General features: G+C 38.2%; 8 protein-coding genes, 3 long non-coding RNA genes and 1 pseudogene across 23 annotated transcripts; 10 read left to right on the top strand and 2 right to left on the bottom strand.

Annotated features, from left to right (window-relative positions):
• Positions 1-12,588: 12,588 nt before the first annotated feature.
• tuft1a (tuftelin 1a) lies at positions 12,589-24,509 on the top strand. The gene is made up of 12 exons (XM_046847794.1): positions 12,589-12,755; positions 18,675-18,740; positions 19,566-19,664; positions 19,847-19,933; positions 20,034-20,102; positions 20,218-20,298; positions 21,704-21,814; positions 22,405-22,628; positions 22,769-22,874; positions 23,057-23,140; positions 23,227-23,318; positions 23,408-24,509. The coding sequence occupies exons 1-12, from the start codon at positions 12,699-12,701 to the stop codon at positions 23,478-23,480; spliced, it is 1,149 nt and encodes a 382-aa protein (XP_046703750.1). The 5' UTR covers positions 12,589-12,698; the 3' UTR covers positions 23,481-24,509.
• A 6,783-nt stretch (positions 24,510-31,292) lies between these two features.
• c4h1orf43 (chromosome 4 C1orf43 homolog) lies at positions 31,293-37,321 on the bottom strand. Its single transcript, XM_046848468.1, has 7 exons — positions 37,095-37,321; positions 36,813-36,914; positions 36,617-36,725; positions 35,979-36,032; positions 32,955-33,121; positions 32,654-32,712; positions 31,293-31,920 (listed from the first exon to the last, which is right to left on the bottom strand). Exons 1-7 carry the CDS (start codon positions 37,155-37,157, stop codon positions 31,713-31,715), a joined length of 762 nt encoding a protein of 253 aa, XP_046704424.1. The 5' UTR covers positions 37,158-37,321; the 3' UTR covers positions 31,293-31,712.
• Positions 37,322-39,364: 2,043 nt separating this feature from the next.
• Positions 39,365-53,687, top strand: si:dkey-92i15.4. Of its 4 annotated transcripts, none has more exons than XM_046848229.1 (7): positions 39,365-39,465; positions 44,199-47,117; positions 48,025-48,223; positions 48,807-48,905; positions 49,070-49,304; positions 51,367-51,483; positions 51,679-53,687. In XM_046848229.1, the coding sequence occupies exons 2-7, from the start codon at positions 44,491-44,493 to the stop codon at positions 51,828-51,830; spliced, it is 3,429 nt and encodes a 1,142-aa protein (XP_046704185.1). In that variant the 5' UTR covers positions 39,365-39,465; positions 44,199-44,490; the 3' UTR covers positions 51,831-53,687. The 4 variants fall into 4 exon arrangements, with proteins under 4 accessions (XP_046704185.1, XP_046704182.1, XP_046704181.1 ...); XM_046848226.1 differs by having other exon boundaries at positions 39,390-39,465; positions 43,885-47,117; XM_046848225.1 differs by lacking the exon at positions 39,365-39,465 and adding an exon at positions 42,376-42,593 and having other exon boundaries at positions 43,885-47,117.
• A 2,643-nt stretch (positions 53,688-56,330) lies between these two features.
• aqp10a (aquaporin 10a) lies at positions 56,331-60,360 on the top strand. Its single transcript, XM_046847745.1, has 6 exons — positions 56,331-56,493; positions 58,073-58,199; positions 58,391-58,528; positions 58,629-58,747; positions 59,274-59,491; positions 59,627-60,360. Exons 1-6 carry the CDS (start codon positions 56,383-56,385, stop codon positions 59,796-59,798), a joined length of 885 nt encoding a protein of 294 aa, XP_046703701.1. The 5' UTR covers positions 56,331-56,382; the 3' UTR covers positions 59,799-60,360.
• A 7,925-nt stretch (positions 60,361-68,285) lies between these two features.
• Positions 68,286-122,384, top strand: atp8b2 (ATPase phospholipid transporting 8B2). 5 transcript variants are annotated; one of them, XM_046846356.1, is made up of 30 exons: positions 68,286-68,482; positions 73,666-73,733; positions 74,704-76,403; positions 82,126-82,184; positions 82,330-82,443; positions 84,666-84,764; positions 85,181-85,242; positions 85,339-85,411; positions 86,085-86,155; positions 86,563-86,642; positions 87,169-87,327; positions 87,413-87,501; positions 87,615-87,811; positions 88,714-88,922; positions 90,618-90,688; positions 91,622-91,790; positions 92,074-92,262; positions 93,722-93,837; positions 94,175-94,339; positions 106,191-106,302; positions 108,479-108,584; positions 108,689-108,896; positions 108,997-109,180; positions 114,595-114,818; positions 115,140-115,223; positions 115,306-115,551; positions 117,454-117,592; positions 117,803-117,933; positions 118,295-118,758; positions 119,740-122,384. In XM_046846356.1, the coding sequence occupies exons 3-29, from the start codon at positions 76,325-76,327 to the stop codon at positions 118,751-118,753; spliced, it is 3,894 nt and encodes a 1,297-aa protein (XP_046702312.1). In that variant the 5' UTR covers positions 68,286-68,482; positions 73,666-73,733; positions 74,704-76,324; the 3' UTR covers positions 118,754-118,758; positions 119,740-122,384. The 5 variants fall into 5 exon arrangements, 4 of the variants coding, with proteins under 4 accessions (XP_046702312.1, XP_046702313.1, XP_046702314.1 ...); XM_046846357.1 differs by having other exon boundaries at positions 90,618-90,652; XM_046846358.1 differs by having other exon boundaries at positions 90,618-90,652; positions 91,625-91,790.
• LOC124385348 lies at positions 108,110-108,228 on the top strand (annotated as a pseudogene).
• A 179-nt stretch (positions 122,385-122,563) lies between the features above and the next one.
• On the top strand, positions 122,564-133,125 carry LOC124383960 (interleukin-6 receptor subunit alpha-like). Its single transcript, XM_046846360.1, has 10 exons — positions 122,564-122,822; positions 124,846-125,526; positions 125,632-125,755; positions 127,151-127,323; positions 127,416-127,570; positions 127,827-127,980; positions 131,138-131,178; positions 131,368-131,419; positions 132,158-132,266; positions 132,581-133,125. The coding sequence occupies exons 1-10, from the start codon at positions 122,735-122,737 to the stop codon at positions 132,741-132,743; spliced, it is 1,740 nt and encodes a 579-aa protein (XP_046702316.1). The 5' UTR covers positions 122,564-122,734; the 3' UTR covers positions 132,744-133,125.
• Positions 133,126-142,439: 9,314 nt separating this feature from the next.
• Positions 142,440-159,840, top strand: LOC124383931 (interleukin-6 receptor subunit alpha-like). Of its 3 annotated transcripts, none has more exons than XM_046846320.1 (10): positions 142,440-142,752; positions 143,687-144,331; positions 144,429-144,552; positions 145,428-145,600; positions 145,684-145,838; positions 147,069-147,216; positions 149,795-149,835; positions 152,900-152,951; positions 153,284-153,392; positions 159,057-159,840. In XM_046846320.1, exons 1-10 carry the CDS (start codon positions 142,665-142,667, stop codon positions 159,073-159,075), a joined length of 1,554 nt encoding a protein of 517 aa, XP_046702276.1. In that variant the 5' UTR covers positions 142,440-142,664; the 3' UTR covers positions 159,076-159,840. The 3 variants fall into 3 exon arrangements, with proteins under 3 accessions (XP_046702276.1, XP_046702275.1, XP_046702274.1); XM_046846319.1 differs by lacking the exon at positions 159,057-159,840 and adding an exon at positions 154,346-155,842; XM_046846318.1 differs by lacking the exon at positions 159,057-159,840 and having other exon boundaries at positions 142,441-142,752; positions 153,284-153,795.
• Positions 143,584-149,769, bottom strand: LOC124383935. Its single transcript, XR_006925300.1, has 4 exons — positions 148,090-149,769; positions 147,072-147,192; positions 145,765-145,823; positions 143,584-143,755 (listed from the first exon to the last, which is right to left on the bottom strand). It is a non-coding gene; the product is annotated as an uncharacterized LOC124383935 (long non-coding RNA).
• Positions 159,841-167,248: 7,408 nt separating the features above from the next.
• LOC124383936 lies at positions 167,249-177,186 on the top strand. 2 transcript variants are annotated; one of them, XR_006925301.1, is made up of 7 exons: positions 167,249-167,487; positions 168,594-168,709; positions 168,806-168,904; positions 171,804-171,831; positions 171,944-171,988; positions 172,272-172,323; positions 173,693-177,186. It is a non-coding gene; the product is annotated as an uncharacterized LOC124383936 (long non-coding RNA). The 2 variants fall into 2 exon arrangements; XR_006925302.1 differs by lacking the exon at positions 167,249-167,487 and adding an exon at positions 167,888-167,922.
• A 57,516-nt stretch (positions 177,187-234,702) lies between these two features.
• LOC124383933 lies at positions 234,703-241,982 on the top strand. Of its 2 annotated transcripts, XM_046846321.1 has the most exons (7): positions 234,703-235,050; positions 235,978-236,105; positions 239,586-239,705; positions 239,943-239,961; positions 240,248-240,268; positions 240,695-240,848; positions 240,962-241,982. In XM_046846321.1, the coding sequence occupies exons 1-7, from the start codon at positions 234,963-234,965 to the stop codon at positions 241,152-241,154; spliced, it is 723 nt and encodes a 240-aa protein (XP_046702277.1). In that variant the 5' UTR covers positions 234,703-234,962; the 3' UTR covers positions 241,155-241,982. The 2 variants fall into 2 exon arrangements, with proteins under 2 accessions (XP_046702277.1, XP_046702278.1); XM_046846322.1 differs by lacking the exon at positions 239,586-239,705.
• A 25,023-nt stretch (positions 241,983-267,005) lies between these two features.
• On the top strand, positions 267,006-267,862 carry LOC124383937. Of its 2 annotated transcripts, none has more exons than XR_006925304.1 (2): positions 267,006-267,147; positions 267,221-267,862. It is a non-coding gene; the product is annotated as an uncharacterized LOC124383937 (long non-coding RNA). The 2 variants fall into 2 exon arrangements; XR_006925303.1 differs by having other exon boundaries at positions 267,038-267,147; positions 267,577-267,862.
• Positions 267,863-288,358: the final 20,496 nt, after the last annotated feature.

Raw genomic sequence — 288,358 nt, forward strand, 5'->3', positions numbered from 1 at the left:
AGGAAAGGGCTCAGAGCCGATCCTTGATGCAGTCCCACCTCCACCTTGAACCAGTCTGTCATTTCTTCTGCACACTTCACTGCTGTCACACTGTCCTCATACATGTCCTGCACCACCCTCACATACTTCCGACACACCTGACTTCCTCATACAATACCACAACTCCTGTCTTGGCGACCTGTCGTTCGATTTCTCTAAATCGACAAACACACACTGCAACTCCTTCTGACCTTCTCTATACTTCTCCATTAACATTCTCGAAGCAAATAATGTGTCTGTGGTGCTCTTTCAGGCATCAACTTCCTGATCAACTTTATTCCCCTGTAGTTACTGCAGGTCTGCACATCTCCCTTATGCTTAAAGATCGGTACCAGCACACTCCTCCATTCCTCAGGCATCCTCTCACCTTCCAAAATCCTTTTAAACAATCTTGTTAAAAACTCCACTGCCATCTCTCCTAAACATCTCCATGCTTCATCTGGTCATTCTGACTTTTCACTTTTCATCGTCTTCATCTCCTTCAGGTTGCATCTCCTGCATAGAACATAGTCCACCTGTGTGCATCTTCCTCCACTCTTATACGTCACCCTATGATCCTCCTTCTTCTTAAAAAAAAATGTATTTACCACTGCCATTTTCATCCTTTTAGCAAAATCTACCACCATTTCCCCTTTTTCTGCCACATTCCTCTCCTTAAAGCCATACCAACCCATCACCTCCTCATCACCCCTGTTCCCTTCACCTACATTACCATTAAAGTCTGCCTCAGTCACCAATCTTTCATTCCTAGGTACACCTACTGTCAGCCCGCTTGAGCACTTCAGGCATTACCGCCTCAATCACAGAGGAAACGCCCACTCCCAGCCAGCTGCACGGATATGGCGTATGATTTTCTGGCACTTATAAGGACGCCTGAATCCTCCAGTCAGTGCCAGATTGTCTTTAGGCTTGCCCTGATCACTCTCCAGCGTATTCTGTTTTGCTTATTCGTTCTTTTGTTTGTTCTTTGTCTCTGACCTGACCATTCTGTCCTCCGGCTCGGCTCGGCTCGGCTCGCGCTGAACGCGCTCCGGTTTCCGACTCGGCTCGCGCTGAACGCGCTCCGGTTTCCGGTTCGGCTCTGCTCAGCTCGCGCTGAACGCGCTCCGGTTTCTGGTTCGGCTCTGCTCTGCTCGCGCTGAACGCTCCGGTTTCCGGCTCGGCTCGGCTCGGCTCGCGCTGAACGCGCGTTTCGGTTTCGGCTCTGCTCTGCTCGCGCTGAACGCTGCGTTTCGGTTTCGGCTCTGCTCAGCTCGCGCTGAACGCGCTCCGGTTTCTGGTTCGGCTCTGCTCTGCTCGCGCTGAACGCGCTCCGGTTTCCGGCTCGGCTCTGCTCGCGCTGAACGCGCGTTTCGGTTTCCGGCTCTGCTCTGCTCGCGCTGAACGCGCGTTTCGGTTTCCGGCTCGCGCTGAACGCGCTCTGGTTTCCGGCTCGGAATCCTCACCCTCCGCGCACATCGGCTCCCTGAATCGGCTCCCTGAATCGGCTCCCGGAATCGACTCCCTGAATCGGCTTCCCGATTCAGCTCTGCACAGCTTTTCTCCCCTGCTCCTTTTGCATCTGCCTTGGATCCTATAACCTGAACTCTCTGACAGAACAATCTGGCCAACATGGATCCCGTGGATGTACCTGCCTCTAGCGCCGCTTTAACGGCCTTGTCTCGCCGACAAGCGGCGCAGGAGCAACAAATCCAGAACCTCTCTACTGGCGTGCAGGAAATCATGGGATTTTTGCGCACACGTTTTGGTGACCGGCTCACCGCAGGTGCTTCGCCACCATCATCATCTGCGGCTCCGGCCCGGCAGGCCCCTGCTCCTCCTACCGCCCCTTCAGCTATGCGTGAGCCTCAGCTCGCGCAGCCAGCCCGGTTTTCGGGCGACCCTGACTCCTGCCGATCATTTATTATGCAGTGCGACCTGATTTTTAGCATGCAACCCTCCCAATTCGGTACAGAGCGCTCCAAGGTGGCTCACGCCATTTCCTCCTGTCAGGCCGAGCCCTAAGGTGGGCCACTGCGGAGTGGGAAAGCCAATCACCCAACTGCAGATCGTTCGCCGCCTTTTCTGCTGAACTCCGGAAGGTCTTTGGCACGTCTACGCCACGCCAAGATGCCGCCCGCTCCCTGGTCTCGGCCACACAGGGGCATCGCTCTGTTGCGGAGTTCGCGGCTGAGTTCCGGACCCAGGCCACTGACAGCGGATGGGATCGCATCGCGCTTTATGACACTTTCCTCCAGGGCCTCTCCTCTGCTGTTAAGGACGAACTTGCCGCTCGTGATCCACCCCAGGATCTGGATTTACTGATCTCACTGGCTACACGCATCGATCGGCGCATAAAGGAACGCTGCCGGGAGCGTGGTTACCCCGCTCAGAGCCTAGATCCTCACAGTCCTTTAACTGCGAGTGGTTCCCCTCCTCGTGTTTCGGGTTCTGGCACCCGTTCTTTCTCTCCGCCGCAGGCCATGGAGATAGGACACCACCACCTGACCCCCGCTGAGAAGGAGAAACGTCGGTCTCTAGGTCTATGCCTCTACTGCGGAGGTAAAGGGCATATGGCCGCATCCTGCCCAGTAAAAGGCAAGGCTCGTCGGTAAAGGAGGGAGCACCCACGAGCCACGCCTTCCCCGCTCCCTCCAAACCCACTATCTTGGTCCACCTCCAGGTTGGCCCCGAAGGCACGGAGTTGGCTGCCTTCGTTGACTCCGGGGCTGATGCCGAATTCATCGATCTCAAGCTTGCCCAGCAACTGCTGGTTCCCATGGAACCCCTGCCTGAAGCTCTGCTGATCAGAGCCCTGGACGGCAGCCTTTTGGGCCGGGCCACGCACCGCACTAAGCCTCTGCTCATGTCAGTGGGGGAACGACATCGGGAGTGGCTTTCCTTCCTGGTCATCTCCTCTCCCCAAGCCCCCATTATGCTCGGGTTCCCTTGGCTTCAGAAACACAACCCACGTGTTGATTGGATGACAGGGCGTATTCTTGATTGGGGTGTGCATTGCTTCGGCCACTGCCTTGCTCTTCCTCCACCCAAACCACTGCCGGCTGTCACTCCCGAGCACTCCGATATCGCGTCGGTTCCTGAGGTCTATCATGGCCTTGCACGCGTGTTCAGTAAGGCCTTGGCTACCTCCCTGCCTCCCCACCGGCACTTCGACTGTGCCATCGAACTGCATCCCGGAGCCAGTCCCCCTAGGGGGCGCCTGTATCAGTTATCAGCCCCGGAGAGGACTGCCATGAACCAGTATATCCAGGAGTCCCTGGCAGCAGGTATCATCCGACCATCCTCCTCCCCAGCTGGTGCGGGTTTCTTCTTTGTTGAAAAGAAGGATAAGTCCCTACGCCCATGTATTGACTACCGGGGTCTTAACGCGATCACTATCCGGAACCGCTACCCTTGCCGCTTATGGCCTCGGCGTTCAAACTCCTGCATGGTGCCACGATCTTCACTAAGCTGGATCTACGCAACGCGTACCACCTGGTGCGTATCAGGGAGGGGGATGAATGGAAGACTGCCTTCAATACCCCAGCCGGTCATTACGAGTACCTCGTCATGCCGTTCGGCCTAACCAACGCTCCGGCCGTCTTTCAGGCTCTGGTCAACGAGGTCCTCCGTGACATGCTCAATACGTTTGTGTTTGTCTACCTGGATGATATCCTGATCTTCTCCCATTCCATGGACGAACACGTCCGGCAGGTGCGTCAGGTCTTGGAGAGACTTCTCAAGAACGGGCTTTATGTTAAACCTGAGAAATGTGAGTTCCACACCTCACAAACCTCGTTCCTGGGATACCTGCTTTCCGCGGTAATATCCGGATGGACCCTGCCAGGGTCCAGGCAATCCGGGACTGGCCGACCCCCACCTCCCGCCGCCATTTACAAAGGTTCCTGGGCTTCGCCAATTTTTATTGCCGCTCAGAAGGGCTATAGTTCGGTGGCGGCACCCCTCCACCTCCTGATGTCTTCCCTGAGGCTGAGGAGGCATTTCTGGAGCTTAAGCGGCGATTCACGGAGGCGCCCATCCTCATCTTTCCTGAACCGGCTCGGCAGTTCGTTGTTGAAGTTGACGCCCGGTGTGGGAGTGGGGCGGTGCTCTCCCAGGTCTGCCCTGAGGATAACCGCCTGCATCCTTGCGCTTTTTTTTCCAGGCGCCTTAGCTCCTCTGAACGTAACTACCCGGTGGGTGAGAGGGAGCTCCTGGCTGTCAAACTGGCCTTGGAGGAATGGCGCCATTGGTTGGAGGTGCGGAGGTCCCTTTCTGGTCTGGACGGATCATCGCAACCTTGAGTACCTCCAATCGGCTAAACGACTCAACCCCCGACAGGCTAGATGGGGCCTTTTCTTTGGCCGCTTCGGTTCTCTCTTCGCATCGGCCTGGGAGCCGGAATGTCAAGCCTGATGCGCTCTCTAGGGTTCATGCCCTGGAGGAGGAGGAGCCATGCCCAGAGACCATCCTTGCCAAGTCTGTGTCGGTCCACACCCTTAGTCTCGCTTTGGAGGAGCGGGTCAAGAATGCCCAAGACAGGGGCCCTGTCCCCGAGGGTTGCCCCACTGGTCTCCTGTTCATCCCCGAGGGTCTTCGCCCTGGAGTTCTTCAGTGGTGTCACAACTCCCTGTTCTTCTGTCACCCCGGTCAGCCTCGCACCTTGTCTCTGGTCAAGGCACGCCTGGTGGCCTTCCGTAGTAAAGGACACCGGGACTTTGTCGCAGCCTGCCCCGACTGTGCCCAACACAAGAACCCTCGTGGCCGCCCCCAAGGTCTTCTTCGGCCCCTTCCTATCCCGAAACGCCCGTGGTCGCACATCGCCATGGACTTCGTTACCGGGCTGCCCATTTCCAGTGGCAACACGGTTGTCATGACGGTCATTGATCGGTTTTCTAAGATGGGCCACTTCATCGCTCTACCCAAGCTGCCATCTGCCAAGGAAACCGCCAAGCTGGCCCTCCAGCACATATTCCGCCTCCATGGTTTCCCCAGAGATATCGTCTCGGACCGCGGACCCCAGTTCTCGGCGCAGTTTTGGAGGGAGTTCTGCCGCCTCCTGGGCATCTCGACCAGCCTCTCATCTGGGTTTCACCCCCAGACGAACGGACAGACCGAGAGACTCAACCAGGATCTTGAAACCGGTCTCCGCCTCCTTTGCAGTCGGGAGCCCTCCTCCTGGTCGGACAAACTTTTATGGATTGAGTATGCCCATAACACTCTTCCCACTGCTGCCACAGGACTTGCGCCCTTCCAGGTGGTCCACGGTTTTCTGCCGCCGGTTTTCTCCAACCAGGAACCCCGGTCCGCCGTTCCTTCTGCCGCCCTTTTCTTCCGACGCTGCCGTCGAGGCTGGAGAATGGCCCGAGCAGCCCTGCTCAAGAATGGCATAAGGCTTTGCCAGGGGGCCAACCGTAGGCGGTGCCTAGCCCCCCGCTACCGTGCCGGGCAACGTGTGTGGCTCTCTACCCAGGACCTTCCCCTTAAGGCCACCTGTCGGGAGCTCGCCCCGCGCTTCATCGGCCCCTTCCCCATTTCCAAGGTCATCAATCCCGTGGCCCTCCGGCTCAGGCTCCCAGGCGCCCGGGTCCACCCTACGTTTCATGTGTCTAGGGTTCGGCCCGTTCAGGCCTGCTCCCTGGTGCCCTCCGCCAGGCCCCCTCCGCCCGCCCGGGTCGTTGATGGGGGTCCTGCCTACACCGTGCGCCGCCTGCTCCGCTCCCGTCGTCGTGGTCGGGGCCTTCAGTACCTTGTGGATTGGGTGGGCTATGGTCCTGAGGATCGCTCCTGGGTCCCCTCCCACTTTATCCTGGACCCTGACCTGATTGCTGGCTTTCATCGGGCCCACCCGGGGCAGCCTGTTGGGCGTCCGGGGCCGCCCTGGGCAGGGGGTACTGTCAGCCCGCTTGAGCACTTCAGGTATTACCGCCTCAACCACAGAGGAAACGCCCACTCCCAACCAGCTGCACGGATTTGGTGTATGATTTTCTGGCACTTATAAGGACGCCTGAATCCTCCAGTCAGTGCCAGATTGTCTTTAGGCTTGCCCTGATCACTCTCCAGCGTATTCTGTTTTGCTTATTCGTTCTTTTGTTTGTTCTTTGTCTCTGACCTGAACATTCTGTCCTCCGGCTCGGCTCGGCTCGCTCGTGCTGAACGCGCCCGGTTTCTGACTCGCTCGCGCTGAACGCGCCCGGTTTCCGGTTCGGCTCTGCTCTGCTCGCGCTGAACGCGCGTTCCGGTTTCCGGCTCGGCTCTGCTCGCGCTGAACGCGCGTTCCGGTTTCCGGCTCTGCTCTGCTCGCGCTGAACGCGCGTTTCGGTTTCCGGCTCGCGCTGAACGCGCTCTGGTTTCCGGCTCAGAATCCTCACCCTCCGCGCACATCGGCTCCCTGAATCGGCTCCTTGAATCGGCTCCCGGAATCGACTCCCTGAATCGACTCCCTGAATCGGCTTCCCGATTCAGCTCTGCACAGCTTTTCTCCCCTGCTCCTTTTGCATCTGCCTTGGATCCTATAACCTGAACTCTCTGACACCTACCACTCCATCTAACTCACTTCAGAATTTTCTTTCTCCGCCATCTCACAAACCAATTGTGGAGCATAAGCACTGATGACAGTTATCATCACGACTTCCAGCTTCATGTTCATCACCCTATCAGAAACTCTCTTCACCTCCACTACACTCTTACTGTACTCTTTCTTCAGTATCACCCCTACACCATTTCTCTTTCCATCCACACCATGATAGAGCAGTTTAAACCCCCCTCCAATGTTCTCTTTCCACTTGGTCTCCTGAACACACATATCTACCATTCTCCTCCCCATCATATCATATAATTCTTTCCCTTTACCAGTCATAGTACCAACATTTAAAGTACCGACCCGAACCTCCACTCTCCTCCACTTCAACTTTCCCTGCGTTCTCTGTAGATTTCTTATTTTGAGTATCCTGCTATAGAGCTATAAACCCTATTGAACACCTTTTGGGATGATCTGAAAACACTAACTGCACTTCAGGCCTCCTCATACAACATTAATAGCTCGCCATACTAATGCCCTCGTGGCTGAATGAGCACAAATCTCTGTAGCTGCTCTAACTGTGGAATGGGAAGTTCAGAAAGCACATAGAAATCTTATGATCAGGTTTCCACAACCTATTGTCCATACAGTGTGGTGTAGTGTAGTATTTTGTCCACATTGTATGTGGTTCTTTTATAAACTGTTGGAAGCACAGTATTGGATGTCTTTTGTAACCTGTAGCTTTACAGTTTCCCTTTAGTGAAACTAGAACCTGCTCAAACCTGTTTTCACTTGACAATGCATCTTTGCACAGTGGCATACTTTTTGCTAAGGATGGAGTAAAAGAACTTGAATGATCTGCCCAGAGCAGTTCTGTGACCTCAACCACAATCATTTCTGAATTGAGAACGAATGTAAAAAGTTGACTGCACACCTTCTCAATATTTTTATATCTGAATAAACAGAAATCACAAAAGCAACACACCAAAATGTAGTGGAAAGCCTTCCCAGATGAGTGGAGGTTTTTGTCTCTGATGGTCGGGTGTCCGCATACTTCTGACCCTGCTGTGTGTAAATGTGTACGAACAAATCGTCTCGTTTCATAAAAGTTTTTTTTTTTTTTATTTGCCCAAAAAGGAAAACTTTAGGATCGAATCTATTCTGCTTTTTTGTTTGTTTGTTTGTTTGTTTTTTACTGCAATGTAGTTTCGCTAGATGTGTGTGCGCACCACGCCGCGTTATTCCCATGCTTTTACACCAGGATGACTTCATGCCTTTGACATTTTAGTAACAGATTTGAACTGTGATTTCATCCGAGCTCACACTCGCTCCGCTTTCAAGCTGTTCTCATACGATATGACTAATATCCACAAAACCTGAAATCTCAGAGAGGTATTAAAGGTCTGAGAAACCTCCAGATGTGCTTTTGTACGTATGTGCGAGTTTATACCTGCCTGGCTTGCTATCTTTTGTATGCATCTACACAGTGGGTTGCGGGTATTATTGGGAAAACGTCTGGGGGGATTTAAACAAATAACCCGACAAGATCAGCGGTAAGGTTTGTCTGTCGGTTTCCAGGAAAACGGTGAGAGTGTATATTCCAGTGTGGTCACATATATACTGTATATCTCGCAATCCGACAATAATTTGTCTGGTGCCTTTTGGGGGGAAAAATGGCACACATTTATAGTATATTTGAAATAAATGCAATATTAATTTGGAAAAACAATCAAAGCAACAGATACAGATAGTGTTTTATTTTTCCAAGACTATGGATAGTTCAGCATTCTGAGGTTTTTAAAAAACTTTTGCATATATATTTTATACTTTAGAAATCGCAGCTATTTTAACATAGTCCTTTATTTTCAGTAGCCATTTTATAGTCATTTGGCAGTTTTATATTCAGCTGTGGCCAGGTATAGCCAGGTTCTTCTAGCCATTATTTCATGACAAATTAAGAAGATAATAAATCCTTATACAGTATTTTAATTTAAGGAATGGACTGGCGAGCTCAGCAAAACTAAAAGGTCTGGGAGATCATGGAGGACAACTAAAGACAATGACTGCAGAATTCATTCTTTGGTCATGGAAATTCCTTGGTAAAAAAACAATATACAGTGACTTCACCCCAGGCCTCCTCACCTCACCTACATCAGTACCTGACTTTATTAACACCCTTGTTGCTGAATGAGCACAAATCTCCACAAGCACACTCTAAAATCTAGTAGAACATCTTCCCAAAAGAGTGGAGGTTACTATAATGGCAAATGTAGACTTTTGTTCAGGTGACCACAAACTTTTGGCCCTATAGTGTGTATAAATGTAACATTTCAACCATAAAGTAGACAAAATAAAATATGAGTCAGCGTATTTTTGTCTAGCTCATGTGCTCTTAAAAATAGGGGGGAAAAATGGGGGAAAAATCAGTGTGACACAGCTAATGTGTAGCATTGAGTGTAAAAGAAAAAAAAAATGTCAGTAGTGATCACACGCCATGCGGTCACACGCCATAGTTATTTGTGGAGTTAATTGGATTTTCTGGAGAAAAGCCAAGTGTGTGTCATGTCTTCATGTGAAAAATAAAAAAGGTGAAAAGCAGGAGTGTCCTTAAAGGTAGCTTGGAGCAAATAGCTTTCATACCAGTCCCTTTAATTAAAAAGGTGGGAGAGTGTCAAGTGTAATGATGAAAAGGAGGTGTGTGAAGGAGTGGCAGTGCGTGCCAAAAAAAAAAAAAAGCTGTTGTGCTCTTGTTTTGGTAACATTTACTAGTCAATTGTATTTTTCAGAATGCATTTAGCTGAAGAGTATGCATCATGTCCAATTAGTGATATTTTTAGATTTAGATATTTTTGAGCATTGCAGTCCACATTTAGTCTCAATTTGCTCTTATAATTCCCTCCACTCTTCTGGGAAGATGTTCCACTAGATTTTCGATTGGCTTATGGACATTTGTGTTCATCAGCCACGAGTGTATTATGAAAGGCAAATAGTAATGTAGGTGAGGAGGCCTGGGGTGCAGTCAGCTTTTTAATTCTTCCCAAAGGTGTTCAGTAGGTATGAGATCAGAGTTTAATAGCAGACCACTCAAGACCTTCCAGCCCAAAGGTTTGGGTTTTTCAAGTTTAAGTGAATGCAAAATTTTATTATAGTCCTATGCAATTGAGTGCCTTCAGCTTTGTGGTAACAGTTTGATAAAGAACCACATATAGTAGGAAATGTCAGGTGACCCAATACTTTTGGAAATGTAATGTATATTCAAAACATTGTTAATAATATGTCTCTGCCCTGAGCAGTAAAAATTTCATCTGGTTAAGAATTAATTCTGAGCTCAGTGGTTAAAAAGCTCTGGGTTACTGATCGGAAGGTCCAGGTTTGTCAAGCTGCCACCTATTGGGCCTTTGTTTGGGGCCCAGGCCCCTAAACCCTGTGTTCCAGGGACTTTGCAACATGGCTGACCCTGTGCTTGGACCCCAGCTTCCTAACATAACTGGAATATGCAAAGAAAGACTACATCTGACAAGCATAAAGGACCTTTCTTTCTTTCTTTCTTTCTTGATCTAAGAATGATCTTCTGACTCTCTGCAACTGTCTCTATGCTTCATGACTTCATGATTATTTAATTTTTTTCTAAACTAATAATTCCTGGGAGATACTGAAAGAGAGGCGGTATCGTGTGTACTGGGACATCGGTATTAAAAACCGAACTACATTCCCAGATGATAGCTGTGCAATTTGTAGTTTCGAAAGGAGCGCACATATTTGAGGTGAAGATTGCCACACTCGTATATCAGGCTTTGGAGGCTTTCATAGTTACATCAGGTGTGGCGTTTGGATGAATTGCGACTCGTGCTTTTCCTGTACATGCAATAACAAAATGTCATTGGGTAGTTGGAGAAATTTCTCAGTGATTTATGTGCACATAACAGGTTAAGTGGCTTTTTGTTGTCATTTCAATCATATACAGTGGGTCTAGTACACATTAAAATAAAACTACTTTTCTCCAGGCTTGAGGTGCACAATAAAATAACTTAAATGAATACTAGATAATATAGAACTGATGAGAACCTAGCAGACCTCCACACGGGACTACATAATGTATACCAGTATACAAAGCTTAATGTAAAATAAAGTGTGAAGGCATTGTCTAGGTTTTAATAAATACTGTATTTGTATTATACGTTATCTTGGCTAATATATGCTTTGCAACACTAGTAGCAAGATAAGTAGTAAAGTAATGGTAATTATACTGTATATTTGACTACTCTAATAAACATACGTGTATACATGTACTCTGAATCTATGCCAGACACCTAAATAAGCTTCAAATAAGTTTTGAGACCTCTGCAACCATATTTTCTCTGCTTACACACATTTCAGGAAGCACCTCTGCTCCTAAATCTTCTTCTTCTTCTTTCGGCTGTTCCCATTAGGGGTCACCACAGCGGATCATCCGTCTCCATACTACTCTGTCCTCTACATCTTCCTCTTTCAAACCAACTACCTGCATGTCTTCCCTCACCACATTAATAAACCTCCTCCTTGGCCTTCCTCTTTTCCTCCTTCCTGGTGTCTCCACATTCTCAGCATTCTTCTACTGATATATCCCCTGTCCCTTCTCTGCACATGTCCAAACTATCTCGATCGTGCCAGGTTTAGGACATTTTTTTTGCACAATGCACCTCTATATTTGGGCAGGATGTAATGTAATTTACTTAATATGTAATGATATATTAATACAATAACTATGTATTGTTGGCAAACTCACGACATTCTCTCATCAGATTTACGGGGTAACCATTTGGAATGGTTTTCAATTCACAATTGAAGTGACATTTTTTGCCTTCTTAATGTGCTTTAGACCATCAGTTGTTGGGGTGAGTTGGATCGAGAGTGAAGGAAAAGCAGTCAACAAGCACTTGATGCTTTCAATATTAATGTACAGTGTTGATAACAGTTGCATTTAGTACCTGGGCCTTCAGTGGGGACTTACTCGACTTAATCCACCTCTCAATACCACCACTATCATGTCGCAATTATAGAAACTATCGATACAATACAAAAAACGCAATATAACAATGCGTGGCATTACAGAGAGAGAGACATTTTGCATATGGAGGGTGAATACCATTTTACTAAAGCAAGCTCCAAAGCTCTACACAACAACTGCAACTGTGTACCTACATCATCTGGAGCAGTTCAGAATCAATATTTGTCTAATAACATGACAAAAACATAAAAACTTTAATAAAATACAACCCTCTCACCAGAGATGCAGACATATAATTTGTACCGCTCCTCAGAGGCTGTAAGCCAGTGGTACCGCTCGCATTTACTGGTCTGGAAGTGGAGAAAAAACCCTTTCCCAGGCTGAGACAAGCCAGCTAGCTTCGGGGTTGACCGACCTCTTCTCACGATGTCTAGCTTTTCTTGAAAATTTGAAATCTGATTTGAAATCTGATTGTTTAAAGAAACAAAAACATTGCTAATAGAGACAGATATAAAGATATAGATATAAAGATATAAAGACCAGCAGTACAGACTTTGAAGGCCCTGGGTACATAGCACATAAAGGTTGAAATCTGATTGGACAAATAAATCTAATATCCACATACACGTCCTGAAAGCAGTGCACCCAAGAGAAACCGTTTAAAATGAAGAGAATAAACTGTTGGGTATAAATTGATACAATTTCATGGAACAAATATTCAAATTTAGGTTGTAAATGTAGGTCAGTGCTTCTCATAGTGTTAAGGCCAGCAGAGAAGACTTTGCTGGCCCTGACCACCCACCACTGGTTGATAATAATACAAAGTGAAGAAAACCATTGAAGGAGAAGGTGTGAACAAACGTTTGACTGATACTGTACATGTATCTGAGAAACTGAGAATGTATATCCGCGGGGTATCTGAGATCACGAGGTCGGAATGGGGGCGTGGCCTCTGCCTCCGCACAGGTGTGGATGATAATCGGCGGATCCCATGTGCGTTTCGCTTCGAATCCGTAAGGGGGCGGTGCCAACGAGTTTATCAGCACGCCGCTGCCCCGAGCCCGGTCATACCACTCGAGAGTCGGACGGCGGAGGGTCTTCGTGTTTAGTTTGTCTACTTATTTATTTCTATTTATTTAATATTATTTGTTAAAGTTTATTTCCCACTGAAAAATGAGCAGCACCCGGAGCATGTGCACGTTTTCGGAATTCAGAGCAGGAGACCGAGCGGTGAGATAAAGTTCCTTATTTCAGAGAGCGGAAACAGACAGTTACATGTATTTTACTGTGTAATAATAATAATAATATTATTATTATTATTAAATTACTATATTATATTACTGTGTGTGTATATGCTCCAAAGCTGATATAAGACATTTTGGTATTTAGCAAATGGGACGTTCATCTTAATGCATCTCATTGATTCATACCGAAAGTTTGTTTGGTATTTTTTTGAAGAATACACATAAATACAAGTATATCATTATATAACTTTATATACACTCTTCATATAATAATAATAATAAAAATAACAGGACATTTTGTTTCAAATACACTGAAAATGTAATGAAATATTGAACATTTTTCATTGAAACAAAAATCAACCATGTCCATGTGGTTTTCAAAAATCTAGTGGTTTAAAACATTTTTATGATTATGAGGATGCTTTAACATTGTGCTCAGGATTTTTCTTTTCCTCACAATGTCTACTGCCATGAAACAAAGACGTTGGGAAATTCCAGGCATAGTTGAGCAAAGTAAGAAACAGGATGTTGAACAGCTGTACAGGGAAAAGAGCAGAGAGGTGAATTGTGTAAGAAACGGGACGTGGAGGCGACTGAATGAACTGTGTCTCAGTTTTAATATTTTGAATCATTTATGCCATCATTAATCGTTTCCAACTTTCCAAATATCTTGTTTTTTCGTTCGACTGCTCGCTTTTAAAGGATACATTCATCTTCACACTTTTTACGCTTCTTGCAAAACCTATTATTATTATAATTTATTTTTTCCCATGTTTACCATGTACGTACTACGGCAATAGAATAGGCCTTAATGACATGTCTGGATGGCAATTGCTACTGGGACACAGTCTGATCAATCCCGGCTGGGTCGCCTGGACGAGGGTGTCTGATGTTAAAAGGACGTGAAACATTCAGTGACCCCAGGATACATCCCTGATGATGTGTCCCCGTGCGTCTGCATGATGTATTTGACTGCTATGGCAAAGAATAGGTCTTGATCACATGTCTGGATCAAGTCAAGTCAAGTAGGCTTTTATTGTCATTCCAACTATATACAGGAAACAGGGAAACAAAACAATGTTCCAACGGGACTAATCAGGTCCTCCATCAGACAACATAAATAAACAAAACTAACCAGGATTAGGATTTTGACTTTCTAAATCATTTTCTAAATGCTGATTTCTTCGGACAGCTAACTTATTCTTATTCATCTCATGAGTAAGTCAGACAGTTGCACCTCATTGCACAGCCCTATAAGAAAGCTCATTTCTGCATTCTCGTTTTGTAAAAAAAAAAAAAAAAAAAAAGGTGAAAACTTTCACTTACAAGACAAACGTTTGCACTCGTAAACATTAACCCATGACCCGAGTCATTTTCACCTTGTCGATCAGATCAGCACGAGAGTGTCTTATGGCTAATAAGTAACCCGTAACCGTTCGGGTTTACTCTCGCATTCCTGTGTCACCAGGCAACATTGTGCTTTCACCAGATCTATCATACATTATAGAGAGAAGAGAGATTACATGAGTGGACAAACAGTTGCACAAAGAGAGTGTTTGTTCCATGGCTTGCACACTAGCTAGGCTAAAGGTGCTGTATGAGACATTTATTGCATGTTTTATAGCCCTGTTATGATGCACTTCTGTTCTAGAAGCCCAGATTACCCAGTTTGTTGTTTCATGTGGTACGATTTTTGCAATATGATCTATAAAAAATGAGGAAGGATGGTTAAATTCTTACTTTAGTATAATTTCTTTAACCAATTTTAATCGTTGTTCAGGGTATGAAATGTAATGCCCTTCATCCATCTGTGCCTGAGAGATTCTGTTTAGATGTTGTGGAAGAGCTTCACATGCCCATATAAGTCCACCAGGAGCCTTGTGTAGTCACAACAACAGATTAGTCATGATTTAGACCCAGATAAGCCTATAATCACTGATATTACAGTACTCGGTTAATCCACATGTTTTCCAAGGAATCATTATGGGCTGTTTGTGACACACCCAAAATAATATGTATAATATACTCAAAGCATATGCTGTCGTGAGTGACCACTCAAATGGTCTATGCTCAAATTCACATCTAAAGTGTACGTAACTATCAGACATTTAACTAAGCATATGGTCTAGGTTCAAGACCATTAGTCATTATCAGGAGAAAGAATCCAGACATATGGCTGTGCCTCATTTGCAGCCAGTATCTTCAGGTCAGGTACTGTTTAGATTAGATCATGAACGACTGAGTTAAAAAATGACCTCCTGCTGAGATCATGCTCCAGAAATTCTTCAGGCCACACACAGTCTGTTTTCAAACAATTTTTTTTTGCTCTGTTACAGCATCCATGAGGTAAAAATGTAAGAAAACGACATGCATGGCGTTAATATACATTCAGTTGTGCATAGCAGGCTTCTCACTGACTTGTTTGGCTATGTAAAACAGATGGCTGTGAAAAACACGTTTGTTCAGGTTTGTTGAACCGCTGCGTCAGTATTGTTTACTCTCCTCTTTCATCTGTCTGTTTGTACGACATCCAACTCACTCCATCTCACTTGTTTTTGTCACAGCTCCCTTTTTTTGGTATGGTGACTGAAGAAATGGTTCAAACAATTATATGACAGTCATATATATATATATATATATATATATATATATATATATATATATATATATATATATATATATATAAAATTTTACTTTATGACTTGGAACATGTGGTTCATAGCAATATGATCATAAAACATCATTGACTGTGAGGAATGTAGAGCAGTTTGTCTTGCCTCAGGTGGTGAAGATCAGATCAGGAATTGGTGGAATTTGTCAGTCCTCAAAATGTCTTTGGTTATTGTTCCCTCTGTGCTGAACATTTATATATTATCTCATGTATACATTTTTTTTGTTTTTCTTGGTCATTTGGTCCCCTCTTTTTTGCCTTGTTATTACTGTAATTACAGAGTGTACAGAGTCCTAGACTACCTAGAACATCCTAGAAGGTGTTCAGGATAATTCAATCTAATATGAATTGTTAGTTTTCTTAAAGTTAAATGCCATAAGTGCAATTTTGTTTCTGACCTCTACCCCTGATTTTGTGTGTGTGCACGCACTCTGCCTATCTGGAGCACACTGAATGCTTTATACCCAAATCTCCAGTTACGTCCGGGCATCTCATCTGACCTTTAACTGAGAACAATCAATGAATCTCAGGTGTGTGTGTCCAGAGCCTTTCGTCTGAGCTAGTATGAAGTTACGCATTCCACAGTCAGCACACATGCAGTCTCTCCCTCGCTTCTCACTTATTTGACCCGCATTTTGTCTCTCCTTCCTGCCCACGTTTTTCACTCTCCTCTACACTGGCCTTTTCCTGTAAATCAGCCTGTTTACAGCTCCTGGTATACAGAGTGAGAAGAGAGGGGGTGTATGCGAAAAGGATCAGGAGGTGCAGAGCATGAGAAAAACAAGGAAGGACGAGAAGGCTTTTGTTCATACCTGATTTGATTATTTATCCAACTATGGAAAGCAGACATGACACATGCGATCGTGCCGTCATGTGACCAGAGTTGAAATGGAAAGCCAAGTAATTCCTTTAGCTTTCGAAATCCTAATTGAAACTTTTAATACTTTTGCTTTATTAGTCAATATTTATATACACAAGTACACAAGTACACAAGCAAAAGCCACGTGAACACATCAGTGTGTAAACAGTCCCGATGACACAGTTGTTGTTGTATATCAGAATTCCCACTAATAATGTTATAAGGAGCATCATAATCACTGTGAGATAACATTCTTTGTTTGCACTCGCATATGTGTGTGCGTGTGTTTTGTATCATGCCCGGGTTAAGGTGTGGTATTGAACTTGGCAGAGACCTCATTTAAATGCTGCTTTGCCTTGTATGGAAGGCACACATATAAACAGGCGATCAGCAGTCCAGTGTCCCACTTGAAACAGGCCTTAGAGCCGTGTGGATGCAGTGAAGTCACTCAGCTACATGTAAGAGGTTTCATCTATTTAGTTTGCTATAAAATATGAGTTCTTTTGTATATGCGCTGCTTATTTATTTCTTTAGTTATTAAGGTCATAAGCCTGAAGGTGTTGCATCTGATTGTATGTTATGCTCTGTCTCTCTCCTTGTTTTGACTTCATTGTAGACATTGTGGAAATAATCTCATTGTTTTGACTGGGAAGGTGTAGGTGCGGTTTCATGTGGTCCGCCCCAGATTTTGTGTGTCGTTATGGGTATTAGTAAGAGGACACGCCGAAGCCCCGTTCATTTTAACATTACATTCTAGCCAGGTCAGTTTGATCTAACACTGTGACGTTTTTATATAAGACATAACTGTCTGTGTAGTTTGATTTATCGTTTCCATTAGACAAATTTCTGTTGCGACAGTACAGACACTATTAATGGTGTGTGACCATTTTATGTACTTCGTCGCAGAAAATTTTCCTTCCTCAAATCTGTTACAAATCGAGTTACACATCAATCACTGATAAGCCCTTGTTTGAATGTGACGCAGGCACGCTTATTATGTATTCAAGCAAATGTGGAGAGTGTGTGAAACAGTTATACATTTACAAGCTCAATAGGAGAGATAGACCACACAAAGACTGCAATGTGTTTGAGAATTCAGGAGTTCTTTCTTAAATTGTGCCTAGAGAAAATACAGTATATGGACAAAAGTTTTGGACACCTATCCATAAGATTTGTGCGTTTTGAACAGCCTATTCCCCATTTTTCCCCATTTGCTGTTAAAATAATTTTCACTCCTTCGGGAAGATGTTCCACTAGATTTGTGTGTTTGTGGAGAAGTCAGGTACTGATGTAGGCGAGACGAGGAGGTCTGGGGTGCAGTCAGCATTTCAGTTCATCCCAAAGGTGTTCAGTAGGATTGAGGTCAAAACTCAAATGCAGGCCACTCAAGAACCTCCACTTCAACCCATGTAAACCACATGTTCATGGACCTGGATTTGTGCACAGGGTCATTGTCATGCTGGAACAGGTTTTGGTCTCCTAGTTCAAGTGAATGGAATATATAATGCTACCACACATTCAAACACATCTTTTGGGGGGGTGGGTGTCGGCATTTAGATTTTTTTTTGTCATTATTTGTCGTTATTCATCAGCATGTTATTTTAGCTTCTGTTGTAAATTTATCCATCAAGAACCTATTGAATCATTTAATATACAGTGTGTGTGTGTTTGTTTATATATAGATAAGATTCCATGACCATATTTTTTGCAGCTGTTTTGTTGATCGACATTAATGTGCTTAACACATTGTTGTAACATTTTGGTGTGTGCATATCAACGTAGAATTATGATTAATGTTATAAAGTACCGTGTGTGCTTAGATTAAGAGAGTTTATAATAGCCTAATGGCGTGGATGGTACAGTGTGTATTCGCCTGGCCTCTGTGTTCCTTCTTCCTGTATTTGTTGTTTCACTGTGACCCCGTTGTCATGGGGACATTCCATGTCCCTCTGGTGCGCATTGCCCTGTTTGGAGTCTGTGGCGCAATTCGAATGCACATTCAATACGAGAGCGAAGGCACGCAGGGGGAGTTCTGGTATGTTCCAGTAGCTGAGTCCAGCAGTTCAACAGAATGTTCTGTGTACTGGAACAGGAAGATGTATTTCACTTCTTTCTTTCCCTTTCTAATAAGTAAGCACTAGCGTTCTTGTTAGACTTTTAAAGACCACTGATCTCTCTCTCTTTCTCTCTCTCTCTCTCTCTCTCTCTCTCTCTCTCTCTCTCTCTCTCTCTCACTTACTCACACACACACACACACACACACACACAAGACTATTGCTCAGTTTTTCCTCTACGTCTTCAGTCTGTCTACTCATTTCTAACAGTCCTTTTGTTTGTGGGCTTCCCCTCACATTTAGTTTCTTTTTGCCCTTCAGGATGGCTACCGGAGACTCCGTCTGACTCTGCACGACCAAGTCCAGCAGCAGCCCACCATAGGAAAGGTAAGACTCTAATAACTCCAGACTGGACTACTATTATATAAGTATTGTAAGTATTGTAAATGCACGTGTACTGGAAAAATAAATAATGAAAGAACAACTGCTGAGTCTTTCTAGCATGAATTCTGAGTGCTGTGTTTATAATGATTATCCCAGAATTGAACTTTGAGCTTGCTTATAGAATCTATAATATCTGATTTAGTGCTGTGTCATACATTGGATGAAAGCAAATGCTTCTACTGTATGTAACCTCTTGTTATAGTATGGCCAGTTCTCTTGTCAGGTTTTAAACCTTTTTTCTCTCTTAATATCAGTTATCTTTAATTCCCTGTCTTTCCTGGAAAAGCTGCTGTGAAAATGAAAATTGTGTCTGTAAGAGGGGGTTTTATGCAAGACTTTCTTCAAAGGCCTCATTTTTGCATTTACCCAAAATTACTTATCCCCTCCCTGGCTTTCTCTCCATCTAGCTGACTTTTCTCCTTCTCCTCCTCCTCCTCCTCCTCCTCCTCCTCTTCATTGTGTCTTTGCCTTATAGATATTTTTATGTTCAGGGACAGGGACATTGATCTCTTTTCATGATCTAAACCCATGCAAAAGTCTAGATTTATGCATTACTGTTTAGTGGCATTCATAAGGATTTTCTTCTTTCCAGAACGCTTCAGTATAACGTAGTTTTCACAAGCTTTCACAAGTTGAGCAGGGAAAAGAATACACCCCGGGGGTTATACAAACTTTAAAGCTTTAGATGTGACGCATTACATGATGTAGGCTGACTGCTATGAATTTAATGTTAACTCTAATGTTATCTGTCCTCTTTTAACATTCTAGCCGATTGGGAGAGCATTTGCGTTGGTGCAGCCAACTAGCGAGAGGCAGCCTCTGAAGCCCGAGCCCGTCAAAGTCGAGGAGAAGGTTGAGGTCATAAAGGTGAGCCGTGCGGACCAGGATGTTGCATGTAGTCACAAGAGTTGCGATGTACAAAAAGGGCGCGTCGGTTTAAATTCCTACAGGCTCCCTGCTGCTTTCACAACAAACTAGCCGACATAATGCGTTGCTCAAGCAGTGTGACCCAAGGCGTGGTGATGGTTAAGCTTGTGTTTGTGTTTCAGGTGTATCTGCAAGCGCAGAAAAAGGAACAGGACAAGAATCAGCAGAGTCTGAAGATGCTCTCTGATGAGGTTTCACAAATACAAGAGGTCCGTCAGATTGCCTTGTGCATTTACGAGCACTCTAGCGCACGTTCGTGCTTCATTGTGTGTCCCAAGTACTGTGAATCACAAGTACTGTCTTTTCTAGGTGCGATACTGTTTAAAGAGCCTAAGAGAGCAGATGGCAGCAAAAAACAACCACAGAACAGAGCACAAGGCAAGAGAAGCGCGTGTGTGTGTGTGTGTGAATAATTTATATATAAATAATAGTAGGATCAGAAGGGACAACTAGGAACCAGCTCTGAACCAGTTTCTGTCTTCTGTGCTATTAGGTGAAGTTAACTCAGACTGGTGTGAACAGAGGGAATTGTGCTCTGACATCTCTGTCGACACAAAAGATGGAAGACAAACAGGTAAGAGGGTTTTTTTATTTTGCCTGTCATACTTTATACTAGCGGTCTACCCGACAGAGTTTTTTTCCGACATCGATAGCTATCGTACATGCCGATAACCGATTAATCAACCGATTTTTTAAATGGATAGTGAACTGAAAAAATTGTAATAAATAAAAAAAATGGTACTAAATCATGAAAATGTGCTAAATGAAATAAATATGACTGTATTAATTATAGGAATAAATATAATGATATAAATGATCCATTATAATTAATAAATAAAATATAGCGCCTCTAGAGGCTGCTCTCATAATGACATACCTGTAAAAACAGTTTTATGACTTTTTGCCGACAGTTCCAGCAATCAACTATTGGTGCAATAAATCGGTCAACCTCCTTTTTTTACACACATACACATTCATATACACACACAACTTATGTAAGGATGAATGCAGCGGATTTTTCCAAAGCATTTTCGGGTCAGGAGCTTCTTCTTCCTGTTTTTTAAAGTTCAGGCACACCTCAAAAAAGCATTGAGGTACTGGGAACACTTCGGACAGCTCTCTGTTTGTTCCCAAACAAAGTTGTATTTGATCTTCTATTCAACAACCAAACATTGTTGGAACACGGTTGTATAAAACATTTTTGCTATAAAAAAAATATTTATATTCTTTTCACTATTTTCTTTAATACAATGAAATCAGTCAATACAAACTCTAAACCAGGAAGGATTTTGCTGTAGACGCACTCAGCATGGCTTCTGAGTACACACACCGTTTGTCTCTATTGAAACCTATTCACAAACATGTTCGTTACAAAAAAACCTCACATTATCTCCTGCAGCTCTGTGTTTAAAGATGGTGGTTCCTACAAGAACATTTCCACACTCCTCAGTGTTCTCTATTGTTCAGAAACCTTTTGCAGTAAACAGTGTGCTTAACAAAGCTTCTTTTTATCCCTGAGAAGTTTGTGAACAGGCGGGAATAAGTTCCCCCAGAGAGTGTGTGAGTGGGGGGGGGCGGAGAGCGAGAGTGTAGGGTCCAACTGCGACTGAAAAAATGAACGGAAAAAGTCCTGCCCTCACTACTCCCCAGAACTTCAGTCAGAGCCCACACCCTGATGACGTGCGCACACACACGCATATGTACACACACACTTTCCATTCCTCTTCTGGTTTCTCTCGCTGTTCCTCCTTCTCACTTAGAGTCTATAAATATCCCCTAAGGAATGTTTGTTGGTCTCTAGAGTAAGTACAGTACAGTATGGGTTTGGTGTAGTGTGTTGTATAAACAGTTCAAACAGTAGTAGTTTTATAACCAATAAGAAACGTATGTATAGAAATAGTCCAACACAAGCGCCTCCATAATTCAAATCCGGTGCACTCCAATTGCTTACTCTCTTTCTTTCCATCTCCCTCTTTCAGGAGTTTGATGACGAGCAGGAGCGCGAAAGGATGAGGGAAGTCAGCAAGCGGCTGTACGCCCAGCTTCAGGAGGCGGAGACGAGACACCAAGAGGAGAAGGAGAAATTACAGGTGATCTCTCGTGAACGCCTTCTTTCCATTAGTCATCATAGCCGTAAGCATGTACTGTATTGTAACGGATACATTCCTAAGGAACCTGTATGATCTGAAACGGGGGGGTGGATTTTGCACCTTCAACTCATGGCATAGAAAGTGGGGTAAGTCAGGGCATGTTGTTTGGACCAGTGCATCACAATAACTAAATGACGGCTCCTTTTTTTCCTAATGACGTAATGTTGTCTTCTGTGCTAAGGTTTTCTTCCCAAACCGATACTCAGGGTTATACAGGTAACGTCAAAGTGATCATACAGTAATATTATGTACCAAATTTTAGTCTGGTTTCTTCAATTTTATCTTTAAATGTATACATATTAAGTGTAATTAGGAACCTGAACTTGTTTATCCATAAACAAGTGGTGATATTGCAGCATCAAACACACAGCCAAACACAAACCCATTTATTTGTGTAATGTCTCCTGATGTGTGTCATCGCATCCTCTTTGTATTGTTGTAACCTGTTGTAACTCAATGTCGGATATGCACTTCTTCTTAGTCTGTTCAGTCTTGTCGAACCTCAAAACTTATTTCTCTGTCACCCTCAGGCTGAGGCAGGTCAGTACAAAAGGCAGCTGTCTGAGCAAAGCGATCAGCTGAAGGAAGCTCAGGTTAGCGCACAGGAGCAGGACCAGCGAATCCGAGAGCTGCAGCGTCTGATGGGTGGCATGGAGCAGGAGAGCTCGTCCCTCAGGGATGATTTAATGACCAAGGAGTCGGAGCTGCTGCAGCTGCGGGAGCTGAAAGAGGAGGGGCAAGTTGACAGAGAGAGGTGTGTAACCCACCCACTCTTCTAAGTGAAGCATTATTGAGCATTATTTATTCTTAAATGTTATTTGATTTTATTTTACTGTTGCCGATAGACATAAAACTTGTCTAAAGATGAATGAAAGACCACTGTGTCCTGTGTAGATTGGAGGAGTTGGAGAAGGAGAACGCCATCCTTAAGGAGAAGATACACCACCTTGATGATATGCTCAAGAGCCAGCAGAGGAAACTCAGACAGATGATTGAACAGGTACAAAATAACATCTGGATCAACCTTATTTTAAATATTTTGTATTATAATAAATAAAATGTTTTATATATATGTATATATATATATATATATATATATATATATATATATATATATATATATATATATATATATATATATATATAAACATTTGATATAAACTGTTTTTCCCACTCATATAGCTGCAGAACTCGCGGATGGTGATTCAGGAGAGGGACCGTGCCATCAAAGAACTAGAGGAGAAAGTTGCTTTCCTCGAAGCAGAGGTCAGCGCAGACTTTTACCCGCAGATATTTTTGTGCATAATTTCTTGTGCGTATTTAACTCACAAACCGACCACTTGTCCATACAGAACAGAGAACTGCGTGATCAGATGGATTATTTCCTGCACGAAAGGTCAAACTCGGGCCTGTTGTCCGATTCCAATGCTCAGATTGTCTACAGGTAACAGCACACACTCGCACACGCTCACAAAGGAGTTCCGCACCAATACAGTGCATACTAACAGTATTTCGTCTTCCTGTATTCCACAGTAGGCCTCTGAAGCCGTCGACACAAAGTAACAAAAATCTGCCGTTCATCAAAGTCATCGAGATCAAGTCATGAACACTGAAAAGCAGACGGATCTGTACATACTGAAGCACAACAGCCTGTAGCACGACGCCCTTGCTACTAGCGCACTGACTAAAGACTGAAGACTGCAGCTCCACACAATATGCCTTGTCCAACACGTATGGAATACATTTGTTATATATTGTAAATAGATTAGGTTGTCGGTTTCATTGTGTCTGTGAGCATGCATACAGTATACTGACCTTAACTCGGCTGAAGTATGAGTGTCGTGGTGTTGAATATCATTTAGATTTGCTTTTATCCGAAATGAAGAACCAGCGAAGAAAAATTGTGGCACTTTCACTTTCTCTCATTTTTGAATTACTTACGATCATCAAAAGTTCTAGATAGGGAACAGGGAGCTTTACCAGCTTCTTGGTTTAATGAAGGAATTGAGTATTTCAATGGTTTTGAGTCCCACATTTATAATATAAAGGCACAATAATCATCCAAATTACACTCTTGATGTACGACAATTAGAAATCTGCTAAAATATTAACCTGTTTCTAACTTTGTCCTGATCCTCAATAATACACTGAAACATTTGTTTTCACTTAAACACCTATATTTTAGAGAGACACCAATACACCTTGCAGAAACCAGACCCACTGCCCTGTCAGGACAGCCAAAATGAGAATGAAGTAAAAATCCTCATTATGTTCGAGAATTCCATGTATGTAAAACCAATTCGATGTGAAAAACACGCATTTCACTGATATTTTTTATTTTTTACTTTTACATTTACATTTGCGGCATTTAGCAGACGCCCTTATACAGAGCAACGTACAAAAGTGCTTTATGTAAATTTTTTACATAATTTTGTATTTTCTGACTCCAGCATTTTTCTTGCTTCTTGAGTAGTTCTGTACTACTGTCCATTATTTAACTGTGCACTTACCATCTGCTTTTTATTTAATAGAAAAAATATTTTTGTAGTTAAATGTGTGGTTTTTTTTTTAGATGATGTATTAAATGGCTGATATATTTATGTAAGATGAAGTTTTAATAAACTGATCCAAAAGATTTTGTTTAATGCTTCATGTTTTACATATCTGTGGATGTGAGCTTTTGGATTTTGTATGAAAAATACATTCGGATTACACAGTTTTACACAAAATGTTACACCTGATGCTGCAGTGTGTGTGTGTGTGTGTGTGTGTGTGTGTGTTTCCATTTCATTGTGTAATCAGTATGCTTCCTGCTTAGCCCCACCTCTATTTCTCTTTTCTGATTTAAATGTAAGTGTTAGATTTTTTTTTTTGCATGTTTGTCACACTTTTATGTTTTAGATCAAACGAATTAAAATATTAGTAAAAGATAACACAAGGGAACACAACATGCAGTTTTTAAATAAGGGAAAACAAAATCCAAAATTTCATGGTCCTGTGTGAAAAAGTGTTTGCCCTCTAAACCTAATAACTGGTTTGGCCGCCCTTAACAGCAACAACTGCGATCAAGCGTTTTTGATAACTTGCAGTGAGTGTTACAGCGCTATGTGGAGGAATTTTGGTCACTCATCTATGCAGAATTGTTGTAATTCAGCCACACTGGAGGGTTTTGGAGCAGGAACCGCGTTTTTACGGTCATGTCAAAGCATCTCAATAGGATTCAGGTCAGGACTTTGACAAGGCCACTCCAAAGTCTTTGTTTTGTTTTCCTTCAGCCATTCAGAGGTGGACTTGCTGGTGTGTTTTGGATTATTGTCTTGCTGAAGAACCCAAGTTCGCTTTAGCTTGAGGTCACAAACAGATGGCTGGACATTCTCCTTCAGGATTTTTTGGTAAACAGCAGAATTCATTCAAAAATTTTGTCTCGTCAGTCCACAGAGTATTTTCCCAAAAGTTTTGGGGATCATCAAGATTTTTTTCTGGCAAAACTGAGACAAGCTTTTATGTGATTTTTGCTCAGCAGCAGTATTCAACTTGGAACTCTGCCATGCAGACCCAGTCTCTATGGTGAAGTCATGAACACTGATCTTAACTAAGGCAAGTGAGGCCTGCAGTTCTTTGGATGTTGTTGTGGGGTCTTTTGTGACCTCTTGGATGAGTCGTCGCTGTCTTCTTGGGGTAATTTTGGTCGGCCGGCCACTCCTGGGAAGCTTCTCCACTGTTCCATGCTTTTGCTATTTGTGAATAATGGCTCTCACTGTGGTTCACTGGAGTCCCAAAGCTTTAAAAATGGCTTTATAACCTTTTCCAGATTGATAGATCTCAATTACTTTCTTTCTCATTTGTTTCTGAATTTCATTGGATTCCATCATGATGTCTAGCTTTTGAGGATCTTTTGGTTTTAACAGGGGGGGCAAACACTTTTTCACACAGGGACATGTAGTTTTGAATTTTGTTTTCCCTCAATAATAAAAACCTTTATTTAAAAACTGCTTGTTGTTTTCAACACCACTGAATATAATGTGTATATACACACACAACAATCAGGCATAACATTGACATTATAACTTTATGACCAGTGAGTGAATAGCTCTGATTATCTCATACTTTTATCTGTTAGTGGTTTAAATATACAGTATTAGGTAGCAAGTGAACATTTTGTCCTCAAATTTGATGTGTTGAAAGCAGGAAAAATGGGCAAGCGTAATGATTTAAGAGTTTAACAAGGGCCAAATTGTGATGCTTAGACAACTGGGTCAGAGCTTCTCCAAGAGTGCGGTCCGGTCTGCAGTGGTCAAAATCTATCAAAAGTGGTAAAAGGAAGGATCAGTAGTATTCCATAGATTTGATTATTTGTTCCATTCTGACCCAACTGTACAAACCTGATTCCAAAAAAGTTGAGACACTGTACAAATTGTGAATAAAAAGGAATGCAATCATTTACAAATATCATAAACCTATATTTTATTCACAATAGAATATAGATAAAATATCAAATGTTAAAATGAGACATTTTGAAATGTCATGCCGGATATTGGCTCATTTTGGATTTCATGAGAGCTACACATTCCAAAAAAGTTGGGACAGGTAGCAATAAGAGGCCGGAAAAGGTAAATGTACATATAAGAAACAGCTGGAGGACCAATTTGCAACTTATTAGGTCAATTGGCAACATGATTGGGTATAAAAAAAGCCTCTCAGAGTGGCAGTGTCTCTCAGAAGTCAGGGTGGGCAGAGGATCACCAATTCCCCCAATGCTGCAGTAAAACATAGTGAACTGCATCACATACAGGAATGCTACTGTAATGGAGATCACAACATGGGCTCAGGAATACTTTCAGAAAACAATGTCGCCGTGGCCAGCTAAAACTCTTTAGGTCAAAAAAGAAGCCATATCTAAACATGATCCAGAAGACTCAACCGGTTACATTTAGTTTTACTTTTTTATTTATTTTTTGATTAATAGTGCCATCATATTTCTTTAAAAAAGTGTAAGAATTACAGCAGGTACATGCAGTAAAGCTGACAAAATGCAAAGTATATTATTGTGTTGTTTTATTGTCACACCGGTGGAATAATAAATTTGGCTTGTCTGTGGAGTTCCTCATTAGTTGTCATTTGGGAAAAGGGACTTTGTAAACTTTAAGTGTTATAACATGCAATATGGTGGAGCAGTTTTTCCCAGATCAGTCAAGAAAATCATCAAATTCAGTCACACTCCTTTTTGTTGTGTTCTTGCTGTGCTTTTATACAATGATGTGACTGAGAACCCAAAGAAACCTTACAGCCACTAGCTCCCTTTACTTGATTGCATCACAGAAAAAAAGCCTGGTACACTTACTGAACTTACCCGAACAATCACTGTGTCCAGGGCCGCAATTAACAGTTTTAAGGGGGGGTATGCAAGACAGAATTTTCGGCCCCCATATATATATATATATATATATATATATATATATATATATATATATATATATATATATATATATACAATGTTATATTATTAATAATAAAATAATTTTTATTGTTAAAGAAATGTAATAATTTGCTATTGCCTAATATGTTACAGTATAAATGATATAATGAATATAAATGAATATAAATGATTTTCATTTTTTAATAAAACATTTTCAAAAAGACAGATGTATAAAGGAAAAGAAATGTAACACATCAACCGACTAAATCAACCACAACGAGCTTCTAAACACATTAACTTATGCAGTCTGTAGACAAACCTCATGCATTTAATTTTATTCATGAGTAAACACTCTCTAAATAAATAAACATTTTCATCCTATTTTCAGTTTAATTTTTATTTACATGGAATTTATTTTATTTAATCACAGTGTTATTATTTAAAATATGTGTATATCTAATTTTAAACATTTTTAAATTTTACAAATTTTAATTGATGATTGTGGAGCCCCCTAGCGTTCTCTTGGGCCCATATGCCTTGCATACTCTGCACCCGACCCCCTAACGGCGCCCCTGACTGTGTCTCAAGGAAACACTGCCCTCCAGTGGTTATACAGAATTCCTTGCTTGGCTTGTGTTGTTGAAAAGGAATGTGTTTAACTTGACAATAGATAGAACATCCAAACACACACACACACCCACACACACATGATGTGTGGCATGAGGATGAAACCTTCAAGAGTAACCAGATTCAAGAGGAAACCCTCCTATGCCACCATCTGGGTGGCACAGAATGTCCATTCCCTACAATAATGCTGTGAAATATGATTTACACCTGATTTTTGGCTGCTAATTAATATATATATATATATATATATATATATATATATATATATATATATATATATATATATATATATATATGTGCAGCTCATTTAAACCACCTGAAGGTTTCATGTGCTGAGACTTAGGTGTTTTTCCTCTGACCTCTATTTCTTTTGCGTCTCTCATGGGTGGAGCACTGGAGAGGGGGCTTGGGGGAGGAGTTAATGGAGTAGGAGGAGTCAGTGGAGGTGAAAGGAGTCAGTCGGGGTGGGAGGGGTCAGGGGCGTGGTCTGATGTCAAACACCTGTGCGGGATTACCATTAATGAGTGTTCTCTTTAAGAAGTAGCAGAGAGGATAAAAGAGATTGATTGGTGGATGGATGGACGGATGGACGGATGGAAACTTGTCGCCTTCCTCCCATTTTCTGTTCCCTTAGACAAAGCTCTAGACCAGGGGTGGCCAACCCGCGGCTCTGCAAAGAGTTTCTCCAAGTCGGGTTTAATTTATCACCTGAAATCCAAACATCCCGATTGCCATTCTAAATATGAGAAGAACGAGCATCCGAGCATGCGCACTCCGTCTGTAGAGGACGTTTTTGAAAAGGCAGGAAAGTTTTCCAGTGATGGTGCCAAGGCAAAAGGCATAACACAAAAAATTATGGATTTCATTGCCTTTTGAATTGAATTTTCATTTCGGTGCATCCCTAAAATATTTCATGTTTCATGTGTCCCTCTGACACAATTCAGGTTTCTCATGTGGCCCCTTGTAAAATTTAATTGCCCACCCCTGCGGCATATTCATCTCACGCGCATGCGCATTTGACGAAAATACCGTATTGAACTCAAGCGAAGTGAACACGCACATAAAAAAAACACACAAAGTCTGTGTTTTCTACCCTGAAACACGTGAAATCAAAGCATCGATCTGTTCTGACTGACACACACGTGAAAGAATTGCTTCGAGTGGCAACAACGGAATACGAGGCAGATTTGAAGGGGATTGTTCAAGGCAAGGATGCCAAAAGTCCCACTAAGTAACATGCATAGTAAAAGAAAAACGCTATTGTAAATTATTATATTTTTGTTTGTGGACTTGGTTAAACTAAGAGTTTGTGTGTGTGAGACAGTGCACACAATGTTTATTGTTGAAAATGACTGTCCTGTGGTCTTAGAACTGTAGGAGTCAATTTCTGTCATTATGTTGGTGTGTGACATTTTACAATAAATCTGGCTGAGCAGAGGGGTGTGTGTGTGTGTGTGTGTTAGAGGAAGGGATGGGTGATGTTCATGTGTGCCCATGTGTATGATGTGGCTCTTTGCGGTAACACAGTAAAAAATGTGGCTCTCGGTCTCTGACTGGTTGCCCCCCCCTGCTCTAGACTCAAGCTACCCACTAAAATAAAACCATTTACCCACCACCTCAAAAACTGATATCAGTTTTTCAATTCTTTTATAACTGATTCAAATGTGAACGGGTCCACGTGCACTGGCTTTTGTTTTGTTTGTTAAAATTAAATACAAATGATGAAATTACTGTTTAAAATATAAAACAAACAAAAAAAATCCCCCCCATGTCCATTTGCTTGCCTAGTTGTGTGTTTGTGGTACTGTTGAAGAACCCAAATATCTGATCCTATTCTGCGCCATGTTCCACTAGATCAGGAATAGACAAGCTTTCTTTGGCTCAAGGGCCAGACTGGGTTTTTGTGGCAGAAGGTGGGAGATGAAGAATGAACTAACGTGACGTATGAAACCCATTGGTTTATTCCATATATAAGAAACCTTTATTCCATTTCAGTGTTTTTGCTCAGGCTAATGTTTTGCTGAGTCTGTAAATTGGCTGCTAATCTCTGAGCAGTAATCACCCTTCCTTGCACTGACTGCATGCTGGGTGCAAAAGTGTTCACTTTTCTCGTCTGTGATCAGTTCATTGTTAAAGCAGGGTTCAATGCAATGCCAATTGTGACAAATGGAAGTCCTTTGGGTGCTTCCATGGAACTATCTGGCTTTATTTCTGCTGAATGAAGTATTTTTTGACACCACAAACTGGAACATTGAACTTAATTTTTCTTTTACTTATTTCTTTACTTTGTTATTAAATTTGTTTCTAATAATGATAATTTTGGGCCATATTACTCCTGAAAGAAGATTTTCTTCCTTTAAAAAAAATATAAAAAACAAAGACCAAGAAATACACACTCGCTGGCAGGTTAGAGGTCGAGATCAACATTAAAACTTAATGATTAATAATTGTACTTTTATTCATTATAAAACACCTCATTCATAGTTTCATGCCACCTTAGTTTGCGACTGAGTTGTTTGCGTTTTGTGGCGCTCTTGGGTTTTGAAGCCTGGATGTAAAATAACTTGAAGGCCAACATTCTGGCTTTAGCTTTGAGAAGTTCCCAGGGATCCTATGGCTTTTTAAAAGAAGCAAGAGAGTGACAGGAAATGTCAGTCCCACACATACGCTTTTCACACAGCATCATGCGACGCAGTCTTCGCTTATTGCAACCCCACCCTATGTTCTACTAGTTTGCCTGCCATCTCTGAAGATGCTGCTCTAGTTTCCATTATATTTATTTGTACAAATGGCTCCAAAACGAAGGCATCAAGCGTAAGTCACATTTTGCTTTTGAATTGCTAATCAAAAAAACGAATGCATGTTGCATACCCGGACCTAAAAACAACACTTACCTGATGCTTCTTTGGAGTGACGCATGAACGCATGTGGATATAAAGTGCTTATGGTTACTGAGGATTTGGGGAGTGTGTGTGTGTGTGCACATTCTGCAAACTTCACAGCTCCATCACAAAAACCACAGAGCAAAGCTGGAATACCTAAACTTCCTTCCCAGACCATTGCTTCATGCACTAATAGATCAAAAGCACACAAGGTTTTGATTGAGATGATTTACAAGTCACACATTTAGAGTCTAAATGCATAGCAGCTCTGGTCCCTTAATTTCTTACATTCCTATTGTACACACAGATAAAGTGCACTTGAAGGATTTCCCATATGTACAAGCATTCGTCCCCTACATTTCCTTTTTCTAATGTATGGATCCTAATGTATTACCAGATGCTACAGTAATGTACTGATTGTGTGCGAAAACAATTCATCAAAAAGGCTTTTGGGTTTACTCTAATCCCATTAAGATAAAAGTTATACAGTATGTCACAGTCTTGTTTTATTTGTTCAGGTTTCAAGCTACTCTTTAGCTCATACAGGCAGCTCTGAATGAAGGAATGCTGAGAAATAGCAGCAGTGACGTCTCCTCAGGACGCAACACTGACACCAGTTCAACCGATAAACTCAGACACACTTTAACACTATTTCCTCCCATTATATTCAAAACGGTGTCTCCTGAAGACGTTCGGCTTGTCGCTGTCTCGCACATGCACAGCCTGTTATCTCCTTTTTGGCACGTGGATGTTTTTGTGCCAGTTCCTCTGTATTTATTCTGAAGGGTTTGAACAACCTCTGATTCAGTCATTAAAACTCATGTTCCACTCCACACTGCAGTACGAGGTCAGCCGCGTCTTCTTCATTGCTGATGTCAGGACTAATGCATCTGACGGGAGAAAGCGCAGGTCCCTACAGCGTGCTCTCCAGAGTATTATAGTTGTCCTTGAAGTTCTTGAGCTCGAGGAAGTGTTTGGGTCTCTTGCTGCGCTGGCCTGAGGAAGGCAGGTAGGTCACCTGGATGGTGCAGGCTGAGGACGGACCGGGCGAGCTCGTCAGGTCTTTGGCTGCTGACTGGTGCTGCTGGTTCAGGCTGGTGGAGCTGGAGTGCACCTTCACACTGTAAAAGCAAATAGTGATGAGATCATGCGTGGGAGTGTGTGTGTGTGTCAAATTTAAGACTTTTTACAATCGTTAATGAAAGTTAAGACCTAAACCGCATCACAAAACACACACAAATATGTTGTTAGCAACTGGCCTTAATCAAGCCATAACATTTTTTTTTTTCTCAAGCCAAGAACTGATAAACATGCACTTCCCCACAGCTGGAAAAATCAAATGTTGCATATTGGTCTCACAAAGTTAAATACAGTGAATTATATATGGACTAATGAAAGAAAGAACTACACCACTACGGAAACTACAAAAAAACATTCTAAAGTGCTGCTTCAATGAGCGTTAGAGGTAGTGTTATATGGATTCTGAAAAATTAAGACCTTTTTAAAATGGTTTAAGACCTAGAACAGCGAATTTGAGACTTTTTAAGAACCTGCGGACCCCCACTTTAGAAGCAGGTACATTCAAGTCCCACCCGTCCTAAATCACCCCAAAAAAATTGTAATGAATTACTTAAAGTTTAAAAATGTCTAATTTATTAAAATATAACTAACATCAAATAGCATAAAGTAAAAAAAAACAAGTGAATGAACTTTATTTTTAATTTAAAAAAAAAGAAGATTAATGAAGAACACAAAATAATTATATAAATCCTGCGTTTCAATGCGCCCCACCTGTAATGTCTGTATTCCCCACTAGAGGGAACCACTGATTTAGACAGTAAGGCGTGTACTTACATGGCAGCCAGCTCAGCCAAGTCTTCTTTGTATTTGAGGAATTCAGCTTCACCAAACACCTGCCAAATTAGAAAAAACAAAAACAATTGCAATAAAATTAACTGTACAACAAAGTCTGAGAGAAGAAATATATATATATATATTTATATTAAAAAACTTCATTCAAACCATCTACGCTTGCCGACTAAAATAGCTTTATCTATCAAAATATTCTCCACTACTCGTATAGTTAGCGGTTTTCCATTACTGGTCTTTTTAAAATAATTAACCTAACAATAAAGCTTCCATCAGACCCACACACCGAAGTGCCGTGACGTGCGTTGATGTAGCCCTCCAACAGGCGGTCGATGAGGCTGCTGTGGCTGGTTTTTATCAGCGAGTGACAGTTACGCAGGTCCAGCAGCCACTTCCTGTAGCAGGGGCCAGTCAGGGCGCTGGGGCTGCGAGCCAGATCAGGAGACACAATGCCTGCATGTGAGAGGGGTGATAAGATGTCAAAGCAAATCAGACATCATTTGAAACAAAGATTGACGTGTCACAGTTTTAATGACACACAGGAAACAATAGTTTTGCATTTACTATTGAACCTATCCAGCTTTTTAAACCACACTTTGTTTATTGAGGAATGACCTAATACAAAAACAGAGAGAAAAACCAGTTCCAGCTGGATGGTTTTTTAATGTTCCTGGAGTACAGATAAAAGTTTGTGCACCCGCTGGAAAGGAATCCATTTGTGCATGAATGGCTCTAAAACGTTTCAGAGCTTTATCCTGATCCTCATCATAACAAAGGCATGTTATCTAACAAACCTGTTGCATATGTTACCTCGGGCTGTAGCTATCGATTATTTTAGTAATCGAGTATACTACAGATTATTCCAACGATTAATCGAGTAATCGATAAGAAGTACCCTTTCTTCATTAAAGAGCAATACTAAATATACAAGAGAAACGGACAGGTTTGTTTTTAAATGAACAAGCAATTTGTTTCCTTTTATAGATAAAATAACATTTGATTGCTGATCTGTGAGCAACAGTATGGTTTCATGCCGAGGAAGATCACCACAGATGCATTATTTGTTTTAAAAATGTTGATGGAGAAGTATAGAGAAGGTCAGAAGGAGTTGCATTGTGTATTTGTGGATTTAGAGAAAGCGTAATGACAGGGTGCTGAGAGAGGAGTTGTGGTATTGTATGAGGAAGTCAGGTGTGTCAGAGAAGTATGTGAGGGTGGTGCATCAAGGATCGGCTCTAAGCCCTTTGCTGATTGCAATGGTGATGGACAGGTTGATGGACGAGGTCAGGAGTCTCCATGGACTATGTGTTTGCAGATGATATTGTGATTTGTGGTGAGAGTAGTGAGCAGGTTAAGAAGAGCCTGGAGAGGTGGAGGTATGTGCTGGAGAGAAGAGGAATGAAAGTCAGTAGGAGTAAGACAGTATATGTGTTTGAATGAGAGGGAGGGCAGTGGAGTGGTGCGGTTGCAGGGAGAAGAGGTGGTGAAGGTGGAGGAGTTCAGGTACCTGGGGATCAACAGTGCAAAGTAATGGAGAGTGTGTTAGAAAAGTGAAGAAAAGAGTGCAGGCAGGGTGGAGTGGGTGGAGGAGAGTGACAGGAGTGATTTGTGATAGAAGAGTATCTGCGAGAGTGAAAGGGAAAGTTTATAGGACTGTGGTGAGACCTGCGATGTTGTATGGATTAGAGACAGTGGCATTGAGTAAAAGACAGGAGGTGGAGCTGGAGGTAGCAGAGATGAAGATGTTGAGGTTTTCATTAGGAGTGACGAGGATGGACAGGATTAGAAATGAGTTTATTAGAGGGACAGCGCATGTAGGACGTTTTGGGGACAAAGCAAGTGAGGCGAGATTGAGATGGTTTGGACATGTGCAGAGGAGGGACATGAGGTATATTGTTAGGAGAATGCTGAGGGTCACCAGAAGGGAGGAAATGTGGAAGGCCAAAGAGGAGGTTTATGGATATGGTGAGGGACGACATGCAGGTAGTTGGTGTGAAAGAGGCAGATGTAGAGGACAGAGGGGTATGGAGACGGATGATCTGCTGTGGATCCGCTTTAATTAAACATATTTACTGCATTTAATTGCTATAATTAAAATCTAAAAATGTTTGATTACTCAAACAACAAAACCTAAACGCACTGTACAGTGTTTTCTTTGTTTCAGTTTGAAATGATCGCAAACTTTGGAAACTCATCTTTTTCGTTGGCCTGAATCCTAAGGAAAGCCGTTTCAGTATAAAAAAAAAAAAAAAAAAAAAAAGCTTGCCTAATTCCAACTTTTTTCCCGCAATACCGACTTTATTTCTCGTAAACATCCGACATTTCTGGTGCATCCACCGGTAACCACGTTGTCGGCCTGAAGTTTGGAGCTGCTCCACCTGTCTTGTTCTGTCTCATTCAGATCTGATTACTACACAGAGTTTTCACCAGGGATCGGAGGCTTACTTTCATACCATGCGATTCTATTAATTGTAGCCCATTTTATTTTCAACGTTAAAGCTTTCTGGCACTACAGAGGGGGTGACGCAAGCCCGATTGCTAGTAAAAACAGGCTTCCATATGAATCTTTTCCTCGTCCCTCACTGCCTTCTCTTCGTTCCTTGTTTTTTGATTCTGCATCGTATGTGTATCTGTTCAGAGCGCTCCAGAATTTAGCACTTGGTGCGTGAGTAATAAGGTCCGTGTGGAAACAATAACAGAGAACGCGTATTCATCACGTGATGTGCGCTCATGAACCAGAGAAATATACTAAATCTAAAATTTCCAGCAACATGGACATGTGACATATCAAAATGCTTGGCACAATAGGTAATTGGATTTTTTGTGAACATCCCATTCCTTCCTTTCATCCATCTTTCTCTTATTATCTCTCTATCTAATCATACAGCTGTCACTTTGGCCCCACCCGGACAAAAAAACATTAAAAAACAGACATGTGACATGTAAAAACGTGGAAGAGAATTGCTTTGTATGCACCGACAACGAAGCACGAGCACTTACTGCTTCCACACCATCAAGCTCTACTCGGATTTCTACGTAAATTCCGTGTTTTCCTTAAAATGCCTAAACACTGTTTTTTTTTTTTTGTTTTTTTTGGGGTAATATATTCCAGAAATGATCAAGCAAGCTACTCATTGGGGGGGGGACACATGACATTTTAAGACGAACACTTTCCAAAGTCATAAACTTTCTCACATGTTCAACTTTCTGTACGTGTTTCCCACACAAGGACAAGGCTGAAGATTTACTGCAGCTCCTGAGGTGAGGATAATAAGTGTGAGAGTGTGAACCCTGGCTCAGAGGCTCTTACCGGTGTCTCTGATGGCATCTAGAGCTTGCATTCTGTACATGTAGTTATAACAGCCTGCAAAACACACACACAAAAAGTATACCATTTACAAAAGGCCATTTCACAGTTAAACAGTTTCATCTTACACTACACTGCAGTGTTTTTCTACAGTTTCAGTGGAAGAACGTTAGGAATACGAAGCACAGATTATCACTTGGAGCCAAAAAACGTTATCTCATTATTCTCTATAATTGATAATATTTATGAGATTCCATGTGAACAGCATGACAGACAGCCATTCACTTCTCACAAAACAATAACAATAATAACGTTAATATAAACAAGGGTCAGTGGTAAATAAAGAGGCAGCCGTGGCTATAAGGTGCAATAGTGGTTTTAAGAGACAACAGTGATTATAAGTGGCAGCTGTGGCGACTCTAAAGAGCAGCTGTAGCTGCAAAAAGAGGCAGTGGCTCTAAGAGGAAGATGTGACTCTAAGAGTACACAGTGGCTCAAAAGTTAAGTCTCAGAATCAAAAATGCAAACAGCCACTGCTGGGCCCTTGCCCAAGACCCTTAAACCCTCCCAGCCCCAGGGGCACTGGTATCAGTGTCCGGACCCTGAGTCATGTATATGAGGAAATCCGTGTGTTTCCTCACCGTTCTGCCCGCGATGCTTCAGTCTCTCATCATCCTGAGCCAACAGCCGCGGCTCATAGCGGATAGCATTCACTTTGGCTAGCCTCGACTCGATCTCTTCTTTTAGCTCCTGTAAACAGAGCACATAAATCCAGATCTCATTATTATTATTATATTTATGATTATGATTTCCACTCCAGGTAGAGGAAAAGCTGACCTTTGGTGCATTGTGTCCCACCGGCGCATGCGGTCCTCTGCGGGACTTCATAGCAAACCGCATGATCTGTCGCTTCACGAAGATAAACAATAACACAAACACCTGACACAAACAAAAACACACACACGATCTGATGTCTCAGGTAGACACAACACGACCCTGCACTTAAATAAAAAAAAAATCGACAGTATATTTGATATAATGTATAATTCGTGCTGTAGTAAATAATGACACACAGACACACATATGGCCTGCTAGCCACCGAGCTAGCTAGTTCCTTACCAGACTGCCGTAGGCCATAACCAGCACTACATTTACTCCCGATAACAGCGACTCTTTGTTCATTTTTGCAACTATTTTCCAGTTCACTCTACTTTCCAAAACAAAAAATACTATTTTCACTTTTCTTTGTCTGATGTCACATAAGTAACATTAACTACGCCCGCCCGCCTTCTGGTCCGGATGCTACTACATTGTTGATAAACAGCCCGAATCACGTGATCTTTTTCTTCTTCTTCGACGACCTTGACATTGTACAGCGCCACCTACTGCGCTGGAGAGTTAAACTGCAGGCAAGGGCGTGTCATTTTAAATAAACGCGGTCTATCAATTCATTGCATCAGACAATCATAAAGCAGTATGATTCCCGATAAGTTTTGGATTAACCAATCAAATTACTCACACTGACCATCAATTACAAACTGCATCCTCTAAAACCTTTTATAGCATTCATCAGCCATTGGCATTATTACTACTAAATTGCAGTAATCGGAATCACTGACTTTAAGTTTTAATCTATTTCTTTTGTCCACAAATATGAGTTAAGTTATCCTCAATAGTCTATTTTGTTCATTTGAAAGCGTTTCTCTGGATTTCGCAGATGTCTTTTTATGTTGAAGCTTCTATATAATCAGAGTTTAGCTGTCATATGACGTGTTGCCAGTTTCAAAGGAATCTGCCTGTCCTTAAGAATCAGCAGTGTAGCATAAAGTATATAAGAAAGAAACTTACTTCAACCAATCAGATTTCAAGTTGGCAGCAGCAAAGCCATCTAGCAGGCATCCAATTACATCAGCATTTTTGAGTGGATGGTCAGAGAGGGTGCTAGTCAGAGCTTGCGAACTGCATCTGTAGCAAACTGCACTTGTGCATAGTGTTTGTGTTATTGTTTCCTGTTAAATTTGCACAAAAAACACAATTTGCCCTAATTGCAAATCCCCAGGAAAACCGTTATGCACGGTAAAAAAAAAATTACAGAAATCCTGGGGTCTTATTATGAGGTTAATATTGCTGTTTCTACTAGAGATAATGTATGTGTTCATTAGGTTTCTTGCTTTACTAATGGCATTTATTTTTACTGTAAGAAACCTTTCTATGATGCAGTTCTCCATTATATTGCGTTTCTGTATAATATTGATGGTTTTTATAGCTGTGATGTCATAATAGTGGTATTAAGAGATGGATTGATTCAGGCAGGACACCACTGAAGGCCTAGGTTTATAAATGCACGACCCGCCACTGCCGGTGCCTGACTTTACTAACACCCTTGTGGCTGAATAAACACAAATCTCCACAAGCACACTCCAAAATCTTGGGAACATCTTCTCAGAGGAGTAAAAGTTAATGTAACAGCAAAAGAGGACCACAGTGGTTTTAAAAGCACATACTTATCTTATGATAAGGTGTCCACAAACATTTGTCAGTATAGTATAGTTTATCCAAATATTTGACTAGCAAGTAGAGATGCTTCCTTGTCCTTACAGTTTAGCTAGTAGTTCACCTCAATGTATACTGATTTTACGTTTGAATGATCAAAGTTCTGTTTTCTAAGAGGTTCTAGAGTGACAAATCCTAACTGTTAACCCTAAACCAGAACATTAAAAGGAAGTGGGACATCTGTATTGGGCTGTGAGTCCAGCAGTATGGTGCTTTATCTGCTCTGGCACACCTGACCTGGAAATAAACTGACACGATTAATCTTGTGTGTTAAGGGACAGTAAGCAAATTATGCTAATCTCTGGCCTACAGAACCAAAGTACTACAGTAGAAGTTACACAAAACTATTGTGTGTTAAGTTTAGCTGAGTTGAGCTAAAGGGAAATATTTTTTTTGACACAGAAATCTTCCATTTGTTTGGTTTGATTTCAATAATTAATGTCTATATATCCTCACTCTATAGTATTTTATATAGTATAATTTAAACTCCTGATTTGGCATTCTGTAAGTACTCACAAATAAACTAGTCATATTCCAGTCATGTACTGCTCTGAATGTGTCTTGCCTTTAGAGAGCTTTTGGTTTTCTCTGAAACCACAACCATGTTGCGCCAGATAGTAGTAATAAACAATAGGGTTTGTAATGCAATCACAAAGCACAATTGGCTCAAACTACAAATGTTCAGGCAACTTTTCTGGTCTTCAATTGTCTAAACTAACAAAAATAGATGAAAAGGTGTAATAATTCCATGAAAGAAATGTTTGAGTAGTTAGTTTTTGTAGTGGTATATGTAATATCTCTCTTCTTCATTGTATTTTGTCAGTGTTTTTTTCTCTTTCACTGTCTTCCGTTCTCTGCCTACTGTCTCAGAGGGTTGTGGTAACACGCTTTTGCAGCTGCAGGAAGTTGTCTTGTTTTGCGCATCAAGATGGAGACGGTAACTATCTACTCAATGATTATTATACATTATTGCACAATGATTTAGCATTTGTATCGTTTGCTAATCGAATGGTATTAGTTCAAATAAATTGTATGTCCATCGTACTTTCGAGAAAATATCTGAAGAGGTGAATTCTGTGATTCAGATTTTTTGAGAATATTTAATGGCTGTGCTGGTGCTTTATTTAAAATATGATGCAGATTGGAAATGAAATGTCCTCATGTCGTGTTTTGGAGTTTGGTAGTTACTAATGACAAAAAAACTATTGTGTTTGATGATGTTAGGTAGCTACTTTAGTTTGCAAACTTTTTACCTAAAGTCTTTGTGAGTTAGCAAACAGTGTGTGGATTAGCATGGCCTTCAGGTGGATATGACTGCATATTCTGGACTGTTGGCTTGATATGTGGTGGTTGTCTGCGTGCACATTGTCAGCGATCATAATCCTCCAGTTTACTCAAGGTGACACGCCAGTTAACTCATACAAAAAAGTTACATCAATAACATCTAAGACTTGTGAGATTTTGTGAAAACCAAGAAAACAAAAACTACCAACTGAAAACTAGCAATGAATGTGTTTTATTCAGTAGTTTGATAGACATTGAGTTTGAGAAAGAAGTTACATAAATTAAAAACTTGTATAGTAATGAATAAGAAAATAATACAAGTATGATTAGCCAATTACGTTTTTATTATCTTGATATTATTGCTAATTTTTTAAAGACTTTGCTGTTTTTTTGTGGTTTTTTTTTTACTTTACTTATTTTTATCACAGCAGAGTGTCAAATATGTGCCAGTAAAAAAATGTTGTCTCTTATTTTGGCTTATATACAGTATAATGTTAAGGCAGTATATAACACACAAAGTGCTTTGAATGTAAAATAAGCAACTGTAGTAAACCAATGCAAAATCTTCAGCTGGTATTTCTAGCCTTATGGTATGAGCAGCCACTATGGCAATAGAAATGATAAAGAAATATGGAAGTGAAGGTGTCGGAGACCATTTGGTGTACATATTATGGTTTTCATGAATAAAAGGCAGGGGTGTACTTTTGGAATTAGGATGCACATTTGCATACTAATTCACACAATAAATATTTAATTGAATTGAATTAATTAAAATTTAGTTCAAATTCATTTAATTCAATTCAAGTTGCACTTTTAACAATGATCACTGTTTCAAAGCAGCTTTATAGAATTAAATAGATTGTGAATATAAATATTAGCATCATTAATTAGTCCTTATATGTTCATCCTAATGAGTAAGACAGTCAGCAGTGGAAAGAAAAAACTCTGAGATGGTATGAGGAAGAAAAATTGAGAAGGACCAGACTTAAATGTGAATTATTGCTCATCTAGGTTACACTGAATGTTCATTCATTACAGTTCCATAATTGTTAAGGTTATCAACAATTCACTGAAAAAACTGTGGGCAATTGCAGCCCTAAGTCAATGTAACAAACTGTGGATGTGAGGTTGCGACTTTCTCACAAGATTTTAGGTACTTTCTTGCCCACGCCCACCTCGGGTTTAAGTCCCGATACAAATAAGAACATTGTGAGCACATGCCACAACATTTAACACTTAGGACTTACTTCCACACACTGAAATGTCAATACAAGTTATGTAATTTTCGGAATGCCAAAAGTCTGCTACAATGTTGGGGCATGTCTTTACGTTTATTTCCTTTATTTTGCCTGTGTAGTTTTAATCCTTAGGGAAAAAAGCAACAATAAATACACATTTCGTTTAATCACCTTATCCTTTTAATCAAATCTGTCTCTCCTGACAGGTGTGGGCTTTTTCAGGATTGTATCCACAGGGCACAATGGCTCATTGACCATTTTGATGAGAATCTTTATTAGGAAGAATGTTTTTATTAGCACTATTACAGCAACAAAGAATCTTTTAGAATCTGCTCCAAGGTGCATCCAATCTGGTTTAGTGGCTGTGGTGACCAGCTTTGTTTAGATTTGTGTTTAATGCATCACCCAGCTACATTTTACAGTTTGATCTCAGTATAGTTGTCTTCAAGCTTGGAATTTTTGTTCATCAAGTATCACCGGATGTGACTTCAGTAATGAGTCATCAAGAAAACAAGTATAAACAACAATGCTGCTATTATATGTGCATTAAATAAAATAGATGAATGCACTCTCCCAAGGCAAAATGGTAAGGCACTGCTTTTCTTAGAGTTCCATCATCCTGGGCAAATGGGCTCTCACAGAAATATGTGTGCAGACTAGTTCCCTTTCTCTTCAGTATGAAAATGAAGGAAAGGGGCAAGGAAAAAAGGTTAAAAAAAAGGGTGGGGGGAGAGAGCGAGAGGGATACAGCCAGACAGACCAAAACATTTAGACAGTAAATGGGAAATGAAGGGAAAGCTACACGCTGTCATATCTGGTATTTTGTTGTTGTTTTTTATTTACAGGGATATGAGTTTCTATAGTGCTTCTTTTGCACCGTATTGTACTTTTGCACACGAACATTTGTTTCTATTTATTGATTTCTGTTGTGTCTTGTTTGTATATACGCTTTGGCATTACAAATATTACTATTTAGAGAGAGAGAGAGAGAGAGAGAGAGAGAGAGAGAGAGAGAGAGAGACAAACAGAGAAGGAAGCGGAGAGAGAGAGAGAGAGAGAGAGAGAGAGAGAGAGAGAGAGAGAAAAGAGAGAGACATAAAGAAAAAATCAGAGAGAGAGAGAGAGAGACAGAGAGACAGAGAGACAGACAAACAGAGAAGGAAGCGGAGGGAGAGAGCGAGAGACATAGAGAGAAAAAGCAAAGACAGAGAGACAGACAAACAGACAAACAGAGAAGGAAGCAGAGAGAGAGAGAGAGAGAGAGCTAACGAAGGAAAAAGAAATAGAGACAGACAGGCAGGTGGAGACAGAAGGAGAGAAAGGTATAGAGACAGAGAACGAGGAAGAGAAAAAGAGAGACAGAGAGAGAAACTAAGGCAAAGGAAAGAAAGGTGTAACAATGAGAGGGGGTGGGTGAGGGTGAAAAGGAAAAACCTGTCAGGTGAGTTTACACTGCAGGTGAATAATAGTAAAATAGAAAAAGTATGAGTGTGAGACAGGGAAACGGAAGTCTACTGAACAGTTGCTGTGATTTTCTTCACAGGTAGGTCTGTTTTTTATTAAATCCAAGGTCTAGCCAAAGTGGTTAGATTATAGTGGTTGATTGGTCTGTCGTCGATGTGTCCAGTGCACAGTAAAAGCATATGTGTGTGTTTGTTTGTGTGTGTACAGTAGGTGTGTGTGTCTGTGGGGTTTGATGCATATGAGCAGGTGAATCTGTAATCCAACACGCACCTGTTCTCTCACCACACTGACTGTGTAAAGTCATCACTCGCTCTCTTCCTCCTGATCCTATTTGCTATATCTATTGCTTACCTAATAAGCAGTATTTGCTTTTTTTCCCCCCACATCACTCATCTCACATTATTTTGAAGTCAGTCATGCCTATGTCATCCTTCTGTGCTGGGGTGTTGTCTCGTTTGAATGGTTGCACCACAACACACCTCTGTCTGCACCTGCTGTGTTTCTGCTTAAACAATGCAAAACTCTGGCCCTGTATTTTCTCAGCTGTATTATAGGTATTTACTTTACCACAACAATTCAGCCTTAAGGATCAAATTAGAAGCAGTGGACTTTTGGTGTATGTATGTATTATGTGTTTATCGGTTGAGTTCTTTATCGTGTGCGGTTTGTCGGCATTGCTCATACATGGATTCGCTTCTGCCAGAATGTATGTAAATCAGTTCCTGTGTTTCTGCATGGCTGTCTGTTTTTGTTTTTTTTGGCTTATTCAGAGTTTTTATCTGCTTCGAATGATTGCAGGTGCTTGACTTGCTCGTGAAACACGTGAAACGTGTTTGTTTGATACAGTACATTTCTTGACTAAATCTTATCCCCTGAAGTAGATTTTAGTAGGCAGACAAACAGATCCATTATTCAGAATATTTCACCATCGATTGCATGTGTACTGTGGTGCATTTTCTCTACGAACGTACCTGTCCGGATTGCAGTCTGGTGTGTTTGACCTGTTAATGGCCTGCTGATCTGGTCGGGTTTAATGAAACATGAAAAGAGTGACGGAGAGCCGAAAGCATGTTGCTAGTGTAAACATAAACTGATACAGTCATGCGAATAGCCTCGGGTGCTGTGCAGATTTAAAAAGTATTTGGTTTAACTCTGTGAGGTGAAGTTTTTCTGCCATTGTTATGACATATTCAGGATGTTCAATTTGTCCCCTGTGGTTAAAAATGTTTTGGGTTTCTCTGCATCAGTAACCTTCACTTTCACTAAGATATCTAGATTATTCCAATTTGCTTTAGCTTTATTTTTATATAATTATTGTACAGTGATGTAATATAATTCTATGTATCTTTTTTTTTTTTTTTTTTTGCAAGATTTTGGATGCTAGGACTCTCTGAAAAAGCCAGTTGCAGAAAGACGATCAGCAAATGAAATCTACAAAACACAAGAAAACAATAAAAAGAAGTGAAGGGAAAACGTCCTCAGGCTGAAGATTAATATTAATAAACTTAATATTCCTGGGAAAGAAACAAAAAGTAGAAAAAACAATTGTGCCTTTACAAATGAATAACATATAACCCAAAGACACAAAAGGAGCTGATTTTGTGTGTGTGTAGGGCTCTGCTATTATTGTTTATGGTGGAACTTTGCTGAACATTTGATTTTGTTTTTACCTTTATATCAACAGAACATTACGGCACTGCATCAAAGCCACACCTGCTCGCTGTCAAACAAATCGATTTTTTTTTTGGTTTATGGATTACTTTGAAAGAATGCCATGCCAACCCTTGGACACCCCTGAGCACACTGTATGGGTTGAATTACATAGCTGACAATCTCCCCATGCTCGATATGGACATTTAAAACTGTATGTGTGACAAAAACTATGAAATTTGAGCATGATGTCATGCACTAAAAAGAACTCTAAACTATTCCTGACAATCACATTGTAATGCAAGCACTATTTCTCATTGTCAAAAATGGATATCTCTGTTGGATCTACTTGTGTGCCGGAAAACTCACTTACGAGAGTTGTAAATATCGAATCGCCAAACTGTTCAGAGAAACAAAATCAAAGTAAGCCGCCTGCAGCACCAACACAGTCTGCTGTTAAGTTCCAAGTCCGCTCTGCTAAAGAAAGAGAGCAGTTGCTCGCCAAACCCAGTTTAAAGCCTCAGACATTGGAAAAAGCAAGCAGAAGCAGCAAAGGGTGTAGAGAAGAGATGCCCACAGTCCACACCATTTCATCTCAATCTCCATCTCTAGATACTAATATGTTGGACAATAGGATACCTAAACTTCTGAATCAGGTTGACTTGACAAATAGAGCTGGATTGTCCACTGGCTCTGAGATGAGCAATACAACTCAGAAGAAGCCAGACAATGTCCAAAATCTTACCCCCAAAGTGAGGGGAAGAACAGATTGGAGACAAGCATATCAGTCAAACAGAAGTAAAAGCTTAGACTGGAGAGGATCAAGAAGTGGAGCACAACAAGAAATTCAGACAAACGCTATCAAAAATACTACAGAGCTCGAAGGAAGATTTGTTCAACGTTCCGAGAGTTTACAAGCAAATGATGGATCCAACAGTCCAAGCTCAAGTATACTGGCTCAGCCATTAAAGAAAGTATCGTTAACAATTCAACCACTCAGTGGAACTCGTCATAGAAAGCTGGCTGTCAGTGGACTTGCCTCCTCAGCCGAATCTGTAATTCCTCCTGTCAGAACGGTGGCTCTTGCTCAGTCTTTTCCATCCAGACTAAAAACAAATCAAAATCAGGATAAGACAGAGGAAGGAAAACTTCCCTGGATTTCTTTGCAGAGTGGTACAGATCCTGCAGACCACCATCTCAGATCTCAAACCACCCCATCAAAGGTCATTGAGAGCACTGGGAACAACAGTGTAATGGGTGGAAATAATCATACTCCATTAGAGGATAAAAGTAAAGCAAGTTCAGTTCTCTCACCTGGACTCACCACTCCTGCACCTTTTGTCAAGGTTGAGTATACTGGTTTGAATAGATCATCATTAGATAGACTAACACCCTTTGTGAATACAACTTCATATAAACCAGAAAACTGTGGTACCTTCCCAAAATCAATCTTCAAAAAGAAACAAATCAATTCAAATACCTTGCCAGACACTTCATTTGTTTCACCCATTGGAAAAGAGAACCTGGTAACAATGTCAACAAGGTCTGTAGAGAAACCCCTTAGCCAAGATTCAAGACCTTTGGTTAACAACAGTAGTATATATGAGGAGAGAAACCTAACTAGCCACATGATAGGACTAGGAACTCAATCTTTAGGCAGAACAAAATGCAGACATTTGACCTCTCCAACTTCTTACTCCGCATTTGGTCTAAATAATAACAGTAGCACCCAGAAAGAAATAGAAAAGCCAGTGGAAAATACGACTGGCATGAATACAATTCCAGGAAAACAAGCACTGGTAGGAGTAAAACCTCAATCGTCCCAAAGTGTGACAGCAGACAGTGAAAAACACCATAATCAAGAACAAAACGTTCGTCTGGAGTTGGGATCCTCAGGAGATTCAAGCAAGAAGAGCGAGACCTTGTTAGAGAATGTCCAAGAAACGTCCCTGTTTTCAGTGCGAAACAAAATTCACAAATTTGAGGCACTTGCTCTGCAAAACCAGAATTCATCCCGGATCCAGAATCCTAGAAGAGCTTTCTCAGTTACAGAAAAGCCAAAAGTGGCCACTTGTGTGAAGAAACATTCTGATAGGTCATTAAGCCTAAGTGGCAGTGACTGGAGTAAAGAATTTGTGACAGACAATCTTTTCAGTGAGAGTGGACTCTGCGATGAAGCTTCGAGTAGGCATGATTCAAGTGGACCTGTCCAGATCAAAACACAACCTGCAGGTGGATCAAGAGCGAAAACTCAAAATAGTGGAACTAAAACTCAGGAGCCCAAAGTTGCTTTGACTCTGAACCTGGATACATTTTCATTGGACCATAACAATACTAAATGCCCAGTAATAACTAAACATGTGGATGAGCCAGATTCCTCCAAGGGCAGTAATGTAAGATCTTTTCAAAAGCTTAAAAACATTCAATTGCCTGAAGAAAAAGTTAGGGATTATGTCAGTTCTTCATTTTCCCACAACCCCCAAAAGTCAAGTGGAATCACCAATGCGTCCCACATGGATAATAAGGAAATCTTTCCTATTCGAGAGAACACATTTCCAAAGTCTACAAAAGATGAATCATTTCTAACACCAGGTAGCACACCTGTGTTACCAAATTCAGATTCATCCACCATAGTAAAATCAACACTGTTAACCGGAAACAGTGATCATTCCAAATCACCATCCAATTTTCATAGCGACTTGGCAGTCGGCCCTCCTATCCAGGTCGCTTCGTCAGATTCAGGTGAACTCAGTCATCCCTACCATTCCATGCAAAATGAAAAAGCAGCTGCAAAAGTCATTAGGTGGATAATGGATAAAGGGGTTGATGAGAATGGTGAAGACTACGACGACGATGAAGACGATGAGGGAACAGAGAGAGGATATGACTCTGACTCAGGGGAATCGTCAGTCACCATTACAAGCCACATGAGCAATAGGAGTTTTTCGATGAGGTAAGTTGTAACCATTGAAGGACTGGTTTTGCTAAAATCAGGCTACAAATAAAATTTACAGTACTAAATTAAAGTTAGTCATTTAATCTCCAAGGTGGTATCAAAAGGTTTCGTGATTAGCTGTGTTTACAAGAAAGTACTTTGTTTATCTACGTTTACACACAATCACCCTCAAAACCATCCGCTTGCAAAGCAATACAGCGCTCCCAGTGTTCCTGCCACTTGTCCTGAAGGTCTTGTTTTGTGTCAAGCACCTTCCGCTACCTTCTGCGCTGGATCCTCTTTTGAACTTCATCTTTGGGAAGAGGTTGAAGTCTGCAAGAGCCAAATCTGGCGAGTAGGGTGGGTGAAGATAATGTGGATTGTTCTCTGATCATCATGCAGAAGTTGCCGAATGGTTTTGACATTTTCATGGGTTGATCTCATTGAAGGTCTCCCTGATCTCTCTTCATCTTTCAGTGTTTTTTTCTGCTCTTGAAGAAAGCCACTCTCTTCAAGATACTTAAACACTATCAAATGTATGTCATGTCAAACAACTCTGGCGGATTTGCACAGTTTCATGCAGAATTTCATGTTTGTTCTTTGTTCTAACTTGCTATCTAAGATGAAATTGCATACGTGGTAACGGACCTGGTCAGAATCTCACCAGTTATAAACATTAGTCTCGAAACCTTTTGATACCATCTAATAAGTGGAAATGATTTTGCTGAATGATTACTATAGCTGTGGTTTATGTAAGATCTCTGCCATTAATAAAATAGCAAGTATCATGACAGCTGGTGCCTCTATGCAGGAATGTGGTCAATAGTGTAAACAAAACATATATTTATAACTTATAACTTGCACTCTGTCCAATGTTTCACTGAAGATTAGTTATTTTCTCTTTGTGTTTGTGTGTCTTTGACAGCCTTGAAGAGATATGCAGTCTGGGTGGGCTGGACCTTCCCCTCTCGGATGGGTCAATGGATGACGAAAACTGGATGTCCAAGCGTACAGTGTCCCTAAGCTCTGACGTTTCTGCCCTGTCCGCTGTGACGCTGCTGAGCATGGATGAGCTGGACTGCTTATTGAATGATGTCAGGAGTTTGGAAGATGATGCCTTAGAGGTATTAGGAATCCTTTAAGGATCAAAAAGTCATATGTGGCAGACAGGGGCGGGGATTTGTGGGTGTCTTCAAAGGGTGTATGTACTGTAGGAAAAACATAAAATAATTTGTTTTGACCCAACAAAAGCTTCCAGAACAGCTAGAATGTCTGTTACAATGAACACCAAGTATATAATTGCCATATGATATATTTTATTTATAATGAATTTATAATTCATGTTGAATAGTGCAAACAATAAAAGTTTGGGAACACCTAGGCTTTTATGGTTTTTAAGAGACTGTGTTCCTTTTGTTTATATGCAGCAAACTAGGTAAAAGGCAAAAAACACACCAAAAGTAGACATTGAATGACTAGAAGAAAGTTCTGTGGACAGATGAGCAAAAATCTTTGTTTCTGATCAATTTGGCAGAGGAACTTATGAAAAATTAACAACAAGAGACAATATAGTAGACTGCTTCACACCCACAGGCAAACATGGAGGGTTATTTCCAGCAGGGAAGATTGGAGACTCATTCTGGGTGAAAGGAATACTGAACCAACATGGCTACACACATTCATATATATATTCTTTATGTGTTGCAGAACTATGATGATGTTCATGTGGTTGTCCTACATAAGGAGGCAGGAACTGGACTTGGCTTCACTGTGGCTGGAGGAGTGGATCAGAATAAACCTGTGACTGTGAGTGTTTATTGTGTGGGACTTCAAACATAAGTCAGAAAATAAGCGGATGACATTTGTATTTCAATAAAAACTCTGACATTCTGAATTGAGTTATACAGTTTAGCTATTGTGATAAAACTTTTCAGAGTTCTTATAGCTAAACCTTTTTTCACCATTCTCAGGTTCACAGGGTGCTACGTGGTGGCACAGCATCCCAGGAAGGCTCCATCCATGTGGGAGACCAGGTGTTGTCTATCAATGGCAATGCTCTACATAACTCCACCCACAAGGAGGCACTCCACACTATGAGAAAAGCAAGAGGGCGGCCCATGGCAGTGGTGGTCATCAGGCGAGGTGATGTCACTGAAACATGCTACACTGTGAAAGACAGTCCACAGAAAGCAGCTGGGAACCGAGGTGTGTTTCAATCCATAGAGTTACTAATTCTATAATAATAGGAAAAAAATCCTGCTCTTTGTCACAAGGAGGCTTGTGATACATTATATGTGATCAATGTGGAGTGATTATTGCTTTTAATATATATATATATATATATATATATATATATATATATATATATATATATATATATATATATATACAAACCTGATTCCAAAAAATTCAATAAATTTCAATATTTTATTCATAATACAACATAGATGACATATCACATGTTTAAACTGAGAAAATGTATAATTTTAAGGGAAAAATAAGTTGATTTTAAATTTCATGGCATCAACACATCTCAAAAAAGTTGGGACAAGGCCATGTTTATCACTGTGTGGCATTCCCTCTTATTTTTTTTATAACAGTCTGCAAATGTCTGGGGACTGAGGAGACAAGTTGCTTAAGTTTAGGAATAGGAATGTTGTCCCATTTTTGTCTAATACAGGCTTCTAGTTGCTCAACTGTCTTTGGTCTTCTTTGTCACATCTTCCTGTTTATGATGCGCCAAATGTTTTCTATAAGTGAAAGATCTGGACTGCAGGATGGCCATTTTCAGTACCCGGATCCTTCTTCTACGCAGCCATGGTGTTGTAATTGATGCAGTATGTGGTCTGGCATTGTCATGTTGGAAAATGCAAGGTCTTCCCTGAAAGAGATGCAACCCCATACCATCAGAAATGCAGGCTTTAGAACTGAGTGCTGATAACAACTTGGGTTGTCCTTACAAAACGCCTGTACTTCTGGATCATGTTTAGATATGGCTTCTTTTTTTACCTATAGAGTTTTAGCTGGCAACGGCGACAATGTTTTCTTTAAGTATTCCTGAGCCCATGTTGTGATCTCCATTACAGTAGCATTCCTGTATGTAATGCAGTGCCGTCTAAGGGCCCGAAGATCACGAGCATCCAGTATGGTTTTCTGGCCTTGACCCTTACGCACAGAGATTGTTCCAGATTCTCTGAATCTTTGGATGATATTATGCACTGTACATGATGATAACTTCAAACTTTTTGCAATTTTTCCTCGAGAAACTCCTTTCTGATATTGCTTCACTATTTTTCGCTGCAGCATTGGGGGAATTGGTGATCCTCTGCCCAGCTTGACTTCTGAGAGACACTGCCACTCTGAGAGGCTTTTTTTATACCCAATCATGTTGCCAATTGACCTAATAAGTTGCAAATTGGTCCTCCAGCTGTTCCTTATATGTACATTCAACTTTTCTGGCCTCTTATTGCTACCTGTCCCAACTTTTTTGGAATGTGTAGCTCTCATGAAATCCAAAATGAGCCAATATTCGGCAGGACATTTCAAAATGTCTCGCTTTCAACCTTTGATATGTTATCTATATTCCATTGTGCATAAAATATGTTTATGAGATTTGTAAATTATTGCATTCCTTTTTTAATTCAGTAATACTTTAGTGTTACTTTAATAGGCTAGATCTTTTTAATGTGCTTTTATTGTAGTAATAAAAGTCAAACCATTCATTGTAAAAGGATCATGTAATATTACGCATTTGGGATTACTTAATAACAGAGCTCCTTTCAAGCCAGCAAAAAATTGCTATACTCTATGAACTACAACATATTTTCTATATCTGCAATTCAAATCTAGTATTAACAACGGCTTAACATCTAAACTTTCTCCAAAACCACAACTGGTGTTATAGTTGTAATGAAAGCTGTTATGCAGTTAATGATCTAACATATTGACTCCAAGACATTTACATAATTTAATTGTTCTAACTAAAGTGTAATACTACCATGAGCATCTGTATACTACAGTTGTCCAATTAGCATAAATATTTGTCATGTATTGTACAGCACATTGTCTTTAATGGTTGTCTTTTTATGGGTCCCATGTTCAGGTTATTGTTAAACTTTGTTGTTTCTCATTCATGTTTTTTTGTGTTTCACTTTGTGGCACTGTAAATAAATTTTTAGCTACCGCTCTTGACAATAAGAGTTCATCTACATTTATCCTTATATCAGTGGAAGGTTCTCAGAACGAGACAAATGTGTTTCTTTCACAGGCAGCAGATTGAGAGTGACTTTGAATAAGGCCAGCTCTGACCTGGGCTTCAGTTTAGAGGGAGGAGTGGGCTCCAACTTAGGAGACAAACCCCTCACTGTACAGAGGCTATTTCAGGGTAAGAAAACACTTCCTGAAGTCCTGATCACTATAAAGTCTTAAATTCAGTTCAAGAAGAATGAAGTCGATTCTAGGTAGTGTGCCACCAAGCTATTATACAGTATGCTAGTATAACTTAAAGCAATCAGTTTAAGATAAGTCATTAAGTAGCAAAAAACCAAAAATAACTGTTAAATCTGTTGCTGTTACTCAGGTGGACCAGTTGGGAAGGTTTTCCCAGGAGATGAACTCTTAGAGGTTGAAGGGCAGAGTTTGGAAGGTTTGAGGCGGCTCGAGGTCTGGCACCTGATCAAAAGATTGCCCCCTGGCCCTGTGGATGTCTTACTGCAACGTCCTTACAAGTGATACTGACAGCGTTTTCTTTAGAATCCACTTCAAATACGGACTTAGATGCTGTATTTAGAGTTAAGTCTGCACAGTTATGCACGGTTATGCATATTAGTATTCAGATCTCAGGGTTACCTTTGGAGCTAAGTGCTACTCGGACTGTGGGTGAGCATGGCTCATGTTTCAGTTGATTCTGACTTTAAATATTAGTGATTAGTGAAGTTAAGAGCTTTATTATAACCCATGCCATAGGCTGATCAATAAATTTCATACAATGCTGATTGAGTTAATTTTAATACACAGAAAAAAGGCTGAACTGCAAGCAGTTGCAGAACAGTCTGAATAGTCAGCTAAGAGAATTAAGTCAATTAATACAATTATGATATGTAAATACTGACAAAACCATGACTTTCTGTAGTTCAAATCTCTACATACAGCCCAAAGAGAAAAAAGTGTATTAAGTGTACAAAAGCTTTTAATAAGGTCTGTAATTATTATTATTATTTTTTTATTATTATTTTTTTTTTTTATTATTATTATTAATCTTAGTACAGATTTGTTTCTGTCTTATTTTGCCATCCTATTTGTTGGATTAAATGCACTGTTCTTAAACGGATTGAAGAATAATACAATGCTTTCAGAGGATTACAAAAATGTTTTCCTGCAGTGAGCTGTGGTTTAATTGATTAATATGTTTAATGTGTGCTTTTTCTGAATTACATTTTACCTGATCAGGTTTACATGCTACTTTTTTTGTAATTTCAAAGAAAATTACAGTATATATATATACTGTGTACATCACATCTTATTTAAAATGATGTGTCCTCATTTACAGTGTGGTCTTATGCTATGCTTATGTCTTATGTTCTTTATCTAATTGCTATCATATCTGTTTTTTATGGCCATTCTGACCTCATGAAGAGAATTAATAAATAACTATATTGCACTGCAATGATCTTTGAAGCACTTCACAGCAGCTAATTGTTATTACTGGTTACTCTGTAGATCTCATTAGTTATCAGCAGTGTTGTATTAAGATTCCAATAGACATTTTTTAAATTAATGACAAGATATTTTGACTATCAAGTTCATCCCCAAATCACTTAAGGAACTGTTCTTGCACTTCTTAATTGTAGATTAGGTTAGGATTAAATTTCATGTCACATAAACAAAACTGTGCATATCAATAATCAGAGATGGGAAGTAATGAAGTACAAATAATTTTTGGGTAAGTACTTTACTTCACTATTTATTTTTCTGACAATATTTTACTTTAACTTATTACATATTTTTACACAAATTTCGGTACTTTCTACTACGTACATTTCAAAACCAGGCTCGTAAATTTAGTTTTAATCTGTTTGGTGACATATTATTTCTTCTCACTGCTGTTTTTCAGCCCATCAACCTATTTTTTTGTCATTGTGCGGCTTTTTTATTTTACCAATAGTGTGTATCATTTCCTGGCTATCACGCACCCCAAATGTAGTCTAACCTACAAAGCTAACAACAAGTAAGGCAGAAGGCAACAACAAGTACGGCTAACGTGGATGAGACAGACGAAGTCAGCGACGCAAACATGACTGAGAACAGAGACATTCCTGATCACCTGGTCATCATCATCTTTTCTCTGCTTGTGTTCTATGTGGTGGTTGTTCAGCCTGAATACATGTGATTTAAGGTCCAGTTGCCAGTGTGACAATAAAATAGGTACAAATAATAGCAACCTTTTACTTAAGTACATGTCAGAGCCTGAACTTCTTTAGTGTAACTTGAATGAAAAAGTATTCAGTACTTCATTTTTTAAAACATGAGTATCTGTTCTTTTACTTGAGTGAAGGATATTTAAGAATTTCATTGTGCAAACTGTTACTGACATCTGTACATATGACAAATAAAATTTGAAACTTAAATGTGTGTATTTATGCCATCTCTGCCAACAATGCTAATGACAATTTAGTTGAAATGAAATGAAAAATAATTTACGGTCAAGGTAAACAATATTAAACATTCTACATGGCCTGTTATAAGTTTGAAGACATGTATGGTTATTGAGACACATGCGTGTTCCTTTTGTTTTTAATGCAACAATCTAGGTCAAAGGCAAAAACACATAAGAATTAGACAGTGAATGTCTGAAAGTAAGTTCTGTGGGCAGATGAGTCCAAATTTGATATTTGTGGCTCTAACCAAAGAACCTATGTACTTATGAACTTATGACAGAGAGCAGGAGAGAAGATGTTAGCAGACTGCCTCACACCCACAGTCAAACATTAAGGTTTAATGGTTTGGGGTTGTTTTAGAACAGAGAAGGTTGGAGAATTATTCCGAGTGAAAGCAATACTGATTAACATTGCTACCATTTCATACCTTAACAACATGTAATTCCATCCGGACTGTGGTTCATTGGAACCAGTTTCACCATACAACAAGTCAATGTCCAATATCATAGCATAAGCCCAAACTCTGGAAGCATTATTTAGAAAGGAAACAGTTGCTGGAGTGTTATTTATCATGCAATGGTTTTCCCAGTTACCACATCTACATCCTATATAAATTCTAAATGAAGTTTGTTGCATATAAACAAAAGGTAAATGTATGTCACTAATTTCTAAATCAAAAGAACTGTAGATTTAATAGAACTGCAGTAAGAAGCAAGTTTTAGTTATAAGGTGAAGGCTAAGTGAGTTCAGCAGTACAGCTTACGAGAAAAAAATGTTTTTTTTGTGTGTTACACTTCTGTAGCATTTTCCTGACGTACAAAGAGTACAGACTTCTGTATCATTTTCCTGACGTACAGAGAGTCCATGATGACGATTGCAGGTGTCCTTGATATACTTCTTACTCTCATCAAGCAATGATTTTCATTGTCCTTTTTGTTGCACAGCTGTGTTCCCGTAATATGTTGGTCAGTTTGCAACACCCACTATAGTGATTTCTAGTCATTCACTGTGCAGTTGTTCTTTGAGATGCTTTTAGTGGTATAATGATAGATGTTATCGATAATCTGTGGAACATTTTGAGCTTTTTAAACTCTCTTCAAAAATTACCAGGGTTCCAGAGGTCCCAGGAAAGATTATAGGAGATGTGAACAAAGTCACTCCAAGCTAGAGACACACTCTACGTCAGTCTTATTAATTAAGATAAGGGTTTGAATGTGGTTCCTAAGTGACCTGGTAATCCACAATTAGTTTTCTTGTGGTGTTAATTTCAAGGTTGTTATTGGTACAAAATGTTAGCTGATGGTCAACCTAAATACAGGGTCTTCAAACATTTGCTTATCTCATTTTTAAGCCATTCTATTTAGATACACATTAAGGGCTGAGAAATTCTGATTCAGGGTCTTTTACAGACAGACGTACGGACGGACGGACGGACGGACGTAGCAGATTTTAGCCAAATGTAGTGTTTTATGTTAAGGCCAAAAAGATCCATTTTAGTCTATTCATACCCGATATTTTTTTTTTTTTTTTTTACGGCTGTCCTTTTATGAGCTGAGCTGTGAAACGCTCTAGAGATTTTTCTCTCTCACAGGTTTATAAAAGTATCACCTTATTAATTTTTTTTTGCCAGTTTCAGATTTTTGTATTGGCTGATAGGAGTGAAACATGATGTGGCCGCATGCTGTTGTAGGCCACCCAGTTCAAGGTTTGATGTGTTCTAAGATTTGCCCACTGTATTTGATCAGTCTTGGTATTCTGTAGAATCCCAATTTCCTTTCACAGGAACTAAGGGGAACAAACCTGTTCTTGCAATGATACCTGAGCTCCATTAAGACCTGAGCTCCATTAAGACATGAAATAATTTAAATAGTCTGCACAGAGTTTTGATCTCCAATGAACACATTTGAAATTAACTGAAATGCAGATTGTGGCCTTTTTGCTCAAAATTAGTGCTCGACTAATGCTCTTGTTTCTTTTATTGACTACTTTAAAAGCTGCACTACTGTCTGAAAGCCACACCTTAAAAATTTTCATACAGCTAATTGACCTGTGTTTTCACAAAGGTTAACTGCAATAAACATTTCTCAAATCAAGCAACATTTCTGAATCGAACCTTTCAATTGGATCTTTACATGTGTTCAATGGGATAATGATTCCTGACATTATCAATATTGGGAAATGGGCAGAAGATAAACAAAAGCAAAAAAACCTTAATATTTACTTGAAACTTGAAGGAAAAAAGAGACCCTGACGAAAATACTGAATATTTTAATAGATAATACAACTGTGTGAGGCATTTTATCTAAGTTTATATATTTATTAATTTTTTTAGGTTACAGAACTTTTTTTCTGAAGTTTGCAAATATATTTATATGTACAGTATATTAAATATTCCCAAACAATCAATTGCCCTTCTCTACATTACACCACTGGTATTCAGGGATAGTACATATTATCTTATCTCTTGTGCAGCTTCAGTATGCCAAGTTATTAATGAAGTTACATTTATCAGTGCAATGGAGTACAAAGTGTACTGGACCACATAAAAGGACAGCAAGTCAAAAATGTGACCAGCCTCACAACACCTCACTTGAGAAAGCTGAGAGGAAACGGGGACAGCCTGAGACATGCAGAGCAGCATGGTGAACCGCATCAAGAAACTGATGATGAGGAGGAAGATACACAACACCTTGGTCAGACGGTGTCTGGGAGAGATTCTTGGCACATTTGTTCTTTTGGTGAGTTTTAAAAGTTTTTTTTGTGCTAAAGGTATGTTTTAAATAATAGTTACTAGACAAAAAATATCATTGTGTTAATCTATTTATCAGTTTAGTTCTCTAGAAAGAAATGATGCACTATCAGTTTTCATTTATGGACCATTCTTAGTATAATGCACTAATTATAACGAGCTATTGAAAGACTTATCACTGTTTTCAAAACATATTAGGCAAATAAAAAGCAAAAATACAATATAACAATTTTTGGTGGCTCTTATGATGCACAATTTTTGTCAAATTATACAGATTTGCTAGCAAATTCCAAAGCAATATAAATAGAAAACTGGTTGCTATTAAATTTATATTTCATAAACAATACACATCAAGTTTGTATTAAATTACCTGACAATTCAATTGTAATTTTAACTTATTATTATTAAAATTCATGATAAACTGATGCTATATTTCTCAGTGTATCAAATGTTACTACAGTTGTTTCTAGAGTTAGTTGACTTTAGAAACTCTATACATGGCTAATGGCTAATCATTAAGTACACAGGATAAATTGTCACTTTATTGCCCATTATAAAATCATAACCACATGGCAGCTTGATAAAGATGGAAGCATGCCAATGAATTATATTATAGAGACCAGATATCCTCACCAAAATCTTAGGATAGTCCTCTATTAAGGAACAACTTTCAATTAATTTTTGATTAGATGTATTTTTTTGGTAAATGTTGTGTATACCTGTGTGTAACACCCTGCCATTAATTGTTATCTACTATATACTACACTCATTGAGAACCTTGAGAATGCAACCCAATGTGAAACTTTATAACATGCCTACAGAAATATATATATTGAACACTTCTGCTAAAGCAAAGTCATGTAAGTTGATATTATCATTCCTTTATATGCCTCAGCTTGTATACATTGGAAAAACAAGTTGTTTCCACAGAACCATGGTTAAATACCCAAAATATAAGTGTAAATACAAAACTGTATAAGATGAGAAAATAAATACACGAAACAATAAAACAGAACATTGGCTGCAAACTGTAGTAGTGTAGCATGCGCTGTACTGTATGTACTGCACTGTCCTGTAGTCTAAGTATATTGTGCATCACTTCAAATCTTTTTTATATACAAAAATATATAATCTGAATATGATGTATAAGTGTATAAGTTTTACTGTACAAATTTTCAAAATGCAACTGGGTTTGATTCTTCACTTCTGATCTGTTCTTAGTCAACCGGTGCTGCAAGTCTGCATTGTTGAGCTTTACAATGTTACACCTTTAACAACCTTTATTCCTGCTGTCATGTGCAAACAGAGTGCAACAGTGTATGCTTGGGCAAAGACTGCATACTGGTGATTGATAAAGATCTGCATTTATGTCATTTTGACAGCTCAGCTACCACCTAAGGAAGTCAAGCAGTTTGTTTTTCAAGCGGTTTTAATATGGAATGTTTCTTTTCTAACATTTTGTTTTATTTCTTTTTTTTTTTTTTTATATATACACAACCACACCTGGTTTGTTGAGATGGCTTTTCTCATTTCTCTTCAATTTGTTCTGCTTTTGTTTTCTTCCCAAGCTTTTCGGCTGTTCGGCAGCAGCTCAGGTGAAGACCGGCAATGAGATGAAAGGGCAGTTTCTGTCAGTCAACCTGAGCTTTGCCGTGGGGGTCATGTCTGCCATGTACCTCTGCATGGGGGTGTCAGGTGGGCATAAAGAAACAAGTTCTTATGCTAAGCATAAAAAGTAGTTGTAGAATTAGTTTAACAGTTTTATTATTGTTGTTGTTGTTGTTTTGCTATTAGTATTAGAATTTCTTGGTTTTCTGAACTTCAAATGTTCTTTAATGCTGGTTATCATCACATCGTATCTGCTTTTCTCTTTCCACACCCATCAGGTGCTCATCTGAACCCTGCAGTTTCTCTAAGTTTCTGTGTGTTGGGGGATCTACCTTGGCGCTTTCTTCTGCCCTACTCTCTGTCTCAGGTGTTTGGAGCCTATCTTGCCTCTGCAGTTGTCTACACCATGTACTATGGTGAGGCCACATACACACCTGCAAATACTTGTTTTCTTTTACATTTTGCCATAATTATCAAGGGCAGTGTGCATTGATTTTTGTGTATCGTTTGCTCTAGATGCTATAATGATGTATAGTGGTGGGATTTTGACTGTTTATGGTCCCAACGAAACTGCATCCATCTTTGCCACGTACCCCGCCCCAGGGATGTCCGTACAGACCAACATCTTTGACCAGGTCAGTGCAAAAGGTTGAATTGTGTGATGTATAACAGAAAATAGAACGATAGCCCTATGTTCTCATTTTGTAGTTAGTACAGCAAAGACAATTTGTTGTTGACCCACTGCACAAAAAATGTATGATTTTAAAAGAAAAACTATTTGTTTTTGACCTGGTTAATTTACTCATAATGAAAGGGATTGGTTTATATCTTATTAATTTTTGATAAAACTATTGTGTTGTGCACTTCAGGAACATGTCGTGAACTGCTTGAGAATTAGCTGTTCTGTTGAATCAGTACTTTTTTTTGAGGGAAAAACCTCCTTCTCTTTCTAACTAGCCCTGTCTATTCTATAAATATCATTCCTCAATATTTACTGTTCTTGATTTTTCCATTAACATAGTATTAGTTAGTGAAAAGGACACATGCTTGTTCTAATACAGTCTACATACAGAATAGTAGTATTGTAGCTGCAGGATTCGACAAGCTCCTTGAAATGATCTGATTAATAATATTCATCTCTCTTCATGATGTTATGGGCAGGTTGTGGGTTCCGCTACTCTGTTGCTATGTATCCTGCCCCTGAGTGATAAAAGGAACAGACCAGCTCCTGATGCCTTACTGCCACCCATTGTCGCAGCTGTTGTTCTGGGAATAGCCATGGCCATGTCCTCTAACTGTGGTGGAGCCATAAATCCAGCGAGGGATTTGGGGCCTCGACTTTTCACTCTCACAGCAGGCTGGGGGACTGAAGTCTTTACGTAAGTTTGAGCTTGTTGTAAATTTTAATCGTCACAGACTGTTCTCTATTCCATATTACCCATAAATGATGGACATATCATAAGCATACAGTATTTGATTTACTGAGATTTTATATGTCTCTCTAACTCACTTAGGTGCTATGATTATTTTTTCTTGGTGCCACTGGTGGCTCCTCTGTTTGGGGCTTTGCTCGGCTGCTTTTTTTACCAAGTCTTCATCCATTGGCATCTCCCCGACCCCGAACCAGAAACCGTCGAAAGTCAACCTCAAGACTCGGCAATTCAGTTAAAAGTGGTTGCTCTTTAATGAAAAGTATAAACAGTTGCAGCAAACATTTCTGATTTAGCTTCCTGTTTCTTGTTATCATTATCATTATGAAACAGATATTTATGTAGTCCATTGCAAAGATTTTCACACACACACACACACACACACACACACACACACACACACACACACACACACACATTCATCTCTGGCCAATTCAGAGTAATTATTTTATAGCTTCTGTAGTTATATCAAAAGATATAACTATAATGGCATTTGATGAATTGATAACATAAGACAGGCAATGTAATGAGAAGAGCTGTTTCTGCAAATTGAATCACAATGAATCAGATGGTTTTTGGTCATTTGTATATATTACCCACAATGTTCTACAGTGAATTAGAAAAGTTTGTGCGCATTGTGACTGTAGTTTTGGTTAGTAGACTGGAAGCAACTAAAGTTACTGAAGTTTTAGTACAATTTTAGAGAAGCCTCACTTTATTCCTCTTTAACCTCACTTGTGCTTTTCATGAACTGTTATACCTTGAATTATACCTTTTTTTATATTTTGAATAACAAAATAAAACAGATTCTGAGCTAATATACACTGCACTTTGCAGGAAGTCTTTTTTTTTTTAGGGTTTTTATCAAAAACACTACACAGCCACTCACACACCTAGAAGCAATTTATATATTTAGAATCCAGCCAATCCTACCAGCATGTCTTTGAGAGGGGGGAAGAACCTGGAGAAAAGCCATAGACGGAAACTTAACTTCCAAATCAAAATTTTAGAAAGTGAAAAAGGTGTAAAGAAGCAATGAAACATCCACTTACTTGGTTCCTGTTGCCCCCCTAAAAAACTCCCCAGAAGATCAAATATATTTGGTTGCCTCTTTCTGTCACTCTCTCTCTGGGCGTCAGGGCCAGCAAGGCCTTCACTGTCCTAAACACTATCAGAATCACTTACTTACATTTAAATCTTTTTTTTGCATTAAATCATTCCCAATAGTCTAGTCTGTTTATTTCATATCTTTTACCTTGGTTGGGCTGCTTCAGGAGTGTATGTTTATGTTAGAGTTTCTATCCAATCATATTTCAGCCATCACGTGTTGCCGGGGTCAAAGAACTCTGCCTTGAGGCCTTCAGAATCAACAGTCTGGGCACCTGTAGCGTAATGTGCTTGAAGCTGTTGCTTTAACCAATCAGATTTCAAATAGGCAACACTGGTCCATCTAGCAGGCATTTAATAACATCACCATTTTTAAGTATATTTTACGTCATATTTTACATCAGAAAGCACACTATTCTGAGCTCTCAAATCGCATCTGTAACAAACTGCACAAGCTCAAATGTATTCATGTTGATTTAATCGGTGCTTTTTTCATTCCACAATGGCTGACAGAGGTGAAGAAATTGATTTGGTTGCATATACAGGGAGTGCAGAATTATTAGGCAAGTTGTATTTTTGAGGATTAATTTTATTTGAGGATTAATTTGAACAACAACCATGTTCTCAATGAACACAAAAACTCATTAATATCAAAGCTGAATATTTTTGGAAGTAGTTTTTAGTTTTAGCTATTTTAGGGGGATATCTGTGTGTGCAGGTGACTATTACTGTGCATAATTATTAGGCAACTTAACAAAAAACAAATTCATACCCATTTCAATTATTTATTTTACCAGTGAAACCAATATAACATCTCAACATTCACAAATATACATTTCTGACATTCAAAACCAAACAAAACAAATCAGTGACCAATATAGCCACCTTTCTTTGCAAGGACACTCAAAAGCCTGCCATCCATGGATTCTGTCAGTGTTTTGATCTGTTCACCATCAACATTGCGTGCAGCAGCAACCACAGCCTCCCAGACACTGTTCAGAGAGGTGTACTGTTTTCCTCCTTGTAAATCGCACATTTGATGATGGACCACAGGTTCTCAATGGGGTTCAGATCAGGTGAACAAGGAGGCCATATCATTAGATTTTCTTCTTTATACCCTTTCTTGCCAGCCACGCTGTGGAGTACTTGGACGTGTGTGATGGAGCATTGTCCTGCATGAAAATCATGTTTTTCTTGAAGGATGCAGACTTCTTCCTGTACCACTGCTTGAAGAAGGTGTCTTCCAGAAACTGGCAGTAGGACTGGGAGTTCAGCTTGACTCCATCCTCAACCCGAAAAGGCCCCACAAGCTCATCTTTGATGATACCAGCCCAAACCAGTACTCCACCTCCACCTTGCTGGCGCCTGAGTCGGACTGGAGCTCTCTGCCCTTTACCAATCCAGCCACGGGCCCATCCATCTGGCCCATCAAGACTCACTCTCATTTCATCAGTCCATAAAACCTTAGAAAATCAGTCTTGAGATATTTCTTGGCCCAGTCTTGACGTTTCAGCTTGTGTGTCTTGTTCAGTGGTGGTCGACTTTCTGCCTTTCTTACCTTGGCCATGTCTCTGAGTATTGCACACCTTGTGCTTTTGGGCACCCAGTGATGTTGCAGCTCTGAAATATGGCCAAACTGGTGGCAAGTGGCATCTTGGCAGCTGCACGCTTGACTTTTCTCAGTTCACGGGCAGTTATTTTGCGCCTTGGTTTTTCCACACGCTTCTTGCGACCCTGTTGACTATTTTGAATGAAACGCTTGATTGTTCGATGATCACGCTCAGAAGCTTGGCTATTTTAAGACTGCTGCATCCTCTGCAATATATCTCACTATTTTTGGCTTTTCTGAGCCTGTCAAGTCCTTCTTTTGACCCATTTTGCCAAAGGAAAGGAAGTTGCCTAATAATTATGCACACCTGATATAGGGTGTTGATGTCATTAGACCACACCCCTTCTCATTACAGAGATGCACATCACCTAATATGCTTAATTGGTAGTAGGCTTTCCAGCCTATACAGCTTGGAGTAAGACAACATGCATAACGAGGATGATGTGGTCAAAATACTCATTTGCCTAATAATTCTGCACTCCCTGTATACTTACAAGGCCATTTTCAAAATGGACTTTTCAAGAAAAGCTGGACATTTTGAGGAAATGGCAGCTGAAACAGTTTAAAACAGTTGTTAAGTTTCTTCATGAACCATCTATGCATTTTTTTCTGTAAAATTTACATAACAATACACAATTATGCCTTAATTTCAAATTTCTAAGTAACTATAACTATATATTGCCAAAAGTATTGGCTCACCTGACCTTTCCTGCTTAATGTGGTTCTTTTCTAAACTGTTACCACAAAGCTGAAGGCACTCAATTGTACAGGATGTCTTTAGATGCGCAATAATAACATTTTTTCACTTTTTCACTTGAACTTGGAAACCCGTAACCTGTTCCAGCATGGCAATGCCCCTGTGCACAAAGTGAGCTCCTTGAAGATCTGGTTTACATGCTTTGGAGAGGAGGATCTACAGTGGTCTGCTATAGAGCCCTGATCTCATCCCTACTGAACACCTTTGGGATGAATTGGAACGCTGACTGCACCCCAGCTCTCCTCACCTACATCAGTACCTGCCTTTCATAATACACTTGTAACTGATAAACACAAATATCCATAAGCACACTACAAAATCTAGTGTAACATCTTCCCAGAAGAGTGAAGGGAATTATAAGAGCAAAGTATGGCTTAATGTGGAATGCAATGCTCATAAATCACATACTAAATGTGACCCAATTCTTTTGGCAAAATAGTGTAATTCAAATGGTGTCCATTGGAGGGCACTAAGAAACAATATTTCTGGGCGTCCATAAATAAAAAAATAAAAATAATTATAATAATATCTAGTCTTGATAAATATGTGAAATCATATTAATCCTTGTAATGTGTTAGAAATGTAATGTGTAATGTGCCAACATATTTTGTGTTAGCGTGTCAAATTTGACCCATGATTTAACTCAGTTTAAAATGCTCAAAAAACAACAGTTATCATCCAATATTGTTTTTTTTTTTTTTACCTCATAGCTAACTTGTTATGCATTGATATGTTTTATTGTTTTATTTTATTTATTTATTTTTTGTAATTTTTTTTGGCCACATGGACTATTTATATAAGAATATGCCACTTTTTTTACTTAAATTTTTTTAAATGAACTCATAATAAAACCAATGGGTATTTGTTATCTAACTATAATAGATTAATATTAGAACATACCTCCAAAATAAATGGCTTGTTTTTTTTTTACTTAATATTATTACTCATAGTGACATCTATTGTGTTATGGCTCAAAATGTACCTGCACAGTTTTATAATAGAAAAAGGTAAAAGGTACTTTTTTATATAATCAAACTTAATTTTGCTCAAAATTGCAAATTCAAATAGAACATTAAGTTTTTCTGAACATTAAAAAATGACAACATAATTTGTTTCTGTTTGTGCATGTGTGTTAAAATGATTGTTTTGAAGACTGAACATTGACAAGGTGTGTGTTCATATGCATGAATCACATTACATGATTATTTTAGTGTGCTCCTGACATACTGTATATGTTTCCCACATATATGGCAAATGCTCCACCATTTGTCCCGAACATCCCTACAAGCTTGTCATTCGCACGGCAAGCAGCTCTTGTCTCTCGAGTGTCAAACTCTTGACAACAAATGAAAGGTTTGGTAAAGTGACATGGTAACTGAAAAATACTCAGAGGTTACTCAGCTATCTGTAGCCTCATTGCAGGATTTGTATACTCCAGCAAGAACCAACAGCCCTATGTAAGCATCCAGGTGTGTTTTGTCAATCTCCAAAGCTGTTGCTTTTCCCTTCAGTGTTTGTCATCTCAAGCAGGATCTTCTAATCAGATGGTGGTATGAACAACTCAAATTCTGTGTTGATAACTTGGAAATGTGACACAGCATATCTAGTAGGCCTGGGGATCATTCTGATGATCTTCTCAGTTGGTGCTCTGTCTTGGTTGTCATAAAGGACTGATGACCATGAAATGTCACTTTTATATTTGAAGAGTTCTCTTTGAACGTCTGTGCCATTTGGGCTGTCCTCTTAATCATACGTGTCTTCATGTTCAGGATCAAACTCTACATCATAGATATACAGTATATAACATCACCAAGTCAAGTCAAGTTTATTTCTATAGCGCTTTTCAAAACAGACATTGTCTCAAAGCAGCTTTACAGAAATCAACAGTCAAGGTGAATGGTGTGCATTTATCCCTGATGAGCAAGCAGTGGCGACTGTGGCAAGGAAAAACTCCCTTAGATGTTATGAGGAAGAAACCTTGAGAGGAACCAGACTCAAAAGGGGAACCCATCCTCATTTGGGTGACATCAAGAGTTTGATCATAAATCTTTCAACAATACAGAACACTGGAGAGTGAGAACTAACATGATGACTGGAGTATAAGATTATAAGTGATGTTCTTTCTGCAGTCTTATACAGTCTATATGGTTAGTAGCTCCTAGTTTTATAAGCTCAGCATTTGTGATCATCGCAGATCCAGCATCAGCTTCTCCATGCCAGAGCCTTTAATGTGATCAGATGTTCTGGAGCACAAAGTTATGATATGTGACGTATGTTATGTGTAGGCTTTGCTAAAAAGATATGTTTTTAATCTACATTTAAACTGGGTGAGTGTGTCTGAGCCCCGAACACTGTCAGGAAGACTATTCCAGAGTTTAGGAGCTAAATGTGAAAATGCTCTACCACCTTTAGTGGACTTTGCTATTCTACGAACTACTAGAAGCCCAGAGTTTTGAGATCTTAGGGAGCGTGGCGGATTGTAGCGTGTTAAAAGACTGGATAGATACATGGGAGCCAAACCATTTAGTGCTTTATAAGTGAGAAGTAATAGTTTGTAGTCTATTCGAAACTTAACAGGAAGCCAATGTAGGGACGATAGGATTGGGGTTATATGATCATATTTTCTTGACCTTGTAAGAATTTTGGCTGCTGCATTCTGGACTAACTGAAGCTTGTTTATTAATGACGCAGGACATCCACCTAGTAATGCATTACAGTAGTCTATTCTGGAGGTCATAAACGCATGGACGAGCTTCTCTGCATCGGATATAGACAACGTTTTTCTTAACTTAGAAATATTTCTAAGGTGAAAGAAGGCTGTTTTTGTAACTTGGTTGATATGATATTTGAAAGACAAGTTGCTGTCTAAAATAACTCCCAGGTCTTTTACCGTTGAACTAGTGGTTACAGAACATCCGTCTAAATGCAGGTTGAGATGCTGGAGCTTCTGTATACTAGTTTTTGGGCCGATGAGCAAAATCTTAGTCTTATCAGAATTTAAAAGTAGAAAGTTATGGGTCATCCAATCTCTTATTTCCTTAACACACTCAGTTATCCGAGTTAATTGAGCTGTATCGCCTGGTTTAGATGAGATATATAGCTGAGTATCATCAGCATAACAATGGAAGCTAATTCCATGCCTTCTACTAATATTTCCTAACGGAAGCATGTATATTGTAAAGAGCAGGGGTCCTAGAACTGAACCTTGCAGCACGCCATAATTTACTTGCATTAGCCTGGATAGCTCTCCATTTAAATCTACGAAATGGTAACGATCGGACAGGTAGGATTTAAACCAGCTTAATGCCTGTCCCTTAATGCCGATGTAATATTGTAAGCGATCTAGGAGGAGATCATGGTCTGTAGTGTCGAATGCAGCACTAAGATCTAGTAGAACCAACAGCGAGATGAAGCCTTAGACTGAAGCTAAAAACAGGTCATTAGTGATTTTAACTAGAGCAGTTTCTGTGCTATGATGGGGCCTAAAACCTGACTGAAATTCTTTAAAGATATTGTTCTCTTGCAGGTAGGAACATGAGGGGCTTAATAACTACTAACTTGAGGGATTTAGGGACATGTCCTAACGATAGTGAAGAGTTAATAATATTCAGAAGAGGTTCACCAGTTGTATGTAACACTTCCTTCAGTAATTTAGTAGGAATTGGATCTAACTGACATGTTGTCGATTTAGCTTTGGCAATAACATTATACAGCTCTTCCTGTCCTGTACATGTAAAACAGTGGAGTTGTGGAGTTGAAGGTAACACTGTCTCAGGAGATGGTGTCAGAGGTTGAACTGCCACAATTGTTTTTCTAATGTTATCTATTTTTTCAGTGAAGAAATTCATAAAGCCCTCACTACTAAATTGTGATGGAACACAATTTTCAGAGCCCTGATTTGTAGTTAGTTTAGCTACAGTACTGAAAAGGAACCTGGGATTGTTTTTGTTGTTTTCTATGAGTTTGCTCAGGTGTTCAGCTCTAGCAGCTTTTAGCGCCTGTCTGTAGCTGAGCATACTGTCTTTATACACAATTCTAAATACCTCCAATTTAGTTTTCCTCCATTTTCTCTCCAGATTACGTGTTGTAATCCACACCAAAGATATGGTCAATAACCTCAAATACACCGAATCTATTAAATGTCTATGAGGTTATTGACCATATATTTGGTCATGAAAGTAATATTGAGGACAGATGAAGAGACAGTGAGGAAGATGTGTCTGAGGATGAGGATGATGTGGAGTATGATTCAGAAAAAGCGGACACATCTGGTGAAAAGGACAGTCCAAAGACACTAAAGCTCTTGCTTGTGTTGAAATAGGCTGATGATGCAGAATGGAACCGATAACACACATGCACTTTATTAATAGATAACAATGTTCATACAATTCTGTTCATATTGTTCACGCCACACCCCCCAAAAATGATGATTATCAATATTTCACAAGAAACATTGTGCTCCCATGGGGTTTTGCGTCCACATAAAAGACAGGGTGGGTGGGGGAGGGGGTAAGCTGTGTCTGTGATGTGAGTAGTTGAGCCAAATTTGATTTATAGAGCAACCCATAACTTTTATATGATGCATGGATGCATATAACAGTCATTATTCTGGGCGGGACAAATTTGAGCCGTAGCGCCAAAGATGTCACTTATATTTTTTAGGCCTTCTGAATTGACTAAAATGGTGACAGGTACTTTTGTTGTGTAAAAATAAAGCTGTGTTTGAGGCTGTCATGAAGCCTTGTTCCAACAGAAAAAAGGAAATAGTGTTTTTTACACACCACAAATTTGACCCTAACACAACATAAGGGTTAAATAAAATAAACAATACTTATTGTTATGGCTCATTGCCTTCAGTATAACTGCAGCACCATCTTCAATGATATTGATAATTTGTTATTTATATTTTAATATTTTAATATATTGATAATATATATGAATATATAATATATGTAATAAATATTGATCCGCTGTGGCGACCTCTAACGAGAGCAGCCGAAAGAAGTTTTGTTATAAATATAAATATAAATATAAATATAATAATAATAATAATAATAATAATAATAATAATAATAATAATAATAATACTTTATCTGATAATTAAAAACCAGCTTTATGTGTAGTGTAATAAATAAATATGATTTATTATTTACAATTATGTTTTTTTTTTTATAATTAGTGCTTATGTCAGGTTGGGGGCCGGGCTTAAGGAACTGAAACCACGCCTACTTTTTCAGCTCTCATTCAGTGTGTGGGTTTCAGTGTTCGCCTTGAAGCGATGTGTACCTGCGGCTCATGGTGGTCTCATGAGAGGAAACAACATGGCACTTTTAACATGCTCGGGTCTAAAACTCAAAAGAAAGACCTGTAAAATATCAGGATGAAGCAAAACCCGCTTTGAAATGAGGATGTTGCAGCACATGGGTGCATAGAAAACGAAGAGAAAGAGAAAGGGAACTCTGGCAAGGTAAATTATCCGTTTATCCATGATCTTTTCCAACAAATAATACCACCAGAGAAGCTGTTACAACATCTGGCAGCGTTGCAAGTTATGCATGCTTTTGGTAATAATATACAAGTTGGTTTATATAAAGAAGAAGAGTCATGCATGCTTTTTTTAATAATATACAAGTTGATTTAGATATACACAAGTAGTCATGCATGATTTTTGTTTTATATACAAGTTTATTTTGATATACAAGTAATGCATGCTTTTGTTCATTATATGTGAGTTGATTTATATATATATATATATATATATATATATATATATATATATATATATAAATGCATACACAAAGGTCATGCATGCTTTTGTTTATAATATAAAATATAAGTTGATTTTAGATATACAAGAGTCATTCAGAAGCTCAGGTAGTTGTTAGAGATCTGTGATTCTCGCCAAAGCAAATAAATAATTATTATTAATATTCATCAATTTAAATAATGTTTCTTTAGAATGCACTCCATTCATGTATTTTAATGTAGTCGGTTTGTTTATACACCTTTGTTAATCTTATTACTAAGCTGCTCTTAAGCTTATCCAACTTTGGAGGATTTTTCTAATGCGTACCCAAGACGACTGAACAGCAGGAGAAATGTGGCCCATTCAGAAACCAATAATATACATTTTTCCCCCCAACACACCACTTTCTGATCTTAAACTTTTTGTTTACTGTCTTTAATTCATATAGATGCAACTGCTCAAATGTGCACGGATAGTCTTGACACTGTGTATATATATAAAACTCTTATTCCATAGGTTCAGGCCTTTTTTATTATCTGTATTTTCACTCACACTTGTACCCCTGCTCATTCATCCAAACAGCAAAACAGATGGCAGCATGTCCATGCATAAAAAACATACAGAGGATACATGTCACCAGCAAATTCACCAAAAAGGTTTAGGGCCTCAGTAGGTGTGTTTACCTGCAACCAAATTTTCTATTAGTAATTAGAGCTTGATCAGATTGAAAACACCACATTCAAAATTTGCATTAGATTGAAAGGAGTGATGTAGTATTGTAAACTCCAATCTGGTTGAATTTTTTTAATTGAATTTAGAAAAAAAAAAATACCTTGGGCACATGCAAAGTGCGTATGTTTCTTGTTTTTTACTCTGGGGAGATAGCAACCACACAGATTTTTTGCTACAGAAGTTTTGTTTGAAATATATGTAACATACATGTAAAGTAATCTGAAAATTCAGAATCTGCAAATGGACTGAAATTGTTCAGACTGACAAAGCGAGTGCATGAAAATATATGTGACCTACATTGACTGTAGCATGTAAGGGGGGGTAGTTGGTAGTTTGATAATCTGGTCATTCTCCTTTCATTGTTCCAGTGTACAAGTTGCTTCTATATGGAGAACTCCCACTCTCTTGATATTTTATTTATTTATTTTTTTTTTGCTGACTGGTACAGACTGTTGTGTGTGAAAATTCCAGGAGATCAACAAATTCGTAAATATTCAAATCAGCCTATCGGACTAGCAGCTATGCCGAGTCAAAATCACTGATTTTGATCACTGACCTGAACGATAAATGTGCAGTAGTGAAGGTGTTCCTATTAATGTGGCCAATCCGTGTATGTGCTTGTTAAACTTTGCAGGAAAGTTATTTGTCAAGGTAATTGAGCCTTAAAGCTGGATTTTGACATTCCTTTAAGAGTGAAAGAGTTTTGACTTTCAGCCAGAAATGTGCTTTATTCAGTGTTGCTTAGAGAGCAAGAAAGTGTATGCAGTTTACATTAATGTAGGGAACAAACCGACAGTCTAAACTAATATAAGTATTAATAAATGGAAAAAGAAATAAGGACAGAAGAGCTTTTGTTTAATTAACTGTAGAAAATGTAATTATGCGGCTTCTGGTCTGATTCTTGCTTTCCTGTTTTGAAGGTTTAAAGAGAAGGATCTAGAATGATGGATGGATAAGTAGCAAGAGATACAATATATAATATATAACACCTAAATCTTTGTATAATATATTAAGAAAGTGTGTTGTTACTGAGAAAGGGAAATGTACATAGTTAGCCATGTTCGCCCTTTTCACCACCAACCACAGTTGATTTCTTAAATAAAATGCGACATACTGTTGCATGGGCTTAAATAGCTCACTTAAACACACAAATAGGGTTATACATGTCAAACCACTGGCTAAATGTCTGGTGTTCATCTAATGTTAGGCCTCATTCTAATTTTGGGTACCACTGGGTTGGGCACTGCTACAAGCAAGTTGTCAAATCCATTGCCTTTCATATTGATAAACAATAGCCTTGGATAGGTAGTGGGAAGTGGATTGTTCCTTGAACGCCCATCATGCCGAGCATTCTGCTTTTGCCATAGATTATCTCTCATGGTGTATGTAGTGATATCTTTGAGGGCATTTAGCCGGGGAATGTTGAACTTTTCAGCTGATACTTCACACACCCATCTTAATTCTCTCCCCACTAGGGTTCACCCCTCTATTTAGTATCCCTGATATGATAAATATTCTGATTGCCTTTTGACCTAAAGAAAATGTCAGTTTTTTGTTAGTCAGTGAGCCATGCTTTGTACCAGATTCTAGAATTAATCAAACAAAAATAAAAATAGCCTATTTCTAAAATATCTGTTGGAGATTTACTTCTGGGAATCTTGATTACATAGCCATTTGCGCATTGCATTGAAAATGACTGGTTTGTCCTTGCCTGTGATGTTATCACATTTCCATTTTCCTTGCAAGTTTTTACTGATGCAAGCAGTTAGGGGAAAAAAACAACACTTTTGAATGCTGAATACATTAACACATGTCCATAGAACCTTGGAGTGTTGTATAGTATGTAATGACCTTAATATGTGAACATAGATAGGTAGTATCCATTGTACAATTGTCACATTGATGGTCAATGTGTACATTCGGATGTAGTTTGTTCAATGTGAACTTAAAGTAAAGGGAAATGAGTATTCAGACACTATTGTTGTTTTTATGTATTATTAGGGGTGGGCGGAATGACTAAACTTTTGTCTCACGGTAATGAGTAATGAAGCGTTAGCATTTAGAGGAGGGGGCAAGGTTGGGTACTTGTGAGACTAGTTATGATTAGTGTTTGTCGCTTCTGCCTTATTGTGTGGTCACTGCATTCTGCTTGTACATTTGAAAACATGCACGTTGTAACTGGCACAGAAATGGAGCCCTTCTGAACAGTATAAGGCTGGTGTGTTGCTGGTGTTTTGCTGGTGTGCTGCTTGGATCTGGTCAGGTCTGCAAGTATCCCCTTTCTTCCCAAAGTGATCTGTGCTAAACATGCTAGGGCTCATCTTTATTTTTATTTATTTCTGTGGAGAAGAAGGCTAGTTTTCTTGTAGCAGGATTCTTATCCTTAATAGCTTATTCAGGGGGTTTGCTTTGGCTCTGGATGGTGTCTTGGGACTACAGTTGGTACCTCATGATATTCAAGGCCTGACCTTTGGCTAGAGCAAACATTTGTCATCATCTTTGATTTATACCACTTGCCATGGTTGCCACTCATGGACAAACTAGGCCTTATTTGTTTATTGAAAAGACATACCAGGTTGAGCTCTCATCTCACCTTCTTTAAGCTGTAAATCTGTGGAAATGCAAACGTGATCTTTGATCATGTGCATTTTATACCATAGAGCTCAGCTGACTGAGGTGATTGTTGTTCAGCCTAAGTGACCCTGGAGATCAACAAGGTATTCTGGGCCCTCATGGACATTGCCAGTACTTTGTAGCTTTTCTTAGTCATGAGATAGGAGACTGTTGGTTTAGGTACCACAATGGGGCAAATTGTCAAATCCACTGCCTTCCACTGTGGGAAATTCTAGCTGACCTTTAATGGAGAGTGGGAAGTGGATTGTTCCTTGAATGATCATCTTCCTCCAGGCAGTCCAGAAAGGCATCTGAAAGGCATCTGTACTGTCAAGCATTTTTTCCTCATAGTGAATGTTTCTTTTTGAGGTCATCTGGCGAAGGAATGTTTCAGTTTTCTGCTGATTTTTTTTTTGCAGACCTTGTAAAGGTGTCACAGTATAAATTGTCTCTGCACTTTCGTCTCATTTGGAGTCCCGACCCTGACAGAGGTTCTTCCTGACAGTTTGGTGTAGTAAATAAAGGCATGATTATAAATAAATGAGCGAAGACAAACAGTCTTTATGACAACATAATGGCTGTATCAGGGGAACATGGATAGAATTGGTGAGAAATTTGCTCACGTAATTCTATGCTAGCTTAAACATTTAGACGCCATCATGGCTTAATTTCAGACACAAAAGAAGTCCAGGTGCATAGTGATTAACAGGAGTTGTGGCCAATCAGAACAGAGAGTGTGAGACTGTGTAAGAGTCTAAACAATCCAAATTAAGCAAGAGACTGAAGGACTCGGATACACTACACTATATGGAAAAGGAGGATTTAGCCCTACTAAAATGTAACTTTTTTTGCTTAACAGGTAGGACATTTATATTATTTATTTACATCATCTTACTTGTTGTAAGGTGGGCTGAAAGCAGTGTAGCACCTTTTGTAAGCTGTTTTGATAAAAGCAAAGATTCAGAGCGTTGCAGTTCTCAGGGTCATCTTCAGAGGACACAGACAAGTAGAAGTGCTCTGATCAAATGACATAAAAGACAGGTGCGGTCGAATGTGTAATTTTTGCTATTATTAAATAAATGTCTGTTTGTTGTATTGTTTGCTTGTTGTATTGTTGTTTTCAATAATATCATGGCAAGGTAGTTTTGAGGCATTTTATTATTAATAGTTAAAGACAAGCTTTAATGGATCGAAAAAGTGAATAACTGAAATACAATAATAGAAACATTAGTCAAGCCAAACTTAAGAAGACGAAAGACGAAGACGAAGTCAAGCCAAACTTTTGCATAAAAAGGTGCACCATTTTCTCATATTAAGTCACTGTGATGAAATTGACAGTCAGTCCATTAAGCAGTGGCTTAGATTGAGACTTCGCTGACCAAACTGTGCTGTAGCTCTGGGGATTAGATATCAGTATATTCCCTTAGTGAGCAGTCATTTGTCCGCTGTTTTATCCTTGAGATCCTGTCGACAGTGTGTTTTGTTTTCTCTCTGTGTGTGTGTGTGTGTGTGTGTGTGTGTGTGTGTGTGTGTGTGTGTGTGTGTGTGTGTGTGTTTAGATTTTCCCATGGGACGAAGCGGCAGGATATCAGAGATATGCCAGTGTTCAGAAAGAGACCTCCCTCAGGTAACTATATATAAAATATGTAATACAGAAAAATGTTAAATAAAATAAATTTTTTAAATATATATATATATATATATATATATATATATATATATATATATATATATATATATATATATATATATATATAATATATAAAATAAATAAATAAACACATCATACCAAACTACAAATGCCAAACCAGAAAGTACAACAAAATAAAAGAAAACACTGTGTTCAACTTTGGCATCGAGAAAGAATAAAAAGGTGTTTAATTCTGAAAATAAGTGACAGTATTTATCTGAGAATCATTTGAGACATATACAGATCCAATTTTGGTCTTGCGTTGTCTTGTTGTTGTGGCAAAAGCGTCCTCATTGACATTTGTACTAGTTCTAAATTGTTGTAGTGTATATACTTGAATTCAGCCTTCTGACTGACTGTTCAGACTTTTTGACTGACACATAGCAACACAGATTTGCACTGTATGTGGCTCTAAGATTATTTTGTACAGATCTTGGCAATACTTATTCCCCCTAGTGCCATCAATCAAGCTGAAGATTACGTTATCATACTGACCTTTTCATCCATGTGTGAGGTTTAAAATCTCAAAAAACCCTACTTGCACCTCGTCAATCTGTTCCCCAGTAGTTACATACACATTTTTTATTTTGACGACTACTACAAACCATTTATTTCACCATTTATATCATAATTTCCTGAGTTCAGGTCTTTTCTAGTTCAGGTTTTTTCCTTTAAAACAATTTAGCTACTTTTTTACCAACTGTATCTGTGATCTGTTCTAGTTTTCATTTACATATGTAGTCATGCATGTCTCCTTTACCTCATAACGTTTTAGAGAAGAACAGGGAAGCAGAGGGAATCTGGTATTAGTCAGATGTATGCATCTCGGGTACAGGAAACACGTCGTCATTCATCATCATCATCATCTAATAATGATGTCACTGGCTTCTGTTTTTTTTTTTTACAGGCACATGGAGGTTGAGTAACTGTACATCTCATCTAATTTCATCTCATCTAATCTCATATTATTCAATGTACCACACATTTCCTGTACATAAATTAGGGTTTAATTTTAAGGTTAATTGAACTGCAGCTCTGGCTTTGTCAAACATGTGCTTTTCCAAAAAGTGTTGCTTTTTTTTAAAAACTATTTATCATTTAAATCATTATAGGTTACATACATTTGAATCGAAACGGCATCACTAAATTATCTTTATAGCTTTGTGCATTATTAAGGAAAAGTTGCTTGTAAAAGGGAGTGTAATATGCCACAAAGCACATGAGGACCAAAATTTCTTCACTCCAAAAATGGTTTTCTCATGCATGCACTAACATATACAGACAACAGAGTGGTAGACCTATGACAGTAGCTCACTACTACTGCTTTATTTTATCTGAAATCACCTTTGCTTTCTTATTCTTCTACCTTTTTTTTTTTTAATTCCCCTACCTTTTTCACAATCCTACCTTAATTATATGTATGAGGTCAAAAGAAAACATACAATTCTCTGTGTTCATTCTGTACAACTACACAGTTTCAGGCTTGTATTCTAGTTTTGTTTATAACAAGCACTAAAGAGCTTAGTACCTAAATGTATAAAACTGTGTTCAAAGGCCATTTGGCCCTGCTGAGAAGTGTTTGTGTGTGTGTTTGTGTGTGTGTGTGTGTGTGTGTGTGTGTGTGTGTGTGTGTGTGTGTGTGTGTGTGTGTGTGTGTTAACTTTCACTGTGCAACTGCAAGTGAAAAATGGAAGGAAGCCTGCCATGCCTGCAAGTTAATCTGCGAGGAAGCTGAAACAGTTAATGATATTTAGCAGACACACACTTGCAACACACACACACACACACACACACACACACACACACACAGACACACAGACCTCTATGCACATCAGGCTAAATATTCTGTATCATACCTCTGAATTCTAAAGCCTCATGTACATTGCATGACACTGCATTACACTGCATTGCATCTGGAGCAAAACAAGCCTGCGCACGTTTATGGGCTAGTTGCCCTGGCAACCTCATCAGCTAATTCCTATTGGTTAGCCTGACAGCGAATCAGAGCAAGAACTGATTATGTCATATAAAAACAGTGTGGTGCATTAAAAACAGTCCGCGGGCACCGTTCTGTGACTCGCGAGAGAGACAAGTGCGAGTGACATTTGAGCCGCCAGCAGACTTAAAATCAGGGCTTTTTTTTCTGTACAAATCAATAAATGCTGTGTAAAGGAGGATCGTCTTTACACCGAGATCAGATGATACCTTAGACAAATCATTTGATTTAGGGAAATTCAGACTGCAGTGCTAGATTGACTGCACAAACCTAATTTAGGAAATGGTGTTAACCAAGACCGTATGAATGACCTTCTCTAATGCGGCAAAACAAACATCAGTGAAGACCTCGAGAACTGTCACTCAAACAACGCTGCAGTTTCCAGGCTGTCATGCTCTGCTGTCGAATGCTCACTCAGCTTATCACGCATGTATCGATCTCTCAGCATCATTTCATCAGGTGGCTGAATTGATTCCAATAAGAAAAATGTAACCTTCGGAAAAACCTTCGGAAAACCACTCACGGCTCGAAAATGACTGTTCCTAAAGACTTACCAGGGAAGTTGTTTGCTATAGTTCCTCCACTGAAATGGACTTCGACAAAACAGACAGGTAAAAAACAAAACGCTTTTCAAGTTATTTATTTATTTTTTTGTCGCATTTCATCCATGTTCGTGCCCATCTCTATATATTGTATGTAGAATGGTAAAAAAAATTGGATTGTGCTTTTTGTTATTCATTTTATACTTCGAGTTACACAAAACAGCATCCCCCCCTGCTCTCACTCCTCTATCTCACTTGTGCCTCTTTTCCTCCTCTGACCTTGTATGTGACTCGCTTCTTCCAGCATTACATCATTGATGCATTTTTGTCAGTATTAACCGATCTTTTGAACTGTGCGCTCATGATGTCACCTCTGACTACGCCACTTATGATGACTGAGCTTTTCTTACACATTATTCAGTCATTCAGGTCAAAAATCTGATGAATCACAGATACATAAACCCTGCTGACTCAATAAGATACAAATACAGTACTATCTATAGTACATATATAAATATATATATATATACACACACACACACACAGACACACAGAGTATATACTTTATTATATTATTATATTTACATATATTATATATGATTCATATAGACTGAGCCTTAGCTACCAGAAATCATGTTGTACCAGTTTTCTAAAAATTTTCTTAAGCACATATTCCTTTGGCTTCATGCAGCTAATATAAGTCTAATTATAATAGTCTTGTAAAAAAGGTTCAGAGTCAGAGGGATATATTATAATAGATTGTCAGATTAAAACTACTGTATATGTCTGACCTCTTCACATGTGATATATCAGATCTCTTAGTGACATGCTTTTCATTTACAGTTGTGGCACCTAAGTTTGTGGATTGACTATTACTTTCTTTTTTAGTATACACGTACCTTTGCCGCTCCTCTGAAGTATGCATGAGCATTTCTGTTTGGTCCTAGTTAGTCATATTGCATCTTTACAGTACAGACAAAAAGCCCCAGAGTGAGATTACTGATGCAGTTACTTTCACAAGTAATAGCTTATCTGTCAGTGTTGTATCTGATACTAAAGACTGAACCGGAAAAAAAAAATCAGTGTTAGGGTGTTAAAGTTATACCAGCTTAGGGGAGCAACAGTGGAGGTGTTAGAAGGATGCTGAGGGAGTCGGAGATCTTTTGGAAGTGGATAAACAGAATGAGATGAGTCTGGACAATGACACACAGGCCCATTATCAACAGAGAAAGATGGATAGTATGAAAAAAGCAAGTGTTTATGCGTGTGTTTGTGTTCATGTCAGTTATGCGTGTCCAAATTCCAACTGTATTTTGAACACATTATTAATTTTTGTCTTATTTTTTTATTGATAACTGTATAAAATACTGAAAAATTTTGGTTTAACACGTTCTTCAAGCACTCGTCTGCTGAGATTTGTGGTTCATTATATATTAATGATTTGGTCCTGAAAAAAGTACTTTCTCCACAGATGTAAAAAAAAATAAACAATCTTTTGGTGGCATTTAATGACTTTTAGTTTATTTAATAATAGAGTCAAATTTGTGCATTTAATAATAGGCCTATATTTTATAAATGTATTTAAAACCCAAAATAGGAAAGCATCAGGCTGGTAGATGGTGGCACTGGACAACATGCTGCTTTTCGCTCAAGCCATGTTGTCATGTACTTTAAGTTCAAGGTTCATTTTTTTAGAAACCTTCTCCTTCTCCACTGCAATACTGAATCCTGGTCACAATTTTGGTATTAATCTCTTACCGAGTGTAATTGGAATTATGGCCCTAGTCATATAAACCCAGTAGGCATCTGATACACTGTGCTGTTCCGCTTTATGGCCATGGAGAACATTACAGAAGCTTTATATTTGTATAAGAACATTAAGAATAAAGAAAATGTGTACAGGAGAAATAAATATAAAACAATTCTCGTCCTAAACTCAATCTGGAGCTTTATGTGATGTGTGTATATTTATCTGTGTTAGCACTATAATCTATGAGAGTGTTTTGTCAGTGTAAATAGATCACAGAGTGGCCTTTTAACAGGAAACCGCAGAGGGTGTGAGTAATTTAGTGACAGCAAGGACCAGTCGAGGTGTGAGGAAAGCAGAGGCTGCTAAAAGCTGTGCATGCATGTGTTTGGCTTTTTTAAGCACCCGTGGTGCACATTTGGCCTTTTGGTCAGTAGTTTGACTTCACGTTTACATACTAAGATGTTGTTTTTTTGTGCAAATGAACTTGCTGGTATGTAGTAATTTGTTGATAGATGTACTAGAGTAAATACAACGAGAGAGTTTTTAAAGTAAAACAACAGTGGAGGTGTTAGAAGGATGCTGAGGGAGTCGGAGATCTTTTGGAAGTGGATAAACAGAATGAGATGAGTCTGGACAATGACACACAGGCCCATTATCAACAGAGAAAGATGGATAGTATGAAAAAGCAAGTGTTTATGCGTGTGTTTGTGTTCATGTCAGTTATGCGTGTCCAAATTCCAACTGTATTTTGAACACATTATTAATTTTTGTCTTATTTTTTTATTGATAACTATAAAATACTGAAAAATTTTGGTTTAACACGTTCTTCAAGCACTCGCCTGCTGAGATTTGTGGTTCATTATATATTAATGATTTGGTCCTGAAAAAAGTACTTTCTCCACAGATGTAAAAAAAAAAAAACAATCTTTTGGTGGCATTTAATGACTTTTAGTTTATTTAATAATAGAGTCAAATTTGTGCATTTAATAATAGGCCTATATTTTATAAATGTATTTAAAACCCAAAATAGGAAAGCATCAGGCTGGTAGATGGTGGCACTGGACAACATGCTGCTTTTCGCTCAAGCCATGTTGTCATGTACTTTAAGTTCAAGGTTCATTTTTTTAGAAACCTTCTCCTTCTCCACTGCAATACTGAATCCTGGTCACAATTTTGGTATTAATCTCTTACCGAGTGTAATTGGAATTATGGCCCTAGTCATATAAACCCAGTAGGCATCTGATACACTGTGCTGTTCCGCTTTATGGCCATGGAGAACATTACAGAAGCTTTATATTTGTATAAGAACATTAAGAATAAAGAAAATGTGTACAGGAGAAATAAATATAAAACAATTCTCGTCCTAAACTCAATCTGGAGCTTTATGTGATGTGTGTATATTTATCTGTGTTAGCACTATAATCTATGAGAGTGTTTTGTCAGTGTAAATAGATCACAGAGTGGCCTTTTAACAGGAAACCGCAGAGGGTGTGAGTAATTTAGTGACAGCAAGGACCAGTCGAGGTGTGAGGAAAGCAGAGGCTGCTAAAAGCTGTGCATGCATGTGTTTGGCTTTTTTAAGCACCCGTGGTGCACATTTGGCCTTTTGGTCAGTAGTTTGACTTCACGTTTACATACTAAGATGTTGTTTTTTTGTGCAAATGAACTTGCTGGTATGTAGTAATTTGTTGATAGATGTACTAGAGTAAATACAACGAGAGAGTTTTTAAAGTAAAACAAAAGAGGAAAAGGGAATGTGAAAGTTCTCACAGAAGTGAAATTAACAGGTGCCAGATTCTGTTCTCCAGACACGTCAACACGCATGTGTTAAATAATATCGTCCTCTGCCAACCACACAGTTATTTCCCGTTCGCAGGTGCATGTAGCTGTTATAACCAACCACATGTAAAGTTGACCATGTGAGATGAAGTTTCTATTTCAGTGAATCTATACCTATACCTGTAAATGTCACTATGCAATTTTAGAACATGCCTTAGATGAGTATTTTCTTTATGTAAACAGCATATGAACATTTATTAAATGAGCATTGGACTATATGCCAGTGTGTCATCTGTGTAAGCTTGCTGGAACACTGAAGTGACCAACTAAGTCGAAGCCAGCTTACTGTTTACAGCATTGGTGGTCATTATTAGCTGTGCAAAAAGATGGCTTTCCAGAGTTGTTTAATCATTCATGTCCCCTGTTAACAGGATTTCAAATATTTTTTTCTGACTACAATGACAATCTAATTGCAGTTTAATTACAACTGCATACTCATGCATACTCATAATTTGCACCGTTCCTCAGAGGCTGTAAGCCAGTGGTACCGCTCGTATTCACTGGTCTGGAAGTGGCAAACAAACCCTGAGCTGAGACAAGCTAGCTAGCTTCGGGGTTGGCCGACCTCTTCTTAAATTGATGTCTAGCTTTTCTTGAAAATGGATTTTTAAGTATGTTTGAGACCAAATCACTTTCTAGGGTTAGAGAGCTACACACGTGTTTTGCAAGTCGAACTTTGTTGTAACAGTTTCGATTGGACCAACCAATCAGAGGACGGAAAAATGCTGACGCTATTCTGGGCCAGCTAGCTGGACCTGTGAGGCAAATTTGAAATCTGATTGGTTAAAGAAACAGACCCATTGCTAATAGAGACCGAGGTAAAAAGGCCAGCAGTAAAGACTTTGAAGGCCCTGGGCAGATTAGATTGATATGGCAGCACATAGAGGCTAAAATCTGAGGACAAAAAATCTAACATCCACATACACATACTGGAAGCAGTGCAGACAAAAGAAAAGCTATTAAATAAGGAGAATAAACTGTGGGGAATAAATTAATACAATTTCATAAAATTTATATTAGAATTTATGTTGTAATTGTGGGTCAGTGCTTCTGATAGTGTTTAGGCCAGCAGAGAAGGCGTTGCTGGCCCTGACGGCCCACCACTGACCTATGCATAGGCATGTCTTCCATGTTTACATTGCACAATCTACAATTTAAACTTTATATGGACAAGGGTTGGGGTTTGTAAACACCTGACTAAGATGCATATGTGCTTTTTGAAAATTCTATATTTAGTCCCAATTTGCTGTTAAAATAACCTCTACTATTCTGGGAAATAGATTTAGTTCATCTCATAGGTGCTCAACAGGTTTGAGGTCAGAGCTTATTAGCATGATACTCAAGCTCTTCCACTCCAGCCCATGCAAGCTATTTTTTCTTGAAACAGGCTTCTTGACAGGGTCTAGTTCTTTCTTCTAATAGGTCTTTTGGTAGAAAAAACATGGATGGCTGGAAATGTCAGGTGTCCCAATATTTTTTTCCAGAAAGTGTATATGCATATATTTAATATTTTGTGTTTTCTTTATGTAAGGATTATACTGTAAGTTGGGTAACAGACTCTTTTCCTATATATATGACACTGGAATCCTGTATTTTGAATCTAGAACCTACCATCCACTTTTCAATTGCCTTATCAGAACTTTGTGAGTGCCTGAGATCACAACTGATTGACAAGTTATTTACAACGGCGTCTTCGCACAGCACATTGTTAACAACTTGTGTAGTGATGGAGCTTGATGCAAACCAAAAAAAAAAAGTGTGTCAGAGTGAAGGAGTGGATTTTCCACAGCACTTGCAAGAACGCTACGAATCATGAGCTTATTTCCAGCACTTGCAGACAGTGGCAAAACCAGGTAACATTGTGGTTTACGTATATGCAACACACCGCTGTGTCACTGCTTCGAGCTACTGTAGATTCAAATGTAAAAGTGACCCACACAGCACAGCACTGTAATATGCAAATTAGATTATAGGGGGCTTTTAAAGGTGCAGGCTATGCAGTTTCTACACCAATGTTTCTAGACCTTATAATAATCGTATAACTTCAGCTCGCTTAATAACACTTATGTATATGCAATCTCACAATACCCTCCGTAAATATTTTCACTGACCTAAAAAAAAAAAAAAAAAAAGGTCTTACTAAAAAGGTCTTACTAAGGCAGTTCTTACAAATTTTAATTGTACATATGTTTTCTCTCACAGAAGAGGAAAGGAGGGTCCGAGCCAATGACAGGGAGTACAACGAGAAATTTCGCTACGCAGTAAGAAATACCACAACATAGACACAAGCTTTGCAACTCGCATTCATTTGCTAATGATATGTTCTGTCCGCCTACTTACTCTTACAGTATTTAATAATGGCAACATGATCATGTGACCCATTATGTCTCTCATTGTCTGTCCCAGAATAATTGCATCATGACCTCAAAGTACAACATCGTTAACTTTCTGCCAGTCAACCTCTTTGAGCAGTTCCAGGAAGTCGCCAATACCTACTTCTTGTTTCTCCTCATTCTCCAGGTACCATAATATTAATTCTATTTTGAATTTGATTGCTGCGGCATTTTTTTGAAAAGTTGGGACAGTAAAAATAAAGTCTGGGAACTGTTATAAAAAATCATTTTGCAAATAATGAGGTTAATTAGGTCAGTAAGATTATTGGGTATAAATAGTGTATCTTAAAGAGGCAGAGTCTCTGAGTGGTATGAAGACGAATGATCAGCTGTGGCGACCCCTAATGGGAGCAGCCGAAAGAAGAAGAGAGAGGCAGAGTCTCTCAGAGGTAAAGCTGGGCAGAGCGTCACCAATCTATGAAGGACTGTGTATACAAATTGTGTAATTTTTCTCAACATAAAATTGCAAAACAGTTCAAAATCTAGTCATATACAGTGCATAATATCATCAAACATTTCAAGTCGAAAGTCAATATTGGATGCCTGTGATCTTCAAGCCTTCAGGCAGCACTGCATTTAAATCAGTCATGATTTTGTAATGTAAATCACTGCATGGGCCCATTAACACTTCCACAAATCATTGTCTGTGAACACAGTTTGCCATTTCATTCACAAATGCAGGTTAAATCTCTATATTGCAAAAAAGAAGGTATGCATACACATGATTCAGGCACTGTTCCATTTTCTTTGGGCCAAAGATCAATTAAAGTGTACTGAGCCAATGTGGAAAACTGTTCTGTGGTCAGACGAATTACAATTTTAATTAAAAAACAAAACAAAACAATGAACACCATGTCCTCCGGACTACAGAAGAGAGGGACTATTTGGCTTGTTATCAGCATCAGTTAAAAAAGTTACATCCCAGATAGTATTGGGTGTGCATTAGTGCTGCTGAAGTAACAGCTTGCACAATCAATTCTGAACAGTAAGTAATGGTTTTAGAGCAACAATTGCTTCTATCCATTAAACATCTTTTTCAGTGGACTTGCATATTTGAGCAAAACAATGCTAACTGCATACTTCATCTATTACAATAACATGACTTTGTATTCAACATTTAACAGTCCAGCTGCTGAACTGATTTGCCTGCAGTGTAGATATTTTACCATTTAAAAACATTTGTTGCATTATAAATTGAAAAATGCAACAAAGGACACCCTGAACTGTTGATGAGCTAGAATCCTGTATCATACACATATGGGACAACATTCCCCTCGTTAAACTTAAGCAACTGGTGTCCTCAGTTCCCAGGCTTATATGGACAGAAAACGTGCTGCTACACAATGGTAAACATGGCCCTGTTCCAAAATGTTTTAGATGTATTGCATCCATCAAATTGAAAATGACCTTATTTATTCCTTTAAATGGTAGATATTCTCAGTTTAAACATTTGATGACTTTTTTTTTGTGAATAGAATAAGTATTTATGAGGTTTGCCTCATCATTGCAAAATCATTGCATTTTGTTTTAATTTATATTTTACACAGTGTCCAAACTTGTTTGTAATTGAGATTGTTAATGTTACATTCAAAAAAGTCAACACACCGATATGACTTTCGGTAGATAAAGTTATCCATCACCTTCTGATCGAGATTCAAGAATACAACCACACTGTATTATAAAATATTTGCTGCTGTATTTTGTATGACTAAATCCTCTCACATGCCCAAGTTCATTGTCAGCTTATGTAGTGTGGTATCAGAATCGGAATCAGAAATAGCTTTATTACCAAGTATGCTTACACACAAGGAATTTAACTTGGTGTCAGTAGCTTCCAGTGCAGGAGAAGTACAGACATAATGTAACAGAATAGTAAACCAGACAGTTATATAATGCAATATATATACAGAGTAAAAATGTTGTTAAATAAATGTACAGATGTTATTTATAAGTGTTCAGTTTACAAATGGACGATTTGGATTTTATGTACAAATGTCACAGTTATGATCAAAAAATGTGTACTTATGAATATTTTGATTGTTAAAATAAAAAAGTTCTGGTGGACGGTGCTCTGTAGCGTATGTGAGTAAAGGCATTGTTAATTGGAGGAACGTATTACACACAACCTAACATTTTGTTATTTTGTGCTCATGATGAATAAAAAGGCGAAAAGCGATCGAGGAGATAAATGTGAAGTAGCGTGTAGAAATGACACTGTTGCAAATATGTGCTTCGACAAGATGCATCTATCTGATGAAAGGTATTTTTGTCCGTGCATCTCTTATGTGTTCTGTTTAATGTTTTTTCTCTCTATCTCTATATCTCTCGCTCTCTCTTTGTTTCCTTCAGTTGATTCCTCAGATTTCTTCCTTGTCCTGGTTCACCACCATAGTGCCTTTAGTACTGGTGCTGAGCATCACTGCAGTTAAAGATGCCACTGATGATTATGTGAGTTGTTCTCTCTCTCTCTCTCTCTCTCTCTCTCTCTCTCTCTCTCTCTCTCTTTTGCTCTCTTTTCTCGTTCTTAATCACACCACAAGTTGGAAATTATTGTAAACATACTGTAATGATGATCTGATAATTATGTCACATGGTTTTCTTCCAGTCTTCTGTGACCTTCTCTGTGTATCGCATAAAAAGTATATTCATCTTTACAGAACTACGATTCAGGCTTCAGTCTCGTTTACATTTAAAATTCATGTTGGAACTAAGGGCTATTTCATTCACTATTTTAATCCATGATAGAAAAAGATGCACTCCAAATGGAATAATACACAATGACCATTTTGTGTAAATCCCATAAAACTCATTAACACTGACCAAGATAAAACACTTAATGTAGACCTGTTGCTCCTCTGCTGCAGTTTCGTCACAAGAGCGATAACCAGGTGAATAATCGCCAGTCTCAGGTGCTCATCAATGGCATGTGAGTCCTAACTCCTATAGATAAATTAACATATTCATATATGCAGTATGGGTTCTTCCTATGACTTTTACTTTATTTAATCTATCTGTGTTATAGTCTTCAGAAGGAGAAGTGGATGAATGTGACAGTGGGGGACATCATTAAACTAGAGAACAACCAGTTTGTTGCAGTAAGACTTTCTTCCTGACTCTGTCTAATGATATGATCATGTGCTTACTTTGATTTAAACCATGCAATTTCCAAAAACAGTCATATGTGCAGAGTAAGAAGTATAAACAACAGTTCCCATTTCATTTATGTTGTATATTGGACAGGTGCATTAGCCATTGTGATGATTTCTTCACATTTGGAGGACTTATATTATATGTAACACCTGACATTTCCAGCCATATGTGGTTCCTTTACAAACTTTTACCACAAGGTTAGAGGCACACAAATGTATAGGATGTCTTTGGATGCGGTATCAGAAAATGTTCCCTTCCCAAAACCTGTTCCATCATGAAATTGTCCCTGGGCAAAAACGCAGCATGAACACCTTTGGGATAAACTGAAATGCTGACTGTCTCCCAGGCCTCCTCATCTCACCTACATCAGTACCTGCCTTTATTCATTCCAAGAGTGGAGCTTATTATAAAAGCAAATAGGAACTAAATGTGGAAAATGACATACAAAAAGCACATACAAATCTTATGGTCAAGTGCCAACAAATGTTTATTTATATTATGTATTTTAATTCACTTCTCTTTTGAGCTTGTTAGAGATATAATACATTTTATTTGTGCAAATGATTTGCATATTGGAATAGTGATGATGACGCATATATGTGTTTGTATGTGTTACAGGCTGACCTGCTCCTGTTGTCTAGCAGTGAACCACATGGTTTGTGTTACATTGAGACTGCAGAGCTAGATGGGTAAGATGGTGTAACTTGAGGTGTCTCATGAAACCACTACTGAAGGTATATTTGTTTAAATGTGAGGTTTTGGTACATCGAAACCACAGCAGCAGTGCAGGTCTTATATTATTTACATTTAAAATGTTAGTACATCCTTATCTAGAGCGACTTGCAAATGTGTATTGTAGATCAAAACAGCAAACTCCTGCTAGTTTACTTGTTCAAAGTCTTACATTACCAGCAAGCTATTGCCGGTTAGTACCACATAACATAGGTTTGTTTATTTATATATTTCATCTTTATATTTTATTTTTCAAACTGTTTAACCCATTTTCTCACAGCCTAGTTCATAATGTTTTTGTGTGTGTGTGTGTGTGTGTGTGTGTGTGTGTGTGTGTGTGTGTGTGTGTGTGTATGTGTTACAGCGAGACGAACATGAAAGTACGTCAGTCCCCGTCTGTTACCTCAGAGCTAGGGGACCCTACCAACCTTGCTCAGTTTGATGGTAGGGGTTGAATTTCGATGTCTGTGTGTGTGCGTCAGTGTGTTACCCAATGTGCGAAGCACGAATGTCTACTGAACCTTGACATTTCTAATGTAAAGATCATTGGGTTTTTGTTGTAAAATATGTTTGATTGTGTTGTCAATCATCTGAAACTCTGATGAGGTAACATTTTGAAAAATGAACAGCTCATTTGCTCAGCATGTGAAGGTTTTGCATGAGAAGGTATAAATATTTAAGGGTGTCACAAAACCAGCAGTGTTCTTCACCTTTGGTTTGTGCAATGCCGGGGCCCACGAGATGCTTGTTCTTTTTTTTTTTTTTTTGGGTGGTGCTCATGCAGATTTGAGACTCCAATTCCTAGGTTTCAAAACAGCAGTACCTGGTGTGTGACTGTGACCAGCTATACTTCTGTGGTTTCATTTTAGGACTACCATTTTTTGTTCTTTTGTACGAAAAAAGAATTAACTGTAAAATTGATAAAGTATAATATTATTGTATTGGTGCTGATTGTTGTTCTCCTTTGCAGGAGAGGTGGTGTGTGAGCCCCCTAATAATAAGCTGGATCGCTTCTGTGGGACATTGTACTGGAGGGACTGTAAGTATGCTCTGACCAATCAGAACATGCTGCTGAGAGGCTGTGTCCTACGCAACACTGAGAGCTGCTACGGTCTTGTCATATTTGCAGGTACATTTAGGTTTGCATGTGAACGTCCCTCATTTATACAATTATACTGTATGCTGAACTTCTCTGCATTGTTTGACTGCTATAGGTCCAGACACCAAGCTGATGCAGAACAGCGGACGCACAAAGTTCAAACGGACAAGCATAGACCGCCTGATGAACACACTGGTTCTGTGGGTACGAGAGTCTTCTCTGTCAAAACACATATTGTACCATACATAGGTTTTGCTGATACAATACTTTAGACCTGTATACTCTATCATTACCTTATCTCTTCCCATCTCCATTAGATTTTTGGTTTCCTGGTGTGTATGGGGATAATACTGGCCATTGGAAATGCTGTATGGGAGAGCAAAGTGGGTTCACTTTTTCAGAGCTATCTTCCATGGGATCCTCCTGTTGACAACTTCCTCTTCTCGGCCTTCCTCTCCTTCTGGTCATATGTCATCATTCTTAACACTGTGGTGCCCATCTCCCTGTATGTGAGGTAAGCCAAGCTAAAAAAAAAAAAAAGTCAGGGAGAGATAGAGAAACAGGTGTCAAACGTTTTCTAACATTTGGATATCCTTTAAGACGTGTTTAGACAAGATGCAGAAGAAATTCCTTCCCATAAACAGTAATATGTGCAGAGTAAGGTCCATGAACATATAGAGTAAAAAAATCCTGAGTGGCCTGCATTAGAGCTCTGACCTCAACCCTATTAAAAACCTTTGGGATAAACTGGAACGCTGACTCTCCTCACCTCACCGTACAGGTGATTATAACAGCAAATAGGGACTAAATGTGGAAATTCAGGAAAGATGCAGGGGTAATTCCATCCCACAGATCTGCTTGTCTATGCTTGTACTTTCATTGCCAGCGTCAGTCTCTTAGTCTTTCTCCAATAAGAAAAACACCAGATTACTTTCAACTCACTCTCCAGATAGGCACACCTCATCTAAAAAAATGTATTGATCTCATTGTTCCAGACTGGGCCATGAGTGTTTTTATTTTCACCATCCTAACAATCTTTATAAATCTTTATTGTTTTATGCTGAGCAAACATTTGGAAGGCACCTGATGTTACTGCTAATCTAACCTTACACAGATCTACAGTTCCAAACAACTATCAGGGAAAAATACACAATGCCATATTTGACAGCAGATGTGTTGCTTTCTATAGCATGATCTTGCTCAAAAAATAGGACACCTACTACAATACAAAGGTTTTGTCTTGTCAGGCTAAACAGATGAAAGAATAGAAACCATACGCATGTTTGCCCTGTTAGTTCATAGGCTCTTGCTGAGCATTTCATCTTCGGTTTTGTTTCATGTTTTTGCACTATATATTTTGTAAAATAAATCACAAGGTTTAAAAACTTTTAGCTTTTTTTTCTCCCTTTATGTCAGCGTGGAAGTGATTCGACTGGGCCACAGTTACTTCATTAACTGGGACCGGCGGATGTTCTGTAGCCGTAGTAACACAGCAGCAGAGGCTCGAAGCACGACGCTGAACGAAGAGCTGGGCCAGGTGGAGTATATTTTCAGCGACAAGACTGGAACCCTTACTCAGAACATCATGACCTTTAACAAGTGCTCCATCAATGGAAATACCTACGGTAAGACGCTCACGCAAAAAACACTGTTAACATTTCCTCTAGAGCAGGGGTGTCAAACTCAGGCAAACTTAGGTGATTATATTTGGCCCGCAAGATCATATCAAATGTGTATTAGAGCTGGCCCGCCAGTGTATAGCGCATACAATGCTAATACTACAAATCCCAGAATGCTTTGTTAGTGTGCGGGCGCGTCAGTCGAGACCGCTGAAAAACTTCAAGCTGAAAAACTCCGCGTACTCAGCACTGAATTTACCCGGTGATTTACCGACTTTGAAGCCCAGAAATGCAGATTTGAACTGCTCAGTAATCCGTTTGTGGGTGACGTGGAAAGTGTCCAAATTGAGCTGATTGAACTCCAGTGTAGAGACACGCTCAAGTCAAAGTACGACTCTGTGTGTGCTGCACAGTTTCCATGTTTCTCCCCGACACACTGCACAACTCCGTGCCCAAGCTGCTCAAACGCTCTCTATGTTCAGCAGCACATATCTGTGTGAGAAACTGTTCTCTTTAATGAAGATGAACAAAACACCACTCAGGAGTCTCACTGATGAACATCTTCACTCAATCCTGAGGATTTCCTCAGCTCAGAGCCTAAACCCCAGACACGATGCCAGGTATCTAAGAAGAGATGCAGGAATCTGACTTCAACCAATCAGAGTAAATCAAAATGTAGTAAATTAAGCTTGAATGAATGATGTCTTTATGCACTTTTTCTACTCCAAGGCATGGACTGTTAATGGTTGAAAGATTGTTTTTATTTTTAATTGAAAGAAAATTTTAATTATTTTTTGGTTGTTTTATTGTTGGCCTCTGAAAAAAGATTTACAATAAAAAAAAATTCGAAAGGCTAGAGAGAAAGAGAGAGAGAATAAGAAATGAATACCACTGATGTGTGTTTTATTTTCAAATTAAATTTCTCATGTGTTTATAATATTAAACTTTAGTTGTTCCAGATTTAATGTTTATGCAAAACTAAAGTTTGTTTCCATATAAAAAGGTTCAACATTACACATCTGGAGAGACGGAAAACATGCACAATTGCAGTCAATTTTGTAATAAATATTGAGTTTGGCTCGTGATTTCGTCCCAGTTTTTAATTTTGGCCCACTGTGAATTTGAGTTTGACACCCCTGCTCTAGAGGAAGATTCTAGTGTAGTTTGATATAATCATAAAACATATTGTTCTTATTCATATTTGTACATTTTCCTCTTTTTTTTTATTTTTTTATTTTTTTTTATAAAACTCTAAATATATCAGTTTAATGTATCATGACTGCTGTCTTAGTCAAATGACTGCAGCTGTAACACAGTAACTGATAGTATCAAATCTTAACTGATATAATGGTTCGTCTTAATTTCTTTTTTTCTTTTTTGGAAAAATTTTCAACAATCTCTTGATAAGGGCTTAATCAGTATTGATCATTCTCCAGTTTATTTACTGAACACAATATATAAAACGTGTACAGTATAGTACCATCAAATAAATAAAACAATTTACATAAATATATACATAAACTCTGTCTAATAATAAATAATAATTGTAAAATATTATTCAATTATTAAATCCTATGTGCATTAATCTTCTGCATTGTCTATCAAAGAACCCTGAGGACGGATTAAAGCAAAAGACTGAAAATGCCTACATGGTGTAAATTGCAAGGTCTATTGATACTGTATTTTTCTATGTACTTACAGGTGAAGTAGTGGACATTCCAGGAACTCAGCATAAAGTGAGTGCTTACAAAGGCGATAAAAGTATTGCAAAAGTGAGGAAAAATACATAAATGCAGCCACAAAAAAATACATAAATGATGCTGATGACTATATATAGATAATTGACTTTTAGATACTCGGATAAATATGTATGCAAATAGAAATTTAAAGGAATTCTGACCTGAGATATATATATATATATATATATATATATATATATATATATATATATATATATATATATATATATATATATATATATGTATATATATATTTATATATATATATATATATATATATATACTGTATGTGTAATATATATATATATATATATATATATATATATATATATATATATATATATATATATAAAGACAGATTTAAATACAGTATTTATTTTTGACAAGTTATTATGTGACAAGTTTCTATGTACAAATGAGAAACACTGGTCATTTATTACAGCATGTACTTTGTTATGTTTGCCATTGACCATGAGCTTAATGTGTGTAAAGAATATTAGAAGACTGTGCAAAAAACTTAATATCCCTTAAACTCATCATCTAAAATTGTGAGAAACAGCCAAACTCTACTACTAAGATGAGGATGTGAAATATCACAGGTCATGTCACAGGTCACAGGTCACCATGGCAAAAGACAGAGCACAGCAAAAAGACAAAAAACAAAGACACAAAGTCTCTCCCAGGCAAAGATTTCGAAGCAGACAGGTTTCCAAATGTGCTTTTCAAGCTATTTTGAAGAAGCACAGAGAAACGGGAAATGTCGAGGACAGTAGATACAGAGGTCGGCCAAAGAAACCCAACGCAGCAGATGAAAAATACATCGTGCTTTCTTTTCTTTGCCACAGAAGACTGTCCATCGGTGCCATCAGCAAGTAACCTTAGTATGCGTAACGATGAGTTTGAGGGATAATATGCTTTTTCACAGTCTTCTAATATTCATATTATAATATGATGACTCTTTGCCAGAAGGCCCAGCCTTTAGATTTCAGCACTTGGAACTCGCTGGCTGATCAGGACTTTCGGTTCTACGACTCCTCGTTGCTGGAAGCTGTGAAGGTTGGGGAGCCAGCAGTGCACGAGTTCTTCCGTCTGCTTTCTCTCTGCCACACGGTCATGAGTGAGGAGAAAAGCGAAGGTAATTCTCACCCATTTAATCCTGGTACTTGTTCCTGACTGAGATTTGGCAACCTTCCTTTCATTTCTATCGTTCTAATGAATAGAAGCCCAAGATTTTTGAGTAAGGCACGGTGTGGCTGTTATGTTCAGGTGTTGTGCAGTTTGTGATCCTGAATGACAGTTCTGTACTTTATTCAATGATAAGATTAGTGGGAAATGAGCCAGCAGAAATGCAATTATATGTAACTCATTATGTTGCCTAGTTTCTCAATATTATTTGCCCCTCCTTCTCACATCTGTAGGAGCACTTGTGTATAAGGCTCAGTCCCCTGACGAAGGCGCGTTGGTGACGGCAGCACGCAATTTTGGCTTTGTGTTCCGTTCTCGTACTCCTGGAACAATCACTACACAGGAACTGGGCAAAGCAGTCACATACACACTTCTTGCCATCCTGGACTTCAACAACATCCGCAAGAGGATGTCAGTCATAGGTATGTTTGACTACAAACATGCACACACAAGAATGCTGTATTATGCATATATGTACCGTATTTTTCAGACTATAAGCCGCTACTTTTTTCCCACGTTTTGAACCCCGTGGCTTAAACAATGAAGCGGCTAATTTATGAATTTTTCCTGGGTTTTTTTTCGGTTTCACAAACTTCAAGCCAAAAAACTAAACCCCATAACATTAGACCAATGAAATTTCCGAACGGAAAAAAAAAAAACGCACCTCACCTGTGTTCTGAGCTGCACGGCATCGGGAGAAAAAACGTTTTTTTTTAAACGCACGACGATGCCAAAAGATAAACTCCAGAGAGAAATAGTTGTGAAAGGAAGGAGAAAGACAGTGAACAATGACTTTCTTGGTAAGCTACTGTTTGGATACAAGCTGTTGTAACGCGTTGAGTCTGGGTCATGGGAGAGCTTGCCAGTTGCAACAGAAATCATGTAAACACAGACAGGTTTCCAAAACTCGTGCTTTTTTATTTTTCTTGGCAACAGCGTTATGGGTTAGTCAAAGAAACTTAAAAATTAGCATCAGAAAATAATAAGGACATATTCCTCGGTCTTGCACACATGCGGTAATAGCGGAAAAATGCGGCGGCAGGCTATTCCCAAAATACCGCTATGCTCCTAAAGGAAGCGCAACATATTTCACCCGGTACACCGTGTAACAGACACTGTCTTTCATTAAAGCCTGTGTAAAGTTCATTAGTTTCAGTGTGGACAGCTTATAGACAGGTGCGGCTTATTTATGTTCAAAACAAAAATCTTTGTCAAATTCAGTGGGTGCGGCTTGTATATTGGTACGCTTAATAGTGCGGAAATTACGGTACCCAAATACAGTACAAATGACTTGTAATTCAAGTACAGTAATTGAAGACTATAATCTATATATATATAGATTGCTAATCTATTTTATTATTTTATATATTACATTTTATTTCTCTAATCTATTTTTATTCTTCAATATTTACATTTATATACTTTCTTTTTGTTTGATTTTATGTTGGTGTAAAGAAAATGCTGTATGCTTTAAATAAAAATTGTAATTATTATTATTTTTGTTTTATCAATTTACAAAAATAAGCAGGGGCATTATAATGCTGAATTAAGTTTGTGTCTCCGTGTTCAAGTGAGAGCAAAAAAATTAATGCTCTTGCATCTGAAGGCATCCTGTACAATTGTTGGACCTCCAACATTTGGAGAAGAACCACATATGGCTGGAAAAGTTGTTTGATACATGGCAACAACTAATTTGAACTCAGTTAGTTCATTAGTTCTGTGTTAGTTGTAAATTGTGCTAATTACGTTAGTTAGTTAATTGTTCTGTTTAAGTTAGCAGTTAGTTAACTATTACTTAATAGACTAAAACGTGTGTGTGTCTGTGTGTGTCTGTGTGTGTGTGTCTGTGTGTGTGTGTGTCTGTGTGTGTGTGTGTTTTAGTAAGGACTCCTGAGGGCCATATTCGCTTATACTGTAAAGGGGCAGACACAGTGCTTTTTGAGAGACTTCATTCTTCATGTCATGAGCTGATGAACATAACCTTGGACCACCTCAATGTAAGCATACTTGTGTTTGTCTGTTTGCTGGGGTTCGTATTTTTATGTGATGAAGGCTAAATATATTCTCTTTAGCCAACAGAATATAACTTCACAGTAAAACACAGCATGGCATAATGCTTTTCACTTCCTATAATTTACTTTAATTTACAAGAACCCCACAGTATGCTGTAGTTAATAGTTAAACAGTGCCATCTAGTGGGCTAGTAGTGAGTGTCTGTTATTCCCCCAGTTGCATCTGTCCAGTGTTCTGAATGAAGAAAAAAAAAATGTTAAAGCAATGACTTGAGTATTAGGATTTGACATCAACAGATATTTGTATGGGTTTTGTTAATAGGAGTATGCTGGTGATGGGTTACGGACCCTGGTGCTGGCCTATCGGGATCTATCTGAGGAGCAGTGGAAGGAGTGGGCAGAGCATTACCGTGGTGCAGACAAAGCTACAGATTTCAGAGAAGATCGTTTGGCTGATGCTTATGAGGAGATTGAACAAAACATGATGGTACTGTGGATGGTTTGCTTTCAAATGTTTTATTTTTAAATAACATATAAGGCATTTATGTATATATTTGTTACCGTATCTCACAAAAGTGTGTGCACCCCTCACATTACAGCAACCATTGTATTATATCTTCTCAAGGGACAATACTATAGAAATAAACCTTGGATATATTTTAGAGTAGTTGATGTGCATCTTGTATAGCAGTACAGATTTACTGTCCTCTAAAAATAAATCAACATAAATCCATTATCATCCAAATAACTGGCAACATAAGTAAGTGCACTCTAAGTGAACATGTCAAAAATGTGTCCAAAGTGTTAATATTTTGTGTGAGCACCAATGTTATCTATCACAGCCTGGGCATGGAATTCACAAAAGCTGCACATGCTATTGCTGAGATCCTCTTTCACCCCTCAATAATGACATCACGGGCTACTGGAAGTTAGACATATGGCGCTTCTCCACTTTCCTTCTAGAGGATGCTTCATAGGTTCCTTAATAGGGTTCAGGTCTGGAGACATACTTTGGCCACTCCATCACCTTCAGTTTCCTCAGCAAGGCAGTTTCATCTTGGCGGTGTGTTTTGGGTTGTTATTATGTTGGAAAACTGCCGTTTAGCCCAGTTTCTGAAGGGAGGGCGTCATTTCCTGCTTCAGAATGTCACAGTACATGTTGGAATCAATGTTTTCCTCAATAAACCGCAGCTCCACAGTACCAGCAGCACTCATGCAGCCCCAGACCATGATGCTACCACCGCCATGCTTGACTGTAGGCAAGACACAATTTTCTTGGTTCTCCTCACCAGTTAATCACCACACATGCAGGACCATCTGAACCAATCAAGTTTACCTTAGTCTCATCAGACCACAGGACATTGTTCCAGTAATTCATGCTTTTGGCCAGGTTGTTTTCAGCAAACTGTTTGCAGGCTTTCTTGTGAGCCAGATTCAGAAGAGGTTTCCTTCTGGGACTATGGCCATGCAAACTGACTTGTTGCAGTGTGTGGCGTATGGTCTAAACACTAACAAGAGGACCTTCCGCTTCTGCAACCTCTAAAACAATGCTGGCAGCATTTAAGTGTTTGTTTTTTGATGCCTGCTTCTGCATCTGACGCACAGCATGAGGAATTAACTCCTTTGATGGACCCTTGCGAGGCCTGTTCAGAGTGGAAACCTCTATATGACCCTGGCCACTGTACTGTAACTCAGGTTCAGGTTGGAAGCATTGTGATATAGGTGGTTTTGCTGGAAAAGCCACTAATGCACTAATCAGAAAATCAATGAACAAGGTTTGTTTTGAAAGACTGACACAACACCTTATTTATAGGTGTTTTTTATAGATTTTATAGCCTCTGCCATTTTTGTGGAGAGCAACAATTCTGATTCTAGCACAAAATTTGCTCTAATACAAGATACAAGATACACAAACGTGTGTGGTCCTCTTAAGCAGACAAAAACATGAACATGCTGAATAGGACGTGTGGCTTTGCATGGTTAAGCGACGACAGCTGTTATCACTCAGGGTGTTCTCACTTTTGTTGTCAGTTATTTAGAAAATAATGGCTGTATGTTGTTATTTTCAGAGGACAGTACATTAGTACTGCTATACAAGCTGACTAAAATATATTCAAGTTTTGTATCCATTTCTATATTATTGTCCCTTGAGAAGATTGTTACAAAAATAGTTGCTGAAATGTGTGGGGAGTACTCACTTTTTGAGATTTATAAAAATTATTTTTAAGGTTTATAAGGTATAACATACAAACATAAAGAATTCCCTTGAAAGTGATTTAGCTGAAATGAGTATTTGGTCATAAAAGTTTACGGACATGACTGGCAAGAATTGCCACTATTTCTTCATCAAGGAAAGAAGAAGGTTCTACTCACTAACTTTATTTTCAGTTTCAATTTGGAAAGAAAATTAGAATAGAAAGGAAGCCACATTTATTTTATCTAAAAGGCCCAGTTACACTATGTCTTGTTAATTCTACAATTACAAACTATGGTTTTATCATGTACAGCATTCACAGTGGCTTGCATTAGGGTTCAGTTGAAGTGGGATAATACTTTTGACACTGAACCTTTTTGAATATTCTACAAGCTTTACAGTGCCATGAATTACTTTTGGGAAGTGAAATTGTGTATTTACGTTGTTTACATTAGACAGATCATCAGAGACAGGTTTGTTCCAGCTTAAATTCACTATACTGTAAATGTATTCTTTTGCTTAAATCTTCACATGCATAAATATCCATGTAAAACAGAAAAATTCCAAAAATTGCTTTCAAAAAGCTATGATAAGCTTCCAATTGCCAAGCTTATTTGATTTAAAGTTAAATGCTAATGTGTGTATGGCTGTATTTAAGGGTGAAGGATTTGTGGTATCAATAGCAAAATCCACCGTTAATACAGTCCTATATTACCAAGGGCTCATATCCTATATGGCTTAAAAGGCTGTCACACATGAAAGCACTGTAGCTCTTACCCCATTAACAGATTTAAAAAGCCAGTTTGTAGGTGATTACCAGTCTTTTGTAAAATTGTTCTCTGGTGTGGCTATAATAATCAGTGGTTTGTGTTGACGATAAGGGTGAGACTTTGATTAGAAGAATACTGTTGTGACTGTGAAGCATGGTGGTGGAAGCATTGTGATATGGGTGGTTTTGCTGAAAAAGCCACTGATGCACTAATCAGAAAATCAATGACCAAGAAGGTTTATTTTGAAAGACTGACGCAACACCTTAAGGACACTTCCAGAAAGTTTTTATTTACTATTCTCTCAATGAAGAATTTAAATGTTAGAATCAGTTGTTTAAATGTCTATGTCCAACTAGAATTCCAGAAAATAGACCATAATATTGACGTTGAGAGAAATGAACAAGTTTGTTGCATTCTTTAGAAATAAAATGTAAAGTTGTGATTCAATATGTATTCATTCCCAATAACTACAATGAAACATTGAAATTGGTTCCTTGGAAAGTATTTCAAACCTAATAAAAAAATAAATAAAATAAATTCTAATGTTTAAAGTGCTTTTGCCAAAATCCTGATCCTGGATTACTTACTATGCTCTCACAATGTCCATTAAGACTTTTTATGGGTCTTGATGGACCCTGAGCAAGATGGCAGCTTAAGAGTTTTGCTCCGCTTTAGAACTCCGTATTTTTTTTTATCTAGCCCTGTTTTCTGTATAATTTGTGCTATTTCAATAATGTGAAGGGAGATGGAAAGTGGTGGGGATAAGGATTTTCCTACTTTTTCATCAACAAGATCACAGAAAAGTAAAGATAAAATTATTTTGAGAGCTGCCAGGAAAACACCAGTTAACCATAGTGATGCCACGTTTTGCTTTTTCCCAGACTTATTGGCGGAGGTTGTGCGGAACCGGCGAGCAAAAAACTTCCAACGATGTAGATTTTTAAATGCACAACGATGCCAAAAGAAAAAATCTCGAGAGAAATAGTTGTGAAAGGAAGGAGGAAGACAGTGAACAATGATTTTCTTGGTAGGCTACTGTTTAGATACAAGCCTTTGTAACGCGTTGAGTCTGGGTGAAGGGAGAGCTCACTAACTCCAGTTGCAACTGCAATCATATAAGCACAGGCAGGTTTTCAAAACTCGTGCTTTTTTTTATTATTCTTGGCAACAGCGTTATGGGTTAGTCAAAGAAACTTAGAAATGAGCATCAGAAAATAATAAGGACATATTCCTCGGTCTCCACACATGCAGTAATAGCGGAAAAATGCACTGCCAGGATATTCCAAAATACCGATATGCTCTTAAAGGAAGCGCAACATATTTCACCCGTTACACCGTGTAGCAGACACTGTCTTTCATTAAAGCCTGTGTAAAGTTCATTAGTTTCAGTGTGGACAGCTTATAGACAGATGCGGCTTATTTATGTTTAAAATAAAAATATTTGTCAAATTCAGTGGGTGCGGCTTATATATGGGTGCGCTTTATAGTCCGGAAATTACGGTACATGTCCACAGTTTTTTTTTTCTCTTCTATTTCTTTATAGGTTGTATTTAAATAATATATTTTTTTATTAAGGTTATTAGGGTGGACTTTATTTGTTTATTTCTACGAGTTTTTAGGAGGTTCTTTCTGTCTGTCGTGTTTCTGGGTGGTCAATGGAGCTGTTGGTGGATGGTGTGTGTGACGAGTTGATATGTGAGCCCTATCATTTGGGGATAGGGCAGAGTGGGGAGGGTTGGTGGGGGTTATTGTTTATGTTTAGTTGGTTATATTCCAGATTTATGTCGTCTTAATCTTACTTCTGTCAGTCCACAACGTGCGAATACTTTAAACCGCACTGATGTATGTCTGATCTGACTAGGGTGGTCACATGGAACGCAAAGGGCATGGGTAACGTAGTCAAAAGAAAGAAAGTTCTAACATTCTTGAAGAAGGAAAGGGTAACTATTGCACTTCTCCAGGAGACGCATTTGTCAGACACAGAACATTTAAAGCTTAAGAGACTGGATTGGAGAGGTATATTTTAGTTCTTTCTCATCAATTAAACAGGGCATGGCCATTTTGATACATAAAAGTTTTCCTTTTATCTTAGAACCAGTTGTAAAAGATCCTGAAGGCAGATTTGTTCTGATTACTGGTCACATCTTGGGAAAACCTTTTAAATGTGTATGTCCCAAATGAGGACAGCCCTGACTTTATATCAAGATGGTCCTATTGTTTAATCATAAGTGTCATGGCAAGGGGATTATGGCTGGGGACTTTAATTGTGTCATGGATGGTAGGTTAGACAGATCATCTTTCACAAGATCATCTGCCCGTTCTTCACGAACTCTGCAAAATATGTGTCGTGCTTCAGGCTTATTGGACATATGGAGAGAGCTACACTCAGGGGTCAAGGATTTTACATTTTATTCTTCTCCTCATAATTCTTATTCCAGATTAGACTATCTATTCTTGCCTTCCAGATTTGTTAATTGTGTAAGATCCTGTGAAATTGGTCCAGTGGTTCTTTCGGACCATAGCCCAGTGTTTTTGGATTTAACAGAATTTTCAACCCCAACATCTTTTTACTAGAAATTTAACAGTTCTCTCCTTAATGACAACGCTTTCTGCCAGTTTCTTAAAGAAAAAATATCCCAGTACTGGCAGGATAATGAATTCTGTCCACTGAACAGCACCACCAAATGGGATGCAGCTAAGGCCACCTTAAGGGGCCACATTATCTCTTTTACCATGTGGTGTAAAAAACAAAAGGCAGAGAACAGGAAAACATTAGAGGAAGAGGTTAAAAAATTGGAATTGATTCATAAAATTTCACCCATGCAAAACAACTGGAATCTTCTAATTGGTGCCAGGTCTAAACTAAACTTAAACTATTCGAACATGTAAAAAGTGATGTTCAGCAGGCAAAGGTTTTATCAGTATGGGAAAAAACCCTTTTGGCATATCAACTTAAATGTGAACAAGCTGAAAGGTCCATTAGGGCCATTGAAATCGCTGAGGGAGTAGTTTCACATGATCCTGCTGAAATAAATTCCAGTTTTGAAGATTTATATGAGAATCTGCACACCTCCTCTTGCGCAACCCAAGACCCTGCCATGTTTTTGGATAGGATACCCGTACCCTCAATCTCGGACGAGGACCAGGCCTTTCTCAATACCCCTCTGACAAAAGGTAAAATCTTTGCCGCTATTCAGTCTATGCCTAGTGGGAGGGCACCAGGGTTGGATGGCTTCCTCTGAATTAAAATTTTTTTTTGCCATGTGCTGTCCCCTATTTTCATGCCAGTAGTTGATAACCTTTTGGAAGACAGTCTTACTCCAGATTCCTGGATGACTGCTTCTATTAACCTGATCCTCAAAAAAGTAAAGAACCCATTAGATGGTGCCTTATATCTGCCAATCATTTTACTTAATGTAGACTTCAAAATTGTGGCTAAAGCTTTAGCTTTGTTTATTTCTACGAGTTTTAGGAGGTTCTTTCTGTCTGTCGTGTTTCTGGGTGGTCAATGGAGCTGTTGGTGGATGGTGTGTGACGAGTTGATATGTGAGCCCTATCATTTGGGGATAGGGCAGAGTGGGAGGGTTGGTGGGGTTATTGTTTATGTTTAGTTGGTTATATTCCAGATTTATGTCGTCTTAATCTTACTTCTGTCAGTCCACAGCATTTAAATACTTTAAACCGCACTGATGTATGTCTGATCTGACTAGGGTGGTCACATGGAACGCAAAGGGCATGGGTAACGTAGTCAAAAGAAAGAAAGTTCTAACATTCTTGAAGAAGGAAAGGGTAACTATTGCACTTCTCCAGGAGACGCATTTGTCAGACACAGAACATTTAAAGCTTAAGAGACTGGATTGGAGAGGTATATTTTAGTTCTTTCTCATCAATTAAACAGGGCATGGCCATTTTGATACATAAAAGTTTTCCTTTTATCTTAGAACCAGTTGTAAAAGATCCTGAAGGCAGATTTGTTCTGATTACTGGTCACATCTTGGGAAAACCTTTTAAATGTGTATGTCCCAAATGAGGACAGCCCTAACTTTATATCGAAGATGGTCCTATTGTTTAATCATAAGTGTCATGGCAAGGGGATTATGGCTGGGGACTTTAATTGTGTCATGGATGGTGGTTAGACAGATCATCTTTCACAAGATCATCTGCCCGTTCTTCACGAACTCTGCAAAATATGTGTCGTGCTTCAGGCTTATTGGACATATGGAGAGAGCTACACTCAGGGGTCAAGGATTTTACATTTTATTCTTCTCCTCATAATTCTTATTCCAGATTAGACTATCTATTCTTGCCTTCCAGATTTGTTAATTGTGTAAGATCCTGTGAAATTGGTCCAGTGGTTCTTTCGGACCATAGCCCAGTGTTTTTGGATTTAACAGAATTTTCAACCCCAACATCTTTTTACTAGAAATTTAACAGTTCTCTCCTTAATGACAACGCTTTCTGCCAGTTTCTTAAAGAAAAAATATCCCAGTACTGGCAGGATAATGAATTCTGTCCACTGAACAGCACCACCAAATGGGATGCAGCTAAGGCCACCTTAAGGGGCCACATTATCTCTTTTACCATGTGGTGTAAAAAACAAAAGGCAGAGAACAGGAAAACATTAGAGGAAGAGGTTAAAAAATTGGAATTGATTCATAAAATTTCACCCATGCAAAACAACTGGAATCTTCTAATTGGTGCCAAATCTAAACTAAACTTAAACTATTCAAAACATGTAAAAAAGTGATGTTCAGCAGGCAAAGGTTTTATCAGTATGGGAAAAAACCCTTTTGGCATATCAACTTAAATGTGAACAAGCTGAAAGGTCCATTAGGGCCATTGAAATCGCTGAGGGAGTAGTTTCACATGATCCTGCTGAAATAAATTCCAGTTTTGAAGATTTATATGAGAATCTGCACACCTCCTCTTGCGCAACCCAAGACCCTGCCATGTTTTTGGATAGGATACCCGTACCCTCAATCTCGGACGAGGACCAGGCCTTTCTCAATACCCCTCTGACAAAAGGTAAAATCTTTGCCGCTATTCAGTCTATGCCTAGTGGGAGGGCACCAGGGTTGGATGGCTTCCCTCTGGAATTAAAATTTTTTTTTGCCATGTGCTGTCCCCTATTTTCATGCCAGTAGTTGATAACCTTTTGGAAGACAGTCTTACTTCAGATTCCTGGATGACTGCTTCTATTAACCTGATCCTCAAAAAAGTAAAGAACCCATTAGATGGTGCCTTATATCTGCCAATCATTTTACTTAATGTAGACTTCAAAATTGTGGCTAAAGCTTTAGCTTTGTGGCTAAAGCTTTAGCTTTGTGGCTAAAGCTTTAGCTTTGTGGCTAAAGCTTTAGCTTTGTGGCTAAAGCTTTTAGCTTAGATTCTACCTAAGATCATTAAACCAGGTTATGGTTTAGACAACGTTAGTCTTCTGTTGAACATAATGCAGCATCTGACTATAGATAGTGACCCGGCTGCTATAATATCTCTGGATGCAGAGAAAATGTTCAACAGGGTTGAGTGGAGGTTTTTATTTCAAGTGTTGGACATATTCAATTTGGGCTCTAACTTTATCAAACTAGTGAGACTTCTTTACTCTAGCCCATCAGCTGTGTTTAATACTAACAGTTTATTATCAATTAGACTTTCGATCCAAAGAGGCTGCCGTCAGGGCTGTCCCCTGTCACCACTCTTGTTTACCTTATATATCGAACCTTTGGCAGAAAGTATTCGCATGCATTAGGGGCATCCGGGGGGGTGATGGCAGGTGGGATGGAACACTGTCTATCATTATATGCGGACGACGTTCTTCTTTACTTAAAGCAGCCACAGTTACTGCAAGTTAGAGCAATAAAGGATGGAGATGAAGGCGGTTTATGGATGTGATGAGGGAAGACATGCAGGTATTTGGGTTGAAAGATTCAGAGTTAGAGGACGGTGGTATGGAGAGGGATGATCCGCTGTGGCGACCCCTAATGGGAGAAGCCGAAAGAAGACGAAGAAAAAAGAAGAAAAGCGTTGTCTTTTTCTACTTAATAACTTTATCACTTTTATTAATAGTTACATGAACAAGACTCAAGCAACAGAAACAGATATTGATTTTGTCTCTATAAGACAGTGTACTATTTCAGATCAGCTCATTGTCTGGATAATACAGTATATTAGGAGTATAACAATCCATTACTGCTCAGCTTAGACGTTTATGCTGCCTAAGCTATTTAGCCACTTGCTGAATAGCACTGAAAAGCACTTAAAGAGATGAATCAGGTCAAGTAAAGATCGGAAAGACTTGATGGCAGAGCTTGCATAAGGTATATTTTTGTGATTTGTTTAAATAAGTCATGTATTGTTTTACATTATTATGTTGTAGCTTCTGGGAGCCACAGCTATTGAAGATAAGCTGCAGGAGGGTGTGGCTGAGACCATCGCCTGTTGTCACTGACTAACATTAAAATCTGGGTGTTAACAGGAGACAAGCAGGGTGAGTAAAGATCACGTTATTAATAGTACACACAACAAGGCCTGGACTACAATAACTATAAGATGATGTTTCCCAAACTGAATAATCTGTACAATATATATATGTAAATATGTAAAATAACAGTTTATTTCCACTGTATAAGCATGCAGTACTTTTAATAACAGTGAATATTTGTAACATTGTGTATTAATATAACCCGGAATTAAAATAGACTTAACTGGGATTTGGAATTTTGCGGATGTGAAATGAAGGCAAATTGTTTGTTTTTGTGCAAATTCTATAGGAAAGAAAATGCAAAAATATAAATGGTTCATGAAAAAAGTTTAACAACTGTTTTGGCTGACACTCACAATGTCCAGCTTTTTTTTTTGTAATGTCCATTTTAAAAAAAATGTCCTTGTAAGTGTTCCAATTCCCAATTCCTTTTTTCTCTTCTGTCAGCCATTGTGGAATGAAAAAACAACAACTATTAAATCCACACAAATATATATTTGAGCTTGTGCAGTTTGCTACAGATGCATTTTGTGAACTCTTGACTAGTGCAATCTCTGACCAGCCAATCAAAAATGCTGACGTTATTGGACGCATTTGAAATGGCGTTAGTGACTCAGTTTGCAGTCTGATTGGTTAAAGGAACAGCCTTCAAGCAACATGGATTGCAAGCTACAGGATGCCTGCAGTGCTGGCTGTGAAGGCTCAAGGCAGATAGATACCTTTGACCCTGGCATCACATGATCTGAAGATAGCTGAATTCCGATTGAATAGAAACTCCAATGTAAACACACACTACTCTGCAACAGCACAGCACACCTAAGATAAATCCTTCCGTTTATTCATAACTTTAAGGAGGTCTGCCCAGTAGCTAGAATTTTTTTTACTATTTAACACTCTTTTGGCTTGGGACGATGCCAGGAAGTATCTCAATGTCCCCAAGAATTTGTCCATGCAGTCCCCAATTGCTCTAAACCCTGACTTCCCTGACTTGTTAGCCGGTATTGGCCTTCTGGCCTGGGCAGGAAAGGGTATATCTAATTTGGTAAATATATGTTACCTTAGTATGCCTCCATAAAATGTACCCAAATGTACCTCAGATGTGTTTTAAATGTAAATCAGAAATAGGAACGTTGATGCTTTTTTTTTTTTTTTTTTTTTTTTTGACTGTAAGAACATTAGACCTTTTTGGCATGAGGTTCAGAAAACGCTGGCTAGAAAATTTACTTTGACTCCATCTATTTTTTTTTACTAAACTGCAAAACATCATTGGATTTCTCTACTGATTCACAGTCTTTATTAAATATCATTACTTATTTGGCAAAGAAATGCATATTTATTCTATGGTCATCAGCACAGGTACCAACTTTAAAGATGTGTTTAGCACAAATGACCAATCTTCTCCCGTTGGAAAAACTTACGAAGACTTGCAGAATAAATCCGATGTATTCTGGCGGATATGGGCCCTCTTTGTGGGATTTACTTGGACAAGCAAGACCCAAACCCCGATTTATGTCCGGCTTTTTTTGTGTTTTTTGTTTATTCATTTATTCATTTGTTATTGTTTCCCTCATGTTTTGATTTGCCCTTTGCCTTTCCATGGTCACTTTCTCATATCAGCAATATATTGTTGTTATTAATAGGCTTGAGTGTATGCTGTGTGTGTTGACTGATCGGCTCTGTTGTTGTTTTGTTTTAGTGAGAAATGAATAGAAATATAATAAATAAAATAAAAGACTGCATCTTTGTAGCTTTAATTTCTCTATACTTTGTTTTAAGTGAATTAAAAGGTTTGAGCATAGTCTCCTTCTGGAGATTGGAGACTGTAAGGTGTTGGCAGGGGACAGTGTATCTAGACAGCATCGGATGATGGTCTGTAGGATGGTTTTGGAGGTGAAGAAGAAGAGGAGAAGAGTGAGGACTAAAAGAAGAATAAGATGGTGGAAACTGAAGGAGGAAGACTGTAGTGTGAGGTTCAGGGAAGAGGTCAGACAGAGGCTCGGTGGTGGTGAAGAGGTGCTGGATGATTGGGCAACTACTGCAGGAGTGATGAGGGAGAAAGCTAGAAAAGTACTTGGTGTGACATCTGGAAATAGAAAGGAAGACAAAGAGATGTGGTGGTGGAATGAGGAAGTGCAGGAGAGCATAAGGAGAAAGAGGTTGGCAAAACAGAAGTGGGATAGACAGAGTGATGAGAAAAGTAAGCAGGAGTACAAGGAGATGCGGCAGCAGGTAAAGAGGGATGTGGCGAAAGCCAAGGAAAAGGCATATGAGGAGCTGTATGAGAAGTTGGACACAAAGAAAGGAGAGAAGGATTTGTACTGATTGGCCAGGCAGAGGGACCGAGCTGGGAAGGATGTACTGCAAGTTAGAGCAATAAAGGATGGAGATGAAGGCGGTTTATGGATGTGATGAGGGAAGACATGCAGGTATTTGGGTTGAAAGATTCAGAGTTAGAGGACGGTGGTATGGAGAGGGATGATCCGCTGTGGCGACCCCTAATGGGAGAAGCCGAAAGAAGACGAAGAAAAAAGAAGAAAAGCGTTGTCTTTTTCTACTTAATAACTTTATCACTTTTATTAATAGTTACATGAACAAGACTCAAGCAACAGAAACAGATATTGATTTTGTCTCTATAAGACAGTGTACTATTTCAGATCAGCTCATTGTCTGGATAATACAGTATATTAGGAGTATAACAATCCATTACTGCTCAGCTTAGACGTTTATGCTGCCTAAGCTATTTAGCCACTTGCTGAATAGCACTGAAAAGCACTTAAAGAGATGAATCAGGTCAAGTAAAGATCGGAAAGACTTGATGGCAGAGCTTGCATAAGGTATATTTTTGTGATTTGTTTAAATAAGTCATGTATTGTTTTACATTATTATGTTGTAGCTTCTGGGAGCCACAGCTATTGAAGATAAGCTGCAGGAGGGTGTGGCTGAGACCATCGCTCTGTTGTCACTGACTAACATTAAAATCTGGGTGTTAACAGGAGACAAGCAGGGTGAGTAAAGATCACGTTATTAATAGTACACACAACAAGGCCTGGACTACAATAACTATAAGATGATGTTTCCCAAACTGAATAATCTGTACAATATATATATGTAAATATGTAAAATAACAGTTTATTTCCACTGTATAAGCATGCAGTACTTTTAATAACAGTGAATATTTGTAACATTGTGTATTAATATAACCCGAATTAAAATAGACTTAACTGGGATTTGGAATTTTGCGGATGTGAAATGAAGGCAAATTGTTTGTTTTTGTGCAAATTCTATAGGAAAGAAAATGCAAAAATATAAATGGTTCATGAAAAAAGTTTAACAACTGTTTTGGCTGACACTCACAATGTCCAGCTTTTTTTGTAATGTCCATTTTAAAAAATGTCCTTGTAAGTGTTCCAATTCCCAATTCCTTTTTTCTCTTCTGTCAGCCATTGTGGAATGAAAAAAACAACAACTATTAAATCCACACAAATATATATTTGAGCTTGTGCAGTTTGCTACAGATGCATTTTGTGAACTCTTGACTAGTGCAATCTCTGACCAGCCAATCAAAAATGCTGACGTTATTGGACGCATTTGAAATGGCGTTAGTGACTCAGTTTGCAGTCTGATTGGTTAAAGGAACAGCCTTCAAGCAACATGGATTGCAAGCTACAGGATGCCTGCAGTGCTGGCTGTGAAGGCTCAAGGCAGATAGATACCTTTGACCCTGGCATCACATGATCTGAAGATAGCTGAATTCCGATTGAATAGAAACTCCAATGTAAACACACACTACTCTGCAACAGCACAGCACACCTAAGATAAATCCTATTATATGAACAGAATAGACTATTGGGAATAGTCTACTTTATATTAATGGAAAAATATATTAAAACGTATGTCAGTGATTTTGATAGAGTTTAGGCCACCACCGATTGTACCACTACAGTGTTGTTTTGACCGTATGATAAGGATTAAACTAGGAGAACCACATTAGAGTCAGAGGCAGAAAACGATTCATCTCTATCCATCTTGATGCACCATGATGCACCATTCTTCAATGTGATGAGCAGTGTTGGGTTTCTGCCAAATGCAGAAATGCTCAGAATGACATTTTGGGTCTGCTTAGACCAGAGAACCTTAAAGCACCACCTTTAACCACCAACCCTTATTTACAGACAGACAGACAACATTGTCATTTTATAGTACAGGTACACAGCAACAAAATGCAGTTTAGCATCTATCAGAAGTGCAAATAGTAGCAATTATGCAAATGGACAAGTGCAGCATTCTGTCCACTGGCCTAGTATTGTGTTGGTCCCCTTTTTGCTGCCAAAACAGTCCTTACCCAGGGAGCATCAACAGCATTAACTTCTTCAGCCTTTTGAACTGCAGTAGCTCATCTTGGACGTTCATAACCCTGTCACCAGTTCACCACTGTTTCTTCCTTGAAGCACGTAGATACTAATCACTGAAGACTTGGAACATCCTACAAGTGCTGCAGTTTTGGAGATGCTCTGACCCAGTTGTCTAGTCATCACAATTTTGCCCTTGTCAAACTCCCTCAAACACTTACACGTGTCCATTTTTCCAGCTTGTAACACATGTAATTTGATGACAAAATGTTCACTTGCTTTAAGGTGTTGGTTCACCGATCAGCAGGTCTCCAGAAGGTCAGGGGTTCAAGCCCCGGCATCACCAAGGTGCCAGCCCTGAGCTTTTTGCAGGATTCCTTAATCCTCTGTGCTTAATTGGCACTGTAGTCTCTATTTAACTGCAATTGTGATTCAATATATGTACTTTGTACTCCACTATATTGCTTATGGCCATACCACTATGAGAACGCCTAATCTCGTCTGATCTCGGAAGCTAAGCAGGGTTTTGCCTGGTTAGTACTTAGATGGGAGACCGCCTGGGAATACCAGGTGCTATAAGCTACATCTAAGGGAGTTTTTTCTTGCCACAGTTGCCATGGCTTGCTCATCAGGGACCAATACACACCATTCACCTTAACTGTTAAATTCTGTAAAGCTGCTATGAGACAATATCTGTTGTGAAAAGCGCTATAGAAATTAACTTGACTTGACATGAAGTAACAATCAATGTATATAAAGGTATAATTAATCATTATTATTGTATAATATTTATTAACACTATTTTGTTATGACATTATGTTCTTTCTTATAGAAACAGCTGTGAATATTGGCTACTCATGTAAAATGCTGACTGACAACATGACTGAGATCTTTATTGTTAATGGGCACACTGTCCAAAGTGTTCGTGCAGACCTCAGGTATGAAAAATTGTAACCGTTCATTCAATCCCACAATCAAGGTATCAAGTGGACAGTTAGTTATTTTCTGAGCTCTGCCTCTCACATGACCTTTTTTTATGCAGGAGAGCAAGAGAGCGCATGATGGAGTCTGTCCGCACAAGAGAAGGTCTGAAGGAGACAGAGACTCAAGAACAAGGTAATGGATTTGAGATGGAAGCAGCTAAGCAGACACCTAATCAGGACAAAGGTTCCCAACCTCAGACCTTTCCTACCTCAGTGCTGGAGTCCATCAGTGGAGAGTTTGCACTTGTTATCAGTGGACACAGCCTGGTGAGTGACAGAATCTTATTTCTGGAGGATTTGTGAAAAGGCCATCTTTAGAGCCATCGTTAGAGCTTTTAAGCCTGTTTACTGTTTGTCTCTGTTGCAGGCTCATGCACTGGAGTCAGATATGGAGCAAGAATTTTTGGAGACAGCATGTGCATGTAAGGCAGTGATCTGCTGCAGGGTCACTCCTCTACAGAAAGCTTTGGTGGTTGAACTCGTCAAGCGACACAAGAAAGCCGTCACCCTTGCAATCGGAGATGGAGCCAATGACGTCAGTATGATAAAAAGTGAGTTAGAGACGTTTTGTTTGGAATGTATGATATACATTTGTTAAAGATCAACTATCATAGGTGGAAGTTTTGGCTCAATAGACACGTATAGACGCAAAAATACGGCAAAGATTTCTATTTTTTTGGTATTTTCATAACATTTTCAGTTGAGCGCAGTTCAACTGTACAAAAAAAATATAACCTTAAATCTAATCAACTCTTCTTATTCTGTTTACAATTTTAATCTGCACCAATGTCCCAATAGTACATTCAGATAAATATCTGATATAGCAAATATATTGTTCTGTTTTTTTTACTTGTGAAAAAGTGTTTGATTTCTTATTTTTTTGCATGTTTGTCACACTTTAAAGTTTCAGATCATCAAACTAATTTAAATATTAGTAAAAGATAACACAATTGAACACAACATGCAGTTTTTAAATTAAGGTTTTTATTATTGAGGGAAAACACAATCCAAAACTACATGGCCCTGTGTGAAAAAGTGTTTGCCCCCCGTTAAAACTGTGGTTTATCACACTTGAGTTCAATTTCTTTCGCCACATCGAGGCCTGATTGCTGCCACACCTGTTCACAATCAAGAAATCTCTTAAATAGTACCTGCCTGACAAAGTGAAGTAGACCAAAAGATCCTCAAAAGCTAGACATCATGCTGAGATCCAAAGGAATTCAGAAACAAATGAGAAAGTATTGGAGATCTATCAATCTGGAAAAGATTATAAAGCCATTTCTAAAGCTTTGAGACTCCAGCGAACCCCAGTGAGAGCCATTATTTACAAATAGCAAAAACATGGAACAATGGAGAACCTTCCCAGGAGTGGCCGGCCGAAGAAATTTACCCTAAGAGCACAGCGACGACTCATCCAAGAGGTCACAAAAGGTCTGACAACAACATCCAAAGAACTACAGGCCTCATTTGCCTCAGTTAAGGTCAGTGTTCATGACTCCACCATAAGAAAGAGACTGGGCAAAAATGGTCTGCATGCAGAGTTTCAAGACGAAAACTGCTGCTGAACAAAAAGAACATAAAGGCTCATCACAGTTTTGTTTTATGACCTCAAGCTTAAGTGAACTTGGGTTATGGAGAAGGACAATTATCCAAAACACACCAGCAAGTCCACCTCTGAATGGCTGAAGAAAAACAAAATGAAGACTTGGGAGTGGCCTAGTCAAAGTCCTGACCTGAATGATATTTAGATGCTGTGGCATGACCTTAAAAAGGCGGTTCATGCTCGAAAATGTGGCTGAATTACAACAATTCTGCATAGATGAGTGGACCAAAATTCCACAGCGCTGTAACAGACTCAGTGCAAGTTATTGCAAACGCTTGATTACCTCTAAACCTAATAACTGGTTGGGCCGCCCTTAGCAGCAACAACTGCAAACACTTTTTCACACAGGGCCATGTAGTTTTGGATTTAGTTTTCCCTCAATAAAAAAACCTTCATTAAAAACGGCATGTTGTGTTCGTGTGTTATCTTTTACTAATATTTAAATTAGTTTGATGATCTAAAACATTAAAGTATAACAAACATGCAAAAAAAGTAAGAAATCAGGACATCTGACACTTTTTCACACCACTGTAATTTAGATATACTGTAGATATTTCATGTCGGCATTGAGACAGTTATAACAAGATTTGCTACAGTACCATAGTTATAATACAAATACGCTGTCTTGTTAACCTGACTGCTGGTGTACATTCAATAAACTGATTTGTATGATACGTGACAGGATTTTAAGCCTGCATGATAAAAGAGCTGTAATATTTTTAGAGGCATGTTTTTTTTAAATGTTCACCCACTGCCAGTAAAGGACTTCCTTTTACATAACCATCCTTTTTTCAAACAGGAAGTTAATAAACTTTTTCCCCCTCCCTCTCTTCTTGAGAACAGAGTCATAGCTTCTACAGTATATTTGGTCCAAACAACTGAAATCTAGCAGTGTAGGCCTTAAAATAATGCCACAAGGTTAATTTTTTCAGCTTTCTATTTCTGCTAGCTATATGTGTATAAGAGCAGGAAAGAGAAAGCACAGGTCAAAGGTACTTCTTATCTCTTGAACAACTTGAGAAAGGTTCTGGAAGCCGGTCTTGTTTTAAGGGACCTGGTGATTTCCATCGCGCCACCTTTCTACAGCATTTCCCCTTCCATTAAATGCAAATGCTCACCAGTGTAAATAGAACTGACCTGCATTGTTTAGTAAGCGCAGGAGTACTGACCCCCCGCATCACAATTTGCCAGGTTTTTGTTATCAGGACCATAGCTGCTGCCTGCCTGGGTTTTTATGGGCTTGCTGTTTTAATCAGGAACACAAGAATGTTTATTGTCAGTGTAAAAGTATGGAAATTTTAACACTGACACCAAGGGCAATATCTACTTGCTCACATTCCAATTGACCTAAGAAACCCAGCCAGGAAAAACAACCCTTTCTGGTGTTTGTATGTGTGTTCATGTCTAGAAGAAAAACAAATCTCTATTGCATGTTTTGCAAGTATTTCTTTTTTAGAATATACCTTTCATAGTGACTATATAATGTAAACAAGCTTTAGCTAAAATTGCAAGTTTTTGTCAGGAAAAATAAAACCAAAAATAACAATTTGACGCTTCTTATACTAACAAACTTTTAAGTGTAAAACAAATTAAAATGATAGATGATTGATAGATGATGAAGTAAAAAATATTTTATGAGCCAGATACATAAGTCTGCACAAACTTTTTTTAAAGAAGGAGGGGTTGTTTAAAAGAAATGATCAAATACCTGCCATCCATAATTTGATTCTGATTAACCTGAAATGATGCTCAGCATTTTCTGTAGGATTTTTATCATTGTCATATATTTTTTAGGTTGTAGATATATTTGTGTGTTGTGTGTGCGTGGGTTTCCTTGTTCTTTTATTGTGTATGTTTGGGTACACAAGAAACTCTGCGACCGGACCACATCATGTCACAATTAGATTTACTAAAAGAAGAAGAAGGGTGTTGAAAGCAGTGTTGCGCATGACAAAATTTCCTGTACGCCGTCTCGTAACACTTTTCTCAACACGTTTCCCGTTTTACTGTCTCACCCACTTGTTTTGTTTTGGTTTTTTAACAAGGTGCTCCCAAGTTCTAACGTGGATGCTATTCTATGTATAAGAGCATGGCCAATCAGTGCAATGTCAAAAAAGAAAGAATTAAACCACAAAATTGAATTTGTTAACAATTCAAACATCATACACGTGGAATTGGAGACACTTTATGAACAGAGGTTTTGTGAACATCTGATTCCACATTTAGTTTTTATATTTGCTGCTATATTTACATCCACTGTTCTGGGAAAATGTTTCATAAGATTTTGGAGTGTGGAGATTTTGCTAAGTCATCTACAAAATGTTGGTACTAATGTAGTGTGAGGAGGCCTGGGGTGCAGTCAGCATTGTCCAAACCGGTGGACCATTTTAAAGTAGTCATGATTGTGCTCTTGGTTGGGCAGAAGCTGGCCTATTTATTTTTACCCAATTTCCTAGACCAGGACTATGGCAGCTGAATACTAAACATCCCTTCCTAAACAGAAATTTGATAGATAAACAATGATGAAACTGTAATGAATGGACATTCTGTGCCACCCAGATGAGGATGATCTCCCTTTTAAGTATCGTTCTTCTCAATGTTTCTTCCTCATGACATTTTCTTGTCACAGTTGTCATTGGCTCGCTCATTAGGGATGAACTTACAATTATAAGGAACAAACTTATAGGCACTAAACTTGTACGTTATTTTATAACCACTATATCTCTATAAAGCTGCTTTGAGACAAAGTCCATTGGTTAAAGTGATAAACAAATAAAAAATGAATTAAAGTGAAAAGAAATAGAAAGCAAGCATTTTTTGTAAAAAGAAAAAAAGAAAAAAAATGTATTGTACTGTCAGCTTGTCAGACTGTGTAGCCTAATAGAACCAGGTAGAATTAAATTAGCATAAAAGCAAATGTTTGTGACAGTCATAGGGCAGTGATGAAACATTTGCTTCTCAAAAGATATTACATGTTTGAAGCAATAAGTAGTCAATATCTACAATTTGCACATTTTGACATGGTCAACAGTGTAAGTGTTGCAATATAGTGTACTATGCCATTCAATATGAGAGTCATATCATAGACACATTCAGCATAATGAATAATCAAGTAGATGATTCCTGATAAATTATTGCACCTATTGCATGAAGTGTAATAAATATTTAAATGTAATCCAGGGTAAAGTGGCTAAAGGGTTTAAAAAAATGCATGCTTCTCCAAAGACCAATGTTTTTCACAAATACGTTAATCAGGTCACACAGATTATTAAAAGAACTATTTTTTGCAGCCATGTTACAGAAATTGGAAAGTTGATAACTGCAAATACAAAATTCATAATACAAATTCTAAATCAAATGCAAAACTTGATACATTTAGGAGCCCAACAGTGGCAGCTCATTGGTGCTGGGAATTAGAAATCATGACCTTCCAGATCCTTAGCCTACTGAGATACCACTTCATTATTTGTTCTAGAGCAAAAACAGGATTGCAAATAACAGAGATGCATGACTTTATCACATGATCTTCCATCTTCACACCAGCAGTTTTGCCAGGGTCATAATTCTTTATAGTTTATATTTGAATATGTGGGGAGAAAATGTTAAAGGGTTTTTTTTTCGTAAAATGGGCGCAGTTGGTTTCAGGTCTTTTGTTATATGCTTTGATGAATCTGAAAGGATGATGCACACACTGTCATCTAGTAGTGTCAGCTTTTGTACTTACATGATGTTGAATGTTATGAACAAATGAAAATTAAATCCTACGCCATATAATCAGGTTTAATTCGGCCTATATGCAAAATGTACCATAGTAAGACATTACCATATGTTATAGATTTTTTTTTTTTTTCCATATTATCAAACACATTGTAAACACGTATTGTTGGAAAAGTATTCTACAATATTCATACTGAATTCTGGTCTCGATTTAATGTCTTTTAGTTAGTTTTTTCTTTGTATGTACTGTAGCATTGTTACTTAAAAAGTCATTTCTTTACTGTCCGGCTCTGATTGTGCGCTATAATTACCAGCATGCTCATAAGTGTTATTTTACAGGACTACAATCTTCTGCCACGTAGTTTACTTACAGTTGCAGATTAATATTAAACAGACTAACTAACAAAGATCACATAATTCTGTAGGAAACTGTAGTAGTTATTTGCCTCTTTTGTCCGATTTTGTTCATATACAGGGTCAAATGTAAAAAGGCACATGAGCTATGAACTGTTACCTGAGCCAGCAATAAAAAATAAATAAATAAAAAACAGTTAATTTGCTCTAAAAAAATTCTTATTTTTGCAATAACCATTCAGCTTACAGAAACACTCATAACTCATTAATTCTGTTTTCTTTTTTATCTAGCGGCTCATATCGGAGTGGGAATCAGCGGGCAGGAGGGCATTCAGGCAGTGCTGGCATCCGACTACTCCTTCTCCCAGTTCCGCTTCTTGCAGCGCCTGCTACTTGTACACGGCCGCTGGTCCTATCTGCGCATGTGCCGCTTTCTCTGCTACTTCTTTTACAAGAACTTTGCCTTCACCATGGTGCACTTCTGGTTCGGGTTCTTCTGTGGCTTCTCTGCCCAGGTCAGAGGGTTGTGTTTGACCTGAAAATTCAAATACCTGTTTTTTTCTTTCTATTCTGTGGTATCTTAGCAGTTAAGATGTCCACTGAGGGCCCTGCTCAAATGCCTTGAGTTACAGTTATCTCAGTTATACAGCTTAGAAATTGAGGGTTAAAAGCCTTGCTCAAGGCCCCAGAAGTGGCAGCTTGATGATGCTGAGATTTGAACCTATGCTCTTCTAATCAGAAGCCCAACATACTATCCACTTGGCTACTGTGTCGTTATAGTTTACATGCATTTATATAAAGTGTAAACTAACATTTGATTTCTCCTTCCCATTCAGACCGTATATGACCAGTACTTCATCACTCTCTATAACATTGTGTACACATCATTGCCTGTTTTGGCTATGGGCATTTTTGACCAGGTATTCACACCACATAGAAATTTCTATTCAAAGTCTCTTTTAGTGATAATAAAACTCTCACACCATCCTTTCTGTACCCCAGGATGTCCCAGAGCAGCGTAGTCTGGAGTATCCAAAACTGTATGAGCCAGGTCAACTGAACCTGCTTTTTAACAAGCGGGAGTTCTTCATTTGCATTACTCAAGGTATCTACACCTCCGTGGTGCTGTTCTTTGTGCCGTACGGCATTCTTTCACGGGCTACGCAGAGCAACGGCATTCCGCTCGCTGATTATCAGACCTTCGCTGTCACCACTGCCACGGCCCTCGTCATCGTCGTTAGTGTCCAGGTCAGTCGTCTTGTTCTACAGCTGATCTGGCTCATCAAAATAGCTTTTTAAACACCAAGCTCAAAGTAAAGTCAAATATTTTTTGCCATTTGGTAACATAAATTGTCATTTCAATTCTCTCCAATTTAATTATTAGGAAGGAACAGTGGCCACATACATTGTTGGTGCACAGTGTAGATAAACAGTCAAGGATATTATGCTATCTCTTCTTCAATGTACAAATGTGTCTTCATTGTTTGCATCAGCTCTTTCTGATCGCATACATTTTTTAGTTGAATATTTTTGGTTTGTGAGCATTAAACATGGAAAAGGTTTTGTGGAAATAGTAATGTAATATTTTTTTCAAAAAAATATTTGTATATTATTTAATATAATAATAATAATAATAATAATAATAATAATAATAATCACTTTTATTTAAAGACAAACATGGTCCAACAATACAAAAAAAGAAAAAAAAAAACAATAGTAATCCAAAGTATCATGCATTTACATACAGACTAAAACCCCAGTGGTTCCACATTTTGGAGAAAAATCTGACAGAGTTTAATGCAGGATTTGTACTCTAGTAACCTACACATACATCTGTATACATCTGTCATACATTACGTAACACAGCAGAGCAGGTTGGCACACCAACGATGGCAAACTTTCAGTGCATATATATTTTTTACAAATATTTTTTACGTCAATTTATTTCCACGCATATCACTATTTGCAACGGCATGAAACAATTGCCCGACTAAGATTTTAGTGCGTCTACCATGTGCATCTCTGTTTTCATTCATGTTATGTCTCCTTCTCAGACATTTCATTAGTTTATTTTTACATGCCATCCGTTAAGAGGTGTCTTCACCTGTTATTGTGTGTGTATGTATGTGTATATATATATATATATATATATATATATATATATATATATATATATATATATATACACCCTTTTATTTCCGTCTAGTCTTCACAAAGTAACTCATTAAATTTGTTCCCGGAAATTACCGAAACTTTTTCATATTTCCTCTTTTTGATGTTCGTTGTTAACTGATTTTACTGAGCAAGCAACTCAAGAACTATGCCAGGAATTTAGACTGTAATTGATATAGACAGTGTACTACAATTGGTTAGGTCTGCAGTTTTCGTGATCAGTTCTGCATTTAAGCACCCATCATTGAATAGCACACAACGATAAAACTGTAATGAATGGACATTTGGTGGCACCCAGAAGAGGAGGTGTTTTTTTGTTTTGTTTTTGTTTTTATTCTGGTTCCTCTTCAGCTTGCTTCTTTAGAACGTCTCAGCGAGTTTTTCCCTGCCACACTCACCACAGGCTCAATTTATAAGGAGTACATTTATAGACAATAAACGTATAAATTCAAACTTCATACCCTATTTATTTCTGTAAAACTGCTTTAAAACTAAGCCCATTGTTAAAACCACTGTACAAATAAATTCGAATTCAATTTCAATTTTTGTTTCTAATTTTTGTTTGCCTAGTTCACGTTGTACAGTATGCTTATCGCCTGACATTTGCCTGCTTTACCCTCTATCTGTTTTTGGATTGTTTGCCTGTTTGGTATAATAACCTCTCTTCGTCTGCGCTCGCATCCGTTTTAGCTATTGTGGAAAAAGATTTTGTATATTCAATTTCCCTGACTATATATGACCAAATAAATAATAAATTGGCAAATTTAAATTAATAGGTGATTATTTGACCATTTAAATCACTGTGACATTTTACTCTGAGCTAGAACAATCGTTTTTATCACAAAGAAAGGCTGTCAATGATTCAAAAGACATTTTGTTTAAGCACAAAAGATAAACATTTTGACTATTTAATGAAAATAATTTTAAATACAATAATCTCCAAGCTGTAGAATGAAAACTTTTATAACTATTTTGTAGATCTCTCTGGACACAGGATACTGGACAGCCATTAACCATTTCTTTGTGTGGGGTTCTCTGGGGACATACTTCACTATCCTCTTTACCATGCACTCCAGTGTCCTGTTCAACTTCTTTCCCAAGCAGTTTCACTTCCTTGGTAAGACTGCACTAAAACCCCAAACTACCCACATTCCAGTTAAAAATATCTCAACAGAAAACTGTTGAGATGCGCATCAGTGGATTTATAGCTGTACCGTGGATTACATGATCTGTTGTTGTTTAAAGTCTTTTGAGTAGATCTAACTAGAGCTTGAAGTAAACATGTTTGTAAGATTTAATGGTGTAATATGTGTTTGTTTCTCCACAGGAAGTGCGCAGAACACATTAGCACAACCAGTGGTGTGGTTGACAATTGCTTTAGCTACAGTGATTTGCATTGTCCCAGTGGTCACCTTTCGCTTCCTCAAACTAAACCTTAAACCCCAGCTGTCAGATACAGTAAGTCAAAACATGTTTACAACCATTATGGACCAAAATGAAGAGATGAACTGTGTGAGAACTTTCGGTCATGTGGGGCCGTTCACCTGGGGACATTTAGCTAAGATAATTTGTTATTAGTTACATTTTTTTTCTGTTGAAACTGTAGCTTTTATTTAAAATAACTGTATATTATATTCTAATTATATGTAACCTGTGGTTAACGTTGTAAAGTACATAAGTTCAGACTTAGAATTCGTTACATTAAATTAATTACTTAAGGATACAAAGAAAAACTGGAGTGTTTGTGTGCTTTCCTCTGGCATATTTCTTAAAAGCTAGCACTTTCGATGATTTCACTGCTTTTCACTTTTCCTCCAAGGTGCGCTACACTCAACTCGTGCGTCAGAAGAAGTGGAAGCCCAGCGGGCGTGCTGGGTCTGGTGCTGGTGGGATGGGTGCCACCGGGGGTGGAGCTCTCGGGCGTTCATTTCATGGAGGCTCTCGTCGCTCAGGTTATGCATTTGCGCATCAAGAGGGCTTTGGAGAGCTGATCACATCGGGCAAAAATATGCGCCTAAACTCGCTCGCTATTGCATCGTTCGCTTCCCGGCACAGCACCGGTTGGATCGATACACTCCGTAAGAAAAAACAGACAGCGTCATCTACCCCTCCCAACATATTGTCCAACTCACAGACTCCACTTGGCTCCACATCTTCCTCTCTGACCGGCCCTCAGGGAGCATGTCAAGAGGGCACAGGACAAACAAATATAAACACTTTACCCAGCAACAGTGGTAGTGATGTTGCACAAGTTGAGATAGAAGCTACAGTCTTGTAGTGCAGGTAAATACACCCGTGTACTTTTGACAATAAACATTTGCTGTAAAATAAATTGAAAAATACTGTTTATACACTAAATGGACAAAGGTTTTGGGATACTTGACTATTCAAACAATATTTGTCTCTTCCCCAAACTGTTACCACATTGTTGGAAGCACGCAATCGTGTAGGATTTCTTGGAATGTGGTAGCATTCAATTTTCCCTTCACTTGAACTAGGAGACCCAAACCTGTTCTAGCATTACAATGAGCCTGTGCACAAAGCAAGCTCCATGAACATATGGTTTTCATTGGTTGGCATGGAAGATAATGAGTGGCCTGCTATAGAGCTCTGATCTCAACCTTATTCAACACATTTGGGATGACTTAGAATGTTTACTGCCCCCAGTTGCTGACTTCCTGAGCAAGAATCTCTACAGGCACACTGCAAAATCTAGTGGAACATCTTCCTAGAAGTGGAAAGTTATTATAATAACAAATGGGCAGAATAGGATCTTCAAAAAGCACATGCGAATCTTATGGTCAGATGTCCACAAACTTTTGTCCATATAGTGTACATTGTATTGTATATATTGAATGTTGTGTATGTGAATAGAAAATAATGAATCATGAATAGCTTGTACAGTGAATGTGTAATACAATGAATGTGCAATCACTATATTGTAAACATTCTTTAACACTTCCCTTGGGTCCACTAATGCAGTTTTGTTAACTAACACATGGACCTACTTGAAGGAGACTCAAAGTTGAAGCACTGTATAAACAAGTGCACTCCTTATGTGAACCAGGGTCTTTTAGGAAACTATTAAATATGTTTAGCTGCATTTAAAAGACAGGGGTGGTAATGAGGGGAAATATTCCCCATTAAAAAAAACCCCTGATGTCCTTAATTCACAAAAGAACCAAATAGCAGGATGCATCTGTTTAGGGGGCATTCCTGCCCTTTATTCAGTGGTTAAAATTACATCTACTCTCTCTTTTATAGGAAGCATTGTTTTCCCTTTGGGGATAAAGGAGCAAGACACAGTGGAGCCAACAATCATTCTCCATTACAACTACATCCACGGGCAACTTAGGGGTGACTGTGTACTGAGAGTTCACTCCTCTGTACTGTATGTCCTTGACTGTTTCCTCTGTCTTATATGTAACTGCATACCAGGACAGTGATGTCAAGAACACAGGTATTTTGCTAAAGACTGACATACAGACTATAAGTGCAGATACAGCAGATGCACTGTATATGGTACTCTTGATTCTTCAAATATACATAGTATTTTTTCTGTTTCTGTTGTGCAAACTAAAAATCAAATGTCATCATCAGAATTGCTCTTACTCACCGTTCACTGTGGTTGAATTTTTGAACGTTTCAGTTTACGCAGATGAGATTGTCAGACAGGGAAAGCTCCGTAAAAATAACACCAAGTATTTTTCTGCATCTTAATACTACATGGCTTTACTATCCCAGAGCAGGGTTGTGTCAATTTCCTTGCTCCTCTGTAGCAAATATCTAGCAGTAAAATTGTAATGTTGGCAGATACCCGATACAGATGTTTAGACTTGTAGTGTACTCCCGTCTGTGGCGAATTGCACTGTGTTATATGCTTCAAACTTACTTGCCTTAGATTTAATATTAGACAATACTACTAGACAATGTAATGACTTGTAAACCCACTATATACTGTACATAGGTCGTCGTTAGTTGCACTAAACTATCTTAGATGTCCAAGTTATGATTGGTGATCCTTATTTGGAACCTCAGATTTTTTTAATGCAAAGAGGTTATGAATGATATCCCAGATATCCTTTTTTCTTTCTTTTTTTGGTTAAGATCTTCTACATTGCCTTTATAGATACATGATACTGTGATTGTTATTTTTGTGCCTGGCAATGCCTTTCCTTTGGGGTGTATTATTTTATTTCCGAGATTTACAATCTACCTGATTATGTGTTAGAGGTGTGCAGTATGGCAACTAAATATATCGCAATACTTGAAAACAATTTGATACACAATATACACTTAACGGCCAGGTTAATAGATACACTTGTACACCTGTACAGTATATGCACACAGTTGTCAGCCAATTATGTGGCACCAGTGAAGTTAAGCTTCAGTTAATGTTCACAATCAACACCAGTATGGAAGAAAATATGATCTTAAGAAAGTTGTCCATGGCGTGTTTGTTTGTGTAACTCAAACTGCCACTCATACAATCGTGGTGAGCAGAAAAGCATCTCAGAAACACATCATGTTTAACCTCGAGAACTTTGGGCTACCAAGGGACCACTGTAGGTAATATCTAAAGTCTGTTATGTGTGATGTGAACGATAACCAAAGCTCTTGAATTTGCATAGAGTTGCATAGTTTTGATTTATTGCCCTTAATTGGCTTATACAATAATTGCATGAATGAGCAGGTGTGCATGGGATACTAATAAAAAAAAAAATAAAAAAAAAGGTTCCTGGGAAAAGGAAGTAAATTCACCACTGAAATATATTTAAGTTCTTATTACTTATTTGTTGCAATGATGGACATGGTCAGTGTTATAAAGCATACCTACTGTTTTGAATTGTAATTTATAATGCTGTTGATTTATATACTGTCAAAGGCATATTCATTTATATCGGAATATTTGGAGGATATCTGGAATCTGTGGATTATGGAATGGATCAAATCTATTTTCCAGTTGCAGCTCAAGTAAAGCCAACGGACATATGTGTGAAGCAGCTTTTGCGTTTGTGTGAACGCTACTGTTCTCCATGAGAACGCAATATGAACTCAAACGGAATAAACCTCTCGCTTGACTTACTCTTTCACATTCATCACACCATATTGGTGTTCCAAGACTCAGAACAGGACTGCTGGAGTCTAAGTAAATGAGCCATACTGTAAATCTGCTCTTTTGGATTGTACAGGAATGAAACGGAAAAGAACGTCACCCAAAAAAAAAAAAAAATGCTACCAAATGGATCTGACCTCTTGTCTACTGGACCAGTAATGGTCTCTATCTAAACGTGGCCTTAGATACATGTACTAACATGAATTGTATGCACAGGTGAATACATTGTATGTATTGTATGGCGTAACCACACAGCATTACCTGTGTGAATGGGTTTGAGATCATTCTAAGCTTTGTACCTCTTACAGGTAAAACAGTATCTTTTTAATTTGAAGTTGAAATGTAGTGATGTTGAACCCCTGTTTAATTATTTATTTATTATAAATGTTTATTTTTGCGATTTGAGACTTACTTTGTAAACCAGCATTTTCATTTGTAATATTGCATCTGTACATCACGAGGCTGTTGTGTCTGATTATGATGAGCTGAATATGATTAAAAATCGAATTTAATATTGTGTTTTTGTGTCTAGCATGCGTCACGGTAACAGTAATGATGCGATCACATCCAGAAATTCTGTCAAGACTGCTCTGTGACAAAAATGTCCAGCTGGAACGTTTAAATTAATGTATATTTTATGGCGTAAAATATATTTTTTATGTCTTCAAAACTGTTTTTTTTTATATCAGTCATGTCATATTCTGTGAATTCTAAAACACTATAGGTCTGCAACATATTGGTAGTTCCTTCCAATGACTCATCAAACTTTTCAGCTTTGTTTTCTTCCTCCGCACAGCTCATTTGTCTCATTTGTGTGCTTAAGGGGTTGACCATGCCTTATTGTTATTCAATTTATTAAACACATATTTAGCGAGAGAGAGAGAGGGAGAGGGAGAGAGAGAGGGAGGGAGGGAGAGAGTCAAAGAGGAGGGGAAGAACTTTAAGGAACCGTCCAACTATCAAACGCTAGTATTAAGAACTGTCTTCAATTAGACAGACTAGATTCTAGAACACCAGAAATGATAACATGAGGTGAACTGTAATGATGCATCCTGTAAGTTTCCCATGATGTTTGTTTTGTTCCTATTTGTGATTCGCTTAAAACTTCTCATCGACTGCAATCATTTGGTGAACTACTGAGCCATGAGCCTTCCGACTCCACTTTCTCTTCTCATACTGTTTGCAGCCACTGTCCACTGTGGTCAGGAGAGTCCTGTATGTCCTCGCAAAGGTATGTCTCCTATTGTTTTATTTTAGCTGCTATTGTTAAAGACAAATTAGGATGATGTTCAGGCTGGTTGGCTCGTTGTGTGCTCGTTGCGTGCTCACTCAATAATTGCTGATATAATATAGTCAAATAAATTTTTTTTAATTGGAGAATAAGTTTTCATTTCTCAAATTTGGGCATTTCTTAAATTGAAGCACAAGATTCCATCATTTTGTTTAATCAACCTGTATAGGCTTACAGTGAATATGATGAAATTGCTATTTAATGATATTTTTGATATTTCATGTTTTTTTTTATACAAGTATTTTCAATTCAAGGTCATTACAGATCACCTGCATTTTTTGTCTAAAAATATTAACCCCGTTTATTCCACTTAAACTGCAGTTGTAGTAACTTGATAAAAATGTTTCAAACAATACATTGCGGTTGATATTATGACAGGATTCAAATGATTAGATTGATTCTAGTTTCTGTTACTTGTCTGATATGATGATTTGCATTAAAGCAAGTTATGTTTCATGTTCTTCGCTCTGGTCCTGGTTTCACTTATTTTGCATCAAGGGTTTTCCCAGATACTGGTACTTTTAACTGTTTTGGCTGTGTTCCTCATCCATGCAGAGGAAACAGCATTATACTGATCTCTCTCAGAATTATCTGTTTAATATTGATATTCAACACTCTCTTAGTTTTAAAATGCATTTTTTTATTTAATTACTAACTAGTTCAAGAAGCAAAGGAAAGAGCATGTGAATGTAAATGTGAGAGAGAAGGAGAAAAATCGGGTCAGGGTTCCACTCTAAAGAAGGAACTGAGAGTGAGACTGTGGTGCATTGTTGTGCAATGTTGTAGTTTATCTATACAATTCAGTCAACTGCTGTACATACAAATTCAGGAAATGGGGAGACAAGCATGCGGGTTGATTGCAATACCCCTCCTAATAACGGCTTATCTCTATTCATGCTAACATACTGATTATTACAATGTAGAAAAGCCATGGAGTGATATTTCCAGCTCAGCATGATGCAATGATTAAAAAAAATGAATAATTTAATTTAATGAATGAATACCTTTGAATGGTATTGTATGAGGAAATCAGGTGTATCAGAAGTACGTGAGGGTGGTGCAGGACATTTAGGACAGTGTGACAGCAGTGAAGTGTGAATAATGGATTATGATGATTGTGGATGATATTGTTATCTGTGGTGAGAGTAGGGAGCAGGTTGAGAAGAGCCTGGAGAGGTGGAGGAACACGCTGGAGAGAAGGGGAATGAAAGTCAGTAGGAGTAAGACAGAGTACATGTGTGTAAATGAGAGGGAGGGCAGTGGAGTGGTGCAGTTGCAGGGAGAAGAGGTGGAGAAGGTGGAGGAGTTCAGGTACCTGGGGTCAACAGTGCAAAGTAATGGAGAGTGTGTTAGAAAAGTGAAGAAAAGAGTGCAGGCAGGGTGGAGTGGGTGGAGAAGAGTGATAGCAGGAGTGATTTGTGATAGAAGATTATCTGCAAGAGTGAAAGGGAAAGTTTATAGGACTGTGGTGAGACTTGTGATGTTGTATGGATTAGAGACAGTGGCATTGAGTAAAAGACAGGAGGTGGAGCTGGAGGTAGCAGAGCTGAAGATGTTGAGATTTTCATTGAAAGTGACGAGGATGGACAGGATTAGAAGCGAGTTTACTAGACGAATTGTGCATGTAGAAGGTTTTGGGGACAAATTAAAGGGGGCATGATTGAGATGGTTTGGTCATGTGCAGAGGGGGGGACATGGGTTATATCAGTAGCATAATGCTGAGGATGGAGCTGCCAGGAAGAAGGAGAAAAAGAAAGACCAAGGTGGAGGTTTGTGGATGTGGTGAGGAAAGATAAGCAGGAAGATATGCATTTGAAACTAAATATGCACACAACAACTGTTGAACAATGCGAAATAGCAAGAAAGGTGATTCAGTAAAAGTAATTGTACATTTTGGTGATTTTGAGAAGGAATGCAATCTTAATTGCAATGTTTTTCTTTATACATTTAAAATTTACCTTAGAATCCAATCCTGGAATACTGGCCTTGAAGGTGGGGTCAGAGGTCATCATGGGCTGCAGGGGCGATGTCACTGTGGATACAGTACCATTAGTGAAGAGTACAAAGCACAAAGAGAAAATTGAAAAAAGAGAAGACGTAACAAGCTATTGGACAATTCAAAAAGCCAAAGAAAGTCCTGCTACTATGGGGATACACCATCCAGAAACTCTGAACTCCGCCTCCACTGGAAATTACAGACTGGATGCTGTAACTGGAATATATGCTAAAGTCAGTGAATCTGTGAGCACTGCTAACCCGGTTAAAAGCTCATCAAAGGAGCAAATGGGAACTGGCCAAATTTTGCAGGCTGTCAATCAAACCTCTAATCTCAAAAGTTTGGGTAGAGTCACAGAAGAAGGAGGGGCTTTTAGTGTAACCATGGAAATGGGGTTGAGCACTAAGAAGAGCACGGTCACAAAATATGAGGAGGAAGATGAGGACTATGATGAGAGCATGGAGGCATTGAGAGTGACCAGGTCTATTAAGAGGCAGGCACGATGGGCTAAGAATGGTAAACCCCTGCACGATGGTGTGGAACATGGTGGGGTTTTGAGACTTCCTGCTCTTCAGTTGACGGACTCTGGAAACTACAGCTGCTACAGGAGAGGCAAACTAGTCTCATCGATTAGAATCAGCGTTGGCAGTAAGGAGATATGCACACATTGTGTATATAATTGTGTTGGTTTTTGTGTATATTTACAACCAAATGATAGATAAAAAAATCTAAACACTTTTATATTACTCTTAGTTCCTCCAGAGAGTCCTACTTTGTCATGCTACAAGAAATCGCACACCAGCAAAATCCGGTGTGAGTGGATATCTAAAAATCCCATCATTCCACACCCTCAGTGTTACCTGCTCCTAAAGAAAGGGTAAGTGTGCATGTGTGTGTGTTGAATGGTTGATTGATATCAACCATTATACACTATATATACATATACATATACATATACACTCATATATACATATACATATACATATACATATATATATATATGAGTGAGAGAGGGGGAGAGAGAGATTCAATTTTTAGCTGTTCTAATTGATGTATATAATTAGGCCTTCCTTAATATTAGACTGTTCTGGTGTCTGGTGAATAAGGAATAACAAAGGATCAACTTGAAAAAGTGTACTTGCATTTATGTCAAAAGGCACACACACACACCTAATCAAAATGTAGTTGAGTAAAATTTAAGATATTTGACTTTAAAATGTAGAGAAGTTAAAATTAAAATCTCACCAAATGCAAAAACTTCAGTAAAGTACACATACGCAAAAAAGCTACTTATGTACAGTAACTAGTTACATTTACTTTATTAATGTCCACCACTGCACCTAATGCAGGACACACTGCAAACCTACAGATGAACACTTGTACTTTGGATCACAACCTTATGATCATTTTTGTAGGTTTCTTCCTCATAACATCTAAGGGAGTTTTTCCTTGCCACAGTCGCCACGGCTTGCTCATCAGGGACAAATTCACACCATTCACCATCACTGTTGATTTGTGTAAAGCTGCTTTGAGACAATGTCTGTTGTGAAAAGCGCTATACAAATAAACTTGACTTGACTTGACTCTCTGCCCAGTCAAGAACTTGTTACTCTTATTCTCTCTCTATGAAACGGTAGCATAAGGTTTTAGGACTCAGTGGGCAGATGCACATTATTTTACATATTTATGGTTGGATCATTCTTTAAATAAAGATCTGTACAGGCAAGGAACCTCAAGGTTGCCATCAAACATTCTTCAATTAATGTAATACAGACCACAGTAGAATAAAATATATTTAAAGTACAGGTCGTGGGTTCAACCTGCCACTTTCTGGCCCTTGAACAAGTCCCTTAACCCTCTGTGCTCAAGGGCCAGTGTATCATGGCTGACCCTGCACTCTGACCCCAGCTTTCTAAAATTGCTGGGACATGAATTTCACTGTACTGTGCTGTATGCTACACAGTTTAAAAAAAAATTCCAGTCCCATTTCACGATGTACTTATTTGTTTGATCATGTACAAGGCAGCCATTTCCCAAGACTGAAGTTAAGAACTCACTGTGTGAATTCACTCACTGTGTGAATATACCAGAAATGTGAAAGTTCATTTGTATAAAGCATGCTCTGGTGATTATATAATGCGTCTGTCCATGTTTTTATATATTTTTTTGATTAAATAAACATAATATTCTTGTATGGAAAAGAAACAATGCAACTAGTGTAAAGGTATTGTGCACTTTGTAAGTTGCAATGTTTTTTCTCTCTCTTTTTTAGATTGGACAAGGACACCCATGTGAAATGTTCGTACTCTTTTAACAAATCCCGTTGCTGGTGCGCGTTTCCCAGTGAAGGGATTGACAGAAACTCCTATACAGCTAAACTATGTGTGACTAACATTGCAGGCAGTGCCATCAGCTCGCCATTCCACTACATTCCTCAAAACATCAGTGAGTGTGAATGCGTCTTTTTAAACAATTTTTGTATTGTATTGCAATTGCAATGTAGTGAATTCACTATTGGATTGTTCTCTCTCCTCTAGTTAAACCAGACCCTCCAACTCGAGTTATGGTAAATCCAGTGGTCGGTGAGCCTAGCACGCTGAAGATCTCCTGGTCTTTACCTGCCACCTGGAGGCAGAGCTTTTACTACACCCTTCAGTTTCAAATCAGATATCGTCCAATAGATGCCAAAAAGGTAGAGAGATGTGTGTGTGTGTGTGTGTGTGTGTGTGTGTGTGTGTGTGTGTGTGTGTGTGTGTGTGTGTGTGTGCTTTTATATGTGTGTTTATGTACATATACGTGAGTGTGGATATTAGAGGTACAGTCCATAGTGTATTCAGAGTATATAACCTTAAAACACTCTGTTGTAATAGTAGATAAATGTTTCAGTTTAAAAAAATCATTATGGTGTGTGTGTGTGTGTGTGTGTGTGTGTGTGTGTGTGTGTGTAGTATCAGCAGGTGGACACAGATGATACAGAGTTATTATGGCTGATTTCAGATGTTCTTTCACACAAGACATACGAGATTCAGATACGAGCAAAAGATGAGTATGATGGGCAATGGAGTGACTGGACCAGTTCTGAGTATGCACGCACATGGACAGGTAAATACACTACACACACCTGGAAAAGCTGCCTATATGGGTCCTAGTTTGTGAATTCTTATTTTTAGCTTATTAACTTACTCTCACACACATCTGGTTCAGCATTCTTAAAGAGATCAGGACAATTCGGTCTATGGGTATTTTGTTTTTTTGGAAGTGAGTCTGTAGTTCCTTCAAGCCCAATGAAACAACTATTGCAAGTGCCCTCAGAAGTCCTAAAATCCTGATAGTGCTACACATTGGTGTGACAAAAAGACAGGCATCTGCCAGTGAACTAAGCTTCACACTGATAAACTGTGTTGTCCGTTTTGCTGTTAGCGACGTGTATATCGTGAGACAGAGGGCTGTAACATGAGCAAGCAAGATGACAGGCCTGATTTAATGATTAGTGAAAACAAGGTCATTTGCATACAGTACATCCCAAATATACTCACTGTGCTACAGAGAAGCTGAGATGCACCTGTGTTTTTTTGGGTGTTGGGAACATAGAAATAGGCCTTAGCATGTTGTCGTGAAACCAAACACCACTTGTTAAATAATCACTTTACAGATGTGCAGTTGAACAGACAGTGGTGACACTTATGGACAAAGACATCATTGACGAGTCTAATTTAGACAGTAAGGAATATGTTGAGATTGCTAAGATTAATGATTCTGCTCCAATCAAAAGAAAGCGGAAATATCTTACATTTAAGAGCATGAGTGTTTGTTTGGGTGGTTCTTTATAATCTATTTTAATCTAAACATACATTTGATATTAAAACTTTTTCATTAACCGGATCTTTTATTGTACTCTGCTGTTTGTTGTATTCCACTGGAAATACATTCATTTTAGAATAATGCTATTTTTTTTTCTAGACTTTAACTTTCCTGTTTGGGTGAGTCTGTGCCTGTGCTAGCCTCAAATTCTTGTTCTTGGCTAACAGGAGTAAATCTTGACGAAATTCTGAGAAGGTTTTCTGTTCAGCAAAGTTGTAAGGAGTACTTGTTTGAGATACTTTGTTTAGACTGTATCAGTCTTACCATTCTACTATAATCTCTTATCAACAAGGTGTTTCACTCTGCAGATCCTCCAGTCTCAGGATGATTTCTTTTGTTTTTCACACAATTGAATTTTTATTTGTTAAGCATATATAGAATTCCAAAACTGCCTGCGATAAACGGAAAACTGCGATAAATGGACGCCACCCCAAAATGCTGTTTTATGTATACAGTACTGTTTTAAGATTTTCCTTCATTTTATCATCAATAATTATATTTTTATTAATACATTTAATTATTTCAACATAAAACTCGATAAATACAATTACCTATAAGTTTTTTGGTTAATCATGCTATCCGCGAGAGACCGAGAAAATCAGCCAAGCAAATGAGATATGTGGCAAATGCAATTCCGTGAGATTCCAACCGCAGTAAAGCAGGGGATTATTGTATACTTTACAGTTCAAGCAGTCCGGTTGTATCTCTCTCCAGATGTTGTTGTCCCATAGTGCACAAATGAATAATGTTGGCTATGAATCCCTTGGCAATGCACCAGCAAACAGATGGAGATAATCCTAAAGTAAAGTAATGTTTTATAAAATTTCTCTCAGTAGCATCTCCAGGGAGCCTAGAACTTGAAACAATGATATGTAGTTTTATTATTTATTATATATTTATGTAAGTTTTACTAACATAACTTTTTAAACAGATTAACAGATACAACTAATTAGGCCTGCAAAATGAAACCACTGCAAAACGAACCCATTTGCTCTAGTACTACACAGATTTAAAGATCAGCCATACTATTAAAACCACATACCTTATATTGTGTTGAGATTGATTAGTCTGTGAAAAACAGCTCAGATCCATTAAGGCATGAACTCTAAAGGTTTGCTGTGGTATATGGCAACAAGTAATCAGCAACAGATCATTTAAGTCCTGTAAATTGGAAAGTGGGGATCAGACTTCCTTGTCCAGCACATCCCAAATCCTAAATGAAAACCTACAAAACAAATTCAAAACAATTCCTGAACATATTTTGCAGTGTGGCATTGTCTTAATAAAATGGTCACTGCTATGAGGAAATACCATTGCCAGCAGAACACTGCCTAGAGCATCACAATGCCTCTACTGGCTTTCTTCTTCCCATAGTGCATAATGGTTTTATCTCTTCCTTAGGTAAGCAATGCAAGTGCAACCGACCATACACGTGATGCAAAAGTGATGGCCTGGCCACATTCTTCCATTGCTTCATGTTCCTGTTTTGATGCATCTTTCTATCAGATCCAGCTTTCATTTTTTCAGCAGTTTTTGCTAGAGTAGCTTTCTGGGACACTAAACCAGAAGAAACCTCTCCCTACATACACTAATCCCCCTAGGGCTTGACACTTGCCAGTTGTTCCAGTTTCCAATGCATAATTTTCAAGAACTGACTGTTTACTTGCTGCCTATTATATCCCAACATGCCACTGTAATGAGAACATTTTTTATTCACTTCATCCATCAGTAGTTTAAATGTTATTGATATGATCCGTGTATATACAACCAGCATTGACAAATTTTTTATATTTAATTAATATTTAATTTAAATAATTTCAGTTGTTTTCCTCAGTATCCTGAAGGTGAATTATATGATGTGTCCTCTGAACCAAATGACCTTGGCTTTTCCATGTTAATCTAAGCTGGTTGAATATTGTTAAAATGATAGTAAATGTATATGAGCTGTTTTTTTAAGGGTAAAAAGAAATTAAATATGTCATTAAACAAAATCAACCATTAAACTTCCGGTTAAAATCCGGTGCAGTCAATGACTGAAGCGTGTGGAAAAACAAAACACATCCGTCAATGAGGGTTTTGCAATCAGAAGCATCTTGATTAGAAGTCCGCCATGTAGACTCGTACAATTCATATGGCCACTCATTACAACTGTGGTGAACAGAAAAGCATCTCTGAATGCATGGCACGTTGAACCATGAGGCAGATTCACAACAATAACAGATGATCACACTGGGATTGTAAAAGAACAGGAATCTGGTGCTACACTATACACTGACTCAAAACTGGGATGAGAAAAAAACAAAAAAATGATTACATACACTAATCAGAATGGAAATAAATAATGCACAAACTAAACAAGCCTGTTTTATAATATACATTTGTGTGTCTGTCTTTATAGCTCCTAAAACCACTGCTGTTCCTGATATTAATACCAGTATGGTAAGGTCTATCTGCGCACACACACACACACACACACACACACACACACACACACACACACACACACACACACTTGGGTCATTACAGCTAATTCTATCCTTTAGTCTCAGAGATTAATTGTTGAGGATAGTATCTACAATTAGTACATCCTCTGAGTTCAAGAGCTCTCTTATCTGCTCATTGCAATAGGATCCACTATGGACATTTCCTGAAGGTTCTGGGGAGTCCGACAATGAAGTGGGTGAGTATGTGCATGAACAACATATTCAGTGCAACCTATATACTGTAGTGTAGAACAAATATTCACATATATAATATGCTACAAAATACTACTGCTAAGCTGTAAGAGCTAATAAATACCATATTCACAATATACAGTAACGATATTCTAATAATTTACAAAATTTTAACTGTATTTGGAATAATAATCACTGAAAAATATCTGAATGAACCAACTCTAAACCTTGACTTCATTTCTAATATTATTATATACAACATTTCTAACATTTGGCAGATGACCATATCCACAGTGATTTACTGAAGGTCAGAGACTCAAGAACAGGGAATATCATCATGAACAGTTTGTAAGATCCACTTTTATAGCATGCATTATAAAAAATATTATAAAAAGTGAGGCAATAGATCAACCATACAAGGTGGTATCAATTTTTTTTCGAGACTAGCGCACCACAGATCCGGGTCGCTTTCGCTGCGGACCTGCAACACCTTTTTATATTTATATTTAAAACACAAGAAAATCAAATACAAGTATTTATATATTTTCAGTATGGGTTTGTATATGTTTATTTTTTTTTGTAAATTCTCTGTGGTATTTTGTTATCTTTTGTTGCTCAAAAATGTACCACACTGAAATGAAAAATGAATAATGACATCATCATGTTTCTTGAGCTTATATCTTTTACCAATATTTTGCAATCCATATTTCATTCCCTTTATGTCTTTCTCTCTGGTGTGATAGACATTAGACCTGCTCCTGACGGTGATGCTGTAAAATGGGTATATGTGCTGTGGGTGCTTGGAGTCAGTCTCTTTATCACCATTGTTAGTTTCTCTGCCTACTCCCTCAGGTACTTCTGCCTTTCAATTCAGTTTTATTGTTTCTTCATGTTAGATCACAGGTCAGTGATAGAGTTAAGCACCAGTAGGGTTCAAAGAACCTACAAATGGCCCACTGGTAGATTTAAACTTACATTTAAGATTTCTCAATTGAACACAGAGTCTTTGTGCTTTTCTACAGTTATTATTTCCTGCTATTAAATTACATAATATAATCCTTAAAATATTCTAGGATGTCCCAAATACTTTGCATTCCTATATATATATAAACTTGGTAAGGTTCCAGTGTTCCTCATGTGTTTCTATCTGTTATTTTTTCTCTCAGACAACGAATAGCATTCATGTCAAAAAAGAGAAAGCAGAGTATCTCTTCGGACTACACTTGTTCTTCACCTGCCCCTCTCCTTCAGCAGCCCCTAAAAAGCCCTCATCAGGAAGGGGAAGGCATCCACTTGCACAATGTGGACTACTTTTTTTCCTCTATGTGAATCTTCTCGGTCTTGAGCAACAAGCTGTTACAGTGCGAAGACCTATTTCTCTGAAAACACACCCAGAACTTCTCAATCTCTCCCTCTCCCTCACTCTCTCTCTCTCTCTCTCTCTCTCTCTCTCTCTCTTTCTCTCTATTTTTCTCCCTCCAGCCAATTTCCCTCCAGCCATCTGCATTTAGCTACATTATGCTGAGATTCAGGCAACTGAACTGTTACTGTGGATAATTATAAGTTTTATGTAAATATGCAGCTGTTTTTTTTTCTTTTAATAATCAATCTTTCCCTGAATAACCCTATTTAGTGTTTGTTCATTTGTTCAAAATGTTCACTCGTGGATTTGATGTGTTGGTTTACTATTAAAGATTGCTTATTTTTGTGACATGGCAGCAAATTTGTGTTTTCAGTGTTTAATTTTGTATATACTACTATTACTACATCTTTCAGGTGTTGTTCTCAGCATTAGTGTACAGTGGACTTGGTTATTACGTAGAGGAACAATATAAATAAAATGTGAATTTTTGACCTAAGAAACACTGCTGCCTTTTAAAGATAGATATTGAATTGAGTTGAATTTTCTTTACACAGAAGTGAAAAACCTTGGATAGTGCGGTTATAAACCATTTCTCTTGTATAACTGTATAACTATAAAATAATTATTTGGATGAAATGGAACTTAATAATGAGCATAATTAGTTTTTAGACTCATTGTATCAAATCGATGTTATCAGCAATTCAATTATGTACATTGTATGACCTAAATATACTGTATGTGGAACTCTGACCTTCACATTCAAAAGTGTTCTTTATCAAAATGCTACAACAAAGTTGGAAACAGAAAATTGCATAGTTTTTACAGGATTTTTGTACCCTTTAATACTACAATTTCCTTTTACTGTAAATAAGAATTCCAAACCGGTTGAAGGATCTCTTTAAAGTCATAGTGTGCCATGATTGTGGTTGATCTCACTTCAACTGAACACATTTAGGATTAACTGCAATTCCAACTGCATGTAATGGCTTCTTGTCTGACAATACACTCAATAATGCACTTGTGGCTGATTTGGAATTTCCAACAATTATGATCTAAAATTAAGTTGAGAGCCTTCCACAAAAAGTGGAAACTGTTGGAATGGTGGTGGTGGTGGAAACAGAAGCAAGAATGGTGGTGAATAAGAAGCTCTTAGAGACCATGGGTCAGATTCCAAATAAAACTACTTAGAGAGTAGCTAAAATTTCAAGCAGTTTCTGAGGCTGTGTTATGAGACATGGACAGCAACTGATAAACAGTATACAAAATGTAAGACTGTGAAATGTTATGTTTTGCTATGTTAAAGTACAACTAAAAGATAAAATAACCCAAGTTAAAGATATTTAACAGTCATACAAACAATCACAACTATGGGCAAAAATGTGTAATGTAATTAGCATATATATATATATATATATATATATATATATATATATATATATATATATATATATATATATATACAAACTTGATTCCAAAAAAAGTTGGGCCACTGTACAAATTGTGAATAAAAACAATGCAATGATGTGGAAGTTTATCCGCATGTTTGATTTGGCACATGTTTTTACGCTGGATGCCCTTCCTAACGCAACCCTCCCTATTTATCCGGGCTTGTGACTGGCACTAAGAGTGCACGGGCTTGTGCAACCCTAATGGCTGGGTTTGGTTCCCTGACCGGAGATCGAATCCGGGCCGCAGCTTTGAGAGCGGCGCATCCTAAACACTAGACCACAACACATTTTATATTTTCTATAAAACACTGCAAAAGATTCATCAACTCAAGCCACTAAATTATAACTGCTTAGAGGTCATGCTGGAAACAAACCATTAAAAAAAGAGTTTCTGCCATAATAAAAAAAAAAATGTTTCTACCACTTTAACTACTTCTCATTCAGACACAAGGGTGTTAGTAAAGTCAGGTACTAATGTAGGTGAGGAGGCCTGGGGTGCAATCAGCATTACAGTTCATCCTAAAGGTGGTCAATAGGGTTGAGGTCAGAGCTCTATAGCAGGAGATCTTCCACTCCAACCCATGCAAAGCATATCTTCATGGAGTTTGCTTTTTTGCACAAGTGTATTGTCATGCTGAAACAAGTTTGGATCTACAAGTTCAAGAGAAGGAAAAATTTAATGCAACTGCATCCAAAGACACGCTATACGATTGTGTGCCTCCGGCTTTGCAATCACAGTTTGGGAAAGAACCACATGTGGCGGGGAAAGTCAGGTGTCCCAATACCTTTGTCCATATAGTGTATAAAGAGATGTAACATTGTCTGGAAAAAGGGCGGTAATAATTTGTTTGTCACTGGGGTGGTACACTCCTATTAATTGTTGATTTTTTGTCCAAGGGGTGTGTGTGCAGTGCCTTACAATTGACTGGTCTTCCTTCCAGGGTGCATTCCCAACTTGTTTCCAGGATATAATCCAAATCCACTGTGACCGTGACCAGGATGCAGTGCATACTGAAGATGAATAAACACACCATTCTTTGGATCCAAGCCTCTAAAGAGAAACAATGCAGTGAGGTGCTGCTATATATATATATATATATATATATATATATATATATCTCAATTCAGCATGCATTTCTGTTTCACCATTTTTATAAAAAATGTAAATACATAAATAAATAACTAAATAAAAAAAAAGCGAAATTAAAACCTTTGGCAAAAAAAAACATTTATCCACGACGTCCTTTCTTTACTTAGATATAAAATGAATAAATATTTTTAATCAGTAAACTTTTGTTTTATTTATGCCAAGTCTCAAATCAAACATCAAAATCCGCCATGATTCACACAATTAACCCTCTAGGTGGCGTTTTGTGGGGTTTTCCCTTATAATGGCAACACAAACTTAAATTACTGTCTTTATTGATCGTACCAGAGGTGGCAAAAGTACACACATACTTTACTTAAGTAGAAGTACAGATACTTATGTTTATAATACTCGGGTAAAAGTTGAAGTACTGATTATACTTTTTTACTCAAGTGAAAGTAAAGAACTCTTGGCTCTGACATGTACTTAAGTAAAAAGTAGTTATTACTTCTACCTGTTTAAGCTGTTAACTGGACCTCACATCATATTAGATAGATAGATAGATAGATAGACAGGTAGATAGATAGAAACTTCCCAGCCTGTCTTCCCTGATGGTTCAGTGGGTTAAATCAGGTGTCTTGCTATGGGTGGAGTTCAGGGTTCGAATCCTGCTTTCTGCCTGCCAGTCATGATCAGGATTCACTTCCTACATCTTTCTTTAGCGATATATTTTTGATTTTAATGGGTTGAAAAGAAAGATAGACCTGCTCTAAACAAGCTTCCTAGCTGGTCCTCACAGATGGTTCAATGGGTTAACATTGGTATCTTGCTGGTGGTGGGGATCAGGGTTTGAATCCTGCTTTCTTCCTGCCATTTACGATGTGGGTTCAACTTGTGCTACTTACATCTGTATTCGCTTCCTACATCTTTCTTTCTTTAGCGTTAAATTCTTGTGTTGATGGTTTGAGAAGAAAGATAGACCTGCTCTAATCAAGCTTCCCATCCTGTTTTTTTTTCTGATGGCTTAGTGGGTTAAGGCTGGTACTTTGCTAATGTTGGTGGTCAGGGTTTAAACCTGGCTTTCTGTCTGCTAGTTATGAGTTAGCTTAAATTCCTGATTCCTACAGCTTGATATTCTTGTTTTGTTGGGTTAAAAAGAAAGATAAACCTGCTCCAAACAAGCTTCCCAGCTTGTCCTTCCTGATGGTTCAGGTAGTTAATGCTGGTACCTCGCTAATGGCATGAATCAGGGTTTGAATTCTGCTGTATCCCTGCTAGTTACGATATGGTTTTGCTTCCTACGTCTGTCTTTGGCATTATATTCTTGGGTTGATGGTTTGAAAGAAAAGATAGACCTGCACTAAACAATTGTGGTAGCCTGTCCTTCCCGATGGTGTAGTGGGTTAAGACTGGTATTTTGGTGTTTGCGGGGTTCAGGGTTCGAATCCTGCTTTCTGTGTTTCTGTTTGGTCTAAATTTCTTGCTTTGAAGCATGGAATGAAGGATAAACCCCCAAAAAAAAGAAGGTAAGTTGTGGGACTTGATGGCTTTGTGGTAAAAGCCTTGCCTCTGAGCTCAGAGGTTGCAGGTTCGAATCTGGCTTGTCCCCACACTAGGTTAGCTGTGTGGAAAGTGGTAAACAGTGGTAAGTGGTTGACTGTGAACAAAGTCTGTGTAGACCTGCTGCTTCACAGTCTCAGAAAAAGTGAGGGTGATAGGTTTTTGCCAAAATTTTTCCCTATATATGCAAAACTAAGTTCATACTTTTTTGGACGTTTTTGCTTCATAACCACCTGTTTCAGCTTCTCAGACACCGGGGGGGCCAGATGCCCGGATATTGCCCCCCCTGCTTCAGGATACACTCAGAAACCGTCCACATCCAACCTTTCACGCAGCCATTTCTGACACCTTCCTCACGACAATCACCGGAACCTTCCACACGCTTAACTTTGAGCCCTGGCCGGGGTTTGAACCAGCAACCTCTCAACCCAGAGGCAAAGCTCTTCCAATTGAGCCACAGGATCTCCTGCAAGAACCTGATTTTTAGGACCTTTTTTAGGACCTTTTTTAGTTCTTTTTTAAAACTTTTTAAACAATTTAAAGGATAGCTAAGCGGTAGGAATCAAACCAGGTGAGTCAGATAGTAGTAACCACTTCACTAACCATTACACCAACACAGGAGAGGCAAACAAACCTTTGCTTATTGAACTCTTGGCTTTTCTATAGTTAGGAGACCACTGTTTTCTCTTAGATCATGATGGTAGAGGGTCAAAACTTCTACTTCCTGTACATTCTCTCAGTAACCGGAAGTCTATAAGAAGTGACTCAGGTACAAGAACCTCATCTCCAACACCTGCACCACTGATATTCCATGATTTACCAGCAACCAATTTTAATGACCTTTCATTGTTCTGTTTTTAAAAACTTCTTATAATGTTCAATATGAAACTAGAGGTAAAAATCAAACCAGGAAAGTCTTACATCAGAGACCAAGACATTAACCGCTACACCACCACCACCGGACAGGGAGCAACGGGTTTGCTAATTGGACTTTTGTCTTCAAGAGTCTAAAAAAAGATCCGAGGGTGCTTTTTTTTTTTCCTGTTCACGACGTTAGCATTTAGACCGCAATTAGATGTCCATTTAAGGCATTGGGCAGAGGCCCTTTTCCAGTGGGAAACCAAACAAATGAGGGCTATGGGCCTGGCACGAGTGCACTGTGGCAGATTGCTACTGTTGGGATTGGAACTTGTGACTTTTTGACCCAGAGACCAAAGCCTTAACTACCAAGCTACTACCACCACCCTACGAGAAATGACTCAACTGTACAAGAACCACAAGTCCAACACCTGCACCACTGAGGTAATTATTGTACCACAGTCAACCACAAGACTCTCTTGTCTACCCTCAGGAGCCTTGGTATCCGTGAAGCAGCATGGAAATGGTTTGCTTCCTACCTGGAAGGTCGCTCATACCAGGTAACATTAAGGGGGTCCACATCTGCTGGTCATCCAGCACCATTTTACCTCAGGGACCTCGTCACACCTTGCACTGCACCACGCTGTCGGAGATCCTCCCGCACTGCTCGACTGGTACCACCTTCTCTCAGGATGAGAGGTAAGTATACTTCAAGGCTCTTCTCTCTTCTGGCACCAGGGTGGTGGAATGAACATCCCCTAGATGTATGGACAGCAGAATCTCTGGCTTTCTTCAAGCAACAGTTGTAGACCTACCTCTTCCTGAAACACTTAAACTAACACTTTCCATGTTTGCTTTGTTCATACTCAACAGAGTTGAGCTTTTTTCTACAATAGTTTTTGCTCAGTGGGTGTAGGTACTTACCTCCCTGATGGTGCCAACTGGAGTTCACTTTGTGGTCTGTTTTCTTCCCCTGTCTATGTTTAGAGTAAAGCTTTGCTTTGCAAAAACCTAAGTCGATACTTTTTTGGAAATTTTTGCTTCATAACCCATCAAACCAAGAGTATTAAACTGTACGAATCAGGAATTTAACCTACCTCATGACTAGCAGACAGAAAGCCAGGTTTGAACCCTGACCACCAACATTAGCAAAGTACCAACCTTAACCCACTAAGCCATCAGAAAAAAAAAAACAGGATGGGAAGCTTGATTAGAGCAGGTCTATCTTTCTTTTCAAACCATCAACACAAGAATTTAACGCTAAAGAAAGATGTAGGAAGCGAATACAGATGTAAGTAGCACAAGTTGAACCCACATTGTAAATGTCAGGAAGAAAGCAGGATTCAAACCATGATCCCCACCACCAGCGAGATACCAATGTTAACCCATTGAACCATTGGTGAGGACAGGCTAGAAAGCTTTTTAAGAGCAGGTCTATCTTTCTTTTCAACTTATTAAAAACAAAAATATATTTTGCTAAAGAAAGATGTAGGAAGTAAATCCTGATCGTGACTGGCAGGCAGAAAGCAGGATTCGAACCCTGAACCCCACCAATAGCAAGACACCTGATTTAACCCGCTGAACCATCAGGGAAGACAGGCTGGGAAGTTTGTTTAGAGCAGGTCTATCTACCTTTAAACCATCAACACAAGAATAAAAAACTAAAGAAAGATTTAGGAAGCAGGAACATGACCTACATCTCAACTAGCAGGCAGAAAGCAGGATTCAAACCATGATCCTCACCATCAAGTCAAGTCAAGAGGCTTTTATTGTCATTTCTACTATACACAGTGGTACACAGTACACAGTAAAAACGAGACAACGTTCCTCCGGGAACCCTGGTGCTACACTAAACTACAACAAGCTACATAAAGTGCATCGAGTGCAACCTAATGCAAACAGTGCAGACAAAAAACAATACAGACAGACAGTGCAGACAGACAACACACGACAAGACACAAAACCTGAGAAGACTACTGTATACTCTGAATATACAGTACTGTATGAGGAGAACTGTAAAAACTATACCCGGGATTGAATATAAACAGACACAATGTAGTGCAAAAAACAGCAACAGTCAAGAGGTGCAAAAGACAGCATGTAAACAGTATAGTATAATAACATTATAGTGTAATAGGAAACAGTAAAGGTTCAAAAAACAGCATGTAAACAGTATAATAAAGTCAAAGGTGCAAAAAACAGCAGGTAAACAGTGTAGTACGGTAGAGTATAAATAATAATAAATAAATGATGGTGAAATGGGCTGAAATGAGTAATGGGTTTGTGTCGAGTGGTCCAGAAGTTTTATTTACCAACACAGCAACCAGCTCGACCAGGAATTAAACTCTCAAACTCATCCTTGTGGATCTATCTAATATGATGTGAGGTCCAGTTAACAGCTAAAACAGGTAGAAGTAATAACTACTTTTTACTTAAGTACATGTCACAGCCATGACTTCTTTACTTTTACTTGAGTAAAAAAGTATAATCAGTACTTCAACTTTTACCCGAGTATTTTAAACATAAGTATCTGTACTTCTACTTAAGTAAAGGATGTGTGTACTTTTGCCACCACTGATCCATATATCTACATATTGTCTGCTGTGACTTGATACCTGATACAGTTTTTTTTTTTTTTTTTGTCAATGCAGCCACAGGCTCAGAAAAGACTCACAGGGATCAAACACTTTATAAACAAATCCACACCTTTTACAAGCCAGGGCTTGAACTACAACAACATCTGAGAAGCTGTTAAAGATATTTAGCTGAATGAGCAAAACAGAGTGTAATTAAGGAAAATATTCCCCTTTATAAAATTCCAAAAGAGACCCTTCATTCACAAAAGATGCCTATAGGATGCATCTGCAAAGGGGCATTTCTTCCTTTTATTCAAGATAACATTTGGCTGCTGGGAAACATGAGAACAGCTCAGTGGTGCCAGCAATTTTCCACCACTGCTTACTATGGGGAAAACACCAGTGCCAAGTTTGAGATGTGACCGAGAGTTAGAGTTTAATGTTTCACTTAAATTATATTTGATTAATAAAAAAAAAGGAAAAATAATAAAAAATGTGCATTATTTGTTTTCTACATAGTGCATTATATCCGGTGTTGGCCATTTTGTAGTGGTGTACAAAATTCTGAGTGAACAGCTTCATTTACTACATTCATTCACTTATTCGTACTCAAATTCACTCTGATTTTGAATGTACATTCAATGTACACTAGTCAACAGACTTATAAATACAGCAACGGCATGTTACAAGACTCTTACAGCAGTCTTGTAAGAATTTATGATCCAGTAACTGAGATATTGATCTACTGTGAAGTTATTTTTGGTGTTGAGAAATATTTCCTTTTTGGAGCTACATTTTTCACAGAGTTTGCCACCAAACATTGTTTATCCTCTTTATCCCTGAATGGCCTCCAGGAAACATGTCCAGAGAGCCCAGGACAAACAAATGTGGACCCTGCTCCCAGCAACAGTGTTGGTGAAGTTCATTTAAGCATGACAAATATTGCATAAGTGGAGATAGAAGCTACAGTCATTTGTGCACGTAAAACACGCATGTCCTTTCAGATTTTTTTAGTTTTACTTTTAAAGGACCAGGACTATTCTTTCATATTACCATCATGCAAACTTGTACAACTGAACTACATTATATAGAGTATGCCTTGTTTATATGGAACATGTTCATAATTTGGTGTATTTTAGCAGAATAATTGCTTGTATATTACATGTGTAATCACCAATATTGGAAACATTCATAAACACTTGCCGCTAATGAACCTGATTCAGTTTTTAGGAAAATTCATGGATACACTAAAAGAAGGCTAATAACTTTTGTTTATATTTTTATATTTATAGTTTTATATTGGGAAGCTGTTAGAGATCTTATTATGGATGAGGGGTGAACTGCATGTTTTTTGCCATTTACAGCAAGTAGTTTTTTGATTCTTTGAAATGCTGACTTCAGACATATGTGTTGTCCCTTTTACACATGCAAATCCATTTCCTTCTCACAATTGGATTGGTGAAATTTGAGAAATTCCATTCAACAATGCTGCGGAGAAACATGTTGATTTTACTGCAATATGTTGCTGTTGCAATGATGGAGATGGTCAGTGTTATAGAAAATATTTGCGATAGTTTAAAATCATTGATCATAGTATGAATTATATGTTATTATATGCATAAGAATGTATATGACCCATTGGAGAATGCCTTGATTCTGTGTATAATGGAATGGATAAAGACTATTGTTCAGTTGCAGCTCAAGTAAAAATAATTTACAAACGTGTAAACCATGTTTCATGTTTGTGTGAACGTGGCCTTAGATACATGCACTAAGTATACATGGCTGTATGAATTGCATAGCATAACCATACAACACAATACATGCCTGTTTTATTGCATGTTATATTAATGTATTTAAGAATTCTATACTTTGAAATTTACCTCATTGTATAAGGATTTATTTGAGGATTCCAAGAACAACCTGTCACAAAAAAGCTTTTCCGTTATCGTTTTGATTCTGTGAACTCTGAAAACTATAAGCCTGCAGTGTATCCAGTGCCGCATCAGCCTTCCCATCCGGTTTCCTTCCTCTGCACAGCTTATTTGTCTCATTTGTGTGCTTAAAAGGGGTGACCCTGCTTCGTTGTTATGCAATTTATCAAGATAGAGAGGGGGAGAGAGGGGGAGAGAGAGAGAGAGAGAGAGCAAAGGGGAAGAACTTTAGGGAAAACAACTGCCCAGCTACCATAATAGTTTTAAGAACTGGACGCAGACTGAGCTGGATTTTAAACAGAAGTATGGACTAAAAAAATTACACCAGTGAGGACAACATGAGGTTACATTTAATAATCTATCCTTTAAGTTTCTTATGACGTTTGTCTTCATCAGCTGCATTTATTTAGTGACTTAGTGAGCCATGAGCCTCAAAACTGCACTTACTCTTCTAATACTGTTTGCGGCCAAAGTTCACTGTGGTCAGGAGAATCCTGCGTGTCCTCGCAAAGGTAGGTCACCTATAGTCCCTCATTTCACTTGCTAGTTTTAAAAACAAATAAGGAAGATTATCATCAGGCTGTTTGGTAATAGAATAAGCAAGTGCTTTCTTTAAGTTGTGTGCTCACTCAGCAAATGAATATTTAAACTTTCAGTCCTGACATTCATTTTACAAAAAGGAGCAAATGACGAGTTTATATACAATGAAATTTCGAATAAATGTTCCACTTTTAAACTTTTAAAAATCACTTTTGAGTATATTCAGGATCAATAAGTCACTCAAAACTGATCAGATGTATAAATGGAATGAATAAAATTTCCTGATCATGGGTCCCTGATACTTTTAACTGTGCTCATGGTATTAAATACATCTGTATTAAAACCTATGGGCTTCAATCTTATTTCACTTTTATTTTGTTGTAAAATACTAACAAGCCCAGGAAGCGAAAGAGAGGCTCATGAATGTGAGCTATAAGAATCAAATAACTAGCTGGCTGTTAATTGAATGAATGGCTCATCTCTATTCCTCATAGAAGCTTATGATTAAAATGTAGGAAACCTCTGGTGAGATATAGACCCTCGGTAGAATAATGGGAAAACATGTCTGAATGTTGAGAGATTTCCTTGCAATGGACTATTCTTACATATTCCAAGTTTTATTACTTAATCACATCCAAATGTTCACCATTATCTTTCAAGGGTTGCTGGAGATAAATGGGTAAATAATGCAATACATTCTTAAAATTAACTATTTCACAATTATAGATAAAAAAAAAAAAAAAAAAAAAAAGACATGGAGAGTGATTCAATCAACGCCACAGAAATAGAGCTATTGAGTCGGATGTTTTTTAGAATGAATGTTATCTTTATTGGAAGATTTCTTTCTTTAACAATGCTCTAAACAGCTCTATCAGTGTTGACTAATTTTTGTTCGTTTTCCTTTAGAATCCAATACTGGAGCGCTGGCCTTGAATGTGGGGTCGGAGGTCATCCTGGGCTGCAGGGGAGATGTAACTGTGGATAGCATGTCATTAATAATGAGAAGAAAGCACAACAAGAGACTTGAGAGAAGAGGAGATGCAACTAGTCATTGGAAAGCACAAAAAGGAAGTCCTGTTATTATGGGAATACACAATGCAGAAACTCCAAACTCTGCCTCCACTGGAAAGTACAAACTGAATACTGTAACTGGAATATATGCTAAAGGCAGTGAATCTGTGAGCACTGCTAACCCGGCTAAAAACTCAAAGGCACAAATGGGAAGTGGGCAAATTTTGCAGGCTGTCAATCAAACCATAAAACTTAACAGGGCTTTTAGTGTAATCGTGGAAATGGGGTTGAGCATTAAGAAGAATACCGGCACAGAATATGTGGAGGAGGATAAGGATTATGACGAGAGCATGAAGAAATCGAAAGTGACCAGGTCTATTAAGAGGCGAGCACAATGGACTTTGAATGGAAAACTCATGCAAGATGGTGTAGAACATGGTGGGGCTTTGAGACTCCCTGCTCTTCAGCTGACAGACTCAGGGAACTACAGCTGCTACAGGAAAAGCAAACTAGTTTCATCGATTAGAATCGAAGTTGGAAGTAAGGAGAAATACACATACTCTACACCCACACACATCTAAAACAAATACAAACATGCATCGACCCTTTGGTGTCACTCTGATAAACTCTTTCTTAGTTCCTCCAAAGAGTCCTACTTTGTCATGCTACAAGAAATCTCACATCAGCAACATCTGGTGTGAGTGGATATCTAAACAGCCCATCATTCCACAACCACAGTGTTACCTGCTTCTCAGGAAAGGGTAAGTCTGTGTGTGTGTGCTATTCTAAAAAGATGATCAGGCATGTCAGGGCTGATTTATACTTTTACTAGTGCATCACTGAACAATTGTAATGTCTCATGAATCACATCAGGAAATTACTCAGTTAAATAGTGGGGAAGAGGCAGAAAAAAATGCAAATTCCTTATTTAACTGAACGTATAATAGAATATAAGCCATGGAAAAGTGCTGGGGAAAAGAAAGAACACTAATATTTGAGCTTGTCTGCATTCATCAATATTAGTGGCTCTTGTGTTGAAGCACTTCCATTTAGCTAATGTTTAAATCTTCAATTCTGTCAATCACAGAATGACAGTGTTTTAGGTTTATATTTATATTTTACATTTATGGCATTTTGGCAGACACCCTTATCCAGTGCAACTTGCATTTGATCTCATTCATTCACCTAAGCAGCTATGGGGTTAAGGGCCTTGCTCAGGGGCCCAAAAGTGGCAGCTTGGTGTGGCTCGGATTTGAATTCATGAACTTCAGATCCAAAGATCCTAATTGACCTAACCACTAAGCTACTGCCTTGTGGGTTTTCTTTACCTACAATTAGACTCCTTTAGAAGAAAGAGAAAGTAAAATGTGCAATCCTACAAGAATAAACTATTATAATAAAATAAATATAATCTTGCAATATATATATATATAAAATATATACTTAATATAATTCTAGAAAGTATATGTAATTATACATACAATCCAATATAATTATTGTAGCTTTTCCATTATACTTTACAAACTTACTTTGCTTTATTATTTTTTTTTGTTTCTAAGATGCATTAATAAAATTTTCCACTAGGTTGTCTAGATTTAATTTTTGAAGTATTACAACAACTCATTATTTTTTCTAGATTGGAGAAGATCACTCATGTGAACTGTTCATACTCTGCCGCACGCTCCTGCTGCTGGTGTGTGTTACCCAGTATGGAAAATGATAGAAATGTGTATACAGCTAAACTATGTGTGACCAACACAGCAGGCAATGCCACCAGCTCTCCATTCAACTACATTACTCAAAATATCAGTGAGTGCGGATGGTAGGGTATTGCAGGTATGATTATAGTGTTAGTGTGATATTAGTTTAACGCTTCCTACTTTGTGTTATAGTTAAGCCTGATCCCCCAGATGAAGTTAAAGTAATGTCAGTGATGGGTGAGCATAACATGCTGAATGTCACTTGGTCTTTACCTGCGACCTGGATGTGGGAGCAATACTACACCCTTCAGTTTCAGCTTCGATATCGTCCTCTACGTGCGAGAGAGGTAAAAAAAAAAAAAATAATAAGTTGTGCGTGTGCTTTTCTTTACATTTGTATATAAGAGACTGCATATTTGACATACAGTAGGAGTTAAGTCTTTTCTTTCAACATTGAACATTAATACTGAAGAAATCCAAACTATGAAAGAACACAGAATTATATAGTAAACAAAAACTTGTTAAAACAACCCAGAATATATATTTTAGATTGTCCAAAGTAGCTACATTTAGCAAACTCATGGCATTTCTCAACAGATGATGAGGTAGTCACTTCAAATAGTTTTCAGATCACAGTGGTGAGGGTGAGTACAGAGTAGATATTAGGCACATCATGCTTTTATCTGCTGCATTAAGGGTACAGAGTCAATATCCTTATTAGTGCTCCTACAACTACTATACTAATCCATTTTATAGTATGAAACACCCAGTTGGATAAAGAGAAAAGACAGTTCATTATTACCTTAAGAAACAAAGCAGTCAATCTGAAAAATTAAGAAATTTTAATTCACTTTGAAAGTGCAGTATCCAAAACCATCAAAAGCTATGATGAAACAGGGTCTCATGAAGCATCCAAGAAAGCAAGACCAAGAGCTACCTCTGCTGCAGAGGATAGAATTTAGCATTGGAACAATAAAACAATACAAAAAAAAAAAAAAAATTTGAAATGTTTCTCAGACTTCAAGTGGCAAAAATATTTCAACATCCATTGTTCTGAGAGAACTGCGCAAGTCAGGCCTCCCTGGTCTAACTGCAGCAAAGAAACTTACTTTGAAAGAATAGAGACTTCGAGGCCAAACACCACAAGGAATGGGCATTAACAATAACCCCAAACACACCTCTAGGTTATGCAAGACCCACTTGTCCAAGAAGGTGAGTGATTCATCAGATGACCTGGCCTCCACATTTACTCATTCTAAACCCAGGAACCACATCTGTGTACTCTTTAATACTGTTGGGAAACCCATTCCATATGACTACCTAATGAGAATGACTAAGAGAATGCTAAGTGTGCAACACTCAAAAGCAATAGGTGGCTACTTTTAAGAATGAAAAATAAACATATTCTGGGTTGTCTTTTTTACTGTATAATTCCATGCATGCTCTTTCATTGCTTGGATGACTTATTAATGTACAATGTTGAAAATAAAAAAATGTACTAATCAGATGTTTGGTTCAACCTTTTTACACAAACAAATTTGAATTTACATTTACATCACTTTCTGAAAAAACTGTAGTACCAGAACGTGGAAACAGGTAGAAGAGATTGGTTGATTTTGGACGCTCTGCCATACACCAACTATGAGATTCAGATTCGAGCAAAAGACGAGTATGAAGGGCAGTGGAGCGAGTGGACCAGTCCTGTGCATGCACACACATGGACCGGTAAATACAACACACCCACATGTCACAAACCTTTAGAATTATTGCTTATGTAACCTTTCGTTAAAAGGTATTAGGAATGAAAAGGAACCAACTACACCACCTGGGTTATTTATTCGCCCAGGAAAATAGTGAACCCAAAAGAAAAATTAAACCAAAAGTTACAAAAATATGAAGAACCCTGCTGGTTCAGATGGGATTAAAGACAGACATGACTTTCCAAAAATAGTACAAATTTATTTCACAGAAAATGCTTAAAAATATTTTAAAATACTATTTACAGCTTACCAGTTATTTACCCACTTAAATCCACGTTTTAACAGAAGGGACAAACCACACAGCAAGTCAGTGCATAATTCTTAAAAGCAGTGATAAACCAAAAACAAAGCCAAAACACACAGACACGCTCCCCTTCTGTTTAAGTCCCAAAAATCACAGCTCATCAGATAATTACATGTGGAAATAGTTATATCAATAGTACATACACACGTAAAGAAAGAAAAACACAGTAAAGCAAAACACACAACTCCTGAAAAATACCAAGTCTGTTAATTTAATAAACTTGCACAAGAGTTACATATTAGTCCAAACTGTAAACCAACAGTCTAAATCTGGTTTATAAAACAGTTTGTAGAAATATCTACAAAACAGCAGCTAGCGCTCTTTGGCCGCACCTGAAAATGAACAAAACAAACAAAACATTTCAAAAAAAGTTTCCTCCGTCCCAAAAATAACCCACAATAAAGTTGCTTACCTCACAAACAGGGTTAAACTACTGTAACTATATGCCACCTGGGTTCATGCGCACATCCCTACAAACACGCATTCAGACCATGATCAGCAACTCATAAAATAAAAATAACACAACCAACTCACCAGGGTACCGCAACAGGCCCGTATAAGCAAAAAGACCTATTCTAGCCACACAGCCTACAGATAGGAAAGGAATCAAAGTGCCCCACTCAACTGTGCTTTTTATAAAGCCACGAACACGCCGAAATAAATACGTGGCACAGGTGCGCTCAATGTCAAAGCGCAACTCCACAGCAGTGGGCGTGTCTTCGGATTCAAAATTCACCCATTATTTGTCTTTATTTTAAAAACATTCAACTGGTCACACTTACAATGGTTGTACAGAATAAATATTGCACACAGTGATTTAATTGTCAAAAAGAACTGCAGAAATACTGTCTGTGAACCAGCCAGTAAACATCTGGGCATAGAACTTTAACATTCTGTCATAGAATATTATCAAACTGAATCCAAAAAGAATTTGCATGGGGAAGTGTTGATGATTTTGAGATCAGGGCTCTCTGTGTGGCCAAAACGCCACATCCAGAAATACTTGTGCTTCTCAAAACTGAAGATGGTTCTTAATGGCATTGCATTTTTGGGGTTGTTGTCCTGCTGCAGAATAAATTTGGGGCTTATCAGATGCCTGTCTAATGGTATTGCACGATGAAGTATGTCTGTATTTCTCAGCATTGAGGACACCATTAATTCCGACCAAATCTGCAACTCCATTTGCAGAAATGCAGCCCCAAACTTTCAAGAAACCTCCACCATGCTTCATAGTTGTCTGAAGATATTCATTATTGTACTGAATTCCAGCTCTTTAACAAACAAACTGCCTCCTGCTACAGTCAAATATTCCAGATTTTGACTCATCAGTCCAGAACATCTGCTGCTGTGTTTTCATGAATATATGAGTTAGCCTCAGCCTTGTTTTCATGTTGAGGGTACGGCTTTCTGGCCCTAATTCTTCCATGAAGACCACTTCTGGACAGGCTTTACTGCTAAGTAGATGTATTTACCTGGGTCCCACTGGTTTCCACCAAGTTTTCAAAATGTGCAAGCGTAAGAATTGAAAGTGTAGTCACACTAAATATTGATTTGATTTAGCTTTTTCTTCTATTTGCACACTTTCATGAAAATAAAAAAGCATTCTTACTTTACAGCATTTCTTAACACCTGCCTAAAGATTTTGCACAGTACTGTATATATAGTATGTACAGACATGGAAAAAAAAGAAGAAACCACAATTTTCTCTGAGAATGTAATTGGCATTCATCATTTTTTATTCCATGTTTCCTAAAAACCAGACCTTGCTTCAGTTTGTTGATGCAAAGGAATATTTTAAATAATAAAATGAATTTACATACAATATACTTTCCTTTCCTTAAAGTATATATAAAGTAGCAGTCCAAGTCTTACACAAGTGTGTGTTCCTTTAAGGTTTGTCTTTAAAAAAAATCAATCGCAAAATAGTACAGTATCCCTAAAAAGATGTTAGTGTATTCTATCCCTTTATATTTCTGGTGGCTAGGAGTCCCTTGGGCAAAGTGTCAAACAGATGAAGATAATCCTTACATGTAGCGATGTTATGCAAGCATGGCATCTCTCAATCACTTTTCGCATGTGCTCTATACTCGAAGCTGTGATATGTGTGGTAAAATCCGTCATATGAAATAAAAACATTTACAGAAAGAAAATATGAGAGATTAGTCTATTATTAGTCTAACATTCTTACAGGCAGACTTACTGTTAAAACACAATGTATTGATTTATTTTGTCTTTATAGCTTCCGGAACCACTGTTGCCCCTGTTATTAATACCAGTCTGGTAAGTTCTACCTTTACAAAAATACATTTAGAGAACTGCAATTGGGAAGTGATAACTCAGTGTTTAAGATGTTGGACTTCCAATTGAAAGGTCATGGGTTTAAATCCTGGCACCATTAAACTGCCATTGCTGGAATCTTGAGCAGATCCCATAATCATCAACTGCTTAGGTGTATAAATGAGATAATTGTAAGTTGCTCTGGATAAAGATGTGTTTTAAATTAATGGTAATGTAAATATACACATAGCAGGGAAAAAGGAAGATGTTCTTAAGGATCGGTTTTGATCAAAACTTATAGTGCTTCTAACAAGCTATTGACAAATGAATGCCTCTAGTATTTTAAAAGACACCAATGTACATGTAGATTTCTGGATTTTACAAAGATAATTAAGTATAGTATGATGAGATATGACCAAATATTTAAAGAAGGTGCATTACCGGCAGGTGACCAGGACCAGGAAACTATAAAAGCACATGGAGTGAAGCCATCTGCTAAGCGTCTGCTTGTTTGCAGGGAGGTCTCCTCGGAAGGCCATAGCAAATAAACAGTTGTTCCAACTTCCTTCACAGACTTGTCCTGTGGATGAATATGTCCAGTGCACCGAAAACAGACGGTTTAGCTTTTATTGGTCTGGGGCCTGAAAAGGGTAGGAAAGAAAGCCCATGGGATGACCGAGGGCACCTTAGGGATGTAGAGAGGAAGGAACACAGTCTTGACTGTGAGGAACCTCCAGGATGCCTCGGCCAGTGGCTTGAAGGGGGGCCTCCAACACAATGGTCCCATGCAGGCACTTTAGGTCGCATCAGAGGCCATTACTTGAGCTCTGTAGAAGTTCTCCCAGATCTGCTCCACCACCTAAGGGTGGAGTCATCGCCATTCCCCAGGCCTTAGCCCTTGCCTTGAAAGAGCGTCTGCTCCCTCATTTAAATGACTCGAGATATACGCTGCCCTCAAAGAGAGCAGCTTCCCTTGGGCCCACAGAAGGATTTAACTGCCAGCTTGTACAAGTGGTGCGAGTGCAAACCCCCCTGGTGGTTGATATAAGAGACCAAAGAGGTGTTGTCTGACCGGACCAACACATGGTGACCTCTAAGGTCCAGCAAGAAATGCTCCAGAGCTAGAAGCATGGCCAGCATCTCCAGGCAGTTAATGTTCCACAGCAGATGAGGCCCTCCCCAAAGACTTTAGGCAGAGTGGCCACTCATGACCATTCCCCAACCCGTGAGGGACACGTCCGTTGTTAGCTTTATGCAACGACCTGGAACTACAAACATGGGGCCCTGAGACAGGAACCCAGGATCTCTCAAAATCAAAGGCATGTAGGGCTCGCTACGTGACCTTGATAGTATGGAGTGGATTTTTCCTCTGAGAGAACCCTCATGATCAGGAAACCCTCATGATCAGGATTTCTGCCAACTGCTTCACCTGCATCAGTAAAAGGGGAGCCAGAACTGCGAGGAGCAGGGGCACCCTCCTCAAAGAGTGGAGTGGAGCATTCACATGAACATGCGAGCGCAATCCGCACAGTCGGCTCCTTTAAGAACCGACCTAGCATGCTCCGCTATCAGGCCATATGTGGTGTGCTTAGTTTTCTTGCTTGCCTGAATTTTACTTTTATAAATATACTTTTCTGACAATTATCACTTACCATATAGACATACACACCTAGAGCCCTTCAGGAACGAACAGAGCATGTGCTTTTATAGCTTGGACGGATTACACATGTGATTCAGAGTGTGGACAACGTGGAAGAGTTCCCAAAGCAGTGTTGATGCAGCTCTAGTTCCTGAAAGAGAACTGTATTCCTTGGTATATTAAATCTTGGCATTAGGAGGCACTTCTATTAATCTTCTATTAATATAAATCTAGAGGCCATGGCCCCATACAGTATTGCTTAATTTACAAATGAGTTTGCAAGATCTACTCAGATTACACACTGGCATGAAGATGTGGTGTCTTATCTGCGCTAGGAGATTCAATTTTCTGAAACCTTCTGAAAGTGCATTAGCACTATTTTAGGAAAACTCCCTCTAATGATTAACTGGGACTCTAGTCCATCAAGGGCAGCATGTAGACATTCACACACATTAGCAATTTCAAGTAGCCAGTCAACCTACTGACATGTTTTCGGGAGGTGAGAGTAAACAAAAGAACCCAGACAAAACCCAGGCATATGGGGAGAGCATGCACAGATCATGCCAACCTGCTGCATCACCGTCCTAATGTGAGCATCCATATACAGTGGATATAATGCGTTATATGGCCTTAATTGTTTTAGAAATAGTACAAATGTAAATTATTCATATGATTATGATGATCAGGTTTATAGTTTATAAGTAGACACTGGATAGTGCTAAAGGGGGTGCTTATGTTGCAAGTACAAAAATGAATCCCTGATTGATAATCAATGTCATAGAATTGAAATCAACTCAGATCATGATGATTTTATCAGTCATTATAGTAAGAGTCTATGTTACTTTATTTGAAACAGAGAATGTATTAAGATTTTTACCTTTACTAATAATTGTGTTGTCTAAAGACCATGTACATCACCTGTCAAAAGTTTGAAACTTAGTTCATTTCAAAGCAGTTAAGGTCATGGTCCTGTTGTATGGTGAAGTTTCAATTAGATGCAGTCCAGACTAAATTGCATGATGTTGAAGTATGGAATGGCAGCCTTATTGGTTCCTTTCACCTGGAATAAGTCTCCCACCTTCCCTGCTCCAAAACAATCCCAAACTATTAAGCTTTTATCTTCATGTTTGACTGTGGGTGTGAGACAGTCTGCTAACATCTTCTCTCCTGTTCTCTCATCTTACATAAGTTCTTCTGTTGTTGCCACTAATGTCAAATTTGGACTCATCTTTCCACATAACTGTCCCACTTATTCACTGTCCAATTTGTGTGTGGTTTTATCTTGTACCTAGTTTGTTAAACAAAAGGAATATTCACGTGTTTTAAATACCATAAAAGACCAGGTGTTTCCAAACTTTTTTACAGAATGTAGTTAATTGTATCTTGTAAATTTCCCTTAAGAGCTCTTTTATCTACACACTGTCTTAGGATACGATTTGGACATTTCCTGTTGGCCATGAGGAGTCAGAAAATGAAGTGGGTGAGTATGTGACAGTGTGTGTGTGTGTGTGTGTGTGTTTCCTTTTTAGAAATATGACTTCAAAAGAAAAAGAAAAATATTTCAGACATGAGTACATTCAGTAAACGAACTATTTTCACTCGTGTTACCTGAAGTGGTATATTTTGGGTTTGTACTGAAGCTCATTTTTAACTTCATTGAACCATTTTGTTGTGTGTCATTTCAGAAATTAGAGCATTGTTGGTAATAGTAATGCAGTTGTCCTTGTGAGCTTGTATCTTGACCTCTCGCTTTCTCTCTCTCTCTCTCTCTCTCTCTCTCTCTCTCTCTCTCTCTCTCTCTCTCATTAATAGACATTAGGCCTGCTGCTGATCGTGATGCTGCATTATGGGTGTATGTGCTATCGGTGGTGGGAATATGTCTCCTCATTACAATCGTCACTCTCTCTGTCTACTTTCTCAGGTACTTCTGCCCATTCTTTGTTCAGTTTTTGTTTCAGAAAACTATTCTTTAATGTTAATCACAGGCCTGTGATGGATCTAAGCAATTGTGGGCACACAAATACCCCACTCATAGACCTGAGATTTACATTTACAATCTTCTGACATACAGCTGAAAGTGCTTACATTGTCATTTAAATGGTTACAAATTGTTGGTACTCATCCACAAAAAGAAGCCCTCACCAATTTTTACTGCAGTAACTTAAATATACAAAAGTAGCTGGCATCCATCATTGTTTAATCCATATTTAAAAAATTTTAATCAGACATATTAAATAATAAAACAAATGAAAAGAGGCAAAAACAATTATGAGACTCAGAACCTTATATTTTGTTCCAAAAGCTTTAAAGGCAATCATTTCAAACAAGCAATTTCTGTAGCTCTCATTGCAACTGGTCCACTTAATTAGCAAACTATGCAGCAATGAATCTCCTAAACCCCTATTTTATTCACAATAGAGCATAGAAAACATATCAAATGTATAAACTGAGGGAAAAAATAAGACTTTTTTGAATTTGACTATTTTGAATATTTTGCAACTAATTACGTTAATTAAGAACATATGCCTTTTCCTTTGCTTTCGCTACATACCTCTTCACCTGTTGCTGCATCTCCTTGTACTCCTGCCTGCTTTTCTCATCACTCTGTCGATCCCAATTCTGTCTTGCCAACCTCTCCTACAGAGAACATAGTCCACCTGTGTGCACCTTCCTTCACTCTTACACGTCACCTTATGCTCCTCCCACTTCTTAAAATATATAAGCCATTTCCATCCTTTTAGCAAAATCTACCACCATCTGCCCTTACACATTCCTCTCCTTAAAGCCATACCTACCCATCACCTCCTCATCACCTCTGTTCCCTTCACCAACATGGCCATTAAAGTCTGCCCCAATCACCAAAATCTTTTCTAGGTACACCTTCTACCACATCATCTAACTCACTCAAGAGTATTTCCTCCTCCTCCATCTCGCAACCTATCTGCTGAAGACTATGTCTACAAATTGTGGAACAATTTCAAGGACAAAAATCAATATTGGATGTTTGTGATCTTCAGGCTCTCAGGCGGCACTGCATTTAAAACAGTCATGACTCTGTAATGGAAGTCACTGTATGGGCTCAATAACACCACCAGAAATCATTGTGTGGGAGCACAGTTTGCCATGTCACCCAAAAATGCAGGTTAAATCTCTAACATGCAAAGAAGAAGGCATGCATTGACATGATCCAGAAATGTCACCATTCTCTCTGGTCCAAAGCTCTTTTTAAATGTACTGAGGCAGGAAGTGGAAAACTGCTCTGTGGTCAGACAAATCAAAATTATAATTATTTATTTTTGGAAACCATTAACACCATTTTTCTCTAAAAAGTGGATGTTGAAATATGTCTGTCACTGCTAACTCTGATAAGTATTTATGTAAATCAGTGGTTTCTTATGCTGGTAATTCTAATAAACTTTTCTTCTGCAGCAGAGGTAGTCGAGGCACACGTTCTTTTGCACAGGTCAACAAATGGTCTAAAACACATTAAGAAAGCAAGATATGTAACATATTAACACTTGACAAAGCAAGTCCGATTTCAGGTGACTACCTCATGAATATGATGAGAGAATGCCATGAGTTTGCCAAGCTGTCATTAAAGTTAAATGTAACTATTTTGGACAATCTAAAAAATAAAACAAACTCTGTTTTGTTTAACACATTTTTGTTTACTACACAGATAAAACATTTTGACTGGTACTGTATATACTGACATGCATACATGTGTCATATCAGCAAGAAAGTTGTATATTTTTTTTCATGCACAATAAAGAAATGAATGAATAAAATGCATTGATTTAAATGATCAGACGATTGTCAGTTCAAATCTCAGTGGTGTCTCAGTGGTACCCTTATCCTTGTTCGTTGTATCTTGTTGTCTTGAAAGAACAGCAAAAGCCACATTTATGAATTTAGAGACATCCTAGATGTCCTTCGGTGTGGGGCAGGAATACACCCTGGATGATCCGCAAGTCAACTGAAGGGCACCACACACATTCATCTTTTGTTAACAGAAGGAGAAAACCAGAGAACCATATGAAAAAAATGGAGGTGGCATGAGCCCTGGATTTAGCAACAGACCCTTATTGGGAAACCCTATCTACTGTACCACCATGCCATGCTTAAAGTATTTCTTGTGTACGGATGTAATGTAATGTGCTGTATGTGCTGTAAATTAGCTGTACTTATTCATGAGTCTTTTTTTTTTAGTTTATGACTTAATGACTGCTTGATTTCGAACTTTAATTATACATATAATTTTATGTTAAACTGATAAGTCTATCTAATTTTAAGCAAAGATATGTTTAAGGTGTATAAAGGGTACCATGATATACCTATGTAAATAAATATACACTATATGAGCAAATATATTGGGATGACTGACTTTTCTAGCTATATGTCATTTTTCCCCAAACTGTAAACACAATTGTATTGATGCCTCTGGATGCATTAACATTACATATTCCCTTCACTTGAACTAGGAGATGCAAATGTGTTCCTTCATGACATTGCACCTGTGCACAAAACCAGATCCTTGAAGACATTTGTGCAATGTGACATGCATCAACTAGGTATAAATTGACAGTGAGAAGGAGAAAGAAAAAAATATTTCATAGTCTAAAAGTATTTGGACACCAAATTATTGTCTCCAAACTGTTGCCACAAAGTAGCACAAAATTGTCAGAAAATATCTTTCTTTTTATTTTTTTGCATTATTATTTTTATTAGTAGTAGTAGAAGTAGTAGTCTTTTCTTTCACTAGACGTTTTCGTTAATAATACATTTTACACACTTATTGTGAAGTGTGGATACAAAACAAGATGTAGATATTCCGTACACACATTTTGGTCTTTGACTACCATCTAGTGGCCAAATAAAGCATTAACGTAATAAAAAAAAACTGGGGGAAAAAAGAACTGTCAAAAAGTCAAAGAAATGAAATGACTGCAATATTATTATATTTTAAAAGTGTGATCTCTAGAAAATCTAATAATATTTTTGCAAATAGTTTTGGACCCAATAAATTTACAGTAAATAAAATGTAGATTTTTTTTTTTTGTGACATCAACTAAAACACTGACACTGGCAACATTATAAACATTGACTGGAGGGGCTTTCCGGGGACCCCTGCGTCTCTATGCACCACGCCACGTGTTTGTTTGCGCAGATGATTGACCTAAACCGAAACCCTTTTGTTTAAATTCTCGTGTTTGCGTCTCCATTTTGTTTGTTTTGTTCTTGATTTAGCTCATAGTCATGGTGGTCTAAAACACTTAGTTATTATGTGTTCCGGTTTATTGTTTCTGTTTTAATATGGTTTCAAATTTTCTTACCATGCAACTATGGTCTATGGAAAAGCATACACTAGTAGTGATGTTTCACTTTTTATTTTCTACCATTTAATGTCAGTATTTTACTACATTATTCATGGATAAGATGTGCTCATGTATGTAAGATTAAGAAAATAATTGTAATAAATGTAAAAAAAAAAAAAATATATATATATATATATATATATATATATATATATATATATATATATATATATATTATAATTATTATTTTCATTACTATTATTATTATTATTTATATTATTATTGTTATTATTAGTAATATTTTTCTTATATCAAAATGGTGATTCCATTGCCTGGCATCCTCTGCATCCCGTTGTACAGCGGCCCTTATAATAAGTGTCAAAAAGCATGAATTCCCACTTATTCATTATGTTAATTAACATATATATGTGTTAATTACACATTTATCCACAAGGTTTGTATCCACACTGGGCATTACATTCCACAAAAACTGTGTATACACTAGTTCAGCATACAATAGTTTTTATCCACAGAGGAATTATCTAAAAAATAAAGAAATATAGTTTAATTACATTTTTTATGTTATTTATTATTAAATAACATGTATACATTTATTATTTAATGTATACATGTTATTTAATAATAAATATCGTATACATTTCTGTGATTTCTGCTTGAAATTGCATTTTTAGGGATTTAAAGTACAATGCTATTCTTCATTATGACCAATATACCCCTCAAAACATTATTTGTTTGTTGCATGAATTCCACAGTTGGGTCTTGTGGTTTGTTTTATCTCTCTTTCTGTTTTGCATCGTGTCAACTGAAACATCATTGATTTTTTTTTTCCCCCAAGTCAAGTGATTTTATATGCATTTCAGTCTCAATGCATCTGCTCCAGTACATGCAAAAATGAAACAAAGTTTCTCCAGGACCAGGGTTTACAAGAATACACGAGTCAAAGTCAAGACTCTTTTATTGTCATTTCAACCTTATATACCTGATGCAGTACGCAGTGGAATGAGACAGCGTTCCACCAGAACCCTGGTGCTACATCACACAACATAAAGTTACATAACAGAACACAGAGCTAAGGACTAAAGTGAGTGTCCTCACCACATAAAGTGCATCGTGTGCAACCGAGTGCAAACAGACAACACAAGAGAGTGTGGGGCAGATACACAAAACACAAAATAGCACTGACCAGTAAAAATATTGTATAATATGATTATACAGTAATGTGCAAAAGAGAACTATAAACAAGAGTGTATTTGTAAACATACACACAATGTAGTGCAAAAAACAGCAGTAGCAGCAGTCCAGATGTGCAAAAACAGCAAGTAACAGTATAATATGATAAAATATAAATATACTATGGGTAGTGGAATGGATTGAGAGGCGTAATGAGTGTGTGTTGAGTTCAGGTTGTAGTTCAGTGACGCACAGTTGAGTGAATGTGTGTGTGTGTGTGTGTGTGTGTGTGTGTGTCTGTGTGTGTGTGTGTGTGTATTATGTACAGTTCAGTTCTGTGTGTTGAGAAGTCTGATGGCGTGAGGGAAAAACTGTTGCACAGTCTGGATGTGAGGCGTGAATGCTTCAGAACCTCTTTCTTGATGCCAGGAGGGTGAAGAGTGTATGTGAGGGGTGCGTGGGGTCGTCCACAATGCTGTTGGCAACTTAGTAAGCCTACGCTCCACAGAATTACACACATGATCATAGAAAGTGCACGTCTGCAAAAGTTTGCAAATTTGCTTGACTGTCCCCGGGAGGATGTAAAATGCAAATAATTGCACTTAAAGATGCTGCATTTTAAAAGCCTTAGCTCTTAGCTCATCTCGCCGAGGAAAGTCTCGTCCGATGCATCTTAAAATAACGCAAGCATGTACACTATGATGTATAGAGTTTAACAATGATAAAGCTGGACCACATGCAAGTGCAAAAAAAAAAAGGGTTAAAACAAGTAGTGTGGGAAATCTAATAAAAAGGTGAATCATTTCCATAAGTTGCTTACCAAGAATGATAATAACGCCTGTACATTTGTGCATCATACTTCAATAAGGTTTCAAACTTCTCTCTGACCAGCAAGCTCCTCACCTATACCTGTAAGAACAACAAAACAGTCAGAGGATACAAGCTTTCTATCCCTGACTATGTTCCAAATGCATGCAGGAAAAGATATGAGCACGGCTGGTGCTATAAGGTGAGCTTACAGCATGACGGATTCTCAAAATACTGTTTGACACTTCCACCTTTTTTTATTATACTTGTAGAAAAACATCTTTCTGGTGAACTCACAAGAACCTCATCTGACTACACTGCCTGAGCCTGTAATAAAGGTAACTTCTTAGAACCTGACTACTAAAATGTTTGGATGAACCACATTGGAAAATGTCATTGATTAACAGAAGTAAGCATTTTGCAATCATATAACAACATGAAAAGAAAAGAGATTAGCCACTGTACAGTGTAGAAACATCTTTATCAGTTACGAATTTAGAATTTAGTCAACTGTCTGATTGTTTAAACATTTTAACTTCTTATAGAGAATTTTATTGTCAAATGAGTAAACAGATCCATGGTTTGGGCTCCTGGTCAAACCTAAAAGTCCCACCAGAAAACCACAAAAAAAAAACAGTCATCTCTATATATTCATTTTGAACATGCTCCAAATTGAGATGGAAAAAAAGAGTCTCTGTGTCTTTCATTCTCCAATATCTGGAACATCAAATGAGTCATCCCATATAGACGTGCTATAAGAGTGGGGCTTCAACAACTGTTTTACAAAGTTTTTCAAAGTAAATAAAATTTAATCTAAAGACAATTATTTCATTTTTAAACAATAGTTCTGACAAGCTGCAGTTTGGCCCCAACTTTTTCACCCAACTGGATAAATTGGAGACAATTACACCCATATGGAGTAAATCTAATAAAATACTGCATCAGAACATTATGAGCTTGTAAGTGTTCTGTAAGCCTGTTACCTACAATGATCTTTTTTTTTCAGGCCAGTCTTGTGACTTTCTTGTCTGATTAGAAATCAAAAATGCTTTTCTGGTTAGAAAACAATCTGTTACGATATATATATATATATATATATATATATATATATATATATATATATATATATATATATATATATGTACTGTATAGCATGAAAATAAACTAAAAGTATTGAGAAAAGAGATAAAAATGTTGTACTTAAGTGGCACATCGCCCACTGTCTTAGTATAAGCACTGGCCTGAGAGTTTATAGCTTCACAGTAAGTGAGCACACATTATGTGGAAATACAGTGCATATTATTTTGGAAATATAGTGTATATACTCCCCTGCAACCGAGGGGACACCCTAGGAGGTGATTGTGTCTCTGGAAACTCAGAGGGAGATATTACGGGTGAAGTGGAGGGTCAAGTATGGGCTGTTCCAGGCCTGAGAATAAATCACTGACACGCTTCACCTCTAGAGGTCACCCTCGTTCTGACAATAATATGACTCATCTTATAGTAAACACACTTAATGTCAGGGTGTGAGCGAAACAAAAGGCGGAAGCCGGAGTACAGCTCGCTCGGGTTTTTATGACAAGTGTGAGAGAGAGAGAGATACACACAAGCAAGAGGGGTTTATGTAGGAGCGGGGTGGAGTGAGCGAAGGCATGAGTGACAATGATCTCCAGATGTGCGTGGTTATGCCTGGAGCTTCAGGGAGAGCGGAGGCATGAAAACCACAAGAGGGGGCGTGGCAGGTGGATCCCTGACACTTACTGTGATAGCACACATTTATTGGTAAATTATTATTGACAAAATGTGTACAATAGTATAATAAAGACTTAATAAAAAGTGTCAATGACTTGTCACAAAGTGTTTGCTGTAAATGCTTTGCACCGTCACAAAAGTACGACACTACGATTGTGTATGCATGATCATATCTTCAGTTGTGAGATGCTGTCACATCTATTTCTGTTCATACAATAGAGTGAGATCTATGAACCATTCATAAATCATCATGCATGACTCACTAGCCTTCTAGAAAGCTAAGAAATGCAAATGCTCAGAATGTGTCCAGTATGCACGTTTTATTATTACAGTATGTCCTGCTAAAACAGCTGTGTGCCTGGATGGAAAGTTCCTGTCACACCAGAGGAGTGTCCTGGTGCTGTCATTTGATTTTGTGACTATGCAATATTATCAGTTTCAATGGGCAATATATATATATATATTATATACAAAGTATGTATATGTATATATTATATTCAACATAGAAGTTTGTTTGAAATCTTTGCAAATATATTATAAATAAAAAAAACAAAAAAAATTACATGCACTTAAGTATTCACAGTCTTTGCCATGGTGATCAGGAGAAATTATGTCCCATTGTGTCTGTTAAAACGTTTTTTGCCAGTCAGCATCTCAGTTCATCTGTCCAAAACTGAAAAAAAACAAAAACATTAGCATACTGTAGGCGTTGTACTTGGCCTTGGGTGCATACTAACATGCCCGGGCATGTCCCTGCTTCTCCTTTCTGATTGACCCAGAAATTGACAGTAATACTATTACTATTACTATTACTAATACTATTATAGTAATACTATGGTTCTTTTCCAAACTGTTACCACAAAGCTGAAGGCACTTAATTGTAATATAATAAAATTTTCCATTCAATTTTGGAAACCCAAAACCTGTTCCAGCATGGCAGTGTCCCTGTGCACAAAGTGAAAGTGAGCTCCTTGAAGATCTGGTTGACATGCTTTTGAGAGGAAGATCTTAAATGTAAAAACTTTAATAATTATCTGTCAAAATAAACAAAATGTGCAATTTGGCCGAAACTTTTGCACACAACTGGATATCTTGGAGACAATTTTATCCATATGGAGTAACTCTAATAAAATACTGCATCAGCACATTATGAGCTTGTAACTACACTGATGCTCTTTTTTCAGGCCAGTTTTGTGACTTTTTATATTGATAAAATAATCAAAATCTGATTTACATACAATTTGAAAGTTTTAAATGTATATACTGTGCTTTTTTGTAGTTGATGAAAGTTTTAAGGCAGAGGGTTTTGAGAATGGAGCAATGTCATACAATGCAAACTGTTTTTTTATATGGGTCTTAATAGTTTGAATTTAATGTTAAAACAAGTAAACTTTCATATTGTCTATTCATTGTTAAATGACTGAATGACAATTCATTACTCCCCATTACTAGTCCAGAAAATGTATTGTATGTACAATACATTTTATGTATCATCTTTATGTACTGTATAGCATGAAAATAAACTAAAAGTGTTGAGAAAAAAAATAAAAATGTTGTACTTAAGTGGCACATCGCCCACTGTCTTAGTATAAGCACTGGCCTGAGAGTTTATAGCTTCACAGTAAGTGAGCACACATTATGTGGAAATACAGTGCATATTATTTTGGAAATATAGTGTATATACTCCCCTGCCACCGAGGGGACACCCTAGTAGGTGATTGTGTCTCTGGAAACTTAGAGGGAGATATTATGGGTGAAGTGGAGGGTCAAGTATGGGCTGTTCCAGGCCTGAGAATAAATCACTGACACGCTTCACCTCTAGAGGTCACCGTCATTCTGACAATAATATGACTCATCTTATGGTGAACACACTTACTGTGATAGCACACATTTATTGGTAAATTATTATTGACAAAATGTGTACAATAGTATAATAAAGACTTAATAAAAATTGACAGTGACTTGTCACAAAGTGTTTGCTGTAAATGCTTTGCACCGTCACAAAAGTACGACACTACGATTGTGTATGCATGATCATATCTTCAGTTGTGCGATGCTGTCACATCTATTTCTGTTCATACAATAGAGTGATGTCTATGAACCATTCATAAATCATCATGCATGACTCACTAGCCTTCTAGAAAGCTAAGAAATGCAAATGCTCAGAATGTGTCCAGTATGCACGTTTTATTATTACAGTATGTCCTGCTAAAACAGCTATGTGCCTGGATGGAAGGAAATACTCCTTTGTCTAAGTAAACATTGGCCTTATGGGTAACAAAGGTCTTAGAAATTTCCTGTCACTCTACCAGAGGAGTGTCCTGGTGCATTTGATTTTATGACTATGCAATATTATCAGTTTCAATGGGAGAAGCCGAAAGAAGAAGAAGAAAAAACATGGAAAACTACGGTTATAAGCATTGGGTTAGTAGTTATGCCAATACCTGTCCTACCCCACAATTACTACAGTTCTCTAAAACACGATCATGAAAATGCTTGTCTGATTAGAAAAACGATCTGTTACTATATTGGATTTGTGATTTGTCAATCATCTGTATTATTTTTATTATTATTGTTTGATTAAGCATCATTCTTTGAACTGAATGTACTGTATGGCATAAAAATAAACTAAAATTATTGAAAAAATAAATAAAAAGGTTGTACTTGAGTATGGCACAATGGCCACTGTCTTAGTATAGACACTGGCCTGAGAGTTTATAGCTTCACATTAAGTGAGCACACATTTTGAGGAAATACAGTGCATACAATTTTGGAAATATAGTGTATTTCTATACACCTCTTCTTAAAAAAAAAGAAAGGAGTCAGAAGTCATTATCAGTGTAAAGCTGCTTGGAGACAATGTTCATTGTTAAAAGTGCTATAAAATGAATTGAAGTGAATAATGAAAAAAAAAATATTTTTTTGCAAGTCAGCATCTCAGTTCATCCGTCCAAAACATTAGCATACTGTAGGTGTTACTAACATACTGTAATTGTTTGAACATTTTAACTTCTTATAGGGAATTTTATTGTCAAATGAGTAAACAGATCCATGGTTTGGGCTCCTGGTCAAACCTAAAAGTCCCACCAGAAAGCCACAAAAAAAACAGTCATCGCAAAGATCTCTATATATTCATTTTGAACATGCTCCAAATTGAGGTGTAAAAAAAAGAGTCTCTGTGTCTTTCATTCTCCAATATCTGGAACATCAAATGAGTCATCTCATATAGACGTGCTATAAGAGTGGGGCTGTTTTACAAAGTTTTTCAAAGTAAAAATTAATCTAAAGACAATTATTTAATTTCTAAATGATACTTCTGACAAGCTGCAATTTGGCCCCAACTTTTGCACACAACTGGATATATTGGAAACAATTACATCCATATGGAGTAAATCTAATAAAATACTGCATCAGCACATTATGAGCTTGTAAGTGTTCTGTAAGCCTGTTAACTACAATGATCATTTTTTTTTTCAGGTCAGTCTTGTGACTTTTTTCTGTCTGATTAGAAATCAAAAATGCTTGTCTGGTTAGAAAACAATCTGTTACGATATATATATATTATATACAAAGTATGTATATGTATATATTATATTCAACATGGAAGTTTGTTTGAAATCTTTGCAAATATATTATAAATAAAAAAACTAAAAAGAAATCACATGCACTTAAGTATTCACAGTCTTTGCCATGGTGATCCGGAGAAATGATTTCCCATTGTGTCTGTTAAAACGTTTTTTGCCAGTCAGCATCTCAGTTCATCTGTCTGAAACTGACAGAAAAAAACATTAGCATACTGTAGGCGTTGTACTTGGCCTTGGGTGCATACTAACATGCCCGGGCATGTCCCTGCTTCTCCTTTCTGATTGACCCAGAAATTGACAGTAATACTATTTACTTTTGTACACTATAATTCCAAAAGTATTGAGTCACCTGAACTTTCCTGCTATATGTGGTTCTTTTTCAAACTGTTACCACAAAGCTGAAGGCACTTAATTGTAATATAATAAAATTTTCCATTCAATTTTGGAAACCCAAAACCTGTTCCAGCATGGCAGTGTCCCTGTGCACAAAGTGAAAGTGAGCTCCTTAAAGATCTGGTTGACATGCTTTTGAGAGGAAGATCTTAAATGTAAAAACTTTAATAATTATCTGTCAAAATAAACAAAATGTGCAATTTGGCCGAAACTTTTGCACACAACTGGATATCTTGGAGACAATTTTATCCATATGGAGTAACTCTAATAAAATACTGCATCAGCACATTATGAGCTTGTAACTACACTGATGCTCTTTTTTCAGGCCAGTCTTGTGACTTTTTATATTGATAAAATAATCAAAATCTGATTTACATACAATTTGAACGTTTTAAATGTATATACTGTGCTTTTTTGTAGTTGATGAAAGTTTCAAGGCAGAGGGTTTTGAGAATGGAGCAATGTCATACAATGCAAACTGTTTTTTTATATGGGTCTTAATAGTTTGAATTTAATGTTAAAACAAGTAAACTTTCATATTGTCTATTCATTGTTAAATGACTGAATAACAATTCATTACTCCCCATTACTAGTCCAGAAAATGTATATATATATGTACTGTATAGCATGAAAATAAACTAAAAGTGTTGAGAAAAAAAATAAAAATGTTGTACTTAAGTGGCACATCGCCCACTGTCTTAGTATAAGCACTGGCCTGAGAGTTTATAGCTTCACAGTAAGTGAGCACACATTATGTGGAATTACAGTGCATATCATTTTGGAAATATAGTGTATGTACTCCCCTGCCACTGAGGGGACACCCTAGGAGGTGATTGTGTCTCTGGGAACTCAGAGAGAGATATTACGGGTGAAGTGGAGGGCCAAGTATGGGCTGTTCCAGGCCTGAGAATAAATCACTGACACGCTTCACCTCTAGAGGTCACCCTCGTTCTGACAATAATATGACTCATCTTATGGTGAACACACTGTGAAAGCACACATTTATTGTTAAATGACCTATTGACAAAATGTGTACAATAGTATAATAAAGACTTTGACAGTGACTTGTAACAAAGTGTTTGCTGTAAATGCTTTGCACCGTCACAAAAGTACGACACTACGATTGTGTATGCATGATCATATCTTCAGTTGTGAGATGCTGTCACATCTATTTCTGTTCATACAATAGAGTGAGGTCTATGAACCATTCATAAATCATCATGCATGACTCACTAGCCTTCTAGAAAGCTACAAAATGCAAATGCTCAGAATGTGTCCAGTATGCACGTTTTATTATTACAGTATGTCCTGCTAAAACAGCTGTGTGCCTGGATGGAAGGAAATACTCCTTTGTCTAAGTAAACATTGGCCTTATGGGTAACAAAGGTCTTAGAAATTTCCTGTCACTTTACCAGAGGAGTGTCCTGGTGCTGTCATTTGATTTTGTGACTATGCAATATTATCAGTTTCAATGGGAGAAGCCGAAAGAAGAAGAAGAAGAAACATGGAAAACTACGGTTATAAGCATTGGGTTAGTAGTTATGCCAATACCTGTCCTACCCCACAATTACTACAGTTCTCTAAAACACGAGAATGAAAATGTTTGTCTGATTAAAAAAACGATCTGTTACTATATTGGATTTGTGATTTGTCAATCATCTGTATTATTTTTATTATTATTGTTTAATTGAGCATCATTGTCTGAACTTTATGTACTGTATAGCATGAAAATAAACTAAAATTATTGAAAAAATAAATAAAAAGTTTGTACTTGAGTATGGCACAATGCCCACTGTCTTAGTATAGACACTGGCCTGAGAGTTTATAGCTTCACATTAAGTGAGCACACATTTTGAGGAAATACAGTGCATATAGTTTTGGAAATATAGTGTATTTCTATACACCTCTTTTTTTAAAAAAAAAGAAAGAAGTCAGAAGTCATTATCAGTGTAAAGCTGCTTGGAGACAATGTTCATTGTTAAAAGTGCTATAAAATAAATTGAAGTGAATAATGGAAAAAAACTATTTTTTTGCCAGTCAGCATCTCAGTTCATCCGTCCAAAACTGAAAAAAAAAAAAAACATTAGCATACTGTAGGCGTTACTAACATACTGTAGCATACTAACATGCCTGGGCATGTCCCTGCTTCTCCTTTCTGATTGGCCTAGACATTTTACAGTGATATAATTCACTTTTGTATTTCTATAAACCTCTTCTTAAAAATGAAAAAAAAAGAACCACTGCTATTGTTTTATTTCTGACATTATTGCATGCTTCATGTAGTCTATGCCTATAATACACGTTTTCCCCCGCAGCTCAATATGCCTTCTGTCTCTCTGATCTGCAACGTGCCGAGTTCTAATTATAGAAATGCACATCCTGATGCTGCTGATGTATATGGTCGCCTGATGGATATAGAAATAAAGCACAACACGGGGAGAGCACGTGCAATCACCGGAGGTTGCTTCATGGTGGACCATGGCCAAAATAACAAAACACTGTTTTTTAAGAAACCTAAATTACCTACGAAAGAAAACAAAAAAATGAAGACAAACAACTTCCCTGAAGTCCTTTACCAAAAACAGAGAGAAACACTCCCGATCCCTGCATCCGGCCCGGGTTTAGCGTCGTACCATGGCGCGTCATCTGGGGGCGGTGGGCACAACGTCGCTAAGTCGGAGTGCCCAAACTGGAGTCTGGAATGCCACCTGCACAGTCAAACAAAAAATATATTTAGTATATATATTCAGTTGGTTGGGGGGGTCCCCTATTGATGAGTCAAATGACTTTTTTAAAGAACCTCAGTCTGGGAATTAGCGCTCTAAGGCGTCTTTTCAGAATGAAACTTCTATTAATGCCCAGGACCTGATCTGCTGATATGACTAAACACTGTCACCGGTCTTTTATTGCCTCTCTGGGAGGACTGAGGCTTCCTGTGTTTAAAACCGCACAAACTGCAGTGGTGATGATGGAGGTACGTGCAAAATTCTCCTCCTGCTCATTTCTCGTTTTTGCAGATAGCAATATTTATATAACAGCTTGCTTTCACACGTCAAAGGTTGTACATTTTTGAGTCAAATATCTGCACTTGACTTTCGCCTCACTATGTCTGGTGGTGCTGAGTCGTGTGATTTAAGGGAAAGTTAAAATAAAGCAGACGAGTGGATGAGGACACACACACACACACACACACACGAGGTTTGAAAGGATGTGTACTTTTTGATGAAACAGGATCCATATACTGTACTGAGAAGTATACATCTCAATACAAACGTTGTCTTTGATACTACTGATATACTCAGTACAGTATATGGCTCCTGTTTCACAGAGATTAAGGAAGGAAGGAAGGAAGACATGGATCACTTTTATATCGCTCTGCTTCTGTTCATTCCCCTTTCGAGGACAAACCGTATGTCTTCTTTTCCCATTTAATAAAAATTAAATGGGAAAAGAAGACATACGGTTATGTTGTCTGAAATATAGACATCGGTTCTGTGAAACCCGTCCAGGGGTCTTCATTAGTGTCCATGGTCCGGACAATACAATTCTTTTAATTACATATAGAATGAAAATATAACGCACCGTAATGCAGAATCAATGGGAACTTAATTTATCATTAAATAGATTATTATACATAGAAAAATACTTATTTATTAAATAAATATACATATCTATACCCTATGTGTTATCAGACATTATTGGAAAATCCTTACAGCTTAATAAAAAAAAAAATCAATAAACAAATGCATAAATGTGCATGAATTGTTTGGCATAGGGGTTAAGATGTTGAACTTTCCAGCATTTTTCAGAGATGCTCTGTGGTGGATTTACCCCTGCACCAGATTTACAACTGCCTGTATAAGAAAAATATCTTTCACTTTCAAATTTTCGTTTTTTATTTTTGTAATTTTGTTAAACTATTTTTATTGCCATTATTGCTTCCAGCATTCTTTTGTTGTGGGATTTAAAATATGGAATAACCACAATTTTGTATTTATAACATGATAATTAGAATATCTCTAAACATTTGTACACATTTATTGCACTTTGTGTTTGCTAACTAGTGCCAAACTCTTTAAGATTTAAAGTGCTCTTTGGAGAGTAACATCATCTGTGACAGCATGGGCAAGGTCACCTTGGATACTGCTAGACTTTATGAGAGGTATAAACACTGTGATTGGAGTTCTAGAGATAAGGTAAATATAAATATTATATCCTTTTTAAATAAGCTGGAACAGATACACATTCTGCTGCAGTGCAACTGTTATTAATTTGTATTTTTTCACTTGTAGGTTGACACTAATCAAGCCATTCTAAACCCTGAGCCAAGTGTTAATGTCAAATGTGAATCTGATGAAATCCGTGTGAAAGTGCACTGTGACATTCCAAAGGTAGAGTGTGTAATTAAATCAAGTTTTTCTAAAGCACTTTTCACAATAGACATTGTCTTAAATTATAAAACAAAATTTAAAGCAAGCCTGGTGTGACTATAGAAAGAAAAAAACGTCTTTTGATGATATGAGGAAGAAACTTTGAGAGGAACCAGACTCAAAAGAGGAACCCATCCTTATTTGGATGATGCCAAATGTTTGATTAGTAATCATAAAAACAATACTAACACTGGAGAGTGTGTTTATGAGTAATATCCTTTCTGCAGTCTTATCCAGTCAGTTGAAGTTGTTGAACCAGGTCCTCCCAGGCGGTAAATTATCTCAATACATTAGATTTGACACCAATTCCTCTATGCCAGAGCCTCTCTAGATGGCTCAGGATCCTCTCACAGGGTCGGCATCTTCTCTTTAAAGGTCTAAAATATTCATGAGGTGGATACCTGGAGCTACATTAACCTCTAGATGCCTCGGGATCCTTGTGGGTCGGCATCTCCTTTGAGATGTCTCACAACTGAAGCTTGGGATAGATAGAGAAAAAGAAGCAGTGGAGAGTAATTTGTGTACCTCCTTGTTCATAATATTAACAAACACAAGATGATCATATGCATTTGATCAGATAAATTGTAGCACAAGGTTATGATGTGTGTTATGTGTACACCTGGCTAAAAAGATCCGTCTTTACGCTTAAACAGGGCCTGTCTGATCAGGTGTTTCTAATCGGGTGTGTCTGAGCCTTTAACACTGTCAGGAAGACTATTCCAAAGTTTAAGAGCTAAATGTGAGAGTCCTCCACCACATGTAGTGGACTTTGCTATTCTAGGAACGAATAGAATTTTAATTCTAGGAACTAGTTTTGAGATCTCAGAGAGTGTGACCCATTGTAGCGTGTTAGAAGACTGCTAGATACATGGGGCCAAAACCATTTATATAATTAAAAAAAAGCCACCTAGTAATGCATTACAATAGTCTTGTCTGAAGGTCTTGAATGCATGAACTAGCTTATCTGCCTCAGATACATATAACATGTTTTTAGCTTAGAAATATTTCTAAGGTGGAAGGAGGCTGTTTTTTGCAATAGGGGTGATGTGATTTTGAAAAGACAAGTTGCTGTCTAAAATAACATTCGGCTTTTGGTATTGAACTAGTTATAGAACATCATTCTAAATGCAAGTTGAATTGATGGAGCTTCTGTTTTCTGAATTTTGGACCGATAAGCAAAAATGTCTCCAGGTTACGTATGTGACCATGGTTCCCAGAGGGAACGAGACACTGCATCAGAAATGCTTTGGGAACACCCATGGTTACATATGTAAACTGGAGCTCCCCTTTAGGAGCTCGAGCTGTGTCATAAACGCTTTGTGAACGAGTGTCCAATCAAGCCAGACTGACCAATCCCTGCCTAGTGTGGACGGGCACAGCTAGGGCAAAGGACAGAGGGAGCCAGGAGTGGCACTGAGGTCAAGGCTATAGAACCTGACAAAGGTCAGCGGGGTGGACCAGTCCACAGCGTTGCAAATGTCCTGAAGGGGCCTTAGAGGCAGCCACACTTCGAGTGGAGTGCGCTCTGACCCAGAAAGGAACAGGGAGACCAGAGGACTCATAAGAGGAAGAAATAGCATCCACAATCCATCCGACTTTTTCCACAGTTTAGCTCCCGGGTGCTGCGGAGAAAGCGTGTCACCAAGGATTCTTACCCAGCGACTGTCCCGCGAGGTGGGCATGACAGGCCACAATGGCAGACACGTAAACATGATGGAAGGAGCCAACCCGAACTGTTCTTGAAGGAATACCAGCACTGACTGGGCAGTTAACTAAATCTAGGCAGTGTTGTTTACACTATGCAGTCAAAAGGTGCCACCTCACAGCATATGCCATCCTGGTGAAGGGAGCTCTGGAATGAAGAATGGTCACTTCCACCTGAGGGGCCATAGCCTCCAGATCTCTGGGCAGGGGTGTATTATTGTACCCACAGTCTCCGTCCCAGCAAACTCTCTTTAGAACTCCCGGGAGCAGTGCAACAGGGGAAAGGCGGTCAGGCGCAGCCTCGGCCAAATCTGTTCAATGGCATCCAGCCCTAGAGGGGCTGGGGGTGTTAGGGAAAACACGAAGGGGCAGTGCGATGTCTTTTGAGATGCAAACAAGTCCACCTGATCTCTGTGAAATTGTTCCCAGATTTGCTCCGCCATTTCCCAGGCCTCAGACCTTGCCTCGAGAGGGTGTCTGCTCCCTGGTTTAAGCAGCCCGGGATATACGCTGCCTTCAAGGAAAGCAGATTTCTTTGGGCCCACAGGAGGATCTGCCGTACCAGCTTGTGCAGGAGGCGAGATCAGAGACCAGAGATTGTTTTGTGATGCCCAGGCACTCCCAGCACAGGGCCCTGAGTCAAAAACCCAGGCTCTCTCTACACATCTAAGGCATGTAGGACTTAGCATGTGACCATGATAGTACAGAGTTGTTTTTGGTTGCTTTCATCGTAAAAAAAAGCAAAACTCTCCTACCTTCACCAAACAAACATTTACAGAGAGCTTCCTGAACAACAGTAGCTGGTGCTGGTTTCACTCTAGGTGCTTTTAAGCTTACTTGTGACGTCACCCCAGCGGTGACCACATTCCATTGGACTGATTATACTAGTGATTTAGAGCGTGGACAACACGTGGGCATTTCGAAAGCGTTTCTGACACGGCTCGAGTTCCTAAAGGGAAACTCTGTCTTGTCAGAATTTAATAATAGAAAGTTATGTCTCAACCAATCTTTTTTATTTATTTAAATTGTAATAGCCTGATTACATTTACAACAGCCTATTACAGCATTTCATAGTTATCTAGACTATGTAGATAAAAAATTGCTTCAATATTATTGACAGATTTCACCGATTGAATTTTGTGTTTCTTTTCTTTAGCACATCGAGCTTCTGGCTTGCTTTAAAAGTGAGTAACTACTCCCATTCTTTTCTTTTTTTTTTAAATGGGAGGGGGGGGAGCTTACTACATCTTTCATGAATTTTTTTAACTGAATTAACTAAACCTTTCTTACTTTTAGTCAATAAAAACAATGCTAAATCCATAGGATGTGGTCCTAAAGAATGTAAGTAGAAAAAAAAAAAAAAAAAAAATATATATATATATATATATATATATATATATATATATATATATATATATATATATATATATATCGTATTAAAAATATATCTGCTACACTATGCATTTAGGAATTCCATGGTGTTTAGTTTTTGAGTAATTTTCTACATTAATTTGGCACCCAATTTTTGTCTTGCATCACACTGTACATTGCAGTATATCACCTTTAAATGCACTGCATTTTCTTGTTAAAAATCTTTTTCTCTATATGCATGGTCTCATGGCAGTGATCATACCTGTGTGTCTGTGGTGCTGGGTATACTTATTATAAGACGCTAAGTAAGTATAAACATTATAATAACATTCTAATGTTATTGTATGTATTAGTTAAATGCATTTGGCTTGGGATAAAATTTATTTTTACATGTTTTATTTTCTCTATATTGTTTGACTGTTAATATTTATAAGTACAGTGGAACCCGGTTATGTCGATGTCGTAGGGGACGCCAAAAAGCATCGAGGTAACCGATGATCGAGATAAACGAAAATCAAAATTGCGGCAGTATATTAACGTGCTTGAAATTTCTTTATGTACATGATGTGCGTTAATAAATGAGAATGTGCATGCACGTGTTTTTGAAGGTTTTTTTACGCAACAGCGTTGCCGCGATTTGTTTGATAAAGGCATGCTATAAAAATGTACATACAAACAAAAGGCATAAGTGCACCTACTAACAGCAGAGATTTACCAGTATACAGTACAAACCACCGTCCATTCTCCATACAAACCTTTATTATATTCTCCAACATTATAAACACACAGATCGCTCAAAAAAAAAAAAACAGCGGCTGCACAGTGCCGTCTCACATTTAGTCCACATGTGGAAAGAAAAAAAAAAAAAACAGTAACTAAGTTTCTGAAAACTTATGACCATCAGGCTGAAGTAATCCACACAAACACACAAAGCAAAGTGTCCGAAAAAACTTACGTCCGCGATGCCAAGGGGAGATAAGCCGAGAGAGAGAGAGAGAGAGAGAGAGAGAGTTTGTGAATGGAAAAATAGGAAATTAAAAATACCGTGACGCGGCACGGCGCGAAGCCGGAAAAAAAACCTGGAAGATTCAAAACCGAACCCGAAACCAAAAAACGAGGGACAGAAAAGTCTCAAACGTGAACGGCCGAAGGGGGCGTGGCAGGTGCTTTCTCGGCCGCTTTGATTAAGCGTCGCTCCTTACCGAGAGCCGTGCTCCTTACCCTGCTCGGCCGCTTCGGTGAAGGAGCGGCTCTCTCAAGGAGCGCGCCGGTAAGGAGTTGAAGCCGAGCGCCGCTCCGTTCATCGCATAACATTTAACAAAAAAAATGCATATGTGCACTTACTAACAGCAGAGATTCACCAGTATACAATACAACACCTGTAGTATCTGTAAGGTTTGATTTTTCAGCCACTTCCGCGAGTTCTTCTGCGGCTGCACAGAGATAACCGACGTTAAATGGCACATTTTTTCCCCCTCTTGTGCTCTAGATATTAGGGTTCGGCGATCGACATAACCGATAAAAAATGCTTAGAAAAAGCGAGAATTTGGCGGTTCCACTTCAAAAAGGTCGACTTAATAGGGTTGTCGAGATAACCGAGGTCGAGATAACCGGGTTCCACTGTATATGCTTTTGCATGAACAGCAACAATTCTAATAAGTTATTCTGTTCCAGAGGGATCAAATTATTGAGGAGATTCCTGAAACTACTGAAGCTGGATCAAGAACTAATTGTAGACCAAGCCACTGACATTTTGGTAAAAGCAAATTGTAAAAAATAAAATAAAATCAGAACTCAGTTGTGCTTAATAGCAAATTAAGAGCATTTCCACATGCACAATGTGAGAAGAACTCAAAGAATTCTGACAAAACAGCTATGTACTGTAGCTATTTGTAAAAGAAAACCAATAGGCTGCATAAAGATTGGATTCTTGAATTGTGGAAAAGGTTATGTGGTCTGACGAGTCCAGAGTTACCCTGTTCCAGAGTGATTTATAAGCATTTATAAATCATTTATAAATCTTACTCTGGGCCTTAATTATGCAAACAAAGTAAACAATGCTGCTGACATGCTGTACTAGTGAGGACACATAATTTATCATTTATTTATTAGTGTTCTGGGCTTTTGAGATGTGTCAGGCATTTATACTGCACAAAACAAATACTTAGGTAATGAGTGACACTTGTGGGTGGATATGGTCAATTAGTTAGCCTTTTTAAATTACATTAATTTGCTAAAAATGCAGTTTATTTCTTTTTTGCAAATTATTTTTTTCACTATGTAGAAAATTAAATAGACCAATAAAAAACACATTTGATATAAAAGACAAGTAACTGTGTTTTTTGTGCCGTATTTGTGCCAGAGACAAGAGAGCAAACAGCATCTGCATGATTACTGATTAGAGGTAGTTTATGGTTTCTCTGAGCATTCAGTCATTTCAGCTTTGAGAACTTTTTAAGGTGCCACAATTTAGAGGTAAATATTGTGTGTATTATTTTTTCTGCTGTTACAACTCAGTCTAAGGTTAGGTTGCTCAGAGTAACTAGCTTGGGATTCAGGAATATGAGATATTTATAATGCAAGTGTAAAAATGTAATTTTTTTTATAGTTTTATTTTATTCCTCTGTATTGTGAACTGTACATGCATATATATACACATTCTATATCTTTAGGAGACAAATGAGTAACAGCATAAATTACATGATGATGTAAAAACAAAGTGCTGGATGGAGGTTTGCAAGCTCCAAATGCTCCTTTGTATGAAACAAGGGGCAAAGTATCACCTTGTGTCCGTCTCCTCGTGTGTTGTGACCATTTGCTCATGATTTAATCAATGATCTGGAAAAATGCCAAAGCTATGTGAACCTTTTGGTATTGCTATGATAATGCAGTGGTCTGAGAAACAGAATGTTATCTGGGCTGGGCAGCTACTTCCCTTGCATGTTTTGTTTTTACCTATCACCTGAGTGCTTTGTTCTTCTTCGGAGGGACTGCACATCAAAATGTGTATAAAACCACAATGATTAGTTTGCAAACTTGGACTTGATGACTGCAGGGGCGAAGCAGTACCCTCTGTAGGCTCGTCTGCAATAAAGACTACTGCTAAAAGATATCCAAGTCTCCTTCACTGAAAAAGGTTTACAACAGGAGCCAGGAACGACCAACACAAGTTGTTGATATATTGTAAAAAGGGCGAGTGTATGTACACTGATCAGGCATAACTTTATAACCACTGAGAGTAAAGAACACTGATTATCTCTTCATCATTGCATCTGTTAGTGGGTAGGATATATTAGGCAGAAAGTGAACTTTTCTTCTCACTGATGTGTTAGAAGCAGGAAAAATGGGCAAGCGTAAATATTAAAAGCGAGTTTGAGAAGGGCCAAATTGTGATGGCTAGACAAGTGGCTCAGAGCATCTTCAAAGCTTCAGTTCTTGAGGTCTGCAGTGATCAATATCTATCAAAAGTGGTCCAATTAATAAACAGTGGCCCTGTGGTCTGATCCAACAGCTACTGTAGCTTAAATTGCTGAAGTAGTTGATGCTTTTAATGCTTGACAGTTTAGGACGGTTTTGGCAGCAAAAGGGGGACCAACACAATATTAGCCAGGTGGTCATAATGTTATGTCTGTTTGGTGTATATAGCTGTACAACAGGGTGACTTCAGGGTGGGCCAAAGCCAAAATAATACAGAAAGGATTTCTAATAATTTTGAAGCTTCCTTACCTTTTTTACAGTTTATCTTCCCTAACTCCCTAACACATAAACCAGAGAGGAAAGGAACAGACCCAAAAGAAATGGCAGCTACAGATAGTGAACCATGTAATGCAATGTGTACAGGATTTATATATACATTAGAGAATATACCAAGCTCAAAGTAAACAAAAAAAAAAAAAACAGGACAGGATAATCACAAGTGTACAATCACTTCTACCCCCCCACCCCTTCACATTGTCTCCTCTTCCTCTTTAAATATTGTTTGTTGGTTATTGATGTCATCATCAGGAGGCAGGATCCAGGTAAGATAGGGCAGGCCGAAAACGCTGATATGGAGCCGAACCGGCACACAAAACATGACACAAAACACACATGACATAGCTGACACTAGGGATGTTCATCTCTATAACTGAGGCTTATGCATAGCCAATGATACAATACATTAAATATACACATGAAGCAGCTACTGACGCAAAGCGGTATCATTCAATCCTATTACGATGCAGTGTGATCCAGTTTCAATTTGATTCAACACAATGCAATACGATGTAATTGTAAAATACAATAATATGCAATTCAATATGGCACAAATAGTTCGCTTTTATTCAGTGGTTCAGGCAGACATCAACTCATAAATTGATTCATTGATCCTATTCTGTATGCATATTAACAGATTCATGCTATTTCACACCACTAATAGCAGCTGCTTTAAAAAGTATATATTTTCTGTGTGCAGTTAGGTTTATAGCAGAAAAATGCTTTAAATACATTGTTTCATGCTTATGCTTACAGAAGCTCCACAAGCATTGAATACATTTGTAAGAATACAAACATTTCTTAATTTTTTAGATCAGCAAGCATTACCAAACCACAACACTTTTTGTTTTTTTGTGTGGGACTTAAAGCTTTTTTTTTTTTTTTTTGTGATACCAATGTTGGATGCTTACTTATTTTATGCTATGTGTCATTCATATTACATTTAACGTATTATCTAGAAACAGCTTAGACACCATATGTAAGAGGGCAGATGCCTCCCCTGGTATTGTTTTTGATAGCTTAGCTTAGTGCAGTCAGCTAGACCTTTCGTCAGGTTCTTCCTCTTTATAATTGACAGGCAACTACTCTTATAGTAGGAGAGAAAAGAGCCAGAGACAGGAGAGCAAAACACAAGGGGTGGGGAAGAGAGAGATAGGGGGGTGGGGGATTAAGGAGAGGGAAAGAGAACCACACAAAAGAACACTGACACATGACATGGGTACTTTCCTAAAGACTGAAGAGGTTGTGCAAGATAAATACACTCAGACTATTTTTCTTGTTAGCTATGCATTTCCTATACCCATGTTCTTGCAGATCAGAAGAGCTTAATTGTGTAATCTTCTCTCTCTCTCTCTCTCTCTCTCTCTCTCTCTCTCTCTCTCTCTCTCTCTCTCTCTCTCTCTCTCTCTCTCTCTCTCTCTCTCACTCTCTCACTGAGAGCTACTTCTTGGGTACAGATTAATGTGGCTACCAGTTTGATACACACAAGGCAAAATAACACACAAGTTCTGAAATAACAAATTTGCTCAATTTACCTTTAATGATATTGTATTATTATTAATTAATGATATTCATCTATATCTAGTCATTTATATTTTAATATTATCATTTTCAAATTTAAACCAATGCAAGTGTGATATAAAAAAGAATAGCAACAAAAAAAAATGAGATGCAGCTCACTGATAGGTGGCACTATGGCGAGCTATTTTTAAAAAAAGGCCTGTGAGTGACTCATGTAGTTGGTTACCCCAGATCTAAATGAATTCTTCACAAAAAATTATCCTGTACTTTACTCTGCCAACATCAGACAAGGAAGAACACAGACTGTTACAGAATATTAGACTTGTTTAGTTTGTGGATTTTTAGTATGGCCTCAAGGCTACACTGAGCCTAGACTAGAGATCATCTAAGAAATAGGCAGAAATGATATCCCTCTCTTTAGGAATCTTAAAATGCATGAAACAGCTTGGCAATGTTTTTTTCTTATTTATAGAGCAAGGTCATCAAATCAGGTGACGAGGAGAGGATCCAAATCGACTTCACACAGAATTTCCACTAGCGTCCACACAACTCAGAACTTGGTCTTCTCCTGTTCTCCATCTATGTTTAGTCTCTTTTTTAGGTTATATCCTTACATAGGTTTTCATACCACTGTTATTCAGATGCGAGTCAACTAATCCTACCTAACTGTAAATAAGCATTATTATTCATTAGAATGCCACACAGGTAATAGTTATTAATGAACATACATTAATGAAATGCCTTCCACTAAATGCCCTAAGGGCAGGGTCCAGGATTACTGTATATGATAGATATATACAATATTGAGAGTAACCTCTTTTAAATGAGATTATTGACATTATACAGACATTATCCAATCTATTAAAAACAATTTCATATCTGCATTGTTATTTCTTAAATAATCTATGTCAATCTATGTTAAATAATCTGCGTGGTTGCAGCACAATCGATTACATCATGGTCTAATGCATACAGCTTAAAAGCAGCACCAGCTCTTAAAAGGAAATATAATGCACTGTTTCTCTGCTTTCAGCATGCAGCAGTTTTTTTTATAGAACATTTTGTCAGAGTCAATTAATAAAATGCAAAATAGGGCCAAGACTGGTAAGACGTCTGTACAATACTTACAGACAGACAGACAGACAGACAGACAGACAGACAGACAGACAGATAGACTGATAGACTGACAGACAGAGAGAGAGAGATAGTTTTGCCAAAATGTGTCAATATAGTATAAAAGTCTGTTGAACAATCCAATCCAGATTTAGTTCCTCATTTGCCTGTTTATTAATAATTTCTAGACACACATCAATCAGGTAAAAGATGAGTGCTTTCAAGAAAAAACCCAAGTTTTAAAGTATAAAAGTATAATGTATAGAAATTTCAATTGATACATTGCTTCCATTTGAGTTCCCTTTTCCTCCTTATGTGATAAAATTGTTGTAGATGACAAAACGCATAGGCTTCATGTGGTAATCTAAACCTCCAAGTTAGCTATTGCAAGCGAGGTGCATGTGAGTCTGTAATTTATGTCTAACAGATCGAGGTGCGGTGTTGTTGGAAAGGTTACTACAAAACAAAAGTAATAAAGTACACTGTATCATATACATCTGATATTGTTAACACATGAGAGTAAACACACTTTTTATCAAATATATTGTTCTAAACTGAGTCTAAACTGAGTGACCAATGAAGTGAAATTGCTACAAGAACAAAATTACTAACTGCTTTTTATTGTATTGCAAGTTACTAACCAGAAACACGTAAATGTAAGTAAATGTATGGCTATATGATTGTTTCATCATATGGATGTGAAACCCTGTATGTTCATCAAGTGTAAAACTGGCAACCCCACAGGTCTGAAAGTGATACTTGTTACTTTTATTGTGTCCTCTTTTAGTATTGCATATATCTATATATAGACAATCTATTTATATATCCTCTGCTGATTTGGCTCATCTCACCACTTTCTGCTAGAGAATACTGTTCTGATTATGTGTTAATATAGTCTTTATTTTGCCCGTCATCATACGCAGCTAATTAATCTGACTAATTCTAACTGACATACAGTTTTACTATTTACATGTAATTTAAATCCATGGCTTTAACAACGAGAGATTAACAAAGTGCTTTACAATAAAAAGTAGTAATTAAAACAACAGAGCATTCACAAACAAAAAAGAATAGAAAGTGTCAGTTGTAACAAGACATCATTTTTCCACTTTCAGTCCTTTGAGACTTAGAGCCTTACTATGTCTTGCTAAATATATCTATGTGTTATTAGTGTCTTACTTTTTCTTTTACTCTTAATTGCCACTTCTGGTAAAATCTTGTGGTCAGCTTTCACTGACTTTAAAAAACTTTTACTATAACTGGCTGTTCAAGACTCTGGAACACTGCAGCAACGCTGGGACTTTTCTGCCTACTTTCACTCCTTCCACTTCTACTTCTGCTAACAAATACAGCTTTAATCTGGAGAAAACCAAATTACTCTTTACTAACACCTATAGAGACTACTGAAAAACATAAAAAATATCATCTATTTGTTTATCTTACATTATTATGCAGAGTGTTAACCAGTCTGAAGATTGAAAGTGAAAGGGTCAAGTTTTATATACCATTCTGTGCTTTTTTTTTTCAACAGACACTTCTTTGTGAGAACTTGTTAATTGCTATTGTTGATTATGTCATGTTATCCATCCTGGGAGTTTCTCAGTTTTTCCATAGTTAGGTTCAGATTTTAGACACCAGGTCACAGGAAACTGATGCAACTGAATAAAAAATGTTATGCCTACTCTAGACTAAGACAAGGCCTTACCATGCAGCCCTTTTCACAAAGAAAATTCAGTCACCCCTGTGCACCCTGTAGCTACTGTAAAACATTAACAGAATATTGTCTTGAATGGTAAGTTTAACTGTATCAAAGGTTTTTAGCTATGATTTGATCTACCCCCGCAGGTTGTGGTAACATTAAAGTCAGATAAAGCAAGAGGTTCAGATTACCACTAAAAGATATAAACTTTCACAGCTGTGATTTTAGGCTTATAAGTGCACTAAAATCTGAATGTGAGGTTTAAACAGCTACACAAAATGGATATTATTGCCAGGTGTGAACAGGACCGAAGCCCTTCTGCTAACACATGCACTGATAAATGTGAGATTATTGGGCCCAACAGGAGAATTTTAAAAAGGTAATATTTATTTATATGGAAATTGTTTTTATTCAATGTAACAGAATTTAATACAAACCGTAAACGCAAAACGTAAAAGTTTGATAGCCTTTTGGTCAAAAGCACATGCTCTAAAGTTGGGAAAAAAGTTTTTTAAGAAGGGTGGTCAATAATTATCGATAATTAATGTAACCTTTGATTAAATCGTTATTACAGATTGTGGTGTGATTCTATGCATATTCTGTACTGGTTATACCCAGAACATAAAATCTATCCACCTAGTTAACATAAATTAATAGAACCAATGATGAGTGAGCAGGTTATAAATTCTCAAAGCATTTGATATTTTCAATGTGATGTGAACTCATCTAATTGGCCTTCCCTTACACTCAACTGACTGCGAGTGCATTTCTTCAATAATATTTTTGTAGAGCAAAGTACAAAATGTAATGATTTGACATCTGATAATAACCAGTAAAGAATATGCACAGAATCTTTAAGAGTACACAGAAGCATAAGGGAAGCATTGTAACATTTTCCACTGAGTCATAATTTGCAGCTCTTTCCGCTTCTCTCACAGCCTTGAATGCTCACTCCCCCTCAGTGGGTATGTGGTCATTCCCTGTGTCCTCAGTTTTCAGCTTTGATTCTCAAAGCATTTGGTACTATCAATGGTCGAAATGGTTCAGACCATACCTAATGATTGTAAAGCATTTTGTAGTTTGTACAAATTGCTAGTTCATGTATATTTTATACCAGTGATGTGGACTGCAATAATGGTATGTAGAACATAGTACAAAATATAACGATTTAGAATTTAACAGGTTTACAAGAAATGAATACAAATGTACATCTTAACATTCTGTGCTTTCAGTTCAATTTAAAATCAAGCATAAAACCACTTACTATCAGTTTGCATCTGAAGACTGGAGTAAAAATGTAAGTCAACTTGGTTAGTTTAGAGACAGATAGACAGAGACAGACAAAGACAAATAGAGAAACAAAGAGACAGACAGAGACAGACTGGTATACAGAGAAAGACAGACAGAATATTTGAATATTGAATATTAATTAGCTTGAAATTACATTTCCAGTTCCAGTTTACATAGATTCTGTTGGTATTATGAATACTGTTACTAAAACTGTTTGTGTTTGGGTTTTTTTTTGTAATATTTAGTCAAGTCTAGAGTCGGGGGCGCACAGTCTGATTAAAGGCATGGGGTGGTGTATATATAATGGATGGATGGAAGTAAAAGTGGTAAAAGTGTGATGGGAAATGGAAATGTAAACACCGGGGTTTCATAAAATGGAAGGTATATTGTAGTATGTAAATTACAGCACGGGGTTAGACTTCAGGGCTGACCAAGGCCAAAATAATAGAAACACTTTTAACAAACACTAATTATCTACACACAAAACCCAAATGAAATACAAAACACTTTCCTCACACCCTCACAACAAACTCACACCCAACAGAAATGGCAGACACACCCCTACTACCGGTGAACAAAAAAAGCACTTTTGCCTGTTAATGTAATACAGCCCTGGCCAAAGGTTTTGAAACCCAAAAACTCTTTTAGCCACTGCTGCACACTTCTTACTGCCCTTGGTCAAATGTAGGGTACTTTCCTATTTCTCCATTAAGTAAGTGCTTTGTTTTGTTTGAGGTAAATGTGACTTCCTCTTTCTGAAACAAAAAAAAAATAGCACTTTCTAAGTTTGCTTTATAAAAATCAAGAGTTGTAGTGTTATTTATATTAAGTGTGTAGATTTATTCATTGTTAGCGACTAAAAAGCACTTGTGTACGTCGCTCTGGACAAAAGAGTCTGCTACATGCTGCAAATGTAAAAATGTAAATGTATAATAAATACACAATACAAAATAAATAAATAAATAAATAAATGTAAATAAATACTTGATACCTATATTTTAGTAACCAGATTACATTTACCCTAAACACATTGAACAAGACAGTTTCTCCTTGCTTGCCAGTGTTTGCTTCTGTTATTTTCTTATATTTAAAGGTGCACTAATCGAAATTAAAAAATAGTTTAAAGTAAATGGAGAACTTTACACATGTAAAAGAAACAAATTTATAAGATTTTATACTTCCTGTATATTTTGAATGACAGGTGTCTCGTCCAAAAATCGGTAAGTTTCCATTCACAAACTATACCTGCCTTTTCCGCTTTGTCTGAATTGTCGTTGTGTTTTCGGATTTGTGATTTTGTTTTTGCATTCGTTATTATGTTTTCGGATTTGTTCGTGTTTTCTAATTTGTTCTTTTGATTTCCGATATGCGTTTACGATAACTTGCACTGAGTCTGTTACATCAGTGGTCCCCAACCCCCGGGCCGCACAGAGAGAATACATAACTTACATGATTCTGAATGATGTTTTATTTTGGAAATTGACCTGATTCTCTCCGCCACATCTGTCTATGACTCACTCTTGATGAATGTGAAGATGCCTCGGTCACATGTCTTACTACCTTCTTAAAGGGGCTCCGGCCACTAACACATAATACATTACATTACCGCTAAATTCAAACCCCCAAGCGAGCAAAAATGAACAAAAAACAACACGGTGTATTCACGATTATTATTATATTTCAAACATACCAGTTTTTATGCTGGTCGTATCATTTTATTTTGTTGTATTTATCCGCCACACCTTAAAGTCCGGTCCGTGAAATTATTTTCCGACATTACTCCGGTCTGTGGCGCAATAAAGGTTGGGGACCACCGTGTTACATCGCTGTGGAGGAATTCTGTTCCACTCATATATACAGAATTGGACCACCGTGTTACAGCGCTGTGGAGGAATTCTGTTCCACTCATATATACAGAATTGTTGGAGGGTTTTAGAGCATGAACTGCTTTTTAAGGTCATGCCACAGCATCTCAATAGGATTCAGGTCAAGACTTTCACTAGGCCACTCCAAAGTCTTCATTTAGTTATCCCTCAATAATAAAAACCTTCGTTTAAAAACTGCATGTTGTGTTCACTTGTGTTATCTTTTACTAATATAAGAAAAAAAAATAGAAATCAGGAAACGTTTTCACACCACTGTATTAAGAGATATGATTTACTTGCTGTAAGAATATGTGCAAAATGCAATCCTCCGACTTCACTGTATTTTTATGATATTTTTGGTTTTGTATAAATAATGACGTGTATTGGCCTTTTTTTCCGTCTGTAAACTTTTAGAATTTATATTTAGACTCGAAACTAAACGCCTGATTTGATTTTACAGCCCACTCTAGTTAAGGGGTTTGTTGGTATGCGTGTATGTATAGTAATCAAAGATGATGTTCAAGACTTTATAATAGAAGAGAATAAATCGGATGTTATTTAGAGTTTAAACAGAGCAGACAATAAAAACATTTCAGCTGTCAAGGTGCCTCCTAGATAAATAGTGCTATAGTTACTACTAAGAGCGATTTGTAGTAGATAGAATTTATGTTCTATAGGTTTTTTAAACAATTATGCATATATTATATAAATATTGTGCATCAGCTTATCTTAGATACCAATCTGATGGTGACATATGTATATTCAGAACTATATACAAATGTTTCCGCCTATTTTTTTTTGTAATTTTATGAATATTTATAAAAAGTGCTTTTCAAGAATTGGAATTCATCGAAATAAATAATGATTGATCAGCATATTATTTGATTTTATCTCTAAGATGATCAAAATACTGTCTGAAAAATGTCATAATGAACAGGTCAGTTTTTTTTTTTTCGATAAAGTTAAATAAAGAAGATATAAAGAAGGCCAGAAGCAGCATGATTTTTTTACTTCTCAGACTGTGACTTGTTCTCAGGCAGGAACATGAATTTGCAAAAGCGCTTTCAAAATGACGGGTCCGTACAATTAATACTACAGTAAATCCCTATTGTACAAGCAACTAATAGTGTGAGTAAACAAAAATACTCATAATGCAGAATAAAAAGAGGAACAAAAAGAAGGAGATTCTCTTCCCAACTTCCTTCCTCTCGCACCATTCACCACCATCTAAAACTAGCAATCAACCACTACCAGTATTTTATTATCTTATCATTAATAATGTATTTATTTATGTCAATACAGTCATTTGCGGTGTATTTGTTTGTTATATATAAATAGGCTACAAATACTTTTTAACTGCAGAAATAAGCGTTTGAATGGGGTCTCGGAACTGATTAAATCACTTTTACATTACTGTATATATACCTTTCACTCAATAAAACAGGTCTATCTAATTAAAAATAAAATGACATTATAGCAGCGATTATCAACAAAGCACTAATGTAATTTATGTCTAACAGATCGAGGTGCGGTGTTGTTGGAAAGGTTACTACAAAACAAAAGTAATAAAGTACATTGTATCATATACATCGTCTCAAGGTTACGAACGTAACCCTAGTTCCCCGAGGGAACGAGACGCTGCGTCGAAACGCTATGGGAACGCCCCTGCGTGACCACGCTCTGAACCACGTGTGAAATCTAGCCAATAGGCAAGCCGTGACGTCATAGACAGGCGGCGTCACGTAAACCAGGAAGCTACAAGATGGCTGTGCGGTGGTAGCGACATTAGCTTCTGCAAAGAGAAGGTAGCGCCGCGGGATGCAGGGAGTGTGGCGGAGCGCGGCGTCTCGTTCCTCGGGGAACTAGGGTTACGTCAGAACCTTGAGACGCCCCTTCAGGAACTCGAGCTGCGTCGAAACGCTATGGGAACGAGTGTCCAATCACGCCACACTGACCAGACCCTGCCAAGAGTGAGGGCCTCGGCACCAGCACGTGGGACAGAGGAGCCGGGGTGGCTCTGAGGTCGAGGCCATAGAACCTGACAAAGGCCAGCGGGTGGACCAACCCGCAGCGTCACAGACGTCCCGGAGTGACACTCATGTGCACCCGGCCGCAGAGGCCGCCACACTCCGGCGGGGCGAGCCGCCGGACTCGCAGCCGAACAACTGCACCAACCACCCCCAAGGACTCGTCCTGTGGAGATAAGCACCCAGTGCTCGCACTGGACACAGCCGGTCTCGTAACCCCTGGTCGGGGGCTATAATAGAGGAGGGCAGAATGCCTGTAACACGACACATCGTGTGGGAGCACCTGGCCCCGTGTAAGAACACTCTGGGCATGCCAGGGGGCAACTCCAGGTGGGACGAGGCAACTGCCAAGTCCCAGACAGGCACTCCAGTCGTGTCCCGGGCCACAGCCTCCGGCGCCGCGGAGGAAACGTGTCACCAATGGGACCTACCCAGCGAACACGGAAACCCTCAGGGTCGAAGGGTTAACCCAGCGGCAAACTGTACCTGCAAAACACCAGAACTGAACCGACCGGGCAGTCATCTGGGTCCAAGTCATGGTGCTCACACCGTGGCGAACAGTCGCCATCGTGCGGCATACAACCTCCTCATGGAGGGAGCTCTGGAGTGGAGAGGGGCCTCTACTACCTCGGTAGAGAACAGCCGCTACAAACCGTGTCCCCTCAGGGGCCACAGGCTCCACAACACCGGGCAGGGTGAACCAGGGTTCCGCCCGCCAACCAGGTGCTACCGGAGACAGACTCCCTACCGGCAAAACTTTCCCAGAACTCCCGAGCAGCGCAATCGGGAAAGGCGACAGGCGTAGCCTCGGCCAAGACCGTCCACGGCAGCCACTGTCTCGACAGGCGTCTGCTCAGGCATCCAACCGTCCGGGATGTAACCGGCTCTAAATGAGAGGAGTTCGTCCGGGACCACAAGAGACCCCTGCGCCCGTTGCTCGCAAGGGCGAGACCGAGGTCCCCGGTGGGCGATGTACGAGACCACCGCAGCATTGTCGGCGGACCAACACATAGCGATCTCTAAGGACTGGGAGAAAGAGTTGTAACCCAACAACACTGCCAGCACCTCCCGGCAACCTATGTGCCACAAGAGACGCGGGCCGCTCCACAGACCCTGAGAGGAGTGGCCACTCATGACCGCTCCCACCCGTGATGGGCGCCCGTCGTTAGCGTTACGCGGCGACAAGGAGTCCCTAAAACGGGGCCTCGGGACAGAACGTAAGGTTCTACCATGCAACCAAGGCTCGTGGGCACACCGTAAGACCTTGATGTGATGACACAGACTCCCTCAGGGGGAGAACCTACTGCCCCGGAGCCACCACTGGAGGGGCCACATGCGGACACTGCCGACATGAGACCCAGCAGCCTCTGGAACTGCCTCACAGTGACCAGGCGGCCTGCCCCTACCCTCCTGACTGCAGTGAGGATGACTACAAACCGGGCGGGAGACAACCGTGCCCGCAACTCGGCCGAGTCCCACACCACGCCGAGAAAGTGGCCCTCCGCTGGGAAAGTACACACAACCCGGCGTCCCAGACCGAACCCCAGTACCTTCATGCAGGCGGGAACAGCACCTCAATGCCAAACCGCCAGGTGGTCTAACGAGCCACCATCAACCAATCGTTGATATAATACAGAACGCGGATGCCCTGAAGCCGCAGCGGGGTCAGTGCTGCGTTCACGCACTCTGTGAAGGCACGGGTGAGGCGCTAGGCCGCACGGAAGGACCGATATTGGTAAGCTTCGCGAAAGCAACCTCAGGAACCTCCGTGCGCGGTGAAGGGCGGCTGCATGGGAGCATGCAACCTCCAGATCTAGCGATGACAAATCAGTCCTTGGACATGACCTGAGACACGACCTCTCTAAGCGAGAAACCTGAACCCGAGCCCCAAAAAGTGAGTGGTTCAAGTAGCAGAGATCCAGAATGGGACGCAACCCACCGTCCTTCTTCGGAACAACGAAGCACGGGCCGTAGCAGCCTGACTCGCAAACTGAGAGGGGAACCACCTCGATGGCCCCTTTCCCCAGGAGTGCGCACTCCTGTTCCAGGACCAGGGCCTGCACGGGTCCCGCCAGGGACCCGTGCAGGGCTGGCCCCGACCCACTCAGAGCGGCTGGGCGGTGCTCTGCAGCCGACCACACCCCTGAGAGGTGGCGGAACCCCCTGTCCGCAGCGATCACGCGGGCGGAATACGGGAGCAAACCGCTGAGAAGCTGCGCCTGAACACGACCCGTGGCAGGGCTAACAGACAGTCCTCCTGAACCCAAACGGCAGGAGCAGCGTGCTGCGGCCGTTGAAGCCTCCTGAGAGGCGGCGGAACCCCGTCCGCAGCGATCATACGGGCGGAATACTGGGAGCAAACCGCTGAGAAGCTGCGCCTGAACACGACCCGTGGCAGGGCTAACAGACAGTCCTCCTGAACCCAAGCGGCAGGAGCAGCGTGCTGCGGCCGTGAAGCCCCTGAGGCGGCGGATGACACCCATCCGCAGCGAACTGTCGGCGGAAATAAGGAGTTAACCGCTAGAGGAGGCAGCGTCCGAACACCCTGTGGCAGGGCCGACAGACCGGCCTCGGCGGTGCCAGGGAGGGCGAGCACCGTAGCATGAGGTGCACCGCCTCAAAATGCAAGCCATCAGGCCTCGCACCATAGCCCGTTCACCAGGCGGGGCGACCCTCAGGCCGTCCAGCCCCTCCTCGGGCCTAGAGAGTCGCCAGGGGCCCCTAGGACCGCCCCGCGGAGTCGGGTGGCAACACTCTCTCACCGGGCCATCTCGCTGTGCCTGGGCGTACCAGGCGCGGCTGCCGCTGAGCAGCTCCATCGAGCAGCGAGGCACTACCACTGAAACGCCACCGCGGCCTCCTGAACCCGCCAGCAATCACCCTTACCCACAGCGTCACCAGGTCAGGCCAGGAGGGACACCATGACGCTCAGAAGGAAGCTCGCATCATCCCCCATAGCAGGCCAGCCTGGTATGCCTGCAACACACTCATCGTGTGGAAGCAACCTGTAGCCTGACCTGCCGCGCAGCGCTACCCACCAGAGCCAAGCGGCGCTTCGTAGGCAAACCGATAGCCGTCACAGACGCAACACTCGGGGAGAGATAGCTAGCTAGCATCTCCACCACAAGCGGCAACGTCCGTAGCCGCGCCACGCAGATCAATAACATTCGCGCACAGCGAAGAACATCGGAAAAGCATGCGGCGTCCACGGGCCTCCCAGGACCCAGACACCTCGGTGCGCAGATCAGGGGAGGCGCTGAGGCTGTGACACAGTGCAGGAAACGCACAACCAGCTCACTGGCGCGCTGCTCCGCCACCACGACCGGCCAAGCTAATCCAGCTCGGACCGGCCCGTGCCACGACCACAAGGAGCTCCATATACAGCACAGGCTGTGAGAGTCCGCAGGCTCGCCAGCATCCACCAGCTCAACCTCCTCGGAGAGAGACATGTAATGCTGCGCCGCCCGCACCGGGAGAAGAAGCAGCCGCCAGGCATGCTTCCCCTAATATCCCGAAATTTCATCCACCTCGGAGGAAGAAATACAGAGCACCGCGTCACACACACCGGAAAAGAACCGATACCAAACGAGCGCAATCCCGGGGCAGGAGCTCGGCTAGCAGCCGGAGCGCATAGCCACACGGCTAAAGCTAACAGCCGATACCATCGAGCCAAAGCCTCGAGGAGAGCGCTCACCTCGAGAGCGCTCTCTGAAATTCTCCACCTCGGAGGAAGAATACGGAGCACCGCGAACGCACCGGGGAAGAACCGTCACCAAGCAGGCGCAATCCCGGGGCAGGAGCTCGGCTAGCAGCCGGAGCGCATAGCCACACGGCTAAATGCTAACAGCCGATACCATCGAGAGCCAAAGCCGCGAGGAAGAGCGCCACCTCGAGAGCGCTCTCTGAAATTCTCCACCTCGGAGGAAGAATACGGAGCACCGCGTCACACACACGGAAAAGAACCGATACCAAACGAGCGCAATCCCGGGAACGGGAGCTCGCCTCGCAGCCGGAGCGCATAGCCGCCGGCTAAAATGCTAACAACCGATACCCTCGAGCCGACTAAGCACGCTCCTAAGCTAAGCAAACAACACATCGGCTGCGTGTCACCCCGAAATGAATCGGGCAAGCAGGAGACACGCAGACAGAATTTTGCCTGCATATAAGCTCATGACTGCACAGATAACACACTCAAAGCGCTTACCTGAACTAGCAGAAGCTAATGTCGCTACCACCGCACAGCCATCTTGTAGCTTCCTGGTTTACGTGACGTCGCCTGTCTATGACGTCACGGCTTGCCTATTGGCTAGATTTCACACGTGGTTCAGAGCGTGGTCACGCAGGGGCGTTCCCATAGCGTTTCGACGCAGCTCGAGTTCCTGAAGGGGAACTGATATTGTTAACACATGAGAGTAAACACACTTTTTATCAAATATATTGTTCTAAACTGAGTCAAAACTGAGTGACCAATGAAGTGAAATTGCTACATGAACAAAATTACTAGCTGCTTTTTATTGTATTGCAAGTTACTAACCAGAAACACGTAAATGTAAGTAAATGTATGGCTATATGATTGTTTCATCATATGGATGTGAAACCCTGTATGTTCATCAAGTGTAAAACTGGCAACCCCACAGGTCTGAAAGTGATACTTGTTACTTTTATTGTGTCCTCTTTTAGTATTGCATATATCTATATATAGACAATCTATTTATATATCCTCTGCTGATTTGGCTCATCTCACCACTTTCTGCTAGAGAATACTGTTCTGATTATGTGTTTTTCGACCTCCAAAAATTCGAAATCTACAAAAAATCTTCTTGAATTTGATCCAGTTTCTAACTTTAGCAGTATTAGCAGTATTTCCCAACGTCAAATCAAATCAAAAGTTAATTTATTTCTTTTACAATTAACAAAATGCTTTAAAATAAAAAGTAGTATATCAGTCATATCTGTGTGAGGATAGTTTACGCTAATTGTGCGTGTATAAAAGCACAATTCTTTATTTTGCCCGTCATCATACGCAGCTAATTAATCTGACTAATTCTAACTGACATACAGTTTTACTATTTACATGTAATTTAAATCCATGGCTTTAACAACGAGATTAACAAAGTGCTTTACAATAAAAGTAGTAATTAAAACAACAGAGCATTCACAAACAAAAAAGAATAGAAAGTGTCAGTTGTAACAAGACATCATTTTTCCACTTTCAGTCCTTTGAGACTTAGAGCCTTACTATGTCTTGCTAAATATATCTATGTGTTGTTAGTGTCTTACTTTTTCTTTTACTCTTAATTGCCACTTCTGGTAAAATCTTGTGGTCAGCTTTCACTGACTTTAAAAAACTTTTACTATAACTGGCTGTTCAAGACTCTGGAACACTGCAGCAACGCTGGGACTTTTCTGCCTACTTTCACTCCTTCTACTTCTACTTCTGCTAACAAATACAGCTTTAATCTGGAGAAAACCAAATTACTCTTTACTAACACCTATAGAGACTACTGAAAAACATAAAAAATATCATCTATTTGTTTATCTTACATTATTATGCAGAGTGTTAACCAGTCTGAAGATTGAAAGTGAAAGGGTCAAGTTTTATATACCATTCTGTGCTTTTTTTTTTTCAACAGACACTTCTTTGTGAGAACTTGTTAATTGCTATTGTTGATTATGTCATGTTATCCATCCTGGGAGTTTCTCAGTTTTTCCATAGTTAGGTTCAGATTTTAGACACCAGGTCACAGGAAACTGATGCAACTGAATAAAAAATGTTATGCCTACTCTAGACTAAGACAAGGCCTTACCATGCAGCCCTTTTCACAAAGAAAATTCAGTCACCCCTGTGCACCCTGTAGCTACTATATAACATTAACAGAATATTGTCTTGAATGGTAAGTTTAACTGTATCAAAGGTTTTTAGCTATGATTTGATCTACCCCCGCAGGTTGTGGTAACATTAAAGTCAGATAAAGCAAGAGGTTCAGATTACCACTAAAAGATATAAACTTTCACAGCTGTGATTTTAGGCTTATAAGTGCACTGAAATCTGAATGTGAGGTTTAAACAGCTACATAAAATGGATATTATTGCCAGGTGTGAACAGGACCAAGCCCTTCTGCTAACACATGCACTGATAAATGTGAGATTATTGGGCCCAACAGGAGAATTTTAAAAAGGTAATATTTATTTATATGGAAATTGTTTTTATTCAATGTAACAGAATTTAATACAAACCGTAAACGCAAAACGTAAAAGTTTGATAGCCTTTTGGTCAAAAGCACATGCTCTAAAGTTGGGAAAAAAGTTTTTTAAGAAGGGTGGTCAATAATTATCGATAATTAATGTAACCTTTGATTAAATCGTTATTACAGATTGTGGTGTGATTCTATGCATATTCTGTACTGGTTATACCCAGAACATAAAATCTATCCACCTAGTTAACATAAATTAATAGAACCAATGATGAGTGAGCAGGTTATAAATTCTCAAAGCATTTGATATTTTCAATGTGATGTGAACTCATCTAACTGGCCTTTCCTTACACTCAACTGACTGCGAGTGCATTTCTTCAATAATATTTTTGTAGAGCAAAGTACAAAATGTAATGATTTGACATCTGATAATAACCAGTAAAGAATATGCACAGAATCTTTAAGAGTACACAGAAGCATAAGGGAAGCATTGTAACATTTTCCACTGAGTCATAATTTGCAGCTCTTTCCGCTTCTCTCACAGCCTTGAATGCTCACTCCCCCTCAGTGGGTATGTGGTCATTCCCTGTGTCCTCAGTTTTCAGCTTTGATTCTCAAAGCATTTGGTACTATCAATGGTCGAAATGGTTCAGACCATACCTAATGATTGTAAAGCATTTTGTAGTTTGTACAAATTGCTAGTTCATGTATATTTTATACCAGTGATGTGGACTGCAATAATGGTATGTAGAACATAGTACAAAATATAACGATTTAGAATTTAACAGGTTTACAAGAAATGAATACAAATGTACATCTTAACATTCTGTGCTTTCAATTCAATTTAAAATCAAGCATAAAACCACTTACTATCAGTTTGCATCTGAAGACTGGAGTAAAAATGTAAGTCAACTTGGTTAGTTTAGAGACAGATAGACAGAGACAGACAAAGACAAATAGAGAAACAAAGAGACAGACAGAGACAGACTGGTATACAGAGAAAGACAGACAGAATATTTGAATATTGAATATTAATTAGCTTGAAATTACATTTCCAGTTCCAGTTTACATAGATTCTGTTGGTATTATGAATACTGTTACTAAAACTGTTTGTGTTTGGGTTTTTGTAATATTTAGTCAAGTCTAGGGTCGGGGGCGCACAGTCTGATTAAAGGCATGGGGTGGTGTATATATAATGGATGGATGGAAGTAAAAGTGGTAAAAGTGTGATGGGAAATGGAAATGTAAACACCGGGGTTTCATAAAATGGAAGGTATATTGTAGTATGTAAAGTACAGCACGGGGTTAGACTTCAGGGCTGACCAAGGCCAAAATAATATAAACACTTTTAACAAACACTAATTATCTACACAAAACCCAAATGAAATACAAAACACTTTCCTCACACCCTCACAACAAACTCACACCCAACAGAAATGGCAGACACACCCCTACTACCGGTGAACAAAAAAAGCACTTTTGCCTGTTAATGTAATACAGCCCTGGCCAAAGGTTTGCAGAAACTCTTTTAGCCACTGCTGCACACTTCTTACTGCCCTTGGTTAAATGTAGGGTACTTTCCTATTTCTCCAGTAAGTAAATGCTTTGTTTTGTTTGAGGTAAATGTGACTTCCTCTTTCTGAAACAAAAAAAAAATAGCACTTTCTAAGTTTGCTTTATAAAAATCAAGAGTTGTAGTGTTATTTATATTAAGTGTGTAGATTTATTCATTGTTAGCGACTAAAAAGCACTTGTGTACGTCGCTCTGGACAAAAGAGTCTGCTACATGCTGCAAATGTAAAAATGTAAATGTATAATAAATACACAATACAAAATAAATAAATAAATAAATAAATGTAAATAAATACTTGATACCTATATTTTAGTAACCAGATTACATTTACCCTAAACACATTGAACAAGACAGTTTCTCCTTGCTTGCCAGTGTTTGCTTCTGTTATTTTCTTATATTTAAAGGTGCACTAATCGAAATTAAAAATAGTTTAAAGTAAATGGAGAACTTTACACATGTAAAATAAACAAATTTATAAGATTTTATACTTCCTGTATATTTTGAATGACAGGTGTCTCGTCCAAAAATCGGTAAGTTTCCATTCACAAACTATACCTGCCTTTTCCGCTTTGTCTGAATTGTCGTTGTGTTTTCGGATTTGTGATTTTGTTTTTGCATTCGTTATTATGTTTTCGGATTTGTTCGTGTTTTCTAATTTGTTCTTTTGATTTCCGATATGCGTTTACGATAACTTGCACTGAGTCTGTTACATCAGTGGTCCCCAACCCCGGCCGCACAGAGAATACATAACTTACATGATTCTGAATGATGTTTTATTTTGGAAATTGACCTGATTCTCTCCGCCACATCTGTCTATGACTCACTCTTGATGCATGTGAAGATGCCTCGGTCACATGTCTTACTACCTTCTTAAAGGGGCTCCGGCCACTAACACATAATACATTACATTACCGCTAAATTCAAACCCCCAAGCGAGCAAAAATGAACAAAAAACAACACGGTGTATTCACGATTATTATTATATTTCAAACATATCAGTTTTTATGCTGGTCGTATCATTTTATTTTGTTGTATTTATCCGCCACACCTTAAAGTCCGGTCCGTGAAATTATTTTCCGACATTACTCCGGTCTGTGGCGCAATAAAGGTTGGGGACCACCGTGTTACAGCGCTGTGGAGGAATTCTGTTCCACTCATATATACAGAATTGTTGGAGGGTTTTAGAGCATGAACTGCTTTTTAAGGTCATGCCACAGCATCTCAATAGGATTCAGGTCAAGACTTTCACTAGGCCACTCCAAAGTCTTCATTTAGTTATCCCTCAATAATAAAAACCTTCGTTTAAAAACTGCATGTTGTGTTCACTTGTGTTATCTTTTACTAATATAAGAAAAAAAAATAGAAATCAGGAAACGTTTTTCACACCACTGTATTAAGAGATATGATTTACTTGCTGTAAGAATATGTGCAAAATGCAATCCTCTGACTTCACTGTATTTTTATGATTTTTTTGGTTTTGTATAAATAATGACGTGTATTGGCCTTTTTTTCCGTCTGTAAACTTTTAGAATTTATATTTAGACTCGAAACTAAACGCCTGATTTGATTTTACAGCCCACTCTAGTTAAGGGGTTTGTTGGTATGCGTGTATGTATAGTAATCAAAGATGATGTTCCGAAGACTTTATAATAGAAGAGAATAAATCGGATGTTATTTAGAGTTTAAACAGAGCAGACAATAAAAACATTTCAGCTGTCAAGGTGCCTCCTAGATAAATAGTGCTATAGTTACTACTAAGAGCGATTTGTAGTAGATAAATTTATGTTCTATAGGTTTTTAAACAATTATGCATATATTATATAAATATTGTGCATCAGCTTAGCTTAGATACCAATCTGATGGTGACATATGTATATTCAGAACTATATACAAATGTTTCCGCCTATTTTTTTTTGTAATTTTATGAATATTTATAAAAAGTGCTTTTCAAGAATTGGAATTAATCGAAATAAATAATGATTGATCAGCATATTATTTGATTTTATCTCTAAGATGATCAAAATACTGTCTGAAAAATGTCATAATGAACAGGTCAGTTTTTTTTTTTTCGATAAAGTTAAATAAAGAAGATATAAAGAAGGCCAGAAGCAGCATGATTTTTTTACTTCTCAGACTGTGACTTGTTCTCAGGCAGGAACATGAATTTGCAAAAGCGCTTTCAAAATGACGGGTCCGTACAATTAATACTACAGTAAATCCCTATTGTACAAGCAACTAATAGTGTGAGTAAACAAAAATACTCATAATGCAGAATAAAAAGAGGAACAAAAAGAAGGAGATTCTCTTTCCAACTTCCTTCCTCTCGCACCATTCACCACCATCTAAAACTAGCAATCAACCACTACCAGTATTTTATTATCTTATCATTAATAATGTATTTATTTATGTCAATACAGTCATTTGCGGTGTATTTGTTTGTTATATATAAATAGGCTACAAATACTTTTTAACTGCAGAAATAAGCGTTTGAATGGGGTCTCGGAACTGATTAAATCACTTTTACATTACTGTATATATACCTTTCACTCAATAAAACAGGTCTATCTAATTAAAAATAAAATGACATTATAGCAGCGATTATCAACAAAGCACTAATGTAATTTATGTCTAACAGATCGAGGTGCGGTGTTGTTGGAAAGGTTACTACAAAACAAAAGTAATAAAGTACATTGTATCATATACATCTGATATTGTTAACACATGAGAGTAAACACACTTTTTATCAAATATATTGTTCTAAACTGAGTCAAAACTGAGTGACCAATGAAGTGAAATTGCTACATGAACAAAATTACTAGCTGCTTTTTATTGTATTGCAAGTTACTAACCAGAAACACGTAAATGTAAGTAAATGTATGGCTATATGATTGTTTCATCATATGGATGTGAAACCCTGTATGTTCATCAAGTGTAAAACTGGCAACCCCACAGGTCTGAAAGTGATACTTGTTACTTTTATTGTGTCCTCTTTTAGTATTGCATATATCTATATATAGACAATCTATTTATATATCCTCTGCTGATTTGGCTCATCTCACCACTTTCTGCTAGAGAATACTGTTCTGATTATGTGTTTTTCCACCTCCAAAAATTCGAAATCTACAAAAAATCTTCTTGAATTTGATCCAGTTTCTAACTCTAGCAGTATTAGCAGTATTTCCCAACGTCAAATCAAATCAAAAGTTAATTTATTTCTTTTACAATTAACAAAATGCTTTAAAATAAAAAGTAGTATATCAGTCATATCTGTGTGAGGATAGTTTACGCTAATTGTGCGTGTATAAAAGCACAATTCTTTATTTTGCCCGTCATCATACGCAGCTAATTAATCTGACTAATTCTAACTGACATACAGTTTTACTATTTACATGTAATTTAAATCCATGGCTTTAACAACGAGAGATTAACAAAGTGCTTTACAATAAAAAGTAGTAATTAAAACAACAGAGCATTCACAAACAAAAAAGAATAGAAAGTGTCAGTTGTAACATGACATCATTTTTCCACTTTCAGTCCTTTGAGACTTAGAGCCTTACTATGTCTTGCTAAATATATCTATGTGTTATTAGTGTCTTACTTTTTCTTTTACTCTTAATTGCCACTTCTGGTAAAATCTTGTGGTCAGCTTTCACTGACTTTAAAAAACTTTTACTATAACTGGCTGTTCAAGGCTCTGGAACACTGCAGCAACGCTGGGACTTTTCTGCCTACTTTCACTCCTTCCACTTCTACTTCTGCTAACAAATACAGCTTTAATCTGGAGAAAACCAAATTACTCTTTACTAACACCTATAGAGACTACTGAAAAACATAAAAAATATCATCTATTTGTTTATCTTACATTATTATGCAGAGTGTTAACCAGTCTGAAGATTGAAAGTGAAAGGGTCAAGTTTTATATACCATTCTGTGCTTTTTTTTTTCAACAGACACTTCTTTGTGAGAACTTGTTAATTGCTATTGTTGATTATGTCATGTTATCCATCCTGGGAGTTTCTCAGTTTTTCCATAGTTAGGTTCAGATTTTAGACACCAGGTCACAGGAAACTGATGCAACTGAATAAAAAATGTTATGCCTACTCTAGACTAAGACAAGGCCTTACCATGCAGCCCTTTTCACAAAGAAAATTCAGTCACCCCTGTGCACCCTGTAGCTACTGTAAAACATTAACAGAATATTGTCTTGAATGGTAAGTTTAACTGTATCAAAGGTTTTTAGCTATGATTTGATCTACCCCCGCAGGTTGTGGTAACATTAAAGTCAGATAAAGCAAGAGGTTCAGATTACCACTAAAAGATATAAACTTTCACAGCTGTGATTTTAGGCTTATAAGTGCACTGAAATCTGAATGTGAGGTTTAAACAGCTACATAAAATGGATATTATTGCCAGGTGTGAACAGGACCGAAGCCCTTCTGCTAACACATGCACTGATAAATGTGAGATTATTGGGCCCAACAGGAGAATTTTAAAAAGGTAATATTTATTTATATGGAAATTTTATTGTTCAAAATTATTATTCAGTGTAACAGAATTTAATACAAACCGTAAACGCAAAACGTGAAAGGTTTGTGAACAACACTGGTTCTTTGATAGCCTTTTGTTCAAAAGCACATGCTCTAAAGTTATTACAGATTGTGGTGTGATTCTGTGCATATTCTGTACTGGTTATACCCAGAACATCAAATCTATCTACCTAGTTAACATAAATTAATAGAACCAATGAGCTCTATGGTGAGAAGGTTATAAATTCTCAAAGCATTTGATATTTTCAATGTGATGTGAACTCATCTAATTGGCCTTCCCTTACACTCAACTGACTGCGAGTGCATTTCTTCAATAATATTTTTGTAGAGCAAAGTACAAAATGTAATGATTTGACATCTGATAATAACCAGTAAAGAATATGCACATAATCTTTAAGAGTACACAGAAGCATAAGGGAAGCATTGTAACATTTTCCACTGAGTCATAATTTGCAGCTCTTTCCGCTTCTCTCACAGCCTTGAATGCTCACTCCCCCTCAGTGGGTATATGGTCATTCCCTGTGTCCTCAGTTTTCAGCTTTGATTCTCAAAGCATTTGGTACTATCAATGGTCGAAATGGTTCAGACCATACCTAATGATTGTAAAGCATTTTGTAGTTTGTACAAATTGCTAGTTCATGTATATTTTATACCAGTGATGTGGACTGCAATAATGGTATGTAGAACATAGTACAAAATATAACGATTTAGAATTTAACAGGTTTACAAGAAATGAATACAAATGTACATCTTAACATTCTGTGCTTTCAGTTCAATTTAAAATCAAGCATAAAACCACTTACTATCAGTTTGCATCTGAAGACTGGAGTAAAAATGTAAGTCAACTTGGTTAGTTTAGAGACAGATAGACAGAGACAGACAAAGACAAATAGAGAAACAAAGAGACAGACAGAGACAGACTGGTATACAGAGAAAGACAGACAGAATATTTAAATATTAAATATTAATTAGCTTGAAATTACATTTCCAGTTCACATAGATTCTGTTGTTATTATGAATACTGTTACTAAAACTGTTTGTGTTTGGGGTTTTTTTTGTAATATTTAGTCAAGTCTAGGGTCGGGGGCGCACAGTCTGATTAAAGGCATGGGGTGGTGTATATATAATGGATGGATGGAAGTAAAAGTGGTAAAAGTGTGATGGGAAATGGAAATGTAAACACCGGGGTTTCATAAAACGGAAGGTATATTGTAGTATGTAAAGTACAGCACGGGGTTAGACTTCAGGGCTGACCAAGGCCAAAATAATAGAAACACTTTTAACAAACACTAATTATCTACACACAAAACCCAAATGAAATACAAAACACTTTCCTCACACCCTCACAACAAACTCACACCCAACAGAAATGGCAGACACACCCCTACTACCGGTGAACAAAAAAAGCACTTTTGCCTGTTAATGTAATACAGCCCTGGCCAAAGGTTTGCAGAAACTCTTTTAGCCACTGCTGCACACTTCTTACTGCCCTTGGTCAAATGTAGGGTACTTTCCTTTTTCTCCATTAAGTAAATGCTTTGTTTTGTTTGAGGTAAATGTGACTTCCTCTTTCTGAAACAAAAAAAAATTAGCACTTTCTAAGTTTGCTTTATAAAAATCAAGAGTTGTAGTGTTATTTATATTAAGTGTGTAGATTTATTCATTGTTTTCGGATTTGTGATTTTGTTTTTGCATTCGTTATTATGTTTTCGGATTTGTTCGTGTTTTCTAATTTGTTCTTTTGATTTCCGATATGCGTTTACGATAACTTGCACTGAGTCTGTTACATCAGTGGTCCCCAACCCCCGGGCCGCACAGAGAGAATACATAACTCTGATGATTCTGAATGATGTTTTATTTTGGAAATTGACCTGATTCTCTCCGCCACATCTGTCTATGACTCACTCTTGATGAATGTGAAGATGCCTCGGTCACATGTCTTACTACCTTCTTAAAGGGGCTCCGGCCACTAACACATAATACATTACATTACCGCTAAATTCAAACCCCCAAGCGAGCAAAAATGAACAAAAAACAACACGGTGTATTCACGATTATTATTATATTTCAAACATATCAGTTTTTATGCTGGTCGTATCATTTTATTTTGTTGTATTTATCCGCCACACCTTAAAGTCCGGTCCGTGAAATTATTTTCCGACATTACTCCGGTCTGTGGCGCAATAAAGGTTGGGGACCACCGTGTTACAGCGCTGTGGAGGAATTCTGTTCCACTCATATATACAGAATTGTTGGAGGGTTTTAGAGCATGAACTGCTTTTTAAGGTCATGCCACAGCATCTCAATAGGATTCAGGTCAAGACTTTCACTAGGCCACTCCAAAGTCTTCATTTAGTTATCCCTCAATAATAAAAACCGTTTAAAAACTGCATGTTGTGTTCACTTGTGTTATCTTTTACTAATATAAGAAAAAAAAATAGAAATCAGGAAACGTTTTTCACACCACTGTATTAAGAGATATGATTTACTTGCTGTAAGAATATGTGCAAAATGCAATCCTCCGACTTCACTGTATTTTTATGATATTTTTGGTTTTGTATAAATAATGACGTGTATTGGCCTTTTTTTCCGTCTGTAAACTTTTAGAATTTATATTTAGACTCGAAACTAAACGCCTGATTTGATTTTACAGCCCACTCTAGTTAAGGGGTTTGTTGGTATGCGTGTATGTATAGTAATCAAAGATGATGTTCCGAAGACTTTATAATAGAAGAGAATAAATCGGATGTTATTTAGAGTTTAAACAGAGCAGACAATAAAAACATTTCAGCTGTCAAGGTGCCTCCTAGATAAATAGTGCTATAGTTACTACTAAGAGCGATTTGTAGTAGATAGAATTTATGTTCTATAGGTTTTTTAAACAATTATGCATATATTATATAAATATTGTGCATCAGCTTAGCTTAGATACCAATCTGATGGTGACATATGTATATTCAGAACTATATACAAATGTTTCCGCCTATTTTTTTTTGTAATTTTATGAATATTTATAAAAAGTGCTTTTCAAGAATTGGAATTAATCGAAATAAATAATGATTGATCAGCATATTATTTGATTTTATCTCTAAGATGATCAAAATACTGTCTGAAAAATGTCATAATGAACAGGTCAGTTTTTTTTTTTTCGATAAAGTTAAATAAAGAAGATATAAAGAAGGCCAGAAGCAGCATGATTTTTTTACTTCTCAGACTGTGACTTGTTCTCAGGCAGGAACATGAATTTGCAAAAGCGCTTTCAAAATGACGGGTCCGTACAATTAATACTACAGTAAATCCCTATTGTACAAGCAACTAATAGTGTGAGTAAACAAAATACTCATAATGCAGAATAAAAGAGGAACAAAAGAAGGAGATTCTCTTCCAACTTCCTTCCTCTCGCACCATTCACCACCATCTAAAACTAGCAATCAACCACTACCAGTATTTTATTATCTTATCATTAATAATGTATTTATTTATGTCAATACAGTCATTTGCGGTGTATTTGTTTGTTATATATAAATAGGCTACAAATACTTTTTAACTGCAGAAATAAGCGTTTGAATGGGGTCTCGGAACTGATTAAATCACTTTTACATTACTGTATATATACCTTTCACTCAATAAAACAGGTCTATCTAATTAAAAATAAAATGACATTATAGCAGCGATTATCAACAAAGCACTAAACAATAAAACACAAATACAAAAACATGCAAACAGCACCTCTTTCTCTCAGTGGCAACAATCACGTGGGCCGTGGTTTCCTCTGATACCCAGTTTTCTTTCCTGACGTCCTGTCAAATACAGAAAACAGGAAAAAGTGATCAAAATTCTACACATGATTATGTACTAATATACTAATATACTAATAGTATGCCAGAATGCTTGCATAATAACCGATGCACTGCTTTATGTGCTTTATGTACTGTTTATGTGTATGTGTTTGCTGCACCGGATGCAGTCACTTCTGCATTGATTGCCAGCAAACACATACACATAAACTCACACTCTTGGGAAAGTATTTATACATTAGTGTTTATACATATTATTTCATATTTCATATGTATCCTGATTTGCATTCATTATTATTATTATTATTATTATTACTACTACTACTACTACTACTACTACTACTACTAATAATAATAATAATAATAATAATAATAATAATAATAGTAATAATAATAGTTTTATTGAAAACATCATTTGTGTGTGTGTGTTTGTGTGTGTGTGTGTGTGTGTGTGTGTGTGTGTGTGTGTGTGTGTGTGTGTGCGCGTGAGATTTCTGAAAGAAACTGCTTTTAGTGGCAGCAACAGTAAGCCGGAGGGGGCGGGCTTATAGTGGTGACGTAGGTGGAAACGACACCTGGCGAAGGCTGAGGAGCAACAGTATGTTAAGGAGTGGGAAGATGCCTGGAGTTTCATCCTTTGCGTTTCATATACTGCTAATAATGCTGGCTTTACTCTTTTTGCCCGTGGAAGGTAAACAGGGTGAGTATTTCCTCTGATATAGAAATGAAACTTTGCACATCATCACATGTAACTGAACGTCTTTAGAATGTTCGCTCTCTAAAACACGCTGCTAGCGCGCGCACAGATCTGCAGCCATAACAGAGATTAGCGACTGACCGTAGAAACGGCGTGGATCCGGTGCACTAACGATTTTAATCCTTAATTATTGTACTCTAACCTGCATTTTCTTCCCTTTTCCGTAGACAGGTTGAGAGCAGAACTGATAACGCGCGAGACAGTTACATTGAAAGCAGAAATAGCACAATGAAATAAAATATTCTTGAATACTTTCAGACTGCTCTGTGCACTATAACAGTACCTGTGACAGGGGAAATGCCACACTGGACACTGCTGGACTTTATAAGAAGTTTAATGCCTGCGACTGGAGTTTGAGGGACGAGGTAAATACATATGTTAGATTAACTTGTTTTTTTTTGTAAGATTGTTAGAAGTGCTAAATTCTTGTACTTTCTATAATTTACTATACTGTTTCTACAGGTTTTCCTGTAGAAAATGAATGGGGCAGACATTTCGCGCAACATATCTCAGCCCTCGAGTGCCTATGGGATATGCACATGCACATACGGCATACCCCCTCGTCCGGGGTGGCAGGGGGCACGCGGCCATAATTTTTTCGGAAATGTTTACGACGTGTGACATATCAACGGACTCAGCCCAGCATAGAGAGTTGCACTGTGAGTGATGTAATGACGTCACTTGACGTCACATACAGCCACGCCCACACCGTTCGGAAATGGGAGTGCGATATGTCAAAACACTCGGCACGTGGGTGGGAACGCGTAAAAAACAAAAAATGGCAAAAATCCAGCAATACAGGCATGTGACACCTCTAATCGCTCGGCACGGCGAGGGGAGTTAGACGCCGGGTCGTGTGATGACGTGACGTGACGTCACTGGTCCCGCCCCCTCGGGAAAAAAGGCCAAAAACAGGCGTGCAAGGTATCAAAACGCTCGTCTCTCCGAGTACAGTCGGCACTAAAAACAATACGGCTCGGGGCATGCATTACTCTAATTTTCTTCAGGAAATGTCACATTCTAGAATATTGTTTACTATTCTATACTGCTTTTCTTTTTTTTACATGAAGAATGACACCATTCTTGAAGTATTGACACCGTCTTCAAATCTAACAACCATGTGCAGTGTATCTGAAATTAACTTGAAGGTGATCTGCATCAGCCCAAAGGTAGAGTGAATAAGAGCAGGATTACATTCATTCATATCTAATTAAGTCGGATCAAATGCATCTTTTAGAACTATTCACAATTTCTAATGATTAAACTGCTCTTCTTTTCTTATCAGAGAGCAGAGGTTCTGGTCTGCTACAAGCGTGAGTACATGGCTACTTTCAATTCTTACTTGTTTTTGTGTTTTTTACATTATTAAATTCATTGATTCATATTTTTTCTGCTTTTCTCTAATTGACGTCCTGCAGTTGTTAATGAAGCCACTGGTGAAAACAAGACACAGACGAATTCCAATGAAACACGTGAGTGGGACTATTAATGAAAACTCTCATGTTATTCTTCCTAATAATCTGTTTCTAGTCTGCTACAAGCATGCGTATAGCCTAATCATCTACAGTGGAGTGAAAAAGTGATTTTTTGCATGTTTGTCACACTTTAAAGTTTCAGATCATTAAACTAATTTAAATATTAGTAAAAGATAACACTATTAAACACAACATGCAGTTTTTAAATAAAGGTTTTTATTATTGAGTGAAAACTAAATCCAAAACTGCATGGCCCTGTGTGAAAAAAGTGTTTGCTCCCCTGTTAAAACCGGTTTATCAAACCTGAGTTAAATTTTGCCACACCGAGGCCTGATTACTGCCACACCTGTTCGCAAACAAGAAATCTCTTAAATAGGACCTGCATGACAAAGTGAAGTAGACCAAAAGATCCTCAAAAGTTAAACATCGTGCCGAGAGCCAAAGAAATTCAGAAACAAATGAGAAAGAAAGTAATTGAGATCTATCAGTCTGGAAAAGGTAACAAAGCCATTTCTAAAGCTTTGGGACTCCAGCAAACCACAGCGAGAGCCATTATTCAGAAATGGAAACAACATGAAACAGTGGAGCAACATGGAACTGCAGGCCTCACTTGCCTCAGTTAAGGTCCATGTTTATGACTCCACCATAAGAAAGAAACTGGGCAAAAATAGTCTGCATGGCAGAGTTCCAAGACGAAACCTACTGCTGAGCAAAAAGAACATAAAGGCTCGTCTCAGTTTTGCCAGAAAACATCTTGATGATCCCCAAGACTTTGGGGAAAATACTTTGTGGACTGACGAGACAAAATTCGAACGTTTTGGAAGGTGTGTGTCCCATTATGTCTGACATAAAAGTAACACCGCATTTCAGAAAAAGAACATCATACCAACAGTAAAATATGGTGGTGGTAGTGTGATGGTCCCGGGCTGTTTTGCTGCTTCAGGACCTGGAAGACTTGCTGTGATAAATGGAACCATGAACTCTGCTGTTTACTAAAAAGTCCTGAAGAAGAATGTCCGGCTCGTGACCTCAAGCTGAAGCGAACTTGGGTTCTAATCCAAAACACACCAGCAAGTCCACCTCTGAACAGTTGAAGAAAACCAAAATGAAGACTTTGGAGTGGTCTAGTCAAAATCCTGACCTGAATCCTATTGAGATGCTGTGGCATGACCTTAAAAAGGTGGTTCATGCTCCAAAACCCTCCAGTGTGGCTGTATTACAACAATTCTATAGACTCTCAATATTTGAGTGGAAAAAAATTCCTCCACAGTGCTGTAACAGACTCAATGCAAGTTATCGCAAATGCTTCATTGCAGGTGTTGCTGCTAAGGGTGGCCCAAGCAGTTATTAGGTTTAGGGGTCAAACACTTTATTACACAGGGCCATGTAGTTTTGGATTTTATTTTCCCTCAATAATAAAAACCTTCATTTAAAAACTGCATCTTGTGTTCACTTGTGTTATCTTTAATAACCTAATAATAGCTGTTATTCACTTTAACTGTCAGTGGTCATAAAGTTATGCCTGATCTGTTTTTAAACTATTTATTATTTATTAACATTCATTTAACTAAATGAAATCTTGTACTCAGCCCAGGGCATTGGAGCTGCGGTTGGTGGAGTAGTTGTGTGCATTCTTTTTGCTGCTGCCATTTTTGGACTTTTGAGGTGGAACAAGAGGAAAAAGCTTCACATGTAAGTCATTCCTACCCCTCAATGGAATACTTGTACAAATACTTCCGTATTATAACTGAGAATGTTCCTATACTTCTGGTCCATCTGTTTTATACCAGATTACTGCAAGAACCCCCAAAAATATCAAAGGCATTTACATATGAATAAATACAGTGAGTATACAGTCGGTACAGTGGGTATGAACTTAAATGATTTTAGCAAATGGCTGCAATATAACAAAGAGTGAAAACTTAAAGGTGGTCCAAATACTTTCCGTACCCACTGTATCAAATTAGCAACAACAATAATACAAGCTAGAAAACAGTAAGAAGACAACAGTCCTTTGCAGAAGTAAACAAAAAGAAAAACAAAAAGATGGAAGTTTAGAAACTGTGGTTTCATTTACTTTACATCTAGACAACTTTCCTAATATTTGGGTGAGCAAAATTAAAATTATAATAGAAAATTACTTTATAAACTAAAGTACTCGCCTTCTGGGATTCTTTTCCAGGATTATTCCACAGCTTCTTTTCATCTTGTTCGTTTTGGAGATCACTTCCATACCATTGTCTTCAAGATTTTCCAAATTGTTCTCTTGGACTGACACCTACTGGACATATATTTAAAAATTTGCATGTAAATATTAGGAAATATTCATTATGGACATTAAGATCATCTTATATAAATGTTTAACTCAAGCCCAAATCTGCACTACAGATAATGGCCATATTGTTTTAGTAATTGGGGAGTGGACTGTACCATTAACTGTACCACTGCTAACATTATATCTTCACAGTTCCATTTAAAAAAGGACATGATTTTAATTTGTAGACACAGGCAATATTTTATTGTTGTTTGTTTTCGTTGTTGTTTGGTTTTGCCAATTAAACATGTAATAATAACCATGGTTACCATGGTTACTACTGCTAATAATAATTATTATTTCTTATATAGAATTATATTATTATTTGTATTGTAGTTTCTATTAGTATTATTGTTATTTTAGATTTTATTAGTATTATCGTTATTATTATTACTTCTATTACAAAATGCAAGTAAAAAGCAGTGCTCATTATTTCTCCAGTGAAAATATGCTGTCGTAAATACAGAGGGAAAATACATGCAAGTAGCCTGCTGATTATCAAATGTTCAAGTTCTGTCGAATTATTCATTCTAATATATTTTGTCCTTTTCTCTATGTACAGGTGGGTTCAGAATATGAGCATTACCTGGTGTAGAGGTCACTACAGCCAACCAACGCAGAACCCCTTTTCTTGACTTTTAATTTTCACAATAGTTTTTTTTTATTTGTTAACTCTGTATTTACATTGCAAAACAACCATTTATGTGTTTTTTGCAAACAGTAATTTACAGATACATTTTAATATTTAATGTAATTTAATGACCAACAAAATATAAGTGGAAAACAAAAAAATGTAATGAAGAGACTTTTAAAAAAAGATAACTTACAATGATGGTTGCATAAGTGTGGATTCCTATCAAAATGGGGAATATGGCCAGGCTAATAATGAACCAAGCGTTCACACTTTTGTTCAAAAGTAATGGTTATGCATCACTCATCCATTAAGTTATATAGTGTGGGATTCAGGGAAGAGAGGTCAGACAGGGATAGAAATGTGTTGACTAGTGAGGAGAGTGTGTTGAGCAGGTGTAGGGAGTATTTAGAGAAGCTGTTGAACGAGGAAATTAAGAGAGAGAAGGTTGGATGGTGTGGAGATGGTGAAGCAGGAAGTGGATAGGATTAGTAAGGAGAAAGTGAGAACAGCGATTAAGAGGATGAAAAGTGGAAGCTCGGTTAGACCATATGACATATCGATAGAAGCATGGAGATGTTTAGGGGAGATGGCAGTGGAATTTTTAACCAGATTGTTTAATAAGATCTGGAAGGTGGGGGGGATGCCTGAGGAATGGAGAAGGAGTGTGATGGTACAGGTTTTTAAGAAAAAAAGGAGACGTGCAGTAACTACAGGGGAATAAAGTTGATTAGTCACACCATGAAGTTATTGTTTTCTCAGGTTGAGAAAAGAGGTCTTCTGTGAGCAAAGGTATGGATTCATGCCAAGGAAGAGCACAACAGACCCCTTATTTGCTTTGAGAATGTTGATGGAGAAGTATGTGGAGGAGTACATGCAGGACATGTATGAGGACAGTGTGACAGCAGTGAAGAGTACTGTAGGAACAACAGACTGGTTCAAGGTGGAAGTTGGACTGCATCAAGGATCGGATATGAGCTCTTTCCTGTTTGCAGTGGCGAGGATAAACAGGATAAGAAACAAATTTGTTAAAGGTACCACACATGTAGGTAGTTTTGGAGACAAGGTGGTGGAGGTGCGATTGAGATGGTTTGGTCATGTGCAGAGGAGGGACATTGTGTATATTGTTAGAAGAATGCTAAGGACGGAGGTTCCAGGCAGGATTAAAAGAGGAGTTAGAAAGCACAGTCGACTGGAATGTTACTAACATGGACTAACAACAGACTGCCCAGTCAACGCACCTAAATCCTATTGAAATGCTCTGGAATGAACTGGATCACAAAGAAAAAAAGAATTACTTAAAAAGAATTTTAAGTAAAATGCCTGCTTGGTTAATCAATACATAAAATTATATTTTATAATATTGCATATAAAAAAAAAAATCTAATTAATCTAATACAATGTTTTATTATAAATTGAGTAACCAATTAAATTAGCACAAATTATATTGATTAAATAAAATTAAATAATTGGAAAAAGTAATATATATATATATATATATATATATATATATATATATATATATATATATATATATATATTTTTTTTTTTTGTAAATAGTTTACATTTGTTAGACGCTATTTGGGTATTACGTAAGTGTGTGTGTGTGTGTGTGTGTGTGTGTGTGTGTGTGTGTGTGTGTGTGTGTGTGTGTGTGTATGTGTAAGTGTGTGTGTGTTTTACATTTAATCTTTAATTTTCTAAAGATATGATCTACTTAACCGTTCTACATATTACCTGGATATGTGAAATTTTAGGATTTTCCCTTCTAAGAGAAAATTCTTGATGCTGGACATAAAACACTAAAAAATCCATATCGCTAGCGTTAGCCGCTAGCTGCTAACTACTTTCCGCATGTGCTGAGAAACCACCCACTAACACACACACATACTATTTACAGTATGAAATAAGTAGTCACAGTGTTAACTCTAGTTTCTTTTTTATACCCCTGGCATTATTGTGTATGTTTTCGAATATAATCATAATAATAAAATGCACTGAAATTGCAAGGCAGAGATTAAATAAACTTGCAGTCTGCCACTTAATCTGGGAACTCAGATGTTTACTGTTTCACTCTAGAAAATGAATTGCATCCGGTACACATGTAACCAAAAGCCCTGTACAAAACAATTTTGGAATGAATGTGTGTATCATTACACCCTTTTAAGAAATATACAACTAGTGAGTAACACCTATGTAAATGACTACTTGAGGAGGCATGGCAAAGTATTTCAGCTGAATGTTTACAGAAACTCACTGTCTGGTAACCAAGAGTGTGAAAAGGTGTTATAAGAGAGGGGTTATAAGATAAAATAAGATGTAGAACACACACACACACACACACACACACACATTTTCAGAGTATGACCCTTTCATAATTCATAGATCTGACCAATCCATGCTATCACAAATGCTCTCTGGCAGCCCAAATGTACTGCTGGTTTAGAAGAACCTGAGAGGACATCAGAAGACAAAAGCTTTTACATTAGTCCTGTGCTTCTCTACTCAGTTTCCAGAGATCCAACGATAATCTAAATTTTCTTATGTTAGTTGCTATCACAAACTGAATAAAATAAATTAAGTGTGCCAGTGATTGTCCTTATCATGTAAAATACATTTTGTTACCTGGATATTGTTGTTTTCTATACTGACAAAAAAGACAAATACTTTAATTAACAAATAAATGTTATTTTCCTTTGGTGGAAAGCCACAGAGCACTGTCCAACATGTGCTGAGAAACCCCCCACCAACACATACACACACACACACACACACACACACACACACACACACTCTGTCTGTCTCTCTCTCTCTCTCTCTCTCTCTCTCTCTCTCTCTCTCTCTCTTTCTTTGCTTGCTGACAGACATTTTCTGGGCACCCAGTATTTGAGTGCAACAAGCTGACTAACTAGCTTAGGACTTCAAATTTCTATTGTACTCAACACAAAACGGCAGTGAATAAAAGTCCAAAGTTCTCCGTTTGACTGTTTAATTATGAATCTTAAAACATACAAAATAAAAACTTAGGATCTTTACTTTTCTAAACAAATTAACTGTGCAGTTCCGTGTAGGTCAAAATACTGTGTTGCTCCAAAGTCCAGTGGCTTCTGACTGTTTTGCAGGGTTCTATTTCTTTCATAATAAATCTAACAGCCAATCAAATTACGTTATACTAGATCACTGGCTAACTGTTTACATTCCGTAGAAATGGCTTCTACATTAATATTTATTTTGTTCCATTATTTTATTAGACATTTAACTTTCTTGACAGTGAGGAGAAGGAACTCTCACATGATGCTAAAGACACACCAATTACCAGGGCTGTTTACATACAGTTTATACAACCTAGGAAAAGTTTCCTTATAGATATTTATGCAGATATTTACACCCAGTGAACTGGAAGGATTAAATGAGCGGCATATACGCTTTGGATAATTAGCTTGGATTATCTGGGATAGCGGGTCATTATTGAAATCTCTAACATCCTGAACTGGGGCTGAAACATTTCATATGTAGTTGTAAAATGTTAACTGGTTGGGGAACAGCCAAACTGCTCCAAAGGTGAGCTTGTGGAAGTGCAGGTCATGCACCATCACATGTCTGAACACAACAAGACACAAGATAATTATGCTTCAGCAGAAAGAAGCGTGTGAAGGCATCTCTCACAGGCAAAAGTTGCAAAGCAGAAGATGTGCTGTTCCAACTATTTTTTTTTTTAAAGCACAAAGAAATGAACAATGTTGATACGGGTAGATGCAGTGATCAGCCAAGGAAACTTAATCATTTAATCTTGCTTATTTCCATTCAACACCGGGAGATGTTTAGCACTGCCATCAGCAAAAAACAGGCAAAAACTAGTGAAAGTAGAAACATTTTATAGAAGAAACAAAATTGAATAATAGGGTTACATAAGTGTGGCTTCCTATAATGATACCAACCATATCTGTGTGGCAGCATATGACTTCCTTTTGTGTCTGTGTGTGTGTGTGTGTGTCGCGCGTGCATGTGGGTGAATCCGAGAAAGCAGGAAGGTGTTAAAACAAGCTCGAGGTTTCTTTATAGTATGTTTTTTCCGGCTTTTATCTTTTTGCTCGTGGGACGCAGCCTCGCATTTACACAGCGTGAGTTTTCTCTAACGTGCCATATGATATTACATTACATGCCATTACACATCTTGCTTTGTAAAGCAATAGCGGCTCACACGAGGCAGATCCTGTTTCTAATAACAGTTAGCGACTCGCGCTAGCAGATGTATTTTTTTGATAGCAGTTCATTCATCTTCGGTTTCCGATTTAACAATAAAATCGTAGATCTGTACTGCACTGACTTGTACTGAGTTTAATACTTTACCAATGATTGATTACGTTTTAATTGCATTGAAAGCAGAAATTGTGTGATTATGTTTTTTTTTTTTTTTTTTTTAAATGCACGCATTTATTGCATGCATTATTTTACTTCTAGACTGCTTCTTGTATTATAACATCACCTGTGATGGTGGCAGTGCGACACTTAACGTTCCTGAACTTCCCGAGAAGCATAAAGACTGTGATTTGAGTTTGAGAGACAAGGTAAATACAAACACTGGAATCCCTTGTTTGTTTTTCTATCCTTAGAAGTTCTAAATTGATGTGGTCACCATACTGTACCACACAATATTCCATACTGTTTACTGCTTTTCTTTTCACTTGCAGAATGATACCAATCGTGAACTACTAACACCATCTCCTAATATAACGGTCCTGTGCAATGTAGCTGTAATTTACTTGAAAGTGCAATGCATTAGCCCGAAGGTAACATGTCGAACAGCATGATTCCATTCATATATATCTGGATCATATGTTATCTCTTTCGGTTTATTCAGAGAGGATTGCTTTCATGTTTTCCTTTATTCAGGTTGAGTTTCTAACCTGCTACAAGCGTATGTACACATCTACTTTTAATCTTCATATTTGTTTGTTTGTTGGTTATTTGCATTTGCATTTTCATTGATCTTTTTTTTTTTTTTTTTTGCATTCATGCAGTGGTGAATAAAACCAGCGAACCCACATCCTGGAAAGAAGATCATAAAGAAAGTCAGTAGAACCTTTAAAACATCTCTCTTAATTTTGTCCTTTTTCATGGTATTTCATGTCTAAATAGTGCTGGAGAGCTGGATGGCTTTTTATTCATGAATTTAGCACCCAGTTTTTGTATATCACTATCAAACACAACTGGTTATTCCATGTTTTAAAATCATATCCTCTTTAGAAGGCTGAAAGATGCTGTTCTTATGTTAAATACTCTATTTTATGATTATTATGCTTGTCTTTTCAGCCCATAGACGACATGAGTTTGTGATCATTCCTGTTGGTCTGTTTGTGCTGGTGTTGGTGCTGCTTGGTTGCCTAAAAAAGATAAAGAAGTCTACTGTGTGAGTATAATATGGTGACATGTTCAAGTTAGCAAGTGTATTTTTGAAGCTATTCACCCAGCTGTTAAAACTTCATTAGTTTGTTGTTTTTACTCAGTAATGTTTATACAGTTGTTTTGCTCATGCTTTTCAGATAAACATTGGAGAAGATGCTTTGACCCATGAACGCCCAGCAAATTCCAGCTCGTGGCCAAATTTATAATGGATTTTGGGGGCTTGCCTTTAAAACGGATTAATCGTATAATGCATTCGTTCATGGTTCATAATAGAAACAAAGTGCTGACTCTAAACTCCCTAGAGCTTTTGTGGGACTCACTAAACAAACAAGTCTGATCCATTGATGCCTCACCTCATACCACCTCTGAATGATCTTCTGCTAATGCTAAATATCACCTTAAAATGCATTAGATCTGTGGTTTACAATTTGTTATCGAGACTTACTATGAATGTGTAGAATATGTACAGCGGGGGTCACCAACATGGTGCCCACAAGGACCACACAAGTCGCCCGCCTTTTCTAAAAATAGCTCACCATAGCGCCACTTACCAGTGAGCTGCATCTAATATTCTTTTGCTGCTATTCTTTTTTAAATCGCACTTGCATTGGTGTGAATGTGAAAATGACAATATTAATATATAGATGACTACATGAATATCATTCATTATTAATAATAACATATAATTAAAGGTAATTGAGCTAATTTGTTATTTCAGAAGTGTGTATAAAACTGGTAGCCCTTCACATTAATCGGTACCCAAGAAGTAGCTCTTAGTTTCAAAAAGGTTGGTGGCCCCTGATGTACAGTATGTAAGAGTAAAATACACTATATGCCCACCTTGTGAAACACCCTTTAATGCATGTAAAAATCAAGATAATTCTAACCCACTTCTAAAAACTCAGAAAGATTCACAAGTACATTAACTGCATGAAATAAAATGCAATGACACCAAGTAAATGCAGAGAAAATGAGCATTGCTGTCCTCAGTGGAGCTACGGGCGTGCTGGAGTGATTAATCATGACCAACGAAAGCTAACACTTACTGGTAGCCACATTTTTGAAGTCATATTACATAGCTGTTGGTGTACATGTTTTATGGGCTGTACTTGTGCTTAATAACATTACACCTATAACATTTACACCTATGGAATCTTATTAACCAGACCCATGTATCTATTTGACATTATTTAAGTCAATTTGAAGCATGTTTTCTGGATATGTGATAAGTAAAATGTCTAAAATATTGCTAATCAAACTGATCTGATTCTGATTTACTGATCAAATGATTTGAATGATGATTGGTAATGATTTTAAATTGATTAAAACACCAGTGGTGCCAGGGCCTTCACTCTCCAAAAACTTAATATATTCATACTTGGTGGATGCCCATATCCTGAGCGGCTTGCAACTGATCAGTTGAGGGTTAAGTTCCTTGCTCAAGGGCAGCTTGGTGGTGCAGGGATTTGAACTTAACCACTGATCTACCTCCTCCCACCACCAACTCTATTTTGTTTTGGCAAACAGAAAGCTCTCCATTTCCTGCTTTGAGGCTCATGTTACAGAGCTGCAGATGATCTTTTTGTAGGTCATATAGGGACACTGATGACTTTCCAAGCCATTATTCACTTTTCTAGCATACTATGTACACAGCAAATTGCAGTAAATATATTTTCTCTAAATCTTGTCATACTCTGGAATGTCCGCCTTGAAAAAAGTCTTACAATTGACTTTATACTGTATATGACATGGGTTTGACTATTATGAATATAGTTCAGTAGTCTAGGAATTATGTGTATCCGCAAACATCTCACACATGACATAACATCCATTGACTACAAAGCAGATGGACAGAATTCAGTGGTATGTGGCTGGTGGAAAAGTACACACACGTTTAACAAATACTATTTGTATAAATATCATTTTTTTCTGCCAGTGTCTCCTCTAATAGCATACTGTTATTTGTTTTAAATAAAAAAGGAAAAGATTGTAATATTCAAATAAATCTGTCTGAATTGTGTGTGGAAAACGAAACAAACAGTCAACATAAATGAACTATAATATGGCACTGGCAAATCCAGTGAGAGAAACTCATGACATGACATAAAATTCCACCAAAAACCTCAAAAGGTAATTTATTTTAATAATACATAATGCGGAGTCCACTCACCACTTTTGCACGGTCTTTAAAGAACATTAACCTATTAACCCAAATAGCCCCAAGAATTATTCACTTTATTTTATTCATGACTTATTGAAAGCTTTTGGCACATGTCTTAGTGGAAAGTGAAAGCACAGAACATTTGGGAATCCCAGATGATCCCAGACTGGGACTGGGATCCCATACTGGGATCATTTTGAAATTTGACCTAAATTGTGAATGTGTGCAGATGTTTAGGTAACAACGAATAGTTTCCTTCTTGCCTGTAAAAGTGATGTTTGAATGCCTATTTTGTTTGTACGGATTTGCTTCTGAAGCGAATAAATTCTCTTTAATCAAAATGTACAGTCATACAAAAACTATGCATATTACAGCAATGCATTTTTTAAGAAAGCATCATGCTTCCCTATTACACTAATCAGAGCAAAATAGATGTGTTTTATATTTGGATTTTACAACTCATACAAATCATACTCACTCTGAACCCAGCTGTTGTTTGCGTTGCTGTGGTGACATGACACTTCATTGACATTGACGTTTTAACCTACAAAAAATAATTGTGATTAGTACAAAAGGGTAATTAAATCTCATCACACAGAACGTTCTGGATAAATCTTGCATAATAAGAGATTATGCGTTGTATATGTATGTGTAAAAACTATAAATAAAAAAAAGTGTTCCAAAGACATTTAAAATAGAAGAGAATAAATCGGATGTTATATAAAGATTTAAAGCCATTTTTGTTAAAACAATTGTGCATATAATATAAATATTGTGCATATCTGATGATGACCCATATAGAACTAAATCCCTTTTTCTTTTACCTAAAATCATACAAAGTGCTTTTCAATAATTATGTAAAATTAATTTGAAGTAAATAGTGATAAAATAACCGCTTTCGACGTAAAAATGTCGATACCCAAGTAGTTCATGCATAGAGAATAAATGACCTTTTAAAATATGAAATGCTATATTATTATATCATATCATATTATTAGAATTATTAAAATAAGAAAAGATTTGTCGTGAAATTTCATTTACATTCAGTAGTCCGAGCCGCTGCTCCGGATCTGTCTGCTTCCTTAAACAAATATTTTCCTCTATTTAAAAAACTGTAAAGTGTTTTTTTTAGTAGTTTATGGTAAAAAAAAATTTATATAACCGAAACTAGCGTAAAATTTTAATTGCATTGTTATGCGCACAACGCTTTCATTATTATTATTATTATTATTATTATTATTATTATTATTATTATTATTATTGTTGTTGTTCTTATTCTTATTAATAATAATATTATTTGTTATTATTCATATTTATATTCATATTATTATATAATAAAAAGAAGAAGAAAATGTATTAGGAGTATCCGCACTACTACTACTACTACTACTACTACTACTACTAATAATAATAATAATAATAATAATAATAATAATAATAATAAAATAAGATTAGTAAGTAAATTAATTGATTATTATTCAATTATTAGTCGTTTTAATTGTTCCGCCGAGGACGCCGCTCCGCTCCAGAGTTCCGCCGAGGACATGGCTTACATGTGTGTGTGTGTGTGTGTGTGTGTGTGTGTGTGTGTGTGTGTGTGCGTGTGTTCATGCATAGAAAATAAATTACCTTTTTCATTTCTGAAAAAAGATTAAAATATGAAATGCTATATTATTATTATATTATTATTATATTATTAGAATTATTAAAATAAGAAAAGATATGTCGTGAAATTTCATTTACATTCAGTATTCCACTACAGCCGACTGGATTGTTGCTATTGAGGGATATCTTGTCGCAGATCCGGAGCAGCGGCGTGACTAATGCGCAGCGCGGAGCAGTGGCCCAGAACCGGTGAAATGATGCTCCGGATGCTCGGCGTGGCAACTTCCTCTGCTACAACACAGGGAAAAGTGGTCAAACGTATTGTAAACTATTGTAATGGAGTGCAATATGAATGATAAAAAAAGAATTTTATTAAGGATAACACAATGTATCTTGTTGAGATCAATTATTTATTTGCTTGCTTGCTTATTCATGTACCACCAAACAGGTGGTCAAAGCCAGAGGTGTCAGCTGTTTCCTCAGACCTCAAAGAGCTCACATCATTAATGTTGCTAAATTGTTCCATGATTTAGTGTTATCAGATCAGATGCAGTGAACAAAGCAGTGATTGGAAACACAAACACAAGTCTGTACAATGCAGCTAGCTTTAAACCAGTAATGTAAATAGCAAGTAAAGTAACTGTATCTGTGTGAAAGAGAGAGATTGACGATTGCCTTATATGGCGGTGAAGTGTGGGGCTTGCTTACACAACAACATTTCGACAAATGGAACAAACATCTCATTTAGGTCCTGCATTTAAGTGCAAAGTGATCCTAAAGGTGCACAGAAACACCACCAACGACACATAAAGGGCAGAAGTAGGCCGATATATTCTTCTCCTACAAATAAAAAAAATTTACATTTACAAATTACAAATTACAAATTTACATCTAAAAGAGAGTAACAAGCTCTGCTTAGATGAAAAGATAAGCAAAAACAACAGTCCCCTCGTCCAACTTGTTTTGAGTCATTGCTTTTCTACCTTAACAACGCACACACACACACACACACACACACCACCCACAACACACTCTGACTCAGGATCAGAGGAAATTCACAAGCCCTATTAGAGTAAAACAAATGTCATAAACCCTGTGAGTGAAGTATACTGGAAAACTCAAACTCCTGAGTAAAATGGAGTGTGATTAGATAGATAGATAGATAGATAGATAGATAGATAGATAGATAGATAGATAGATAGATAGATAGATAGATAGATAGATAGATAGATAGATAGATAGATAGATAGATAGAACTTTATTGTCATTGCATTGTACAGGTATACAGCAATGAAATGCTGTTTGGCATCTACCAGAAGTGCAAAAATGTATCAATCGTGAAAATAGTGCAGATAAATATGTAGCATATTTACAGCATGTGATATATATGTAAGCATATGTACAGTGATTAAATATAAAGGCTATAACTGGCTATATCTGGCCCTGAACACACACTATAGAGAGATAGAGTACCTGAGCACACTGACTGATCCATAACTGAGACACACTTTGATGAAGTACAGACTCAGTGGACACGGTCTGGCTGTGGAGACGGGGCGAGACAGACAGTCCTGGCAGCCCTGAGAGCAGAGACTGTGCCAGCAGTGCTCACTGGAAACATTTGAGACTAAGCTGCACTTCCTCACTGAATGCACCAAATACAACCACATTCAAACATTCAGGTGAGGGACATTGTGCGACCATGTTATCTAGTGTACACACACACACACACACACACACACACACACACACACGCACAAAACCCTACACTTACACCCATACACTTATGTATAATTATTTATTATTATTTTTTCTTAAAACTAGTTATTTATTCTTATTATTCTTTTTTATTTTATTTCATTTTTATGAATTTATTTCTGTAGTTATGTGTCTGTATGCTTCAGTAATACAAAAGTCCATATTTGTCATGCCAATAAAACAACCTTTGAACCTTTGAACCGAGAGAGAGAGAGAGAGAGAGAGAGAGAGAGAGAGAGAGAGAGAGAGAGAAAACAAATCTACATAAATCTACATAAAGCTACATAAGAAGGCGGGAAAAACCCTTCAAAAAGTCCAACTCGGACCTGAGTACCTGGAAATGCACAGCTTCTGATTCAGTGCTGAGTTGCATGCACTTGTAAATGGCATTTTAGAATGTATTCATATAATTATTAGAAAGTATAAACAGTATCATGAAAGCAGTCATGAAATAAGGTCGGTGTTCACACCTTCATTCTCAACACGGGTGAAAAGTCACACAAAGGTTTTTGCACGGAGTTTGATGTTGGATGGTTCATAAACAATGTTCACAAACAGAAAAGAAAACAACGATTATCTTTTAAAGGATTTCAAAGTGGCAGTGCACGAAAGCTTAGTGGGTTTTTAAAAACTTATGCCATCTAACATCACAATGACTTTATGTTGTTTGTAATGGAAGAATAAAACCTCAGCATACATCATGCAGTTTACATGGATTATGCCAACAGTTGAACAGGTTGGCATCGACTGTGGCATCTGAGACACAAAATATCTTGCTTACAGATGTGGACAAATAAAAGTACATTTGTACAGTTTAATTTCTTACACAGGTTGCAACAAAATGGATATTTTAGACAATATTTCAGAAAATCATAGACTGCATTGAATTGTAGATATAGGCTTATATTTGTATTATTATTTTTTTAATTGTTGTTGTTGTTGTTCAGGCTGTTATAATAATGTTTGCCATTGAGATACATCATAATGAGTATAGCTGCAGATTCGTTGTCTTGTATTTTCCATTATATTGTATTCTTCTTTTCACTGTCTGTATTCTTGGAGCTCAATTATATCCTGTTGACCTTTATTTGTTTCTGTGTGCTTGTCTAATGCCATATACGCCTGAGTCAGAAGAGTCATGGGTATTTTCTGAGACCTCAAAAGGCTCTATAAAACTACGTGTGCTAGACAAGTTGCTTAGAATTGCAGATATTGTATTTTAACTATTATAATTATTATTATATTTCAACAGTGACTACTAATATGTGTAACACGAACTTTTATCAAGTGGACAGACAGAATGTGCAACATATATTAGTAGTCAATGTTAAAATATACTACTACTATTACTATTACTACTACTACTACTACTACTACTACTACTACTAATAATAATAATAATAATAATAGTGATAAAATCCTCAGATGTTAAAATATAGTGATAATAATAGGTAATGCCCTGTATCTCTTAAATGAAGCAAGACTTGCCGTAACTAAATTTTTGGCAGGTCAGCAAAGAAATGTCCATCAGCTAATTAAACTAATATACTGTTAAAGATTTGTATTATGCCCAAACAAAACTTCCTTTTTGAAATGGTTTTCCATGCGGTCTACATTGCCCGTGGTGCATTTTTCTGATCAGGGAAGAATCACACAGCACACAACATGGCGCATATGATCTTCTTTAGTTTAATGCAGATAACAGACAAGTGTATACACACACACAGGAAAAAACTGAGCTGAAACTGTTTCTGATTGGGTAAGAAGACATAATAACAGGAGATGTGTGATCCCAGATAAAGACAACACTCACATCGTAAAAATCACTGACACTGAACAGATAACAGGAATGTGTTTGGAGAACGAGAATCTTAACAATAACGCATACAGTCATCAAGCTAAACCATATGAAAACTGCTACGTCATTGTTTCGCATTGAGGCGCTTCCGAGTACCACAAATAAAAACAGGAATTGCATAAATCAGCCAACCAGTATTGTAAATATTCAGTATAAATTCAATTAAATAGGAAGGTTATAAATATGTTCACTTTTTCCCAATATATCATATTATTATTGTATATTATGTATATGTGTGTATATATTCTCAGTGTGCTCGCATTATTAACTTATTTATTGTAATTGCTCAACATCTGCACTTGTCAGTTTGCACAATGCTGCTATTTGCTTTTTTTTAACTATACAATGACAATGCTGTATCTATACATACATTGGATTTCGATGTGTAAATAGCAATCTAATGTATGTTGTTTAAGTAAGAGACAGAAAGTTGCAGTTAAGTGCAAGTATTTAGTTGACTCGGTATCTGAGATCTGAAAGAGATCTGAAAGAGTACGTCGAAAGGAAAGAAAACTGTTGAGACATTTTGGTCGGCAGTGCAAACAGTCCATGGGTGGTATTAAATGTGTTTCCTTCATACACGGTTTTGGTAAATGTCCCTAATGTTTAGAGGCTGTGTTTCAGTAATGTGCATTTGTTTTGCATTTGTAATAATAGAGGAGACATTGATAAAAAAGAGTATATGTCACTGAGAATGGGTTCAATATATAGCTATTATGATGATAAGAGTTATTATTACATTAGATTTATGAGATGCAGATGGAGCGAGAGAAGGAGATGTTTCTGTAATTCAATACCCACCAATATGCTTTATTAATACTATTCAAAATGACATACGGACATATTTTTTATCTGGATTATTATATTTAAAGCATAGATTAGATTTGGTTTAAGGATAATGCCTTATAATTAAACCTGACACATATTATGAATTGTGTTTTGTTTTTGATGATTTATTCATTTTAAAATATAAAAATAATATGCTGAAAGCTGGGTTGCTCTAAGAATCTAAATCAGGGGTCACCAACCTTTTTAAATCTGAGAGCTACTTTTTTACAGGTTAATGTGAAGGGCTACCAGTTGGATACACACTTCTGAAATAACAAATTTGCTCAATATACCATTATATGTTATTATTAATAATGAATGATATTCATCTATGTGAAGACCGTGATCATGTTAACGATTTCTTACAATAATTATCAACAATAATTTAACAAGGTAGGAAACAGAATAATATCAATATGCAAAACTTTATTGCTATAAATCTCTGCAAGTATTTGCATTTCCAAATGATCACTTCTAAAACATTTACACTTTAGCCACTAACAATTTTTAACAAATCATCATGCATCATGTTTGTACAGATTATCAATTACGTAATATACAAAAAAAGAGACCAGCCAGCTCTAATCTAATCTGAAATTTGTAAAAAAATTTTAAATATTGATATTTTCAAATTCACACCAATGCAGCTCACTGGTAAGTTGCGCAATGGTGAGCTATTTTTAGAAAAGGCCTGCCACACGCACGCACTCACTCACACACACGCCGCGCGCGCGCACGTACGCGCGCGCTCACTCCATCGAGATTACGGGAAGTCCCGAATGAATTTGCCGGATTCATTATCTTGGTCCTCAGTGGCACTGTCTGGACGTCGCTATCTTAGGAGGTGTTTCTGCTGCTCAGAGCGTCTCCTCACAAAGCTGATCATTTTATCCGGTTCTAACAATGGGATCACGGAGTAAGATGTTCACGCGGTGCTTACTCGCTACTGGTAAGTAGAGACGGGTCTTTGATTTTTAACGCGGATTCTGAACGGTGTAATATCAGTAAAATCACGTCCCCCCTAGGGACACGCATTCTCCTCATGCAATATGCACACTTTTAAACGCATTTTGAATCAATTTGGTAACCTAAAAGCCTGTCACGTGTCTGAAATCTACAATAATATATAATAATATATACACCGATGGGTTCCTTGGTGTTTTAGTGGTTAGGACGCGGCGTGGTAAGACCACCTCCTCCTACTACTTACTCCAGCCATGAGGGTTGCACAAGCCAGTGCACTCTTAGAGCCGGTTGAGCCGGTATACTAGGAGGCTAGTGAACTTAATGTCCTCAAAGCTGGCGCTGTAGTAGCAGGATTTTAAGTGGGAGTTTTGGTTGGTTGGATGATGTGGAGATGGTAAATCAGGAAGTGGATTGGATCAGTAAAGAAGTGAGGGGATCAATCAAGAGGATGAAGAGTGGAAAGTCGGTTGGAGCAGTTGACATACAGGTAGAAGCATGGCGATGTTTAGGAGAGATGGCAGTGGAGTTTTTAACCTGATTGTTCAACAAAATTTTGGAAGGTTAGATGATGGAATCTGAGGAATGGAGAAGGAGTGTGCTGGTACCGATCTTTAAGAATAAGGGAGATGTGCAGACCTGCAGTAACTACAGGGGGATTAAGTGGATCAGTCACACCATGAAGTTATGTGATTTGTGAGTGATTTGTGATAGGTCTGCAAGAGTGAAAGGGAAAGTTTATAGGTCTGTGGTAAGACCTGCAATGTTGTATGGATTAAAGACAGTGGCATTAAGTAAAAGACAGGAGGTGGAGCTGGAGATAGCAGAGCTGAAGATGTTAAGATTTCTATTGGGAGTGATGAGGATGGACAGGATTAGAAATTAGTTTATTAGAGGGACAGCACATGTAGGACGTTTTGGAGACAAGGTGAGGGAGGCGAGATTGAGATGGTTTGGACATGTGCAGAGGAGGGACATGGGGTAAATCAGTAGGAGAATGCTGAGGATGGAGCCTCCAGAAAGGAGGAAAATAGGAAGACCAAGGAGGAGGTTTATGGATGTGGTGAGTGAAGACATGCAGGTAGTTGGGGTGAAAGAGGCAGATGTAGAGGACAGGGGGGTATGGAGACGGATGATCCGCTGTTGAAAACCTCTAATGGGAGGAGGCGAAAGAAGAAAAAGAAGACTAAGGGTTGGACAGGGGCAGAAACCGCATTATAGGCAATTGCAATGAAAATTTAAATGTTTCTTTGCCGTTTTGTGATGACTTCAACACTAGTGTGGCAGGCATATTCCCTGATTCTGCTATAAGATTAATACAACTCCATAAAAAAGTCTGTTACTTTTACTCCATTACAATTAAAATATTGCATGTAAGAAACATTAAGCCTTATTCATGCAACATATACTGTAAACACACACTGTTATCTACAATGTTTCAGTGAAATGTAATTCATCACGTTTCACAGTGTTTAACTAGACGCAATGTGCAAAAATTAAAACTGTACTTTTCATACACAGCCATATCCATGCTGTTTCTTGCTGTGGCAAATGATGAAGACTGTTACGGTGAAGAAAATAGTAATGGCACCACTACATTCCATATAAATGAAGCTCATGTCAATAAGGAATACAGATGGCGTGTTAACGTGAGTATATTTATATAACAGTTCTTACTTATGTCCAGGACCACATCCTTGGATGAGCTAATAAATTACAGCATTATTACGCCATGTATTTGTTTCTTAAGATGTTTCATTATGTTCTGAGCCATCAAGCATTAAGAGCATTAACTTCTTCAGCAATTTGAGCCACAGTTGCTCTGATCTGATTGATCGGACCACAGGGCCAGCCTTTGCTCCCACCTAAATCAATGAGCCTTGGTCCCATGACCATGTTGCTGGTTCACTACTGTTTCACCACTGCAGACCGGAAACAGACCACAAGTTCTGGAGATGCTCTGACCCAGTCATTTATCCATCACAATTTGGCCCTGGTCAAACTCATTCAAATCCTTACACTTGCCCATTGTTTCTGCTTTTAGCACATCAACATTGGAATTAAAATGTTTACTTGCTGCCTAATATATCCCACCCACTAACAGGTGCCATGAGGAGGCGATAATCATAATTTTATACAGTCATAATGTTATGCCTGGTCAATGTATATTAATATTAAATATTAATTTACTATTCAACTATATTTTCAACTGGTATGTGTATCTGTTGTTAGGATACCCTTCATGCAGACGAGAACAGTTTTAACATCACCACTGTTCAGAGTCAGGGTCCAAATTATATCATCTTTAAAGGCTGCTATAAGAATGTTTCCTACAAGAATGCATTTAATGGGGTGAGTAATAAGGTTTTATCATTGTTCCATTTGTCATTATTATGCCTTGCACAGTGTAAGGAAAAACATTATATAACAGAGACAAGTTTGGAGTTGATGTCGTATTACATTGGTCGTTATCAGCACAACTCATAGTATTTTTTATTTTTTTATTCATAAATCACTAAAGTAATAAATAGATTATGCTTATTAGGTGTAGTCTTTTGTAATAAGTTTTAAATATGATGTTTAAAAAACTGAATAGTTTCTAAACTGATGTGATTTAATAATTAAATATGTTCATTTGTTACTGTTTAATCTCCACAGAAAACTATCAACTGTCCATGTAAGTATAATGTTAATATTGTTTTCAAGATGTCTAATACAAATGAAATATTTACAAGATCACACAATAAAAATGGCATAGAAAAACATATCCAAAACACATTGCTCAGATTTTTAACGTTTCTGCCCTACAGATAAGTGTTACACAAATCCATCTTCTGAATGTGAGTATGTTTGCATAAATACATTTCCACTGGTAAAGTAAAAGTAATAGGTAAAATAGGATATATGCACAATTAAATATTTTGATCCTGAGATAACATTAATTGTAGCTCCATATTGTTTAAATCATTTTGTTTAGACAAAACCACCTAGTAATTTATTATTTAGTATTAATATTTTTTTACATTGTACATTAATACTGAAGACCTCTAAACTATGTCTCAGGATTACATATGAAGTTCTTGAGATTTTTTGGATTGACTGAAGTAACTGAGTGTTTCCTGCCATAATATGGAATTGTACAGTAGTTAAAGCACTAATAGGGATTCTGACTCTGTACTCACCCTTCTCTCTACATAAGATATGGTCTATCGCACCTTTAGAAGTCAAGAAATGTCACAAATGAACTACTGACAAGCCACACCTATGAATTGAAAACCATTCCAGGTGGCTACCTTGTTAATTTGTTAAAAGAAGAGTTTTCCAATCTGTCATAAAAGCTAAATGTAGTTATTTTGCATGATTTAAAGAATAAAACATATTAATGGGTTGTTTAACACTTTTGTTTACTACATAATTCCATACATATTCTTTCAGAATTTTGATGTTTTCAGTATTAATGTACAATGTTGGAAATATATCTTAAAAGTGGTGTGTCCAAACATTTGAATATTTGATACTGTATATTTGCTCATAAATGCGAAAGATGTGTTCTTTTCAAAACCCTAGGTATAATCTAAGGGAACTTTTTTCTTCAGCAGGCCATCATGACTCTGATCTTAAGAGTACTATCCCAGCAACAACAAAAGGTTGGTTTAACCAAAGATTTCAGTGTCTGTAAAATCAGTAAACGCTTAAAATATAACCGTACAATAATGATTTTATCACTAATATTTCAGTGGCGGGCTGTCAGGGTCAGCAAAGCCTTCTCTGCTGGCCTAAACACTATCAGAAGCACTGACCTACATTTACAACATAAATTCTAATATATGTTTCATGAAATTGTATTAATTTATTCCCAACAGTTTATTCTCTTCATTTCGTAGCGTTTCTTTTGGCTGCACTGCTTCCAGTACGTGTATGTAGATGTTAGATTTTTTGTCTAATCAGATTTCAGCCTTTATGTGCTGCCATGTTAATCTAATCAGCCCAGGGCCTTCAAAGTCTTTACTGCTGGCTCTTTGGCAGTGGAGAATATTAGCAACGGCTCTGTTTCTTTAACCAATCAGATTTCATATTCTCCTCACAGCACAGCTAGCTGGCCCAGACTAGCATCAGAATTTTTCCGTCCTCTAATTGGTTGGTCAGAGGTAAACTGTTACAGCCAAGTTCAACTGGCAAGACACGTGTAGCGCTGCACAAATGAATACATCTGAGTTGCCTATGGAGGAAGAGAAATTGATTTGGTCCAAAAAAAAAAAATCCGTATTCAAGAAAGCTAGACATCGTTAGGAGAGGTCGGCCAACGTCTCAGCCCGGGAAAGGGTTTGTACGCCGCTTCCAGACGAGTGAATACAAGCGGTACCACTGTCTTATAGCCTCTGAGAAGCGGTGCGAATTATGAGTCTGCATCTCTAGTGAAAAGGTTGTGTTTTATTTACACTTTTATGTTTTTGTCACATTATTAGACAAATATTGATTCTGAACTGCTCCAGATGATGTAGGTGCACAGTTGCGGTTGTAGAATAGAGGCTTGGAGTTGTCTAAATTGGGTTTCTTGCTTTAGTAAATTGTTATTCACCCTCCATATGTGAAATGTCTCTCTCTCTCTCTCTGTAATGCCACACGTTGTTATATTGAGTTTTTATATAGTATTGATGGTTTCTATAACTGCGACGAAATAGTGGTGGTATTAAGAGGTGGATTAAGTCGGGTATATCCTCACTGAAGTCCCAGGTACCAAACGCATGGCCTGCCACTGCTAATATTACTATAGTTAGGTTCACCACACACTCTAACATGTTAGAGTCATACCTGTTAGAGTGTACATTTTAGACACTGTCTATGTCTTCTAAACTAGCAGTTTACATTGGTGACATAAATGAATAATACAGTATGCACCCACATTCTAACAGGTAACCTACAGCAATGTAATACTTTGTAATCTGGAATGTGTTATGGGTTGTAACCAAATGACAAAAGCCAAAATAAACTGTAAAATCATCTGTGTTGTTCAGGAAGAGGACCAACCAGGTATCACAAATACCAGCATGAGACCTAATAAATGTTAATGTGTAAAACACATGTAGAGGATTTATTTAAAGCTGGACAAGATTTGCTAATATTTTACTACAGATTTCTTGACATAAATATAGTTATTTAACAAAAGACTCAGACACAAATCTGGAGAAAGTTGTTTATGATTTAGCCCTTAAGAAAAAAAACCAAAAAACTATATCAGTAATAGATCAACATGTGGGGCAAAAATGTTCCCTATTATGGGGAGGCCTGGTGCATAGTTGGCATTACAGCAGTTGAGGTCTGGGCAGGCAGCTCTTCCACATCAGCCCTGTATTTATGAGATTATCACTTCCACTGAATGAAAACCAACAGCTACAATAAATCACACTTAAGTCTTAATACTTCAAACAAATCATGCTGTAGTGATGATCATGAAACTGAATATGCAGGTAAGGCACCCGCTCCAAAGTAGTAAAATGTTTTGTTTTTGTTTTTTTATCTAGCAAACGTTGGATATGTGGTTGGTGGTGGGAGCATTCTTTTTGTTGCCGCTGTTCTTGGAATTTTGGGATGGAAGAAATGGACCACGATTAAAACGTAAGTCATTGTTAACCCTCAATGGAATACTTGTACAAATACTTCTATATTATAACCGAGGCTGTTCCTATACTTCTGGCCCAAATGTTTAATTCCAAGTTACTGCAAGAACTCTCAAAAATATCAAAGGAATTAACATATGAATAAATATCAAAATAGCAACACCAGTAATACAAGCTAGAGAAACGTTTTAAGCTGTGGATGCCATTATAAAAACATTACTATAGAAGAAATATTGACATCAGTAAGGAAGCAACAGTCCCTTGCAACATTTTTGGAACGGTATTTGGGTTTGAGATCAAAAGGTTAATATGAGACGGAAGTTCAGAATCTTAGCTTTCATTTCTTTTGCATTTAGAGAACAGACCCAGTCTTTGAGTGAGAAAAATTATTAAGAGTATAATTCATAAAAATTCATTCTGCTGATAACACGTTATCACTAAAGTTTAGCGAGCCTGTTCCAGAAGCAGCATTACAAGTTTAAACACTACCCCATTACACATCACTACCTCCTCTGTGACACATAAGATTCATTGTTTTGGATAACGAACAGATCCTTAAGTTTTTAGACACTTTGGTCTTTCATTATTTTGGGTTTTTTGGGTTTTATTATAAAGGTCCTTTAGATTCTAACTGCTGATGAGGAGATTGCATCTTGTGGAATCTTGTTTTTTTAAATTCATGTATAGTTTCTTAAATGAACATTCTTAAATTAACAGTTTTAAATTCAAGCAGCCATTGCTTATCAAATGTTGATTCTGTTAAAATATACCTGCTAACATATTTTATGTCCCCGTTCTCTATGTACAGATTGATTCAGAATAGGGCAACTGCAAGGTACAACCAAACATCACAGAACCCCTGATGAGATCATCTTCTTTCGGCTTCTCGCATTAGGGGTCTCCACAGCGGATCATCCGTCTCCATACCACCCTGTCCTCTACCTCTGCCTTTTTCACACCAACTACCTGCATGTCTTCCGTCCCCACATACATAAACGTCTTCCTTGGCCATCTTCAGCTCCACCTCCTGTCTTCAACTTAATGAACCCTTGATGAGATATATCGTATTTTGGTTAGCATTGCTGAAAGGACAAAGTTAAAAGAACCTGTGATTGGTTTCTATTTTATCTGTTAGTTTTAGTTTTTTTGTTTGTTTGTTTTGTCCACCTTCAGCCATTTTGTATTTGACTGTTCTTTTTTTTATTCTCTTTTCCTAAAACCTCTTGACTTCTTTGCTAACTTTATTAAACCATTGTCTTTTAGTAATGTCTAGTAATGTGTAAGACAGTGGGGGCAGGGTTTTTCTCCAGCTCCAAATACCTATATATGTATTGATTGTTTTTTTTATTGACAGTAAAACCATAAATCTAGTAAGGTTCTCCTCTAATTATAGTATAATTGTTTCAGATCATGCTCCAGTATTGCTTGATTTGGCCCTCCCTGGCTGTTACAGATCCTTGTATGCTTGGAAAATGAAAGTATTGTTTTTATCAGGTAGCCATTTTGTTCATTTTCTCTCAGAAAAGATCACCACATATGTTGAAATCAATTCTACAGAGGAAATATTTGCATCTTTACTTTGGGAAACTTATTTACATGGAGAAACACAAGTTGTGTAATAAGAGGTTGTTTTTTTTTTACTTTCTGAACAAATTGGAAAATTAGACCAAATTTATGCACATCACCCAAATTTATCATTATATGAAGAAGGCAATATTTGATCAGAAGTATTTATTCTATGCTTAAAAAGTTTGGGTTTGGTGATAAATTTGTGTAAACTACTTGGCATCTGTAAGAACAAATGGTATTAGTTTTAATTATTTTCTCTTTATTAGACAGGGTTGAAAACTTTTGAAACTCATGCAATCTCCCTTTGTAATGATCACAATATTATTACAGTGCAAAAGGAACAAACAATTTCTCTCTTTGCAGATGATGTGGTATTATATGTTTCAGATCCAGAAACCTCTCTTTCCTATGTCTTAAATGTCTTAAGGCAGTTTAGTGGTGTTTCAGGTATAAATTCAACTTGCATAAAAGTGAATTTTTTCCAATCAATCCTACTGCGGGATCTTTTCCAACGTCAGATTTACCATTTAAATCAGCCTCAGACAAAAAATACCAGAGCAAAAGTAACATGGACATATAGTGACCTAAATAAGAATAATTGTATTGCAAGTTTAGAGAAAACAAAACAAAATCAACTCTCCCACTTTTTCAGAATCAATAATATAAAAATGGATATTCTTCATAATTGTATTTTCCTGTTTCAAAGTATTCCAATTCGTATACCAAAAACATTCTTGAAGACTTTAGATTAAGAAATATCTGATTATATTTGGAATGGAGGCCCAATAAGAATTCATTGCTTCAACAATCCAAATAACTAGGTGGCTTTGCACTTTTTTATTTTTTTATCTGTTACTGGGCAGCAAATATTTATAGTATTTTATATTGGAGCTACTCACATTATGGATTATGCGATTGGTTTCTGTAATGGGTTAAGATGAAATGCAGTTCCTGTACCTGTTCCTATACTTTATTATGCTCTTCGTTAGCATTGAAGACACCCAATTATTCTTTCAAACCTTTAGTACTACACAGCCTTAAAATTTGGAAACAATTATAGGTCTGCTTCCTATATATAACAAAACTTTTTACTTTCAATTTCAGGTAGATGTTTCGCATTGTGGTTTAGAAGGGGCATTGTAAACATTAATGATCTTTTTCAGGAGAATATATTTGTTACTTTTTCTTATTTGTCACCCATTTTTTCTATATCTTTAGATTTGTGAATTTGTAAGAAATCCATTTTCCCATTAGCCTCATGCACCTCTTAATATAAAGACTGATGAACAAAACTCTGTCTGTCTCCAAAGGTACTGTCTCCATTCATTTAAAAACACTTTTTTTTTCATTTATTGTGCAGTCAGGCTTTCCATCCCTCTCTAAAATAAAGCAGAATTGGGAATCAGACCTTAACCATTGTATTCACAGACAAGGAATTGTCCAAGGCCCTTTGTCATGTACATACCTCCTCTATACAGTACAGTATGTGCTTGTCATTTGCTTATACAGTTTAAGTTGTTGCATAAAGTGTATTGGATAAAGGCCAAATTGTCTAAAATCAAACATGATTTAGATCCAACCTGTGATCGGTGTCAACAAGCTCCAGCTACTCTTTATCATACTTTTTAGCTTTGCCCAGCATTGACTTCTTTCTGCCAAATGTTTAAATCATTCAAATTGGTAAAAGGCTTGTATAACTAAAGAACCTGAAGATAAATGCTTTAACTACTGTAAAAAAATAAATGTTATCTTGCTTTTGGTGGTTGATAAGTCAATGGAAACACAGACAATGTTCTTGCCTGAGGGTAAATCTTGCATGACATCCAATAGCATATATGCTATATAAAATCATAGTATTTAAAAGAATGTGAAAGTGGCATGTACTTTGAAAATCAGTCTGTGGAGATTAAAGATGTAATAATTAATTTATGATTGCTGTTGTTGCTATCGCTATTATATCATTTACAGTGGATTACCATAAAACCATCCCACAAGTCTTCAGCTTTCAGCCGTTAAGCTGTGTTTTGATAGCTGTTAACACATACTCCAGGGACACTGTATTCACCCAGACCAAAAACCTTATGGTCTGGGAGGTGTAGGCTCTGCCAAAAAGCAAAAAGAGCACTGTCTATCGTGTGCTGACACAGCAACCAACCACAAACCCCCACCCCCACCCTCTTTTTTACACACACCCTCTCTCTCTCTCTCTCTCTCTCTCTCTCTCTCTCTCTCTCTCTCTCTCTCTCTCTCTGTGTCTCAAACTGTTGACAGCCATTATGTGGTTTATGGTTAACCATGGGGGAAAAAAAACAATAAAATTAACTAAAACCAAGCATATTTAGCTCAAATATATTTTGTGTAACATTTAGTTAAAAGTTTCTGTTAAAGATTAAAGTTAAAGGTTTCAGGTCCATCCAGCCAGAGCCCAAGTTTTCAGGGTGTGGTCTCTAGCCATGAGCTCTGCTACACAGAGACATTCCTTTCCTGTTCTCTCTGTCTTTGCTTGTTGACAGCCATTTTCTGGGCAACCATTCCATGGGCAGACATTGTATGGTTTATTGTTAATCATGAAAATACTTTTTCACATAGGGCCAGGTAGTTATGGACAGCTTTTCTTTCCCTCAATAAATAAAATCATCATTTAAAAACTGGATTTTGTATTTACTCAAATTGTCTTTGTGCAATCACAATTTGTATAATGATCAGAATAGTGGAAATGTGACAAATATAAAAATAAAAAAAATCAGGAAGGGGGCCAATGCTTTTTCACAGCGCTGTTTGATTAACAAGTCAATGGTCAGCTCAAAACACAAATATTTTCTCATTAGGGGTAAATCTTGCTTATTGCACCATAGCATATATGCTATTAAACATCGTAATATTATTATGTGGAAGTGACATATGATTCAAAATGTCAGAATTCGAAGTCTGACCGCCCCCTCTGTCTTTCTGTCTCTAACTATTCACAGCTATATTGTGTTTTTTTTGTTAAACATGGAACAATTTACAAGCACACTTTGCTCAAATGTATTTTGTTTAGCAATTTATTATTATTAGTGGTAGTAGTAGTAGTTGTTGTTGTTGCTATTATTTAATATTTAATGTTCCAGTTAAAATTCACTCAGACCCCATGACTCAGCTCTGACTAACAGAGCACAGTCTAAGGTGTTCTAAGACAAGATGCCCCCAAACACACACACACACACACACACACACACACACTCACATTCTCTCTCTCTCTCTCTCTCTCTCTCTCTCTCTCACACACACACACACACACACACACACACACACACACACACTCTTGCTGTCTCTGCTTGTTGACAGCCATTTTCTGGGTACCATTTCATTGGCAGACATTTTATGGTGTATTGTTAATCATGGAACAATTAAAAAACTATTAAAATAAACAACCTGCTTTAATACATCTTGCACTCAGTTACATGTATGCTAAAATAATGTGCTTCTGAACAGTAAATCCAATGATAATCAGACATTCTGAATTTGCAAGCAGACAGTAAACAGGAAGTAATGATATGTATTATAAGGCAAAAATCAATGACAACACAGTGTAACACGTTTAGCATTTTAGCTTCTCTGTCGAGTCAGCATAAAAGGTTAATTCACAATTTTTTGTTTTTTTTGAGTGTGCTTCTTGTTTATGCAGTGTGATTAATGTTGTCCCCTGTGATGTACATTAGGTATCGTGTTGTTTTGTTCTTGCATGTATGTACGCACCTGCGTTTACCAGTTCCAACTTGTACTTGAGAACTGTATATATAGAAGATAAATATTTTACATATTCTATCAGCAACATAGTAAACTGGGATCATCTGACACTTATGGTCATATCAGAACCTCATAGTTGCATATATTTAAAGGTAGAAGCTGTGACCATTAATTCTTTCCAATAAACAACATACACTCACCCGCCACTTTATTAGATACACCTGTCCAACTGCTCGTTAACGCAAATTTCTAATCAGCCAATCACATGGCAGCAACTCAATGCATTTAGGCATGTAGACATGGTCAAAACGATCTGCTGCTGTTCAAACCGAGCGTCAGAATGGGGAAGAAAGGTGATTTAAGTGACTTTGAATGTGGCATGGTTGTTGGTGCCAGACGGGCTGGTCTGAGTATTTCAGAAACTGCTGATCTACTGGGATTTTCACGCACAACCATCTCTAGGGTTTACAGAGAATGGTCCGAAAAAGAGAAAATATCCAGTGAGCGGCAGTTCTGTGGGCGCAAATGCCTTGTTGATTCCAGAGGTCAGAGGAGAATGGCCAGACTGGTTTGAGCTGATAGAAAGGCAACAGTAGCTCAAATATCCACTCGTTACAGCCGAGGTATGCAGAAGAGCATCTCTGAATGCACAACACCTCAAACCTTGAGGCGGGTGGGCTACACCAGCAGAAGACCACACCGGGTGCCACTCCTGACAGCTAAGAACAGGAAACTGAGGCTACAATTCGCACAGGCTCACCAAAATTGGACAATAGAAGATTGGAAAAACGTTGCCTGGTCTGATGAGTCTGGATTTCTGCTGCGATATTCGGATGGTAGGGTCAGAATTTGGCGTCAACAACATGAAAGCATGGATCCATCCTGCCTTGTATCAACAGTTCAGGCTGGTGGTGGTGGTGTAATGGTGTGGGGGATATTTTTTTGGCACACTTTGGGTCCATTAGTACCAATTGAGCATCGTGTCAACGCCACAGCCTACCTGAGTATTGTTGCTGACCATGTCCATCCCTTTATAACCACAGTGTACCCATCTTCTGATGGCTACTTCCAGCAGGGTAACACGCCATGTCATAAAGCGACAATCATCTTAGACTGGTTTCTTGAACATGACAATGTCACCAGTCACCAGATCTCAATCCAATAGAGCACCTTTGGGATGTGGTGGAACAGGAGATTCGCATCATGGATGTGCAGCCGACAAATCTGCGGCAACTGCGTGATGCTATCATGTCAATATGGACTAAAATCTTTAAAGGATGTTTCCAGTACCTTGTTGAATCTATGCCACGAAGGATTAAGGCAGTTCTGAATGCAAAAAGGGGGTCCAACCCGGTACTAGTAAGGTGTACCTAATGAAGTGGCCGGTGAGTGTAAATGCCTTTGTTGTGTAGTAGAGGGTGTGCTTAGTCCTCTACTTCTTAACGGTTATTTTTATTCTGTTTTAATGCTTATTTTATTTCGCTTCTGTGTTAAGTTGTTACAATGTACTTTTTTATGATATTGTATATTTTACTAATGTTATGGTCATTCAAATTTTATTACTATTTTCCACATGACCTCTTGCACTTTGTTCAGCACCCAAGTTCTAGATGTTAGGTGCTATATAAATAAAGATTGATTGATTGATTGATTGATTGATTGATTGATTGATTGGAATGCCTTACTTTACGGGAGGGAGGTTACGTCATACACATGTGTTTTCTATGTATGGTTCATATACAGTACAGACCAAAAGTTTGGACACACCTTCTCATTCAAAGAGTTTTCTTTATTTTCATGACTATGAGAATTGTAGAGTCACACTGAAGGCATCAAGGGCTATTTGACCAAGAAGGAGAGTGATGGGGTGCTGCGCCAGATGACCTGGCCTCCACAGTCACTGGACCTGAACCCAATCGAGATGGTTTAGGGGTGAGCTGGACCGCAGAGTGAAGGCAAAAGGGCCAACAAGTGCCTAGCATCTCTCGGGGAACTCCTTCAAGACTGTTGGAAGACCATTTCAGGTGACTACCTCTTGAAGCTCATCAAGAGAATGCCAAGAGTGTGCAAAGCAGTAATCAAAGCAAAAGGTGGCTACTTTGAAGAATCTAGAATATGACATTCTTCAGTTGTTTCACACTTTTTTGTTATGTATATAATTCCATATATAATTCCAGATGTGTTAATTAATAGTTTTGATGCCTTCAGTGTGAATCTACAATTTTCATAGTCATGAAAATAAAGAAAACTCTTTGAATGAGAAGGTGTGTCCAAACTTTTGGTCTGTACTGTATGATAAAGAAAGATCTTATGAAAGTGTTTCAAATATTAAAGAAAATAGAATATTGTCTATGCCAGAATACACAAGAACATTTCGATTTGTTCTTATAGAACGTAATGTTATGTTTGTCGTCACATCTTACAAATTACTATATAGTTTATCTATGTCGTCTTCCTATATCAAGAGTGCAAACAAAGAAGTGCCAGAGTGTGTGTGTGTGTGTGTGTGTGTGTGTGTGTGTGTGTGTGTGTGTAAACCAGTTAATGTGTCACACCTTGGCTTGTCTGTTTTGTCTTCTATAGTCCTGTGGGTGTTGGCTGTAAAGTGTTATGCATTTTTTTGTTAAGCCGCTAGGGGTCGTGTGTATGACTGAGGAAGAGTTCGTCATGCGCCGTTCACAAAGTCTACACAATGACTGAACTATAAGAAGTGAAAATCCAACGCAGTCTCACGATATACTGTACTTACGATCTGTTGATTCGTGTTCATGGACAATCAGAAGATTTTGGGCTGAAAGGATAAGGAGATTTTGGTGTGGGAGGATCGGATGCTTTTGGTTTGAGAAGATAAGATTGGGGTCTGGAAGAATCAGAAAGAGTTTGGTGTGGGAGAATGAGAAGTTCCTGGACTGAGAAGATGAGAAGATTTTGGATTGAAGGTGGAATACTCAGCTTGGGTCGAGGCACTTTATGGCTGATTGGTAAGTCATTTTTGTTGGATTCAGTTGATTTCCACCCCACCCCTCCCCACCCCAAAAAAAATTACAAAAAATATATAATATTATATATATAATTATTATTCTTTATTATTTTTTTTATTCGTATAAAAATGTATGTATCTTTTAGTGAATTAGTTCATCTTTCACCCAGACGCTTCTCCATTGTAGATGCTTAAAAGGGATGCGCTCCTCTACTTGAAACCATAGAAGTCTATATATGTAAACTTCTATATAAACTATATAAATAGTCTTAAATTGTCAACTGATTGCGTATCAAAATATTAAAATGTAAACGTAATCTTAAATATAAATAAAGGTGAAAATATATAAACATTTCCACATTTCAGTAAGCTAGAAAATGACTAAATAGTGGGTAAGTGTTTTACTGTAAATAAATTACTAAACAATTTACAATAAATCCTGTGTGATTTAGTCAGTGTGTCTATGCGAGTTATTTATAGTTAAATTATATTCTTAAATCTACTAACGTTAGTATTTTGAAGTAACAGGAAATCATTAACAAAGAAAATAATTTTACAGTGTAGCCTAGCTAATGAAGAAGGCTTTTTTTCTTTTTTGTTGCTGTATCTTAGAGAAAATTTCATTAATATACCCATATAAGTAAATATATAAAAATGCTGATAACAGGTTTTGTAGAAATAAAACGGTTAGAGATTGAATTTGCTTCAAGGGCTTTTCATTTATTCTGCATGGACGATGGAAAGACTCCAATATACATTTTGCCAGCCTCTAAATTTTTTGAAATGCCACTGGACACCAGTGGACACCATGTCTTAAACTTTACACAGTGTCCCAGTATATACAATACAACCCAGAATTTCCCCACCTACAGAACATTGTTATTTTTTTGGCAAAAAAAAGTTCTAACTGATTATTTTTCATACACAGCCATCGTGTTTATTCCACCTGGGGAAGGCAGTGACTGCTATACAGAAAAACATTCAAATGGAACCTGTGGGATTTATATTAATACAACAGCAGTAACCGAGATGCCTGGATACAGCTGGCAGATCGCTGTGAGTATACATGTCAGTAAATGTCCATAATAGCTCAATTTTTTTGTCGCTTTTCTGTTAGTCTTGGGAAAAGGAAGTGGCAAAATTTGTTTAATAGCCATACTGTCATATACTGAATATATATTTATGTGTTTTTTATATTACACTATGTGGACACCTAATCCTTCATCACACTCATATGTGTGCTTTGTTTCTGTTAGTCTTGGGAAAAGGAAGTGGTTCCATTTTTTGTTTAATGACCATACTGTCATGTACTAAAAATATATTACACTATGTGGACACCTAAGCCTCCATCACACTCATATGTGTGCCTTGACAAAGTCAGAATTCTGTAAAATTTCCTTTTACTAGAACTTATCGGCCAAAACTTGTTTTTAAATGTTTTGACCAGGAAAGTTTAGTTGATGTGAAATCTGAATTTCCCCCATTAATGTTTTTTGCCATTTTTCTTTATTACAACATTCTGAAAATGTTGTAAACACTAGCATGTGTTGTGTGTGAAAATTCCACGAGATCATCAATTCTAGAAATACTCAAACGAATCTTTCTAGAACCAATTATACTGCCAAAATCTCAGAGATCTCATTTTTCGGATGTTTGATGTGTTCATTACCTGAAATTGCTGGTTCATATTTTACACATTGCACTGTTACTGTGCATGCACTTGCATTGTTAGATAACTGCATGAATGCAACTACATGAACTGCACCGATCAGGCATAACATTATAATCACCTGCCTTATATTTTGTTGGTTCCCCTGTTGCCACCAAAACAGCCCTGACCCATTGAGGCATGGACTCCACTAGACCCCTGAAGGTGTGCTGTGGTATCTTGGACCAAGATGTTTGCAGCAGAGACTTAAAGTCCTGCAGGTTGCAGGTGAAGCCTGCCTGGATCTGACTTTTTTTTTTTTTTTAGAACATACCACAGATGCTAGATTGGATTAAGATCTGGATTTGGAATTTGTAGAGGCTAAGTCAACACCTCAATCTCATTGTTGTGCTCCTAAACCATTCCTGAGATAACTTTCTTTCGGCTTCTCCCATTAGGGGTCGCCACAGCGGATCATCCGCATGTATGATTTGGCACATGTTTTTTATGCTGGATGCCCTTCCTAACGCAACCCTCCCAATTTATCCGGGCTTGGGGGCACCAAGAGTGGCTGGGGTTGGTTCCCTGACCAGGGATCGAACCCGGGCCGCAGTGGTGAGAGCGCTGCATCCTAACGACTAGACCACCAGGGACCCTTTTTTTGACCCCTATCTTTAAATCAGAACCAGCATTAAGCTACAGAAGCTCATCTGTTGGATCGGACCACACGGGCCAGCCTCTGGTCCTTGCGTGCATCAGTGATCCTTTTCCGCCCATGACAATGTTGCCGGTTCACCACTGTTCCTTCCTTGGACCACTTTTGGGAGATCCAGTCAACTGGCCATCTCAATTTGGGTCTTGTTAAGGTCACCAAATCCTTACTTTTGCCCATTTTTCCTGCTTCTAACACATCAAATTTGAGGGCAAAATTTACACTTGCTGATTAACAGGTACTCATTAGCAGGTGCCATGATGAAGTGGTCATAATGTTATGCCTGATCAGTGTATGTGTTGCTAATAATGTACTCAGTGAGTGCATATATGCATCAATAATACATCATGTGTAATATAGTTATTAAATTAATGTTGCAACCATATAAAAAAAACTAACCAAAGCATCTGTCATGTTCTCTTCCTCTTTAATGCTGACTTTGTATGATGTTAAATGAAGTGTGTTATTCTTCTTTTATAAAATAATTCTACTGCAAGCGGTTCATAATGCACTATATGAACAACAATATTGGGACAAACTTATTGAATTCACATGTTTCAAGCAGTCACCCTGCCACAAGTGTATACCAATGCAGTCTGCATTTACAAACATTTGTAGAAAAAAATTGGTCGATCTGAAGATTTCAGTGAATTCAAGCCTGGTACTGTAATAGGATGCCAACTTTGTAATTCAAGCAATCTATGCAAAAAAAAAAAACAATCCTGAAATGACAAGAAATAGGTTGATGGGCTGAAAAGGGTGTAAGAAGTAAGAAGAAGAAATATTGATAATGTCACCAAATAGGCTCAAACAAAAGTAACTAGCTTGGTTTGAAAATGTAAGAAGTAGGAAGTACAGACATTTGTGTAAAAAAAATGTAATAAGTGAAAGTAAAAAGTTGTCCAGAAAATAAATAGTGAAGTAAAATACTGATAACCCTACATAAAAATCTACTTAAGTACAGTAACAAAGTATTTGTACTTCGTTACTTCCCACCTTTGGGGGAAGCAACACCATATTAATGTCTATGTATTTTAAATGCAATGTCGTGAGTTCAAATCCCAGCCACAGCAAGCTACCACTCCTGGGCTCCTGAGCAAGGCATTTAACCACATAACTGCTCAGTTGTATGAATGAGATAAATGTCAGATGCTTTCGATAGGGGGTCTGCCAAAGACCATAAATGTCAAGTCAAGTCAAGTTTATTTCTATAGCGCTTTTAACAACAAACATTGTCTAAAGGCAGCTTTACAGAATGTAACAGTTAAGGTGAACAGTGTTTATTTATCCCTGATAAGCAGCCATGGCGACTGTGGCAAGGAAAAACTCCCTTAGATGTTATGAGGAAGAAATCTTGAGAGGAACCAGACTCAAAAGGGGAACCCATCCTCATTTGAGGGATATGAAGTGTGTGATTGTAAATCTGTGTTGAACATGAGCATGAGCAATGTGCTTTCTACAGACTTATTTCATGTAAGTGTAAATGTAGCAGATCATGTGCTTCTGCAGTTTCTCTGGAAAGGTGGTATCTCAGTGGTTAAGGCATTGGCCTTTTGGATCGGAAGGTCACGATTTCAAATCCCAGTTCCAGAAAGCCACCACTGCTGAGCCCTTCGAGGAAGACCTTTAACTCGCAACTGCTCAGTTGATTGTTGCTCTGTATAAGGGCGTCTGCAAATGCTTAAATGTAAACTATGCAATCTATTAATTTAAAGCTGTGTTGGGAAACGTCCATTATTTATTGCAATACAATAAAATTGTATTGAATTCTATTCCCTGTTGATGTAATAGTCAGGTGTCCTAAATAGTACATATTTACACTGCCCAAGTTGATCTGATGTCTTAACTGAATACACAATGGTATATAAGAATATTAATTATACATAAATAAATAAATAAATAAATACAAGAAGGGGTAAATATTATTAATAATATTAAAATGATTCACTAAAACATATGAATTCACAATAGTATTTAACACCTTTGAAGAATTTAGATAAATTATTAAAATAATTAACAAGCTACAAATAATTATTTTATAAATATTATTAATGAACAAATCATGGCATCAAAGAAACACTATATATATATATATATATATATATATATATATATATATATATATATATATATATATATATATATTTGTTTATTGAAACCATGTCTCTTTTTTTAGGGTATTGTTCATGCGAATGAAGATGATTTTAACCCTACCACCATTGAGAGTCAAGATCATACTTATGTCCTCTTCAGGAGCTGCTTTGGGAATGTTTCCTACCTCAATAAATTTACAGGGGTGAGATATTCATAATATTACTCAGTGCTTTAATCTTTACTTTTAAATATAAATACATGTTAAAAAATTAAGTCTTTCAATGGAGATAAGAAGCTGAATAAGATAAGCTAAGATTATAGCAAAAAATATAACAAAAAAAATAATTAGAAAGTAGCAGTAAGTTAACAATATGTGTGCTTTCATAACCAAAGCGATTAAATGACTGAAAATTTGTATCTGTTTTTTTATTTTTCACAGACGACCATCGACTGCCCATGTGAGTATAATGTTAAATGAATTCTGTAGATTGTATAAACAGATACATCACTTGATCAAAAATATGATTAAAAGTGTCTGCTGCTGTTTAAACATCTAATTTCACTGCTGTTTATCTTTGCATGCTGTGGTGAAGGGACCTAAAGATTCTATATATGTTTGTATATATTCAGTCTGTAAATTACTAAACTTACACCTACTCATAGATGGTAATGGTGAAAAAGTGTCATGTTGGTTATGTGCAAATTGAATTAATCTTTTTGTTTTGTTATTATTCTGGGTTACAGACAAAAGCAACCTTTATACAAGTAAGTATCTTTGTGAATAGCTTTAGAACTGGAAAATGTTTTTTTTATAAATAAAGTAAAGAGCTGTTTGAGATATTCGTGATATGCAGTAATTGTATTCACCTCAGTTATGTTTAAATTGCTGTTTAAGCTGATATTAGGCTGATTAATTTGTGCATCCCTGCGCTCTGCAATTTATAAGATACTAGGGGTTTAAGGGTACATGTATTTCTCCCGAACCGTCACGGTACAGTTAACAATAGAATAAGATTTTGGAAAGGCACTTTGAAAGATAAAGATATTTCTTTTAAATTAAATTTATCCTCTAAGATTAAACAAGATAAACGATGAGCATGAAATGGCATGAGAATAAGGTAACAAATTCACTGATATTGCAGGAGGAAACCTTACTTTTTTTTTAATAGTCTTTTATTCACATTTTTTCAGATTTGACTGACAGTCCCAGTCTGACAACAGCACAGCCCACCACCCCACAACCCAAGAAAACTCCATATGAGTTTGTCTGGATTGCTCTGAGTGTTGGTCTTTTTGTTTGCCTCCTTGGTTGTTGTGTGTATTATAATTGGCAAAAGCTTAAAAGGTAAACCCCTCAATTTGCTTCCACTTATTCCTTAAACATTTAGTTATATGTTCTCATTAAAAAAAATTTGAATAATAATTCTAACATAGATTAATGTCATTCTGTTTGTTCAGATGTTTTCAGAATAGAAGATACTGGTTCAGAAATAATTACACACAAGCGGTGCAGGACTCCAACACCATTCCTATGATGAACTTGATGTCAAACAGAACTTCTCAAAATGCCTCACAGTTTACAAACTTGGCTACTTCTGACACAGACTCCCAACATTTACACTCCCTGTCTCATTCACAATTACCTGTCTGATCACACACACTTGCACTCAATCGCCACTCACAGATACCATCACAGATGATTCATCTATGGGTAGAATGCTAAAAACCTTTGTAAACCACACACTGTCATGAATCTATAATGGTTCCTGTTACATCTAGCAAAAGGTTACTGTAGCGTTCTCTCCTTGTTTCATATAGTCAATGCTCACATTTTTGCATTAAATTGTCTTATAATGAGCATTTGACATTTGTGTAGTTTGCATGGTAAGCAAGATTTGTTATTTTATATATATAAATATATTGTTTAAATATCTGTTAGAGAAATATTTAATACAGCAAAGTGTTTTTCTATCAGGGGCTCGTTTTTTCAAAAGCATTCAGTGTGATAAACTGTGTCATTTTAAAATAAAATGTATCAGCCTGTAAATTTGCATATACAGTATTATGCTCACTGTCTGTCAGAAATTCAGAAAAAATTGTATGACTGAATAATGCAAAATACATTATATGTGATTTCAACATTAGTGTCTGCTAAATGAAATCTATGAAAGTTGTGCAACGGCTTGTAACGGTGGTTATGTCTATAAAAGGAACATCACATGACTCTGGCATGTAGGTGTGTATTTGAGTCACAATAGTGTGTTGATAACTGCAAAACTATTACTGTGAAATTCTAAATCAGAGAACAGTGCCCTCTCGTCAGAAACTGGGCCAAACGGCAGTTTTCACATAATATTGACCCCAATAATAGAGGACAGTAAACCTGAACTGCTATACAAGCTGCACATTGACTACTCTAAAGTATATCCACGTTTCTTTTCTATAGTAATTTCCTTCGAGAACATAATAAAATGGTTGTTGAAATGTGATGAGTGTACTTACTTTTGTGAGATACTGTAGGTGAATAATCCACACTTAGCCATAGATCATGTTGCTTACTCCATGGTCACGTACCAATACTGACAAGTAAATGCTGCTGCTGATGTTTGCAGTGCAAATCTAGATAAGAATTGATAAAAAATAACAGTTCAGTTTTGGTAGTTATTTTACAAAATGTGCTTTTAGATCTAGAAATTCTAAAAATCGAATTAATCTTGTGCTTGATGAATTAATCCATTCATCAAAATGGAATGAAGTTGTGTAGATGAATCACACAGTGTATAGTAGGTTGATGACTGATTTATTACTTTTCAGTTATTCTTGTTTGGGTGATATTAAGAAAATGAATCACTTGATTTAATGTGTAATCCACCATGAATAAACAATTTGCCTAAAATGTATTGGTGTCTTTTTCAGGCAAAACAACAGTATCCGGATTGTCTAAGTCCATCCACTATAAATGATGGTCTGTCTTTTAATCTAATTAATTAATAATTAATTTAATCGGGGTTATGTGTCACATTGAGTAGGTGGCTTACTGATTATTGTCTATTTCGTTTTAGATATAAACTGGTAAATGAATTTTTGTGTGCATTTTTTTCCTGCAATTAAATGGTACCACAGTTATTATGATTTTTTCTCTCAATTATTGAGTTCCTAGAATACATCCACCATATCTCTGACTCAGACAATGCAGTTACCAAAGCTAAGTGAATGAGAATAACAAGGACGTAAATAATCATTTATAGGTAAATACCTACCAAACAACATCAAACACCAAGCAAATAAAATGGGACACAGGTAAACGCATATACCCCCAATATAATTTAAAACAGGTTATTCAATTCCCGAAACATGTTAGAAATATAATGATTAAGGATTTTTCTTTGCATTGTTGGGTGACTACATATCCCTTGTATGCTTTAAGTAAATGATTATCATAAGAAATTCATGATATCCTTCCTAAAACAAATAATCACAGTCATGTCATAAAAGCAAGTAAAAACAGCTTCACAGTTTGAGTGTAAAAGTGGTTTGACATTGGGCCATCACTTGTTTTGTTTCTGGTTTCAATTTGAGAGAATAGAAACAAGTTTATGACTATACATTTCATATACAATACTACTGTTGTATTCGCTATTCTCACTGGTCAGTAAAGATGTATACAAGTTAACAAGTATTCTAATCATTGTACATATCTGTATAGCAAGTAGCAATGCATGGTATGAAAATAATAAAATAACTGAAACTAACAGTTTCGATTCCATAATACATGGCGGTTTAAGGAATGGTGAAAGGGGAATAAGGAAATATATCACCACTTCTAAAAACAGACGTGTGTAAAACCACAACATCAGGACTCTCACACATCTCACACATGTCTTACACATTATCGAAATCTCATAATACCATATATGACCAATGCCTTAAAGAGCTGAATAATTTATAACAGCCCTAACCTGGAAGTAAAAGGAAATTCCATTTGCAGGCTTTTCTTAGCAATTCTCTTAGGATTCTGTAGCAGCACATAATGTTCTGCTGATTTTCTCTGTCGACATCATCTCATCACTTACTGTCACTCTATTACTGTTTCTTGAAAAGGATGTGCTCTACACAGTTCAGGCAAAAAAATACTGTTTCAACTTCCAGTAGATAAACATCAGGGTGAGGAATTTCTATTTTATTTATATTACAACTGATTCATATGGGCTAGCTTTAGAAGCACCTTTGATGAAAGGCCCTCAGCACTAAGTAATCCAGCAATGTAAATAAAACTGAGTGATTAGATGACTTTCCTGTCCATCTACATGAAAAATATATGCGTGATGCGTCAAAACCTTTGAGCTGTTCTGATCCACTTTTTACTCAGTAACAGATATGATCTAAAATGTAGTGAACTACAATACTTCATCAAAACATAATTAAGTAAAAGTAAAATTGCAGATTTGTAAAACGTGTTTGTTGTACCCATAACATCAGAGATGCAGGCTTTTAAACTGAGCTCTGATGATAAGATGGATAGTCTTTCTCTGCTTTAAAAGTTGTAGCTCTGTGGTTAAGGCTTTGGGTTACTGAGCACAAGGGTTCAAGCCACTGTATCACCAAACTGCCACTATAATGGGCCCTTGAGCAAATTTCAGTAGTGGTTTTGGACTGTTTTAAATTAAATTTTGTACAAAAAAAAATCAAGCCAGTTGCTTTTCCTGGCCTCACAAGGTATTATGTAAACTTGGCAACCCCAAAAAAGCGACTTGACACCCACTCTTTCACCAGTCGCTTTTTTTGGGTTGCCAAGTTTACACAATACCTTGTTTTTTTTTTTTTACTTGTTTTTTTTTTTTCAACATTTAAGTTCGTTTTATATTGTATTTATTTATATGTAAAAAATATATATATTTATATCATATATTTTATATCGAAATAATAATCATTAAAAGTTTAAATTGCTGTCTGAAAGTATCAGAATGGCCTCGAATGTTATGAAAAATCATTGTTATGACATCAGAGAAATAAATAAATGAATGAATGAATGAATGAATAAATAAATAAATAAATAAATAAATAAATAAATAAATAAATAAATAAAGCGCCCTAAGCGGAAGCAGTTTTTATTTCCTCCTTCGGCGATTTCAGTGTCAGCCGGTAAGTGATTTGACGCTGGTATGATTGTATTAACTTTTTATTCGCTTATTATGGACAATAATGCGTGTTTTTCAATGTGGTATTGTTTCGTTTATTCGTAATGTTTCCGTTTTTTAGACCACGGCTTTTTGTCATGTTTTTCTCTCAGAAAATCAAAGACGGGAGCGCGAGACGGTGATCTGTTTACCCATATTGCGTCAGAATGCTTGTCCTGGCGGCTTCTCTCTCCGTGTTCGTGTATTACAGCCTCGCAGGTACGCAATCTACGTATTTCTTTTCACAGAGAAACTGAATTTTGCCGTATGTTTACTTTCATCACATACAAGTGGCGCGGCATTCAGACAGGGTCGGGGCGTTTTATCCCCCGATTAATTATTTTTTTGTCTCGGAAGAATTTGCATAGCCTGTCATAATCTCCCAGGATATGTAATCATCTTTACTGACTCTAGTGAGAATTGCTGTAGATCGATATTACGTTATCAAACTATTCTAGCACAGCGTGCATTTAAATCTACAAACCCGAATCCAAAAAAGTTGGGACACTGTACAAATTGTGAATAAAAAAGGACTGATTTATTCACAATAGAATCTAGATTAATATATATCAAATGTTGAAAGTGAGACATTTTGAAATGTCCTGCTGAATATTGGCTCATTTTGGATTTCATGAGAGCTACACATTCCAAAAAAGTTATATATAAGAATAAGAAACAGCTGGAGGACCAATTTGCAACTTATTAAGTCAATTGGCAACATGATTGGGTATAAAAAGAGCCTCTCAGAGTGGCAGTGTCTTTTAGAAGTCAAGATGGACAGAGGATCATCAATTTCCCCAATGCTAAAGCGAATAGTGGAGCAATATCAGAAAGGAGTTTCTCAAATAAAAATTGCAAAGAGTTTGAAGTTATCATCATCTACAGTGTATAATATCATCCAAAGATTCAGAGAATCTGGAACAATCTCAGTTACAACATTATGGCTGCGTAGAAGAAGGATCCGGGTACTGAAAAGGTCCTCCTGCAGTCCAGATCTTTCACCCATAGAAAACATTTGGCGCATCATAAAGAGGAAGGTGCGACAAAGAAGACCTGAGACAGTTGAGCAACTAGAAGCCTGTATTAGACAAGAATAGGACACATTCCTGCTCATAAACTTGAGCATGTTGTCTCCTCAGTCCCCAGACATTTGCAGACTGTTATAAAAAAAAATGAGGGGATGCCACACAGTGATAAACATGGCCTTGTCTCAACTTTTTTTATTTTTCCCCTAAAATGATACATTTTCTCAGTTTAAACATTTGATATGTTATCTATGTTGTATTCTGAATACAATATTGAAACATCCACATCATTGCATTTTGTTTTTATTCACAATTTGTACAGTGTCCTGTTTGTATTTGTAAACAAATAGAAATTCCTTAGGGGCAGACAGGTTGAAAGCAGAATTAATGGCATGCAAGACAATGAAAATAGATAAAGCACAAATGACATAAACTGAAATAAGATTAACATTTGTTTATGTAAAACGAATGCACTCATTTATTGTATGTATTATTTTAGTTTTAGAGTGCTCTGTTCACTATAAGAGCACCTGTGATGGTGGCAATGCCACACTGGACACTACTGGATTTTACGAAAAGTATACAGACTGTGAATGGAGTTTGAGGGACCAGGTAAATGCAAACGCTTGATTCTTTTGGATTTTTTGAAGGTTGTTAGAAGTGTGAGTAGATGCGCATGTTTACTATTCCATACTGCTTTTCTTTTCACTTGCAGAATGACATCAATCATAAGCTATTGACACCATTTCCAAACGTAACAGTCCAATGCAGTTTACCTGAAATCAATTTGAAGGTGCACTGCATCAGCCCTAAGGTAGAGAGTCTAACAGTGTGATACATTCATTTACTAAATCGAATGCATCTTTTAGATTTATTCTTCGTTTCTACCAATTAAATAACTTTCAGGTTATTGTTTTTTTCAGACTGAGGATCTGGCTTGCTACAAGCGTGAGTACTAATCTATTTTTAATCCTTATGATTGTTTGTTTTTGTTTGTTTGTTTGTTTGTTTGTAACACCATTTAATCCATATTTCTTTCTGCTTCTCTTTCATTGACGTCCTGCAGTTTTAAAAATCACTGGTGAAAACAAGGCACAGATTGACCCTAATATACCAGGTGAGTAGGACTATTGATTAGATCGCATTTCAGAATCGTTCACTCCCGTGTTGTCTTGGCCCAGACCGAGGTCCTGAGCACTGTGGAACAGGTTTATATCGAGGATCTTTTCCCTATTCCACTTCTCCTTAACCCTGACCAATTGCCAAGTCCCTGCTGCAGACAAACACCCACACAGCATGATGACACCACCATCATGCTTCACTTTTGGCATGGTTTTGTGCAGGTGATGGGCTTGATTTCCTCCTGACATAACCTTTAGAATTGAGGCCAAACAGTTCAATCTTAGTTTTATCAGAGCACTTCTTGTTCCACACAGAGGAATCTTGTTCCACACAGTCTAAGAGTCCTCTATTTGCCTGTTAGCAAACTCTAAATAAGTTTTCCACTGAGGAGAGTCTTTTGTATTGGCACTCTGCTATAAATCCCAGATTGGTAGGGTACTGCAGTAATGGTTGTCACAGGGTCCACGCAGGATCTCTCCAGAGCTCAGTAAGAGAGGTGACCAAGAACCATTTGGTCACTCCTGAGAGATCCTGTGTGGAACCTGTGACAAATATTAATTCAATTCAATTCATTTTTATTTGTATAGCGCTTTTAACAATGAACATTGTCTCAAAGCAGCTTTACACATATAATGAGGTCATTCCTTTGACTTCATGGCTTGTTTTTTTTCTCTGAAATGCATTGTCAGCTGTGAAGCTTTTCCAAAATATGTCCACTCAATACACCTTTTCACAAGTAGATGTCATGGTGTGCATCTCAGCACAATTAAGAGAATTGTGAAGCGCCTGAGCTAAGTGTTGTTGCAAAGGGATTGAATACTTGTGTACATGTGATGTTTTAGTTTTTTTTTTTTTACATATACAGAATTCCGTATTAGTAGTATATTATTAGTAATTCTGTAGAGGTTGCAATGTAACAAAATTGAAAAACGCAAATAGGGTCTAAATACTTTTGAATGCACTATATATACACTATATTGCCAAAAGTATTGAGTCACCTGACCTTTCCTGCTGTATGTGGTTCTTTTCCAATCTGTTACCACAAAGCTTGAGGCACTCAATTCTACTGGACCTCTTTAGATGGATGGATATTACATTCACTTGAACTTGGAAACACAAACCTGTTCCAGCATGGCAATGCCCCTGTGCACAAAGGGAGCTCCTTGAAAATCTGGTTTACATGCTTTGAAAAGGAAGATCTAGAGTGGTCTGCTATAGAGCTCTGATCTCATCCCTATTGATCACCTTTGGGATGAATGTGAATGCGGACTGCACCCCAGATCTCCTCACCTGCATCAGTACCTGCCTTTCATAATACACTTGTGGCTGATAAATACAAATATCCATAAGCACAATCCAAAATCTAGTGGGACATCTTCCACTAGATTTTAGGGAAGAGCAAATTGGGACTAAATGTGAAAAGCAATGCTCAAAAATCACATACCAAACTTATGACCAGGTGACCCAATACTTTTTGCCAATATAGTGTATGTATGTATACCAGAAAAATAATACAAAAAGTTAACCCCAACAGCTCTATTATTAGACTAGACCCACACATACACACTTTAACAATTTTTTTATTTATTCAAATTGATTCAAGTAAATGTAATCTTGTAATCTTGTACTCAGCCAAGAACACTGGACATGTGATTGGTGGTGTAGGTGAGACTATTCTTTTGCTGCTGTTGCTTCTGCTGCCCTTGAAATTTTGACGTGAAAAAAGAGGCACACACTTCAGACGTAAGTCCTTGCTCGCCCTCAAATATAATACAGATACTTCCATATTATAACTAAGACTGGTCCTGTAAATCTAGTCCACCTGTTTCATACCAAGTTATTGCAAGTACTTTAAAATATGTGAATAGTATTTGGGTTTGAGATTAAAAGGTGAATATGAGACAATTAGAGAAGATTTAACACTATCTTGAGCAAAATCCCTTTTGACTAATCTTCAAGACATGTACAGTACAGTCACTTTTTCCCTGATTAAGTTCCTCTGTTTCTCCTAATTTGATTTGATTTCTCTGTATATTTTGTAGACATTTTTTTCATTCTGCTGCTACCATCATATAATACAACCTCCACTGTGACATCTATGTTGCAATGGGATCATAAGCTTCCTTTAAATCACTTTTAAAGCATTTGTTGCTCTTCTCTGAATTGTTTTGTGAATTCCAATTTGTCCTTCAGATTCTTTCTGCTCATGAGTAGAGTGCATCTTGTAGAACTAGAATAGATTTAGAATGTAGAATATTTATTTTTAAATTGTAGAGTATTGCACCTTCAGCCCTGCCTAGAGTTTGCTGCTGATGTGAATGATTGTTGTTTATTTATTGTATAGGTTTTATTTACAATTCTTACAATGCTTCCCTTATTAACTACTGTTGAACTCTTTACCTGGTTGTTAGTAAACCATTCTTTGTACCATTTTTAAGATTTTTCAATCAACTAAAAATAGCTACATGTAAAAACATTTACATGTAAATATTAGGGCATAATGATATCTTATCTGCTATTTATTTCTTTACCTCAAACCCAAATCTCAGCTACAAATAATGTCTATGCTTTTTCAGCATTTGTGGTGGGGACTGTGCCTACTCACAGAAACAAACACTAAAGCTAACATTATCTATTCATAGTTCAATTGAAATTTGGTCATGATTTAATTGTGGGTTTTTGATGATGATGATGATAATAATAATGATAATAATTCTAACATATTTTTATGTCTCCTTCTCTACTTACAGATGGGTTCAAGATAGTGCTGACCCTAAACAGGCTAAGATTTGATGTATTTATAGGAGGAGCCTGATTTCAACTACCAGTCTCACAGTCGAATCTTCGGTGCTATGAAACAAGGACCATGTCATTTTGGTTATATGGGGGTGCTCAATTTCTGATTTCACACAGAATGTATGGTTTTCTATAAATCACTGTATTTTCGGACTATAAGCCGCTACTTTTTTCCCACGTTTTGAACCCCGTGGCTTAAACAACGAAGCGGCTAATTTTTTGATTTTTCCTGGGTTTTTCCCGGTTTCACAAACTTCAAGCCAAAAAACTGATCCCCATAACATTAGACCAATGAAATTGCGGAATGGGTTCAGGTTAACCAATGAAACTCTTTATATTAAATCAGATGCGCTCCCACTGAATCGGGCCGCACCACATCATAAATATGGATGAGGTTCCTCTGACGTTTGACCTGCCACTCACTCGGAGTGTCTACAGGAAATGCGAATCATTCGTCACGCTGAAAGCAACCTGGTATAAAAACACACACTTTACCTCGGGAGGAAAGCTTCTTTTAAAAGATTTTTAAACACACAACCATGCCAAAAGATAAACTCCTGAGGGAAATTGTTGAAAGGAAGGAGGAAGAGAGTGAAAAATGACATTCTTGGTAGGCTACTGTTTAGATACAAGCCATGTTACAGACACTGTGTTTCATTAAAGCCTGTGTAAAGTTCATTAGTTTCAGTGTAGACAGCTTATAGACAGATGCAGCATATTTATGTTCAAAATAAAAGTCTTTGTAAAATTCAGTGCGTGCGCCTTATATTTGGGTGCGCTTAATAGTCCGGAAATTACAGTAACGTACAGCCCATGATCATAATGTTGTAAATAAAAAATGTCAAAAGAAAGAAGCGTTTATGAAATATTATTAACGTTTGAATAAATCCAACCTCCCCTGTGACAGATTAAATTTTCTCTTGTGCCTGGCACGGGAGAATCTTGGCGGCAGGGATTTACATTTTTAACTATGTCTGTAATTTTCTGTAAAGGTATATTCTGGTCTAATTTAATTCTGTAAATTAATCTTTGATTGTTTTTCGGTGTATCAAAGTCGCGCTGTACTTAAAGTGTGCTTGCACAGGCAATTTAGCCGATTTCATTTGATTTGCTGATGCGTGTCATGCAAATTCTATCTGCAGTGTTGCCTTTCTGCAGTTATTTATAATTTTTTAGGTTTATTCATCAAAAATGTTTTTATACATTTTTTTCTATATCTTTGTTTGATGTTTTGTACATAGTGTAATACCTAGTGTCTTCATTGTCGTCCAGATCCTGTACACACCAACAAACACATTATTTGAATATCAATGTCGACTATAGGCAAGATTTTACAATTCTGATTTGACTATGTAAATCCTTAGTCAAGGACACCCAGGATATGAGAGTTACCAGGCATAGATGCCACACAGGATCTCTCCAGAGCTCAGTAAGAGAGGTGACCAAGAACCATTTGGTCACTCCTGAGAGATCCTGTGTGGAACCTGTGACAAATATTAATTCAATTCAATTCATTTTTATTTGTATAGCGCTTTTAACAATGAACATTGTCTCAAAGCAGCTTTACACATATAATGAGGTCATTCCTTTGACTTCATGGCTTGTTTTTTTTCTCTGAAATGCATTGTCAGCTGTGAAGCTTTTCCAAAATATGTCCACTCAATACACCTTTTCACAAGTAGATGTCATGGTGTGCATCTCAGCACAATTAAGAGAATTGTGAAGCGCCTGAGCTAAGTGTTGTTGCAAAGGGATTGAATACTTGTGTACATGTGATGTTTTAGTTTTTTTTTTTTTACATATACAGAATTCTGTATTAGTAGTATATTATTAGTAATTCTGTAGAGGTTGCAATGTAACAAAATTTAAAAACGCAAATGGGGTCTAAATACTTTTGAATGCACTATATATACACTATATTGCCAAAAGTATTGAGTCACCTGACCTTTCCTGCTGTATGTGGTTCTTTTCCAAACTGTTACCACAAAGCTTGAGGCACTCAATTCTACTGGACCTCTTTATATGGATGGATATAACATTCACTTGAACTTGGAAACACAAACCTGTTCCAGCATGGCAGTGCCCCTGTGCACAAAGTGAGCTCCTTGAAAATCTGGTTTACGTGCTTTGAAAAGGAAGATCTAGAGTGGTCTGCTATAGAGCTCTGATCTCATCCCTATTGATCACCTTTGGGATGAATGTGAATGCGGACTGCACCCCAGATCTCCTCACCTACATCAGTACCTGCCTTTCATAATACCCTTGTGGCTGACAAATATTCATAAGCAAGCTCCAAAATCTAGTGGGACATCTTCCACTAGATTTTAGGGAAGAGCAAATTGGGACTAAATGTGAAAAGCAATGCTCAAAAATCACATACCAAACTTGACCAGGTGACCCAATACTTTTTGGCAATATAGTGTATGTATATATGTATACCAGAAGAGACCCAGTATGTGGGTCTACTAGAGAAGTAGACCCACATACACACTTTAACTATTTATTTATTCAAATTGATTCAAGTAAATGTAATCTTGTAATCTTGTACTCAGCCAAGAACACTGGACATGTGATTGGTGGTGTAGGTGAGACCATTCTTTTGCTGCTGTTGCTTCTGCTGCCCTTGAAATGTTGACGTGAAAAAAGAGGCACACACTTCAGACGTAAGTCCTTGCTAAGACTGGTCCTCTAAATCTGGTCCACCTGTTTCATACCAAGTTATTGCAAGAACTTTAAAATATGTGAATAGTATTTGGGTTTGAGATTTAAAGGTGAATATGAGACAATTAGAGAAGATATAACACTATCTTGAGCAAAATCCCTTTTGACTAATCTTCAAGACATGTACAGTACAGTCAAAACAGTCACTTTTTCCCTGATTAAGTTCCTCTGTTTCTCCTAATTTGATTTGATTTCTCTGTATATTTTGTAGACATCTTTTTCATTCTGCTGCTACCATCATAAAATACAACCTCCACTGTGACATCTATGTTGCAATGGGATCATAAGCTTCCTTTAAATCACTTTTAAAGCATTTGTTGCTCTTCTCTGAATTGTTTTGTGAATTCCAATTTGTCCTTCAGATTCTTTCTGCTCATGAGTAGAGTGCATCTTGTAGAACTAGAATAGAATTCGAATGTAGAATATTTATTTATTTATTTTTAAATTGTAGAGTATTGCACCTTCAGCCCTGCCTAGAGTTTGCTGCTGATGTGAATGATTGTTGTTTATTTATTGTATAGGTTTTATTTACAATTCTTACAATGCTTCCCTTATTAACTACTGTTGAACTCTTTACCTGGTTGTTAGTAAACCATTCTTTGTACCATTTTTAAGATTTGTCAATCAACTAAAAATAGCTACATGTAAAAACATTTACATGTAAATATTAGGGCATAATGATATCTTATCTTCTATTTATTTCTTTACCTCAAACCCAAATCTCAGCTACAAATAATGTCTATGCTTTTTCATCATTTGGGTTGGGGACTGTGTCTACTCACAGAAACAAACACTAAAGCTAACATTATCTATTCATAGTTCAATAGAAAATTGGTCATGATTTTATTGTGGGTTTTTGATGATAATAATAATAATAATAATAATAATAATATAATAATAATAATAATAATAATAATAATTCTAACATATTTTTATGTCTCCTTCTCTACTTACAGATGGGTTAAAGATAGTGCCCTGTTGAATGGTATGCCTAATGCGGATATTTTATTGCGAGATCAATTTGTTGTGCATGTGAGCGACGGTGCGCTTCGACGTGAATTGAAACAGTTGGTCCGCCGCCAACCCACTGCTACGTTGTTGGATGTTCGTGGCGAAGCTATTTGCTGGGAACGTGAGGGAATGCCTGGGGGGGCGCGTGGTTGAAGCCAATCAGTTCCTTCCGCTCAGGGTATTCAGTATGGGGTACAGGGACATCAGCACACAGGTGGAAGTAGTAACTTGGCGACTTCCGAATTGGGCGAGTTGCGAGAAATGCTGAAAAAGCAACAACAACAATTAAATCAACTTACTGAAAGTGTGGCTCAAATTCAAAATCCTCAGCGTTCGCAATTATCCCGATCTAATCAGATAATTTGTAGATGGTGTCAGCAGCCTGGTCATTTTGCTAGGGATTGTGATGGGGAGCAGCGACCTTTTCGCTTTCCACCAGTACGCGCAGCCTCCGCGGTACCGAGAGGTGGGCAGTCACAGTCCAGGCAACCGTCGGAAAACTAGTTCCCGCGGAGCTGCAGGGCCACAGCTTGGTGGAGGGGGGCAGCCAGCCTCGCAAACCCCTCCATAAAGCGGCGGTAGTACTTAGCAAACCCCAAAAATGACCGCAAACCTGCAACACTGGTTGGCTGAGGCCACTGCGAAACTGCCTCAATCTTTCCTGGGTCTGTGGAAACCCCTTCTGAGGAGATCACATGCCCCAGGTACTGCACTTCGTGTTTGAAGAAGGCACACTTGGACAACTTAGCCTTCAAACCTTCCCTGTGTAACCGGCTTAAGACTACCTCCATCCGAGCTAGATGTTGGTCAACTGATGAGGAGAAAACAACAATGTCATCAAGGTACAAGAGGAGAGACTGACACTGTTGGTCCCCAAACAACCGTTTGGGGACCAACCGTGGAAGGGGCTGGGAGCGTTGCAAAGGCCAAATGGCATCCTGTTCCATTCAAAGAGCCCAAACGGAGTACAAAACGCTGTCTTAGATCTATCTGCCTCACTAACAGGGACCTGATTGTACCCACTGGCAAGTTCCATGGTAGAGAACCAACGTGCCCCTGCCAGTGAGTCCAACGTCTCCTCGATACGAGGTAGAGGGAAGGCATCCTTCCTGGTCTTAGCATTTAAATGACGGTAGTCTACACACATGCGTAGACTGCCATCCTTCTTCTTAACCAAAACGATGGGCGAAGCGTAAGGGCTGCAGCTCTCTCTAATAACCTGGGCCTCCAAAAGTTGGTTAATGTGAGCCTTTACTACCTCGTACTCTGAAGGAGGAATACGCCTGTACCGCTGGCGCACAGGGACCTCATCTAGTAAGGGGATGTCATGGGAAATAAGATTAGTACATCCCAAATCCCCATCATGTATGGAAAACACAGATAAATACCGGTCTAGTAGCGCCCTCACCTTGCCTTGTTCTTCCACCGACAACACAGACAAGTCAATCGCCCGGATCTGCTCTTGTACAGGAGGGGAAACCTGCACAACTTGTGTACTCACCCTAGCTGAAACCTCCTGAACTTCAGTGACCTCTGGGGGTAAGCTCACCACCTGAACATGGTTAACAGTGCCTACGACTGGGCTAGCGTACATCACTACATCTATTGTACCCACATTAACCACAGGCACATAAGCTGTGCCATGGTACACGTGGACCAGAGCAGGAGATGCCAACAAACCTGCTGGGAGACCAGAATCTGGAGGCTCAAACAATACTGTACCACTTGAGTACTGGGCAGAGCATTACGGCAACCAATTTCATGGTGCCCCCTGGGATGCGACACGCCCAACGTCCACGCACCTTGACTCGACCCCCCTGATCTGAAACTAGCTGGATGTCGATGTGATGACAATGCTGTAAGGCCTGGACAACAGAAATAGGGGCCGGTGACACAACAGGTAAATCAAAAAGACTGGTGCCATGCTGACCAAAGAGCTCCCGGTAACAGCGGCTTAGGACGTTCATTCCCAGAACACCAGGAACCTGAGCACCCAAACCACCGGGAGGATCTCTGACCACCAGCACTCCACACCCTAAAACCACACGCCCACAAAGCTGTACATCTAGTTCTAAATAGCCAATATAAGGAATTGAGAGACCATTCGCAGCCCGGAGCTGTAACCAATGGCACGACCTAAGCTGTTCCTGACCCCACGACCCAAAATTCGCCAAGAAACACTTCTCCGTAATGGTGGACACCATAGAACCAGTGTCCACCAGGCAAGGTACCATAACCCCACCCATACACACGTCAAGTTGCGGACACGTTGACATAAAACGAGACATAAAATTGGCATCATTTAGAACACCCGAGCCCGTCTTCAATAAACCTTGTATTTTTATACGATGCCCACGTTTCCTGCCTACACTTACTGATAAGGGAATCGAACTTGTGTGATCTAATGAACTCTGGGGTTTACTTCTAATTCCTGCGTGTAACCCTCCCAGGTGGCGTAGTCGAATTGGTTAAGTATATAAATTTGAGGTTGGGTGTGACGAGCCGTTTAGCTCTCCCCTCTAGGCCCCCACCCCTCGCGCCATGCAAATTCTATCTGCAGTGTTGCCTTTCTGCAGTTATTTATAATTTTTTAGGTTTATTCATCAAACATGTTGTTTTTACATTTTCTTCTATATCTTTGTTTGTTCTGTACATAGTGGGTTTTAAAGGTAATCGCTTGACCAATACCTAGTGTCTTCATTGTCGTCCAGATCCTGTACACACCAACAAACATTCTGATTCGACTATGTAAATCCTTAGTCAAGGACACCCAGGATATGAGAGTTACCAGGCATAGAGGTTATTACTTGTTAACTTTGTATTTACATGGCTAAACCACACTTTTAAGTATGCTAATTTTGATTTTGTAAGGGGGAAACCCTTGGTACACTGCAAAACCTGCTGCTGGCATGCCACTTCCTGCTCTCAGGCCTTTCTGTTACATGAAACCACACATGAAACCAGTGGCAGGTTTGAAAAATGAATGCTCAAGTCAGCATCAGAAGAAAAAAAAACACCCTTCTGATGCTAGTTTTTTAGCTGTACAAAGATACTCGTAGGCTTTAAAGGTCAAACAAATGTAAAGTTTCCTTTTTTAATTTGGCAAATGACTGACTTACAAGAGAGGCAATTTTTAATACTAATACAAAGCTTTCCATGGCCACAACACTGGCTATGTGGTAGCCTTTTGTACACTTGGACACAGTTAGTTTTAAATCTAGATCCAGAGTTTTACTGTAGGATGGTCATCAAGCGGCGAAAAATAATCTGCAGCTAATATTACACCATGAACTGTTATCAGGATTTTCAAGTTACCTTTTTTTAGAATGCGTACTGCACTGGGTTCTGCTCTGATATTTAATATTTAACATTTATTACTAGAAAGATTATCCAACACACTTTTACTTTTACCGAAGTAGTGAAATATCTCATCACTGTAACACAGGAACACTACATTGCTCAGAAAGAGAAATGTCACTGTGCAACACCCAAGAAGTTAACTCATTCGTGCCAAAAAAGAAAAAGACCATCTGTCCTTCATGTTCATCTAATCTGCATGCAAAATCAAATCAGTCACCTTTGGCTTCCTTAAAGAAAGTCAGTATAGAGAAAAATTTCAGCCAATAGTTTTGTTGGTTCAGTTAAAACATCAAAGAAGTTTCAAGTGGTCCGGAGTTTCCCAGCAGTTTTTAGAGACCCGTAGATATTCTATATTTTCTCCTTCTGTTTGTTTCTATCATAAACTGGATAAATACAAAGTGTAAATGTTCTGATCACATGTAACACATTTTGTTAACTGGATATAGTCTTTGTTTATACTGATCCAAAAGACAAATGCTTTAATTACTGTAACAAATTAACCTTATTTTGCTTTGTTGGCAAGTTAATGACAAGTCAATGAAAACACCAGATATGTTTTTGCCTGGGGTAACTCTTGCATGGGATGCTATAGTAAATATACTATTCAAAATTATATATTTTTTTATAGTGTGAAACCAACTTCTGGCAGCTATTTTGTGGATTCTGCCTGCAAATTGTGTAAATGTTTCTCTTTTTCGTTTTTAAACATGTAACAATAAAAAAAAAAAAATCTAATCAAACTACAAGTTGTAAAATATTGTGTATATTTGAGTGTGAGCCAGGCACACAGTTTTTGAAGGAACTCAGCAGGTAGGTTGTTCCAAACACCTTGGAGAACTAACTACAGATCTTCTGTAGATGTAGGCTGCCTTAAACCCTTCTGTTCTTATAATGTAAATCCAGACAGACTCGATGACGTTGAGTTCAGGGTTCTGTGGGGGCCTTCTCGATACTGAAGGTATAAAGTTCTTAATGTATGTTGGGGTCATTGTCCAGTTACAGTGCGTAACATTGCATGTTTTTTGTGCAGAGACCTGGCTGAAGCAGCATGATGTAATATTTTACATGAAACTGTCTTCCAAGTCAAGTCAAGAAACTTTTATTGTAATTTCTACCATATATAGAGGACGCAGTACACAGTGAAATGAGACGACGTTCTTCCAGAATCCTGGTGCTACATAAAACGCTACATCACAACATAAAGCTACATAACACAACACAGAGCAAGAAATAAAGTAAGTGTCAGCGACGGAGAAGCCTCGGTAGTCTAAGGTGCGCTGGGGAAGATAAACGCAGCCGTGTAGAGAGCAAGGAGTCTGGGAGGAGAAGGTATGTAGCGGGAGACGCATACCACCATGAACGGGCATAGACACACATGAAACCTACAATAACGGACCGGGAGTGTGGGTGAATGTGGGAGTTTTATAGCCGCTGGGGATGAGCGTGTGAAATGAGCCACAGGTGTTCCTAATGAAGCGCGATGACGAGCAGCTCCGGGCGGGCGGGGCACGCGCGAGAGAAGGAGCGAGGTGCCAAAGTTTGACAGCCCTCGAAGGGGTCGGGCAGGGGAATTCCTGACACTCATACACAGCAGTTGTTTTATTTTAAATTTGTTATATGACTGTACACATGACTGTGTTTCAAACTACATATGGAAATGATGATCATTATCATCTGCTTGGTACAACTGGTTATTCATTCACTTGACTTTGATTCTACAAAATCCCTGACTTTGTGTAAAAGTGGCAAGTGTACAAAGTGTGCAAGCATAAGAATTAAAAGGCAAAGGGTAGTCACACCAAATATTAATTTGATTTATGTATTTCTTCTCTTTGCTTATTTTATATTTTATCATTTAAAATGATAGGCATAAACTAAACTCAAGTATATATTTTAAAAATGATTTTTACTTTACAACATTTCTTGTTGAACAGTACTGCATACACACACACACACACACACACACACACACACAATGTTGAATGAAAAGTGTAACTCACTAAGTGTAAAAAGTGGAATACTCAGCTTAGGTCATGACACTTTAGGGCTAATCGGTTTAAATCTGACCTGTTTTTTTAAAGTAATTTGAACAATATTTTGTATTCTTTTTTTTTTGTTTTGTATAAAATTAACTAACGACAACTCAACACAGTTTTTGTAGTTTGAAGTTATTTCTTTGTGAATTTGGTAAAACTGACACTGCTGCCTCACTGTAAATGCTGGGCTGTGCTCCAACACAAAATCCACCCAGTTAAAAACATAGAAGTCTATTTAAACTTCTATATAAATGATATAATAGTCTTTGTCAACTGATTGCTTATCAGAATCTTTTAATTAAAATTAATTAAATATAAAAAAAAATGTTTAATTAGATAAAAAAATAGCATGTAAATAGTTTTTGTTAAATAGCTCAGTTCAAATGGTTTCCATGGTTACTTGGTTAACTGTTCACAGAATTGGTTTTGTTTTCCTAATCTGTACTTTATAATATTCAGACACAATAAGAACTACATTAAGGTGTATTCTGTGATTTTTACTGTATGTCTGTTAAGTCTGTCAATTAACATTATTCCTCAGGTACCAAACCTCAGGTACGCCAGGACACTGGACCTTTACATGTGCAAGTGTTCTGCATGTGTCCACTCCTTTGAATTTAAAACTTAGGGTACAAGCAGTCAGTCATAGTTTAGTCATATAACCTTATGGTACTTAATTCCAAAAAAGGTTGTACTTTCTCGTAGTTACTTTAGAATCACCCAGTCTTGCCTATAGTAGACTGAAAGTCAAATCATGTTTTCATACACAGTGATCTTCTTATTTGTCATGTTTATTTCACCTGGGGAAGGCAGTGACTGCTATACAAAGACACCTGTGTGGTGTACAATACAACAGTAGTGCCCGAGACTCAATACTGCAATACAACTGGCAATACAACGCAAGTATGCATGTCAGCTGTTGTCCATTATAGCTCAATTTCTTCGTTGATTTTCTGCTTATTAATAGGTTAGTCTTGGGAAAGGGAAGTTCCAAAATTTTTTGCTTAATGACCATACTGTCATTCACTGACTTGTGTCTCTGCTGATTCATTACAAATAAGCTTATGAAATAAGATTTCACAATATATATCAATTATATATCATACTGTGCAGCCAAAAGTTAGTTGACACCTGATCATCCATCACACTGATATGTGATATGGGCCTTGAACCATAATGTTGTAGTCACACAATTGGACAGGATTTTGTTGTATTTTGTAAAATTTTCCTAAATGGGCAAAATCTGTTTTAGGATAACAGTGACCCTGTGCAGAATGTGAGTTTGTTGTCTATGGTCTCAGTCACACTGAACACCCAGCATCAATGACTGATTAATGCTTATGTGTGTGTTTCAAAACAAGTAAAATCTTTATAGAACCAACACTATTGCCAAAGTCTCAGAGATCTCCATTTTCTGATGCTTGATGTGTATATTGCCTAAAATTGCTGGTCTATATCTGCATGATCTTACCACTGCTATGGTGATAACACTCAACTCATCTTCTCCTTTCCTCCCTCAGATACCACACCTTCCGCCCGGATCTCATCGTGCTTGGTGGTTATATATTCGTGGATGACTACTAAAACTCAACCCCAGTAAAACCGAACTGCTGGTCATCCCAGGTGATTAATCTCCAGGTCAGGAACTCAGAATAATTCTTCATAACGTTCTGCTTTCTCCTTTAGCCACTGCTTGCAACCTTGGGGTAACTATGAACAATCAACTGTCTTTCTCCACACGTGTTACTAATGTGACTCGTTCTTGTCGATTCCTGCTCTACAATATTCGAAGGATTCAACCATTTCTTTCCACACAGGCTGCTCACGTGCTTGTTCATTCTCTTGTCATTTCGAGACTGGACTACTGCAACTCTCTGCTGGCAGATTTTCCCCTTAACGCTGTTCATCCACTGCAAATGATCCAGCTGCAGGACTTGTGTTCAACCTGCCCAAGTTCTCACACACCACTTCACTGCTACGCTCCCTTCACTGCTAAATGTCGCTAATATAATTGTAAATGTATTTTACACATTGCACTTTTTTAATACACTAGGCTAATTACATAACTGCGTAAATGTGTGGGTATAAACTGTATATATATATATATATATATATGCTAATAAAGTACTCAGTGAGTGCATATATGCATAAATAATACATCATGTGTAATATATTTATCAAAAGAATGTTATAACCATGAAAAAAACTAACCAAAGTATCTGTCAGGTTTTCTTCCTGTTTGCTGTTACATGGATTATGTTATGCTTCTTTTATTAAATAATTCTACTGCAAGAGTTTCATAATACACTGTATGAGCAACAATTTTGGGACACACCTATTATTTTTTAAATTCAGGTGTTTCAATCAGACTCATTGCCACATGTGTATACATTCAAGCACATAGCCATGCAGTCTTCATTTACAAACATATTAAAAAAATAGGTTGTTCTGAAGAGCTCAGTGAATTCAAGCCTGGTCCTGTGATAGGATGACACCTTTGTAAGTCATGCAATCAATGCAATTTCTTTCCTCAACCCCACCAAACACCTTGTCATGAACTGGAACGGTAATTGCAAGCCAGGCCTTTTTGTCCAACAACAGTTGAATCAATGCTGCAAATGCTCTACTGCATGAATGGGCAAAATTTTCCAGAGAAATACTCCAAAAAGCATTTATAGCAACAAAGGTGGGACCAGCTTCATAGTAATATCTATGTACTAAAAATGCAATGTCATCTATTTATCTAAAGCTACTTTGGCACAATGTCTATTGTTTGTTTTGCTACAGTATACAAATAACATTTTATTGAATTCCAGTCTTTGTTGAAGAAATAGTCGGGTGTCTCAGTACTTTTGTCCATACAAAAGTACAAAAACCTTAAAGGGATAGTTGACCCCAAAATGAAAATTCTGTCATTATTTACTCACCCTCAGGTTGTTCCAAATCTGTATACATTTCTTTGTTCTGCTAAACACAAAGGAAGATAGTTGTTATTAAAAGTAACAATTCCTTTTTTCATATTTATTACTTTTTGTTATTTGTACTATTTAATACACGTTATTTTCTGTTTATTATACAGTAACAGTGTGGCAAACTAATTATTGTGAATGTTAAAGTAACTGTTCAACTGTAAAGACCAGTTTGTCTGTAATCTACTTACAATCTTGTCATTTTAAATTAGTGCCTGGTTTGGAATAACAAAAGGGCAATAAACCATGATGATGGTTTTCATTTTGGTTAAACTACTACATGTCCAACTAAGTACGTACATGTGACTTTGTTTTTGTTTTTTTAAATCTGGGGGGACAGCTTTGGAGACCCATGGAATAAGTTCTCTGAGGAATTAATTCAAGCACTTGAGAGACAGAAAAGACCAATTCCTCGGTTGCGTAGGGAAATGGTGAGGATTCTGGCTCCTATCTTCACCCATATCTTCAACAGATCACTGGAGCTGTGTAAGGTCCCCTCCTGCTTTTAACTCTCCGCAATCATCCCGGTCCCTAAGAAATCCTCCATCACTGGTGCCGGTGTCGATTCGGTGGATGATGCAGTCAACATGGGGCTGCACTACATTCTGCAACACCTTGACTGTCCCTGGGACTGTCCTCAGGGATGTGACCTCTTCCCACTGCTATTCTCCCTCTACACTAATGACTGCACGTCAAGTGACCCAACTGTTAAACTAAAATTTGCAGATGTTACGACGGTCATCGAAGACTCATCCAAGATGGTGAAAAGTCTGCATATCAGCAGGAGGTGAAGTGACTATGCTATGGTGCAGTCAGAACAGCCTACAGCTAATCACACTCAAAACAATGGAGATGATAGTGGACTTCAGGAAACACCCCTTAACACTACTCGCCTTCACAATATCCAACAGCCCTGTATCATCTGTGGAGACTTCAAGCTTCTGGGTACTACAATTTCCCAAGACCTGAAATGTCTAACCTAAACTCCATTCTCAAAAGGGCCCAGCAGAGTCTGGCAAATGAGTCTGACAAAGGAGCTGTTAAAACAGCACAGTTAAAACTGCAGAAATAAATAATTGGTGCTCCCCTGGCCACACTCCAGGACTTGTATCATTCAAGAACCGGAAACCAGGCAGGAAACTTCGCACCCTGGACACAACTTCTTTCAGCTACTCCCTTCTGGCAGGGGCTCCAGAACTCTGTTTACCCAAACTGCCAGACACAGGAACAGTTTTATTCCCCAAGCAATCACACTCATTAACAACTCACCATAATTATATTCACTGCTTCATATCTGTAACTACTGCATTATCAGAACCGTCAGTCATCATCCGTATATGTTACACACATTATTGCTGCTGTATATTGTCCAAAGTTCTAAAGTAACTATCATACCTGACGCACAATACTGTTATTTACACTACCATGCACTCTCACACTTTATGTACATTACTGATGTGTCATATACTCTGTATCCCTATTTAATACTCGTATTATCTATATCAGGGGTCACCAACCTTTTTGAAACTGAGAGCTACTTCTTGGGTTCAGATTAATGTGAAGGGCTACCAGTTTGATACACACTTCTGAAATAAATTTGCTCAATTTACCTTTAATTATATGTTATTATTAATAATTAACGATATCTATATCTAGTCATCTATATTTTAATATTGTCATTTTGAAAGTCACACCAATGAAAGTGCAACAAAAAAAATTAGATGCAGCTCACTGGTAAGTGGCACTATTGTGAGCTATTTTTAGAAAAGGCCTGCGGGCAACTCGTGGTCCTTGAGGGCAACCTGTAATTCATGTTTGTGACCCCTGATCTATATTGTCTCATATTGTCTAAATCGTCTTGTATAGCCTGTTTTATCTTGTATAGTCCAAGCTAAATGTGTTGTGCTATTTATGTCTGTACTTTTAAGAGTCACTAACGGCTGGAACCAAACAATTTCAAGCCAGTGTCAAAAATGCAAAAAGGACCAGCACAGCTTAAAAAAAAAAAAATAAAATAAAAAAAGCGCATTCATGATACAGAGGAATGTGACACTGAGGAAGTTACACCTGAGAAATGAGCTGCAGTACAGGATACATACGGCTGCTTTAATTGGACTGAGTTTCAGCAGTTAAAAAAGAGAAGATGAGGAGTCTGTCACAAACATCTGACCGGAATGAAGAGGAAGTGAAGGTTCTCATGAAGTCTACATACTACAGTCAACGAAAAGATATCAAAAAAGAAACAAACATGATGCTAGAAGACTAGATGCTAAATACTGTATAATATTACATACATTGTAAACCTTTTTGTGTTTTGTGATCATTGTTCACAAGTGTCTTTTTTAATCTGAAACTTAAAACTTTTAAAAAAATGTAGCCAGCTCGTTATTTGCTTGTTTTTAAATAATGTGAGAGACTCGGGTAATAGTTGTGTATGAGTCTTATTATTGTCCTTAGTGTTAAAATATGAGGGTCATGGTCAGATATTTGGATGCTGAAAATTCAAAGCATGTTCAGGACCTGGTGGATTTTGTTTAATGTCGCAAATCAAATGAGAGTAATGAACAACAGAATGTTGATCTTTCAGGTAACATCAGACATTATTAAGCATTTGGGGTTTCTAAACCTTTAAACCAGGTTATTTTATTGAATGGAGTTAATAATCTGTGTTGTAGAATATGTAGAAATCTGTGATGTGATGTATTATGTGTGATTTTTTCAGGGCAGTACTAAATAAACTGCTATGTGTATGATAGTCATATATGTAAATATACAATTGACTTGCTAATCTCTGACCTTTCTGGTCAGAGAGACTTGGTAAAGGTGGCCTGCAAATGGTTTCCAAGTTTAAACTTTATAAACATTGAAATGTTAATGACTTGAGTTGTAACCACATGTATAGTGGTAACAATATACTATACTCTGTAAGCACTTGTGCCTTGTTTAGTATTTTAGTAGTTCTTACTGTAAATGTTTATCTGAACCGTTACCTACTGTATCTTCCCAAGCTCAGTTTAAAGTGGCAATTAGGTAGCAGAAATGTTTTAATTTCTGAGTCTAAATTTTAAATGAATAGTCTTCACTGACTGATCTTAATCTGATCTTAAACCACTGTATACTTCTGTTAAAACACAAGAACAGAAAAATACAGTAATGTTGTTTTAAATGCTTGCCAGTCTTTATTAAAAAATACATGGGACCACACTGGTGTCCAAGTCTATTAATAGATTTTGACGGGCTTTGATGATTTGATTTAGGTTCATCACTTAGAATGAAAGTACTGTTAATAGTTTCTTAAAGATAAAATCTGAATGTTTAGCAATGTAACTTTTATCTCTTTTAGCTCCCAGCCAGTGTGATAAAATTGATGCTTTGAATTCACTGTGGTTATTTATAATAAAAAATTGTTCAACATCATTTACATATTTAATGTTTTTTCCTTAGTTTAAATAGTTTCATATCTGCTTTATGAAATAATTATAGGTTTTACTGTAATTATTACAACATAAACCTTTAAATTAGACAGTTCTGAGCTGTAAAAAAACGGTTATGAACCGTCCTCGTCACTCCCAACAAAAACATCTTCAGCTCTGCTACCTCCAGCTCCACATCCTGTCTTTTACTCAATACCACTGTCTTTAATCCATACAACATCACAGGTCTCACCACAGTCCTATACACTTTAAGTCCTATAAGCTTTACTCTTGCCACACTTCTCTATACTTCTCCATCAACATCCTCAAAGCAAATATTGCATCTGTAGTGCTCTTTCTCGGAATGAAAACAAACCGTTGCTCACAGACGGTCACCTCTTCTCTCAGCGTGGCTTTCACTACTCTTTTCCATAACTTCATGGTGTGACCGATCAACTTAGTTCCCCTGTAGTTACTGCAGGTCTGCACATCTCCCTCATTCTTAAAAATCAGTACCAGCAAACACCTTCTTCATTCCATCCTCTCACCTTCCAAACTTTTGTTGAAGAATCTAGTTAAAAACTCCACTGCCATCTCTCCTAAACATCTCCACGCTTCTACTGGTACACTAAACTGGTGATTGAAAAAAGTGATTGAAACATTAGTATGTGCAAACTGAAATCTGTGCAAGCTTTGTAACGGAGGTTATATCTATAAAAAAAAGAAAAAAATCACATGACTGGTCTTTGTAGGTATGTAGATGTTGATTTTTTATTATCTGTGTTTGTTTAAGATGAGGTAAGAGGTCATGCACATATACACATGCACATATACAGTCTACCAAAATGTGTTTATTTATTTTTGATTATTTACTATTTTTACATAATGCATGTGTAAAAAAAAAACATAAATTATACTTATGATTCTGATGAATCACTCACACTATTGTGATGAACACACATTTTGTACTTCCAGTATGATGAAATTTCTCCAAGATGAATTTGTCATAAGGGAATTACCCTTTTCCTGGAGGTATTTAACGGCAGTTTACATTTTCTATGTATATATGACTGAGAGAGTGAGAAAACCCAATCATGCTGACACAGCACAACTGTTCCTTTTAAGGACTCTTCCTCATACCATCTCAGGGAATTATTTTTCTCTGCTGTCACCCCCACTAGATGATTAGATCTATTATTAGATACTGGTTCACTAGCGAGACTATGTCACAAACTTTCACATTTAGATTTGTAATCTGTTTATTTCATAAAAGCTGCTTTGGAACAATGTCCACTGTTTACTCATGTAAACAGCTCTAATGTAATTGCTTTACTTCACTGACAATCATGCAAATGACATGCTTTTATCTTGCATAGGCAATAGCCCACTGTCAGCTATGAATCAGTGATGTCAGCCAATTTTCACAGCTATTATGATGTGAAACCAGTTGTGTGTTAAGAGTGGTCTGGCACTGGGGTTTTAGATATTTATTGCTGGTTTGGTTAAATCAAAATAAACTTTAGAAAACACTAATCATTACTAAATGTTTCTTAAAGACAACCTGCACTTTTCTGTAAGTTGTTTGCTTGTTTATACTTTATTGGTGTAAGCAGGATAATCCACGGCTGTGCATGTATTACTATATTTTAATCCACAACACGGATTTGTGTAATCCACACTTAGCCATAGATCTTGCTTATGTAGTGGGACGAACTGTGAGTGTCCCTTTAAATTGTCATGAAAGCATCAGTTGTCCAATCAGATACATGCAAGACTATATAAAAGGGGACTTTTAATGCACCATGTTGTGTGATCACCGCTTGTGTGTCATTGCCCGAGGCCCGCCCCTTCCTGGTTTAGACTCTTCCTGTCTCACAGTTTCCAACGTGTAATCATTACATGTGGCTCGGCGACTGCTTTTAAACATGAACCCGCCGTAATCCCGTGCCTTCTTGCCGGTTTGATGTCCATTTGCCTGTGCGGCTGGACTTGTGGTCGAAACGACAATATTAAGGTATGTGTAGCTATCTCTGAGGTTTGTGGTGTTTGGTGGGATGAATAAATGTTCTACTTAATCCTTTTTTTAGGTGGAATAGTATTAAGAGGAGTCATTCAGTGCGGCCTGCGGGGCAACGTACTTTGACGCTGCTGCTTTGTTTTTACTCTGCTTTGCTTTGTTTTTCGTTGTTTTGTGTTACTTTACTTTGTCTGTTTTGCTAGCTTTGTTTGCTTTGCTAGCTTTATGCTTGGTTGCTTTGCTAGTTTTGTTTATGCTTTGTTTTACTTAATTTTGTATGCTTTGTTTTACTTTACTTTGTTTGTTTGCTAGCTTTGTTTATGATTTTGTTTGACTCATTGTATATTCATTCAAACACAACATTCAATTATTATTTCTATTATTTCTTGTGTGATTTAAATTTGGTTAACAGTGTCTTTGTTATAGGAACCGAGGCTTCAGGCAGACGGCTAGTTGGCCTTGGCGTGCGGTGGTGGGACTCTATCACAGGGTGCAGTGTGTTCACGCTTGGTCTTACCGTGTTTGTGTGAGTGTGTGGTGCTCTTGTGCATTTGGTGTTATGCTCCTGGCGATATAGTAGCCGCATACTCATTAGGCTAGTTTTACCTGCTTTAGGTAAGCCTCGGTTTCCTTTTATGCCTATTTTATTCCAGCCCATGTTTTAAAAGTAATATTTATTGTGAAATAAAACATTTTTTTTGTATCTTTGGTATCCACGTCTCTTGCCTCTGTTTATTGAAACCACGTACCTGTGTGTCTTTTGTAGATGATTAATCTATAATAGTGTTCCCTGTTAACAGGGTGGCGTAGTCAGCTGAGTTATAGTTTCTGTCTAATTAACGTCCCGCCACACTTTGGCGTAGTCGGCAGGATTTGCGTTTCTCTTTGTGGGGCTGAGACGTGGATGCTTAGTGTTATTTTGTTGAAGGTTCTAGTTGTGACTTGTGGATGGATTAGAGGTAATTTTTTTTTTTTTTTTTTTTTGTATTCCTTGTGTGCTTTTCTTTCTTTTGTTTTTTGTGTTTAGAGTGTGTGGAACAAAGCAGCAGTGTCATTTCAGTGGACTTGGAGCGTTCCAGCAGTGGGTTTCCATAGCTTTTACTGACTTTGTTCGTTAAGTTTTCCCGTAAACAAATGGAAGCGGAATTGCAGGAATTAAGGGAGCTTGTTGCTCAATTAAGGCGGATAATGACAAATTGCGCCAGGAGCAGAGTCCTGCTGCTCCATCCAGTCCCATAGCTGGCCCCTCTCGAGGATCTGTGGTGCCACCTATTGATCAACCAGTTAGTGCTGGTGCCACGTTAACCGAACGCCTTGTGTTTATTCCAAGGGATAGAAAATGTCCAATATTCGATGGTAGATCGGGCATTGGCATTAATGAGTGGATCGAGGAAGCAAAAGCTTGTATAAGAACTCGTCATTTGTCAGTGGCAGACCAGGCATTTTTCCTATTTGATCATTTAGGAGGGAACGCACGTGAGGAGGTTAGACATCGCCTGTTATTGAGCCGGAGACCCAGAGAGAATTTTTTCCATTTTGCAAGAGTTATATGGATGCTCCCAGTCTTATGTTGCCCTGCAGGAAGCCTTTTTTTCTAGGAAGCAACAGGAAGGCGAGACCTTGCTGGAGTTCTCTTTGGCCTTATTGAGCCTCTTGGAGAAAGTGAGGCAGAAGTCCCCAAATGCCATGCCAAATGCAGAGATTTTATTAAGGGACCAGTTTGTCGAATATGTTTGTGACCCTTCTCTTCGCCGTGAATTAAAACAATTGGTTCGTCGACAGCCCCATTCTACACTCTTGGAGGTGCGTGGCGAAGCTATTCGTTGGGAGCGGAGGAATGCCGGGCGGAGCAAGGGGTCAAGTCTTTCTGTCCCTTTGGCGCACGGGTTTCAGTATGAAGTTCAGGGCCGTTGTAGCTCGTCTGAGAAGTCTGAAATAGGGGAGCTTAAAGAAATGTTAAAATTACAACAAGAGCAATTAAATCAGCTTACCCAGAATATTGCCCATTTGCAAGGGCCCCATTCTCGTCCTCGTACCCAAACTTTTCGTAGTGGGCCCATGATCTGTAGGCGTTGTCAAAACCAGGCCATTTTGCACGGAATGCGAAGGGAACGTGTCATGTCCCGTCACCATTTCGCTCGTGTTGATCAGGCCATTGAGGTGTGCAGTCGCAAGCTAATGTGTCGGAAAACTAATTCCGGCCGTGCTGAAGAGTCACAGCTCGGCTGGGAAAATGGCTGACTCAGATGGTAAGAAATCTAGTTCAGTTCCAAATTTAATGTCTTCTTGCCCGCATCTGAATGTTTCAATTGGTGGTGTGTTAGTCCCTTGTTTAATTGACACCGGTTCGATGGTATCAACTATAACGGAAAGTTGTTTTATTCAACATTTTGAGCCATGGGGTCAGGAGCACTTGAGGTCGTGTTCCTGGTTGCAGCTAAGAGCTGCAAATGGGCTCTCAATTCCATATATCGGTTATATGGAATTGGATATTGAGCTCTGTGGTAGGATAGTTCCGCGATGTGGGGTGCTGGTGGTCAGGATCCTCCTGGTGGCTTGCGCTCTCAAGTCCCTGGTGTGTTGGGGATGAATGTACTTGGGCGATGCTACCAGGAGCTCTTTGGACAGCATGGCCCCGCTTTGTTTGATTCTCCTCCGGTTTCTAGTGCGCCACTTTCAGTTTTTCAAGCCCTACAACACTGCCATCAAGGTAGCGAGCAATCTCGCGTTGAGTGTATGACTAGGGTAAGAGTGCGTGGTCCTCGGGCATGTCGTGTCACAGGTGGTACTATTAAGTTGGTTGCGGCAACTTGTGCAGAACAGTTGGCAGGTAGTACTGTACTGTTCGAGCCCATTGAGTCTGGGTTACCCGAAGGGTTGCTGGCATCCCCCGCCTTGGTGCGAGTGATTGGAGGCTCAGTTTATGTGCCAGTGGTCAACATAGGCACGTCTGATGTCCTCCTTTTTCCACGCAGAGTATTAGGTACCCTGGGTAGAGTGCATGTTGTCAGTTTGCCGGCAGGTGTTACTGAAGTTAGATCCACTACAGCAAATGTGTATTCTCAAGCCACTCTAGCAGTTAGTGCCCCTGTTTTAGAGCAGATTGCAAAAGTAGACCTGACTGCATTGCCAGAACTGGAACAGGGCAAGGTGAGGGCCTTGCTTACAAAATATCAGACGGTATTCTCCGAACATGATGGTGATTTGGGATGTACAAGTCTTATATCTCATGATATCCCCTCTTAGATGATATCCCTGTGCGGCAGCGACATCGCCGGTACCTCCTCTGAGTATGAGGTTGTTCGAGCCCACATCAATCAGCTGCTGGAGTCTCAGGTAATTAGGAAAGTTGCAGCCCATATGCCTCCCCAATTGTCTTGGTAAAAGGATGGTAGTCTACGCTATGCGTTGACTACCGCCAGTTAAACGCCAAGACCAGGAGGGATGCATTTCCTTTGCCTCGGATTGAGGAGTCGCTGGATGCGTTGACGGGGGCCTGTTGGTTTTCCACTATGGATCTAGCTAGTGGTTATAACCAGGTCCCTGTCACAGAGGGGGATAAGCCAAAGACCGCTTTTTGCACCCCATTTGGCCTGTTTGAATGGAATCGTATGCCTTTTGGGTTGTGCAATGCCCCCTCTACCTTCCAGCGACTTATGGAGAGGGTATTTGGGGACCAACAGTGTCAGTCCTTACTTTTATATCTAGACGATATCGTGGTGTTCTCCACCTCAATTACTCAACATTTGGAGAGGTTGGAGGTTGTTTTAAGCCGTCTGGAACGGGAAGGGTTAAAGGCTAGGCTAGAGAAGTGCGCCTTTCTTCAGCAAGAGGTGAAATATTTGGGTCATGTTATCTCTTCCAGGGGTGTGGCAACTGACCCTAGTAAGATCGAGGCTGTGGCCCAGTGGCCTCGTCCCTCTAGCGTTACAGAGTTAAGATCCTTTCTGGGTTTTTCCAGCTACTATCGGCGGTTTGTGGAGGGGTTTGCCAAGTTGGCTGCCCCACTGCATAAGCTGGTGGGGGAATTTGCTGGTGTAAAGGGTAAGCAGAAAAGTAGGAGTTTTGCTAGTGCCTGGAGTGAAAACTGTCAGGTGAGCTTTGAGGGGTTAAAGGAGAAACTGACTACCGCCCAGTACTTGCGTGCAGATTTCTCTAAACCGTTTATTCTGGAGGTGGACGCCAGTTATCAAGGGTTAGGGGCAGTCCTTTCCCAGGAAACTGAAGGCAAGGTAAGACCAGTGGCATATGCTAGTCGCAGTTTAAGGCCCACTGAGCGCAACATGTCAAATTATAGCTCTATGAAGTTGGAGTTTGTTGCGCTCAAGTGGGCCATGACGGAGAAATTCCGTGAATATCTGTTGGGAAATAAGTGTGTGGTATTCACAGATAATAATCCCCTTAGCCATCTGACCTCTGCAAAGTTGGGGGCGACTGAGCAGCGTTGGGCTTCTCAGCTGGCGGCTTTTGATTTTGAGATCAAGTATCGCTCTGGTAAGAGTAATAGAAATGCAGATGCGCTGTCACGGAGGGATCCCCTGGAACCTGGTGGGTTGGATGGGTTGACCCCCGGCACTGCAATCCCTGAGTCTTTGCAGTCATTAGCTGGGGTAGATTCTGTGGGTATAGCGACCCAGTGTATGGTCTCTACACTTCCTGGTTATTCTGCTGGTGACTTGCGTTCTTTGCAGGCAGCTGATCCAGTTATTTGGGAAGTGTTGCGATTTTGGAGACAAGGAAATCACCCAGGACCTAATGAGCGGCGCCAAATGACTAAGGCAGCCTTAACCTTGCTCCGCCAGTGGGATCGGTTGACGGAGTTAGATGGTATGTTGTATCGTCGGGTTCACTGCCCTAATGGTAAGGAAGAGATGTTGCAATTGGTTTTGCCTGCTGCCTTGAGACCAGAGGTGTTAAGGCAGTTGCATCAGCAACATGGACACCAGGGCAGGGAGCGCACCATGGAGTTAGTGCAACAGAGGTGTTATTGGCCGGGTTTGTCCTCGGATGTGGCAAGTTGGTGTCACGAGTGTGACTGGTGCCAGGCAGCCAAAGACACCCAGCCACTGGCTCAGGCTTTTATGGGGCGGTTAATGTCATCTAGGCCAAATGACATCTTGGCAGTGGACTTCACAGTGTTAGAGCCCACAAGCTCTGGCATCGAAAACGTTTTGGTGATGACTGACGTTTTCAGTAAGTATACCCTTGCTGTTCCAACGAGGGATCAGCGGCGGAGACGGTGGCACAAGCCCTGGTGACCGAATGGTTTTACAGGTTCGGTGTTCCGGGCCGTCTCCACTCGGACCAGGGTCGAAATTTTGAGTCTTTGTTGATACGTCAGTTATGTGAGCTTTATGGTGTGGTGAAGTCTCGTACTACCCCCTATCACCCTGCCGGTAACGGCCAGTGTGAACGCTTTAACCGCACTCTACATAATCTGTTGCGTACTCTGCCAGTGTCCAGGAAACGAGACTGGGTAGCGTGTCTTCCCCAGGTAGTGTTCAGTTATAATAGCACCCCTCATCAGAGCACAGGGGAATCGCCACACTTCTTGATGTTTGGACAGGAGCCACGATTGCCTGTAGATTTTCTGTTGGGGAGAACCACAGCTAAGGGAGGGTAGTGTGCATGACTGGGTCTTGGAACATCAAACGAGGCTCCAGGTGGCCTTTGCAGGTGCACGGGAACGGCTGCAGGTCATGGCTGATAGGCGCAAGGCCAATCATGATCAGCACGTCCGAGATGAACCATTGGTGGAGGGTCAACTGGTGTACCTCCGTGATTATGGGGTAAGGGCCGCCATAAAATCCAGGACCTATGGAGCCCAGTGGTCTACCAAGTGATAAGGGCACCCAAGGAAGGTGGTGTAGTGTACACCATTGCGCCTGTAGATGACCTGACCAAGGTAAGGAACGTGCATCGTTCACTGCTAAAGAGAAGAGTCTGTAAGGACACAGTTGGTACTAACCATGGCAGTCCTTTACCTGACCCAGTTGTGGGCACATCATCGTTAGCTGAGGAAGAGGATGAGGTAGATTTATTAGCTTTGGTCCAAGAACGGGATCAAGTTGATGTCGAATTAAGATTTGGTGGGCTGGCATCTGGGGTGGAACATGGTCCACAGGAGAGGGTGAGTGTTACGGGACCCGCTCCTGCTAACTGGCCAGGATTACAGGCTCCAGCTAGGGATACAGCTATGTTGCTGGAGCCACAGCCTGAAGCCCTGGTTAGGGTGGATGAGGGTGCGTTACGCAGGACAAAAGCGTGCAAATGCGGGCCAACATCCAAATGTACACCATCTTCCCCGTTCAGTAGGTGGGACAGGTGAGGGCTCCCAGCAGCAAATGCATGGCATGGTGCCAGGCATTTTTAGGCCATGGGATTAGGTAATCCTGACCCTAGTAGTAGGACCCTAGTAGTAGGATCCGTCAGTGGGGGGTAGATTGTAGTGGGACGAACTGTGAGTGTCCCTTTAAATTGTCATGAAAGCATCAGTTGTCCAATCAGATACATGCAAGACTATATAAAAGGGGACTTTTAATGCACCATGTTGTGTGATCACCGCTTGTGTGTCATTGCCCGAGGCCCGCCCCTTCCTGGTTTAGACTCTTCCTGTCTCACAGGTATGTGCTTGCTAGCAAGGGTGTATCAACGTGTGTGTTTGTGGTAACTAGCGTTATTTGAATTATAGTTTCCAACGTGTAATCATTCCATGTGGCTCGGCGACTGCTTTTAAACATGAACCCGCCGTAATCCCGTGCCTTCTTGCCGGTTTGATGTCCATTTGCCTGTGCGGCTGGACTTGTGGTCGAAACGACAATATTAATGTATGTGTAGCTATCTCTGCTGAGGTTTGTGGTGTTTGGTGGGATGAATAAATGTTCTACTTAATCCTTTTTTTAGGTGGAATAGTATTAAGAGGAGTCATTCAGTGCGGCCTGCGGGGCAACGTACTTTGACGCTGCTGCTTTGTTTTTACTCTGCTTTGCTTTGTTTTTCGTTGTTTTGTGTTACTTTACTTTGTCTGTTTTGCTAGCTTTGTTTGCTTTGCTAGCTTTATGCTTGGTTGCTTTGCTAGTTTTGTTTATGCTTTGTTTTACTTAATTTTGTATGCTTTGTTTTACTTTACTTTGTTTGTTTGCTAGCTTTGTTTATGATTTTGTTTGACTCATTGTATATTCATTCAAACACAACATTCAATTATTATTTCTATTATTTCTTGTGTGATTTAAATTTGGTTAACAGTGTCTTTGTTATAGGAACCGAGGCTTCAGGCAGACGGCTAGTTGGCCTTGGCGTGCGGTGGTGGGACTCTATCACAGGGTGCAGTGTGTTCACGCTTGGTCTTACCGTGTTTGTGTGAGTGTGTGGTGCTCTTGTGCATTTGGTGTTATGCTCCTGGCGATATAGTAGCCGCATACTCATTAGGCTAGTTTTACCTGCTTTAGGTAAGCCTCGGTTTCCTTTTATGCCTATTTTATTCCAGCCCATGTTTTAAAAGTAATATTTATTGTGAAATAAAACATTTTTTTTGTATCTTTGGTATCCACGTCTCTTGCCTCTGTTTATTGAAACCACGTACCTGTGTGTCTTTTGTAGATGATTAATCTATAATAGTGTTCCCTGTTAACAGGGTGGCGTAGTCAGCTGAGTTATAGTTTCTGTCTAATTAACGTCCCGCCACACTTATACCATAATCACATACCAACACTGACAAGTAAATGCTGCTACTGATGTCTGTACTGCAAATCTGGATAAAAATGTTTAACTGTTCAGTTTTGGTAATTATTTTACATAATGGGCTTTTAGATCTAGACTTCTAGCCACTCGAAATTATAGACACAAAGACAGTGCAATAAATTCAGTTTATTTCAATTGATTTTGATAGTCATTAGAACAAGAGAGAAGTGTGTGAACAACGTGCCATGGCCCTGTGTGCAATCATGCAATTATTATTATTATTATTGTGCAATTATTCCTTTGAAAGACCTGCAAGGCTACCCTATCGCACCCCAGCTTTATATTTCTACTAATGCAAAAGCATCATTATTGGCAATTCTTTAAACAAGTACAACACAAAATGGGGCAGCACTTGTCAAATGTCATCTCACCCATGGAAAAAAACATCTTTCTGCTCTCTGCCCACTGAACACTGAACTATTGATCCTAGCTGAATTTAACAGAGAAACATGAGAGGGTGTTTTCCAGGTTGTCACTCTCTTGCTGTTGTTATAAAGGACGTGATTTACAGCAAACAGGCATAACTTTCCCCCTTTTGCTGCAAAAAAAACAGTACTGACCTATTGAGCATTAACAGCATTTACTTCTTTAGCAATTTAGGCTATTAGATATAGACCACTGTAGTCCAGCCCATAGGAGCTGCACTTTTGGAGATGCTCTGACCCAGGTTTCTATCCATCACAATTTGGCTCTTGTCAAGTCTATGGTATAATGGCAGCAAAATCTAATTTCTATCCTCAGCTAAACACACACACTTTCTGGTTTTATACTTTACTGGCATATAATATAGTCATCATTTGCACAACTGAAATGACATAAAGGGCTTTTAAAAAAACATTTGCCCTCTGTTTTCTGTGCAGATAAAAGGACGTGTCAAACAGGCAAGCAGGAACCAGTAAGCTAAAAAAAAATCATATTGCTATTGTTTAGAAAAGTGTTTTGTGTATTTTGTATTTCAAACACTTTCACAGTAAATGAATCATTTTCTTGATAGACAGATGGACCGATGGGTTTGCGCGCAATCGCAGTAACGCCCAAAGACAATATAAGGCGGGTCTTAAGGAATCCATCTATGGAATGAGAGAGTCACTGTAGGAAGCGCGCGCTGTGAACGTGCTGTTAAACGTGCTGTTAAACGCATTGTGAAATATTCCTTAGTGACCAAGGCGAAGTTTGTTTGTTTGTTTGTTTGCGTATTTTATTTTATTTTATTTTCCTTCTTTTCCGACAGTATGATCGCTCGGACAGGAATGGCTCAGCTCACCAAACGCGACCTTTGCGCGCGCGTGCTGTGCTGTGAGTATGCATTAACCGTGCTGAAACCTGCTGGTGCCGGCAACAGATAAACATTTAGAATTACTAATACATTAACCGCAAAGTATTTTATGACATTCTACTCGGATTACAAACCACTCAAGATATTCACTTTCGGATACAAATGATATCGGTAATGTTTCTCCTGTAGCCATAACCATGCTCATATCAAACCCTGTTCAGGTCTTTTTATTCAGTCGCTTAACACGGAATTATCCAGTAAAACCTCCCCTTCTGAAAGCAAATGGTCACTGGATGCTGTGCTCTGATCCTTCTCTTCAGTGAATGCTTAGAAACATTCTAAACTTCTACAAACACATCTCAGTCTCAGATCATATAAAATGCATGCTTAAGAGTATCTGTGAAAGTGAAAGGGAAAGTTTATAGGAATGTGGTGAGACCTGTGATGTTGTATGGATTAGAGACAGTGGCATTGAGTAAAAGACAGGAGGTGGAGCTGGAGGTAGCAGAGCTGAAGATGTGGTTTCCGTTGGGAGTGATGAGGATGGACAGGATTAGAAATGAGTTTATCAGAGGGAAAGAGCATGTAGGACGTTTTGGAGACAAAGCGAGGGAGGCGAGATGGTTTGGACATGTGCAGAGGAGGGACATATCTGTAGGAGAATACTGAGGATGGAGCCACCAGGAAGGAGGAAAAGAGGAAGATCAAGGAGGAGGTTTATGGATGTGGTGAGGGAAGACATGCAGGTACAGTGAGAAAAATAAGTATTTGAACACCCTGCTATTTTGCAAGTTCTCCCACTTAGAAATCATGGAGGGGTCTGAAATTGTCATCGTAGGTGCATGTCCACTGTGAGAGACATAATCTAAAAAAAAAAAAATCCATGAAACACCCTATATATGATTTTTAAACTATTTATTTGTATGATTCAGCTGCAAATAAGTATTTGAACACCTGAGAAAGTCAATGTTAATATTTGGTACAGTAGCCTTTGTTTGCAATCACAGAGGTCAAACATTTCCTGTAGTTTTTCACCAGGTTTGCACACACTGCAGGAGGGATTTTGGCCCACTCCTCCACACAGATCTTCTGAAGATCAGTCAGGTTTCTGGCCTGTCGCTGAGAAACACGGAGTTTGAGATCCCTCCAAAGATTCTCTATTGGGTTTAGGTCTGGAGACTGGCTAGGCCACGCCAGAACCTTGATATGCTTCTTAAAGAGCCACTCCTTGGTTATCCTGGCTGTGTGCTTCGGGTCATTGTCATGTTGGAAGACCCAGCCTCGACCCATCTTCAATGCTCTAACTGAGGGAAGGAGGTTGTTCCCCAAACTCTCACAATACATGGCCCCGGTCATCCTCTCCTTAATACAGTGCAGTCGCCCTGTCCCATGTGCAGAAAAACACCCCCAAAGCATGATGCTACCACCCCCATGCTTTACAGTAGGGATGGTGTTCTTGGGATGGTACTTATCATTCTTCTTCCTCCAAACACGTTTAGTGGAATTATGACCCAAAAGTTCTCCTCTGGATCATCCAAATGGTCATTGGCAAACTTAAGACATGCCTGGACATGTGCTGGTTTAAGCAGGGGAACCTTCCGTGCCATGCATGATTTCAAACCATGACGTCTTAGTGTATTACCAACTAGGGATGCAACAATACAGTTAGCCCACGGTTCAATACATACCTCGGTTTTTTAACCACGGTTTTCGGTTCGGTTCTGATGGCTTAACACATAAAAGTGTTTTTTTTTATTCTATGCTTAGGCAATAAGAACAGTAAGAGGTTAAGATGAAACAAATAAAAAAGATTTATTACAATATTCCTTTATTTTACTAAAAAGCAAAGAAAAGTCCACTGGTTCCTAGTGTTTTGTATAATATAAACATTTTTTATTTTAAAATTAACACTGACATCTCACAGCTGCTGGTAGCCCATGTACAAATGAGCGCTTGTATGACTTTCATACAGGGGACGGGTTTGGAGTACAGCGCTTTTCATTTCCCAATCCGACATGTAGTGAACAGTTACAGTGAGGTAACTCACGGTTGCCCGCGAGGTCCAACTATCTGTGGTCAGAGCAAGGCTCTGTGCTAGAGCCAATTCGTACACAATACTGTTGCATGTCTTTTCATAGAGGTCGGGAATTATCTTGGTGCTGAAAAAGTGCGAGACGGTAGTCTGTAACGCGGATCGAGTGTTTTTATAAGATGACAAAAGCCCGCATCTCCAATCACCGAAAACGGCTGCAAATCTTTGGCAATGAACACCCCCACTGCCTGTGTTATTTTCATGTGTCTCTCGGAACCAGTTGGGTATGTATGCTGGGAGGATTCAGCGAGGGACTGTTGTTTTTTGGAGGACTTTATTACCTGCTCTGCTATCCTGCCTTCAGACATTGATATTGCTGGGTGATGGCGCTGCAGATGTGCAATCATATTGGAAGTGTTTTCGTTTGAGTAGGCTACACATATAAAACAATGCTTGCAGACAATAATTTTTTTGTTTACCGTTTTTTCTTCCTCGGCATTATACTCAACAGCAAAACCGAAATGTCTCCACACCACAGATTTAAAAGACGCCGGCGCCTCCTCGTACTGTAGCCTCACTTCACCACCGCTCGCCATGTTAAAGTGTGGAATGATGGTTCAGCGCCCCCTAACTTTAGAGCATAGTGATTGAACATTTACTCACGGGGAGGAGTTTCTTCATCTCAGCTCGTAGACTTACAGGCATACACAAACAGTCAATTCGGAGAGAAATAAAAAGCACACAAATTATTTAAACGTAAAACCAAAAAAAAAAAACGCAATTCACAAGCACATATTGAACCGTGGATGTCGTACCGAACGGTTCAATATTATATTGAGAATTGTGGCATCCCTAATACCAACAGTAACCTTGGAAACGGTGGTCCCAGCTCTTTTCAGGTCATTGACCAGCTCCTCCCGTGTAGTTCTGGGCTGATTTCTCACCTTCCTTAGGATCATAGAGACCCCATGAGGTGAGATCTTGCACGGAGCCTCAGTCCGAGGGAGATTGACAGTCATGTTTAGCTTCTTCCATTTTCTAATGATTGCTCCAACAGTGGACCTTTTTTCACCAAGCAATTTCCCCGTAGCCCTTTCCAGCCTTGTGGAGGTGTACAATTTTGTCTCTAGTGTCTTTGGACAGCTCTTTGGTCTTGGCCATGTTAGTAGTTGGATTCTTACTGATTGTATGGGGTGGACAGGTGTCTTTATGCAGCTAACAACCTCAAACAGGTGCATCTAATTTAGGATAATAAATGTAGTGGAGGTGGACATTTTAAAGGCAGACTAACAGGTCTTTGAGGGTCAGAATTCTAGCTGATAGACAGGTGTTCAAATACTTATTTGCAGCTGTATCATACAAATAAATAGTTTAAAAATCATATATTGTGATTTCTGGATTTTTTATTTTTTAGATTATGTCTCTCACAGTGGACATGCACCTACGATGACAATTTCAGACCCCTCCATGATTTCTAAGTGGGAGAACTTGCAAAATAGCAGGGTGTTCAAATACAGTGGAACCCGGTTATGTCGATGTCCTAGGGGGTCGCCAAAAAGCATCGAGGTAACCGATGATCGAGATAAACGAAAATCAAAATGGCGGCAATATATTAACGTGCTTGAAATTTCTTTATGTACATGATGTGTGTTAATAAATAAGAATGTGCATGCATGTGTTTTTGAAGGGTTTTTTACACAACAGCAATGCCGCGATTTGTTTGATGAAGGCATGCTATTAAAATACATACAGTACATGTTTATCTGTCAGGAATCCACCTGCCACGCCCCCTTCGGCCCCCTTCAGCGTGGCAGGTGCTTTCTCGGCCGCTTTCTCTGAAGCTCCGCTTCAATCGCGCACATATGCTGCTCGTTTATCATCATCACCAGCTCCTATTTAAACTTCCACACTCTCACTGTCCGTTATTGTTGGTATATGTTGGTTCACGGCGGTCGTTGTTATCGCGCATGCGTATCCCGGTACGTGCCTTCCCACCGGCACTCTCTCAACGGCTGCGCTTTTCTTCCCAAAGCGCACCGCGGATTCGATTCGATTCGACATAACCGATAAAAAAATGCTTAGAAAAAGCGAGAATTTGGCGGTTCCACTTCAAAAACGTCGACTTAATAGGGTTGTCGAGATAACCGAGGGTGAGATAACCGGGTTCCACTGTACTTATTTTCCTCACTGTAGTTGGTGTAAAAGAGGCAGATGTAGAGGACAAGGAGGGTATGAAGACGGATGATCCGCTGTGGCGACCCCTAAAGGCCTAAAGAAGAAGAAGATTAAAAGGTCTATGGGCAGAAGCGCCAACATAGCGGATGCTGAGGGTGCAGGCGTATTTGTCCACCAGGACATTTAGGGCCCCCAAATCTTTACTTTGTTGTTATTTATTGTAATTTATTATTTATATATATAAGTTATATGTCATTAAATCATTACTGAAATGTCTGCATTTTCACTCTGTAATAAAATACTGTGTGAAAATGTAAGGATATAATTAAGGAGACAACTATAAGGTCTACGCAGTTTGACAAACTCAGAGTAAACTGAGTAGCACACTAACATTCCATTTGTATCCATGCCAACTGTTTTACATTTTTCTCTATTTATTGTTTGCAGATATCTTCCTGTACTTCCTCTTCCTGCAGAAAGTCGAAGGCAGTCGATGTTTTACTGCGCCATATCCAAACTACAGAACGTTTCTTCTAAACGAGAGCGTATCTCCTTGTAATGAATACAGTTGGTCTGTTGATGTGAGTGAACTCTTCCTCGTTATGTCCACGATCATGTTCTTGTCATTTTGTCTCTCTCATGTTTCACTAACATTAAAACATTATAGCAGATATCACATGTATTTAACAGAATTAACTCTGTTGTATAATCAGTATAAACAAAATCTGGTGGTATTTTGCCTCTGACTATCTACAATGGTCAATAAAACCTGCTAATAGGTATTATTTTTTCTAAGCATTCATAAATGCAACTGCAAATGTAGACCTTTTACAACATGCATTTGCTGTCTTTGTGCTGGCTCCCCGGCTTTGTTGGCTCTATATTTTTTTAAATATTAATTTGCTTTTAAGAAGTAATACATTAATACTATTCTTCTCTATTTTCACATTGTACTTTACTATGTTGTGTAAACAGTGAATGATTGCATTTATTCTGGGATGATACAGGTTTAGATTGCATGTACTAGAGCTTATATTTATGGCTAAATGGATAGAAAATTACAACTCTAATCTTTTACATGTGTGTTACAACTGTTTTTCAGAAAACTGTGGTGGCCAATGAAATAGATTTTAATCACACGATGGTGCTCAGCAGAGATTCTCGAGGCATCACTTTTAAAACCTGCCATCACAATGTTGCGTACAAAAATGTCTGTGATGGGGTAGGTATTAAAGGTTTAACATCATACATGCACACACACACACACACACGCACACGCACATGCACATGCACATCCTCTATGCCACAATTGTAGGCCAACACTATTTGACTAAACTAATAACATACAAACAGTAGTACAGTCTTTATTGACCACACAGTGATAATTCACAGTACAGACTGGAAAAATTCTAAACGAACAAATGAATTTGTTATTTCAAGTCAGCAACCTCCAGTAAATGTTCTGTTTAGCTGCAATGGGAAGTTCTGGACCATTCATTCATTTCAGTTCATTAATATATGAAATCTGTCTTGACTGAAGAGGTCTCTTAAGGTCATGCCATAGCATCTGAGTTGGTTAAAATTAGTAATTATTGCATCACCCAAACTCTCTGGTATCCTGACTTTCCTCATTTCTCTTCCTGTCTCAGAAAAGCAGCTCTGACTTTGATTAATAAATGACTAAGTAAAGACTTTGTGTCTTTATATAAAGGGTAATCTCATCTCCTTATCTCAAACACCTAATTCACACACTCAATTTTCAGCTTTTGGAAAAGTTTTAAGTTGTACTTACATTCTGCATACTCAATATACTCAAAAAAAAAAAAAAGAAATTACAACTACTGTACCTCTGTATGTGTTAAAGTTATTAGTCACATTGTATTTGTCTAAAATTGTGATTAAGACCAAGCTATCAGTATAAAAACCCTGGTAATCCCCAAATCTTCTTGCAGCTCTGTATAGACCAGTGTGCATCCTATACATGTTCAGTAGGGTTGAGTCAGGACTCTGTGCAGGCCACTTCAATTATTTTACTTCAACCTTGGCAAACCATGAATTACATATGTTTTGGCATTTGGCTTAGTTCCAGAAAAGAAATAATCTATCACATCATACAAATATATGCTCTTGTCATTTCAAGCATTCTTCGTTTAAAATATCTGCATGCACTGACCAATTTTGCTGTATCAGCTGTTTAGGGTTTGTTACATTTGATTGAAAGTGTATTTAAGGTATACAAGAATCACTTCTTGCATTTATTTGTAATCGTAATGTTTGTCTCTGTTTTTATTTCCACAGCGCACCATCGATTGCCCTGGTAAGTGCAATGTTCAAATCGTTGGGTGCTCAATAGAAATGAATTAATGGTGCTGCCTTTGAAATAGAGAAGAAGATTTCTTGAAAAGTTCAATGAATTAAATGCTCAGATTTTATTCAGCCGTGCAAAATTGGCAAAAACTATTAAATTCAGTAGCATCTATTACTCAGACTTTACCTAGAACGTGCAGCAAACCTGTAGGCCAGTTCTGATGTATATTGGGAAGGAACATATTGTTCATTTCTTCCGAAAGTATTTACTGATCACTGAAAATGATTCAGAAAATCATCAGTCACCACGAGTCAACGGTTTCAATAAAATTTCAGTATGAATACAACCAGGGCAAAAATTTCAGTTTGACACCTTAAGTCATCATAATTTTTTTTTACAAAACCATCTTTGCTCGTGTGATAACAGTGAATATTATTACTTGAGTAAAAGTGACTGTAAAGTTTCATAAATCTTGTTTAACACCAACCAGTCATAATAAAGACAAAAACCTAGTCTATGTTTAGATGCATTATTATCTAACTATCTCACTGCTTGTACAGCTCATGTGTTTATTGTGTTAGTGTTATTAACTTATTTTTTTGCATTTCAGCCTGCCCCAAGAGCCAAGAAAACAGAAGTGAGTATATTTTCATGAAGGTTTAGCAAGAATCTCAATTTTTTTTTCCTGAAATATGAGAAGTCCTGGCCTTATTACCTGGTCAGGATTTCATTTTTTTCACATCCATTAACATATAATCTGTTCCTTCTACTTAAGCAATGTTTTATAATGCTTGTAATGTGTTAGATTAAAAAAAAATAACCGAACAAACGTGTGTTTTTGCAGTGTCAGAGACTTCCGCTCAGAACAGTGGACATGTTGATGATGTTGTTGGGGTTACATTTTTTGTTATATTTTTTATCTTTCAATTTTTTTATCATCTCATCATAATGCGGTAGAAGGCTTCAAGAGAAACAAAATCAAGAGTCCCTGTCATCATTTACATCTGTTCCCCTTTTTTATTTTTTAAGTCATCTTTCCATAATACAGTATTCTGACTAATGTTTTTTGCTGTGTGGAGAGATATAAGTGTAAATGTGACTTAAAGTGAAGAATGCTTTACTGGAAACAGTACAGCACTACAAAGGGGGTCGTAACAGTAATTCTGTCTGCTAAACTGCATTTATTAACTCGTGCGGTTTTTTTTATACTAACAAGCATTACCTGAATCTCGTTTTAACTAACAAAGCATTTAATCTTGTTTGTAAATGAACATCTGATCCATACATTATTGAATTTCTGTGACGTTGCATGCAGTTTCAATACAAAAACGAAACCAAAAAAAAAAAGCAGAGTACTCACAGTTTTCTGTTATTCTGAGAAAGCAGGGGGTTTTTGCAGTGTTATGGAGGAGAGCGTAGACTGTCCAAATGTGTTTCATTTAACAGCTTGGTTTAATATGGCCATCATGTATTTTCAAACATTTTTCAAGTATTTTTATGCTTTTTTTATTACATTTTCTTCAACAAAAGTAAGTACATTGCATATAATTGCATGTAATGTAAAATACTGTGCATGTAAAATGCATGTAATTGCATTATTTCTCAGTACGCAAGAATAGAAAAACAAATACTTTAGAAATACTATATTGAAAATAAATGCCCCAAAGTAGAATTTGAGTGCATCAAAAGTGAATATACCTGTGATAATAACAAACAATTTACAACCTGTGATCATTTAGAAAGTACTCCTGTGATTTGTGCATGAACCTGGGTATAAAAATTAACTGTAAATACCAGAACTTCATCACGTTTGGACCTATGGCCAGTGCAAATGCAGGAATTTAACAATCTGATCCTTTACAAACTTAGAAAATAATACTATAAAACTACTAAAAATGCTGGCTGATTCCCAGTCTTCAGAAGTTTGGCAGATGAGGAACGTCTCAGCATAATATTCATCCAAAGCAGGCTGCTAAATTCACAAGAGTTTCGGATGAAAAAATAAAACTGACCTCACCTGTATTTATGTCGCCTGTGACTGGAATTCAATAGAACACCTTTGGGGTTATTTAAAAAAAAATTGCAGCAGTGGTGTCCTCCATCCGTCTGCCATCAAAATTAAACATGGACCTAAGGCTTAAATCTAAGTAAATACAGGTTTACTTTTTAAGTGATACATTTTTTTTACTCATTTGATAAATAAGTGATATTGCACAGGTTTGTACACACTTCTATTGCATACAGGCGGTTACTCAGCGGTTAATCCACCCCCTAATGGGCCCTTGAGCAAGCCTCAGGTTTTTCTATCCAGAGGTGCCTTATCATTTCTGACCATGTAAATAAAAGAATTTCACTGTACTTAATGTATATGCGTCATCCACTTTTTGTATCTCTTATCCAAAACGAATAATTGATCAGTAGCCTTGTTTTATTACATGTCTGAGATCTGTAATTAACTAATCATTAAGATATTTTTAGTTGTCAAGAAACCCAACTCTGCGCTAGTCAAATATTTTTATTATTAGTGCTTTCTGTTTCTATTTTCCCAGATTCCAGTTTAACTCATTATATTTGTAATTATTACCAAACACTTTCACCTTTTTATCTAATAATAGGCAGAACAAAGCCTGCAGATGTGACTTTTTGAAACTCATGTTGATGGTTATTTTCATACGCGGTTTAGTCACATGCACTTTTAAAAATGTCTAAGCTTTGCAATGTGCCCATGCATTTCTGAGAAATATTTTAATGCTTTGTTTGATTGTTTTTTATATAGAACCCGTTTTTGGCCACTGTGGGTATTTTGCTTAGGCCTGTTGGTTTTCTTATTAATTCTTTTTAATAAACTCTCGAGAATTGAGACCTTTTTCTGCACCTGCTCTCATTGTTACACATATTAATTCAGTGTTTGTCTTAAATTCATTGCAGTTAGATAATTGGTTTAAAATATATTTTGTGTTATTTTCAGAAATATTGTAGAGGATTGTTAGTATTTCCTTATATTTGATCAAACAATAAATAATCTATACAGAAATTCAATGTCATAGCAAGTAGACAAAATGTATACTATCGGGTATATATGTTGCATACCTGAAAAGGGCATTATATGGCTAAAAAAAACATTTCATTATATGAAATCCCCCGGGGGCGGAGAAAGAATCAAGATGAGTGATTGAATGGGGATTCCAGACTACATAGGGCACATGACTATTTATAACACTCTATATAACACATAACACTATGATATTTATAGCAATCTCTTTTGTGTAAAAAAAAAAAAAAAAATTGAACGAAAAGGAAAAAATACACTAACCTAAACATTTTGGGGTCTAAACCATCCTAGAGCTTTCATGCTTTACACACCAACTTTCGCCAATGACCCTCAGCTTGTTCTTAGTTAGTGTGGCATGACATTTTCAAAATGAATAAAGAAATGTGGTTTACCAATTATAGATTTTATCTTTTAAAAACACTTTCCATTGAAACACCATGTCTTGAACAGGATTTAGAGTTTCTGCATGTGTGTATGGGGGAAGCACAACCAATGTTTTGTCCACACATTGAAATTGAACAAAGATGCAGTAAAAGCATTTGCTGAAATTATTCACCGGATTAATTAAGCCTAATCGTATGCAAAATCTTAACCTTAAGGCTGCAGAACACAATCTGATTAATCAAGTTAAAACCAGATAGTTTTACAGATAGAAATTATTTTGTTCTTTACAAATGAAGAGCTGTCTCTTGAGACCTTTAAGGATGTAACATGCAAAGTATTAGTCAAAAACGTTATTGGTCTCGAAAGTGAATCTCCTTGTGTCATTTGTGTCAGTTTCTTTGAGAAACTGTTGTTAATACCACGCCAATGTTGTTCAAATTCCGCGCAGTGAAGTTCTCAAGGCTTGAAACACTTGTTCAACAATGAAAAAAAATAATGTACTGTAGACGGATAAAATCCCCTTAACCCTGACACATCGGAAAGCCCACAAATGTGTTTTGTGTTAATTTATTTTCCTTTTAGTTATGCTGCCATAGTGAGTCTTGCTGGAGTCCCCAAATACACAGTGTCCTTAACTTTTATACAACAATAAAAATACTTAATAATCCATCTTTTTCTCTCCCTCTCACCCTTTTTCTCTCTCTCTCTCTCTCTCTCTCTCTCTCTGTCGAGTTAAACTTATTCCTGAGGTACCAGTAACCAGTGTTATCCAGTGTTATATCACGGAGCAACACAGGAGATTTAAAGACGGATTTGGACTGTAATTAATGTCAACAGTCTGCTACAATAGCTGAGGGCTACAGGTTGCATTTAATAACGTTTAAATGGAATAAATGGACATTCAATGCCACCCAGATGAGGATGCAGTCCCTCTTGAGTCTGGTTCCTCTCTTTTTTTACTTTTGCCAGATAGTTTGTCCTTGCCACAATCACCACCAGCTTGCTCATTAGAGACAAACCCCATTATTTGTGTAAAGTTGCTTTGAGATAATGTCCATTGATAAAAGTGCTATACAAATAAAAATTAATTGAACTGAATTGAATCCTTATGTTGTAGCACCTTGGATCTAAGGGAATGTTTAGTTTTACTTTATATGGTTGGAATAACAATAAAAGCCTGCTTGAAGTCCACTCTGAAGTCAGTAAATTCAGAGCTCACCAAGTTGAAATGATGAAGTGGCAAACTATATAACTGTAAATGTGTTATGCCACATTGATTGCGGCTTGGCAGTGGTGAATTTAGGCAGTGGCGACATGGGCATCTTCCTGGTTGGTTCGATCATTGTTTTGGGGTTTTTTTGGGTTGGGGGGTTACTTCTAATTTGCACTGTCGTGTCAAATATTATATCATTCCACAGTCAATGAACTATGCTGCAATGAATGTAATGTTGTGTTATGCTGTGTTATCTGCTATGCTTTTATGCATATAGCAACAATATTTCTTTTAGCTTGCATAACATTCTAATGTTTAGAATGTAGTTTAGCATAATGTGTGAAGCAACAAAACAATAAAAAAACGAACTAGTCTAGTTTGATTGTAGTTAAACTAGCACTTATTGATTTGGTTACTTTTACTTGAGGTGATCTCAGATTTGTTTTCTGTGGTTTTTGTACTTAGAGTCAGAGGTGGGAAGTAACCGAGTACAAATACTTTGTTACTGTACTTATGTAGATTTTTTTGGTATCAGTACTTTACTCCACTATTTTTTTTTCAGACAACTTTTTACTTTTACTCATTACATTTTTACACAAATATCTGTACTTTTTACTTCTTACATTTTCAAAACCGGCCTTGTTTCTTTAGTTTTGATACTCAGCTATATATCTCATCTAAACCAGGCAATATAGCTCAATTAGCTCGCATAACTGAGTGTGTTAAGGGAATAAGAGATTGGATGGCCCATAATTTTCTACTACTAAATTCTGATAAGACAGAGATTTTGCTCATCGGCCCAAAAACCAGTATACAGAAGCTCCAGCATCTCAACCTGCATTTAGACGGATGTTCTGTAACCACTAGTTCAACGGTAAAAGACCTGGGAGTTATTTTAGACAGCAACTTATCTTTCAAATATCATATCAACCAAGTTACAAAAACAGCCTTCTTTCACCTTAGAACTATTTCTAATTTAAGAAAAACGTTGTCTATATCTGATGCAGAGAAGCTCGTCCATGCGTTCA

Source organism: Silurus meridionalis, chromosome 4, assembly GCF_014805685.1.
Source record: "Silurus meridionalis isolate SWU-2019-XX chromosome 4, ASM1480568v1, whole genome shotgun sequence".
Lineage (NCBI taxonomy): Eukaryota > Metazoa > Chordata > Actinopteri > Siluriformes > Siluridae > Silurus > Silurus meridionalis.

Bases quoted from the DNA above. Each gene is read 5' to 3' on its own strand.
- LOC124383933 (XM_046846321.1), top strand. From the start codon at position 234,963: ATGAGAAGTTCCTGGACTGAGAAGATGAGAAGATTTTGGATTGAAGGT. The intron at 235,051-235,977 runs GTAAGTCATTTT...TTTCATACACAG, and splicing joins AGGCACTTTATGGCTGATTG to CCATCGTGTTTATTCCACCT. The intron at 240,269-240,694 runs GTAAGTATCTTT...ACATTTTTTCAG, and splicing joins CAAAAGCAACCTTTATACAA to ATTTGACTGACAGTCCCAGT.
- c4h1orf43 (XM_046848468.1), bottom strand. From the start codon at position 37,157: ATGAACAAAGAGTCGCTGTTATCGGGAGTAAATGTAGTGCTGGTTATG. The intron at 36,726-36,812 runs GTCAGCTTTTCC...CTCTGTTTACAG, and splicing joins TGGGACACAATGCACCAAAG to GAGCTAAAAGAAGAGATCGA. The intron at 31,921-32,653 runs GTAAGTACACGC...TTGCTTTTACAG, and splicing joins TTGGCTGAGCTGGCTGCCAT to TGTGAAGGTGCACTCCAGCT.
- aqp10a (XM_046847745.1), top strand. From the start codon at position 56,383: ATGCAGAGCAGCATGGTGAACCGCATCAAGAAACTGATGATGAGGAGG. The intron at 58,529-58,628 runs GTGAGGCCACAT...CGTTTGCTCTAG, and splicing joins TGTCTACACCATGTACTATG to ATGCTATAATGATGTATAGT. The intron at 59,492-59,626 runs GTAAGTTTGAGC...TAACTCACTTAG, and splicing joins TGGGGGACTGAAGTCTTTAC to GTGCTATGATTATTTTTTCT.
- tuft1a (XM_046847794.1), top strand. From the start codon at position 12,699: ATGAGCAGCACCCGGAGCATGTGCACGTTTTCGGAATTCAGAGCAGGA. The intron at 19,934-20,033 runs GTCCGTCAGATT...TGTCTTTTCTAG, and splicing joins AGGTTTCACAAATACAAGAG to GTGCGATACTGTTTAAAGAG. The intron at 22,629-22,768 runs GTGTGTAACCCA...TGTCCTGTGTAG, and splicing joins GGGCAAGTTGACAGAGAGAG to ATTGGAGGAGTTGGAGAAGG.
- atp8b2 (XM_046846356.1), top strand. From the start codon at position 76,325: ATGACTGTTCCTAAAGACTTACCAGGGAAGTTGTTTGCTATAGTTCCT. The intron at 86,643-87,168 runs GTAGGGGTTGAA...TCTCCTTTGCAG, and splicing joins CAACCTTGCTCAGTTTGATG to GAGAGGTGGTGTGTGAGCCC. The intron at 108,585-108,688 runs GTATGAAAAATT...TTTTTTATGCAG, and splicing joins AGTGTTCGTGCAGACCTCAG to GAGAGCAAGAGAGCGCATGA.
- si:dkey-92i15.4 (XM_046848229.1), top strand. From the start codon at position 44,491: ATGGATATCTCTGTTGGATCTACTTGTGTGCCGGAAAACTCACTTACG. The intron at 49,305-51,366 runs GTGTGTTTCAAT...TTTCTTTCACAG, and splicing joins GAAAGCAGCTGGGAACCGAG to GCAGCAGATTGAGAGTGACT. The intron at 51,484-51,678 runs GTAAGAAAACAC...GCTGTTACTCAG, and splicing joins TGTACAGAGGCTATTTCAGG to GTGGACCAGTTGGGAAGGTT.
- LOC124383960 (XM_046846360.1), top strand. From the start codon at position 122,735: ATGAGCCTTCCGACTCCACTTTCTCTTCTCATACTGTTTGCAGCCACT. The intron at 122,823-124,845 runs GTATGTCTCCTA...AATTTACCTTAG, and splicing joins TCCTGTATGTCCTCGCAAAG to AATCCAATCCTGGAATACTG. The intron at 127,981-131,137 runs GTAAATACACTA...CTGTCTTTATAG, and splicing joins GTATGCACGCACATGGACAG to CTCCTAAAACCACTGCTGTT.
- LOC124383931 (XM_046846318.1), top strand. From the start codon at position 142,665: ATGAGCCTCAAAACTGCACTTACTCTTCTAATACTGTTTGCGGCCAAA. The intron at 145,601-145,683 runs GTGAGTGCGGAT...TTTGTGTTATAG, and splicing joins CTACATTACTCAAAATATCA to TTAAGCCTGATCCCCCAGAT. The intron at 145,839-147,068 runs GTAAAAAAAAAA...AAAAAACTGTAG, and splicing joins GTCCTCTACGTGCGAGAGAG to TACCAGAACGTGGAAACAGG.